Source organism: Grampus griseus, assembly GCF_964374135.1.
Source record: "Grampus griseus genome assembly, chromosome: 10".
NCBI lineage: Eukaryota > Metazoa > Chordata > Mammalia > Artiodactyla > Delphinidae > Grampus > Grampus griseus.
The window spans coordinates 53047572-53335929 of record NC_139004.1 but is presented as its reverse complement, the minus strand read 5'-3'; the positions used below and the strand labels follow the sequence as shown (position 1 = coordinate 53335929).

The 288358-nt window shown below is 37.4% G+C and overlaps 1 protein-coding gene across 10 annotated transcripts; it reads left to right on the top strand.

The window, feature by feature from the left end:
- The first annotated feature begins 84649 nt into the window (after positions 1-84649).
- CLASP2 (cytoplasmic linker associated protein 2) lies at positions 84650-269161 on the top strand. Of its 10 annotated transcripts, XM_082662812.1 has the most exons (41): positions 84650-85007; positions 99334-99412; positions 105300-105403; positions 107701-107792; positions 109004-109079; positions 110620-110717; positions 116737-116807; positions 138243-138389; positions 161486-161565; positions 163836-163928; positions 166812-166957; positions 169747-169882; positions 175588-175658; positions 178723-178782; positions 179971-180048; positions 181029-181196; positions 183407-183462; positions 184749-184922; positions 202215-202238; positions 204337-204354; positions 206817-206918; positions 207073-207099; positions 212605-212775; positions 213338-213445; positions 217111-217173; positions 218138-218244; positions 221291-221535; positions 223637-223700; positions 234714-234877; positions 235733-235811; positions 235944-235994; positions 240173-240316; positions 247220-247363; positions 248691-248797; positions 250724-250877; positions 254057-254285; positions 260650-260843; positions 261342-261470; positions 263624-263830; positions 264906-265022; positions 267292-269161. In XM_082662812.1, exons 1-41 carry the CDS (start codon positions 84813-84815, stop codon positions 267376-267378), a joined length of 4659 nt encoding a protein of 1552 aa, XP_082518938.1. In that variant the 5' UTR covers positions 84650-84812; the 3' UTR covers positions 267379-269161. The 10 variants fall into 10 exon arrangements, with proteins under 10 accessions (XP_082518938.1, XP_082518940.1, XP_082518941.1 ...); XM_082662814.1 differs by lacking the exon at positions 204337-204354; XM_082662815.1 differs by lacking the exon at positions 207073-207099.
- The last annotated feature ends 19197 nt before the right edge of the window (positions 269162-288358 follow it).

The following is a 288358-nucleotide window of genomic DNA, read 5'->3' as shown; positions in this document are numbered from 1 at the left end:
TTTGCTGACCCTCTCCTATCAACCTTCAAACTCCTGTACTAAAGGACATGTCGTGAAGAGCAGCATTTAGATTCCACATATAAGTGGTACCATGTAGTATTTGTCTTTCTCAGTCTAATTTATTTCACTTAGCATAATGCCCTCAAGGTCCACCCATGTTGTCACAAATGATGGTGAAGTCACAATGTCCAGATAACAACTGCACAACAGTCCTGACTGGGGCAATGTGACAGGCAGATCAACTGTGGTCCTCACCATGGTTCTGCCATTGTAACTTACCTTTTTTTTAAAAAAATTTATTTTATTTTATATATTTTATTTTTGGCTGTGTTGGGTCTGTTGCTTTGCACGGGCTTTTCTCTAGTTGCGGCGAGCAGGGACTACTCTTCATTGTGGTGTGCGGGCGTCTCATTGCGGTGGCTTCTTTTGTTGCAGAGCACGGTCTCTAGGCACACGGGCTTCAGTAGTTGTGGCAGGCAAGCTCAGTAGTTGCGGTTTGCGGGCTCTAGAGCACAGGCTCAGTAATTGTGGCACACGGGCTTAGTTGCTCCACAGCATGTGGGATCTTCCCGGACCAGGGTTCAAACCCATGTCCCCTGCATTGGCATGCAGTTTCTTAGCCACTGTGCCACCAGGGAAGCCCTGTAACTTACTTTTAACCTGATGAAACTTCTAGAGGATCTGCTTCACCAAACAGGGAATAAATCTAAATATAAAATACAGATCAAGGACCCAGAGAATCTAGCCCAGAAGAAAAACAGAGGGAATTCCAAGACTGACATCAGAAGAAAGTCCTAGGATTATGGTTGTACAGAACACCTAGAGAGCAACCAACAGAGACAAGAAAAGGAGATTTACAGAGGAAACATTTCCCAAAAGATTGGAATACATTTCAAGGCAATTAACATATCCAAGAAAAAAAACTGAGAAAGGAAACTAAATAAAGACTTAAGTGTCTGTTAATAGCAGAACCGGTTTATTCAGATCAACCCTACCACCAAAGACAAATAAAACATCTGCATAGAATATTTAAATTAAACTTCTTAAGGCACTAATGAGCTAACAACATTCTGAGGTGGTGTTACCCAACTAAATGTGGGTCCACTTGCCCTGGCGCAGTAAAGCCAATCTACTGACACAGGGCTGTGGTGAAGGAGAGCGTAGCCTTTATTGCAGGGCACCAAGCAAGGAGTCCAGGGCAGCTAGTGCTTAAAAGACCTGAACTCCCGAAGGCTTTCAGGGGAAGGTTTTTAAAGACAGGGTGGAGTGGGGGATGGGGGGTGTATGATCAGCTCATGGACGTTCTTCTGATTGGTTGGTGGTGAGGTCGCCGGGGGTCAACATCATCAACCTTCTGGTTCCAACAGGTCTGAGGTCTCTGTGCCTGTGGGCAGCATACAGTTCACTTCTTCCACCCGGTCAGGATTTCAGTGTCTGCAAAACAGCTCAAAGGACATGGTTCAGAATATTCTCTATAGGCCCTGAGGAGGAACTAGAAGTGCTTGACTTTGTTTAACGGCTAAACTGTTATTATTTCGTCTTGTTTGACTGTTTCCCTTTCTTTCTGCATTTTCTCACTTCTCTGATTACATTTATTCTTTGGCTAAAGTTTTTTTTACAGACAAAAGGCAGGCGGAAGACATGGTGGGGGTGGGGTCCTGTCCTGGGAAGGCCCCATAGGGTCCCGCTCGGTTACAGTAGGATGCAGGAGAGGATGGAATCTGGAAGGTGAACATAGTATTCAGGTCGCTTACATCCTGGAAATTTGCCAGTCTAAAGGGGTGGCTGAGTTGTGATACTTTTAAAAGCTTCCCAGAACTAAAGGATACCAATCAGAGTTCAGAGCCCACTGAGGGTGGGGTACCCTGGTAAATAGTCTCCTGCTTTGGATTAGGATCTCAAAGTACTGCACCCTAGAAGTCAGAGTAAATTGACAGTAAACCAGCCTTCACACAGATTGTCACCAGCTTTGAATGATGAGGTGGGCCCCAAATCTAAGACTTTGAAATCAGATTAAAGTGATCCTAGATTACTAGCGGTCCCAGGAGCCTGGCAGAAACAAATAGAAATCCTCTCTGGAGAGAGATAACATCATCCTGAGTCTTAACTTATTTCTATAACTAATTTTTGAAATACATTGTTCAACACACAATCAAATATAACTAGACATGTGAGGAGCCAAGATAAAATGAACAAGAACCAGCAGAAATAACTGACATCAGACACAGCCCTGGATGCCTCCAAATCTTGGAATTATCAAACACAAATAGTAAAACAAGGGCACTTCCTTTGCTAAAGGATGCACAAGCCATGTTGGAAAATTTCAACAGGAAACTGGAAGCTATAAATAGTGACATACCACACTTATAAAAGAACCAAATAGAATTTGACAAGGGAAAAATACTATAACCAAATTTGTTAAGTGAATGAGTTTACGAGCAGATAAACTGGAAGATATGTTAAAAACCGAATCATAAAGCACTACAACAGTCTGGTGAGAGTTACATTTGCATATATATAATAATATAAACACTGCATGTTGATTTGACCAACTATTATAACGATATTCAGAAAATGAATACCACTAAGGATCCTACAGTTATTAAAAAGATAACAGTTTATTTTAAACTTATGATAAATTTCAATTTTAGATAAAATAGAAAACTTCCTTGAAAAACACAACTTACCAAAACACACAAGAAATAGGACATTTGAATAGTATTATATGTATTAAAGAAATTGAATTTGCAGTTAAAAACTGCCCCCCACACACATACAAAACTCCAGCCCCAGATGACAGTGAATTTTTGAAAACATTTAAGGAAGAAATAGCACCAACGTCACACAAACCCTTTCAAAGAATAGAAAATGGGAGAATGTTTACCAATTCACTATATGCTATCAAAATAACACATAAAAAAAATCTGACAAGGACGTTATAAGAAAGAAAAATTACATGTCAATACCTCTGATGCAAATAAATTTTAAAATTCTTTTAAGATATTTTAAAATTGAATGCAGTGATATATAAAATGGATAATCATCATGGCCAGGTTGGGTTTATTCCAAGAATTCAAAGGTAAAATGATAGTCAAAAAAGTATTCAATTAATATATCAAAATTTTGATAGCTCAGTTTTAAGAGTACGGTCTTTTTCAATGATTGATTTAACATTTTTTCCAAATACTTTAAACTTATTGAATATTGGCTCCATGCTAATAATAAAAATTAACTTTTTGCAATAAATGAACAAACCAAACAAAAACAAACATGCAGATAAAGAGAACAAAATAGTGGTTGCCAGAGGGGGAGGGGTTGGAGAGCAGGCAAAATGGGTAAAGGGGATCAATGGTCTGGTGAAGGATGGAAACTAAATTTTAGGTGGTGAGCGTGCTGTAGGGTATACAGAAGCAGAGATAGATTGTTGTACACATGAAACATACAATGTTATAAATCAATATTACCTCAATAAAAAGATAATAAAATAAAATTTTTTGTAAAGAAATAAAAAAGAATATGAAGGATAGTAGGAGAGGAAATGGCACTGTGAGAGAATAAATTTGCATCTACCATAATATGAAGTTGGTAGATAACGTCTAAAGTAGCATGTGCATGTTATTTACAAATAGGTAGAGACGTAAATGCCAGAGGAGACAGCTAAAGGAGTAAAAATTAGTTGCTTCCAGAGAAGAGGAATGAAGAAACTAGGGAGGGATGGAAAAAGGGAAATGCTGTCGTTTGTCATAAGCCTTTGTAGTCCTGAAAAGGAAAAACTCAGTTGTTGTTGTCTTTCCTATGTAGGGAAAAACCCAGTTCTTCCCTACTGTGTCTTTCTTCCCTGTGTATCGCCTTTACCTTCACAGAGAATACTTCACTTCTGACACTTGTGGTCACCAGATGTTTGAGTTTTTTTCCCCACAACAGCAAGCTAGTCTCCAGCACCAGCTGGATGTCCTACAACTTAAGTCTAGCACTATCTACCTGGAGGTAGTGTCAGATCCCACAGATTAAGGGCTCAGTCCCATAAGACTGTTCTTACCCACCACACTTCAGACACCAGGGGCAAGCCCAGGTTGTCACCTGTGCTTCGGACCAACTGGCTGTAGATTAGAGACTCCTTGGGTTCGATTAATTTGGTAGAGCAACTCACAGAACTCAGGGAAACACTTTTACCAGTTTATTAAAGGATATGATAAAAGATACAGATGAACAGCCAGATGAAGAGATATATAGGGCGAGGTCTGGGAGGGTCCGGATCGCAGGGGCTTCTGTCCCCATGGAATTGGGGTATGTCACCCTTGAGGTGCACATGAGTTCGCCAACCTGGAAGCTCTCCGAATCCCATACTATCGGGATTTTATGGAGGCTTCCTCATGTAGGCATAATCAATTATACACTCTGTTTTTAGCTGTGTTCTCCTCTCTGGGGGATGAGGGGTGTGGCTGGAAATTCCAAGCTTCTAATCCTGGTGACCAGCCCCATTCAGGAGCCAGCCAGGAGCTCACTCAGAGCCACCTCAATAGAACAAAAGATGCTTCTAGGGCTCTTATCACTTAGGAATTTGCAAGGGTTTTAGGAGCCCTGTGTCAGGACAGGGTCAAAGACAAATAGTAAAACAAGAGATGCTCCTAGTGTTCTTATCACTTAGGAAATTACAACAGTTTTAGGAGCTGTGTGTCAGGAAATGGGGGCAGAGGCCAATATATATATTTTCCATTATCTCACAAGTACTATTTGACTTTTCTAAATATGTACATATTACTTCAATAAAACAAAAATTAATGTAAAAATGAAAAAACCAGGACTGGATGAGATCATGAGGTAGACAGAGAACAGAAGAACTCTAATACCTGAGCCAGGGCCTTTGCAATGTTTAGAGCTCAGGAAGATGATGAAGAGGGACCAGCCAAGTAGACAGAGGGAGCAGCCAGAATCACAGGAGGACTTAAGAGAGTGGTGCCCTGGAAACCAAGTGAAGGAAATATTTCAAAAAGAAGGGAATGGTCAAGCATGCCAAGTGCAATTAGTAAGACTGAAAATTGATGAAAAAGAATATAAATATATATTCAAATATATAGTTATATATTATTAATATATATTATATTATTTAATATATTATAATTATAATAATTATTGTATATAATTATAATATAATTAATATATAATAATTATTGTATTGTAATTGTAACATAATTGTAATTATATATATTATATTATTAATATATGTTATATTAATGTATTATTCAAATATATATATATATGAATCACTTTGCTGTACACCTGAAAGTAACACAACATTGTAAATCAACTGTACTTCATACTTCAATTAAAAAGAAAAGAATGAAAATTGATCATTGAATTTGATACCATCAAGTGTAATCTTCAAGAGCAATTTTGGTGGAGTGAAAGCCTCATCTAAGTGAGTTCTACAGAGTATAGTGGGGATGACAAGTAAAAACGGCAAGAACAGCGACTCACTGGTAAGGAAAAGAGGATGGGTATTTGTATGTCAACAGGGAGCTTTGTGCATCTAAGTGTGAGTCTGTGTGTATGGTTTCAAATGAAAATATTTGAATGTTGATGGGAATGACCTATTATGTTATAGGACAGGTACGTGATTTATATACATATATGCCTAAAATAAACTCAAGTTAGACAGCATTAATCATTTAAAATGATCCTGGATTTAATTTGTTAAATTTTAAGATTTTTGCATCTATGTATAGTATAGCTTTGGAAGAATAAGCTAGTTTTCCTAAGAAAATTAGAAAGATATTTATTGTTTTCTGTGTTCAAAAGACACACAAAGATATTAAGTTATTCATTAGATTGGCTGGACCAAGTGAAGAAATACAGGTAAGAGAATCCAACAAACTTGAGTCCTACTCCAGCTCTTTCACAGTAAGTGAAATACATAAAGCTGTTTAACACTGGGCAACATTACTTCTTTGAACCTCAATTTCCTTTTCTGTAAAATGGTGTTAATATCTAACTCATATTGTTACTGAGGATTAAATAAGATAATTTATATTGTGTTCAGCATGGCACTTAAATATAGCTGAATGTTTCACGACCATTAAATGTAGTTACTATCATTAATGATCATCAGTTATTTTTTTCTTTAATGGTTTTTTCAATTTCTTCTATTAGTTATTGACCTACAAATGTTTTCTACTTCTTCTTGAGTTAGTTTTTGTAGAGAGGTCTTTGGTTTTGTTATCAGGCTGGGAATTTTGAGCTCAATTATAAGCAGCAGTCCAAAAGCTAGCAGAGAGGGATAGAATGAGGCCAAGGAATGAAAGGGGTAATTGATGAACCAAAGTCCACAGGGAGATGGGAGAGGTGAGGCCAAGCACACAGATTTATGCGTCAAACAAAAACGCACATCTACTGAGGCTGGCAGTAAGGGATGTATCGGTGTAATGGATGGTGTTAAATATGGAGGGAGGGAGGAAAAGGAGTTTCATGTTAAGTGAACATTCTAATTATTCAACAAAAAGCCTTTAACTTACATCTTATGGTCACAAACACTGTGAAACTGTATTTATTTCTCTAAACTATATTAATGTCACAGCATAGTATTGTACTTCAAAGTACTTACTTGTGATTGATGTAAAAAAACTAAAATGTGGGCCCTTCCTAGAGAAAGCAGTGTGGAAAAATATATAGAAGACTGTACAACACACTGAGAGAAAGTAAAAGCCAAATTCATGAGCAAAAACCAAAGCATTTCAGCAAAGCACATCATTTTCAGGGTGTTCTCATCATACAGAAACAACAGAAGTTCTCTGTAGAAACAGGATCATGAAATATATACTATGGTTATGCTATATTTATTGAATAGACAATTTTACTCACAAAAATACTTACAGAATAGACATTGATTGTTTTATTATATTCAGAGTAGTAAAACTAAACAGGCAAAAGAAAGTTTGTTAATTCATATGAGTATATCATGGTTAACGTGGCCACTTCTGAGGTTTCCTTGTGCATAGATTACCAAGCATCAAAATATCACATCTGCTACCAAAAAAAAAAAAAAAAAAAAAAAAGGCAGATAATAAGAGTGTAGCAACTAAATGTTAGCTGGGGAATAATTTCTTGTTATGTGTAAATTATGTTATAGGTCATATATTATACATGTTATATAAGAGTATCTTTATCAACTAAATGTTAATTGGGGGTAAGTACTCTCTACGTAAGCTTAAGTTCTTATCAGTTTTACAGTTGTATGTGGTAAACAAGAAGATGAGCAATTAACCAGTGGAAGGAATGGATAAAAGATGAAGACATTTTGAATAATTGAGAAGAACAACCCCTTTCTTTGCACTTAACAGTAGGACTTTTTTTTAAACCCAGATTATAAGTATTTGATAAGTCTACTCATTTTCCATGTGTAGTGGTAGACTAAATGACATTCAACGCATGTCAAACCTTAGAGCTAATTTTAGAAAAGTGTCCTGTTATAATGGAAAAAGTATAGGATTAGGAGACAGGCAAAACTGGGTTCAAATTCTAGCTCAATTACCTACTATCTGGGTGACTTTAAACCGGTTATTTAAGTTGTCCAAGCCTGTTTCCTTAGCTAAAATTTGGGCATCATAATACTTTCCTCACAAGGCTATTTTAAGGACTTAATAAAAATGATAGCTCTTGTTAAGAGAAGAAAACCGATTTTTAAATTTTGAAAAATTGAAAATCAATTTTCTTTTTTGATATTCTTTCATATTTACTATTAACTGCTTTAAAAAATTTTTTTAAGTCCACTAAACCAGACTCCATTTATTACAATTTCTAAAATCAGCAGGTAATTTTTCCTATAAAGTTGGCATATATAACTTCATTATGTACTTCCTATATGTTGATTATTATAGGAAAAAAGTCATTTTTTTCATGGTATCTTTAGCAATAAAAGATAAGTTACTTATTCAAAGCTATATAGCTTGCTAAACTACTTTTGTTATAAGCAGTTATCAACTTGTTATTTCTACTGTGGCAAATCATTTTGACCCACTAAATCCCATTTTAAAGCTTCAAATGGATTAATTCTGGCCTCACACACCATACTGAGGTAACTATTACCGCATGACAAGTTACCCCAAAATTTAGTGGCTTAAAACAATGAACATTGATTATGTTATAGTTCATATGGGTGGCCAGGCCGAGCCACAATTTTTTTTATGGCTGAGCCTTGGAAATTCACCTACCATCACTTCTGCCATATTCACAGACCAGACCTGATGCACTATGGGAAGGGGCTACACAAAGGTGGGAATACCTGGAGGTGAACATCACTGGAAGGCCATCTTGGATTCTTGCTGTTGCCCCACATACAGGAGTAAATGTTCTGAAGAGGTACTTTTAACAGTGAAACTGTTACTAAAGGCAGAGTATTTTGCCTTATATATAAAAATGCTGAACAGTTTATTGAACAGATAAAGATTCACTCTTACAACCTAAAGAGAAAACAATTAAGCAAACAAATCCATTGCCTTTTTTTTTTTTTTTTGTCTGAGCTTGGAGGCTGATTGGTTATTTTGTACAGTTTGGCCATCTATGTCTTTTAGATGGAGGTCAGCAGAAGTGAGGAAGATGGTTATACAACCAGGCACCTACGACAATGATGACACAATTGATCACTACAGGTTTCCACACTAAGGAGAGACAGAAAGAGGATATGGCAGGAAGTCTCCAAAGCACCTGGTAGCTTGGTCTTGGGGTACAGTAATCAAGGAAAATGGTCTTTGGAGGACACCAGGGACATCACAGTAAGAGATAATGCTTGAAAATATACAACAACCAGCATATCATTTCTTCCTTATGAATGTCTTTCTAGTGGTGATATATGCATGGTCAGCATATTTTCAAGATTTCATCAGAAACACCCCCTCTTCCTTTTTACTACCATATACTCATTTGCAGGAAGCTGAGGGGACCCACCCCAAATCTCAGACCTGCGGAGATAACAGTTATTTCAAAGAGCATCTCAAACTAAAGCCAGTCAGCCTGTGGAGGTACCAGAAATGAAATGATCAATTTCCCAAAAGCCTCCATCTTGGGAATGATGCTGATAGCTCTCATCCATCCACACATGGTGCTTAATAGATATTTTTGGATGAATAAATAGAAGAACGAATGAAAGTTCCCACATGTGAATTGAAGTTTTTAAACTATTTGATGGGAGACTGAGTCAACTAAAGATACGTAATACGGACTTATTCAGTGCAGCTGCATAATGCCACTTCGTTCAGACCCAAGCTTCCTGCTGCTGTGCCCTCACTGTATGATGGAGATGGATACCTTGGGGAAAAGCACCAAGTTCCTCTGGAAAGCTGAAGAGGCTGGCACGACGCTCTTTCTTTTGAATTCTAGCCCCCAAACCACGAAGTTTACTAATAGATGTATACTCACTATGAAATGGTGTCTCCTAAATGATTTATTATCTATTAACTCCAGTAGCAATAAAGAATAATTGCTGAACACCTGAAAGAAAGAGCTATCTTGCTTGTCTCAACCCCTGCTGGCACACAGCAGACACTCAGCAAACATTGCTTGAATGAATAAATGTTATGCCAACTGTTTTATCTGTTCTGCCAGTACAGTCTTCGTAACTAGTTAACCAGAATTTAAACTGGACTATAAAGCTCTTAAATCTTTTGAAAGAGATAAGTGTTGCTTATGTGAAAAGGAGACAAAAACATAAACCAAACTAGACATGTAGATTTGATAAGAAGCTTTAAGAACTTTAAGAAGAAGAATTGAATTAGCTAATGACAAGCCACATTGTAATTATGAATGCAGTTTATAACCAAAGACATTATAAAGTCAGGACAGAGAAGAAGTGGTTCAACCAGTTACAGGAGCTTTGAAGTAAACCATTTCGACCTGGCCCCAGGTAAAACTATGAAACTGGTTTGGTCTGTGTGGTCCCCAAACTTCTCTTTCCTTCAACCCTTTTCCAGGCTAACAATACCTTCAGGTTTTCTCCACTCTCCCACTAGCTTTTTTTTAACATTACAAGGAAAGTGCAATGGTGATAGGTTGAAATTAGCTCCAAAAATACCCCTAATCCATGTATTGCAGTGGCCTCAGGGCAAATTTCCCAGGCTATAGACAGTGAAGGCATCACCGATGAGTTGAAATAAAATCCAGTATTTTTCCTAGAAGAAAGAGCTGGGATTTCTGGCCTTTATTTCCTACTTTTTTTCCAGAAGTGTGCTTGTTGAAAGCCCAGCTCCCTCCTCAAGTAGTGCAGTTAGAACTTGACTTGGATTGGTTAGGGGAGGCAGTGCAGAGAAGGATATCCTCTTTTAAAATAAATTTATTTATTTTGGTTGTGTTGGGTCTTCACTGTTGCGCACGGGCTTTTCTCTAGTTACGGCGAGCAGGGGCTACTCTTCGTTGTGGTGAGCAGGCTTCTCATTGAGGTGGCTTCTCTTGTTGTGGAGCACGGGCTCTAGGCACGTGGGCTTCAGTAGTTGTGGCTCGCGGGCTCTAGAGCTCAGGCTCAGTAGTTGTGGTGCATGGGCTTAGTTGCTCTGCGGCATGTGGGATCTTCCCAGACCAGGGCTTGAACCCGTGTCCCCTGCACTGGCAGGCGGACTGTTAACCACTGCGCCACCAGGGAAGCCCTAGCCTTTTAAAATGTTCAGTGATTACAAAAGTTCTGGGGTTCAGAGACTATTCAATGTGTAATCAACAGCTCCTAAAAAAACATTTACTTAGATAAGAAGATAATTCAATGCAAACAGAATTGGGTATTTCTTTGGGCAATTTATTTAGAATCTTTTGTCCTTTCATGATTCAACCTGCCCTTTGTAAAACTATGAGTCACCATGATTCTCATTCTGACCAATGTTTTTCTGCTTCACTGCTTGGGGGGAAATGAGTACTGCATTTTGAATTCAGCACATTTTATCTACTGTATCTAGTCTTAACTATTGAAAGAAATTGTGAAGACTTGATAAATTGCTATGCTACAGCATGACACAAGATAGCCTCCTAATACTGTGTGTGTGGATTTGGCCTCTGGAACTGCTGCAGCTATCTTGTGACCATGAGGAAAGTGATAAAAGAAACTTTTGCTGAACCTTGAATATATGCATTCAGACTTGCTTACTGCATGACCCTGAGCTTGTAATATGGCAAAGAATCAGAGCAACTGCTTCTGCAGAAGAAGGAACCAGAGCAACTCGTTTTCAGAAAACTAGTCAGTCAGTAGAAAAGCGACCTGATGGGGAATTTGTGACTGTACTATCTAGACTCAACAAACTGACCTGGGGCATAGCAGTCAGCTGTGCCAAGCTCCACTATCACCAATCAACTTTGAACTGGCAATCAAAGTAGTTGTTGAAACCACGTAATCATTATTCTTTGTGAAACTTGTGACTTCTGCCTTTATAGGTCCCCTCCTTGCCCTTGATCAGAGACACCATCTCAGAAGGCTGTATTCTCTCTTATATACCTATAAATGAGTAAATCCCGAAGACTTCACACTAAATTTGTCTCCAAAGTATTCTTTGCAGTTTAACACTTACTCTGCCTCGGAATCTTTGTTTCTTTTGTTGGCAGGTCAAAGCTGATACACCAAGAATGGCAAAGCAGGAAGACAGAAAAAACCTGGTTCCTTGATGATATCTGTATTTTACTAACTATGGAGCCTTCCTACCTCTGGACTTTTTGTTTTGTGATAAAATAAATTGCCTTTTTTGCTTAAGCCACATTGAGTTGGGTTTTCTGTTTACTTGTACCAAAAGTAAAATAAGTGATACACCTTTCATTGCTCTTTTAAAAATAGTGCTCCCACCCCAGAACACACTGCCCCCTCATCCTCCTTATTATATAGTTATTTCTTTGTTTACTTGTTTATTGTCAATGTCTGCCACTAAAGTGTAAGCTCTACAAGACAGGGAACTTGGTCTGTTCAGATGCCTGTCTAGAAAGTGCTAGCACATTACGGATGCCCAATAATATTTGTTTAATAAATATTTGTTTAATTCATAGAATTGTATATCATCTTTGATTGGTTTTCCTAGAAGCAAAGCCTGAGACAGGGATGCACAAGCATGTGATTTATTGGAGGAGTGCTCTTTGGAGAAAGGTAGTTCAAGGAGCAGGGTAAGGCAGGGAGAGGAACTCAGGAGGGATGTGGTCTCAGCTGAAGTTTATACTCAGCCTGATCCCTAGAGAGCTCTAGACTATGAATTGCACCACGGAGTTGGTTCCATTTTGAAACAAGGGGGCAAGCTTTTATTTTTCACCCAAATTAATTAGTTATCAGTCATTAGCTACCGACTACGAGCTGCTTGGTTACGGTGGAGGGAAATGTTATCTCCTAGGCAACTCAGCTCCCATCCAACCAAAGGCAATTCTCCAGAGAAGGGGCTAACTGTGGGTAGTTAGTAGTCAACATTCACAGCAGCCGGGGGACGGGTGTATTGGGCTTGTAAAGGGAGTCTTGGTGGGACGCCAACAGTGTTTACAATATATATCTAGAAAATAAAAACCCTAGAGAATTACTAAAAACTATTAGAAGCAATCATAGAATTCATCAGAACGGAAGGTTATACATTGAGTATATAAAAATCAGCAACATATCCCTAATTAATAACTATGAAAAAATTTAGTGGAAGAAGATATTTTATTTTAAAAACTATAAACTGATCAAATATCTAAGCATTCACAAACAAAAAATATATAGAATTTAAATGAAGAAAACTTCAAAATTCTATTTGGGGACATAAAAGAAGATAAGTAAATTGAAAGACATAACATTTCTTGGATCAAGAGACTAAATATGGTAAGTATATAAATTCTTCCTCAGTTGTCATATAAATTCAATCCAATCCCAATTAAAATACAAAGGATTTTTTTATCTTGAAAAATAGTTCTATAATTCATGGTAGCCAGGAAAATTCAAAACAAGGTATGGATGGTCCTACTACAAATTGATGCTGTAATAACTGAAGTACTTTAGAACTTGTAAAGAAATAGGTAGATCCATGGAATAGAATAAACGGTCCAAAATAGATCCAAATATATATGGAGAGTTAGTTTGTGATAAAGGTGTCATGTCAAATTGATGAGGAATGAGAGATTATTAGGTACATGGTATCAAAACAACTATATTATTATATATATGGGGAGGAGGACAAAAATACTGAATCCCTATCTCATTCTTTAAACCAAAGTAAATTCCAGAGGGAGCAAAGATGTTATGTAACTAATGAAAAACAGAAACTTCTAGAAGAAAGCATGGGAACATATATTTGCTACTGTAGAAGAAGGAGCTTTACTAAGTAGTATCTAAAGTCCAAAAACCATAAATCATAAACAAAGTCAAGGGTCAAATGACTGAGAAAAATATTAACATGTCCATACTTTACAAAGAGCTCTTGTAAGGACAGATAGTTCAGAGAAAAAGAAATACTAATGATCAATAAACTCATAAAGAGAGGCTTAACTTCATCCACAGTTTAAAAAAAATGCAGATCCAAAGAATGGAAGATATTTAACACCTTTTGGATTGGCAAAATTGAGAAGTTTAATGGTATCTTGTTCTAACAAATGGGTGGGAAGATGGGGAAACTCGCATAGGATTGGTGGTATTGTAACTAGTGGGACTTTTGTGAAGGTGATCTGGCAGTCACTACCAATGTAGAAAGCACATACCCTTGGCCTATCAAGCTCACTGCTAGAAATATTCCATAAGGCTATACCTGCAAAAGTTCATTAAGATAGGATGTATACAGATGTTCAATGAAGCATCATTTGTAACAACCACAAAAAAAAACCCTGGAAACAATCAAATTGCAATTAATAGGGTATTGTTTTAATAACTAATAGAGAGGTCATTCCCTGGTGGTCCTGTGGTTAGAACTCTGCACTTTCACTGCTGAGGGGCAGGGTTGGATCCCTGGTTGGGGAACTAAGATCCGGCAAGGCACATGGCAAAAAAAAAAAAAAAAAGAGAGAGAGAATATTCTGCAGTCTTTTTTTTTTTTAAATTTAAAGTAGGAAGTAGTTTAGTTTGTGATGATACGGAAATTATATGCAAGTGGGATACTTGGTTTAATTAATTAGTCCCCTTATTACATTCACCACTCACTGATTAGAATATCAGTTAAATGAGTGTGTGATATTAAACTCCCTAAATATATCCTTTCAGTTCATTGCCTCAGCATTGTCATTTAAGTATCAGAGTACTGGCAAAGCAAAAGCCATCCCAGACTTGTATCTGGGGACAGAATACAACAGTGATTGAGAATACAGGATGTGTTAGTAATCTATTGCTACATAACAAATTACCCCAAAATATAGCGACTTCAACAATGAATATTTATTATCTCACAATTTCTGTGGATCCGAAATCTAGGAGCGGTTTAGCTGGATGGTCCTGGTTCAGGGTCTCTCATGAGGATACAGTCAAACAGTCAGCTCCGGCTGCGGTCATTTCAAGGCTCAAATAGGGCTGAAGAATCTGCCTCCGAGTTCTCTGCTGTGATTGTTGGCAAACCTAAGCTCCTCGCTGGCTGTTGGCTGGACGCTTGCATTCTTCACCATGCAGGACCCCGCCATGGGGCTGCGGGACATGGCAGCTGGACGTGGGTGTCTCCCAAAAAAGGGAGAGGCACCCAAGTCCAATCTCAGAAGTGACAGAGCATCTCGTATAGATACCAGGAGGCCGGGGGCGGGGGCCATCTTGGAGGCCGGCCATCAGACTCCAGGGTTTGAATCACTCAATAACCTTTGCCTCAGTTTATACATATGTAAAATGGGAATAATAATAGTATCTGCTTTTGACGACTAAAATAGCTAATATATTTTAAAAGTTAAGAATGTATTTAAGATATTTATGAGTGAATTATAGGACATGTGGCATTTGCTTTAAATACTCCAGAAAAAAAAATTGAGGGAGGAGAATGATGGTGGTAAATAAAACATATATGGCAAAATGTTGATGATAATGATTTTTTTTTTTTGCGGTATGTGGGCCTCTCACTGTTGTGGCCTCTCCCGTTGCGGAGCACAGGCTCCGGACATGCAGGCCCAGCGTCCATGGCTCACAGGCCCAGCCGCTCCGCGGCATGTGGGATCTTCCCGGCCCAGGGCACGAACCCGTGTTCCCTGAATCGGCAGGCGGACTCTCAACCATTGCGCCACCAGAGAAACCTCGATAATGATTTAAAGTGGGCGATGCACAGGGAGATCACCTCGGTGCTTTGTGACCACCTAGAGGGGTGGGAGGGAGATGCAAGAGGGAGGGGATATGGGGATATATGTATACATATAGCTGATTCACTTTGCTGTACAGCAGAAACTAACACAACATTGTAAAGCAATTATACTCCAATAAAGATGTTAAAAATAAATAAATAAATAAATAAAGTGGGCAATGCATACATAAAGGTTTTTTAATGATCTTTAATTTTTAAAAAATTTTATTGATCTATAGTTGATTTGCAATGTTGTGTTAATTTCTGCTGTACAGCAAAGTGACTCAGTTATAGATATATATATTCTTTTTCAGATTCTTTTCCATTATGGTTTATCACAGGATATTGAATATAGTTCCCTGTACTATACAGGAGGATCTTGTTGTTTATTCATAATGATCTTTATTTCTTAAGTTTAAAATTTCCCATAATAAAAAGTTACATAATTTTTTACATAAAATGTTTATAGCAGTACCTGGAACATAGTAAACAGGCAATAAATGCTGGTTATTATTTTTGGAAGGATGAATAAGCCAGATTTTTCTTTATTCAAGTGGTTTAATTTCTTACATACTGGGTCTTTATACATGTATAATTCTGGCTGAAATAAGTTAACTTAGGTCTTTACAATGTTTCCTTAAAAATTATTGATCTATTCAGCTATAATCATTTCTCTATCAGGGCCCAAGTAATCTTTGCAGCTGCAAAAATGAAGATATAGTTTCCTATATCTTGTATGTCATAGTCCTATCCTATGAACCACAACAGGGAGCCCATGTCCAGAAACAAACTGAAAGTAACAAACTTCAAATTATCATTGACAAGAACAATCACCTGCTTAAAATGCACTTAATCACTAGGTGAAAGAAGTCTACTCTCCATTAACCTGGGGCTGTTTATCAGGTTATCCAGGAAAGGCGATAGGAAAAGAGTGCATCACAGGTCATATGAAGAGTGCAGTTCTGGGAAGATAACTGGGTGGGCAAACTAGAGGAGCCCAAGGGAGACACTACCTATTTCAGACTGCCCCAGAGTGAGCATGAAAAATCAAACTAAGACACTGCTTATAATAGTCCATTAAAAACTGAGATTTGCCTCATTTTTATAATCTAGGACTCAATTGCATTAATTTTCAGCTTTCTAACCCATTTTTGGTGGAAGCTTTGTGAAATATGCCCAAGCTTGGCTATTTTGAGACAAACAAATTTTACACTTTTTTCATGTCTCCTGATCACTAAAACTTTTTTCTCTTATCTAAATCCTGCTTTTAATTACAGAATTATGGACTTTGGTCTTTTCTGTAGGATGCAATTTTCTTCTTAATAAATAGAAATTTTGTCAGTCTGTTTACAGATTTGGATCTGACTTGGTTACAGTAGAGCCCTTTTTGCAAACATTCAGCATATCAAGATCCAACTGTGGTGCACAACTGAATATGTAAAATACATCTTAAGTCTCTGTGCAATGTTACCTCCATTTATATTTAATAGACATTCACTGAAAGTAAACAGTGGGGGTACCACAATGTATAAGAACAGTGATGACTTGCACACAATTCTTGCACAAATGGCATTTCTGAGTCTGATCTATCTGCTCCCTACTATTCCCCCTTCTTTTTTTTCTTTTCTGTTTTTTTTTTTTTTTCTTTCTGGGAGGAGGGACAGCTATGACTAATACAGCTATGTCAAACTTGGGAATATCCTATCCTTTTACATTTTATAAATCATGCTTAAGTTTACAGAACAAAATCATAGGGATAGGATTTTCTCTTCCTGAGAGTAGCCAGGTGAAATGAACTTTTTATCCAGGTGACCAAATGCATTTAATATGTGGTTTCAGTATACCTGTTACTTACCAGGATGGAAATAGAGTTGTCTGCTCTTACAGCCCCCTAACCCCAAAATGAAGCCAACACTGTTATTAAAGGCTCTTTGAAGGAAGCTTATGCAGGATTCCCCTGGAGAGAGAACAGGAGGGATGGGATGGACCAGTTTAGTAGAGAGTGATGTAGGGGGATGCAGAGAATCCCCAAGGCTGAGGGAGGCATAGGATTTGATGAGGTCAGTGGGATTACCTGTGTTTAGCTTCTTAAAGCTCCTAAGAGGGTGTCACCCACACTTAATTGTGAAACACTGCAGCAACCTTCTACTGAAGAACCCAGCTGGCTAATTGACCCTGGAATTGGCCATCGTTGCCCTTCTCTGGTGTGACCTTTGGCCTGATCTTGGCATCTCTTAAGATGTCATGGAGGAGGGAGATACTACTTTGCCTTCCTTGAAGGGTAGTGTAGTGGGGAAGCTCAGAGAAGTCCCAGAATATAAATGCTGTCTAGTAGTTAAAGAGGTTAAGGCAAAGAAAGGCATCTTTTTCTTCAGATAGCAATTAGTTTACTGATTTAGAATTGTAAATGTAACACATGCTCATTGCAAAAATTAAGAAAATAATAGAAAAGTATAAACTCTGTGTAGCATTTTAATGGGATTAGTTGACAAATACTGATTGATAACCCGCTTTTTTCATCATAATATATTCTGGACATCTTTTCATGATAATGAATATCAATCTATGGCCACATAATATTTCCTTTTGTAAATATGTCAAACTTAACTTAATGCCTCTTGATAGAAATGTAGATTGCTTGCAGAGACTTTTTGTATAGAACAGTGATACAATGAACATTGAACGTTGCACACTAATTCAATTATTTTCTTAGGATATATTTCTAAAATTGGAATTGTTGGGTCAAAGATTACAGAAATTTTTAAAATCTTAATGCTTACTACCAAGTTGTTCTCCAGAAGTTTAGTACCAATTTATATTTGAGCAACAAAGTATTAACAGTGTCTATTTTTTCCACATCCTAATTAATTCTGGGTATTATCATTTTTTAAATTCATTTCTTACAAATTCATTTCTTACTCAAAATGTTAAGAATCTTCCCAGTCCCAGATACCAGTGATACTTTTTAAAAAATGGATAAATATATACTTACATATATGTAACGGAATCACTTTGCTGTACAACTGAAACTAACACAACTTTGTAAGTCAACTATACTTCAATTTTAAAAAAAAAGAACTAAAAAGTGTATAAAATAGTAATAGTTGCTCAAACATTCAGCAAGGTAAGTTTCAATAGATGCAATTCTCAGGCAATAAGCTTTAGTTAAGGAAAAAGTAACAAGTTAAAATTTTATTTGCATAACCTCTCATACAAAGCAGGGTATGGTATTATTCTGTAATGTTAGCTGTAAAGTAACTATGACAATACTTGGAATTCAAGAGCAATTTGGTATTGAGCCACTCTATATTGATCTTCTTTGTCCTAAATACAAAAGAACTTTGTCAAAATGTGGACCCAGGAAAGGACTCCAAAAACAGAAGTAACTATAATTTGTTCTTTCTTTTTGGTAGTTTATATATGTAAAAAAGTAAGTAGAGAGACTTCCCTGGTGGCGCAGTGGTTAAGAATCTGCCTGCCAATGCAGGGGACACGGGTTAGATCCCTGGTCCAGGAAGATTCCACATGCCATGGAGCAACTAAGCCCACCACAACTACTGAGCCCACATGCCACGGCTACCGAAGCCCACACGCCTCTGCAACAAGAGAAGCCACTACAATGAGAAGCCCGTGCACTGCAACGAAGAGTAACCCCCGCTCACCGCAACTAGAGAAAGCAATGAAGACCTAACGCAGCCAAAAATAAATAATAAATAAAAAAAATTTTAAACACTTAAAAAAAAAGTAAGTAGATATTTAGGCCAAATGATTAAATCTGAAAATTATAACTATTAACACCCACTTTAATGTCCAGTAAATGCTTTTTCAAAACTGTCTCAGATTGATGTAATTACATTAATTAAAACCACGTGCCTAGAATGGTGGTTGGGTTTCTTATTCTTCCCATAAGTAAGCACCGTCATTTAAAGAATTCAGACAGACACCTTCAAGATGGCGGAGGAGTAAGACGTGGAGATCACTTTCCTCCCCACAAATACATCAGAAATACATCTACATGTGGAACAACTCCTACAGAACACCTACTGAACGCTGGCAGAAGACCTCAGACTTCCCAAAAGGCAAGAAATTCCCCACGTACCTGGGTAGGGCAAAAGAAAAATGGAAAAACAGAGACAAAAGAATAGGGACGGGACCTGCACCAGTGGGAGGGAGCTGTGAAGGAGGGAAAGTTTCCACACACTAGGAAGCCCCTTCGCAGGCGGAGACGGAGCGAGGAGGTGGGCGGGGGGAAAGCTTTGGTGCCGCAGAGGAGAGCACAGCAACAGGGGTGCGGAGGGCAAAGCGGAGAGATACCTGCACAGAGGATCGGTGCCGACCAGCACTCACCAGCCCGAGAGGCTTGTCTGCTCACCCGCCGGGGTGGGCGGGGGCTGGGAGCCGAGGCTCCGGCTTCAGTCGGATCTCTGGGAGAGGACTGGGGTTGGCGGCGAGAACACAGCCTGAAGGGGGCTAGTGCGCCACAGCTAGCCGGGAGGGAGTCCGGGAAAAGTCTGGAGCTGCCGAAGAGACAAGAGACTTTTTCTTCCCTCTTTGTTTCCTGGTGCGTGAGGAGAGTGCTGTTTAAAGGAGCTCCAGAGACGGGCGCGAGCCGCGGCTAACAGCGCGGACCCCAGAGACGGGCATGAGACGCTAAGGCTGCTGCTGCCACCACCAAGAATCCTGTGTGCGAGCACAGGTCACTATCCACACCTCCCCTCCCGGGAGCCTGTGCAGCCCGCCACTGCCAGAGTCTCGTGATCCAGGGATGACTTCCCTGGGAGAACACACGGCGTGCCTTAGGCTGTTGCAACGTCACACAGCCCTCTGACGCTGCAGGCTTGCCCAGCATTCCGCACCCCTCCCTCCCCCCAGCCTGAGTGAACCAGAGCCCCCTAAACAGCTGCCACTTTAACTCCCTCTGGTGTGAGCGAAAAACAGACGCCCTCAGGTGACCTACACACAGAGGTGCGGCCAAATCGAAAGCTGAACCCCAGGAGCTGTGAGAACAAAGAAGAGAAAGGGAAATCTCTCCCAGCAGCCTCAGGAACAGCAGATTATAACTCCAAAATCAACCTGATGTACCCTGCATCTCTGGAATATCTGAATAGATGACAAATCATCCCAAAATTAAGGCGGTACAGCTTGGGAGCAGCTGTAGACTTGGGGTTTGCTTTCTACGTCTAATTTGTTCCTGGCTTTATGTTTATCTTAGTTTAGTATTTAGAGTTTATTATCATTGGTAGGTTTGTTTATTGATTTGGTTGCTCTCTTCTTCCTTTTTTTTATATGTATATAGATATATATTTTTTTCCTTTTTCTCTTTTTGTGAGTGTGTATGCTACTTAGTGTGATTTTGTCTGTATAACTTTGCTTTTACCATTTGTCCTACAGTTCTGTCTGTCTTTATTTTTAAGTACAATTTTTAATGTTTCTTATTGTTGGTGAATTTGTTTCTTGGTTTGGTTGCTCTCTTCTTTCTTTAATTACTTTTTAATTTTTTTAATTTTTAATAATTATTTTTCATTTCTTATTTTAAAAACTTTATTTTTTTCTTTCTTTCATTCTTTTTTTATCCCTTTTCTTCTGAGCCATGGGGCTAACAGGGTCTTGGTGCTCCAGCTGGGTGTCAGGTCTGTGCCTCTGACGTGGGAGAGCCGAATTCAGGACATTGGTCCACCAGAAACCTCCCAGCTCCACGAAATATCAAACAGAGAAAGCTCTCCCAGGCATCTCCATCTCAATGCTAAGACCCAGCTCCACTCAATGACCAGCAAGCTACAGTGCTGGACACCCTATGCCAAACAACTGGCAAGATAGGAACACAACCCCACCCATTAGCAGAGAGGCTCCTTCAAATCATAATAAGGTCACAGACACCCCAAAACACACCACCGCACGTGGTCCTGCCCACCAGAAAGACAAGATCCAGCCTCATCCACCAAAACACAGGCACTAGTCTCCTCTACCAGGAAGCCTACACAACCCACTGAACCAACCTTAGCCACTGGGGGCAGACTCCAAAAACAATGGGAACTATGAACCTGCAGCCTGCAAAAAGGAGACCCCAAACACAATAAGTTAAGCAAAATGAGAAGACAGGGAAACACACAAGTTGAAGAGGCAAGGTAAAACCCCACCAGACCAAACAAATGAAGAGGAAATAGGCAGTCTACCTGAAAAAGAATTAGGAATAATGATAGTAAAGATGATCCAAAATCTTGGAAATAGAATGGAAAAAATACAAGAAACATTTAACAAGGATCTAGAAGAACTAAAGAGCAAACAAACAATGATGAAGAACACAATAAATGAAATTAAAAATTCTCTAGAAAGAATCAATAACAGAATAACTGAGGCAGAGAAATGGATAATTGACCTGGAAGATAAAATACTGGAAATAACTCCTGCAGAGCACAGTAAAGAAAAAAGAATGAAGAGAATGGAGGACAGTCTTAGAGACCTCTGGGACAACATTGAACGCACCAACATTTGAACTATAGGGGTCCCAGAAGAAGAAAAGAAAAAGAAAGGGACTGAGAAAATATTTGAAGAGATTAGAGTTGAAAACTTCCCTAACATGGGAAAGGAAATAGTCAATCAAGTCCAGGAAGCACAGAGAGTCCCATGCAGGATAAATCCAAGGAGAAACACACCAAGACACATATCGATCAAACTGTCAAAAATTAAATACAAAGAAAAAATATTAAAAGCAGCAAGGGAAAAACAACAAATAACATACAAGGGAATCCCCATAAGGTTAACAGCTGGTCTTTCAGCAGAAACTCTGCAAGCCAGAAGGGAGTGGCAGGAAACAGCTAAAGTGATGAAAGGGAAAAACCTACAACCAAGATAACTCTACCCAGCAAGGATCTCATTCAGATTTGAGGAAGAAATTAAAATCTTTACAGACAAGCAAAAGCTAAGAGAAGTCAGCACCACCAAACCAGCTTTACAACAAATGCTAAAGGAACTTCTCTAGGCAGGAAACACAAGAGAAGGAAAAGACCTACAATAACAAACCCAAAACAATTAAGAAAATGGTAATAGGAGCATACATATCGGAAATTACCTTAAAGGTAAATGGATTAAATGCTCCAACCAAAAGACGTAGACTGGCTGAATGGATACAAAAACAAGACCAGTATATATGCTATCTACAAAAGACCCACTTCACACCTAGGGACACATACAGACTGAAAGTGAGGGGATGGAAAATGATATTACATGCAAATGGAGATCAAAGGAAAGCTGGAGTAGCAATTCTCAGACAAAATAGACTTTAAAATAAAGACTATTAGAAGAGACAAAGAAGAACACTACATAATGATCAAGGGATCAATCCAAGAAGAACATGTAACAATTGTAAATATTTATGCACCAACATAGGAGGACCTCAATTCATAAGGCAAATGCTAACACCCATAAAAGAGGAAATTGACAGTAATACAAACATAGTAGGGGACTTTGACACCCCACTTTCACCAGTGGACAGATCATTCAAAATGAAAATAAATATGGAAACACAAGCTTTAAATGATTCATTAAACAAGATGGACTTAATTGATATTTATAGGACATTCCATCCAACAGAATACACTTTCTTCTCAGGGGCTCATGGAACATTCTCCAGGATAGATGAGACTAGATATCAATTACAGGAAAAAATCTGTAAAAAATACAAACACATGGAGGCTAAACAATACACTACTTAACAACCAAGAGATCACTGAAGAAATCAAAAAGGAAATCGAAAAATACCTAGAAACAAATGACCGTGAAAACACTATGACCCAAAACCTATAGGATGCAGCAAAAGCAGTTCTAAGAGGGAAGTTTATAGCAATACAGTCCTACCTCAAGAAATAAAAAAATCTCAAATAAACAACCTAACCTTACACCTAAAGCAATTGAGAAAGAAGAATTAAAAAACCCAAAGTAGCAGAAGGAAAGAAATCATAAAGATCATATCAGAAATAAATGAAGAAGAAATGAAGGAAACAATAGCAAAGATCAATAAAACTAAAATTTGGTTCTTTGAGAAGATAAACGACAGTGATAAACCATTCGCCAGACTCATCAAGAAAAAAAGAGAGAAACCTCAAATCAACAGAATTAGAAATGAAAAAGGAGAAGTAGCAACCAACACTGCAGAAATACAAAGGATCATGAGAGATTACTAGAAGCAACTCTATGCCAATAAAATGGACAACCTGGAAGTAATGGACAAATTCTTAGAAAAGCATGACCTTACAAGACTGAACAAGGAAGAACTAGAAAATATAAACAGACCAATCACAAGCACTGAAATTGAATCTGTGATTTAAAATCTAACAACAAAGAAAAGCCCAGGACCAGATGGCTTCACAGGCAAATTCTAGCAAACACTTAGAGAATAGCTAACACCTATCCTTCTCAAACTCTTCCAAAATAGAGCAGAGGGAGGAGCACTCCCAAACTCATTCTATGAGGCCACCATCACCCTGATACCAAAACCAGAGAAGGATATCACAAAAAAATAAAACTACAGGTCAATATCACTGATGAACATAGATGCAAAAATCTTCAACAAAATACTAGCAAACAGAATCCAACAGCACATTAAAAAGATCATACACCATGGTCAAGTGGGGTTTATCCCAGGAATGCAAGGATTCTACAATATACACAAATCAATCAATGTGATACACCATATTAACAAATTGAAGGATAAAAACCATACGATCATCTCAATAGAAACAGAAAAAGCTTTTGACAAAATTCAACACCCATTTATGACAAAAACTCTCCAGAAAGTAGGCATAGAGGGAACCTACCTCAACATAATAAAGGCCATATATGACAAACCCACAGCCAACATCGTTCTCAATGGTGAAAAACTGAAACAATTTCCTCTCAGATCAGGAACAAGGCAAGGTTGCCCACCCTCACCACTCTTATTCAACATAGTTTTGGAGGTTTTTAACACAGCAATCAGAGAAGAAAAAGAAATAAAAGGAATCCAAATCGGAAAAGAAGTAGAACTGTCACTGTTTGCAGATGACATGATACTATACTTAGAGAATCCTAAAGATGCCACCAGAAATCTACTAGAGCTAATCAATGAATTTGGTAGAGTAGCAGGATACAAAATTAATACACAGGAATCTCTTGCATTCCTATACACTAATGATGAAAAATCTGAAAGAGAAATTAAGGAAATACTCACATTTGCCATTGCAACAAAAAGAATAAAATACCTGGGAATAAACCTACCTAAGGAGACAAAAGACTGGTATGCAGAAAACTATTAGACACTGATGAAAGAAATTAAAGATGATAAAAACAGATGGAGAGATATACTATGTTCTTGGATTGGTGGAATCGTCATTGTGAAAATGACTGTACTACCCAAAGCAATCTACTATCTGATTCAATGAAATCCCTATCAAACTATCAATGGCATTTTTCACAGAACTAGAACAAAAATTTCACAATTTGTATGGAAACACAAAAGACCCCAAATAGCCAATGCAATCTTGAGAAAGAAAAATGGAGCTGGAGGAATCAGGCTCCCAGACTTCAAACTATACTACAAAGCTACAGTAATCAAGACAGTATGGTATTGGCACAAAAACAGAACTATAGATCAATGGAACAGGATAGAAAGCCCAGAGATAAACCTACGCACATATGGTCACCTTATTTTTGATAAAGGAGGCAAGAATATACAATGGATCAAAGACAGCCTCTTCAATAAGTGGTTCTGGGAAAACTGGGCAGCTACATGTAAAAGAACGAAATTGCAACACTCCCTAACACCATACACAAAAATAAATTCAAAATGATTAAAGACCTAAATGTAAGGGCAGACACTACAAAACCCTTAGAGGAAAACATAAGCAGAACACTCTATAACATAAATCACAGCAAGGTCCTTTTTGACCCACCTCTTAGAGAAATGGAAATAAAAACAAAAATAAACAAATGAGACCTAATGAAACTTCAAAGGTTTTGCACAGCAAAGGAAACCATAAACAAGATGAAAAGACAACCTTCAGAATGGGAGAAAATATTTGCAAATGAAGCAACTGACAAAGGATTAACCTCCAAAATTTACAAGCAGCTCATGCAACTCAATATCAAAAAAACAAACAACCCAAACCAAAAATGGGCAGAAGACCTAAATAGACGTTTCTCCAAAGAAGATATACAGATTGCCAACAAACACATGAAAGAATCCTCAACATCACTAATCATTAGAGGAATGCAAATCAAAACTATCGTGAGGTATCACCTCACACCAGTCATAATGGCCATCATCAAAAAATCTAGAAATAATAAGTGCTGGAGAGGGTGTGGAGAAAAGGAAACTCTCTTGCACTGTTGGTGGGAATGTAAATTGATACAGCCACTATGGAGAACCATATGGATGTTCCTTAAAAAACTAAAAAGTAGAACTACCATGTTACCCAGCAATCCCACTACTGGGTATATACTCTGAGAAAACCATAATTCAAAGAGTCATGTACCGCCATGTTCATGGCAACTCTATTTACAATAGCCAGGACATGGAAGCAACCTAAGTGTCCATTGCAGATGAATGGATAAAGAAGATGTGGCACATATATATAATGGAATATTATTCAGCCATAAAAAGAAATGAAATTGAGTTATTTGTAGTGAGGTGAATGGATCTAGAGTCTGTCATACAGAGTGAAGTAAGTCAGAAACAGAAAAATACCATATGCTAACACATATATATTGGATCTTAAAAAAAAAAAAAAGCGTTCTGAAGAACCTAGGGGCAGGACAGGAATAAAGACGCAGACATAGAGAACAGACTTGAGGACACGGGGTGGGGGGAAGGGTAAGCTTGGACGAAGTAAGAGAGTGGCATGGACTTACAAATATTACTAAATGTAAAATAGATAGCTAGTGGGAAGCAGCCGCGTGGCACAGGGAGATCAGCTCAGTGCTTTGTGACCACGTACAGAGGTGGGATCGGGAGGGTGGGAGGGAGATGCAAGGGGAAGGAGATATGGGGATATGTGTATATGTATAGCTGATTCACTTTGTTATAAAGCAGAACCTAACACACCATTATAAAGCAATTATACTCCAATAAAGATGTTAACAAAAAAGAATGTATAGTGATGCAAATTATAATCTGTTTAAGTCAGAAAGTTAGAAAACTAGAGTGATTTACTTAAAATTTTTGAGATTTGTTTCATTTTAATGAATGAATCAATTACTCAATAGCTCACCTTAAATAGAAGTATATGAATCATTAGTCTTTCTGTGTCACAAACAAAACAAGCTACAATTTTTTTATTAAGATAAAATTCCTATGACATAAAATTCATTATATGAAAGTGTAGAATTCAGTGGTGTTGTGTATATTCACGTATTGTGCAACCATCCCCACTGTCTAATTCCAGAACATTTAAATCATCCCCAAAAGAAACTCCATGCCTTTTAACAGTTAATCCTGGTTCCCTCTTCCCTTGGTCCCTGGCAACCACTAATCTTGTTTCTATCTCTATGTATTTGCCTATCTGGACATTTCATATACATGGAATCATACAATATACGACCTTTTAAAGATAACAGCTTTACTGGTACATAATTGAAATACCATACAATTCACATATTTAAAGTGTAGAATTTAATAGTTTTTAGTATATTTACAGATATATGTAACCATCATAAAGGTTAATCTTAGAATATTTTCATCACCCCCAGAAGAGATTCTGTACCTTTTAGCTGTGATCCTCCTATCCAGCTATTCCTCCCAGCCCAAACAATCAATAATCTATCTTCTGTCCCTGTAGATTTGCCTATTCTGGACATTTCATATAAATGGCATCATACAATATATGATCTTTTGTGACTATTTTCTGTCACCTACATGTTATTATCTGACTTTTTTTATTATAGCCATCCTAGTGGTTTTGATTTGCATTTCCCTGATGACTAATTACGTTGAGCATCTTTTCATGTGCTTATTGGTCATTTGAATATCTTCTTTGGATGTCTATTCAGACTCATTGCCGTTTTTAAAAATGGGTTTTATGTTTTATTATTGAGTTTTAAGAGTTCTTTGTATATTCCAGATATAAATCCCTAATTAGACATATGATTTGCAAGTGTATGCTCCCATTCTGTGGGTTGTCTTTTCACTTTCTTGGTAGTGTCACTTGAAGCATGACACTAGAAGTTTTCAATTTTGATAAAATCTATCTTTTCTTTTGTTGCTCATGCTTTTTGTGTCATATCTAAGAATCCATTGCTAAATCTGAGGTTATGAAAATTTATTACTATGTTTTCTAAGAACATTGTAGTTAACAGCTCTTACATTTAGGTCTTTGATCCATTTTGAGTTAATTTTTGTAACTGATGTGAGATAGGGATCCAACTTCATTCTTTTGCATGTGGATGTCCAGGTGTCTCAGCACCAGTTGTCGAAAACACTTTTGTTTCTCCCATTGAATAGTCTTGGCATGCTTGTCAAATTTCAATCAACCAATGATGTATATGTTTATCTCTGGATCTCAATTCTATTCCATTGTTCTCTATGTCTGTCTTTATGCCGATACCATACTGTCTTGGCTACGGTTTTTAAATTGGGAAATGTGAGTCCTCCAACTTTGTTCTTCTTTTTCAAGATTCTTTTGTCTATTCTGGGTCCCTTGAAATTTTATAAGAATTTTAGAATCAGCTTGTCCATTTCTGCAAAAAAAGAAAAACAGAATTTTGATAGGGATTGCATTGAATCTGTAGATCAATTTGGGGAATACAAAACAAAATTTTAAAATACTTTACTCTAGCTTACTAGGTCATGGCAGACTGTTTGCAAAGATAGCCACAGTTATACTCTTTCCTATACCTATGGATAGATGCTATGATATTTTAGTTCCTCCCATCAAATGGTGGAATCTATTTCCCACCACTTGAATTCAGGCTGGCCTTTTGACTTTGACCAAAAAGAATGAGGTAAGAGTGACATTGTGCTAGGCTTAAAGATACCTTGTACAGTTCTTATTCTACTACCATGTGAACAAGCCCAGGCTAGCCTGATGGAGGATGAGAAAGCACATGGAGCAGAAACAGACCACCCAGATGAGGCTGCCCCAGACCAGCCAGCTCCAAGCCAACCTAGAAGGTATCGCAGATATGATAGGCAAGCCAGCTGAGATCACTGAAGCCTAGCCCAAATCAGCAGAACGGCCCAGTCTATCCAAAGACTCAAGAGCAATTGTTTTTAAGTTATTATTTTAATACACTTAATTATGGTGTGATTTTTGTATATAGCAATAAATAACTGTTTATAGTAAGTCCCCTGCATACGAACGAGTTCCGTTCCAAGAGCACATTCATAAGTCCAATATGTTCGTAAGTCCAACAAAGTTCACCTAGGTACCTAATTAACACAATTGGCTATGTAGTACTGTATTATAATAGATGTATAATGCTTTTTACAAAAATAATACATAAAAAACACACACACAAAAAAATAAAGAAAACATTTTAAATCTTACAGTCCAGTACCTGGAAAAGTACAATGGTACAGTACAACAGCTGGCATACCGGGACTGGCATCAGGTGAACAGGCAAGAAGAGTTACTGACTGGAGGAGGGAGAGGAGGTGGGAGATGGTAGAGCTGAGGGATCGTCAGCAATAGGAGGAGGGCAAGCTGCAATTTCACTCACGCCTGACGTTGATGGCACAGGTTCTGGTTCCTTGCTGAATTCAATTCTATCTACCCTCTTGAAAAATGATCCAGTGATGTCTGGGTAGTAGATCCTTTTTTCTCGTCATAGATGACATGGTAACACTGGATTGCGTTCTGAACTGCTGCTGCAACCTTCATGTACCGTTCTACTTTCGGGTCCTGTGTCTCAAAAACTAACAGTGCCTCCTCAAATAAAAAAAATCCCCTTGCCATTTCCTGCATCGTGAATCTCTTCGGTTCTTCAGTTACTTCTTCCTCTTGTCTCTCTCCGTCCTTTCTCTGGGCCTCCAATTCCTGGCACTTCCTAGCTGTACCAGCTTCATCACCACTGCTTCTACACTTGCTTCCAGACATCCTGGGCTTGAAATAAAGATACTGTACTACTGTATTCTATACAGTACTGTACAGTAAAGTACACAAAAGCACAACCACTTGTAGAGGATGCACGCATGTGTCAATGTACACCAGACACGAGAACTAATTTATGTGATTGGACATACGAACACATGTTTGCATCTCTGAAAGTTCGTAACTTGAAAGATTGTACGTAGACTTACTGTATAGGCAAATTGAAAAAATGAAATGTCCACAAAAATATGTCCTCTTTATGGATAAACAAAATGCGGTGTACACACACACACACTCAAATGGAATGTCATTCAGCCTTAAAAAGGAATGAAATTCTAATACATGCTACAACATGGATAAAACTTGACAATGTTATGCTTAGTGAGATAAACCAGACACAAAAGAACAAACGTTGTATGATTCCTCTTATATGAGCTACCTAGAATAGGCAAATTCATAGAGACAGAAAGTATAATAGAGGTTACCAGGGGCTAGGGAATTATTGTTTATGAGTAGAGAGTTTCTATCTGAGAAGGTGAAAGCGTTCTGGAAATAGATAGTGTTGGTGGTTGTGCAACACTGTCAATGTACTTATTGCTACTGAGTTGTACACTTAAGAATGGTTGGCATCATATAAATTTTATGTTATGTACATTTTACCACAATTTTAAAAATATGTCCTCTTTGAGTCTTAATTTTTAAAATATGTGTAGTCAACTCACTCATCTGGATGGACTCTCCAGAGTCCTTTAGCAGTAAAAACCCACTTTAAACACATTAACCTTCAAAGCAGCTTTGTCAGTTCCCCTTACTGGCCCCATTCCTGGCTCTAGCTGTTTGCCCTATTACAGTGCCACCCAGCTTCTGACCCAAGGCTTCAACTTTCACTCCTTGGAATTGACAACAGGATTCCACTTGCTGGGTTTGGCTTTTGGGATTCCCTAGCACAGGACTCAAACTCTGCCTATGATCCTTTGCATTTCTGGCACTACTGGAAACCACTTACCTGCTTCCTACAACCCCTGTACTTTGAGATGCTCCAGGTAGGCTCTTCACAGAAAATACTTACAATATTTGGGACATATTTAAAAATTACTAAATGTTTATCTGAAGTTCGAATTTAACTAGACGTCTTGTATTTGTATTTGCTAAATTTGGCAACCCTAGCTCCAGGGCTCTGCCAAGGAGATTTGGGGGGAAAATGCATCAGGAAAAGATATATGAATATTTTTTATTTTTATTCTCTTTCCTGGTGAAGCCATTTTTCAAAGCACTACCTATATCAGTATGTTAAGTATTTCAGCAGCCAGGTTAACAGTCACAAACCCAGATTTAAACACAAATACAATCCTGCCCTCAAGAGAGAAGATAATGTAAAATGAATCTGGTAGCATTTTATTCCACAGGGATTCACTATCACTCGATGTATTATTTTATAGCAAGCTACATTGTATGTGCATTTAACCATATAATTTTACACTATATTAATTTACACTGAAAAAGCATATTTTCTCAAATTATTTAAAAAGCATGATCCTCATATAAATAGTGAGCACATGTCAAAGTTTTATTTAACTCACTAATGAAGGAACCAGAAGACAGAGAAAATAGTTGGATAAGGATATGAGAACCCGGGGTGTAAATGTCAGTGGGAAAAGGAATGCTGAGATCAGATTGCTGAGTTAGATATGAAGCAAAACCAAAGCCTTTGGATTCTCTTCTCTACCAGATGGGGGAAAAAAGCATATCTTACCAGTTTTTGCAAGTTAACATCTAACCTTACAGAGTTGTGAGACATCTAGGCCCTAATCAATTGCTAGCCAAAAAAGTTACACTTTCTGAGAGACATGGTCTCACGTGAGTCTATTAGAAAATGCTCTAACGTGATATTAAAAGGTCCCTTAATTGTCTTTTTGCCTTTTGTCCAATTTCTGGATAATTTTTTTCTGTGCAACATCTACTACATTCATAATTATATTTGGTATGGAAAAATAAAGGATAGAGACAAATGATATGCTTGGTCCCCCACCATACATCCTGGGGTAAGCCTGGGAAATGAGATAAAAATCTACCCTTCACTCAGTTCCTCTTTGTATGCTGGCAACTCTGGTCAATGAATACGAGTCCAGTGTTTAAAGTTGTGGGGTTTTCAAACAGAAGGTCACCTAAATGCAAGCCAACTATTTCATGTGGTGCTCATCCAGAAAAACAGTTTGTTCCAATACTGGTGGGAAAATTGACTAACATGTTGTCTGAAATTGGAGACTTGCTAAGGATTTCTAAGGCTAACTATTACTGTTTAAGTTTTGGCATTCATGCTGGATTTAGAATCTGGACAAACCACAATAAGAGATCCTTCTGTAATATTGATTTTAATTGATTTTTTTTTTTCTTGAGGAGGTAAATACATACTCTACAGATCTGAGGCAGTACAATGAGTTTGTAGTAGACACCTATTGGGCCTAGGTCCCTTTTTCTTGTCTAGTTCCTTGGCCAATCTAAAGATTGATTGTGAATTGCTTAGAGCGGCCCTTTTTCTGGAGAATTGCCTTCGGAGCCACTTCTCCTGAGAGGATATTTCCGCCTCCTGAAGGCAGCTCACAACCAGTGACTGACTGATAAGGATACAAAAGCCTGTACCTTCTGTCTCAAGGCACAGTTAACACACCAGAGCTCCTCAAGGTGTCAGACAGAAGCTAGACTCCAGGTAAGACACATTCTTACTTAGCTTTTGATCCTTGCCCTATCTTGCTTCCTGCACACCCTTTTTCCTGAAAGCACATACTCAAGAATCCCTATCTCTGCATCTAGGGAACCTGACGTAAGACAAGAGGATAGAGTGAATAGTAAGCTTCTTTCCTGCATCTTCCCTTCAGGCACCCAGTTCACTCATAAGAAGTAACCAGGGTTGCCAGTGTCTTGGGTAAACTAACAGAAATATTAATATATATATAATATGTAAATATAAAATAGATATATGAAATATGCATGTTTGTGGGTTTATTTTTGTTTTATATAAACAAATGGTATCATCCACTATCACTGTTTTGCCTTTTTATTTGATAATGTATCTTGGAGGTAGTTCCTAACCAGTATACACAGTGCTGTTCCATTTGTGAAAGCTGTTCAGTATTCTGTTGTATGTATCTACTGTAATTAGGAAATTGGTCTCCTATTTATGGACATGTAGGTTGTTTCCAAAGTTTAGCTATTAAATGAATATATACAGCAATGCTACGGTGAGTCCTTGTTTGTGTGAAATATCATAAATTACGAATATTTTTGTAGGATAATTTCCTATTAGTGGAATTTCTGGGTCAAAGGGTACATGCATTTGTATTTTGGCAGATATTGCGGAAGTGCTTTCCACCGAAGTTAAATCAGTTTTCGCTACCACTGAAAATATATGGGAATGGCTGTTTCTCCAACCCTCACCAACATGATGTAGAGCTATATGTTTTATATTTGCCAATCTGACATGTAAAAAATGGTATCTTTTATAATGAATGAGATTATGCATATATTTATACATTTAAGAGCCATTTGTATTTCCTTTTCTGTGCACTATTTATGTTCTTTTCCATTTTTATATTGGATTTTGCTGTTTAATTTATAGGCACTCTATATTTAAGTAAAATTAACTCTGTGACATAAATATTTTTTCCAAGTTTATTATTTATCCTTTACTTTTGTTTATGAAGTTTCAGTGCTATGCAGAATTCTTTGTTGTTTTTAGGTACTTGAATATATAAACCTCTTGTTTCATGGTTCTTGATTTTTGTGTTACTGGGCAAGTTCTTCCCTGGTTCAAATGATTTTGGAAATTCTCCCACATTTTCTTCTAATTCTTTTATGAATTTCCTTTTTTTTTTTCATTTTAATCTAATGCATCTGTAATTTGTTTTGGTTTAATCTGAGAAGAAAATATCCATTTCTCTTTTTTTCAGATGAATAGCCAGTAATCTCAATATAATTTATTAAATAATCCACCTTGTTATTCCTATCTTATTAATAGCAATTATAAAAAATGAATGTCATATTTCATCAAACGCTTTTCAGCACTTGTGGAAATGATATGATTTTCCCACTTTTTCTGTAGTGAATGGTGAGTTATTGAACAGTCTTCAAATTCCTGGAGTAGATACCACTCAGTGAAGCTGTGTTATTCTTTTAATGTACTCCTTGTTTACTAATATGCAGTTTTGAATTTTTATATAAATATTCATAAGTGATATTGAGCTATAGTTTTATTTTTTGGTATTATCTTTGTGGTTATATTCACTTCATTAAAAATTCAGAAGTCTTTTCCTTCCATACTTTAGAACATAGCAGCACAGAGTCATTATTTCTTAAAGGTTTGGTAGAAGTTCAGTGAAAATATTTGTGCCAGGGTGGTTTTGGGGGAATAGCTCTTTAATATTTCCCCCCTATTTTTTCTATGGTAATCAGTCTATTTATATTTTCTATCCCTTCTAAGGTCAGTTTTGGCAATCCCTCATTTGAACCAGGTTCTCAAATTTCTTTTCTAGTGATATACAAGGTAGTCTCTCCTGAATCTATTAAGTTCTCCTGTATCTATGTTTAATTCCCTCATATAAATTCTTATTTTATGTACTTATGATTTCACTCTTTTAACCTCAATTAAATTAAAAAACAGTTCATTAATCTTGCTTTACTTTTTGAAGAATTCAGTTTTGGATTTATTTCTCAGATCTGACACTTTTTAAAAAGTTATTAATTTTGCTTTTATCTTTAATTCATTAATTTTTATAACACTAGGATTGTTTTCTTGTGGTTTTCTAATTTCTTTTTTTTTCACACACACACTGTATTTTACTTTTACAAGAGATAAACTGACACCAAGCATTGTAAATGGATGACAACAACAAAAGCAACAATGATTGCAATTACCAAACATGAGACACACTCATACTATGTCATAATATTGACATTCAGTCCAGTAATCCTCCACTGTAACAGCTCCTTTACTTTGCAGTGAAAATTGATTTCTATATTTTATTCCTCTGAGTCCTTGTGGGATATTTTTTTCTATTCAAACAGAAAGTCACAAAAATTATAATCATCCTCATCAGTTCACTCAGTCCCATGTAATTAATTTTTTTTCATCTTGATCTTTTGTTAGCACTTTTATGAGTTCATCAGATTTCCAATAGAGTTCTGAAAATGCTTATTCATTCAGTTCAGCAGTATAGTCAGTTACCAGAAACCTGTACTTGTCAGAGTCATTTCTATGAATTCCTTGAAGATGAAACACTTTTATAGGAACATATTTGCAAAAGCATCAGAGTACACCCAGAACTGTCTGTAAATGACAAAAGACCATGGTTAAAGATTTGATAAAAGTTCACAATAATGCAATTGACAAGGAAATTTAGTTATTTCTGAGATATACATTTTAACCTAATAACTAGAATTATGACTTATAACATTATACCAGAACATATAAGATTTTTAGAAATTTCATGTAATGTCTGAAACATTTATATTAACATATTTCCATACAAATAACCCAAAGAAAGTTTAGTATTGGTTGTTTTTTGTTTGTTTGTTTTTTTATACTGCAGGTTCTTATTAGTCATCAATTTTATATACATCAGTGTATACATGTCAATCCCAATCACCCAATTCAGCACACCACCATCCCCACCCCACCATGGTTTTCCCCCCTTGGTGTCCATACGTTTGTTCTCTACATCTGTGTCTCAACTTCTGCCCTGCAAACCTGTTCATCTGTAGCATTTTTCTAGGTTCCACATACATGCGTTAATATACGATATTTGTTTTTCTCTTTCTGAATTACTTCACTCTGTATGACAGTCTCTAGATCCATCCACGTCTCAACAAATGACCAAATTTCATTCCTGTGCTCCACAACGGGAGAGGCCACAACAGTGAGAGGCCCGTGTACCGCAAAAAAAAAAAAAAAAAAATCTTGCTGTGGTTTATATCAAAGAGTGTTCTTCCTATTTTTTCCTCTAAGTTTTATAGTGTCCAGTATTACATTTAGGTCTTGAATCCATTTTGAGTTTATTTTTGTGTATGGTGTTAGGGAGTGTTCTAATTTCATTCTTTTACATGTAGCTGTCCAGTTTTCCCAGCACCACTTACTGAAGAGACTGTATTTTCTCCATTGTATATCTTTGCCTCCTTTGTCATAGATTAGCTGACCATAGGTGTGTGGATTTATCTCTGGGCTTTCTAACTTGTTCCATTGATCTATATTTCTGTTTTTGTGCGAGTACCATATTGTCTTGATTACTGTAGCTTTGTAGTATAGTCTGAAGCCAGGGAGTCTGATTCCTCCAGCTCTGTTTTTTTCCCTCAAGACTGCTTTGGCTATTCGGGGTCTTTTGTGTCTCCATACAAATTTTAAGATGATTTTTTCTAGTTCTGTAAAAAATGTCATTGGTAATTTGATAGGGATTGCATTGAATCTATAGATTGCTTTGGGTAGTATAGTCCTTTTCACAATATTAATTCTTCCAATCCAAGAACATGGTATATCTCTCCATCTGTTGGTATCATATTTAATTTCTTTCATCAGTGTCTTATAGTTTTCTGCATACAGGTCTTTTGTCTCCCTAGGTAGGTTTATTCCTAGGTATTTTATTCTTCTTGTTGCAATGGTAAGTGGGAGTGTTTCCTTAATTTCTCTTTCAGATTTTTCATCATTAGTGTATAGGAATGCAAGAGGTTTCTGTGCATTAATTTTGTATCCTGCAACTTTACCAAATTAATTGATTAGCTCTAGTAGTTTTCTGGTGGCATCTTTAGGATTCTCTATGTATAGTATCATGTCATCTGCAAACAGTGACAGGTTTACTTCTTCTTTTCCAATTTGTATTCCTTTTATTTCTTTTTCTTCTTTGATTGCCGTGGCTAGGACTTCCAAAACTATGTTGAGTAATAGTGGTGAAAGGGGACATCATTGTCTTGTTCCTGATCTTAGAGGAAATGCTTTCAGTTTTGCACCATTGAGAATGATGCGTGCTGTGGGCTTGTCATATACGGCCTTTATTATGTTGAAGTACGTTCTCTCTATGCCACTTTCTGGAGAGTTTTTATTGTAAATGGGTGTTGAATTTTGTCAAAAGCGTTTTCTGCATCTATTGAGATGATTATATGGTTTTTATTCTTCAGTTTGTTAATATGGTGTATCACATTGATTGATTTGCATCTAATTTCTTGATTTGAACAATTAATTCTTTTATTGTCAGTTCTGATTTTTTAAAAAATTAATGTAAGTATTAGGACTTTGCATTTTGTATGTATCTCAGATGTTTTCCTATGTGAAATTCAGTTTCAATTTCCTCTTTGATCCATTAAATGTTTATGATTTACTGGTATAGTCTTGTTATTAATTTCTAATTTAATTGCATTAGGCACAAAATAATATGGTCAAAAGTGAATGTTGCCTATATCATTCCTATTTTTTGAAATTTATTAACTTTTTAAAATCACATTTTGTGAATATTTCCTGGACACATAAAAAGAAGATGTATCTTTGGAGAGTATAGAGTTATATAAATTAGAGCTACCTAATTATGCCTTAAGATGTTTGAATCCCTTGTGGAAAGACACAGGAAATAAATATTTTTAAAAGATAGTTTAATACTCCTTTGTTGTTAAGAGTATTGTAGGAACACTGTTCCTAGTGTTTTAGGGATAAGAGAAAATATTGTTTTAAAAATTACAGCTGTAATGTTTGCCTTTTGCTTTATTGGTTGTAAGAGCTGTAAAGAACCTTTAGTTGATACAAAATTACCAAGATTTTGTAGCATGGCTGATTTAGGAGTAGTAATGATTGATATACAGTTTTAAAATTCCATTTTCTCTGTACTAATACTCATTTATGTTAAAACTTTTGGTAAGCCTGATATATGAGGTGTTTGGGGGTAAACTAAGGAGAGACCTCTGTGAACACTTGAGGCAGTGGAGAGCTGCAACTACCTGGAGCAGTTACGATATGGGCAATAGTGACCTGCAGAAAAAGGCCTGACCTTGATACTGAGGATTGAGACCTTAAGGTGCAATGCAATAGAGAAATTGGGTTCAAGTGTAGGTTAATTAAGGTGACATACATTCTCCTGGAATATATCAGATAGCACAAAACATTGAGAAGAGAAGCTACAGCCTCCTAACCCATGGGTTGGGGCAATCTATCCAGCATATATTCATTTTATGCCATTGTAAGTAACGAAAGCTTAGTGCTCTATTGAGCACTTGCTATGTGCCAGCCATTGGCCCTGGACTGATTATATATATATATATATATATATATATATATATATGTAAAATTTTCATTTAATCCCTCACTACAATCCCATGAGGCAAATGCGCATATAATCCTCATTTTAGAGAGAGGGAACAGAGACTTAAAGAATCATCCAAGGCTGATTGGTTCAAGATGGCAGAGTAGAAGGACGTGCTCTCACTCCCTCTTTCAAGAACATAGGAATCACAACTAACTGCTGAACAATCATCGACAGGAAGACACTGAAACTCACAAAAAAAGATACCCCACATCAAAAGACAAAGGAGAAGCCACAATGAGACAGTAGGAAGGGCTCAATCACAATAAAATCAAATCCCATAACCGGTGGGTGGGTGACTCACAAACTGGAGAACACTTATACCACAGTAGTCCACCCACTGGAGCAAAGGTTCTGAGCCCACGTCAGGCTTCCAAACCTGGGGGTCTGGCAATGGGAGGAGGAATTCCTAGAGAATCAGACTTTGAAGGCTAGTGGGATTTGATTGCAGGACTTCGACAGGAGTGGGGGAAACAGAGACTCCACTCTTGGAGAGCACACACAAAGTAGTGTGCGCATTGGGACCCAGGGGAAGGAGCAGTGACCCCATAGGAGACTGAACCAGACCTACCTGCTAGTGTTGGAGGGTCTCCTACAGAGGCGGGTGGTGGTGGTGCCTCACCATGAGGACAAGGACACTGGCAGCAGAAGCTCTGGGAAATACTCCTTGGCGTGAGCCCTCCCAGAGTCTGCCATTAGCCCCACCAAAGAGCCTGGGTAGGCTCAAGTGTTAGGTTGCCTCAGGCCAAACAAACAACAGGGAGGGAACCCAGCCCCACCCATCAGCAGACAAGCGGATTAAAGTTTTACAGAGCTCTGCCCACCAGAGCAACAGCCAGCTCTACCCATCACCAGTCCCTCCCACGAGGAAACTTCCACAAGCCTCTTAGATAGCTTCATCCACCAGAGGGCAGACAGCAGAAGCAAGAAGAACTACAATCCTATAGCCTCTGGAACGAAAACAACATTCACAGAAAGGTAAACAAAATGAAAAGGCAGAGGACTATGAACCAGATGAAGGAAGAAGATAAAACCCCAGAAAAAAAACTAAATGAAGTGGAGATAGGCAATCTTCCAGAAAAAGAACTCAGAATAATGATAGTGAAGATGATCCAGGACCTCGGAAAAAGAATGGAGTCAAAGACTGACAAGATGCAATAAATGTTTAACAAAGACCTAGAAGAATTAAAGAACAAACAAACAGAGATGAACAATACAATAACTGAAATGAAAAATACACTAGAAGGAATCAATACCAGAATAACTGAGGCAGAAGAATGGATAAGTGACCTGGAAGACAGAATGGTGGAATTCACTGTTGCAGAACAGAATTTTAAAAAAAGAATGAAAACAAATGAAGACAGCCTAAGAGACCTCTGGGACAACATTCGCATTACAGGGGTCCCAGAAAGAGAAGAGAGAGAGAAAGGACCTGAGAAAATACTTGAAGAGATTATAGTTGAAAACATCCCTAACATGGGTAAGGAAATAGCCACCCAAGTCCAAGAAGCACAGAGAGTCCCATACAGGATAAACCCAAAGAGAAAACATGCTGAGACACATAATAATCAAATTGGCAAAAATTAAACACAAAGAAAAATTATTGAAAGCAGCAAGGGAAAAATGACAAATAACATACAAGGGAATCCCCATAAGGTTAACAGCTGATTTCTCAGCAGAAACTCTACAAGCCAGAAGGGAGTGGCCTGATATACTTAAAGTGATGAACGGGAAGAACTTACAACCAAGATTACTCTACCTAGAAATGATCTCATTCAGATTCGACAGAGAAATCAAAAGCTTTACAGACAAGCAAAAGCTAAGAGAATTCAGCATCACCAAAACAGCTCTACAACAAATGCTAAAGGAACTTCTCTAAGTGGGAAACACAAGAGCAGAAAAGAGCCTATGAAAACAAACACAAAACAATTAAGAAAATGGTAATACAAACATACATATCGATAATTACCTTAAATGTAAATGGATTAAATGCTCCTACCAAAAGACATAGACTGGCTGAATGGATACAAAAACAAGACCTGTATATATGCTGTCTACAAGAGACCTACTTCAGAACTAGGGACATATACAAACTGAAAGCGGGGATAGAAAAAGATGTTCCATGCAAACGGAAATCAAAAAAAGCTGGAGTAGAAATACTCATACCAGATAAAATAGACTTTAAAATAAAGAATGTTGGGCTTCCCTGGTGGCGCAGTGATTGAGAGTCCACCTGCCGATGCAGGGGGCACAGGTTCGTGCCCCGGTCCGGGAAGATCCCACATGCCGCGGGGTGGCTAGGCTCGTGAGCCATGGCCGCTGGGCCTGTGCGTCCGGAGCCTGTGCTCGGCAACGGGAGAGGCCACAACAGTGAGAGGCCCGCGTACCGCCAAAATAAATAAATAAATAAATAAATAAATAATGTTACCAGAAACAAGGAAGGACACTACATAATGACCAAGGGATCAATCCAAGAAGAAGATATAACAATTATAAATATATATGCACCCAACATAGGAGCACCTCAATACATAAGGCAACTGTTAACAGCTATAAAAGAGGAAATCAACACTAACACAGTAATAGTGGGGGACTTTAACACCTCACTTACACCAATGGACAGATCATCCAAACAGAAAATTAATAAGGAAACACAAGCTTTAAAAAATACAATAGACCAGATAGACTTAATTGATATTTATAGGCCATTCCATCCAAAAACAGCAGATTACACTTCTCAAGTGCGCACAGAACATTCTCCAGGATAGATCACATCCTGGGTCACAAATCAAGCCTTGGTAAATTTAAGAAAATTGAAATCTTATCAAGCATCTTTTCTGACCACAACGCTATGAGATTAGAAATCAATTACAGGGGAAAAAACGTAAAAAACGCAAATACATGGAGGCTAAACAATACGTTACTAAATAACCAAGAGATCACTGAAGAAATCAATGAGGAAATTAAAAAGTACCTAGAGACAATTGACAATGAAAACATGACAATCCAAAACCTATGGGATGCAGCAAAAGCAGTTCTAAGAGGGAAGTTTATAGCTATACAAGCGTACCTTAAAAAACAAGAAAAATCTCAAATAAACAATCTAACCTTACACCTAAAGGAACTATAGAAAGAACAAACAAAACCCAAAGTTAGGAGAAGGAAAGAAATAAAGATCAGAGCAGAAATAAATGAAATAGAAACAAAGAAAACAATTACAAAGATCAATAAATCCAAAAGCTGGTTCTTTGAGAAGATAAACAAAATTGACAAACCATTAGCCAGACTCACCAAGAAAAAGCAGCAGAGGACTCAAAGCAATAAAATTAGAAATGAAAAAGGAGAAGTTACAAAGGACACCGCAGAAATACAAAGCATCCTAAGAGACTACTACAAGCAACTCTATAACAATAAAATGGACAACCTGGAAGAAATGGACAAATTCTTAAAAAGGTATAACCTTCCAAGACTGAACAAGGAAGAAATAGAAAATGTGAATATACCAATCACAAGAAATGAAATTGAAACTGTCATTAAAAATCTTCCAACAAACAAAAGTCCAGGACCAGATGGCTTCACAGGTGAATTCTATCAAAAATTTAGAGAAGAGCTAACACCCATCCTTCTCAAACTCTTCCAAAAAATTGCAGAGGAAGGAAAACTCCTAAACTCATTCTATGAGGCCACCATCACCCTGATACAAAAACCAGACAAAGATACTACAAAAAAGGAAAATTACAGACCAATATCACTGATGAATATAGAGGCAAAAATCCTCAACAAAATACTAGCAAACAGAATCCTACAACACATTAAAAGGATCATACACCACGATCAAGTGGGATTTATCCCAGAGACGCAAGGATTCTTCAATATACAAAAAACAATCAATGTGATACACCATATTAACAAATTGAAGGATAAAAACCAGATAATCATCTCAATAGATGCAGAAAAAGCTTTTGACAAAATTCAACACCCATTTACAATAAAAACTCTCCAGAAAGTAGGCATAGAGGGAACCTACTTCAACATAATAAAGGCCATATACAACAAACCCACAGCAAACATCATTCTCAATGGTGCAAAACTGAAAGCATTTCCTCTAAGATCAGGAACAAGACAAGGATATCCACTCTCACCACTATTATTCAACATAGTTTTGGAAGTCCTAGCCACAGCAATCAGAGAAGAAAAAAAAATAAAAGGAACACAAATTGGAAAAGAAGAAGTAAAACTGTCACTGTCTGCAGATGACATGATACTATACATAGAGAATCCTAAAGATGCCACCAGAAAACTACAAGAGCTAATCAATGAATTTGGTAAAGTTGCAGGATACAAAATTAATGCACAGAAATCTCTTGCATTCCTATACACTAATGATGAAAAATCTGAAAGAGAAATTAAGGAAACACTCCCATTTACCATTGCAACAAAAAGAATGAAATACCTGGGAATAAACCTACCTAGAGACAAAGGGAGACAAAGGACCTGTATGCAGAAAACTATTAGACACTGATGAAAGAAATTAAATATGATACCAACAGATGGAGAGATATACCATGTTCTTGGATTGGAAGAATCAATATTGTGAAAATGACTATACTACCCAAAGCAATCTACAGAGTCAATGCAATCCCTATCAAATTACCAATGACATTTTTTACAGAACTAGAACAAAAAAATCTTAAAATTTGTATGGAGAAACAAATGACCCCGAATAACCAAAGCAGTCTTGAGGGAAAAAACGGAGCTGGAGGAATCAGACTCCCTGACTTCATACTGTACCACAAAGCTACAGTAATCAAGACAATATGGTACTGGCACAAAAACAGAAATATAGATCAATGGGACAGGATAGAAAGTCCAGAGATAAACCCACACACTTATGGTCAACTTATCTATGACAAAGGAGGCAAGGATATACAATGGTGAAAAGACAGTCTCTTCAATAAGTGGTGCTGGGAAAACTGGATAGCTACATGTAAAAGAATGAAATTAGAACACTCCCTAACACCATACACAAAAATAAACTCAAAATGGATTCGAGACCTAAATGTAAGACGAGACACTACAAAACTCTTAGAGGAAAACATAGGAAGAACACTCTTTGACATAAATTACAGCAAGATCTTTTTTGATCCACCTCCTAGAGTAATGGAAATAAAAGCAAAAATAAACAAATGGGACCTAATGAAGCTTCAAAGGTTTTGCACAGCAAAGGAAACCATAAACAAGACGAAAAGACAACCCTCAGAATGGGAGAAGATATTTGCAAATGAATCATCGGACAAAGGATTAATCTCCAAAATATATAAACAGCTCATGCAGCTCAATATTAAAAAGACAATCCAATCCCAAAATGGGCAGAAGACCTAAATAGACATTTCTCCAAAGAAGGCTTACAGATGGCCAAGAAGCACATGAAAAACTTCTCAACATCACTAATTATTAGAGAGATGCAAATCAAAACTACAATGAGATATCACCTCATACCAGTTATAATGGGCATCATCAGAAAATCTGCAAACAACAAATGCTGCAGAGGGCGTGGAGAAAAGGGAACCCTCTTGCACTGTTGGTGGGAATGTAAATTGATACAGGCACTTTGGAGAATAGTATGGATGTTCCTTAAGAGACTAAAAATAGAATTACCATATGACCCAGCAATCCCACTACTGGGCATACACCCAGAGAAAACCATAATTCAAAAAGACACATACACCCCAATGTTCACTGCAGCACTATTTACAATAGCCAGGTCATGGAAGCAACCTAAGTGCCCATCGACAGACAAATGGATAAAGAAGAAGTGATATATATATACAATGGAATATTATTCAGCCATAAAAAGGAATGAAATTGGGTCATTTGTTGAGATGTGGATGGATCTAGAGACTGTCACATAGAGTGAAGTAAGTCAGAAAGAGAAAAACAAATATCGTATATTAACGCATGTATGTGGAACCTAGAAAAATGGTACAGATGAACCGGTTTGTAGGGAAGAAGTTGAGACACAGATGTAGAGAACAAACGTATGGATACCAAGAGGGGAAAGGGGCAGGGGTTGGGGGTGGTGGTGTGATGAATTGAGAGATTGGGTTTGACATGTATATACTGATGTGTATAAAATGGATGACTAATGAGAGCCTGCTGTATAAAAAAATAAATTAAATTAAATTAAAAAATTTAAAAATAAATTAATTAAATGACAAAAAAAGAAATTAACATTGCTACAATACTATTAACTAATTTAAACACTATATTTGGGATTCACCTTTGTTTCTACCAGTGTTTTTTATATAATCCAGGGTCTAGTCTAGGATACCACATTGCCTGATTAATTTAAGTCAGAAAAATTTTTACTTGAGCCACATGCCTGTCCTTCAGCAATATATACCATACATATGTTTATATTTCTGAATTTTCTCCCTTTCAGATGTTCTTTTATGTAAATAAATAATTATCGCTCTCTGCTTATAACTCACTGATTCTGAACATAAGCTTTGGCTGGGCATTCTCAAAATGAGTTTTGTAACGTTGAGAGGAACCTTATTTTTATTTATTTATTTATTTTTTTGCGGTACGCGGGCCTTTCGCCGCTGCGGCCCCTCCCGTCGCGGAGCACAGGCTCCGGACGCGCAGGCCAAGCGGCCACGGCCCACGGGCCCAGCCGCTCCGCGGCACGCGGGACCCTCCCGGACCGGGGCAAGAACCCGCGCCCCCTGCATCAGCAGGCGGACTCCCAACCACTGCACCACCAGGGAAGCCCGAGAGGAACCTTATTTTAAAAATTCCAATTAAAACAATTTTTTTTTCAAAGAAAAAAAGAATCATCCAAGATGGCACAGCTGGGATTTAAATACAAGTGATAAGATTCCCACCTTGGTCTTTTAGGTATGAAAATTAAACTAAAGAGACTTCTGGTTGTGGGAAAAATGGAATAGGCACACTTCTCCTTATTGCTTCCACTAAGTACAACTAAAAACCCTGGACGTTATATTTAAAACAAATAAAGATGGCTTTGAAAGGTGGAACAAAGAAAACAGAACGGCTAGGGACCTCAGGACTCAAGGATTGACATGCATTGAGTTCCCTAGGTTTTCTTTTTCCCTCATATTCTCAGCTCGGTCCTGGAGAAGCTAAAACCTAGAAATGCCAACAGATGTAGATTAAAAAAGAAAAAAGTCCAAGAAAAGCCCATTCTTCCTAGCCAAAGGACAGGAAAGAGGCAGTCTGGCAAGACTGAAAACTTTTAGACAATAATGGCCCTACTGCAGGCAAATGCCTCAGGAAAAACTGAGGCCCCACCTCCACCCTTGTCAACAGAGGTTGAGTGGAGAGCCTAGACTTCCATCCTCACCCTGCTGGAATGAGGCCTGCTCCTCCATGCCTCTCCCCACCACTGGAGTGGTGTCAGAGAAGGCCGAGTGAGGAGCCAGGACTTTCACACTAGTCATGCAGGTAAAAAGCCCTCCATCCTCCAAAGCTTCCGTGGAGATGATGTGGAGAGCTTGGCTTCCACTCCCACATGGCGGTGAAAGGCAGCATCACCCTTCCTCCACTGGTGTGGTGTCCGAGGAAACCTGCTAAAACTGAAGATTTAAATAAGACGGATCTCGAAACATAATAACCAGGATGTCTGGAACTAATTTAAAAAAGAAATCATTCTCTCACAAATCAGGAGAATCTCCACTAGAATGAGAAAAGACAGTCAAACAGATGACAAGACCAAGATAACACAGACATTGGAACTATCCGACAGGGATTTTAAAGAGACCATCATAAAGAATGGTTCAATGAGAAATTTTGAACATGCTTGAGACAAATGAAAAAATAGAAAATTTCAGCCAAGAAATTTCACCTGTGGGGGAGCGAACACTGAGGATCTCACCAGATCCACATGATAGGACTTCCCCACAGGAAAGAGGTGGTCTGGTATCAGAGTAAGAGGAGTGGAATGCAAATGACATCCCAAAGGATAGATGCACAACAGATGTCTACCTATTATGCTTGGCACTATGAGTACAGAGGTAATAAAACATGGACACTACCTTCAAAGGGCTCATTCTCCGCAATTTTCTTTCTTTTCCTTCTTTTAACAACTTAGTACATTGCTTTACCTCATTTGTAAGGTACTAGTCCAGAATGGAGCCTTCTGATTTCTATTTTAAGGATCTTTGAGATCTGGGAGTTTCTGTTTCTGAATTATATACAAGAAAAATTCCCTATCATTTTGGGACTTTCCCTTTCAACTGTGAGAACAAAAACATCTAAAATGAAAACCATTATTTGTCTACTGGGGTTGTAAGGAAAATATAACTGGTAAAACCAGATGCTCCCTTTATTAAAAAGAAGTAATGCATGATTAAAGCAGTTCTGAGGAAAAGAATTTCAATCTAGATTCACCAATCATGGTATAGGCATACCTCTGACATGCCCACACATGTCCTGGGCATACCATACATGTGTACATCATTCATGCTCACTCCACCCATCCCAGGAACCTGTAGAGTCGAGGTATTTTTCTGATACTATTAAGACTTGAATAAGAGTTGGACAAAGGGGTGAGGAGGGAGGGGGCACGTTATGAAACTGCAAATGCTAAGACACGCTATCTAATTTACTTGCCTCCTTCATTTTCGAGAGTAACCATTTATAACATGACTACTCAATGCATTTATTGAAAAGAAAAGAACTTGAAACATTGCTTGGTCTATTCTCTTGCTTCAGGGACAGATTTGTACTTGATTTAACTCAGGCAATAACATTCCAGGCACCTTCAGTAATTCATTGCATTGGAGCCCATCCCTAGTACCCAACCCAGAACTTGGTTGGGTTGGGAACAAGATGAGGCATAAATGAATGGGAGTATTAATGAGTAATAGAGAGAAATACAGCAAGCAAACATTTTTTTTTGTATGTTCTTGAAATGAGAATGGGATTCTTTAAAAAGTTATGTGATTGGATTTTCAGTTAAACATGGTGGATGAAGCACATCTCTTTCTCTGCTGCATCCAGAAACCTCACCAAAATGACTGGAGTTGAGTCTTTTTTTTTATTGCAGCACTTTTAAAAAAATTGAGGTATTGTTAATTTACAATGTTGTGTTAGCTTCAAGTGCACAGCAAAGTGATTCAGTTATTCTTTTTCAGATTCTTTTCCATTATAGGTTATTACAAAATATTGAGTAGAGTTCCCTGTGCTGTACAGTAGGTCCTTGTTGTTTATCTATTTCATATATAGTAGTGTGTATCTGCTAATCCCGAAGTCCTAATTTATCCCTGCCTCCACCCTTTCCCCTTTGGTAACCACAAGTTTGTTTTCTATGTCTGTGGGTCTATTTCTGTTTTGTAAGTAAGTTCATTTGTATTATTATTTTAGATTCCACATACAAGTGATATCATATGATATTTATCTTTCTCTGAGCTGAATTTTTAACAGCTTTATTGAGGTACATTTGACATACAATTAACTACAGTTGGCTTTCTGTATCCATGGGTTCTGTATCCACGGGTTCCACATCCACAGACTTGACCAATCTCAAAGTATTCAGAAAAAAACATTTTCTTTTCCAGAAAGTTCCAAAAAGCAAAGCTTACCTGATTACATTGGCTAGCATCTCCTATACAATGCTGAGTAAAAGTGGTGAGAGTAAACATACTTGTTTTGTTCCTGATCTTAGGGGGAAAGCATTCAATCTTTTGCCATTAAGTATATTATATACTTATTATGTACCTTTGCCATTATGTATAATTAAATATTACATTAGCTGTAGGTTTTATCAAGTTGAACAAGTTCTATTTCTGCTTAGCTGGCAACTAGATCCTCTAAAAAGTTATATGGTTGGATTTCCAGCTAAACATGCTTGATTGAGCACATCCATTTCTATGCTCCTTCCTGAATCCTCACCGAAATAATCATAGATGATTTTTTTTTAAGATATAGACTCATAAGAATAAAAAATAAAACCCCAAATATTGACAACCAAAAAAGCAGACCTAACAGCACTGAAAAAGCTGAAAGCCTACTTACCCTTCAACTGTGGGGGGAGCAGTTTAGAACAAACTTAGTCGAAGGGCAAAAACCTCAGAAAAGACTTGAACTCAGAAGGACCAAGTACTTCCGAAGGTAGGATGAGAATGTGGGAGGATTGGCTGATTATATGTATAAAGAGCAGTTAAAACACCAGTTTAGAATAAAAGGTGACTTCCCCCACCCTGTACCAACAGAAGGCTATCCTTCCTCCACTGTAGCATAACAGTGGAGGCTTAGATACTGGAAAAATTGAGAGAAAGAGGATCTGAGGCAGAGCTGAGGGCAGGGGAAAAGTGCCATAGTGAGAAGGGAGGAATAAATAAAAGTCTAGATACTGAATGGGATCAACCTCTAGCATCCTTTCCCTGCTGATTCCTGAAAACCAGGCTTATGCATCTGTATTAGTTTCCTAGGGCTGTTGTAGCAAAGTACTACAAATTAGGTGATTTAAACATGTATTGTCCAACAGTTTAGGAGCTAGAAGTTCGAAATCAAGGTGTTGGCAGGGCCATGCTCTCTCCAAAGCTTCTAGGATCCTTCTTTGTCTCTTCCAGCTTCTGGTAACCCAAGGTATTCCTTGGTGCAGATGCATCACTCCAACCTCCGTCTCCAGCCTCACATGGTGGTTCTCTCCTGTCTGTGTGTCGCTCTGTCTCATCTTATTATAGGGACATCATCATATTGGATTAAAGCCTCACCCTACTCCAGTATGACTTCATCTAAATGAATTACATCTGCAACAACCCTATTTCCAGATAAGGTCACCTTCTGACGTACTGGAGTTGAGGATTGCAACATATTTTTTGGGGAACACAGTTCAACCCATAACCTCATTCTAAGCAGGATGTTGAAGGATTACTCTCTGGGAAAACTGACTTAGTCAAAAGGAAAAAAACCTACAGATCCTGACATTTGGTGAAGTGCCAATCAAACATCTACTTCTTGCCTGATCACCCCCTAGTTATCTGACTCACACATACAAAGCTTCCAATAGATTTTTGTTATCCTCCTTAAATAAACATTTAAGGAAACATCCTATAATGAAAGACAGATTAAAAAAAAAGAAAGTTAAGGTAAATAGGATATGCAGGGAACAGGAAAAAATCTTTAAGAACCTTCAGGGAGATAACAGAAGAAGTTACATCTATGACACAAGAGCAGATTTCTTAAAAGTACAGTAAGAGAATTAGAAAGAGTTCTTAGAAATAAAAATGTAACAACCAATTTTTAAAATTCAATAGATAGTTTGGAAAATAAGATAGAAAAAATTCTCCTAGAGAGTAGAACAAAAATCAAAGATATTGGAAATAGAAGGAAAAAAAAGATATGAAAATTATTGAGCGCAACTAATCCAGGAAGTCTAATGTCTAACAAATAGTTCTGGACAGAAAAAACAGAGCAATATAAATGAGAAATTTTTCAAAGAAATAAGTTTTATCTTATCTGGACCTCAGTTTCCAGATTGCAACAGAGTGCTCAGCAAAACATGTTACAAAGAACCATTTCAAGACACATCCACCTGAAATTTCCCTGCAATTGAAATAAATAAAGCATTATAAAGCTTCTCAACGAAAAGAATGGACTCCAGAAGATCTTCGAGCAATGCCTTCCAAAATGTAAGAGAAAATTAATTACGACATAGAATTCTATAACTGAACCACCAAAGTATGAGGGTAGAATAAATACACAATCAGAGATGCCAGGTCTCAAATAATTTATCCTTCAGTGGAGGATGTGCTTACAAGGCAAGGGTGTAAACCAAGAAAGGGAAAATCTTGGAAACATGACACCAGGGACAGAAGAAGGGAATTCCTTAACTTATGGTGAAATGAAGTCTCATGGTTGCTGTGTAACCCACCTAGAAATGCACCATCCTAGACTAGAACAGGACAGAGGGCTCCAGGAAGGATGTCTTTAAAGAAAACAGTTGAATTGATAAACTACTAAATGTTTATGGTCATTGGGAGGAGTTTTACCACTCTGACAAAGATTTTGAGGATGAATTAATGATCAGTGTAGAAAATATTAAACAATCAAACAAAAAAACTGAGGCAGTTATATATTCATAGGTTGAATGAACAAAAAGTTACACAAGAAAGGAAATACAATCACAGTTTTCTATGTGGCTCAATAGTAAATAGAAGTTACGTAGTCCATAATAAAATAAACCATAGATATTCAGCTAACCACAAATCGTGATGTAATTATAACTGGAAAATGAGATGAGAGGAAGCGGAGATGAGGAGAGGAAGATAGGAGTGTAAGAAAAATGTCTTCAATTTCCATTTTGAAAAGATGGTAGCTAATGTTTAGTTTTGAAAAACAAAGAAATAACCTCATAAACTGGTAATTAGAAATATGGCAATAAATACTAAAAAACGAGCTAAGTGAGAGGTTACTCCTGGGAAGTGGAAAGCAAGAATAGGAAAAGGGGTAGGAGGTAGCTGATTGCTGCTTCTTGCTATCAGGTTTACTGACCTATTTGACTTTTTACATTACTTATCGGTATAATTTTTTAAAATTTTTATTGTACTATAATATGTATACAGAACTACGCACATTTTACATGGAAAAGTTTGGTTTTTAAAAATCAAATTAAAAAAAGTCAAAGGAGCCATACAGGCACTACAGGTGTGGTGTTAGGTATAATTCACTGTTGATGGAAACAATGAACCACTGCAAGTGTTTCTGAAGTTGAGATACCAAGAGCACTGGTCTGTGATTCTCAAGCACTTTGAGGTTTCTGAGGAAAAGTAATGTCACGTTATTCATAATTTTAAGATAAAGGATTAACTGTGACTTTCTCAAAAAGCTGGTTCTTCAAAATCATTAACAGTCTTTAAGATGGCTTTTATTTGGGCTTCCCTGGTGGCGCAGTGGTTGAGAGTCCGCCTGCCGATGCAGGGGACACGGGTTCGTGCCCCAGTCCGGGAAGATCCCACATGCCGCGGAGCTGCTGGGCCCGTGAGCCACGGCTGCTGAGCCTGCGCATCCGAAGTCTGCGCTCCGCGACGGGAGAGGCCACAACAGTGGGAGGCCCACGTACTGCAAAACACACACACACACACACACACACACACACACACACAAAGATGGCTTTTATTTATTTTTTTTAATGTATTTTTTTCTTTATTGGCCTCTCCGCACAGCTATGGGTTCTTAGTTCCCCGACCGGCGATGGAACCCGAGCCCTCAGCAGTGAAAACACAGAGTCCTAACCACTGGACCACCAGGGAATTCCCAAAGATAGCTTTTAGATAGTTCTTAAAGGACAACTCATTTTGGCTAAAGTTCAATTAACCAGATTAGTTTATCTCAGCCATGGTGTTTTGAGTTCTTTCTATGTGGTTGTTTACTTTTGTTAAACTTAAGAGCTTTGATGCTCTCTGTTGTGTGTTCTGTATCCCCAAGCCATCTATTATATCAATCGTGGAGATATGGTTCTTGGAAGCTTACAATTAGTAATGAAAATAGTAACCTAAACACAGCCACTAAGAATAACTTAGCTGTTCTAGGCCCTTGCGAATATCACTCATCTGGGCTAGGCATAAATTTAAGCTTTTAAAAATGAGCAGTAAGTGGAAATTTCGGAGCACCAAGGGACTAATAAACTAGTCAGATATTCTGCTACTCCTTTTTCTCCACGGCAGTGCGTCTCAACCTTGTCTGCACATTAGAATCACTAGTGAAGCTTTTAAAATTCCAAACCCCAGCCATACCTCAGGCCAAGTAAATCAGAATCTCTTGAAGTGAGACCCAGGCATTCATATTGTTAAAACTCCCTGGGTGAGTCCAATGTGCTGTGAAGTTTGGGAACTACTGCTCTATAAAAAACCATAATGTACAACATTCAGGCACTACCGCATTGGTTTCGGTCCTTTTCTTAAATAATCTCAGCCTTCTGCTTGTGAGATGTCCAAGCAAGATTTGATCCCCCACCTTTTTTGGGAAAGGGAGATTTCCCACCTGCTTCATCTTCAAAGAAGATGGTTGCTCCAACCCCGTATAAAACCTGTCTTTAGGGCAGTAAAGATTGGCAGGGATAATATTCAATCATAATTCCTTTACCCATGTGAGCTATGTTTCATAAGCGAGTCTCTCTCTGTTCTTTAACTGCAATATTAAACAAAAAGTTGGCACTTTTTTTTTGAAAGAACAGTTTTATTGAGATATAATTTACATACCATAAAAGTCACCCACTTAAAGTGTACAATTTAGTGGTTTGGGGTATATTTGCAGAGGTGTCACCACGACTATCTAATTTCAGAACAATGTAGCTAATAGATCTTGTTACAAACACAGGGGAAGAGAGCAAAACTAGAAAAACATCATTCAAAGTTTCATTCTGAGTAACAAAATAGGAGTAAATTAAATTATCATCAAAAATTTTAGCTATCCACCTAACAAATGACAAACATTAGGCTTGGAGAGCTAGCAAAATGAACTATTGGCAACATTTATTTATTAAATGATACTGTGGTACATAGAAAATAAATGGCCATAATGTATGCATTCTCATAGATATTTAGCCCTTTATTTGGTCAAAACTATTTATGCAGAGCAGGAGTCAGCTCTTGGCATATACAAGGGAAAAGTGCTCAATGACTTCTCGTTCTGTTTATCATCTCAAACCCACATTCCAGGAGAACATTTTGTGTTTTAAGTTTGACGCATCTCACTTTCATCTCCATCCTCCTCTGGAGCGGGGAGGAGTGGCTGGCTCCTCTCACGTGCATATCAAAAGCAATCCTTAAAATCTATGAGAAGAGAGAGCTTGGTGTCTCCATTTCCAGGTGTTTTCCATGCAGTAGCACTGGGAAGCAAGACAGGCGAGGCCATGTGGATCCAGAGATCCTTGGTTGATTTTCACAGGTTGTAGCTATGCCAGTGGGAGAAATGATAGGTATGTGCAGTGGCAGGATACCTAGCACATTACTGACCGGAGACATAATTAATACGGGTTTTGTTACCCTCACATTATTGACCAGAGATGTATCAATACAGTTTTAGAGAGTGATACAATTAACATCGCCCTGCAAAGTTGTTAGAGCTTAAAACTGATCAAGCATTCATTAGACAACTCATGATTGTCATTATCATTCGCATTTTGGTCTCTTAGGTTTTTGTTCCAACCTTGTGTATATTGTAAACGCAAGTTTATCACTGTAAAATTTTCAAAAATGAAGCACCGTGAAATTTTGAGTGAAGAACTTTTTGGTGAAAATTATGCAGATACTTTCTCTGACTGTCCGAGCGACATATATGCTAGTGTCTCAGAAGATGATAGTTCTTCAGAATATAGTTCTGATTCGAATGTTGTGAATATTTGACCAAGCAAAAAGACAAAAAACCTTAGTGATTGATTCTGATACGGAAACTGAAAATGAAACTCACGATGCTGGAGAATGCTCCTTTTCTTCTACAGAAGAATGGATTGAAGACAATATTTCACGAAAATTAGAAGACTTTACAGGTGTGTCAGGTGTAACTATTGAATGTAATAACCCGCAAAGTGTTAGTGAAATAACAGAATTAATTTTTGGTAATGACTTTCTCGAGTTGGTTGCTTCTCAAACAAACTTGTATCACCAACAGAATGAAAAATCATATAAAAACTATGATAAGACTTTAAAATGGACGGATGTAACCAATAGTGACATGAAGTTTCTTGGATTAATAATTTTTTTAGGAGAATTTTTTTTAATGGCTTGAGATGAGGTTAAATTCAGTGGAGAATGTTGAATATTTGTACACCCAAGTCTTGTGGAATTTTATAACCAATGGATTAATAATTTTGATGAGACAAGTAAGAAAGTCACACTGGAAAGAATATTGGTTGACTGATCCCTTACTTGAAACACCTATCTTTCCGAAGATTATGATGAGAAGAGGTTTCGAACAAATAATGACATTTCTTCACTTTAACGATAACTTGGAAACTCCACTTCCTGCAGGCAGAATTTTAAAAGTTAAACCTCTTCAGGATTATTTTCTACCAAAATTTCAATCGATCTGTATACTCAAACAAGAGCTATCACTTGAAGAGGCAATGATAAAGTGGAGAGGATGACTCAGATTCAAAATCTATAATCCCAGAAAACTTACAAAATATGGAATTTTGGTCAGGATGGTTAGCAAAAATGGAACTGGATATATATGCAACCATGAGATTTACATGGGTGAAGGAAAGAAATGCAAGAAACAATATCATCAGTCCTACAACCTTTTCTTGGTTCATGGCACCATATTTACCACAATTATTACAACAGTGTGTCCACATCTGAAGCACTGTTGAAAAATAAAACCAGAGTTTATGGGACTATAAGAGAGAATCGTGGTCTACCAAACCAAATTAAAGGAGAAATCTAAAAATCTACAGAGGAGAGAAATGACATTCTTTTTTTTCTTTTTTTTTTTTTGACTGTGTTGGGTCTTCATTGCTGTGCGTGGGCTTCCTCTAGTTGCGACAAGTGGGGGCTACTTTTCGTTGCGGTGTGCGGGCTTCTCATTGTGGTGGCTTCTCTTGATGCACAGGCTCTAGGCACGTGGGCTTCAGTAGTTGCAGCATGCAGGCTCAGTAGTTGTGGCTCACGGGCTCTAGAGCACAGGCTCAGTAGTTGTGGGGCACGGGCTTAGTTGCTCCACGGCATGTGGGATCTTCCCAGGCCAGGGCTTGAACCTGTGTCCCGTGCATTGGCAGGCGGATTCTTAACAACTTTGCCACGAGGGAAGTCCCAGAAATGACATTCTTATGGAAGGGAGAAGTGATTCTTCTTATATGGAAAGACTAGAGGCTAGTCCACATGGTGACAACTACTCATGACACCTCCATAGCATCTACAGGCAAGGAAGACAGGAGGACTGACCATCAGATAACTAAGCCCACTTGTATATTAGAGTATAATAAATATATGAAAGAAGTTGGCTGATCTGATCAATATCTGGCAAACTTCAGTATCCTCCGGAAAACGCGAAAATGGTGTAAGAAAGTGGGCTTCTATTTGAGTAATTGCAATTTATTCAATGTGTTTAAAATTTATTGTAGCCTTAATGCACAGAATAAAATGACTTACAAACAATTTTTGTTGGCAATAGCTAGAGAATGGGTAACTGACCATCCTGGTGAATGTAGTGGTAGTCCTGCACCTGGTCCTTTTTGTGGCATTTCTAAAAGAGCCCCCAGCAAAGATCCACCTTGTCGACTATCAGGTAAAATAAAAGAACATATTCTAGAGGAAATAATACCCACAGGACTTAAAAAAAAAAATGCTGCCAGAAAGTATAGAGTCTGCTCTTCCAGGGGAAAGCGAAGTGAAACACAGTATATTTGTAATAGATGTTCTGTTCCCCTGCCTAGGGATGCCTGCTATACTGCCTATCACACTCTAAGAAAATATTAGAATGCTTTAGTAAGACATGTACAAAGTTTCAAATAAACACATTAAGTGCAAAAAAAGTTGTTGATATTTACTCAAACGTGGGTGTTTCAATATTCACTTACATAACAAATCGCCGGCCACAGGCATTAGTTTCTGCAAAAATCCCCTGGTCAATAATGTGCTAGGAACTCACAGGTACAGTGTATCCCTTTTACCTAAAATCTATGCCCACAGAGGAATCGTAGTTCTCCCTGAAAGCGAGGGTCTTTCTGATTCCCCAAGAAGTCAAGTGTCTCTAAAAGGTTCTGCAATTTGTACTTTAGTACTAAGGAGTACTCGGGAGACTTTAATAGTAACTCCTTTCCCTTTGTTGATTTCTCTGCTCCTTGCCCTGCTCTCTGGCTTCTTACCTGCTACCGGAACTGGAGCTTCTGAGCTATTTCTGTGCTCCTGAATGTCCTAGGGTCATTAGAATTCCTTGCCTAAAAGTCTCCAAGGTCTCATTTTGAGGATAAAGTAAGGGGGGCTCACAGAGTGGATGAAATTGCCCCAAAGACACCGCCAAATTTTAACTTTACCTGAGCTCCTGGGAAACAGGGAGAGTTAGGAAAATCACTACCACCCGCACCCACCCCGTCTGACACACACACACACACACACACACACACACACACACACACACACACACGTTTTTGCATTCTGGGAAACAGGCTTACTGGAAAGAATTTCTTTTCTCTATATGACTTAGGTAAGACTGATGAAATACAGTTTAAAAAAATAAATTAAATAAAATCTATGCCTTTCCCCCAGATGATTTAATTGCTTTATCTTTTCCTGAAACTCCTTCTAAATGTTATGCCCAATAGTCCTTACAAGTGTCCCATTGGCTCTTGTATACAACTTATGTTATTTTCACGTGGTTTTGCTCGTTATAATGTAATTAGCATGGGCAGAGGTGCTTCGTGTGCACTCATAAGGTTATGCAATCTGTTCTCAGTCAAGGCCTCCGTTCCCCTTGGTACAATCTCAGTTCTTGTCTCACTTCACTTTTTGACTAAAAGAGTGCAGAAACTGAACTACTTCTTCCTCACTATCAATGCCTGTGCCTTTAAGTATCATGGTGATCAAAACATATTTATCTAATTCTACTGATTCAATGCATTATTTTTTTCACTAAATTATTCACAAAAAATTTTCAATAAGCATACATCACCATATGAATGTATGTCTTCCTTTCAAATCCTCTGTTAACTACAAGTTACACAACTTCTTAGCTACCCCATTTGTGATATACTAAATAACCTAAATCCAACCAAATAAATTCCCCTTCTAATTAATGTTACCTAATATTTATAATAATATTGAGAGTCTGGAAAATGTTCTTTCATATCAGTAAGGGTGACATACCAGCTGTATAGGAAGCAAGAAAGGATATGCAAATAAAAAGGTCAGACTGAATGTCAGTCCACACACTGCTTTAATCACTGTCCTTGTGGAGAAGAATGTGCTCCCTGACCTTGATTTTATACTGAAGGAAATCATGAAAATAAAAACTGTAATCACAGAGACTGGGGTTGGGGAAGAGGTCACAGTGCTTCTTGCCAGCCAGGCTTCAGGCAACCGTTGCAAGGATCAGCGGGCTCAGCTGCTCAGGATCTACGAGCAAACAGAAAGCCTCAGTCTAGTCTCCTGTTTTTGAAGCCAACTAGGTTTTGTTTTGTTTTGTTTTCAGAGCTTCAACTAAACAGCATATATTTTTTAATGGGCCTGTTGGTGCTACTCGCCTGCCTAACTGTATATACGGCCAGAAGACCCTAGACAGTCTGACCAGTCCCAACTGAGTTTCTCAGGGTAGTGACGTCCTAGCTTGAGTCAGGCTCACTGGCAGGTAGTCACAGGGCTGGAGACGCAGGCTGCAGAAATATGCATTGCCAACTGGGGTGGATCCAGACATATGCCCTTGTGGACAGCTGCCTCAGAAAGCAGATCTTGTGATCTGGAATTTGTTCTGGCACTAGAGAGGAAGGGCTGTGAGGAGGACCATCTGATAACTCATAATATATGTTCAGGGACTTTTTCTGTAATCTTGTATTTCATAATAATTTCAAACTTACAGAAAAGTTGCAGCCAAAAAAAAAAAAAAAGAGAGAGAGAGAGAGAGAAAGCGATACAAAGAACTCCCATACACTCTTCATCTCAATCTACCATTTGTTAACCTTAAGCCAATTTTACTTTATTAATTAGCCTCCCTCTCTCTCATTTGTCATTTTCTGAACCATTTGAGAGTAAGTTGCTGATGATACGCCCCTTTACCTCTAAACACTTCCCATTTCTCATGAAGACAGAGACATATCATCTTCTCCCAGGTCTCTTTCATTAAAGAAAATAATCTACTTACACTATCATCTTTCCATCAGAGTTAACTTCAGGAATACTGAAACAAAAGATTATAAGAATCTAAGATGAAGTCTTTCTTTCTCTTCAATTTTATATTTTCTATCTAGCAGCCATGTATTAAGAGAAGATTATGTATTATTTTAAACTGTTTTCCCCGTATGTTTACATCCTTAGGCCAAATAGTCTATTGAATGGGCTGAAAAAAGTCTGAATTATTAGAATGAAGTCAGGAAAATATGTCAAATACATGATTTTTAAACTTTTTGGACTTAAAGCTTTTTTTTTTGGTTTGGTGACTTTTAATTTTGTTATGATTTCTAACTTACAGAAAAGTTTCGGGATGAGTACAAAGATTGTTCATATACTCTTTACCCAGTTTGTTTATACTTTCCTGTATTAACTTTCTCATTATCTCCCTCTATATAAAAATGTATGTGTACATTTTTATACGTATACATGTACAGCATGGTGACTATAGTTTTAAAAAAAGGAAAGAAAAAAAAATTTTAAAAAAAGGAAAGAAAATTGAAAGCATCATGCCCTCCACTTCTAAATATTTCAGTGTCTATTTCCAAAGTACTAGGACATTCTCCTATATAGGCATAGTACAATGATCAAAATCAGGAAATGAAACATTGATGCAATACTATCATCTAACCCGTATTAAAATTCATGCATTGTCCCAATTTTGACCTTTATAGCTGTTCTTCCCGCAGTCCAGGGTCCAATCCAGGATCATGCATTGCATTTAATTGTCATGTCTCTTTAGTCTCCTTTAATTCGGAACAGTTCAACAACACTTCTCTGTATTTTTGTACTTCTTGACCTTGACACTGAAAAAAATTATTTTACCTAATATGCTAGCTTCACAAAAGAGATTCAAAGTTGTGACTAGCTTTAAGTGTCAATGTTAGTATAATTTGTGCTGGTCATTGAGCTATATTCTTACTGGGGATGAACAATATCCAAAGAATTCTTTCTTCCATGTCAATATTGATCAAAAGTTGTTATCATTTGTAGCTATTTTTCACCACTTAATTGATGTTTATTGGAAACTTTCTGAAATGGACCAATAGCTTAGTTGTGTTTTACTGTATAATATAAATATAGTCATAAAAATAAGGGAATAGCTGGAAAAAATTTAAATATGATAAACTTGCAACTAGTATGTATATGTTTTCATATACGTACTTTAAAAATATCAGCAACAAGATCTATATGAGGAAAATTACAAAACTCTGATAAAAGAATCCAAAAAAGAACTAAACAAATGTAGAGATATTCCATGTTCATCAATAGGAAGATTCAATATTGTCAAGACATTAGTTCAGCCCAACTTAATCTGTAGCTTCAACACAATCTCAGTAAAAATTCCAGCAAATTATATTGTAGATATCAACAAACTGATTCTAAAGTTTATATGAAGACAACCTTCAGAATGGGAGAAAATATTTGCAAATGAAGTGACTGACAAAGGATTAATCTCCAAAATATACAAGCAGCTCATGCAGCTCAATATCAAAAAAAACAAACAACTCAATCCAAGCATGGACAGAAGACCTAAACAGACATTTCTCCAAAGAAAATATACAGACTGCCAACAAACACATGAAAGGATGCTCAACATCACTAATCATTAGAGAAATGCAAATCAAAACTACCATGAGGTATCACCTCACACTTGTCAGAATGGCCATCATAAAAATTCTACAAATAATAAATGCTGGAGAGGGTGTGGAGAAAAGGGAACCCTCTTGCACTGTTGGTGGGAATGTAAATTGATACAGCCACAATGGAGAACAGTATGGAGGTTCCTCAAAAAACTAAAAATAGAACTACCATACAACCCAGCAATCCCACTGTTGGGCATATACCCTGAGGAAACCATAATTCAAAAAGAGTCATGTACCACCATGTTCATGGCAGCTCTATTTACAATAGCCAGGACATGGAAGCAACCTAAGTGTCCGTTGACAGATGAATGGATAAAGAAGGTGTGGCACATATATACAATGGAATATCACTCAGCCATAAAAAGAAACGAAATTGAGTTATTTGTAGTGAGGTGGATGGACCTAGAGACCATCATACAGAGTGAAGTAAGTCAGAAAGAGAAAAACAAATACCATATGCTAACACATATATATGGAATCTAAAAAAAAAAAAAGGTTCTGAAGAACTTAGGGGCAGGACAGGAATAAAGACACAGACGTAGAGAATGGACTTGAGGACATGCAGAGTGGGGAGGGTAAGCTGGGACGAAGTGAGAGAGTGGTATAGACATATATACACTACCAAATGTAAAATAGATAGCTAGCAGGAAGCAGCCGCATAGCACAGGAAGATCAGCTCGGTGCTTTGTATCCACCTAGAGGGGTGGGATAGGGAGGATGGGAGGGAGACACAAGAGGGAGGGGATATGGGGATGTATGTATATTTATAGCTGATTCACTTTGTTATACAGCAGAAACTAACACACCATTGTAAAGCAATTATACTCCAATAAATGTGTAAAAAAATAAAGTTTATATGGAGAAGCAAAAGACTCAAAATGGCCAACAAAGTATTAAAGGAAAAGAACAGTCAGGGGACTGACACTATGAACAAATAGATCAATGGATCAATAGATCAATGAAATGGAATAGAGAGCCCAGAAATAGACCCACATAAATATAGTCAGCTGATCTTTGACAAAAGAGCAAAGACAATACAATGGAGAAAAGATAATCTTTTTCAACAAATGATGACAAGCAACTGAGTGTTCATATGCAAAAAAAAAACAAACAAAAAAAAAAACCCAGGCACAGAACTTAGAACCATCACAAAAAAATAAGTCAAAATGGATCATAAAAATAAATGTAGAACTATAAAACTCCTAGAAGGTAACCAAGGAGAAAATCTGGATGACCTTGGGCATGGTGATAACATTTTTAGAAGCAACACCAAAGGCACAATCTATGAAAGAAATAATTGATAAATTGGGCCTCATTAAAATTAAAAACTGCTCTGTGGAAGAAACTGTCAAGAGAATAAGAAGACAAGCCACAGACTGGGAGAAAATACTTGCAAAACACACGTCTGATAAAGGACTGTTTTCCAAAATATACAAATTCTTAAAACTCAAAAATAAGAAAACAACCTGATTTTAAAATGAGCAAAAGATTTGAATAGAAAGCTCACCAGATACCTCACAGATGGCAAATAAAGGTATAAAAAGATGGTCCACATTGTATGTCATTAGGGAAATGCAAATTAAAACAACTGTGAGATAACACTACACACTAAAACCCAAAACACTGACAACACCAAGTGTTAGCGAGGATGTGGAGCAACAGGAATTATCATTCATTGCTAGGAATGCAAAATGGTACAGACACTTTGGAAGACAGTCTGACGGTTTCTTATAAAACTGAATACATCCTTACCATATGATCCAGCCATTATACTACTTGGTATTTACCCAAATGAACTGAAAACTTACGTGTACACAAAAACCTGCACACAGATCTTTATAGCAGCTTTATTCATTATTGCCCAAACTTGGAAACAACCAAGATGTCTTTCATTAGGTGAATGAATAATAAACTATGGTACATCCAGACAATGGACAGTGTTCAGCACTAAAAAGAAATGAGCTATAAAGACATGGAGGAAACTTAAACACGTATTACCACAAGAAAGAAGCCAGTTTGAAAAGGCTACGTACTGTATGATTCCCAGAAACAATGGAGACAGTAAAAAGATCAGTGGTTGCCAGGGGTTGAGGCAAGGGAGGGATGATAGAGCACACAGGATTTTTAGGGCAGTGAAGCTTCTGTACCGTACTATAATGGTGGATACATATCATTATACATTTGTCCAAACCCATAGAATGTTCAACACCAAGAGTAACCCCCAGCATAAACTACGGTGATAATGAGGTGTCAATGTAGATTCATGGATGGTAACAAAAGTACAGCTCTGGTGGGGGATGTTGATAGTAGGCAAGCCTGTGTGTATGTGGAGGCCAGGGGTATATGGGAAATCTCTATACCTTCTACTCAATTTTGCTGTGAATCTAAAACTGCTCTAAAAAGTGTTCATTTAAAAGGAAACAAAAGGGAATTTCTTAGTTGTCCAGTGGTTAGGACTCGGTACTCTCACTGCCGGGAGCCCCGGGTTCGATCCCTGGTCGGGGAACCAAGATCCTGTAAGTTGCATGGTGCTGCCAAAAAATAAGAGGAAAAAAAAGCAGCAAATATAACTGAGTTTCCCTACTGAAGCATCTTCACTGTTGAGGGGAGAAGTGTTCACATCGGTCTTTTTAATGAAGGATCACCTGAACACATTTCTGCATGCCATTTTTAATGCCAGCTTTCAAGTGGCTTGCTCGAGTGGCACACCTCAGGGATATATTTACTCTCTTCACTAGGCTTTCACACAGCCAATGTATTACAATCTTTAATATTGAGGATGCAATTTCTCAGGAAAATCAGACTGAGATCAGTCTCTGAGCATTCAGTACTTTCTCAGCAATGGATGACTTTCTGTGCACAACACAGACATATAAATAGATGGCATACCATGGGGCACATTTATAAACCACACCTAAACATTGTACCTGAACATGAAGAAATCCAAGGCAAAAAGCAACCAAAAAGCAGATTAGGAATCCTGTTTGTTTTTTTTGGCTTGCAGGATCTTAATTCCCCATGACCAGGGATAAAACCTGGGCCCTGGCTGTGAAAGCATCGAGTCCTAACCACTGGACCGCCAGGGAAGTCCCAGGAATCCATCTTTTTCTTTCTTCTTTTTTTTTTTTTTTATATTTATTTATTTGGCTGCGCCGGGTCTTAGTTGCCATATGGGGGATCTTCGTTGTCGCTTGCGGGATCTTTAGTTGCGGCATGTGGGATCTAGTTCCCTGAACGGGGATCGAACCCAGGCCCCCTGCGTTGGGAGCGCAGAGTCTTAGCCACTGGGCCACCAGGGAAGTCCTAGGAATCCATTGTTTTCTGTTTTCCAAGTTGAAATATCTTCCTTTCCAGTTTTGTGTATATGTTCATTGACTTTGTGGAAGGCTGGAAATGGTATCAGTTAGAAATTGCTCCAATTTCAGGGTTCACCCTTGATCATAATATCTAGCAGTAGCTGACAGTGACACCTGAAACATGGTGCCAGTCCTGGTGATCTGGAGCAGAGTTTTGGTCATTTCCTTTAGCAGAGATAACATCAGAAAATAAACCAAAACATAAAAATGAAAACCTGACTGTATATAAAACCTGATCTGCAGCTCAAGCTGTATAGAAATTCCTTTGTATGTCATCTGCTTGATGGATAACAACCTTTATAACTATTCATTATGAACATTATAAAATTCACAGTTGAATGAAGCTGAGAATCTGTTAAGAAAAAACCATTAGATTGCTTTAGAAAAAAAAGACAACTAATGCCAAATAAATTATCATTTTCCCAAAGAATGAGAGGTGGCTATAACTCATTTAACAAATTAGTTAACGAACATGGCAGAGTGAACATGATAATCGTATTATTAAATTGGTTCCTGGGAATTTTCGAAGCATTTTACATACATGTCTTTTGTCATTTAATTCTCATGAAAACAGTATAAGTTTCGATTATTATCACCATGCTTCTATAGGTGAATAAACTGAAGCACAGATAATAAAAGTCACGTAACTGACAAATAAGCCAGGGAAAGGACATTCAAAACTCTCACTGTCCCTACTTACAGACAGTTCTATAAGTTCAGGTCCTGAATTTCTCTCCCTGATGGTTTTCCCTGGCAATGAGGGCATGCTGTGGAGTTAAGACCCCAAGAACAATCTTCAACCAAAGAGATTCAGGAATTGGTCAATAAATACCCCAACTTCCTTGCCTCTCTGTGAGACAATTCTAAGTATTCTGCACAGTCCCCAGAGGAACTGAGCTCTGGTTACTCTCTGTAGTAACTTACTCATTAATGTCCCCTTTCTGGGCTTTCTTTCCTTCCACGTCTCATTTTCCAACTCACTCATCACCCTTCCAGGGATCACTTCATGCATCAATGCCCCCTCCCCCAACCCCAACCTCTGCATAGCTATGCACTCTTAAGAGCTGGTTGTCACCATAGCCCCCTGGTAGGGTACACACTCATTTTACTGCTTTGGACAAAACATGAAATTTGTTATGGTGACTATATATTTCTCTTATTCCCCAAGTCTCCTGCTTTTCAGGCATGTATGACACAGCGGGGATTTAAAGGAACCCATTTTTGAGACTCCCTGTTTCACTGTTAAGGTTTTCAGAGAAGCACCAGGTGCAATCAGTAACTCTGCTCATGCCATTGCAAACTGCTGCTGGGAAGAAAAATATATAACAGAAGCCTGGACTGGGAACTTCTTGGGTTCTGGTTCTGCCTTTGTCTCTTCCTTATTTTGTGCTTTCACCCAATTTACTTCTCCCATACTATGATCGCATATTATTTTATAAAAGCACCTCATAAATGTACTTTGAAGTGCTTTTAGCTTCCTCAGTGCAGTTCAGTTATCAGAAGGATCTAGAGAAGATTGGCTAGGTCATATTCCATGCCTTGGGGAAAAAGAAACCCAGTGCCTCTGTCAAGGCCGCTGTGAATTCCCTGCGGAGTTCCCGTCTCACGGCCCGGCTGGCGCTAGCTACCGCCCCTGAACGCTTGTTCTCCATTGTGCAACTTGGGGCTGTTCCTTCATCTCTACTTTTCAACCCATTTGTTAGTTTTTGTACCAAAAGCAGCTCCTATTTACCCAAGGTTTGGAGTATGTAGCTGTCTACAATGACTGTTTAGGGAGCCATACAAGCATCTTAAAAATCAGACGTCAGACACTCTGGTTCTCAGGAGTCTTTTGGCTACATCTGTTGTTTCTGTACTCACTCCTCTCTCCTCTGCGTTTGCCCTCTCAGAAGAAAAAAGAAAACATAAAAAATTCTTTCCATTTCCTCTGTAGAGCAATGCGACCTTCTCAAACCCCTGCTTCCCAAAGCAGCTCTGAGCCTTCGTCCTGGACGTTTATGGTTTCCTTTTTTAGACATAAATCTTTAGACTATCTGGTATTTGGTTTTGTTTAAGAATATTAAAAAAATATTTTTTATTGTTTTGTATAAACAAACACAAGGAGGTAGGATATAGATTAGCAAAGGGACCAGAAAAGAAAAAAATCAACAAACTAAAAAAACAAAGATTAACAGGAACATCTTGTTCAAAGTGAATCAAAGATGCCCTAAAAGACTGTGGTTCGGGGAACACATAGGTACCCTGGGTTCGGGGAACACATAGGTTCGGGGAACACATAGGTACCAGGTTCGGGAAATACATAGGTACCCTGCTCAGAACCCCCCAGAATCTCCTCAGGTTACACCAGCAATCTTCTTCAAAGGATTGCCCCTGTGCTAGTAGAGCCACCTCCAGTTGGAAGCTTAGAGATGCCTGGGAGTGCCCATCCCCCAAGGTGGCTGGTAGCCAACCACTGACTCGTAAACAAAGCCCAGCTCCCTAGCCTCAAGACTGCAGGAACTCAAGGTATAATTTATGCTCCAGAGCTCCCTACAGCATCAGACCAAGTCCAGCAATTCACCAAAAATTGTACCCTTTTCTCATCTGCCTCTCCTTCCTTGTCCTTCCCTCATTCCCTTACTAGTCTGCCCTGAGAGCACTTTTGCTTGAATCTGTGGCTCAGTCTGCTTCTGGAAGAACCCAATCTAAGACACTAGGTATTCTATTTTGTTGCATAGACACCCTGGAAATTCATTCTTTCATATATATATATATATATATATGTATATATGTGTGTGTGTGTGTGTATACATACACTGAATACCTCTTATGTATTTGATACTATTAAGAAACAATCATGAGGGACTTCCTGATGGTCCAGTGATTAATTCTCTGAGCGTCCACTGTAGGAAGCACGGGTTTGATCCCTGGTTGGGGAACTAAGATCCCACATGCCGCGCGGTGCAGCCAAAAAAAAGAAAAAGAAATGATCATGAAAGTGAAATAAATCAGACAGAGAAAGACAAATACTGTACGATGTCACCTATACATGGAATCTAAAAAATACAGCAAACTAGTGAATACAACAAAAAAGCAGACTCATATAGATATAGAGAACAAACTAGTGGTTACCAGTGGGGAGAGGGAAGGGGGGGCTGTATAAGGGTGGTGGATTAAGAAGTACAAACTATTATGTATAAAATAAGCTACAACGATATACTATACAGGGAATATAGCCAATATTTTACAATAACTATAAATGGAGCATAACCCTTAAAAATTGTGAATCACTATATGGTGCACCTGTAACTTATATAATATTGTACATCAACTGTACTTCAATAAAAATATAAATAAAATAAAGAGAATAATTAAAAAAATAATCATGATGATGTGTATAATACAGTCCATACCCTCAAAAAAGTACAAACTAGTTAGTGAGATGAGACATGGAGAGACAGTAGTATAATATGAGGCCAAGTGTTATTTTTTTTAAATTTATTTTTGGCTGCGTTGTGTCTTCGTTGCTGGGCACAGGCTTCTCACTGCGGTGACTTCTCTTGTTGCAGAGCATGGGCTCTAGGCGCGCAGGTTTCAGTAGTTGTGGCGCACGGGCTTAGTTGCTCCACAGCATGTGGGATCTTCCCGGACCAGGTATCAAACCCATGTCCCCTGCATTGGCAAGCAGATTCTTAAACACTGCTCCACCAGGGAAGTCCAGGCCAAATGTTTATTTTATTCAAGCAGAAAATATTGAATATGGAATCTCAAAGAGATTGGGAAGGAGTGCTCACAGCTTCATAGTTTTAAATGCTGGGTTTTGGAGGACACATAAGATTTCCGAACAAAAAGTTGGAAGTAGAGCACATATTAACTGGGGAGAAACAGTATGGGAAGTTGAGTATGTGAGGTTGAGAAGATAAAGGAAGCCATGGTGTTAAGAAAGCTCTTAAGAGGATCCTTTGTCTTCTGAAAGACTGAATCCCTGCCATGTAACTTCATTCCTTCATTGTGCCACTCATATCCCATGGGCATATGATAGCATGCAGGTCAGTGACACTCTGTGCTTGTGTAATGGGTACAAATCTTAAGGAACATGTTCAGATATGCAAAAGACACTACATTCTTTTCTTTTTTTTTTTCCTGTATAATTTCCTGCATAATTGTTCTTGTAAGCCTCCATTCCACTGGAGTGGTAGAAATTTAATCTTGGTCAAATTGTGTGTTCCCCTACCGCCGCTTTTCCCTTAAGTTGCATCTAAATCCCTGCCTTTTAGGGAATTTGGTAGGACCCCTGATGGAGACATCGTTAGGCATCTGATACCTAGGTTATCAGGCATGAGCTGTTCACTGCTGAGTTGTCCCTCATTCCTACCCTCAAGACACCTTTAGGGCCCACTGTTCTTTCTGCTCCTCCCATGCTACACTGGAACATTGTGGGTCTGAGAAGTGGGTCTCCAGGATCTGCCCAGGGGCGAGCAAGGTGCAAGGTCTCATCTCTGTTTAAACTTCCATCATTTCCCTGTATCCCTTCCCTCTCTCCTTTCCCCTCTACTTGTAAAATCATATTTAGTAAGAAGAGAGGAGTTGGCTCTTACATTATTACATTTTTTTCCCCTCCCAAACATTGTCTTTATTTTGAGCCATTTTCATTCCTTAAGGATTTTGAAACTACCAAGTGAGAAACAGACATCCTGTTCTCTTTCTGCTTCCATAGCTTGAAATGGGTGGGGGAGAGGTAGGGGTGGAAGTGAGGATATATTGTGATTTGTAAATTTCCTTCCCCCATTCATAAATATTCATTAGCTATGTGGTCTTTCATTAACCAAGCTGTCTTTTGTTCTCTGGAAACCTCAGAATTCTCACTCCTGCCACATGTAGAAAAACAACTAAAATACCTTTCACTTCACCTCTCCCTAAATGCCAAAGCAAAACTCGAAAAATGTATCCGTATTTTTCCAACCACGATATAGATTTCTAGAGATATTTTGCAAACGTTTAACTGAAGTTTGCCTTGATAAACACATGTTCTTACATTTTCATTTTATTTATTTATTTTTGCCTAAGCATCGACAAGGTGGAGCTAATATTAAAACCTCAAAGAATGTTTTGCTAAAAAAAAAAATGTTTTGCTGTGCTTACCAATTTTTTTGCACATGGGTCGAATTCTCTTCCACAAATCCATCTATGAGTTCTGAATGATTCAGAGCTATATATCATCTCTTTGCTCACTTGTTTACAATTTCACTCTCAAAATAATGCCTTAAATAGTATATCTTGAGGATTAACTCTCAAATTATGTTTCCCTCCCAAAATGAGCATAGCACTGCAGTTAAGACTAAGGGATTTGGGGTCAGATTATCTGGATTCAAATTTTGGCTTTGCTATTTATTAGCTGGGTAAACACGAGCAAGTTACTTAATCTCTCTTTGCCTCTGTATCCCCATCTGTACAATGGGGATACTAATAGGATCTACGTCATAAATTTGTAATGAGAACTAAATGAGCTAATATTTGTAAAGCGCTTAGAATAGTGTCTGACTCTTGATGAATGTTGTCTGGGAGTTTGCTAAATGAAGCACTTTATACATGTTGACTGTTTAGTATTTAGTATGTACTTTCCCTTTTATGGTTGGTGCTTTGCGTGGGTCAGGTGGAAACCAAAGCAGAAACTCATTTATCTTTCCTGAGACTGTCATTATTCCTTGTCTAGACAATTGCACTGAACCCCTAAGGGGTCTTATCTCTAACCTCCTCTTTTTCCAGACCATCTTACTTATTGCTGTTAGTAGCTCTGGTCACATCTCTGTATTTTTTAAAAAAATTTTAATGGGTCTCTATTTCCATTGTGAAACCTTGCTAAGTTTTGTACAGAAGTACCTTTCCTAAATATTCAGGAAAATGAACATGTGCCCTGGGATATATAAAATAAAGCAACCAGGCACAAGTAAGAAATGTCTTTGAATTCCAGGCTCTTAAAGTTTTATGTCAGCTTTATATTCTAATCCGTAACATGACCATGCTTATTTTAACTGAAGAAACATTTCACACTTCTTGCTATCAGGAAAGTTTTCAAAGGATTTTTCCTACTTGGTCCTTGGTTAGTTGATGAGAGCTACTGCATCAATTTTGGATAATTAGACTGAATAACAGAGACCTGACAGCTCATACTAGGCAATTTCTTTTTGCTGCTGACGTCACAATATTTCTCGAATCCAGACAGTTAAATGTATGAATATACTTTTTGTACCTGCTTTAAGAGCTATGTGGGATAACCATTAAGTAGAGATGCACTGAATACCGACAAAGAGGTAGAATAGTACATTTTCAGACTCCTGTTGATTAACATTTTAATAAATATGTCTTCATGCTGACATGCTGTAGGATTTTTATGGTTGCAAGCAATAGAAAATCAACTCAGGCACAACTAGGGCACCTACCAGGCACCAGTGGGGGATGATGGACACCTAAGGGGATGGGAGGAACCCCCAGTGACCAGCTTGCGGGATCTTAGTTCCCAGGCTGGAGGTTGGGTCCAAGCTCCTGTGGTGGGAACTCCAAGTCCAAACTGCTGCACTAACAGAGAACCTCAGACCCCAGGGAATATTAATCAGAGTGAGGCCTCCCAGAGGTCCTCATCTCAGCACCAAGACCCGGCTCTATCCAACTGCCTGCAAACTCCAGTGCTGGCAGTCTCAGGCCAAGCAACCAGTAAGACAGGAATACAGCCCTACACATCAAAAAAAAAAAAAAAAAAGTGAAACAACAAAAAAATGTATTACAGACGAAGGAGCAAGGTAAAACCCTACAAGACCAAATAAATGAAGACAAAATAGGCAACTTACCTGAAAAAGAATTCAGACTAATGAGAGTAAAAATGATCCCAAATCTTGGAAACAGAATGGAGAAAATACAAGAAACATTTAACAAGGATCTAGAAGAACTAAAGAGCAAACAAACAGTGATGAACAACACAATAACTGAAGTTAAAAATAGTCTAGAAGGAAACAATAGCAGAATAACTGAGGCAGAAGAACAGATAAGTGAGCTGGAAGATAAAATGGTGGAAATAACTGCCAGGGAGTAGAATAAAGAAAAAAAAATGAAAAGAATTGAGGCCAGTCTCAGAGACCCCTGGGACACCATTAAATGCACCAACATGCAATTATAGGGGTCCCAGAAGAAGAAGAGAAAAAAAACGGTCTGAGGAAATATTTGAGGAGATTATAGTTGAAAATTCCCTAACATAGGAAAGGAAATAGTCAATCAAGTCCAGGAAGCACAGAGAGTCCCATACAGGATAAAGACAAAGAGAAACACGCTGAGATACATATTAATCAAACTATCAAAAATTAAATACAAAGAAAAAATATTAAAAGCAGCAAGGGAAAAGCAACAAATAACATACAAGGGAATCCCCATAAGGTTAACAGCTGATCTTTCAGCAGAAACTCTGCAAGCCAGAAGGGAGTGGCAGGACATATTTAAAGTGATGAAAGGGAAAAACCTACAAGCAAGATTACTTTACCCAGCAAGGATCTCATTCATATTCGATGGAGAAATTAAACCATTACAGAAAAGCAAAAGTTAAGAGAATTCAGCACCACGAAACCAGCTTTACAACAAATGCTAAAGGAACCTCTCTAGGCAGGAAACACAAGAGAAGGAAAAGACCTACAATAACAAACCCAAAACAATTAAGAAAATGGTAATAGGAGCATACATATCAATAATTACCTTAAAGGTAAATGGATTACATGCCCCAACCAAAAGACATAGACTGGCTGAATGGATACAAAAACAAGACCTGTATACATGCTGCCTACAAGAGACCCACTTCAGACCTAGGGACACATACAGACTGAAAGTGAGGGGATGGAAAAAGGTATTCCATGCAAATGGAAATTGAAAGAAAGCTGGAGTAGCAATTCCCATATCAGACTAAATAGACTTTAAAATAAAGACTATTACAAGAAACAAAGAAGGGCACTACATAATGATTGAGGGATCAATCAAAGAAGAAGATATACCAATGGTAAATATTTATGCACCCAACATAGGAGCACCTCAATACATAAGGCAAATGCTAACAGCCATAAAAGGGGAAATCAACAGTAACACAATAATAGTAGGGGACTTTAACACCCCATTTTCACCAATGGACAGGTCATCCAAAAAGAAAATAAATAAGTAAACACAAGCTTTAAATGACACATTAACCAAGATGGACTTAATTGATATTTATAGGACACTCCATCTAAAAAGGACAGAATACACTTTCTTCTCAAGTGCTCATGGAACATTCTCCAGGATAGATCATATCTTGGGTCACAAATCAAGCCTTGGTAAATTTAAGAAAATTGAAATGGTATCAAGTATCTTTTCTGACAACAATGCTATGAGACTAGATATCAATTACAGGAGGAAAAGCTGTAAGAAATACAAACACATGTAGGCGAAACAATATGCTATTAAATAACCAAGAGATCACTGAAGAAATCAATGAGGAAATTTAAAAATACCTAGAAACAAATGACAATGAAAACACCACGACCCAAAACCTATGGGATGCAGCAAAAGCAGTTCTAAGAGGGAAGTTTATAGCAATACAAGCCTACCTCAAGAAACAAGAAAAATCTAAAATAAACAATCTAACCTTACACCTAAAGGAACTAGAGAAAGAAGAACAAACAAAATCCAAAGTTAGTAGAAGGAAAAAAATCATAAAGATGAGAGCAGAAATAAATGATATAGAAACAAAGAAAACAATAGCAAAGATCAATAAAACTAAAGGCTGGTTCTTTGAGAAGATAAACAAAATTGATAAACCATTAGCCAGACTCATCAAGAAAAAAAGTGAGAAGACTCAAATTGACAGGATTAGAAATGAAAAAGGAGAAGTAACAATCAACACTGCAGAAATACAAAGGATCATGAGAAATTACTACAAGCAACTATATGCCAATAAGATGGACAACCTGGAAGAAATGGACAAATTCTTAGAAAAGCACAACCTTCAGGGACTGAACCAGGAAGAAATAGAAAATATAAACCGACCAATCACAAACACTGAAATTGAAACTGTGATTAGAAATCTTCCAACAGACAAAAGCCAAGGACCAGATGGCTTCACAGGCAAATCCTATCAAACATTTAGAGAAGAACTAACACCTATCTTTCTCAAACTCTTCCAAAATATAGCAGAGGGAGGAACACTCTCAAACTCATTCTATGAGGCCACCATCACCTTGATACCAAAAGCAGAGAAAGATGTCACAAAAAAAGAAAACTACAGGCCAATATCACTGATGAACAAGATGCAAAAGTCCTCAACAAAATACTAGCACACAGAATCCAACAGCACATTAAAAGGATCATACACCATGATCAAGGAGGGTTTATCCCAGGAATACAAAGATTCTTCAGTATACGCAAATCAATCAATGTGATACACCATATTAACAAATTGAATGATAAAAACCATACGATCATCTCAATAGATGCAGAAAAAGCTTTTGACAAAATTCAACGCCGATTTATGATAAAAACTCTCCAGAAAGTAGGCATAGGGGGAACCTACCTCAACATAATAGGGGCCATATATGACAAACCCACAACCAACATCATTCTCAGTGGTGAAAAACTGAAACCATTTCCTCTCAGATCAGGAACAAGGCAAGGTTCCCCACTCTCACCACTATTATTCAACATAGTTTTGGAAGTTTTATCCACAGCAATCAGAGAAGAAAAAGAAATAAAAGGAATCCAAATCAGAAAAGAAGAAGTAAAACTGGCACTGTTTGCATATGACATGATACTATACGTAGAGAATCCTAAAGATGCTACCAGAAAACTACTAGAGCTAATCAATGAATTTGGTAGAGTAGCAGGATACAAAATTAATGCACAGAAATCTCTTGCATTCCTATACACTAATGATGAAAAATATGAAAGGGAAACTAAGGGAACACTCCCATTTACCACTGCAACAAAAAGAATGAAATACCTAGGAATAGACCTACCTAAGGTGACAAAAGACCTGTATGCAGAAAACTATTAGACACTGATGAAAGAAATTAAAGATGATACAAACAGATGGAAAGATATAGCATGTTCTTGGATTGGAAGATTCAACACTGTGAAAATGACTATACTACCCAAAGCAGCCTACAGATTCAATGCAATCCCTATGACACTACCAATGGCATTTTTCACAGAACTAGAACAAAAATTTTCACAATTTGTATGGAAACACAAAAGACCCCGAATAGCCAAAGCAATCTTGAGAAAAAACAGTGGAGCTGGAAGAATCAGGCTCCCTGACTTTAGACTATACTACAAAGCTACAGTAATCAAGACATTATGGCATTGGCACAAAAACAGAACTATAGATCAATGGAACAGGATAGAAAGCTCAGAGATAAACCCATGCACACAAAGATAAGGTGATATGGTTACCTTATCTTTGATAAAGGAGGCAAGAGTATACAATGGAGAAAAGAAAACCTCTTTAATAAGTGGTGCTGGGAAAACTGGACAGCTACATATAAAAGAATGAAATTAGAACACTCCCTAACACCATACACAAAAATAAACTCAAAATGGGTTAAAGACCTAAATGTAGGGCTTCCCTGGTGGTGCAGTGGTTGAGAGTCCGCCTGCCAATGCAGGGGACATGGGTTCGTGCCCCGGTCTGGAAAGATCCCACATGCCGCGGAGCAGCTGGGCCCGTGAGCCATGGCTGCTGAGCCTGTGCGTCCGGAGCCTGTGCTCGGCAACGGGAGAGGCCACAACAGTGAGAGGCCCGCGTACCAAAAAAAAAAAAAAAAGACCTAAATGTAAGGCCAGACACTATCAAACTCTTAGAGGAAAACATAGGCAGAACACTCTATGACATAAATCGCAGCAAGATCCTTTTTGACCCACCTCCTACAGAAATGGAAATAAAAACAAAAATAAACAAATCGGACCTAATGAAACTTCAAAGCTTTTGCACAGCAAAGGAAACCATAAACAGGACAAAAAGACAACCCTCCGAATGGGAGAAAATATTTGCAAATGAAGCAACTGACAAAGGATTAATTTCCAAAATATACAAGCAGCTCATGCAGCTCAATATAAAAAAAAAAATCACAACCCAATCCAAAAATGGGCAGAAGACCTAAACAGAAATTTCTCCGAAGAAGATATACAGATTGCCAACAAACACATGAAAAGATGCTCAACATCACTAATCATTAGAGAAATGCAAATCAAAACTGCAATGAGGTATCACCTCGTACCAGTCAGAATGGCCATCATAAAAATTTTACAAACAATAAATGCTGGAGAGGGTGAGGAGAAAAGGGAACCCTCTTGCACTGTTGGTGGGAAAGTAAATTGATACAGCCACAATGGAGAACAGTATGGAGGTTCCTTAAAAAACTAAAATTAGAACTACCATATGACCCAGCAATCTCACTACTGGGCATATATCCTGAGAAAACCATAATTCAAAAAGAGTCATGTACCACAATGTTCATTGCAGCACCACTTATAATAGCCAGGACATGGAAGCAACCTAAGTGTCCATCGACGGATGAATGAAGAAGATGTTGAACATATATACAATGGAATATTACTCAGCCATAAAAAGAAACAAAATTGAGTTATTTGTAGTGAGGTGAATGGGCCTAGAGTCTGTCATACAGAGTGAAGTAAGTCAGAAAGAGAAAAACAAATACCGTATGCTAACACATATATATGGAATCTAAAAAAAATGGTTCTGATGAACCTAGGGGCACGACAGGAATAAAGACACAGACATAGAGGACTTGAGGATACAGGGAGAGGGAAGGGTAAGTTGGGACGAAATGAGAGAGTAGCACTGACGTATATACACTATCAAATGTAAGATAAGTAGCTAGTGGGAAGCAGCTGCATAGCACAGGGAGATCATCTTGGTGCTTTGTGACCACCTAGAAGGGTGTGATAGGGAGGGTGGGAGGGAGACACAAGAGGGAGGAGATATGGAGATATATGTATAGCTGATTCACTTTGTTATACAGCAGAAACTAACACAACATTGTAAAGCAATTATACTCCAGTAAAGATGTTAAAAAAAAAAGAAAAGAAAATCAACTCAAAGCAGCTGAAGCCGAGAAGGGAATTTATAGTTTAGTAAGGTTAAAGTCCAGGGTTGCAGCTGGCTTCATCTGTGGCTGTTTCCAGGGGTCAAATGATCACACGCTCCACTTCTAGGGAGTTCGTGCCGCAGTTCGGGAAGATCCCACGTGCCGCGGAGCGGCTGGGCCCATGAGCCATGGCCTCTGAGCCTGCGCGTCCGGAGCCTGTGCTCCACAATGGGAGAGGCCACAACAGTGAGAGGTCCACGTACCGCAAAAAAAATAATAAAATAAATAAAAATAAAAGAAGAAATGATCAAACCACTATTTTTTTTAAAGCAACGTTTACTTCTTTACTAGCCCTTGAAAAAATACAAAAACAGATTATTTGCAAAAACGTGTTCTTGTAGCAGGAGACTTGATGTGGGTTACCACTTCTGGAGTTCCGTCCATAATATATTTGGCTTCATCTCTGCATATTCCCATACCTTTATTTCCAGAAAATGCTGTGTGGTATTTGGTTGAAAATATTTTCATCAGTTATTTTATCAACACACATCTTCACAGACATCACCATTACAAATATAGTAAACAATTTCCTAATTAATAACAACCGTGCATTCACTCAACTATAGGAAAAAGAACTGGATTACATATGACTAAAAAAATCATACTCAGGTGTGTTTATTAACTGTGCTATTTTTACAAGAACACATTCTCCAGATTGGCAACCTCTTTTGACCTAAACAGATTTGGAAATATCTACCATGTAGCATGTCACTAATTTTTCATATTTTTTAAATAAACATCAGTTTCCAAGGTAATTAAAAAGTCTGGGAGCTTTATGAAATTTTTAATTGATGTGTGAATTTTATTGTAATGCTGTAGCCAGGGCTTCTTTCTTTATGGTTAAAAAAAGTTTGCAAGTTTGATTTTTAAATGTCACTTCAAATATAATGGTTCCAGGCAATTAATACTCAGTTTTCTCAAAAACCATATACAAACCTTTAGTCTCATTCACGCATCCACAATAATAGAAATTTGTATTAAACATCTGATTATATCTATCTACATTTTAGATGGATTTTGGCTTGTTAAAATGATGATTGGAATACATCACTGTCAAAATAAGCACAGGGAAATTTGGGTAGTTGTGAGCTGTCAGTAACTTCAATAATTTCAGGTTTTTCTGAATTTCTCCTGTTCTCACTGTTTCAAACTTACTATTAAAACTTACTCCTTTTCACTATTGATTCCTGTTCCCATTTGAAAATACAATTATCAATATTTTAAAAGTATTACAATTAAAGATAGTGTGGTATCAGCTTCCAGAATAATCCCCATTCTTGCCTTCAGTTTTCATGCCCTCGTATTGTCCCCTCCCACATCTCTGTAAATAATAAGACTATTGGAGAAATGATGGCATGTGACTTCTGAGATGAGGCCATAAAAGACATTGTCACTTTCTCCGTTGTCTTGGATCTCTGACTTTGGAAAAATTCTGCTGCCATGTCATGAAGACAATCAAGCAGCCCTATGGAGAAATTAATGCAGTGAGGAGCTGAGGCCTCCTGCCCACAACTATGGACATGAGCCACCTAGAAGGGAGATTCTCCAACCCTGTCAAGCCTTCAGATGACAGCAGCCCTGGCTGACATCTTAAATGCAGGTTCCTGAAAGAGCCTGAGCAAAGACATCCAGCTAAGCTGCTCTCAAATTCCTGGCCACCAGAATCTGTGAGATTATGAATATATATTGTTGTTTTCAACCATTAAATTGAGGTAATTTGTTACTCAGTAATTAATAACTAGTAATAACTAGTAAAGACAATCAGGCAGAAACCAGAGTTTCAGAACAGAAACTTTTTGGTGCTTTTTTTCTTAGAAAACTCACTGCTAAATGAAATGAAAAAGTGCCACTTGTAACAAAATATCCCGTCAGAAGCAACTGGGCAGGAATTGATTTTATGGGAGTTAGTAGATCTTCTTTCTTTATCACACAAAAAAATTAAAAACAGTTTTATAAGGTGGGAAATTTATTTTTGAAAATAATGGCTGGGTGTATCCTTGTGGACTGGGCAAGAAGTCTCACATTAATGCAATGTCTCCCAGTGATATTTTCAGGGCTTTCTTACCACAGGCTAACTCACCTTTGACATATTGGATGGGAAAACATCACTGAACACCCTGATAATATCAAACCACCAAAATTTCCTATCATTCACTACACATAAAATTTTACATTTTTCCAGGCTTTTATGAAAATAGGATTGGCTGCCATGAAAAAGTAGGATATTGTTTATTTTCCTTACTGAATGTATGTGACAAAACCTTTTTAGGGCTTAAAAATTCTGACAAGAACTCCTCCATATAGGTCCCAGGAACCAGCCAAACTGGCCCGGCCATGATTGCTGAGCTCAGCCTGGCATTTCCTGCCTCTACATCCAGATTCCATCTTGCCCCTGGGATCCCTTCTCTGCTTCTCCTTGCTGAAATCACATCCATACTCCCACTCACCTCATTTGCTCCTATCTAAAAAAGTGTCTCTTAAATCTGCCATGTGAGAATAGTATTTCCCACCTTGGACCATACACATTTATGACTATTCCCACATTTACCATCGTAACATATATATTTTTGGAGTTGAAAATTTGGAGTTAAATTCTTCTCCCCAAGAAGCATTTAAGTTCCTTCTGGATTTGAGTTATCCCTTAGAGAACTTAACTCAAATTCTTAAAAATGGTAGGAAAACCAAAGGTATTTCCCATTTGAAGTATTACATAAATAAGTCCTTCTGTACCCCAGGGTCGTAGTGGGAAGTTAGGAGAATTGAAGCCATTGGTGGTACAGTTGGGTAGAGCCTTCCTAATAGGCAGGGTGATGGAAACTCTGTAACTCTCAATTCATCTTGAAACTTATCCCCATTTTAACTCTTAGCCCCTTTCTTCAACAAAGCATTCTGCTCATTGGGAATCCACTTTTGACTTTCTTATATTGGAAATGTATGAGAAAATATTTACTCATAGAAATAATTTTACAACAAATATTGCTGGGACAGGTAGGTCTATTTCATCATTAATTTCCAGAGCAACCTGTGAAGTTTTGTCTGATCTTTTTAGCTGGACTTCCTTAATACTTGTGTTTCATTTGTCTAGGGGTTAATTGTATGCCACCTAATGTTGTTTTTCAAATATTTACTACATTGATGGAATCTTTTTTTAAAAAATTTTTACTGTAGTTGATTTACAATGTTGTGTTAATTTCTGCCGTACAGCAAAGTGATTCAGTTATACATATATATATTCTTTTTCATATATTTTCTTTTTGTATCCACTTCTCAATGGATTTCATTTGATTTTTACCAAAAAATGAAAAAAAAGTCTTTGTGGTGGGTGATGGCCCTTGGTTTTACCTTACTTACAAGCTAATAACTTGGCCTTTTGCTGTTTCATAGATGCTAACAGAAGATGCAAGACTTCTGGGTCAGAGACAAAGGCCTTTTCTACTCATGGCAAAATACTCAGTGCAAGCTTCATGTTTGCAACGGTTCCCCTTTGCCTCCCAAATTTCATGGGGTTGTGTTACAGGAGAGAAACAGAAGCTGGAGAATCCTCCATTTTAGAGTAAGCACTAAGTAAACCTGTTTTTTGTCTTGGAGGGAGACATTATTTCATCCCTCAAGGTTGCTCACTGAAAACATACCAGGTAAAGAGAGGCCACAAGACAAGCTGGGACCTGGGACCTGGGACCTGGGACCTGGGACCCTTTACTGCAGTGCTTACACCTGGACAAATATCTCCTTGAGCAACAAAATACAGAGAAACTGTGAGGGACTAAAAATAACTGTGCCCATGTGCAACTGGGGCAAATTATAGACAATAAGATACAATAAGACCAAAAAACGCAACTGCCACTTCTGAAGAGCCAGGAGCAAAAACAGTGTGTCGGGAGCAAAAGCAGGGTACTGCACATGCCCCATGCACACAACACCACCAAAGGGGTGGGCAGACCACCTAAGCCAACACTCCAGCCCAATCCATGACATACCCCTACCCTCACCCCATATAAGGAACCTGCTCGCCCCCCTGGAGGAGTGAGCAAGGGCACCTCTTATTTGTTTTTGCTCCCCCATGCTACAGCAGGGGCCCCAATAAAGCCTTGCCTGATTTCTTGTATGGTCTCTTATCAATTTCTGTTGATTAAGGAAGGCCAAGAACCCTGGTTGGTAACAGTTAAGGCCTTGCTTTCTTGGCATACCCAACAAGACATATGTGAGACTTACGTAGGAGCCTCTCGCCCTACAGTCATTACTAATTTCCTTTATTTATTTATTTATGACTGCAGCACGTGGCTTGCGGGATCTTAGTTCCCTGACCAGGGATTGAACCCGAGCCCTGGCAATGAAAGCACCGAGTCCTAACCACTGGGCCACCAGGGAATTCCCCCTAATTTCCTTTATTTTGACTGAAACACTGGAACTCAGAGAAGTTAACAGATAACTTAAGTTTACACAGCTAGTAATATCAGAACTTGAATTTTCTAATTCTAAATTGGTGCTATTTTCAATAGACCTGCAATGTCTAATATATAAAACATTTTAATAACAATTTTCATTTTGATCACAGTTCTAAATAACATTTGAATATTAATAAAATATTAAATATAATAAATAAAATTATTAAATATACAATGTAAGAAAACATCAGCTATAACTTTATTCAATCTTGTTTTAAAACATCATTAAATAAAATATAATCTATATATTACTAAACATAACTTCACTTATTTCTTTTTACTTTTCAAACTGTGGCTACTAGAAAAAAATTAATTACATATATTAATATTTTATGGTCACATATGTATTATATTTCTATTGGATAGTCCTGCAATAGACTATAACTCTTTTATCCCTTATTTTCCTTTTAATTCTTTAGCCTTAACTTTTTTCCCCTACTTTTTATTAGTTTTAACATACATATAATAAACACACCATGTACTAGTCTTAAGTGCACAACTTGTTGAATTGATACCTATGCATATACTGCAATGATCACTACTCAGGTCAAGATATAGAACATGTCCATCACTGCAGAAAGTTCTCTCAGGCCCTAGTCAATTTCCTAGTCAATACCCACCGACTCCCATTCTTTGTGATAATACCTCTTCTAATTTTTATCACCATCAATAAGTTTTCCCTGTATTAGAACTTTACGTAAACAGAATCACAGAGTATATATTCTTTTGGGTCTGATTTCTTGTGCCCAACATGGTGTTTTTGAGATTCATCCTCATTGTTGAGTGTATCAGTAGTTTGTTTTTTATTGCCTTGTAGAATTCCATTGTATGGCTATATACCACCGTCATCTATTTTCCAGTTGGTGGATGTTTGGGATGTTTCCAGTTTGGGCTATTATGAATAAAGCTGCTCTGAACACTCGTGTACATAACCCTCTTAACCTTTGGGAGAGATTGTGATCTATCTTTGGTGAGCCACCCAATGCCCCCACTGCCACTGTAGTACCTAACACAATGCCCTTCTTGATGGGTATTTATTGGAAGTATGGTTTCAAACTAGCAGTGTCGTGATTTGTCTGTCAGTCTCCATGTGGAAAATAAAGTCCAGTGTCAGAAGAAAGTCGACTCAAAGTTTCCACTATTATCATAAATAATGAACAAATAGGTCAGGAAGTCGGTCTCCTGTATTTAAATGATCTATTTCAGTCTAGCTGCCAGTTAAAAATAGACTTGTGCTCCCAGATACATTTAGTGACTGATTACGAAAGAGTGTAGATGTTTCTTATGCTGTTTTTTCCCCTAATATTTCTACCCATTTTCTGTGCCTGCTTGCTCTTCTCTTTTTAACAGCAGTTCAGAGAAAAGCAAGTTCTCGGTGGAAATACTGTATGGATATTCAAAGAAAGACTGTGTTATATTGATACAAGGAGTGTTATTATTTTGGTAGTAAATTCCAAACTTTTCTGTTTGTTTGTTTTCTTTTCTTTAAAATTATCCATTTGGGAGAAGCCAGACATCCTGTGTTTAAATCATGAATCTGAAATCATGAGTGAGGCTGGAGACTTAATCTCTGAGCCTTAGTTTTCTCATCTTTAAAATGGGGATGTAATACCTTCCACATACGGTTGCTTGGAGGATTAAAAGACCTAACATGTGTCAAGCTGAGCTCTTCAGGCAATGGCGTTTGTGAAGCCCAGTTCTCATTGGACCCACGCTTTCTTCCTTCATGAGCTGCTATTTTCATTTCCTGTTCTCTTGGTCTCTCTGATAACTTGGGCATCGTCAGATATCTGTCTGCCAAGATTCCTAAATTGTGTGCTCAAGTACCCCAGGGTGCTGCCATAAACTCAACAAGAGCCTTCCAGGATAGCTTGAATTTTAAAAGGAAACGGTGATATTTGGCATCTGTCCGTCATGGAGTGAACTACTAACTCCAAGGAGTTAGAAGTTTCAACATTAGATTGTGGTACATTTCTTTCATTGATGCCATTTTTGCAAGGCTGTGTTTTCTGTGGTTGCTATGATAAAAAGCCAGTGCTACATGAGAAGCAATGTACCACAGGCAGTGTCTAGTCTGATTCCCAGGTTTGAGAAATTGTGCAGTGTACCAACAGGTGCAGATATCTCATAAGTATGTGTGCTTATTTAAGAACGAAATGAAAATGCACTTTTTTTCCAAATGCCTACTAAGATGTTAGGATGTGAATACTTATTGTTTGGCTCTTACTATTCAGTAGATGTATTTCTTAGGTGTTTCTTTTGGTCTAAGGTTCTGTGAAAAATCACTGATACTAAAGTGCCGTGAACTAGAAGGCTTGAGAACTTTCTGTTCTAACGATATTTAACTGAGGACAGACAACAGTGCTATAGAGAAATAAGTAGATTTTGTAGTAGGTATGTAATGATAATAACAATGTTAAATTTAAATAGTCAAGACTACATCTTGTAGATAAACATGTTATTCCTCAAAAAAAACTTTAAAAAATTTTATTGAAGTATAGTTGATTTACAGTCTTGTGTTTAATTTCTGCTATATAGCAAAGTGACTCAGTTATACATATATATATTCTTTTTCATATTCTTTTCCATTATGGGTTATCACAGAATGTTGAATATCACAGAATGTTGAATCATGTGCTATTACAGTAGGACCTTGTTGTTTATCCATTCTATATATAATAGTTTCCATCTGCTAATTCCAAACTCCCAGTCCTTCCCTCCTCCACCCTCCGCTCCCCCTTGGCAACCACAAGTCTGTTCTCTATATCTGTAAGTCTGTTTTTGTTTCATAGATATGTTCATTTGTGTCTTATTTTAGATTCCACATATAAGTGATATCATGTGGTCTTTCTCTTTCTCTTTCTGGCTTACTTTACTTAGTATGATCATCTCTAGGTCCATCCATGTTGCTGCAAAGGGCATTATTTCATTCTTTTTAATGGGTGCATAATATTCCATTGTATATACATATGTACCACATCTTCTTTATCCATTCATCCGTCAATGGACATTTAGGTTGTTTCCACATCTTGGCTGTTGTAAATAGTGCTGCTATGTACATAGGGGTGCATGTATCTTTTCTAATTATAGTTTTGTCTGGGTATATGCCCAGGAGTGGGATTGCTGGAGCATATGAAAAAAATCACTTCTTTAATTAGCTAATTCCTATATGTTCTCAAAACTCAATTTATACATAAACCTCTCCAGGAAACCTCTCCCACCCCCATTCTCAGTGCCATCTAGATAAGAGGCCTCTCATATAGGCTTCCAAATACCTTCTGCTTACCCCATCCTCGCATCCTGGGAATGTTGATTTTCTTGTCTGTACTTAGGTTTGTTGTGGGTAGAGACCAGATCTAAATGAACTTTGTATCTGTGGACCCTGGCACAGTGTGTAGCACATAACGAGCTTTCAGAAGATATTTGTCGTTGAATTAATGAAACACACAGAGGGTATGCATAGGTAATAGTAACCAGTGTTACTAAACATTTCATAGGTACTTCCAACGTTACTCAAATGCCATAATATTATTTTATAACGTGAAGACTATTTAGTTATCAACTTAAAGACCTTGAGTTACACAAGTTCAGAAAGGTGAATGGAGACAACAGAGGGCTTAGGGCAGCAGTAACTTTTGGTCACAGGGACAGGTAGGGCTGAACCTAGAATCCAGAGCCTCCTACATTTTTTTTTTTTCCTATACCACATACTGCACCTGGTCCCTGGCAATTAGAAAACAAACTTCTTTGGATTGGACCCTTTTTTTATATTCTTCTGTAACCCATATGAACAGAACCTTTAGACACTCAAGGAACAGTTACTACAGTTTACTTGATTGAGGCCTAACTGCAGGGAGATTACAGTCAATTAAAGATGGAAGAAACTTTACATTACAATACAAAGAGAAACAGAAATATAGAAAAAACCTCAGAGTAAACACAGAAGAGAGGTTTCTTTGAATCTGGAGAGTGTATTATTATTGTTTTTGTTGTTATTATTTTGTTACTGTGAACATCTCAAGCATTTCATTACATTCATTCACTTGTTCAACTTAAATTGACTGAGCACCCATTATTTGCCAAACACCATCCAAGGGAAAACACAAATGATCTTGGAGCTTTCTGTGTAATAGAGGAGACAGATACGTAAAATAATTATTAAATTGTGGCTGGAAATAATTGGCAGGAAGCTAAACACAATGTGCATTTATTTTTTTTAATTTTTATTTATTTATTTATTTTAGGCCACACCGCAGGGCATGCGGGATCTTAGTTCCCTAAGGATCAAACCAGCACCTCCTGCAGTGGAAGCGCGGAGTCCTAACCACTGGACTGCCAGAGAAGTCCCAATGTGCATTTAGAATGTATTATAGACCAGTTTACACACACTAAAATGGCTAAAACTAATTACTCCAACCATACCAAATATTGTGGAGGATGTGGAACAACTGGAACTTCCGAGTACTTCTGGTGGGAGTGTCATATGGTCCAGCCACTTTGGAAAACAGCTTGGCAGTTTCTTCTAAAGTTAAACATACACTTCTCATACGACCTAGTAATTCCAGTCCTTGGTATTTACCCAAGAGAAATGAAAGCTTGTCTCTGCACAATGACTTGTACACTAATGGTTATGGCTGGTTACAGCTGGAAAACTGAAAAATGAAACAACTCAACTGTCTATAAACAGGTGACTGGGTCACGAACTGTGGTTCTTCCATATATGGAATACTACTCAGCAATAAAAAGGGACTACTGACACACCAACAGCACTGGATCAGCCTTAAAACGTATGCTAAAGAAAGAAAGAAGCCCAAGTCAATAAGAGTACAAACTGTATGAAGTCACATGAAATTAAAGAACAGGGAAACCTATGCTACAGTGATAGAAATCCGATTAGAAATGCTTGGCAAGGCAGTGGTTATTGACTGGGATGTTCCTCGAACTTCCTAGGGTGATGAAAATGTGCTCCAACTTCTTTAGGATGGTAGCTCTTCACACTGGTGAATACATTTGCCAAAGCACATGGACTGAACACTTAAAATCTGTGCATTTTACTCTGCAAATTAAACCTTAGTTAAAAAAAAAAAAAGCATCACATGGTGACCCAACCAGAAGTAGGAGTCATGGTGTTTGTTTTTTGTTTTTTAAATAAGGAAGTGTATTTTACAAAGTAAAACAACAACCACCACTACAACAACAAAACAAACCCAAAAACCCGGGAGTGGGGCTGGGAAAGTGGAATTCCAAGTACCAGAAACTTTCCAAAGTATTGGTTTCAAGTGGAGGAAAACCTGGAAGTGTTCTCGATTTTACAGGGCGAGGGCAGGCTGCTGAGATGGCGGGTTGCAGAGAACTGTCGGCTTCCCGGGGGTGCCAACACGGTCCGACCCCAATTCCCCGCAGGGGTCCCACTGTCCCCAACGGTTCCCGCCCCTGCCTCCGCCTCCGCCCCCGCCTCCTCCGCGAAGCTAGAGTCCGGACAGGCGGGCGGGCGCTCGCCCGCCGGCGTCGCGCTGACGTCAAGCGCGCGCTGACGTCGCCGGCGGCGGCGGCCTCTGAAGCGGGTTGGGGCGCGGGGGGCGCCGAGTTTGACTAGTTTGGGGGACGATCCGCGCCTGACGCTGCACCCGCCGCGCCCCACGAGCCGCGCCTCGGCCGAACCCGCGAGCGCGTCCCTCCCGTTCCCGTGGGGCCCCGCGCTGGCGGCTGGGCGGCGCTCGGCGAAAGTTGGTCCCTCACGGGCGGGCGAGCGGTCGCGGCCATGGAACCCCGCTGCATGGAGTACTTCAGCGCCCAGGTGCAGCAGAAGGACGTAGGCGGCCGCCTGCAGGTCGGCCAGGAGCTGCTGCTCTACCTCGGCGTCCCCGGCGCCATCCCGGACCTGGAGGAGGACCTGGGCTGTCTGGGCAAGACGGTCGACGCTCTCACCGGCTGGGTGGGTTCGAGCAACTACCGGGTAAGCGGCAGCGGCGCGGCCTGGCCGGGCACGCCCTCCCCCGTCGGCCCTTTAATCACGGATGTACGAGGCCGGCCGGGCGAGCCCTCGGGGGGGCGTCGGTCACCTCGGAACCGCCTCGCGAACTCGGGGGCCCCCGACGATCCCCCACCGGGGAGCCTGCCTCTCCGAACTCGAGCCGGAGACCGACTTCCCACCACGACCAACTTTTTCCACAATTGTGAACAGTGACAAATTCAGCGATTCCGTGACACCGCACCGTGCGGAGTTCCTTGTCAGCGGGATATAATGTTTCATCACGTATTTTAAAAAATCAGTGATCATTTACATGCATAAAAGATTCGAAGACGTTTTACATTTCTACGTACCTATGTAAACACTACCCAGACCAAGACGTAGGACATGAGGATACAAATTTTAAGTTGAAAGATGTCAAGTTAATCCCTGTTCATTAGTGATTTTTTCTTTTTTCATTAGTGATTTTTATCCTACTTAATCGCCTGTTTCTTTTTTTCTTATATAGTTTGTGTGTGTGTGTGTGTGTGTGTGTCTGGAAGATTGTGCTTTTCGTGTCTAAGGCATCTTTAGAGCTTAATAGCATGCCTGATTAAGTTTACTGTTAAATCTAATGAAAAGATGCTGACCTCATGGCATTAATTATTTGCTTTTCGTTATGGCCGACGGAAGGCAGTTGAATGCTGTCATTTTGTTTTGCCGCAGTTGAGGACTGACTCGTATTTGAAACCGTGCCGTAGAAGGTTAGCTGATGCTGACAAAAAAATAGAAGGATGAGGTACAAGAAGGAATGAGTGTTTCTGAAGAGCCGGTAGTAGGCAGGTTGTAATGTAGCCAAGTTGGGAGACCAGGTAAATATTCTGTAATCAGCCTGAACTGTGGTTTTTGGCAGTAACTTTTCTTTCTAGTCTTCTGGTGGCAGTGTTGCTTTAAAATGTTGGCCCAAACGTCCTGTGGATGAAGTGATTCTTAGTAATAGATTCTTATAACCCAGCGAATAGGCTGTACTTTGAAAGCATTATCATCATAGAGAAGAAAAGCAAACTCTAAAATTATTATGCAGATTTAATGGTGAAACTTATATGAGTTTTGGAAGGCTTTGACGTTTTACAAGAATAATAGTTTGAGAATTAACCACTTCAGTGCTCCATTATATACTATCTCTTTATTATTTTTAAAAACTTTGGGAAAAGTTAATAGAATATGTCATTACTGTTTAGGGGATTAGTTTTATTTCTTTGGAAGAAACAAGCTAAATTTACTTACACTGTAAGAAGAGCATACACACTCAAGATAGGTGATTTTGTGTTACAGCCTAGGCTGCTGTAGAAAGTCGGCTCTTTGGTAATGCTTGCTATCCTTCCCAAGTGAAGGTTGATGTGTCACCTCTACGCTGGCTGTGGTTGAATTGGCTTTGGGCCATTTCACTCCTCAGATGTACCATCAGTGAATGGCAGTTAAGTAGTCCCATCTCTTGAAACATATTTTTGGCTTCTGTGATACCACAGTATCCTGTTTTTTCTTGTCTCTAAGCACTACTTCTACTCAGTGTTATGTTTTTCCTTTAACTGATCCTTAAGAGTTAGAATCCTTCAGGGATCTGACTCAAGTTCTTATCTCTTTACTACACATTCTCTCCATGGTCCTCAGTAGATACTATAGCCTGAGACAATTTCAGAAATCCGAAGAGAACTCCCACATCCTCACCTACATACTTCCTTGTAGCTGTGCCCATATAACTCTGTCTTCTCTGTTATAGTGAACAAATTATCTGTCTTTCCCACTAGTACCAATCCCCCCACATGGGTATGAAGGCATGTGTATCCCATGCCCTCTTGCCTTCTCAAGGACATTAATTCATTAATTCTGATCTCTCCTTGAATCATTAGTTCTCTCCTTTCTACTGAATTCTGTAGTATAAGAGCTTTTCTGACATTGTTAGGGAGAGGGCATTCTAATTAGTTTATTTGGGATTTATAAACTAAGTTACCAAGCTAGGTCATCATTTTTTATTCAAGATACAATGAATATTTAAATCTTTTGAAAAAAGTGTATCATGGAATTTTTTGAACATACATACAAATAGAAATGTACTTAAATTTCAAGTTATGCTGAACAAAATACAGTTTTTCTTTGGATTTGATAGTACTACAGAATTTGAGTTTCTTAATAACAGTGAATTTGAGTGACTATACTTATATGCTGGGTATTATTCCAGATATTGAAGACCCACCTGCGAACAAGACTAGAAAGGCTTATTCATTCAGCTTCATTTGGATATTAATTGAGGACTTACTATGTGCAGACAATCTTCTGGGCACTTGGGATACAATAGTGAAAAACAGACAGAAATCCTTGCTTAGATTCTCGTGGGGTCAGAGGAATAAACAAGATAAAATAACTAAAATCTGTAGTATGTTAGATGGTGGTAAATGCTTTGGAGAAAAGCAGTGAAGGGAATAGGAGTGTTGGGCAGGATGCAGATGTTGGAATTTTAAATAGTTGGTCTTTGAAGACCTCACTGAGAGAGTGATTTAAAGGAGGGAAGAGTGAGATCACTGCTGTCTTGGAGACAGATAGGTATAAAAATTGAATAGTTTCAAGTAACAAGTGTTTGTAAATCAACTGATGTGAAAGAATGAGGAGAAGATGAGACTATTTTGGAAGTAAAGGAAATGAGGTGAAATTTGAGTACAGACAGGAAAGAAATACAGGAATGAAGAATGCCTTTAGGGAGAGGAAACTGCAAATGCAGAGAACCTAGTTCTGTGGAGGAACATAAAGAAGGCCAGCATGGCTAGAGTTTACAAGTGAGTGAGGTGTTCAGAAAGGTGAAGTTGAGGAGGCAGGTAGAAAGAGCTTCGTAGGATTTTATTCTAAATTAGCAGAGGTTTTTATGTAGAGGGTTGGCTGCTTTGTGGGCAGTGGACAGTAAAGCAGCAAAAGAAGAAGGAGAGTGATGGTGGCTAAGGCTTGTTTGGTAGCAGTGGCAGTACTGAGAAGTGGAAGATTTGGTATGTGACTTGGTGGTAAAGCCAATAGCACCTCCTCTTGCATTGAATATGAGCATTGAGAGAGAGCAGTTAGGGGTAGTTGCGTTGCTTGAGCACCAATAAGAGGGTAGTATTTACTGAAATGGGGGAGACTGAGAAAACAAGTTGGGTGAAGGAAGTAAAAAGTTAGGTTTGAGAAGGTCGTTTGACATCCAAGTTGAGATGTTAAATGGACGGTTGGGGTCTTCATCCCAGTGGAGAAATCATAATTGAAGATTAAAAATGTGGGAATAGGTATGTATATTATATAAAATATATATGCTCTGGTGTTTGACTTTGGTAAGGATAGTCCTGTGATTTCATGAGTTCCCAAATTTTAAAATGGTACAACAGCAATAAAGTGTCCCTTATAAAATGCAGTTAAATATGATACCCACCATTTTAAAAGTCCTTAGTGAGTATCAGGCATTGTCTCAAGTGCTTTATTTCCATTATCTCATTTTAATCTTTAAGGTGACCTTAGAAAGTCAGTATTATTTCCTCATTTTGTAGAAAAGAAGATAAAAGTATCTTGGCGTAGGTCCTAGACCTGGTATATTGGTGGAGTACTTAAACCAAGGGAGATCAGGATTTTCCTTTCCTTTTCTGTACTTTTGTAAACCTCTTCAATATCCTATCATTTGTCAGCTCTACTCTCACTTTTTAATTTTATCTATCTGCAACTATAACAAGTTGACCCTAAAAATGGAGAAAACAGTAAGTACCATTTATATTATAACTAGTGCTGGGCTAGTAATGTGCTAGGATTTCAAGTCTTATAATCCAAAATCACAGCCCTTTTGCCATTTGAAGGATGATACTTTTCAATGTTAGCATCACCTTGATTGTATATCTTATAAACCATCAATTTGTTACAATATACTATTTTTTAGTTTGAAGTCTATCTGTATATATGGATGTTGTCTCTTCCTTTTACCTGCCATATAGGAAGAACATCCAGGTTGTTTTTAACTTTTTCCTGTTCGCATTGTCCTTTTGCATTGTCACCTTGTACATGTGCATGGGAGTTTCTGTAGGGTGGTGATTCTGAACCCTGTCAGATTCAGTGCCTTCTTTTAATGCCCCCTTTACAATCCTGAAATAAAATGTATAGATAATACTCAATACACATCATTTAAAAAAATCCCAGTAATGACCTAACTGTACTATAAAGGAAAATTACACATAATTTATAATGAGATAAAATGTTTCAATATGTAAATGTGCCAGCCTGACTACCCAGGAAGACATAATGCTAGTCAGATGGCTGCATCAGTACATATTGCTATAAATACTGATTCAGACCACTACAGGTATGTGGTTGCTCATTATTCAGACTTCACCAGCGGCATTACTGTTGGTGGTTGTGATATTCTGTGACTATAAATTCTGAACTTTATTTCTTTGACTATACCATCTTAAAGAAATTGACCACCCCATGTGACATCCAATTCATTTAAGTTTTAACTGTCCCATTATCCCTCTTGTCTGAGTTTAAATATCCTAGTCAGTCAATCACACCCTTACATTCATTTTTAATTCTCTTCTCCCTCCTCACTTTTCCTTTGTGGTTCTCATTTGATAAAATGTAATCCTAGTTAATCGAACTCTACCTACCCTGCACCTGCACCAGTGCAACTGAAGGTGGATGGAGAAAAACACAAAACCTCTAACTGATTTCATTTTATTTATTTATTTTTTTGTGGTGCGCGGGCCTCTCACTGTTGTGGCCTGTCCCGCTGCGGAGCACAGGGTCCAGACGCGCAGGCTCAGCGGCCACGGCTCACGGGCTCAGCGGCCACGGCTCACGGGCCCAGCTGCTCCGCGGAATGTGGGATCTTCCCGGACTGGGGCACAAACCCGTGTCCCCTGCATGGCGGACCCTCAACCACTGCGCCACCAGGGAAGCCCCTGCTTTCATTTTAAATTCCTAACCTTCAAGTGGGTCCTCTTTGGAGCCTGGCAATGTTCCTATGTTTTTTTGGTTCATTCATTCTTTCATCTGTTCCTCTCCCCTCAGACCTATCAATAGTTCTGCTTCCATCATCAGTTTCAGCTGATGGCCTTGCTTCCTACTTCACTGAGAATACTGAAGGAACTAGAATTTATTAAGATTCCCACTGCTGTATGTACCCACCTTCCAGCATTTGTACCCATGGCAGGCTCTCAGTATTTGTAGAATCAGTGAAAGTGTGTGAAAGCACATTTGATTTATCTGCTGGCTGCATTCCTGGAAACCTCATATAGTAAAACTGTGTACACACACACAAAAGTGTTAGCCTCTGATAACTTCAAACAGGGCTTTTATTTACTTAAATGACTGGCAGTAGGGCTACCAAGTATGGCCATATACCTTTGGGCTGCAGAGCTGCAGGGAAGAATACTGTGTGTCTCCAATAATTGTTCTTGGTTATGTGTCTAGCAGTGGAAATATTGGGTTATACTTCCTGTCTTGTCCCCCTTGCCCTACCTAGAATTTATCAGTATCTTTAAGTTACTTATTTCCCTCCTTTTTTGAGGGAAATAGTTTTTTAATATATTTATATAAAAACCTGATATTTCTGTTCAGGTTTTCAAAATTTGTAAGCCATCATGTTTTACTTATTTGATCTGTGCATACATGTTCACTTGCCAATTATTCTATCCCATTCTTTTACACATTTTCTTAGATGCTGAGTTAATTTGTGTGGGGAAAAAAAGTCCTGTACACCTACAGTATTTCCTAATGAGAGAAGGAGCATTACAGAAGTATGCTTGTTATGAATAACACATGCCTTTCCTCTGTTGCACCTATGGTGGAAAAAATCTATGACTGTGAATTAAGCTTATGTCCTACCTAGATTTCAAGAACTCTTGTTGTCAGGCTTTCTAACTTTTACATGGAAAGTTGTGATTTTTTTTTTTTTTTTTTTTTGGCCGTACTGCGCGGCATTCAGGATCTTAGTTCTCCCACCACGGATCAAACCCTTGCCCCCTGCAGTGGAAGCGCGGATTCTTAACCACTGGACCGCCAAGGAAGTCCCAGTTGTGATTCTTAAATTGGGGGTAATTACTATCGCGTGCAATTACTTAGCTCTATTGTTGGTTGACAACATTTCTGATTTAAATCATTTTGAAGATTAAACATTATATTGAATTAAAACTCTGTCACCAAGATGACAACTTGCGTGTGAGTTTATTGATGTCAGATTACTCAAAGATGTTCAACCACTTGTAATTCAGAGGTAAAAAGGGAGTGAGAGAGAGAAAGAAAGAATAGGAAAATGACCCTAAAGGTTCTGGGACTTCTTGGGGTTAATAAAATTTCATAATTTTTTTTTTTTGGCCATGCCATGCCACTTGCAGGATCTTAGTTCCCTGACCAGGGGTTGAATCCAGGCCTTGGCAGTGAAAGTCCCAAGTCCTAATTACTGGACCACCAGGGAATTCCCCATACATTTTTAAAAATTTTCAGTTTTGTGGCTTAAAAACACTGTAAAATTTAAGCTTGGTTGTAGCCCAAAGTTTGCTTTTTGGGGTTTCTGTTTTTCTACCTGTTAAAAGGTATGTTATTTGTGCTTTTATGTCTCTCTCTCTCTCTCTCTCTCTCTTTCTATATATATATATATATACACACATACACACATACATATATATACACAATCATACATATATATAAAATTTGGGTGAGCCACGAGGCTTACAGGATCTTAGTTCCCCCACCAGGGATCAAACCTGGGCCCTGGCACTGAAAGTGCCGAGTCCTAACCCCTGCACCACCAGGGAATTCCCATATATTATATATATTAAATATTTTATTGTTGTATATTTTATATTATATAATATGTTTTATATTTTTATTTTATATTTTATATATACATGTTAGAAACTACATTATTTTTGCTCTTTTTTTTAAAGGATCTGAATGGAGGCATTTGAGTTCCTAAGAAATTGGTGAGGAGCAAATTGGAATACTGCTCTAGTTGTTTTTTCTTCTTTTTTCAGGGTTTTAGTATTCTACTGAAAGGATCCTTAGCCAAGATGCAGGCTACGTTGAAAGATGTCTAAATGGAAATTCAAGAAAGTTATTTGTAGCTCCATGGTAAATCTTGATGTTTGCTGTGTCATATTCACTCACCAGATTCTTTAGGAATGTGTTGGCTATTATTGGGTCTTTATTTACTATCCCATGCGAATTTTAGAACCAGCTAGTCAAGTTGCACCAAAAAATTGTGGCTTTTTATTGGGATTACATTGGATGTCATCTTTTGGGGGGAAGATTTGATATCTTTATAATATTGAATTTATCATAAATTGCAAATATATTGTTTCATCAGTTAAGTCTTTCTATTAATGTCTCAAAGATATCAATAAGTGCTCTTTAAAAAAAATAGCATAACCTCAATACTATTATACATAAAAAGTTCCTTGATATAAAATATGTTGGGTTTAAATTTCTAGTTTTTAAAAATGTAGTACAAATTTTTAAATTAGTTGTTTTAAGAAAAATCAGGATCTGAATAAGGTTCACATGTTGTGATTCATTAATATATTTGTTTTCTATTGCTGCTGTAACAAGTTACCACACACTTTGTATCTTAAAACAAAGTACATTTATTTTCTTACAGTCCTGGAGGTCAGAAGTCAGAAATGGGTTTTATTGGTATAAAATCAAGGTTTCAGCAGGATTGTATTCCTTCTGGAGACCTTAGAGAATTTTCCAGCTTCTAGAAACTGCCTACATTTCTTGACTTATGGTCTTTTCTTCCATCTTCAAAGCCCTCAGTATCTCATCCTCCCGATCTTTCTTTCTGACCACTGCTTCTGTCATCACATCTCCTCTGACTGACTGATTCTCCACCCTGTCTCTTATAAGGACTCTTGGGCCCAGGATAATCCCAGGGTAATTTCCCCATCTTAAGATCCTTAACCACATCTTTAAAGTTTTTTTTACCATGTAGTTAATCTTTTCACAGGTCTGGGGATTAGGATGTGAACACATTGGGAGGCCATTTTTCTGCTTACCTCAGTTAACATGTTTATTTGTTTATTTATTTAGGCTGGGTTGGGTCTTTGTTGCTGCACATGGGCTTTCTCTAGTTGCCGCGAGCAGGAGCTACTCTTCGTTGCAGTGTGCAGGCTTCTCACTGTGGTGACTTCTCTTGTTGTGGAGCATGGGCTGTAGGTGCGCGGGCTTCAGTAGCCGTGGCATGTGGACTCAGTAGTTATAGTAGTTATAGCTCATGGGCTTAGTTGTTCTGCGGCATGTGGACTCTTCCTAGACCAGGGATCAAATCTGTGTCCCCTGCATTGGCAGGTGGGTTCTTAACCACTGCACCACCAGGGAAGTCCTAACATGTTTATTAAGTCTCTTAATCTGTTTCTCCCTCAGTGCCTTTTAAAAAAATTCTTGGCTTTTGTTTGTGGTAGAGTTTCCCACAGTCTGGATTTTGCTGATTTCATTCCTATGATGTTTTCTCTGTATTTCCTATAAATTGGTAGTTGGATCTAAAGTTTGATCAGAATCAGTTTTTTTTTTTTTTTTTTTGGCAAGACTACTTCATAAGTAGTGCTCTTCTTCCACCAGCTGGCATGTAACATTAGGAAGGCACGTAAGGTCTTGTTCTGTGACGGTAGCAGCCATTAATGTTCAGTGTTTAGATCTCTTATTCATTAGGGTTTACGAAATGATATTCTAATTATGTCATTCCTTCATTCATTAGCTGGAATACTTTTATAAAGAGAAACTTCCACTGTTTACTAGTATTTGGTTACCCAGTGGTATAGTTTATATATAAACTATAGTTTATAGTTCGTATGATTCTTTATTTACTAATTGTCAAAATAATGAGGTAAAAATAACTAGTATCCTCCAGTGTTGACCAGATAGTTTTTGTTATCATTATGAACTCTTGCATTTAACTATATGTAATGCATTTCAAGACAATACAGTTATTATCCCCCCCCCCCGTTTTTTTTTAGTGTTCAGGCTGGTTTCTTTGGTGTTTTTTTGTTTTGTTTTGTTTTGTTTTGGGCCACGCTGCATAGCATGTGGGATCTTAGTTCCCCAACCAGGGATCGAACTCGAACCCATGCCCCCTGTAGTGGAAGGGCAGGGTCTTAACCACTGGACTGCCAGAGAAGTCCCCAGTTATTATCCTTATTAATATCCAAGCTGTTCTATCACATGACCCTAATAATCTTTGATAGAGTCTTTGATATCTGGTATAATGAGATCATATTTTCTGCTCCTGCCCTGGAATCAGCCACTTCTCCAAGAAGCTTTGGTTCCTTTTTGTGGGAAATGGTATGTGGAAACTACAGTGTGGGTACTAATGGAACTTATTGTTACTCATCTGATCACTGTTTCCAGATTTTTCTCAATGCATAGGGTTAGGTTTAATTTAAAGAAAAATATATCATGAGTTCATACTGATATTCTAATTCAGATTCAGGACTGCAGTTTTTACTATTATATATCTTCCATCTGTATCTCCTTCTATCAACAGAATTTCTCAAAACATTGACAGTTTCTTTTTTGCAGAGTTTCATTTTTGTCCTTAGGGTATATCCCACTGGAGAGATAATAGTCAAATTGCTGTATTTTAAAGTCACTTGGAATAGTCTTCTGTGTGGTTATGCTACTAATTGAGTATACATTTAGGTTTACTTATTTTATTTGATTTTCAATGAAATTAGTTATTGCTACAAAGAAGGTATATTCAAAATAGTGTGGTTTCTTTCTCTGTTCCTTATAGCCTATTGCCAACCATAAAATTTTTTTTCTGATTATCTTTCCATTGTTGCTATATTTTAAATAAACTAAATCTATTTGTAGTCCCCTTTTTAAAATATACACATGCATTTCTCCAACTTGCTTTTTTCACTTAATATATCTTGGAGAGCATTGCATAACAGAAGTAGGGTAGCCCTCATTTTTATTTTTAAAGTGTCATAGTACTCTCTAGTGTGGATGTACCATAATTTTTTGAATCTGTCCCATACCACTGATGAATGATCGGATAGTTTCCAGTCTCTTGCAATAATCTTTGTGTGTCTTCTCTTAATTTTGCTGGTATATCTCCGGGGTAGATTCCTAAGTCAGATCTTACTAAGAGTTCATGTTTTTCCTGTTGATTTGAGATACTGCTTTTATCATCTATTAAATTTTGTGTATGAGTGTGTCTATTGGTGCACTTTCAGTTAATTTTTAAAATAGCTTTATTGATGTAATTCACATATTGTACAGTTCACTCATTTGAAGTGTACAGCTCATTTTTTGGTAGTATATTTGTAGGTATGCATGACAGTCAGCACAGTCAATTTTAGAACATTTTCATCACCTCAGAAAGAACCCTGATGGCATTTTTCACAGAACTAGAACAAAAAATTTCACAATTTATATGGAAACTCAAAAGACCCCGAATAGCCAAAGCAATCTTGAGAAAGAACAGTGGAGCTGGAGGAATCAGGCTCCCGGACTTCAGACTGTATTACAAAGCCACAGTAATCAAGACAATATGGTACTGGCACAAAAACAGAACTATAGTTGGATGGAACAGGATAGAAAGCCCAGAGATAAACCCACACACATATGGTCACCTTATCTTTGATAAAGGAGGCAAGAATATACAATGGAGAAAAGACAGCCTCTTCAGTAAGTGGTGCTGGGAAAACTGGACAGCTACATGTAAAAGAATGAAATTAGAACATCTCCTAACACCATACACAGAAATAAACTCAGAATGGATTAAAGACCTAAATGTAAGGCCAGACTCTATAAAACTCTTAGAGGAAAATATAGGCAGAACACTCTATGACATGCATCACATCAGGATCCTTTTTGACCCACCTCCTATAGAAATGGAAATAAAAACAAAAATAAATGGGACCTAATGAAACTTAAAAGCTTTTGCACAGCAAAGGAAACCATAAACAGGACAAAAAGACAACCCTCCGAATGGGAGAGAATATTTGCAAATGAAGCAACTGACAAAGGATTAATTTCCAAAATATACAAGCAGCTCATGCAGCTCAATATCAAAAGGCAAACAACCCAATCCAAAAATGGACAGAAGACCTAAATAGACATTTCTCCAAAGAAGATATACAGATTGCCAAAAAACACATGAAAAGATGCTCAACATCACTAATCATTAGAGAAAGGCAAATCAAAACTACAATGAGGTATCACCTCACACCAGTCATAATGGCCATCATAAAAATTCTACAAACAAATGCTGGAGAGGGTGTGGAGAAAAGGGAACCCTCTTGCACTGTTGGTGGGAAAGTAAATTGATACAGCCACTGTGGAGAACAGTATGGAGGTTCCTTAAAAAACTAAAAATAGAACTACCATACGACCCAGCAATCCCACTGTTGGGCATATACCCTGAGAAAACCGTAATTCAAAAAGAGTCATGTACCACAATGTTCATTGCAGCTCTATTTACAATAGCCAGGACATGGAAGCAACATAAGTGTCCATCAGCAGACGAATGGATAAAGAAGATGTGGCACATATATACAGTGGAATATTACTCAGCCATAAAAGGAAATGAAATTGAGTTATTTATAGTGAGGTGGATGGACCTAGAGTCTGTCATACAGAGTGAAGTAAGTCAGAAAGAGAAAAACAAATACCGTATGCTAACACATATATATGGAATCTAAAAAACAAACAAAAAAATGGTCATGAAGAACCTAGGGGCAAGACAGGAATAAAGACACAGACCTACTAGAGAATGGACTTGAGGATACCGGGAGGGGGAAGGGTAAGATGGGACAAAGATGAGAGTGGCATGGACATACATACACTACCAAATGTAAAATAGCTAGTGGGAAGCAGCCGCATAGCACAGGGAGATCAGCTCGGTACTTTGTGACCACCTAGAGGGGTGGGAGGGAGGGAGACGCAAGAGGGAAGAGATGGGGATATATGTATATGTGTAACTGATTCACTTTGTTATAAAGCAGAAATTAACACACCATTGTAAAGCAGTTATACTCCAATAAAGACGTTTAAAAAAAAATTGGTTCTGAAGAACCTAGGGGCAGGCAGGAATAAAGACACAGACGTAGAGAATGGACTTGAGGACCCGGGGAGGGGGAAGGGTAAGCTGGGACGAAGTGAGAGAGTGGCATGGACATATATACACTACCAAATGTTAAATAGATAGCTAGTGGGAAGCAGCACAGGGAAATTGGCTTGGTGCTTTGTGACCACCTAGAGGGGTGGGATAGGGAGGGTGGGAGGGAGACACAAGAGAGAGGAGATTTGGGAATATATATATATGTATAGCTGATTCACTTTGTTATAAAGCAGAAACTAACACACCATTGTAAAGCAGTTATACTCCAATAAAGATGTTTAAAAAAAAAAAAAAACCTAGTAGCTTTAGCTGTTACCTTCCTATCCCCCTCATACGCTGGGTCCTAAGTACCGCTAATCTACTTTCTATCTATGGATTTGCTTATTCTGGACATTCTTATAAATTGAATCACAGAACATGTAGCCATTTGTGTCTGGCTTTTTCACTTATCATAATGTTTTAAGGTTTATCCATGTTGTAGCATGTGTCAGTCATTACTATTTATAGCCAAATCATATTTGATTGAATGCATATACCACATTTTGTTTATTCATTCATCAGTTGATGGACATTTGGGCTTTTCCACCTTCGGGCTGTAGTGAATGATGCGTAATGAACATTGGCATGCAAGCATCTGTTTGCGTCCTGCTTTAATTCCTTTGGGTATATACCTAGGAGTGGAATTATTGGGTCCTCAATGTTTCTGCGCCACCCCCCACACTTTAGGCCTTCTTTTTTCTCATGATTCATAGAGGGGTTTTCTTCTTCCCCAGTGGTAGACTGCCGTTGCTTCTTATTCTGTTCTTGCTGGCTGGTTTATGGGTAGTGGGGCTGGTCCAGCTGTTTTCCTGGTCCAGCTTCAGTCTTAGGAACCCTCTGTCCCTGAATCTTGGGGGCAAGGCTTTATCAGAAATCCTGCCCCTCCTCAGCTGAAACCTTTAATCATCGGAGCCCAGCATGGTTTTTTGCTTCTACCCTTGAAGTAGAAGCCTTTTTTTTTTTTTTCCTTTTCTCTTTACTTAATAGGTATGAGTTTTTACCTCTGTCTAGAGGGTAACAGCGTTGTCTTTCCCTCAGTAGCTTCAAACTGTCGTTTCTTGTAGGACAAGGAAACGGGAAAGGTTTGTGCTTTTCCTGCAGAGGCAGCTGCTCCCTTCCTATGAGACCTGTAACCACCAAGAGACTTTCTCTTATCTCCTGCCCTGTCCTCAGTCTTAATTATGAGTGTCCAGTGGAGGTTTGTGGAGAAAGAGCTGGCAAGTGGGTGTGAACTCTCCTTGTGTCTGCAGCTAATAGGGATTCTGTATTTTCATGCTAACCCACACTCAACTATTAACAGTGAGTTGAATATAGCTGAATTCTTTTTACGCACTTGCATCTCAGCTTCATTTTCCATCTGTCCTCTGCCGCATGTGACCTACTGCTTATGTCCCATTCTCCTTGGCACCTGTCTTTCCTAAAGATTTCAACCTAGATGATTATTCTACAACCTTAGCTTTCTGATGAATTCAAGAATAGTTATGGTTTTGTAGATTATTTGGCTTTTTCTTGTTTATGGTGGGAGTGATGGTTTTTTCCAGTTTCTTCATCCCAGACAGAAGCTAGAATTCCTCTGTAATTAAATGTGCTGTTTTGTTTAACTGTTTCATTTAAGAAACATTTCAACATTACAGGAAAGTGACAGGTATAGTCAGTGAACTCCTGTGTACCCTTCACCTAATTTACCAGTTATTAATATTTTGCCAAATATGCTGTATCCCTATCTTCCTGCATTTGCACGTCATCATCATTATTATTATTATTGAACCATTTGAGAATAGGGTGCTAAGCTAACCCTCATGACTGTTCACCCTGAATGTTTCAATCTCCTTATTTTTTAAAAAACTTGGTAATATATGAAGATCTTTATGTCAGCAGTTACATACTGATATTAAAATATACATCAGTGGGCTTCCCTGGTGGCGCAGTGGTTGAGAGTCCGCCTGCCGATGCAGGGGACACGGGATCGTGCCCCGGTCCGGGAAGATCCCACATGCCGCGGAGCGGCTGGGCCCGTGAGCCATGGCTGCTGAGCCTGCGCGTCCGGAGCCTGTGCTCCGCAACGGGAGAGGCCACAACAGTGAGAGGCCTGTGTACGGCAAAAAATAAAAAATAAAATAAAATATGCATCAATAATTTGTATTCATTAAAATTTCTTTCAATCTGTAGGTGTCATTAATGGGATTGGAAATTTTAAGTGCCTTCGTGGACAGATTATCAACACGATTTAAGTCCTATGTAGCAATGGGTAAGTTAACTTTATTTAAAAATTATTGTAGGGTTTGACATACTTTTTTCTCATAATTTTTAACAGAATTAGTTCTTTGTAAATGCGAAAATGTAATTTTATACAACCCAGAGATCTGCCACTTAGCATTTTAATTTGCCGAACATAAAAGATTTTAAGCCTATTTAAATAAATATGTTCCTTTTAAGACAAAAACAAAGGCAAAAAACTTACCGAATATACTGCTAATAGATTTTTACTTTGTATTTTCAAATTTTTAACTTATCTTTTACTTTTTTGTAACATATTAATAATTTATAATATAATTCGCAGCACCACTTTTCACTTATCTATGGTGAAGGACCAGTTTTTTCATTGCTAGTCTACTGCAGACCAATATTTTGTAAAATACAATACAAATAAATTACAGCAAAATGAAATGAAAAAAATACAAGGCTCAGTTTTTTATTGGTAGATTCAACAAATGTATAATTTACTTTGGTCAGATTGTTTCCAAACCTTGTTTTAGAAAAACTTACAATTTCTTTACCACAAGTAGTTTGTAGACTGGTCCTGGGCTGCTGGCTGTACTTTGAGCAGCACTTACTTACAGTGTGTTTGCAGTCCAGAACGATGTGCTAGTATAAGCTCTTTGTATAGTAGTTAGATTGCACAGTTGGCTTTGACTTATCTTTTAAACCTAAGTGACCTTTGTGTGCCTTTTGGAGTGCTTCAGTGAGTGGATTTGGTCCTATTATATAGAAATATATTTAAGGGTAACCTCAGATGTTTGTGATTTCTTTTATGGATTAAGTTAATGCCTCATAATGTATCATCACCCTTATTTTCAAATTATCTTTGGTCAGCTTCATGTTCGGTATGCCACTAAATTCTGCCAATTTCTTCTTTTATTTTTATTGTCTGTCCTTTCAGCAGAAGCATCTTAGTGACTTTCTCTATCTCTATTATTTCCCTTTTAATCAATACCTGGTTCCAATTGAATCTTTGTATGAATATCTTCTGAAAAGATGATTTTTAAGCTGTCAGTCTCCTGCTTAAAATCCTATGATAGATGTTAAAAACTGTGCTTTGCAAACATGTGTTACTTGCTTATGTATTCTCTTAATGTATTTTGAATCATTGTTAGTAAAAATTCACATTTGTAGCTTGTCTTGAAAAATTGGCCAGTGTGGCAACCCTGCTCTTCCATTTCCACATGTAAATAAAGGCAGAAGCTCTGTCGTAGCTTCCTTTTTGTCTGGGTCATGAGCTTTCCAATCCATAAGTCCCTCCCATCTCCTCTTGTTTCCTCATAACTGAGAATTTCAGTTATAATACACAGAGGTTGGAATACTGCAGTTCTTAGGTCTGGTTCATTTTTGGCATTTCTGGTACCTCCCTGACTGTAGGCACCTCTGTTTGTCACCCCTGCCCTGTAGTAGCTCCCTATTATTAGTTGTTACAGACAATATTTTAGACTTGAGAGTAATTCTAGGTATCACGTATCTCACTTATTTTTCAGACACAAGGAGGGCCAGGTGGGGTTTGATATGCCTACTGACTGCTCATATTGAGGCAGTAGGAGTATTAGGACCAGAACCCTAGTTTGCTGCCTCCCAGGATTGTCCTGTTTTCAAAACTTATTTCTGTTTTTCTGTCCTTGGTGTTTCAGTTCTCTCAGAGTGTATGGCTCTTCTCCACCTCAGCAGCCTTATTTATTTGTGATTGTCAGTAAATACTCTCCACTGTTGTTAATCAAAAACTTGCTCACTCTTGTTAGTTCTGGCTTAGCTTGTTTATGCCTCTGCTGTGCTGTTATTTCTTTTTGAAATCCTCTCTTCTTCTCCATGGTCCTTCCTTTCTGGGGTTTTTTTGGATTTTTTTTTTTTTTTTTTTTTATGGCTGTGTTGTGTCTTCTTTGCTGTGTGCAGGCTTTCTCTAGTTGTGGCAAGTGGAGGCTACTCTTCGTTGCGGTGCACTGGCTTCTCATTGCGGTGGCTTCTCTTGTTGCAGAACACAGGCTCTAGGCGCGTGGGCTCAGTAGTTGTGGCTCGCGGGCTCTAGAGTGTAGGCTCAGTAGTTGTGGTGCATGGGTTTAGTTGCTCCGCAGCATGTGGGATCTTCCCAAACCAGGCCTTGAACCCATGTCCCCTGCATTAGCAGGCGGATTCTCAACCACTGCACCACCAGGGAAGCCCCCTTCCTTTCTGTTTTAACGATTTACTTCTGATTTCAATATCTGGGAGGTTTGCAGATTAATCTTACCACATACTGAATTTTTTTTTACTTCATGATTCTTATACCTGTAAATATTAATAAATTGCATTAAGTTGTTTTTGTTGGTTAGTGTTTTCTGTATGTTTCCCACATATCTACATATTCTCATATGTATAACTTTATCTTTTAATCTCCTAACTCTTTCTGGTTATCTGTGTGCATTTACTGTTAGTATTGTTTTCATTTTGAACCCTAAGTGTTCATTATTTTTCTTAGTGAAACCTGAACTTGTTACTACTTGAGAGTCAGTGTGATATAATAGGAAAATTTCATCCCAGTTTTGCTACCATTTATTGAATGCCCACTTTTTATCCATTTACTGGGCTTCTCTACTTTACATATATGAAAGATTATCCTCAAATAATTATTTCTAATTTGTATGACAGCTCTACAAGAGAGGCTACAGTATATCTGTGTGCTCTTAAAGAGATATAGTACTAGACTAAGAATCCCAGAGTTAGCTTTCTTGTTTTACTCCATCATAGATCTTAGCCAAACCATTTTAGGAGCCTTTCCGTAAAAGGAGGGAATTGAATTAAGTTATGTGCTGAAGGGTTTTTTTGATAATGTAACCTTAGATATATGTAACTTGATGTGGTGATATTGTTTTCCTTTTGGTACACTTAGGTTATTAACTATCATTACAGATACTTTTTATCTTTTTACATTAAAAGTGAAGTTTTAGGAAAATTGAGGTTCATGTTCAGTTTTAGACAAAGTACCAAAAAAAGTATGGACTCTATTAATGTAATTCTTTAATATATTTAAATTTTCTCTTGTGACTACATGTACTGTGGAAAAATTTAATGTTCAAACCAAAAAAAAAAAAATACAATTTACATTTAACAGTGATCACCAACCAAGTTTTTTTTTTTTTTTTTTGCCGTACCATGCAGCTTGAGGGATCTTAGTTCCCTGACCAGGGATTAAACCTGTGCCCTAGGCAGTGAAAGCATAGAGTCCTAACCACTGGACCACCAACCCTGGTTTTATGATTCCCCCAAGCCTGGTTTTATGACAACAGTAAAGGATTTCATATTTTACAAATCTTAAACAGATAGTTTTAGTCCAAAATGGTTTTGTAGAAAGGGTATTAGAACAGTCAGGATGCCTGGTCATCAGCTTTGCATCTCGTACAATGGTTTGCATCTTGTACAATGCTAAGAGAATAAAATATGCTAACACCTATGCTTCAGATTTCTTCCCTGTTTTCACTGTCCAAATTCCAGTCTATGATAGATGTATTTGTTTGTTTAACAAGCTCTTTTTGAGAGTTTACAGACTGAAAAGCTCTGTTTTGTATTCCCAATAATTATTGATTGCATGTTCATTATCTACAGGTCTTTAAGGAATAGTGCTAACACTTCTGAATGGTTGTTATGGGCTTGGCCACAGGTGCTTTTTACCAGTTTTACTTATTCTCTCACTAGCTGTGTGAGGTATAGACCTGGATCCCTCCTTGTTTTACAGACAAAGAAACTTTGAAGTTAAGAGAAGTTTACTATCTTGCATAATTAAGTAACCAGTAGAGCTAGAAATAAATCTTGTTCTGTTTGGCTCCAAGAGTTTATATGTTAAAAAGGAAAAAAATTATGAATTTTTTTGTTTAATTTAATAGCTGTACATCTTAAGTTTATGTAGTATGAGGTTTTTTGTTTTAGTTGTTTATGTTTTACAAATTTTAGTTTTTAAATTGAAGTGAGCCCCGTTTGGGCCAAAAAAAATTTTTTTTTTTTTTTTTGGCTGCGCCGCACAGCATGCGGGATCTGAGTTTCCCAACCAGGGATTGAACCCGTGCCCCCTGCAGTGGAAGCACGGAGTCTTAACCACTGGACCACCAGAGAAGTCCCTTTATTTTGTTTTGGAGTTAAACTCTACCTCTCAGGAATGAAGTGTATATTTTTTTTTCATTATTGTTATGTGGTTGTTAATACACACACACACACACACACACACACACACACACACACACACACACACACACACACACACACACACACACACAACACCTCAGTCACAAATAAATGGAAGTAGTTATAACTGTAGCCTAACACTGTGTAGATTACTTAAATCCTGATTTCACTATTTGCTACTTGTGTGACCTTGGTCAAAGTATTTAATCGCTCTGGGCCTTCTCTATCAAACGGGCCTACTCTGTTTCATAGGATTGTTATGAGGATTAAGTGAGATAATTCAGTGCTTAGTACATAATAATATCTAACATTTACTAGTGTTTAGTATTGTCTTCTGTCTGTCAGAAGCTATCAGAATGAGTCCCACAATAGCCAATCCTGTAGATATAGGTGAATTTCTCTGGTGTTAACAATGCATCTAAGCAAAATGAGAAGGATTTATATTGTTTCAACTGACAGATACTTCAGTTGCCTCATGATTAGGCTTATGATTTTTATGACAAGGACTTTGTTTTCTTACACAATCATTTCCTTGATTAAGCTTAGATTTTTGGATGATCTTTCCATTTTGTATGGTTGGCTTCTCACTTGAATCATTTTCTTCCAGAAGGATGCGTTCCTTCTTTCCTTAAATGTTGTTGATTATTATATCAGTTCTGGTTGTTATGTTATAGACAATGTTAACATTGCAGCATACATTTGCATTACATTACATACACATTTAATTATATGTGTCTATAAATAAACTAGAGACTCATTGAATGCTTACCCAGTGTCCTTCACTCTCTGAGTTGTTTACGTATATTTCAGTAATCTTCTGAGGTGAGTACTGCTGCACATATTTATGGGTTGAGGAGATAAAGACAAAAAGATTAAATAGTTTGGTCACACACCTAGTAATACTACACTGAGTGGTAGTGGTAATTTAAGGGATTACAAAAAGATAATTTTGACTATGAGGTGTTTTTGCCCTATGGGCTGACTTTAGAAACTATAACCTCAGTTCTAGCCCCCCTCCCGTTTCCTTCCCCCCAGACCTAACAGATGTGATTTCTTTGTGGTGCTTTGTTGATTTATAGTTACAGCAACCTGTTTCATGAAAACTCTCTAAGAATGGACTCTAACCTGCCTTTCCTGCCTCCTTTCATGGAATAGTGTCAAAGTCTTGGACATAATAGAGAAAGACCTCAGTCCCATGGACCCGTGCTTTGTTTTTGTCATTTGAGTAATATGTTGTACATATAGAATAATACGTATCAAGCATGTACAATTTAAAGAATAACTATAAAACCAACACCTGCCTGTGCCCAGGTCAGAGAACTAGAGCTCTGCCAGTTCCTTATATGCTCCCTCTGCATTTCCTGATGACACCTCCCACCCTCTACCAGAGATGACTGCTGTCATGACCTTTGGGATAATCACTCCCTTGTTGGTCTGTAGAGCTTAACTGTCTATATGTATCTCTAAACAGAATAATATTAAGTTTTGCCTGTTTTTTGAACATTATTATTATAAGTGGGTGTCATACTGTATGTATTCTTTTGAAACTTGCTTCTCATTTATTTTTTATTGTACTCATGAGTAAAGAACTTGAAACAGTTTGCTTACCTCATAACTTTTCATTTATGGAAATAATTGATGTTTGTAATTTTGTAAAATACAGTTTATAATGGAGATGAATTATAAATATGTATTCTTTTCCCCCTTAATTTCTCTAGTTATTGTAGCTTTAATAGACAGAATGGGAGATGCCAAAGACAAGGTTCGAGATGAAGCTCAGACTCTGATACTGAAGTTAATGGATCAAGTAGCACCACCTATGGTAGGCCTACATTTTAGAATTCAGATTTTGCTAATTAATGATTAAATAACAGTAAAGATAGATGGTAATCACTGCAAGTCAGTAAAACCCCAGGGACATAAAAGCTAATATTTTAAACAGTAAATTATTGCTAATGCTTTAAAGAAGTTGAAATTTAAGATAAAGTGTCAATATTTAACTTTTTGATTTTTTGCTTTCCTTTTTCTTACTTTTAATGCTTTTTCAAAAAGCTAACTCATAGATTTAAGTGATTTGACAATGTACTGATTATACTGTTTGTTAGGATTTTCTGGTTTTTGCTACCTACAAATAATACAATATTCAGTGAGAAAGCTTATTTTGAGAACTACTGAATGTTATATGAATTTCTGCAACTCTTACTGAAACAAGGAGAAAATTTCTTATTTTAACAGATGGTTACTAATTATATAAGGCATATATTAGATGACGGTGACCTGTGTTTTATGAATATGGTAGAAAAAAATTGCCCTTACGGATGTATTTTGAAAGAGGAGTAACAATAAATTGACACGTAAACAAAGATTTAAAGAGTAGCTCATGCCGGGGGCTTCCCTGGTGGCGCAGTGGTTGAGAATCCGCCTGCCAAGGCAGGGGACACGGGTTCGAGCCCTGGTCCAGGAAGATCCCACATGCCGCAAAACACCTAAGCCCATGCGCCACAACTACTGAGCCCATGTGCCACAACTACTGAAGCCCGCATGCCTAGAGCCCGTGCTTTGCAACAAGAGAAACCACCACAGTGAGAAGCCTGTGCACCACAACAAAGAGTAGCCCCTGCTCGCCACAACTAAAGAAAGCCCTTGCGCAGCAATGAAGACCCAATGAAGCCAAAAATAAATAAATAAATTTATTAAAAAAAAATAAAAGAGTAGCTCATGTTAAGTGGGAAAAAAACCAGAATTTACAAAATATAGTGATACTAATTGTTATCATTTAAAATACAGTTTAAGAATTATATTACATATGTTTTATAAAAAATCCAAATAGTAGTGAAAGTAAACTTCCTCAGAGTTTTTATACCATAGAGTATAAAGATATATATATAATCCTTATAATTTGATGGGTATCCTTTGACACTTGCTTAGCAGTTCAAATTTTAACTTGTTTTTGACATGCTGTTATTATGAGTGCTGTAAAGAGCATCCTTGTACATGTGTCTTTGGACATGAATGTAATTATAGAACAGAGTTACAGAGACAGTGTTGCTGGATCAGGTTATTCACATTTAACACTTTTTTGGTAAACTTCCAAGTTACCCTCCACAAAGTTTGGCAGAAGGAAATAATATTAGTAGAACTGAATATAGAGTCCAGGGAGAATAGAGTTCAGGAGTAGGGATTTGTGTGTATGTGTGAGAGTATGTGTGTATGTATGTATGTACACATTAATTTAGTAAATGGTAAGGGTGGTGTTTCTTAAATGTGGAGAAAGGATTGATTGGGACAATTGGCTATACGTTTAGAAAAACAAAGTTGAATTCCTTCTTATAACAAACCCATATAATTGTTTTAGATTGTTTGTATAGGTTTATCTATGCTTTTTCAAAAAAAAAAAAGATTATAGTGGGTAGCAATAGAATGATTATGTTTCTGTATTTGGATCCAGTGTTAAAAGGAAAAAACCCCTGAATTATAAAATGCTGAAAAAGCCTGTTCCATGTGACAGTCTGTACTAGTTGCTAGGCAACATTGGACCTTTTAAATGCTTACAATACTACTAGGCTTATAATGGTAACATTGTTATTGAAGGTTTCTAAAGTTTAGAAGAAATTATATGTCCTTGGAAATTTTAAGGTTTTTAAATGTTGGACACAATTCTTCTGAGAATAATTGAAATCTAAAGTGAAAGATATAAAATAAAAATTGAAAATGTGATTAAGATATTTAAAAATGGGTGAGAGGGCTTCCCTGGTGGCGCAGTGGTTGAAAGTCCGCCTGCCGATGCAGGGGACACGGGTTCGTGCCCCGGTCCGGGAAGATCCCACATGCCGTGGAGCGGCTGGGCCCGTGAGCCATGGCCGCTGAGCCTGTGCGTCCAGAACCTGTGCTCTGCAACGGGAGAGGCCACAACAGTGAGAGGCCTGTGTACCGCCAAAAAAAAAAAAAAAAAAGGGTGAGAGCAGCATCAGTGCAAATTTGGCTTAGAAAAACTTGTAGAGAAATCTGTGGGAAAATTTAGCTACCAATAAGGTTGGTAGTAAAGTTGGGAATAGATAAAAGATTATAACATGAGTAATTTAATTTTTTGTTATACATGTTTACTTTTCTTTCAAATAGTACATTTGGGAACAGTTGACTTCTGGTTTTAAGCACAAGAATTTTCGATCTCGAGAAGGCGTGTGTCTGTGTCTTATTGAAACATTAAACATGTAAGTTTTATGATTACTGGAGTATATTTTTCATTTTTCTAAAAAAGAAAAAGCAAAATCCATTTCACAAAGCTCAAGGAAAGCTATGGAAATAACAAATTTTAAATAGTTATTAATTTATCTCTGGCACCAGAGTTTTTCTATTTGATAGCTTTATCTGTTAATTTTTTTGTATGTATGTTGTTATCTTTCATGTTGTTAATTTAAAATTATTAGTCATTGATAAGAAGAGTTTCTTTTTTTCTCTTTAGTATGTTAATAGTTGCCAACCAAGTAGATGGTCATATAACAAATACACTGATATAACTTAGGATCTACCTCTGTTCTGGACCCAGTTTGGAATTTTTTTAAACTCAGTGGTATTTCAACAATTGTAGCCATTTTCCCCAGCCCGCTTTTGCCAATTGGCCCTAGGTTTTCTAGAGCAGTGCAGGTGGTTACCAAAGTCATAGACTGAATAAGACTCCCCCAGGTAACCAGACAGTGAAGCTGACAGCAGTGTGCAGAGCTCTGACAGCATAAATGCCACAGAGCTCAGAACTCCAGCCTGAAGAAATTGTAAACTAGGGCTTTTGTTCTCTTTCTGGATGATTTTTTCAAGTTCTCTGCAACAAGATAGGTAATATATAGTAGCTTTCAACTTTTTTGTAGTGTTACTTCCTTTTCTCTAACTGTACCTTCATTTTATTTTCTTTTACTCCTCTATGGTCCTTTCTGCCATCTAGAGCTTGTAAGTGCATTCAGCCTGCACAACTTTCATGGTTTTGGGCTGTCTTGTCATTTGCTTTCAACCAATGACCTCATCAAAATATTAATAAGCATAAATAAAGATCTTTTAATTTACTTATTGTACTGGAATGCAAATTTGTTTGAGACCCAGAGTCTAAAAAACCAGTATTTTAATGCAAAAGCTCAAATTTTCTAAGTGATTGATAGGTTGCTAGGTTTAAGAGTGCCATTGGTTGAACATTTTGCTCTGTTGGATCATGTGTTGACAGTTTTCATTGTCAGTCATGATTATTCAATTTTACATATCTCACATTGTTTAGAATTAGGTTTTGCTTGTGTCTCATATCTTTCATGTTTTAATGATGTGTGCCCGTGCTCTCCACCGTATTTGTCTTATCGAGACAGTAAAAGTATAAGGATATTTTGTTTACTGTTTGATTAAAACCAAATTCTCTTTATTTTTTTTTTCAAATTATATTTAGTTTTGGGGCTCAGCCACTAGTCCTCAGCAAGTTGGTACCACATTTGTGTATCCTATTTGGAGATTCCAACAGTCAGGTAAAATTTTATCTACATTTAAGCACTGACTAATTTTTTAGCCACCTCTTGTTTTCTAATGCTCTTGTTCCATTTTTAAAAAGAAGAGAGAGGGTGGAGGCGGGTGGTAAAATCAAGATTCCACTTCATTTTTTTCTTTTAAAGTCTACCACATTTAGTTTTTAAGAATACATTATATTCACAAACGTAGCTTAAGTTTGTTAGCTGTTTGGCTAGTATTAAGGATAGATGGGACTTAAAGGATAGTTCTTGAGTTTGGAAGATTGAGTAACAAAGAACCTGAATTTCCTTCTCTAGTCCTCCTATAAGCTAGTTGTGAGGGCAGATTGTCAGCTTCCTTTTCATTCCTGCATAACAACTTTTGCAACAGTTATAACCCTGTTTGTGCCAGTGGTATATCACTTGTTGGAAATTTCATTCCCTGAGCTTCAAATACTATAGGCATAAACAAGGGTGTGTTCTGGATCTTGTCCTTTGTGGTGGAGTTGAATCTTGGCTGTAACCCTTTTGGCACAGCTTGGGCATTTGGAATGACCCTGGATATTTCCTTGCTTTTAGGCCCTAGCTGCGCCTCTAGAGGTTTGTAGAGAGTTCTACTGTCTCTTCATTTGCCCTTCGACAGTGAGCTATGCAAAGGAACTAAAAGCTGTCTTCCACATTCCTGTCTTTAGGCCACATTTATTTTTTCTTTTAATTGTGGTAAAATATTCACAATATAAAATATACCATTTCAGCCTTTCTTAAGTGTACAGTTCATTGGCAGTAAGTACACTGACATTGTTGTGCAGCCGTCACCACCACCCATCTCCAGAACTTTTTCATCTTCCCAAGCTGAAGCTGTCTACCCATTAAACAATAACTCCTCATTTCCCCCAGTCCTTCAGCTCTTGGTGGCCGCGTTTTACTTTCTCTCCAAATGAATTTGACTACTCATAAACGTGGAACCATACAATATTTGTCCTTTTGTATCTGGCATATTTCACTTAGCATAATGTCTTCACAGTTCATCCATGTTGTAGCATGTGTCAGAATTTCCTTCCATTCCTGTTTAAGGCTGAATAATATACCATTGTATGTATATACCACATCTTGTTTATCCATTCATCCATGGATAGACATTTGGGTTGTTTCCACCTTTTGGCTATTGTGAATAATGATGCTGTGAACATTGGTGTATAATTATCTGTTTGCGTTCAGGCCACATTCTTGAAAGGCAGTTTTATTCTACGAAAATATGTTAACCACGATAATGATTTGTAGTCATATAGTTATTATCAGTTCTTTATACAATATTATTACAAATAGAAGATTTTTTAAAAGCCACATTTATTTGCATGTTTCTTAGATTTCTGTAAAACTTTTACAAGGTTTCTTGGCAGGTCGTCTTGGTTTTTGTTAATGACCTGCCATAATCTCCCAGGGGTTTAGAGACATTAAAACCAACTTTGAGCTTCAAGTTGGTCTGTGAATTTAATGTTACCTTGAGGTGAAGTATTTTATTGTGTCATGTAAGTTTTTAAAGTTCTGAATTATTTGGCAGGTTAGAGATGCTGCAATATTGGCTGTGGTGGAGATTTATAGACATGTGGGAGAGAAAGTGAGAGTGGACCTTTATAAGAGAGGAATTCCCCTTGCTAGGTAAGTCTTGCTAAATTTATTATTTTGCCAATGGTTTTAAAGGTTTTAATTTCATGTGCTTATTTAAAATAGGTTCAATTTTCTGGAATGCTTTAATATTCAAAAGATATAAAAGGACATATAGGTTATTACTGTTTAAAAAATTCTTAAGATTCTATACTGTTCTAGACAGGATAGTATAATGAACCTCATGTACCTATTATCCATCTTCAATAACTAACTTGTGGACAGTTTTGTTTGTTACACCCTTACCTACTTACTCTTGTCCTGTATTATTTTCAAGCAAATCCAACTCATAACATTTCATCTGTAATTATTCAATATATTTTTTATTTTATTTTTTAATTTTTTTTCACTGAAGTATTAGTTGATTTACAGTGTTTCAGGTTTACAGCAAAGTGATTTAGTTTATATGCATATATATACATACATATAATCTTTTTCAGATTCTGTGCCATTATAGGTTATTACAAGATATTGAATATAATTCCCTGTGCTATACAGTAGGTCCTTTTTGTTATTCAACATATTTCTAAAGGGAAAAAAATTTTTTTTTCCAATCACAACCACAATGCAATCATCACACCTTACATTTTTTTGCAAATAATTCTGTAATATCAAATATCCAGTTAGGGTTCAAATTTTCATAAATGTCATAATGTTTTATAAATGTTGTATATATATGTTTTAACAGTTTGTTTGAATCAGTATACAAATAAAGTCCAACAATTAGTTGTTATGTATTACAAGGCTGTTTAAATCTTTGTGTACCTCCAAGTACTTTTTTCCTTGTGTTTTATTTGTTGAATAAGTTGGGTAGTTTACCCTGAAAAGTTTCCCATATCCTGGATATTACTAATTCTTTTCCTGTGGTGTGGTTTAATGTGTTCTTCTGTCTTTATTGGTAGTTGGATTGGTAAATTGGTAGTTGGATCTATAGGCTTGATCAGATTTTCGGTGGGAGGTGGTAGAAGGAGCAAGACTACTTCATAGGTGGTGGTGTGTTCTGTTTACATAAGTCTCATCGGATCTTGCTGCCTCTCTTACCATGTAGATTATTTCCAGTATGAATTATTTTTTAGGTAATAAGTTCGTCTAAAAAATATGCATTTTGTTTACTTATTTATTCATTTGCTTTCTACTTCCAGGGTTAACAAAAATTTTATTTGAATACTGTATCATTTTATGAAAGAAATGGTATTAACATATTGACATATTTTGTGTGAGTGTATGTATATATGTTACATTATATATTTTTAAATTTATATTGAGATTATGTTTTTTTAAGTATTTAGAATTTTTATTCAATTTTGACATTCATACAGAATAGTGCATAAATTGTAAGTATGCAGCTCTGTAAGTTATCACAAAGTGAATACACACATGTATCTCCCACACAGGTGAAGAAGTAGAACATTACAACATTCCAGAATCCTCCCCAAATCTTTCTTAATCCTTGTCTTTTCTGTCCTTCCCAGAAGTAACCATAATCCTGACTCTATCACCATACGTTAGTTTTGCCTCTGTTTGAATTTTATATAAATGGAATCATATAGTGTATACTTTTTGTGTCTTTCTTCTTTCAGTTAACATTATCTCTTTAAGATTCATTTGGGTTGTTGGATCCAGCTATAGTTGTTCATTTTCATTGCCTTATAGTTCTCCTTTGTATGAGTAGGTCATACTTCATGAATCCATACTGTTGACGGACTTCTGAGTTGTTTTCATTTTGTAGTATTTATGAATTAATGTTGTTAGAAACATTCTTATGCATGTCTTTTGGTATACTTATGTATTTGTTCTCTTGGAATATATTTGAATGGAAGTGCTGGGCCATAGGGTATGTTTACCTTTAGTTGATATTCACAGACAGTTTTCCAGAGTGGCTGGAATATTGGATGATTTCATTTATATGAAATGGCCAGATATGGCAAATCTATAGAAAAGAAGTTAGATTAATGGTTGTGTAGGACTGAGGAAATTGGGAGGAATGGGGAGTGACTGCTAATGGGTACAGGGTTGTTTTTTGGGATGATGATGACATTCTGAAATTGATTGTGTATATCTCTGGCTTTATATTAAAAACCATTGAATTCTGCACTTTAAAGGGGTGAATTATATGGTATGAGTTTTATCTCAATAATTGGCTGTTATAAAGAAAGATAAGTTCTGAGATACCTAATTACCTCTTTCATATTGTACTTGCGATTTATTATTATGACTCTAAACTTAAATATGTACTTTGGATAGAGTTGCTTTTCCAATTTTATCCTAGTGCTTTACTGTTCTCTATCCTTATCCTGAATCAGAACCTTCCAGAACTTTACAGGCCTCTATTGTTTGGCCTCCTGAGTTGTGTTTTGGATATTCCAGCCTCTGTTGTATTTGCCTTCTGTTGAATTTCCTAAATTCTTTTTCTTCCTGAATTACTTAAAAGATCCCAGTCTCTTCTTTCTACTCTTACATTGTTCCTTTCCTCCTTTTCCATCAGATTATATGTGTAATGATCCTCCATTATGAATAAGCTTGTTTTTCTAAATAGCTGTATTATTATTTTATAATAGCTTTTTATTTCTTTTTCCTTTCTTTCTCCCTGTTACTGTTATATTTGCCTGATCTTTCAGTTGACCCCTCTTGCCATTAAAGCTGCCTGTATCTACATTCCTTGCTGTATATTTTATCTGTCCCACCTCAATTCCTTACCAACCCTCTTTTCTCTCAGAGCTTCCAGCCCTGAGTTTCCTACTCCCTTTTTGCTACTGAATAGCTGAGTGTTAATTTCATGCTTCGTAACATCTTGTTCTGCCTTTTTTCCCAGAGAGCTTTCCTAAATCCTCTCCTTTCTGTTTCTGGGCTGTCTGGTCTTCATTCTGAAGTCCCATCTTCCAATTCCAGTTTTCCCTCCCCTGTCTCATCTTGTCCATCTAGTCTCTGGGCAGCCTGTCTAGTGTCTGCTCAATTCTCTGGAAGGTAACTACTTTGTAGGATGAAGGGACCTGTGTCTTTTGACTGCAGTGCTTTCAGATGTGTGAATATTTGTTGAATTTAATGGGGGTAAGAGCTGAAGTTAAGGTTTAGAAATCCCATTATAATGAATTCCTAGAAGGTTTTCAACTAAAAAAAATTTTTTTAGACCAAACAGTATTTTCAACCTCAATTTACAAGTAAAAAATGACAGGATGTGGACCAAGGCTTAACTAAGGTTTTAGAAGTGAAATCATGACAGAACCATTGATGTCAGAAAAACATTTGGCAATTAAAGACTTAACCCAAATCTCTAAGTCATAATTTAAGAATCATAGTGGGACTTACCTGGTGGCACAGTGGTTAAGGATCCGCCTGCCACTGCAGGGGACACAGGTTCGAGCCCTGGTCCAGGAGGATCCCACATGCCACGGAGCAATTAATCCCATGTGCCACAACTACTGAGCCTGCGCTCTAGAGCCCACGTGCCACAACTGCTGAAGCCCGCGTGCCTAGAGCCCATGCTCCACAACAAGAGAAGCCACTGCAGTGAGAAGCCTGTGCACCGCAACGAAGAGTAGCCCCAGCTCGCCGCACCTAGAGAAAGCCCGCGTGCAGCAACAAAGACCTAATGCAGCCATAAATAAATAAATAAATTTAAGAAAAAGGAATAAATCATAACATGATATAATATTGGAAAGTAAAAATTAGTGCTGTCAGCATGATCCCATGATCATGGTCTGAAAAAAATTTATATATAAATATAAAACATCGGAAAGCATGCAGTTAAATAAGTTCTCTGGATTGTGGGATTGTGGTTTTTTTCTTTGTTCCTATTTATAGTTCCTAATTTTCTTCTATAATGAGTATACATTGCTTTTGTAATAAGAAACACTTTTTTTAAAGAAGGATAGAAGTGTATTATTCTGAATATAAAATCAGAAGTGCTAATAGAATTGCTGTTGAATTAAAATAGGTTAACAGGAAAAACATCAGATTATCAGTCATATCAGCATCACTTTAATTTCTGACATATTTTATTGTTTTTATGTTTGCCTTAAGTTTCCTTAGCATGATTTTTATGTAATTTTTAAAAATGTCTTGGTTGCTGAGTATATTCATTATAAGGTTGGAACTAAAGTATTGGGTTGGCCAAAAAGTGCCTTCGGTTTTTAAGTAAAAATAAAAGACACATTTTTCATTTTCACCAAGAACTTTATTGAACAGCGTACTCACCCTTTTGTTCCACTATCTTCTGCCATTTTTCAGGCAACTTCATAATTCCATCTTGCCAAAACTTTTTATCTTTTTGAGCAAAGAACTGTTCCAGGTGCCTTTTACAGTCTTCCAGGGAGTGGAAATTTTTTCCATTAAGAGAATTTTGTAAAGACCTAAATAAATGGAAATCCAAAGGTGCAATGTCTGGTGAATACAGCAGATGAATCAGAACTTCCCAGCCAAGCTGTAACAGTTTCTGCCTAGTCGTCAAAGAAACATGTGGTCTTGTGTTATCCTGATGGAAGATCATGCGTTTTCTTTTGTCACTTTTCGTTGAGTGCTGCTTTCAGTTGGCCTAATTGGGAGCAGTACTTGTTGGAATTAATCGTTTGGTTTTCTGGAAGGAGCTCATAATAGAAGACTCCCTTCCAGTCCCATCATATACACAGCATCACCTTCTTTGGATGAAGACCGGCCTTTGGTGTGGTTGGTGGTGGTTCATTTTACTTGTCCACGATCTCTTCCGTTCCACATTATTGTACAGTATCCACTTGCCATCATCCATCACAATTGTTTTAAAAATGGAACGTTTTCATTACGTTTAAGTAGAGAATCGCATGCAGAAATACGGTCAAGAAGGTTTTTTTCGCTTAACTCATGTGAAACGCAGACATCAAAGTGATTAACATAATCAGACTGGTGCAAATGAATTTCAGTGCTTAATTTGGATATTTTCAGTATGTCGGCTATCTCCTGTGTTGAGAACAATGTTGATTGGTCTCAATGTGTCAGTTTGATCGCTGTCAACCTCAACTGGTCTGCCTGACTATGGAGCATAGTTCAGCAAGAAATCTCCCACATGAAACTTCACAAACCACTTTTGACACGTTCGATCAGTCACAGCACCTTCTCCATACACTGCCCAAACCTTTTTTTTGCATTTCAGCTGCGTTTTTACCTTACTTGAAATAATAAAGCATAATATGCCGAAAATGTTGCTTTTTTTTTTTGCGGTACGCGGGCCTCTCACTGCTGTGGCCTCTCCCGTTGTGGAGCCCAGGCTCCGGACGAGCAGGCCCAGTGGACATGGCTCACGGGCCTAGCCGCCCGGTGGCATGTGGGATCCTCCCAGACCAGGGCACAAACCCGCGTTCCCTGCATTGGCAGGCGGACTCCCAGCCACTGTGCCACCAGGGAAGCCCCTTGATGTCTTTTTTTAAATGCATGCTGGTACGACAGCTGTCACATACAGTCTAACAAAATTGTTTCAAATGAAGTTAAAGACAACTAAGTGCTACTAGAGCCATCGTATGGAAAATACCGAATGAACCTTTTGGCCAACCCAATATTTTTGATGGGTTTGGGGAAATAATTTTATGATGAAACTATGAAACTGCTTTGTGTGAAAGTTATCTTTTTTTAAAAATTGAGGTATAGTTGATGGTACAATATTATATAAGTTTTGGGGGTACAACATAGTGATTCACGATTTTTAAAGGTTATATTCCATTTATGGTCATTATAAAATATTGGCTATATTCCCTGTGTTGTACTGTCTTCTTGTAGCTTATTTATTTTATACATCGTAAACCCCTACCCTTGAAGGTTACCTTTTCACAAATATACCTGCGAGTGTGTAGAGTGCTACCTGTATTTGACTGCTTTGCTCTACTGAAGAGATGCATTTTGTGTCTGCTTTCAGTGAGTTAATTGTAAAAGAGAGTTGTATAGAGCTAACTGAATCCTTGGAATTGTTTTTTCTCAGGGAGATGGTGAAGGAAATTGTTTCTAATTAAAACTGTATGTAAAACAAACAAAATTTATTCTTTATTCACAGATTAGAAATGATACTTGGCAAATTTGATGAAGTGCAAAATTCAGGTGGTGTGATTCTGAGTGCCTGCAAAGGTAAGAATAATTAAATTATTCCAGTTCTCAAACATTTCTAAGATTATTTAGCAAAGTTTTAGACACTAAAATATGTCTTCTAGTCAACTATTATATCACTGATTCAGCAGATTTGACTTTGTGGCTTAAAACTTGTTTAGGATAACAAAGTCTTTACATCCTGCTGATCATTACCTATCCTCTGATTCTTTTGGAGTAAGTGAAAATTTAATAATGGCTTAATTGTGTAAAATGATACTACTCTTTTGCCTTATATTTGGTAGCTTCTGAGTTGAAGATATGATGACCCTCTTACCTTCTATGTTCTGTGCACAAAATGTGTTTTTTACTCCCAGAGTAATTGTGTTTTTTAAAAATTAATTAATTATTATTATTTTTTTTTTTGCGGTACGTGGGCCTCTCACTGTTGTGGCCTCTCCCGTTGCGGAGCACAGGCTCAGCGGCCATGGCTCACGGGCCCAGCCGCTCTGTGGCATGTGGGATCTCCCCGGACCGGGGCATGAACCCATGTCCCCTGCATCGGCAGGCGGACTCTCAACCACTGCGCCACCAGGGAAGCCCAATTTATTTTTTTAATTGAAGTATAGTTGATTTACAGTGTTGCGTTAATTTTTGCTGTATAGCACAGTGACTCAGTATATATATATGCTTTTTTTTTTTTTGGCTGCATTGGGTCTTTGTTGCTGCGCATGGGCTTTCTCTAATTGCCTTGAGCGGGGACTGCTCTTCACTGTGGTTCACGGGCTTCTTATTGCGGTGGCTTCTCTTGTTGCGGAGCACAGGCTCTAGGCGCGCGGGCTTCAGTAGTTGTGGCACGTGAGCTCAGTTGTGGCTCGCGGGCTCTAGAGCACAGGCTCAGTAGTTGTGCACGGGCTTAGTTGCTCTGCGGAATGTGGGATCTTCCCGGACCAGGGCTCAAACCCGTGTCCCCTGCATTGGCAGGCAGATTCTTAACCACTGAACTACCAGGGAAGTCCTCTACATTCTTTCTTATTTTCTTTTCCATGATGGTTTATCCCAGGATATTGAATATAGTTCCCTGTGCTATACAGTAGGACCTTGTTGTTTATTCATTCTATGTGTAATAGTTTTCATCTACTAACCCCAAATTCCCAATCCATCCCTTCCCCACCTCCCCTCCCCCTTTGTAACCACAAGTCTGTTCTCTCTGTCTGTGAGTCTGTTTCTGTTTCATAGATAGGTTCATTTGTGCCATATTTTAGATTCCATTTATAAGTGATATCATGTGTTTGTCTTTCTCTTTCTGACTTCACTTAGTATGATAATCTATAGTTGCATCCATGTTGCTGCAAATGGCATTATTTTGTTCTTTTTTATGGCTGAGTAGTATTCCATTGTATATATGTACCACATCTTCTTTATCCATTCACCTGTCAATGAACATTTAGGTTGTTTTCATTGTAGACTTTTTAATGATGGCCGTTCTGACTGTTGCGAGGTGGTACCTCATTGTAGTTTTGATTTGCATTTATTTAATAATTAGTGATGCTGAGCATCTTTTCATGTGCCTCTTGGCCATCTGTATTGTGTGTCTTCTTTAGAGAAATATCTGTTTAGGTCTTCTGCCCATTTTTCGATTGTTTTTTTTTGTTTTTGTTGAGTTATATGAACTGTTTGTATATTTTGGAAATTAAGCCCTTGTTGGTTGCATCGTTTGCAATTATTTTTTCCCGTTCCATATGTTGTCTTTTTCTCTGTGTGTGTGTGTGTTTTTTTTTAGTGGTTTCCTTTGCTGTGCCAAAGCTTGTAAGTTTGATTAGGTCCCATTTGTTTATTTTTGTTTTTATTTCTATTGCCTTGGGAGACTGCTAAGAAAACAATGGTACGGTTTATGTCAGACAATGTTTTGCCTATGATCCCAGAGTAGTTGTTTTAGTTAGATGCTTTTAGTAGAAATTGTAGGGTTGATTACTCTGTTACACCTATGTGTAGAGTATCAGTGATCATACTAGTGAAGAGACACAGCCATAGGAACTTCACCAGTGTAATAATTTTTGGCTTCTTAATTAGAATGAGATCAAATTGGAACTCAAGGAGGTTTGGAGTTGGTATCTGGCATTTATTTGATTTTGTGGTTGCTCTTCTTTTTGTAAGGTTGCTAAATTGTGTTTGGTCTTATTGGGTAGCATTTACCTTCAGTCCTTAAATATTAATTAACCATACATGTGAAGAATATATTCTATTTCCAAAGATAGTATAGGTGGTTTTTCTACCTGGGAAAGTAGGTTCATATTAAAGATAGTATGCTTAGCTTAGTAATGTGCATGATGTTGGAGAAAAAATTTGGTGTATGAGTTGTTATAGTCAAATAATAAGAAAGCTAGTTACTAATATAATTTGGTTCTCTTTTGCTGGATAAACCAAGACCAAGCCTTGTTGTATTGCAGGAAGGCAGATGGAGTGAGAGAATTTAGTGTTAAAAAGATTGTGTCTACCTTAATCTAAACTTAGTTACAGAAGCATAAATTAACTTCAGCACTACCAGTCCTCACCCTGATTGCCAGCTGTTTCTCACTCCTCTTCTCTAAATAGAAGGTGTTTTAAGTACCTTGTCCTTATTTTTCCAGCCATTACCACTGTCCATTTCCATAGAAACCAGAAACAGCAAGAAGATGGAGACTTGTTGAAATTCCTTGAATTAAGATTGTGTGTTTTCATATCATTTACACTACATACTCATTTATGTATTCCAGACTCTGTAGTTACAGCCCTATGAAGAAAAGTATAATGCGTACTATAAATTTAAGATATTTATTATTTGGATATGGTTTATTTTGAAAGTATTGTCCTTGTATTTTGTGAGGTTATTTCTGTTACCTTCAAAATAGAAGATTTTTTTGTTTCCTATTCTTTTAGCTCCCATTTCTTTTTCTTTTCATTATCTCTCCACAAACAGGGATGTTTAGGGTTAGTATCTGGCATTTATTTCTCTTGGAGAGAGTTTTCAGAAACCTTTCTGTTTTGGAGATTATAATCTGAATATTGCAAGTATAGTCAAATGTGAACGTTAAAGTCTATACTACTTATTGGTGTGTAAAAATTGGTCATGATGATTTTGATGACAGTATTAAGCTGTCATTGAAAAATACTTTAATGGCTCTGTTAATAAGGGATGAGACTAGAAGAGGAAAGCCCATTTATCATGTTGGTAGGTCCCAGGGCCCAAGCCTCTTTTTCCCCTTGTCTTTATTCTCTTTCAGTGATTTAATCCAGACCAAAAGCTTCGAATGATAACTATTTGCTGATGACTCCTAAATATGTAGTTCTAGCCCTCATTTATCTCTCTGTGCTCTAGATCTGGGAGCCTGTGGCCTCGATGACATTTCCATTTGGATGTCTAAGAGACATCTCAGGCTTAACAGGTCCAAAAGTTAAAGCCTGTTGTCTCTTCCTTTCCCTCAAAACTGTTCTTCCCCCAGTTTACCCATTTCAGTCAGCAGCACAACCATCAGCTCAGGCTAGGAAATTTCCTGATTAGAATTAGTTAGCATTGATCTCCCATTCTAACTAGTCATTTTTGCCTCTGAAATTCTAATATATGCCAAATTTGCTTATTTTTTTCCATCTCCACTGCTGAAACCCTACTCTAAGTCTCCTTTAGCTTTTTTTTTTTTTTTCTTTCCTTTTTTTTGCGGTACGCGGGCCTCTCACTGTTGTGGCCTCTCCCGTTGCGGAGCACAGGCTCCGGACGCGCAGACTCAGCGGCCATGGCCCACGGGCCCAGCCGCTCTGCGGCATGTGGGATCTTCCCGGACCGGGCACGAACCCGTGTCCCCTGCATTGGCAGGCGGACTCTCAACCACTGCGCCACCAGGGAAGCCCTCCTTTAGCTTTTACCTGCATCACTGCAATAGATTTCTGTTTTATGTTTGACCCCTGGAATCTATTTTCTTCCCAGAAGTGAGAGTGGTCTTCTTAAAATATAGACGGATTATGTCACAACAGTGAAGAAGACAGTTAAAGTTTTTGCCTCGAGGAGCCTACATTCTAGTGAGAGAGATAGATCATAAACAAGTAAACAAATGGATATCCAGAGTGATTACAGTTGGTAATGAAAGAAATACAACTACTCTTTGTTTAATGAATTTAATGAAATTAACTTAAATTATTCCTTAAAATCCTTGCTGCTAAGTGAAAAGCCATTAAATGAAAAAGTTATTTCTTAATTTTTCCTAACTAACATTATGTTATGTTTCATCCCAACCCAAGATGCTTGAATAATTTTCACAGGTAGAAAAATATATCAATTGAGCACTGAAAACAAATTTTTATAACTAGCAATTTGAAGGCAAATAAATAGTTTATACCTAAAATAATGTAATGAAGGTTTATTCAACTCCTTTTTTATTTCTGCACAATTTTTCCCCACATAATTTTCAGTCCCTGTTAGCTCATTGTTATTGTGCACTCAAACTAAAACTTGAAAATAAAGTTATAGACCAGGAAAACATCTAGGACAAAATAAAGGCTCATCATGGAAACTTGTGGAAATAGTTCATGCACACAACAGATTGAAGAGCTATTAAAGATACCACCTCTTTTCTCTCTCACTTGGTGTACATATGCAAAGCAAATTATTGTGAGTTCACCCAAACATGGCATTCTATTCGGATTTGTTTCATCTGATATTCTGTGACTAGAAACTATTATGGTAAGTAAAAATTTTTAATGTGTCTTTGCCTGAAACCATAATAATAAAATATCACACTTCTTATAATATATTCGTTGAGGGTGTTTGGGGATGAAAAAATCATTTTACTAAATACAGACAAAAACAGACAAACAAAAACCCAGAGGATTTGTTGTAAAGGTGGTATAACTTTTTAAGAGCCACTGCAGTTAAAAGTTATCATCTACACAGTCATTAAGTGAAGTAAATAGGGTATGGAGATGTGAAGTAACTCAGTGATGCCACTTTAGATAGAATAGTGGGGCAAGCGTCTCTCAGAGTTGACATATTTGAATTGAGACTTGATAAAGGAAAATGAGCTATTCATTGGATACATGGTAGGAAAAATGCTTTGGGTAGAGAAAATGTGACCATAAAGGCCGAGAGGTGGAAAAGGTCTTAGTGTATTTGAAGAAAGGAAGGAAGGCCAGGGCTGACTGGAGCCTAGTGAGGCTAGGGCTCTGTTGGAAGGGAGACTGTGTATGAGAAAAATTGGAAAAGTAAGCAGGAACCATTATATGAGGGTCTTGTAGGCCTTGGGAAAAGTTTGGTAGACTTCTGGGAGTAGGAAGGGTTTTAGGCTGGAGAGGCATGTGGTAAATGAGAGTGACATGGCCCAACACTATCTTACATACCTTTATTGTTTGGAAAAATTGTCTGTTTCTTTATTTCGTCTTCCTTCTGCCTCTTCTCCCCTTATACATGTCTTGATACATAACTTTACATCTCATGCTTTTGTCTCTGATTTCTTTCATTATTGCCATATCTACGCTTTTAAGTTTTGATTGAACTCTTTGACTTGATTTTCTAGAGCATTAGTTCAGCACACTCAAGAACACAAAGTAAATTCTATTATCAGAGATTTGAGCATGTCGTTTAATTTGGGAATAGTGAGAAATGCATGGCATTTTTTTTTTTTTTTTTTGTCGAGGGTTTTTCAAGCCTGACTTTAATTCTTGTATTACAGAGTAAGTAAGGCAGAATCCTTAAGTGCAGTGGAATTAGCTCTGCTATTAGAAGGAAACTGGATTTAAAATTAATCAAATCATGGCTGAAAGAAGGCAACACCAGCCCTGTAGGAAGGAAAAGACTGAAAGTTGCAGGCCCCCCTGTGATTATGGCAGGGTCTGGTGTTTTCTAGACAGGCTCCTATGCTAACTGAGATACAAGCACAGACGTGTTGGTGGCTGTGACTGCAAGTCTTTTTCTTTTTCACTGAAAAAACTATGTGTAATTCTGATTTGTCAAGTGTGTATAGGACCTAATGCAGTCTTGGCATGTAATCATTGTAAAATATTTCCCAGCTTCTCTCTTTGAAAACAGTTGCTAGGAAAAGCATTGTTTTAGGAGGCTGGCAATAAACTAAACCACAGAAATTAGGCTTTGAAATTACCTTGATATTTGGCAAAAGAGGTAATGAGGTGACTTGCAGTCTAGTTTATAACATACCCTTTGGTGAAAAGCAAAGTAGCCTTTTTCTTAGGTTGATTTAAAAATGTATCTGTTTGTGACCATGAGCTCCAGGGCCTTCTTGGAGCTTGACAATGTGCTGATGGTTGTGCAGCTTGGATGGAGGGTGCTCGGTGTCCCTGCAGCTGCGCACTGGCCAGGTTCTGTCTCCTCCACCAGAAGCAAGCTTTGTTCCGTGTGGCCCTGCCGTCTGCATACAGAGCAGCCTTTGATGGGCTGCCTTTGACGTGATTTGTTTACGGCAGCCAGAAATGCTTCTTGCATAATGAGAGCAGTTAATCATGGAAACTGAGCTCTTCCTGTTTGTGCACTTCTAGCAGTCTTCTCTTGTAAATATTAAAAGGTAACGGCAAAAGGATGAAAACCTTTTAAAAAGGCACAAATCAGTTAATTCATCAGATCATGTGATTGCTACTGATTACATGGATATCTTTAGGGAAGCAGAAAATGATTGCTGAACACATGCCTTGTGTTTTGATGATTGCATTAAAAGTCCCCCAGTGGGATGGCATTTATTGGCTCTTAGAGCTTTTCTGACATTAAATTTCAGGCAGCCAGCACAAGGAGAAACACCGGAACGTATATCTAACCTCATATGTGCAGTTAAAGAATAATCTTGATCAAGCTCTGCTAGGCTTTGCTAAATAGACGAGGGCTTTCAGCAAGACCCCAGACTTTTATTTTGAAGTGGAGTAGCAGCTGTTGGCTATTGCGGTGCAGAGCTGCAGCGGCCTGGGTCACACAGAGCTCCGGGTGTCTGCAGGGTGTCTGCAGGCTGCAGGCCGAGCCCAGTGGCGCAGGCACCGAGCTGCATTTATTTGCTGTGCTGTTTGACCTGTTGGTTTGAGAGAGCTCCCTGGACCATCTGAATGGCTATGGGAGATGGTGAGTAAGATTTATTTTTCTTTTTTTTGCTTGTGCTATACACTTCCTTTTAAAGTGACAGTCATCTGCTGTATAAGAAATATATTTCTCCCTAAAGAACGAAGGACACTTTGTGTGTGTATGTGTGTGTGTGTGTATATACACACACACACTCGTATGTTCATGTGTGCACGTGTGTGCGTACTTGTCATTTGGTATCTTTTTCTACTTGATATGTCTGTATGGGATCTGGCAAATACAAGATGACAGTTTATCCTGCAACCCAAGCAAACCCTCTGTCTTTGGTGGTGGATATAAAGGGATGTTGGAAGAAACATGGAATAATATAAAAGCTTTGAAGAGAGAACATGGCCTTTGGAAGAATGACAGATTTGGCAGGAAGGTTTAGTTAGCTAGCTTGATATCTTTCCTGTTGTATTTGACAACAAGTAGAATTCTGTGGTGATAAAGTATATAAAGAAGCAAAATGGCTTGCCATGGGCACTGTTTCAATTGATATGCTTGTGATTTGTCAGTGTCCCTAGTAAATAGTTCTCTAGAAAATATTTAGTCTTTTACAAATTCTGTACTGGTGTAATTTGATCAAAAATTGATTTTGCCAGTGTTTTATTGTGATAAGAATAATTTTAAAAACATATATAGTGCTGTATAGTTTTCCAAAGCACTTGAGTATACTTATTGTACATTAACTCCTAAGGTACAAATAACTGTGAAGTGTACAGAGTATTTGGGTATTTCCATTTCACAGATTGGAAAACTAAGGCTTGTTGAGATTATAAGTCCCAGATCCAGGCACAAAGCAAACCAAAATCAAAATCTGGAGCCTCAAATGTGCATTCAGTATTGTGCTTCATAACACTTAATACTTGAGCTTTTTTTTCATTATTAAACATTTTGTTAAGATGCTTAGAGGTATACTTTATAATTACATCAACACCAGAGATGTGTAAGAAGGGGAATTTGAGGTTACTTCAAAAATGTTTTGTGTATTTTTCACTATGTTCTTTAGGAAGACTGGTCTGTATTTGGGAGTTTTAACTCTAACAGTTTCAGCCTCCTTTATGACTGTATAATGACTTCTCTCTAAGGAGTCTGTCCCCTTGGGACGATGAGGAATAGGGTGCAAAGTTACCAAAAGGATGATATTGGTAAACAGTCATTTAAACTTTTATACACATGTTAATGGAAATATGATACTAAATCTGGTTTTGCATATTGTTATAGTTTATCCCAAGAATTTACATAAATGTTTTATATGTCCTTATAGAAATAAATAACAATATAAACTTCTAATTTTTAAGGCAAAAGCCATCAAAGTTAACAAATTAAGTTCTTATATACTTACTGGCATTGCCAAGTTTGTTTGTTTGATTGTTATTTCTAAACCTTAATTTACAAGCAACTCTAAATATTGCATTTGATTTGGGTTGTATCCAGATTTTATTTCTTTTTTAAGCATTATAAGTTCAATGGCTATCAATGTATATTTATTTAATTTTTCTTTTTTCAAGTAATACTGAATACATTCAGACTGTATAGGAATGCACTGATTTTTAAAAAATCAAAGTAACAACCTCATAAAGCTCAGAGGGTAACCTTCTTGCATATTCTCGTCTTTAAAATGGAAATACTTTTATTGGATTTTTATCGATAAAGTAATATATCTTTATTAAAAAATTAAACACCTAAACAGTAGTAACAGGTTATCTTGGGATTTATAGTTTTTAACAGTTTCATATATACTTCTCTGTATATTAGTCTCTCTCACATAATACACATACATCATACTAGTATCATGTGAACACATACAACAAATGGATTATGTTATTCCTAACCTATTTTGTTTCTTATTCTTTAATACACAAATATCTTCTCTTTTTAAAAATTCAAACAATGCAGATAAAGCAAAAATCCTCTCAGAACCGCCTCCAAGCCTTTTTATACCTTTTACTCTGCCTTACATATATATTAAGTATCAAAATGAATTATTTTGTTTTTGACCATGTTTACATAAATGGCATCATTCTTAACATATTTTTGCCATTTACTATGTCTACTCAATATCGCATAGTGATCTTTCTTTATGCCATCATGTGTAACTGTTTTATTTGTTTGAACTGTTGCACAGTATTCCATAGTATGGATATATCATAAACATTTCTTTGTGGAATTTCAGATTGCTTAATCACATATAAATTTTCTAAATGATTCTGAAATAAACATCTTTGTACAAATCATGTGTGTGTGCACATATATATTTTTTTAAATAATTGGAAGTTGAATTTCTGGATCAAAGTTTTTATTCATTTCAAATTGTGTTAGCTATCTCTAATTTCCTCCCAAAGAGGCTTTACCACTTACATTCCCACCAATAGTGCCTTCTATCTTGCATTCTTTTGAGTTCTCATTATTATTAATCTTTTTAAAATTTGCCTATCAGATGGGTGAAAAATATCTCACCCTTTTAAAAAACATCTCTTCTTTCTAATAAGGTTGATCATCTTCATACGTTTGGTTGTTTGTATTTTCTTTTTTGTGGATTGCTTTCTGGCATCTTTAGCCAACTTTCTGGTTTTGACTTTGTTGTTTACTTATAGTTGCTCTGTATGTTCTGGCTATTAATCTGTTATCTATTAAATATATTATATAAGCTTAACTTCAAGGCCATATGAAAGATTTTATTTATTAACAGTTTTATTTCTGGACAAATTCAGATTTGTGAAGTACTGTAATGACTAACGATTGAAGAGTTGTCAGGGGTGGCTTTCAGGTGCCTTTCTGTTTAGTTGTCTTTATCCTCACCTAAGAATATAAAACCAGGCAGTCAGATGATTGTGAAGTAGCTCTGGGCAGTCAAACCAGATAGAGTTAAAAACCTGTAGGATTATTATGTGGCTCTGAGCCCTGAAATCTGCCTCAAAAGCTCACGAGAGGAATTTGGCCTTTTGTTGTTATGCTGCAGAGTGGCTGGAAAGAAATAAGGTTTTGTTGCAAATAGACTGTTTCTAAACTTTAAACATTTCAACACAATCTATCATTCCAAACGCTGAATCTCTTAAAAAATCCATACAAGCGATGACATAACCTTGGCGTTCTATAGGTAAGCCTTTTGGGACCACTCCAAACTGACATATAACTACTGGTTTGGGGGATAGGGAACAATAGCAAGAAATTAATGTTGAATAGATCTCTATTCTTTGAAACCCTTGAATATTCTATGTGATACACTAGGATTGGATAATTTAAGTCACTGAAAGAAAGCAACCCTTTAACTTACTGGCCAAAAGGCCAAGCTTTTCTTCTAGGAGCAGTAAGGGAAAAAAAGAGTCTATGAGGAGAAAAAGTAAATTACAAAGGAGAAAAAAAATGGGCATTCAGCAGCAATAAAGGCAGATAAGTAGTGGGAACTAAGATTGAAAATCTTCTTGATACAGACCCATTTACCCATCTGGGTGCAAAGTGTTGGACATCAGTAGCAAGTTATCCTCAAACATGATGTTGCTAATGAACCTGAATCTTCAAGAAAAGATTTACATCTTTTCTTTGTATATATATAGGATGTATAGTAGATGTTCTTTTTTTTTTTTTTTTTTTGTGGTACGCGGGCCTCTCACTGTTGTGGCCTCTCCCGTTGCGGAGCACAGGCTCCGGATGCACAGACTCAGCGGCCATGGCTCACGGGCCCAGCCGCTCCGCGGCATGTGGGATCTTCCCAGACCGGGGCACGAACCCGTGTCCCCTGCATCGGCAGGCGGACTCTCAACCACTGCGCCACCAGGGAAGCCCTAGTAGATGTTCTTGACAGCTGTTATAACCAAGCTGTAGCTGTCATGAAATTTTAACTACCTGAAATGACTACATTTTGTAAAGTTCTAAATAAGCTTTATTATGAGGCTCATTTATTGTTTAGTTTGATATCATGGTTATCATGAAATATGTTATTTACTTTTATTAATACCAAATAACGGTTTAAATTGTGTTTAGCTTTTTACTTCACTGAACTATTGAAGGTCTTAAATTTTTAAAGACCCCTTTAAAGAGGAGGGTAAAAGTCTTCAAATATTTTTTAACTAGTGAGTTAATATCTACCTAGAAATTTTAAGAGAGTTTATCAAATTTCTTGGCCTCTCTTAAACTTTGTATGGAATAAACTTTATTTTTAATAAATAAAATAGTTAACTATTTAAGATTAACTGTGCTGTTGAACACAGTATCTTCATGTGAATATTAAAATCTGGTGATTAGGGACTTCCCTGATGGCGCAGTGGTTAAGAATCTGCCTGCCAATGCAGGGGACACGGGTTCAATCCCTGGTCTGGGAAGATCCCACATGCCGCAGAGCAACTAAGCCTGTGCGCCACAACTCCTGAGCCTGCGCCCTAGAGCCCGTGAGCCACAACTACTGAGCCTGCGTGCCACAACTACTGAAGCCCATGCGCCTAGAGCCCGTGCTCCATAGCAAGAGAAGCCACCGCGATGAGAAGCCCATGCACCACACGAAGAGTAGCCCCAGCTCGCCGCACTAAAGAAACCCCATGCGTAGCAACGAAGACCCAATGCAGCCAAATAACTAACTAACTAAATAAATAAATAAAATTTATATTTTTAAAATCTGGTGATTATTTTATTTTGAAGCACTTTGATTTTCAGTTTCTAATCACTTAACTGAAAATTTTCATTTTAGTTTAAATTGAAGACATTCTTAGTTTTTACTGTTTGATTATTTTACTTCTGAAAGCTTGTGATTCTCTTTAGCCCTGGGAAATCTTTTTTTTTTTTTTGATAAGTTTCTCCCCTTCATTAGTTTTAGTCTCTCCTTATAGAATTATTATTCGTCAGATATTGAACCTTCTAGGTTGATTCACTGTGTCTTTTATGTTTTGTATCCTCTCTTCCATTTATGCTTTTCTCTTTTATTCTGTGTTCTGGGAGATTTCCTTGACTTTCTTCTCCAGTTCTTCTATTAAATTTTAATTTTGGCAAACAAAAGTTTAAATGGTTCTAAAAACTGTCTTTCCTTTTCTGGTGGTTCCATTTTTACAGAATGCACGTGCACACCTGTGTGTAAAATACGGAGCTCCCTGAGTTGGGGGTGGGAAGAGCTTAATGATGAAATCATTCCATAGGTTTTCAGTTGTTCCTTGCTAATCAGCTCTGTACTTGCTGGCTTAGAAACTGTCACTTCTGTCATTCTACAAGGTAGATCAGTTCTCTCTGCTGTTTGATTCTGCTTCTGAGAATTCTAAGTTGCAGCTTTGCTATGGTATTCTTCAAAAGCCTTCCATCCTTTTAATTTGCATCTTATAAGAAATTGTTGCTATCTTTAGGTGCTGATTTCACGTACTCTCTGCCTTGCTTCATTTTCTTTGCTCTTATGATGTTGCTTATCATTTTTTTGTATTCCATTGAGGGTTCTGGGCAAGAGAGTAAACACACTTTCAAGTGTTCTGGGCAAGTGTTCAAATTACCATACATTTTTAAGGAAAAACTTCAAACATACCCCAAAATAGAGAATATATTATGACAGACCTTCCTTACCACCCATTATCCAGCTTCAAGAAATTATCAATACATAGCCAATCTTTATTCATCTGTATCCCTACCTATCTGCCCGAGCCCTACTATCCTGCTGGAGTGGGATGTGTTTGTGTGTACATACGCACATGCACTCCTACTCATATATAAAATAAAGTAAAACATCTTTTTAAGAGACACTTACAGTACCATTTTCACATCTAAAAAAATTAACCCATAGTATCAAATGTTCAGTGTTCACATTTCCTCGATTGTTTCATAAATATCTTTTGACAGTGAATTAGGATTCAAACAAGGCTTACCATTGCAGTTAGTTGATATATCTCTTAACCCTCTGTTCATCTCTTTTTTCTCCACTTGCCATTTATTTGTTGAAGAAAAAAACATTTGAGAGTTGCCAGCATATATAGAAGATATTTAAAACTGTTGAGAATGGATGAAGCCATTTAGAAAGTGTGTTTAGAGAGAAGGAGGATGTTCAACATTTAGTGGTTGAGTAAAGGAGGAAGATACTGAGCTACAGGGACTTGTGAGGTCAGAGGAAAGCCAAGGAGAGTATCCTATTGTAAAAGCAGAGTGGAGAGTGGACAACTAAAATGTTTTTGAGTTTTCCGAGACACGTATGGTACAATAGCTTACAGGGATTATTGTTTCCTAGTCTCAGTTGCTAATTTAGCTATGACCATGGTCATTGCTGGATATGTGAGTGTATAAAACAGTTTAGAAATCCAAAGCCCTTTTACTCAATTGTTTTAATTAGAATAAGGAAGGATATAACTTCAAGTGAAAAGCGGAACTTTGGTATAAGAAACTACTTAATATGAAAGAGTATATTTTTTGCATGAAAATCTGTGACATGGGTTCTTACTGAACTGGTTGGTTCACTGAAGAAAATACCAAATGAATTCTTTTTTTCTTGAGAAATGGTATAAAGTTTTGGCTTGCTCTTTTGTTTGCCATGTAAGATGGAGCAGTTTTTCATATTTTGTATGAATTCAGAAGCAGAAATTTCAGGTTTTCACATACATGTACCCATAAAAGTGAAGTGGAATGTTTAAATATATGGCTTTCATTTGAAGGGAAAAAGAAAAAAGGTAAGGGACTTGATTATGGTAATATGAATTTACTATTTTATATCGGAAACCGTGGGGACCAGTTGTGTTTTGGAATTCAGAATATGTCAGATTTTAGAAAACTAATATGGCCATACACCATACATTGTATAACAACTCCAGCTGGGTCTGAGGCTATACCTTGTAATCAAACATATTAATATTTTTGCAGTTAAATGTATACAAATTCACAATGAGTAAAATACACATAATAAATAGTCTCTTGTCAGTTCACATCATGTTTTGCTATAAACTGAGTTCAAATCAGTTCAGATTTTGCCACCAAATGAATTTAAAAAGACAAAACAAGTAAAGGTGGACTTTAAGAGCTTTTTGGCTTTCAGGTATGTAGGTATGGGATTGTGGGCCTGTAATAGCTCAGTGTTTGCTGAGGGCAGTTTCCAAGTGTTATATGAAGGGAACAAAAGGTAAAGCCTTATACTACTTGGGCTTCTTTTTCCCCCCCCCTCAATTTTTGCCTGTCCCTCCCCCCCCTTTTCTTATCCCCTTCCTCCTTTCTCCTACTCCATTTCTTCATCCTCTATTTCCATCTCTTCCTTCTCCTCCTCCTTTATTTCTGCCTCTTCCTTCCATCACCATCTCTTCTTCCCAGTCTTATCCTCCTCCTCCATCTTCATCTCTTTCTCCTACTCTTATCAACTCCTCTCCTCCTTTTTCTCTCTTTCTCTTCCGTCATACACATAACCACTGCAGCCTGCTCACTTTATTAGTTTATGTCCTCTAGTACTTGTTAATATGTTCATCCTTTTCAGTTTCTGCACCAAACCATAGTATTGTCATTTTGAAACATTGGAGTGAGAAGAGAAGTGTCAACATAATCATGATTTATAGGTTACTTTTTGTATTTGATCCTTTTTTTTTTTTTTTGGGCACGCCACGTGGCATGTGGGATCTTAGTTCCCTGACCAGGGATCAAACCTGCACCTCCTGCATTGGAAGTCTGGAGTCTTAACCGCTGGACCGCCAGGGAAGTCCCTTGATCTTTTGTTTTTGTTTATTCAATTAATATTGAAGCACCTACTATAGGTATCCTGGGTGATTTTTTTTCTGATTTATCTTCTGGTTCACTAATGATCCCTTGAGCTGTGTCTAAAATCTACTGTTATGCCTGCCTACTGAATTTAAATTTCAGTTATTGTATTTTTATTTTTAGAAGTTCTGTTTGGTTGTTTTAAAAAAAAATCTATGTCACTTTGAAAATAACTTTCTTATCCCTGAGTTATTTTCAGCTTGCCTAGTAAAAACTGCCAAGTACAGGTGTTTTATAGCCTGTGCTTAATAATTCTAAAATTTGAATTTGAAATTCTAGGACCTTGATAATTCTAGGATCTGTTCCTATTGTCTATTTCTTTTTGTTTATTCTTGCTCATGGTGTCTTGTTTCCTGTCATGCCAAGTGATCTTTGGAAAATTATTTGTGCAAATAATGTGAGGCCAGAGAATTTCTTCCAGGAAAAGTTTGCATTTGCTTTTGCTATTGCTTGGGAGTACTACCAGTGTGAGCCTACTGAGTTTTTTTTTGTTTGTTTGTTTTTTTGCGGTACGCGGGCCTCTCACCGCTGTGGCCTCTCCCGCTGCGGAGCAACAGGCTCCGGACGTGCAGGCCCAGCAGCCATGGCTCACGGGCGCAGCCGCTCCGCGGCATGTGGGATCCTCCCAGACCGGGGCACGAACCCATGTCCCCTGCATCAGCAGGCGGACTCTCAACCACTGCACCACCAGGGAAGCCCTTTTTTTTTTTTTTAGACATCTTAATTGGAGTATAATTGCTTTACAATGGTGTGTTAGTTTCTGCTGTATAACAAAGTGAATCAGTTATACATATACATGTGTCCCCATATCTCTTCCCTCTTGCATCTCCCTCCCTCCAACCCTCCCTATCCCACCCCTCTAAGTGGTCACAAAGCACCGAGCTGATCTCCCTGTGCTATGCGGCTGCTTCCCACCAGCTATCTATTTTACGTTTGGTAGTGTATATATGTCCATGCCACTCACTCACTTTGTCCCAGCTTACCCTTTTCCCTCCCCATATCCTCAAGTCCATTCTCTAGTAGGTCTGTGTCTTTATTCCTGTCTTGCCCCTAGGTTCTTCATGACCATTTTTTTAGATTCCATATATATTTGTTAGCATACGGTATTTGTCTTTCTCTTTCTAACTTACTTCACTCTGTATGACAGACTCTAGGTCCATCCATCTCATTACAAATAACTCTTTTTATGGCTGAGTAATATTCCATTGTATATATGTGCCACATATTCTTTATCCATTCATCTGTTGATGGACACTTAGGTTGCTTCCATGTCCTGGCTATTGAGAGCTGCAATGAACATTGTGGTACATGACTCTTTGAATTACGGTTTTCTCAGGGTATATGCCCAGCAGTGGGATTGCTGGGTCGTATGGTAGTTCTATTTTTAGTTTTTTAAGGAACTCCATTCTGTTCTCCATAGTGGCTGTATCAATTTACATTCTCACCAACAGTGCAAGAGGGTTCCCTTTTCTTCACACCCTCTCCAGCATTTATTGTTTGTAGATTTTTTGATGATGGCCATTCTGACTGGTGTGAGGTGTTACCTCATTGTAGTTTTGATTTGCATTTCTCTAATGATTAGTGATGTTGAGCATCTTTTCATGTGTTTTTTGGCAATCTGTATATCTTCTTTGGGGAAATGTCTATTTAGGTCCAGGTTTTTAAGAAGACTTTTGTAAATGTACATTTTATCCAGTGTTTATAGTTGTTTGTCTTTGGTGTTTCATTTCAAATAACCTAGTAACACTTTTATTGGAGACAGAATGTCTCTGTACTATGAAAAATGCATTCTGAGTGCTGTTCTACATGTTGGAGATATGGTAGTCTGCAAAATAGACCAAAGTTCTCACTCTAATAGATAATGCATTTCCTTGGGAGGAGGCAGGTAATGAAATAAGTAAAATATGTAAATGGTAAGTGCTAGAGAGAGAAATAAAGCAGGGAGATAGGGATAGATCAGTAGCATCAGGATGGTGGAAAGTTTATAATCTTAGTATCCAGAGCGGACCTAATTGAGAAAATGATAGATGAATAAACACATGAAGGAGGTGAGTAAGCAGTGTGGCTATGGAGGGGAGGAGCATTCTTGGCAGACAGGTGCAGAGCCCCTGATATGAGTCACAGCAAGAAGACTGATGGGACTGGTTGGAGAGAAAGGTGGAGAGTGAATAGGAGATGATGTTAGAGAGACCTACGTGGTATCTAAGGTCTCACAGATCTTGGAGTCCTGGTAGGCCTTTTTATGGAGTCATAGGAGGATTTTGAGCAGCAGTGTGATGTAACTTTGTTCAACTCAGGACATTATGTTGAGAATAAACTCTAGGGGGACAGAGGTGGGGAGCCGGAGGAAGAGTTAGCTATGACAGTTATCCCAGGATTGTTCTAGGTACTGGTGTTACAGTATAAACAAGACAAAGTTCCTGCTGACTTCCAGTCCACGTTGTAGTTCACTCAGAAGAAACTATTATTTCAGGAAGTGGTAGGTGCTATGAAGAAATATAGGATTTGTTCTGATATTTTATAATTATTAAGAAAATCTTTTTAAGCCTGTAATGTTTATAACCTACATATAAACTAAACTACAGAACATTTTAAATTTGGGGGCTTGTGATAATGAATTAGTTTTATGAACTCTTTTATTTTTTTTTTAATTTATTTTTAGTTTTGGCTGTGTTGGTCTTCGTTGCTGCATGCAAGCTTCCTCTAGTTGGGACGAGTGGGGGCTACTCTTCATCGCAGTGCACGGGCTTCTCATTGCGGTGGCTTCTCTTGTTTGCGGAGCACGGGCTCTAGGCGCGTGGGCTTCAGTAGTTGTGGCTCGTGGGCTCTAGAGCTCAGTCTCAGTAGTTGTGATGCACAGGTTTAGTAGCTCCACGGCATGTGGAATCTTCCCAGAGCAGGGCTAAAACCTGTGTCCCCTGCATTGACAGGCGGATTCTTAACCACTGCGCCACCAAGGAAGCCCCTAATTTTATGAATTCTTTTATCTAGCTTATGGTCAAGAAAGGTATAACCTTATGGGAAGTGGGTAAAAATCTATTTCCGTCTGTATTTGTAGATTTGTCTGTTTTTCCTTTTAGTTCTTCTTTTTGCTTTATATATTTGAAGATGAGTTATGGGTGCGTAAAAATGTAGAGTTAATTTTTTTCCCCCTATTGGATTGGGCTCCTAAATCATTATTAAAAAGTCTCTCTTTATCTCTAGTAATGCTTCTTCAAGGTGCTTTGTTTGAAATTAGTATACCTATGGCAACTTTCTTTTAGTTGGTGTTTGCCATGGTCTGTCTCTCTCATCATTTTACTTTTTAAATTTTATGTGATCCTTATATGTAAAGTATATCTCATTTAAGCAACCTGTTTTTAAAAATTCAGTCTTGGTCTTTTACTTGGAATATTTAGTTCATTTACTTTTAAGGCACTTACTGATGTATTTGATTTTATTTTTGCCACTTTATCTTTTATTTCTTTTTTTTTTCTTAACCTGAGTTTTGGCACCTCAGGTTAAGTTTTTTATTTATTTATTTATTTTTAATTTTGGCTGTGTTGGGTCTTCGTTTCTGTGCGAGGGCTTTCTCTAGTTGCGGCAAGGGGGGCCACTCTTCATCGCGGTGTGCAGTCTCTCTTGTTGCGGAGCTCAGGCTCCAGACGTGCAGGCTCAGTAGTTGTGGCTCACGGGCCTGGTTGCTCCGTGGCATGTGGGATCCTCCCAGACCAGGGCTCGAACCTGTGTCCCCTTCATTGGCAGGCAGATTCTCAACCACTGTGCCACCAGGGAAGCCCTTTATTTCTATTTTTATCCACTTCTTTTATCTTTCTGTCTCTTTCTGAATCTTTTCAATTAATCAAATCCTTTTTATTATTTTATTTTTCTTCTAGTTGTTTATTTATGTATATATTTACTCTTACTTTAGTGGTTTGGCAAACTGTTGCTTGCAGGCCAAATCCAGCTGCCCTTCTGTTTTTGTACATAAAATTTTATTGAAACACAGCCACACCCATTTGTTTACATGTCGTGGTATCATTGCTTTAACACTACAGTAGCATAATTGAGTAGTTGTGCAGAGAGACTACATATATGTATGGTTTGCATAGCCTAAAATATTTACTATATGGCCCTTTATAGAAAAAGTTGGTGTATTCCTACCGTAGGGCTATGGCTCTGAAAATTGAGCATGCATCATAATCACTAGGAGGACTTGTTAATACACAGATTGCAGGGTCCCCATCTCCAGAATTTCTGATTCAGTAGATTTGAGTTGGGGCCTGATAATTTGCATTTCTAACAAATTGCCAGATGATGATCTGGGACCACATTTTGAGTACCACTGCCCTAGAAGTTACAATACGCATCTTTGACTTTATACAGCCTAAAATAAATTACTGTGTTTACTACTTCCATATTAATACTAAAAGCCTTAGAACCCTTTAACTTTGTTTGCTTACCTCTTTGGAGCACTATTTTATAATAATCTCAGACTGGCCACAGCTCATATGTCCATCAACAGTAGAATGGATATTAATAACTTGTGGCACATTCATGCACTATAAAACTATAAGCAATGAAAATGCATCTTCCAAATATTATATTGAGTGAAAAGTAGCTAGGTACTAGAGTACCTATTATATGATTCCTTTTATATAAAGATCAAAAATGGGCAAAACCGACTGTGGTGTTACAAGTCAAGACTAGTTAGCTTTGGTAGGAAATAGTGACTTTTGCGGGGGTCAGTGAGGGTGCTTACAGGATGCTGATAGTGATCTGTTGGTCTGGAGACTGGTTGCACTGGCATATTCCTTTTGTGAAAATTAATTGAGCTGCGTACTTTATATACTTTTCTCTACCTTGTTTTGATAAAAAGGTAAAAATTAATTTCCTAAGAGTTTAAGAATGTTGAGTTATTTTTAAGCAGTAGAGATATTTACTCATTTTAATTCTTGTGTGTGTGTGTGGGAACAGAGAACACTGTTTCCATGGGAACTTCTGGCTACTCAAGTTTTAGTACCTCTCTCTCTCTGTAGATTTGTGTATATACTCTGTCCCTCTTAGCTACTTTTTTTTGTTTCAATATGGTAGTGGCAAATAAAAGCTTATTTGGGATTGTATTCGTTTTTTTAACAGAGCAGTCTCTATAGAGCATAGGTTTTAATTGATCCAAACTGGCTCCCCAATAGCATTATGCTAAAATATATATATATATATATATATTTTTTTTTTTTTAACTAGAAGATACTCTTTTCCTACAAGTTGTGCTATTTAAGAAAAACACTTGCTGAAATGGAATGTGGTTTATGGGTGTCTACTGAATAGTAAATTTAATGGGTATCTATTTGATTCTTTTTTCCAATAAATAAAACAGTCTTACTTGTCTGGTATATATATTTTAAAATATATTCAATAGTTGGACTTGCAGTCCTTTGTAGGGATGATTTTATTCTGCTGGATTTGGGTGTTTGCATAGGTAAGGGATGCAGACTGAAAGGAAGAGATTCTGGCACGTTGTTGTGAAGCCTGTTGTAAAGCTCCTTCTCTGCCTCGCCCATCTTGTTTGTCGTGGTTGGTTTGTGCAGGGTCCTAGAGAAAACCATCTTCTTGGACGAGTAAAATGCATACATCTTGTGATTTGGAGGGTGGGGTGGGGGTGGGTGGGTTCATTTTATATAAGGAGATTATACTTGTGTGGTTATTCATAAATATTCCAAAAGGAGCTTTGTAGAGTATTTTAGAATCATTTATGAGAACAAATTGTTCAGTTTGGTTTCTGTGGCCTAAATAAACAGCAAATTGTAAGATTACATAGTTAATTATGCCAGTAATGAGCACTGTGATACTCCGTATTTTTACTGATGCAATAATAAGCACTCCAGCAGATTGAATATTGCAGAAAACATTTTCTATTTGTATAAATTTTCATGTGAATTAAATAGGAGAAAACAAATGTAGGTTTATAAACCTTTAGTATTGAATGCCCTTGAAATTTTGATATAGACTAAGGATTGCGACTACATGGAGGATTTTTTAAAAGACATGGAGAATTTTTACCTTTCATCTGGCAGTAGCTGCCATAAGATGATGTCACCTTGTAGCTGATTGGCTGTTACAGCACCTAGGGCAGGGAAGAGAAAGAAAAATGCCGGCACAAACCTCAGTGGTGGTTCTGTGGTTGTTGCTGTCTGTTTTTGATAGAATCTTTGATTAGTATCAAATCTATTGTATTTGGCCATGTGAACTATTCAGAGCATCCTAGGGTGAGGAAAATTAAGAGCTTTCAGAGGAATGAGGCGACTGATTTGCAAACGGATCTGTGATTGTAAGTTGCAGAATCTGGGTATAAGGAATAAGGCAGGGTGTGCTGGAAGATGCAGTATGGGAGGAGCTGGCGGAAAATGCTTATATGAGTAGCAGAGAAATGAAAAATGCTTTTTACTGTTCTTAGAGTTAATGTATTCGGTTTTATGTTTTGACTTAATATATATAGGTAGGAAATATAATATTGCAGACTGATTTTAAATTATACTGGGTTATTTTATATAGTGTTAGTCAATATATAAATGCTTATTCAAAGGAGCTTTATTTTATATTATATATCATAGAAATTAATGGCTTTATATATAGCTTTATTTGATTTTGAGTCTTATGGAAAACTGAGCAAAGCTTAGTTCTCTTAAAATACATTTTTCTAATGATTTGTGCAGATAAAAGCTTTGATGATGAAGAATCAGTGGATGGAAATAGGCCATCATCAGCTGCTTCAGCCTTCAAGGTTCCTGCACCTAAAACATCCGGAAATCCTGTCAACAGTGCAAGGAAGCCTGGTTCAGCAGGTGGCCCTAAGGTTGGAGGTAATGTAAATCCATTTCAAATCTGATGTGCATGCCTCATGCCCTTGATATGGCCACACATACTTAGAACTTTAGAGGCATATGTTTATTCATGACTGCAGCAGGATTGCAGGTCTGGAGAGTCTGTTGCAACACACAGAAGAATGTGCTGCCTTTTTGAAAATGTTTAAGATATTGTATTTTGATATTTCCTGTCAGAACATATATGAGTTTGTGTTTTCTTGAGAGTATTTATTTTTCAGAAGCCATGAAAAGATATTTAAGGGAATTTTTTGGGTTTGGGTTTTGTTTTGTTTTTTGTTTTTAAGGAGAAAGGTTTTACAGAATTTGGCTATTTTCAGATGCTTTAGTTGTTAAAGAAATATTGATATATGTAATGTTATATATTCATCTAGGGCATGAGTCTTAAATACTCTAACATTGGAAAAATGTTTGAAGATACTGGGTATTGAATAGTTTGTCACAATAGGAAATGGGTGGTGGTCAAGTAAAATTGCCTCAAAAATATTTTCTGGATTAGATAATAATAAATAGGAAAAAACAGGTTTTATGCAGTTATACAGAAAATAGTACATTCTTTGATCATTTTAAAACTATTTCTAGCATATTGTCTAATCTTTGAATTTTTAATGAGTATTTTTTCGTATACTAATTAGAAAGTTGTGAGTCCTTTTCAGGTGCTAGTTTTGCCAAGTTTTTATGGTAAAATGAATCCTATAAGAAAAAGGGTAAATATTTAATACTAACAAGACAGTAGTTCCTTTCTTTCCCTTTTTTGTTAATAAATTTGTGTGTTAGTTATAATTTGGGAAAACAGATTTTTCCTTGTTTATGATAGCTGGTGGGAAAGTCATGGTCTTCAGGATTTTGTTTTTTCTCTGTCTGTAGTTCTTTTAGTAAAAGCAAAAAGGAAAGAAAAATAAACTATATTTTGACCAGGTTCTCTAAGTTGTGTGCTCTTGATCTTTTTATACAACCAAACGTTATTTTCTATGTTATATGATATTCTAAATATAGGAAAACTATTATAAATATTTCATCTTAAATATCTTTAACTAATATGTCATGTAACCAACAAGAAAGATGGTATGGTATAGGTATACACACACACATATTTGCATGCATATAAATAAATAGATAAATAAAATACTGTTTAATAGAAATGTCTTATTGATTTCTCTGGATATTTCGGGTAATTTATACTTTAGTATTTTAATTATTTTATTTTTGTTTTGCAATTATAGGAGTGTATTCTCATTCAGATGTTAGTTATTATATCCTATTACATGATGTCTATTATGCATTCTTACTTATTTCTGGTAAAAAGTAAATGACATTCTTTGCTTTCTTACTTTTGTAACAAATGACTACCTTCACTTACTACAAGGAATATTTTTTTATTTTGAGATATAGGTTTCCAATCTATGATACTATGATAATTATTTTATGAAATTGTCTTATTTGACTTAAAATGGATTAATATTTGAAATTCATGGTGAAAATATTTAACATTTTTGTGAATCTGAGCCAGTAGTTTATAATTAGCTCTGATTTTCATGTTTTACTTTCTTTTCTTAGATGAAAATTGAAGATTGTAGTTTACCTACCAAAGGTCACTTAATTCTGATGTTAATCAAATTGATAAAATCAGATTTCTTTTTAAAGAAACAGTAGACTTTCTTAATGCCATTCCCCCCTTCTCTGATTTGTAGTCCTACCAGATATGAGAATGTAGGTAGCTTTCATGATTGTAGTCATTAATCACTCATACAGATTATATTATCCATCCTGGCAGTGGCCCTTTTGATAAAAATAAGGGAGAGACCTTCGTTCTTTTTTCATTCTCCTCTTCCTCCACTTCTTCCTCCTCAGTCTTTTGGCAGTTGCGTATTCATTCTGCAATTTTTAGTTTATTTCTTTTGTTTGCCATAGCTCATTTAGGTTCATTCATTACCCATTTTTGTAAGAAAAAAGCTATTAGAGGATACTGATATGGCTTCAGAAATTGTTATTCTTGGCTGTCAGCCCTTCTTTGAAAATTTAACTTTAGATCTTTTTGTTCTTGGCAGAAGCTTATTGATTTTTAAATCAGTTGTAGAATGTTTTCTTAGAGTTGTAGAATCTTTGAGTTAGAAGGGACATTGGGAGTCATATAGTTAAATTTACTATTCAAGTATAGCAATCCCTTTCAAAATATTCTGATAGATGATTATTCAGCATCTGATGAAATATGTGCTCATGGATTAAAATTTGGGACAAAAACCATCTGCAGTACCACTACGTATAGACATAATCAACTGATAAATTATGATGTACTTTGTTCCAGTTATTTTTATAATAACTTTTCTAACTATTTTTACACATAGAAATATTTTCTCAGGAGGAGGACAGAATTGGCACCCTTCCTTTTGTAGTTTTGTATACCTTTTGTCTCATTAATATTTTACCCTGATCATTTCCTCATTGGTCTAAAATTATTAATTTAAAACTATTCATGGTTAGTATTCATATCTAGGCTGCTTTCATGTTTTCTGCAGTTATAAACGGTGCCATCATTCTTTTAAGTATATATTTTATTAGCATATCTCCAATCATTTCCTTGGAATAAATTTTTAAAGTTTACTTAATCAAAAGTTACAGAGATTTCTTGTGTTCTTTCAGTTTGGCGTAGTATCCTCCAGAAAAGTTATAAGCCATTTCAATTCTGGATAAATTTAATTATTTTTTTATATTGCATTAAAATCTGCCTCCTTGTAACTTAGGCAGGGAAGATGAATTATCTGTTAACATAATACTTTCAAATTCTTGAAGGTTGTCCTGTCTCTCTTTATATAACTATTGTGTTTTCTAGACTGTACAGTTTCTTTCTCATAACTTTACATGGAATAATGGTGATTTAGTCCAGGCATTTTATTTGCTACTCCTTGGTATATAATAAACAGGTATGATTAGTTCCTAATTAAAGGAGTATGGTAGACGGAGGTATACAATAGTGGTATAAGCCAGTCACAGTCCACTGAGTTTAACAGATTTCTTTTCAGAAGGATTACCAAAATAATAAAGTGAGCTTCTTTGGAATCCTGATTGAATCTGCTCTGAAGTTTTGGAGTTTAATTTACTTCACTTCTCCCAGAGATATATGTCAAGATTAAAGAGATGTATGCTATTTTTAGCAAAGTATCCTAGCCAGTTAAAGCCAGTAGGACCTGTGTTTAATCTTTACTGTGTGTTAGTTTTGTTTTGTTCTTTGCCTCGGTGTGCCAACCTTTTCTACTCATATTGTAATTGTGGGGCTTTTAAACCAAGGAGAATTAAAAAAGAAAAGGTTATGGGTTGCTCCCATAACCTTTTCCAAATATATCATGGCTATAAAAATCCATATTATGTGGATGTCAAAAGTGTTACCTTTGTGCTTTGCTAATTAGAATAAGGATAAATTGAATTCCCTTAAATAGTCCATTTTCTGAATAACATTTGTGGCTTCATAATAGGAATTTAGATAAACATATTTTCCCTCCTTTTGGCTTTATGGCTTTAATACAATTGCTGATTATACCAGATTATTTGTAATACTTACATCTCTATAGTATTTTAGGTAATAGTTTTTTAAAATTGGGGGATGTTTTTACTTATGTTCTCTCATTTAAACCTCAGAACTCTTTGAGTTAGATACTTTATCTCAGTTTTACTGATGAGCAAACTAAAGTTCAGAGAATTTAAGCAACTTGAACAGGTCATGCATCTAATAAGTAGATGAGGCACAAAAATCACGTTGCTATACTGCCACCAACACTAATCTCACTGGGTAAATAAGAACTCTTCTAGATCCTAAAGCTCTGAGGTTATAATCTACAGGAATGATCACTACTTTCAGGGTCCACAAATCAGTCATTTTAAACCTCAACTAGTATGATTCCCAGCAAAATAGAATATTTGGAAGTAAGCAAACTGGTAATTTTTTCATTATAAATGGAAATACTTTTTAGAGTTTTCTTTTTGAAATTGCCTTTTTAAAGCTTACTGAGTTATAATGTCCTTATTCCTGTACCAATTATTTTGGCTGCTATTCTTTTCTAAAAATAAAAATTGAATTAGATGATGATATAATTGTTTTTGTTTATCATTAGTACCAGATTCTGACGTTAGTGATTTGTCACTGAGGCTTGTATGTAATCATTGAAACACATCATTAACCAAATCATCAATTGTCAAAGTTCTGTTGTTCTCTCTCACTTGCCCATTCATTCAAGCAGACAGAGTATTTTCTCTCAATTGTTTCCATCTAATATCAAAGGCTACTTTGAAATGGCTTTAACTTTGAATTCTTACAATTGGTTAATTACTGTCTTTTCAAATTCAGTAGTACTTACTTGTCTTTAGGGTATTTTATATTAGTTTTACTTTATGTCTTACCTGAGGTTTTATTAAGAATGTCTAAATATCTGTTTTCCACAAATTATGCTAATCATTCCCATTTTTTCCTGTGATGCAAACAACAAAGATGTTTTTCCTTTTAAACAAATAAAGATCATGAAAATCAGTATGTATTTAATAAAACAAATCTCACAGAATTTGTTGTTTAATCTTGAAATCTAAGTTTTTAATTCGTAAACCTAAATTTCTTGTTTTTGAACTTATGTAAAACCAAATAACTTTTCTGTTTGTGTATTTTGTTTTGCTCATTTTCTTCCTCCTTTCTTCCCCTTAATGACAGGGAATGATACTAAACCCAAAAGATTTTAGCCTTGAAGGGATCTTAAAAGATGATCTGACCACAGTTCAGATGAAGAGACTAAGCCTCAGAAAGCTAAATGATGTATCCAAGATCAGTTAGTTATTAGCAGAGATGAAACAAGGGCCCAGTGTTTGGCCCACCGTCAAGGGCTTTTTGGATTATCTCTGGGTCATCTCCTCACTAATACCGCATATAATACATATTTCGTATTTTTATCCCATATAGCAAAACACTATTAATGACATTTGGAATTTAAGGATTGGCCAGTCACCATTCTGTCTTAAATTTCTGTGAATCCCATGTCATTCATCATAAGATGCCCTGGTGCTGTCTCTCTTAACTGTGGTTTTAAGGTAAATAAGATTTGAATAATTAACCAATAAGTTATTATAAATATAAATCAATAAACTGCCCAATGGCCTACTGTGTCTAAGAATATGTGTGTTTTGCTGTAGTTATTTTCTTTGTCCTCAGTTTTGTTTTACCTCTTGTGCAAGACTTAAAGTCAAAGAAATTTCATTGTGCAAGGTTTATTTTCTGAAGCATTCAGAATGTTTGAGAAGGGAGGAAATTAATATAAACAGCCAAATTATTGTGATTAAAATTAGTAGATATATTGAAGACCCAGTCTCTTCACAGATGAGTTATTGTCTTTATCTACATGTGTATGTAGAGCTTACTGTGTGCAAGGCTTCATGTTAGGCACTGAAGAGACCATAGGAATGCTCAAGAAAGAAAGCAGAAAAGAAATTGGAAAAGAAATTACAATATCTGTCCATGCTCATTATCCCACCAACCAGTGTTAGTGGTTTTTAGTGTTTTGGCCTTTCCATACTTCATTTGCCTATACTTTTTGACTGAGATTTAAGTGTTAGAAAATTATAGTGTCATATAGGTAGGCAAATTGATTTCAAGGTTTGCCTCAGAAAAGAGTGAAATATTAATATAGATCACACATGTGAGGGATTTTCCATTAGTTAGATTTGTTATACTTGATCCATATAAAGTAGAAGTTTGTAATAACTTACAATTCCAACTTATATTTATTACATTATATTACTGAATTGGTAAGAAGCATTATTTCTGTGACGGGCATGCTGTAAATTTAATTTTTTCCATTAACTTGGCATTTTTCTTTTTTAGAACCAATTTATGTGTTTCTTACTAATAAATTGAATGGCATAATTTGATTTTTTAAATATAAAATGTATACCCACTGTTAACAAGTCTAACATTAGAGAAATGTTTAGAAAAAAAAACTTTCATACCATCTTGCTTTTCTAATCTCATTGCCCAGTGTTATGTATGATATCCTTCCACATCTTACTCCATTTTTATTTGTGTAGGTATTTAGATTAGATTTTATTTTTGCCCCCATTAAACATACTAGTAAACACTTTGCAACTTGCTTTTTTTTCACAAAACATCCTTCTGTCCTTCAGCATCAAGAATGAGAGCTATCACATTCTTTTAATAGCTATACAGTGTTCCACATTATTGATGTACCATGATTTAATAAACTATTTCTCTGTCAGTGTCATTCAGGTTGTTCGCAACTTTATGCCATTACAAAGAATGCAGGTCTCCATGTACTTATGTATTTGGTCATTCTGGTGCTTCTGATCTGTAGAATAGACTCCTCTAAATGAGGTTGCTTGGTCAAGGTTGTGTGCGCTTTTAATTTTTTTTTTTAACATCTTTATTGGAGTATAATTGCTTTACAATGGTGTGTTAGTTTCTGCTTTATAACAGAGTGAATCATGTGCTTTTAATTTTAATAAAGACATTATTTTACCTTCTCCGGCCTTGAATATAACAGGTTCATTGTGATGGGTGAAAAATGGTACTTCTTTTTCTTAATCCTCATCCGTCTATCCAGCCAGCCAGCAGCTAGCAGATGTTTACTGGAAGCTTTTAGTATGCTGCTATTCTCGTAATCTCTGGGAAATATCAGTGAACAAGAACAAACACCCTGTCCTCCCAGAGTTTATATTCCAGTGAGATTCAGAATATTTAAATTCATTAATAGGGATTAGCATATCCTCTTGTGTGAGTTGTAATTTGTTATTATTTGCCCATTTTTTAATTGGGCTGTTTTGTCTTCTCAGTTTGTTACAGTTTTTAAAATATTAGGCCTTTTATGCTTTTATTAAAAGTTACAAATATTTCTTCAGTTCCTCCTTTGTCTATGGCATTTTTATGTCAAAATTAAAAAATTTTTGTTTTGGTAGGTAAAATATCTATCCTTTTTTTTTTTTTTTTTAACTTCCCAATTTCCTGTCTTGAATAAGAAGGACTATTGTCTAGTCCCCAAAGTTTATACAAATAGTCTAATTTATTCTAAAACATAAATTATTTTACATTTAGTTTGTTAAGTATATCTGGAATTTTTTTTTGTATAAAGTGACAGTATATTCATTTTAATTTGTTTTCTTCCTTATGTATGGGCAAGTTAATGTCGATGCAATTGGATAAAGCATTCTTTACTCCATTGAATTGAGATACTACTAACGATATATTTTGGTTACTGATGTTCCTGATGTTTATCTGTACTTATTCTAACTTTTTAGTGAGTGGTTTCCCAAACTTTTTATTATGAAAATTTTTAAGCATATAGAAAAGTTGGCATGCAGTAAACACTCATCACCTAGATTTAATAACTAGCATTTTGTCATATTTGTTTTAACCATCTCCATATAGATATATTCCCACACGTATTCTTTTTTTTTCCAAAACTCAACAGTTGGAAAGTAAATTGTAGACATCATGACATTTCAGCCATAAATATTTAATATACACCTCCTAAAGACTTAAAGGTGTGCTTCATTATAACCATAATACAATTATCATATGCCAGAAAATTCCATAATATTATGTATAAAAAAATCCCTTCACCAATTTTTATACCATGACATTGACTTTTTTTTAAAAGAGTCTATGCTAGTTGTCTTTTAGATTGTCCCATGCTGTGGATTTGTCTGATTTCTTTGTGGTGATATTTAACTTGTTCCTTTAAGCCCTTTTATTTTCTGTAAGTTTATTCTAACTATATACCTCCTTTTAAGCACTTCCATTCTGTATTCAAATTTCCTCAAATGTCCTAAAAATATTTTTTAATAAGTGATTCTGTGGGGCCAGAAAGAAAAATTTACTGTTTGTTAGTTCAGGAATGCCCTCTTCTGTTGGTATAGTGAAATGCAACTTCTTTTCTAAATGATACATGGAAGGCTTTCTATTCAGTGCTTCTGATTCTGTGATACCATCTCATTTCAGTAGAACTGTTATCTTTTTCTTCCTTTCCTTTATCCGCCAAGCTTTGAAGGAATACCTCCACCTTCTAAGTGCTACTTACCTCTTGTTCCGAGGGGAACCATATTTGATGTCTTCGTACTCCACTGCCAAGATCCTCCTCTTCCATACAAATTCCTCTGATTTTTCTCTCCAGTGAGGACTCTGTAATTGACATTGCTGGTTTTGGTTGTTTATATTTCCCCATTTACCTGTAAATTGAAGTTTGAAGTGAGAACTTGTATTACAAGTATGTGCTGTGGACAGTTTTTCTTTTTGATCTCTGGTTTTTGGAGTATTTAGTAAAACATTTGATTTGAATTTGGATGACTACCATTTTCCCATGGGAATCAGAATGTCTACTGTAAGTTTTAAAATTGGGTAAGGAAATAACCTTTTTTTTTAAACTAGATAATCCATTATCTCAGCATTTTGTTGAATTTTAGGCATTATTATTGAATTACTTTCCTTGTTGATCTGAATCACTTCTTTGTCGTGTATCAAATTTTTGTACATTTATGAGTCTGTTTCGAAGTTTGTGTTTTGTTCATTTGATTAGTTGGCCTATCCCTGCACTAAAACCTGTCATCATTATCTTAGGTTTGTAAGTCTTCATTTCTGTTAGGGCAAGTACTTCCTCCCTTTTCTTATAAGGATTATCTCAACAGTTCTTGGCCCATTGCCCTTCCAAACTTTAGAATCAGCTTGACAACTTCCACAAGAAATCCTGTTGGAGGCTTGATTATGGCAGTACTTTGGGAAGGCTGGACATCTTTATGATACTGAGTCTTCCTGTCCATGAACACAGAATATCTACCCATTTATTTTAGTGTTCTTTAATGTCTCATTAAAATTTATTCTTTTTTCCACCTCATGGTTTTTCACTTTTTTTGTTTTGTTTTTGTTTGTTTGGTTTGTTTTATTTCTAGATACCTCAGAATATTTTTATTTTATGTTAAAAAACGTAGTTTTTTTTTTGGCTGCGTTGGGTCTTCACTGCTGTGTGCGGGCTTTCTCTAGTTGCGGCGAGAGGGGGCTACTCTTCCTTGCAGTGCGTGGGCTTCTCATTGCGGTGGCTTCTGTTGGTGCAGAGCATGGGCTCTGGAGTGCAGGCTCAGTAGTTGTGGCGCAGGGGCTTAGTTGCTCCGCAGCATGTGGGATCTTCCCGGACCAGGGCTCAAACACATGTCCTCTGCATTGACAGGTGGATTCTTAACCACTGTGCCACCAGGGAAGTCCCAAAAAGCATAGTAATTTTTTTAATTGTAAAACTTCATTGAAAGAAATTTTAAAAGTCATAAATAAATGGACATACTGCATTCCTGGATAGGAAAACAGTGTTACAAAGATGTGAGTTCTCCCCAAATTCATCTATAGAGTCAACGCATTTTCTTTTTTTTTTTAAATTGAGGTATCGTTGACATGCAACGTTATATCAATTTCAGTTGTACAATATAATGATTCAATATTTTTATATATTGCAAAATGATCACCACAATAAGTCTAGTTAACATCCGTCACCATACACAGTTACAGAGCTTTTTTTCCCTTGTGATGAGAACTTTTGAGATTAACTCCCTTAGCAACTTTCAAATATGCAGTACAGTGTCAACTCTAGTCACCATGCTGTACTTTACATCCCATAGCTTATTTATTTTATAACTGGAAGTCTGTACCTTTTGACTCCCTTCACCTATTTCATCCACTCCTTGCCTCTGGCAACCACCAGTCTGTTCTCTGTATCTGTGTGCTTGTTTTTTTGTTTGTTTGTTTTTTAGATTTCACATATAAGCGAGATCATACTGTATTTGTCTTTCTCTGTCTGATTTATTGCACTCAGCATGATGCCCTCAAGGTTCCTGGACATAGTATTTTCTTAATTTAAAATTTCTAACTTTGTTGCTGATGCATAGAAATGAAATCAATTATTATATTTTGATTTTATATCTAGTCACCTAGCTAAAGTTTAATTTTTAATGATTTTACTATATATTATTTTGGGTTTTCTATCTACACCAGGATTTGGCAAATTATAGCCAGCAGGCCAAATGTGTCCTTGCTATCTGGTTTTAGAAATAAAGGTTTATTGGAATGTCAGGGAACTAAGGTCCTGCAGGCCCTGCGGCCAAAAATAGTTAGATAGATGGACAGATAGATAGCTAGATAGCTAGACAAAGTGTACAGCTCAGTGTTTTAAAAAAAAAACAAAACTGTTTAAGTGGACCCGCATAGTTCAAACCTGTTTTGTTCAAGGATCAAATGTATTTAAACTTTGATTGTGAGCTCGTTGCTTGAACTTAATTAGTGGAAGTCCTTTAGGTCCAAATTGGGGATTCTAGAAGCTTTCCTCTGAGAAGTTTTTTTTTCTGCTGGACACTGGGGAATAACCAATCAGGGACCCCTTCAGCCTCTCCTAGGTCTTGTCTCAACCAGAATTCTCAGTTACTCTTCTCCACCTCTTTACTGGGAACTCCACTTTTCAATAGGGAAATCTGCAAAGTCACATTGTAAAAGGAGCAATTGTCAAGAATGAGAGCAATTGTTGCTGCTACCCTTGCAGCCAGCCTACTGCAGCTTGCCCTCTGACCACGATAATTTACATGCCTCCTACACACAAAATGCATTCATGGACATTTCCCCAAAGTCTCATCCTAATTATACCATCAGGCTCAAAGTCTGTGATCCTTTGATCTGCATCAGGTCCAGATACATGAGGTTTCTATCCTCTGGTGTGGCTCCTCTCCATGCAGAGGCCTCTGAACTGAAAAGACATCTACTTGCACCCCACATACTCAACATACAGGACAGAAAAACCATAATAGACACTCCCATTAAAAAAACGGGAGGGGCTTCCCTGGTGGCACAGTGGTTGAGAGTCCGCCTGCCAATGCAGGGGACACGGGTTCGTGCCCCAGTCCGGGAAGATCCCACATGCTGCGGAGCAGCTAGACCCGTGAGCCATGGCCGCTGAACCTGCGCGTCCGGAGCCTGTGCTCCGCAACGGGAGAGGCCCGCGTACCGCAAAAAAAAAAAAAAAAAAAAAAAAAAAAAAAAGAAGGAAGGAGGGCTTCCCTGGTGGCGCAGTCGTTAAGAATCCACCTGCCCGGTGCAGGGTACGCGGGTTTGAGCCCTGGTCCGGGAAGATCCCACATGCCGTGGAGCAAATAAGCCCGTGCACCACAGCTACTGAGCCTGTGCTCTGAAGCCCGTGAACCACAACTACTGAAGCCCGTGTGCCTAGAACCTGTGCTCTGCAACAAGAGAAGCCACCGCCATGAGAAGCCTGTGCACCGCAACGAAGAGTAGCCCCAGCTCGCCGCAACTGGAGAAAGCCTGCGCACGGCAACAAGGACCCAATGCAGCCAAAAATTTTTTAAAAATAAATTAAATAAATAAGTTTCTTTAAAAAGGTTGGGGGAAGGAACGGGAACTTCATAGTAGTCACTGATTTATAGCAATTTTGAAATCCAACAGGAACCTGCTGTCAGTTCCCTTATTACAGGGGTCATGAATGTTCCATCATGAAGGTTTCATTCTCTCTTTGGGTGTGCTTCTCTAAATCAGTGTTTTCTTCTGTTCTTGGTTTCGCCCTGGACTCTGGGCTCTGCCCCCGAAATCTTTTCTTCTTTTGTATCAAAATGTCCTGTGTTTTCAGCTGATTGTCGTTTTCAGCCTACTTCCCTTAGAAAGTTGGGGATCCAGAAAGCTTTTCTGTCTTTTCATAGCACTCTTCAAAAGCACTGATAGTGCTTTCATTAGTGTAACTCTCTTTAAAAATTATAAATTTTGTATGAATTTCATCAAGGTTCCTGCCATATTTCCCTCCATGTGTTTTTCCAGCATTTATCTTTCTCTTCAGTGCTAGTCGCTTCACTGTAGCATGAGAAGAATCTGCCTCTTTCCATCTCTAAAACTTTGCTCTCCTTGCTCCTGTATCTGTACTTTACCCTTTGTTTCATTCACCATTGTATCCAGCACTTCACCTTATTAGTAGTTAAGGACTAAGTAGAATGGAGTTTTCTCTTTATACTTGAACCTTTTAAAGTAGTATTTGAGGATTTCTGAGAATGCCTCGTCTAGGCAGTCTGGCACACTAGAAACCATGGTATCTCCTGAATGACAGTACCCTCTAATCCCCCTTCCCCTCCCTCTGCTTCCCAACCAAGTGATTACCAGCTTAGAGTGGATTCTAGAGCAGGGATCAGCAAACTATAGTGCACAGGCCAAATCCAGCCAACTGTCTGTTTTTGTTTCACCCATGAGCTAGGAATATTTTTTACATCTTTAAATGATTAAAAATAGTCAAAAGAAGGATAATATTGCATGACGTGTGAAAACCATATGAAATTCAAATTTCAGTGTCCACAACTAGAGCTTTATTGGAATACAACCTTGTTCATTGTATATTGTCTGTGGCTGCTTTCAGGCTACAATGGCAGAGTTGAGAAATGGCAACAGGAACCATATGGCCCATAAAGTCTAAAATATTTGCTCTCTTGTCTTTTACAGAAAAAAATTACTGACCTCTGTTTTAGAGTGGTTAGACAGCTGGGCAAAGCTCTTCTGTTCTGTTTCAGCCCATTAATATTTTCTGGTATGATTGTTAACACAGTTATATTTGAAAGAGCTTTAGTAGAATTGGAAGCCAGCTTCGCTTGTCCCTTCAGCCCAACCTCTACTTGTGCTCCTGCTCTCAAACGTAATTTATCTAAACACATCTCCTCTTGGTGTGCACACTCATTCTCCTTTTCTTGCAGTAATATTTGACATTAAAGCCCATTACTCTTTTTGACTGTCTTCCTATGTAATTCATTCTCCTTGCTGGTGCTAAAGGGATTTTATAGTATTTTTGGGTGAACTTTTTAAAGCTGTATCAGGAAATGGAGTGATGATTGCAAGATAAAACAGTTCATTCAACAGTTTATTCGTGGCCCATTACTCTTTTTGACTGTCTTCTTATGTAATTCATTCTCCTTGCTGGCGCTAAAGGGATTTTATAGTATTTTTGGGTGAACTTTTTAAAGCTGTATCAGAAAATGGAGTGATGATTGTGAGATAAAACAGTTCATTCAACAGTTTATTCCCTATGCAGGCATCCTTTTCCTACTTTGTAGGTCAGACAGTCAAAACCAAGGTGAGGGGAAACATTAGGCAAACATGGATTGTAAAAAGGTTTACTTGTAATACATGCAAGGTATAAGCAAGGTTAGAATGGGGAGCTCAAAATGTCCTCTGTCTTTACACTATTCGTATATCCCAAACACTCCCATTAGCAGCCCCTCTGCTTAAACAAAGTGATTCTCCAAGGTAAGAGTGAGGTAGATTAGGGTTAACTATTCAGACCATGCAAGTTCTTACCAAATTTGGTAATGCCCATGTCCAGGTTTAGAGACCTAACTGTCACATCTGAGATAGTCACAAGGCTGCATTTATTTGTCTCTGCATCTTCTGTGGGACTTTTAGAAGCCATTATATTCTACTCCCCCACCACTCCCTACTAGCTTATTTGGCCCTAGTCATAAGAAATTACTGCATAATAAAGAAATTATGATTAGAGTAAATTGTGACTTTCAAAGTTAGACTTTCCTATGTATGTCCTTAGTCATTGGCACATTTTTCTGGCCTTATCTGGGATCTGTTCAGATGCTCTGCATCCCCTTGAAGGATTTTGACATTGTGTTATGGCTGGCGGGTTAATGTATCGACGTTAGCATTCTGTTGTATGTATGATACCTTAGTAAACTGCATATACACTGTAGTAATCCTTCATACTGATCTCCCCTTCACTTCTCCATTCCTCTGTAAAACTTTCTGTCTTCCACACTTTAGTACACTAAGGTTGTTAACTGGCTCTGCTCTGGTACATCTGCACAGATCTCCTCTACGACTTGAGATGTATACTTTCTAGGTGTCAGTTGTTTGTTCTCAAACTTGCCTAATGGTTGCTCTTATTATTGTAACAAAGTAATTTGCAAGAAGTGGTAATATAAAGGAACAAAATATATTAATGAATGTGGAAAGAACTTTGTTTTTATGAAAACTGTGTTGAATGTTTAGGAACTGCTTGGTAAGGACCAGTCCCTAAGGAAATTTCTGTTCAGTGGCTTAGACAAAGACAACTGTGAAAGATTGGGAAGAAATTGTAAAAATCTAGGCATATGCACTCCTATCAGAGGACCCACTGTCGAAAGCAATAAACCCTGTCATATTAAGAGATTGTAAATGAATGTAGTATCTTATAAGATGTTAAGATAATATGGTTAGCTATCTTTTTGTTTCTTTGCTTTAGCTGATTATTTTCAGGTAATCAGTTAGTTACTAGTACTGATTATGGGGTTGGGAGTTTTATTATTTTATTGGATTTTTTAATATCTAGGGAGTAACTATAATTTATTTACTCTTCTAATTGAATTTCCTATAGCAAGCATACATCCATTCCTCTTTTAGTTTATGAAATTGTCATTGCTTTTAATTTGCAGTTTTATATTGCCTTAAACTTTATGCTGTTCTGTGGTCCATTTCTTATTGCTGTTAAAACGCATATACAAAGACCTTCTGAGATTTTTGTTTGTTTTTAAGATAAGGAGCTTTTTATACACCTTTGGAAATCCTGAGTATTTTTTATTTTTGAGGATGATTTTTTTTTAAGTCCAGTTTTGCAGTATTAATATTTCCTTTGGTAGATGATAAACTTAATTGAAGAGATATTTTCTGTTTAATTTTTTAACCAGAGAGATTTTTTAAGTGAATTGTCCATTGGAATGTACATCTTAGGTATTTGAAAACCATTTCATGTGTTGGATTTTTACCACGAAGAAAATAAATAATAGAGTTATCACCCAGATTTCAGTTAGAAGACAGAATCCACAAGTTATTTTTGCAGAGAGAATTTAATATAATTTGTTAAATGGGTATTGATGAATTAAGAATGCAAGAAGAGAACACTAAAGTATCATGGAAGAGGCCGAGGAGGCGAGAAGATTACTGACCCTTCTGCCGGCTTCACAATCCATCAGTGCAGAGCCTTCCTGGCTTTATTCTCCTTCCCCCCCAAACAGGTGTCTCCTCCCCAGCTACCTATACCACAGTACTCTCAGCAGCTGTGTTAAGATTCCTTAGTTGAGCTTTGTGACGACAGTTCTCCATGAAACCAAGTTACCTCTGTTGATTCTGGTTTCTCCACTGTCATTAAGAGCAAAGACACTATTTTAGTGTCTTCTGCACAACGATTACATATAGCAGCTGACTACCCGGGAAATAATATTTATAATTCATACTACTTCTGCTAAACAACTCCCCTCCCCATTTAAATACTGGTTAATTTGAAAAAAATAAAAATAAAAAATAAAGTATCATGGATGTAGCAATCACAGTAAATAGCTCCTACCCCTAAAGCTGGAAGAACAAAATGAGTTTAAAATTACTGAAACATAGAGGCTTAGAGGAGAGGCCCTGCAGAGCTGTGACTTGACCTCTGCGGAGCAGGTACTAGCTGTCTGGTGTCTCTGTCAGGCATAGTGAGCTGGTTTCAGTGAATGTTAGAAAAACTGCAGTCTGGAACTGCTACTGAAATGAGCAACCTGCCAGAGTTGCTAGGGTTTTACTGACAAGAAGAGGAAGTAGTTAGGAAGGAGCAGGTCCCTTCTTCCTTCAGCTCATTCTTTCCAGCATCCTTATTGACACAGTTTAACAGGAAACCATTAGAATCAGCAGAAAAATGGTTTGCTCAGTCCTAGGCCCAGCATCACAATATAAAATAGTGTATTTGGAGCTGAAAGACAATAGCTAATTATTGGCTGTTAAACAACTACTGCCTATTAAGTTTACTTTTTTATTGTGTATGTGCAATAAAAAAATCATTTGTGTATTTAAAGTTAATTTCAAGACCCTCATTTCTTTCACATTTGCTTTCCTGACCACTGCAGCACATGTGGATCCTCTGCCTCACTTATTTGGCATCATTATTGACATTTAGGGTTATATAAACTGACTGCTCAGCTTTTTAAATGTTTATCCTTTCACCTGTATTTCTTGTGTCCTTGGTCTTGCATTGAATGAGGGATGACAGGGCTGTGTTCTTTTTTTTTTTTTTTAAACATCTTTATTGGAGCATAATTGCTTTACAATGGTATGTTAGTTTCAGCTTCACAACAAAATGAATCAGTTATATATATACATATGTTCCCATATCTCTTCCTGCTTGCGTCACCCTCCCTCCCACCCTCCCTATCCCACCCCTCCAGGCGGTCACACAGCACCGAGCTGATCTCCCTGTGCTATGCGGCTGCTTCCCACTAGCTATCTACCTTACGTTTGGTAGTGTATACATGTCCATGCCTCTTTATTGCTTTGTCACCGTTTACCCTTCCCCCACCCCATAGCCTCAAGTCCATTCTCTAGTAAGTCTGTGTCTTTATTCCTGTTTCACCCCTAGGTTTTTCATGACATTTTTTTTTTCTTAAATTCCATATATATGTGTTAGCATACGGTATTTGTCTCTCTCTTTCTGACTTACTTCACTCTGTATGACAGACTCTAGGTCTATCCACCTCATTACAAATAGCTCAATTTCGTCTCTTTTTATGGCTGAGTAATATTCCATTGTATATATGTGCCACATCTTCTTTATCCATTCATCCGATGATGGACACTTAGGTTGTTTCCATCTCTGGGCTATTGTAAATAGAGCTGCAATGAACATTTTGGTACATGACTCTTTTTGAATTATGGTTTTCTCAGGGTATATGCCCAGTAGTGGGATTGCTGGGTCATATGGTAGTTCTATTTGTAGCTTTTTAAGGAACCTCCATACTGTTCTCCACAGTGGCTGTATCAATTTACATTCCCACCAACAGTGTAAGAGGGTTCCCTTTTCTCCACACCCTCTCCAGCATTTATTGTTTCTAGATTTTTTGATGATGGCCATTCTGACTGGTGTGAGATGATATCTCATTGTAGTTTTGATTTGCATTTCTCTAATGATTAGTGATGTTGAGCATTCTTTCATGTGTTTGTTGGCACTCTGTATATCTTCTTTGGAGAAATGTCTATTTAGGTCTTCTGCCCATTTTTGGATTGGGTTGTTTGTTCTTTTGTTATTAAGCTGCATGAGCTGCTTATAAATTTTGGAGATTAATCCTTTGTCAGTTGCTTCATTTGCAAATATTTTCTCCCATTCTGAGGGTTGTCTTTTGGTCTTCTTTATGGTTTCCTTTGCTGCGCAAAAGCTTTTAAGTTTCATTAGGTCCCATTTGTTTACTTTTGTTTTTATTTCCATTTCTCTAGGAGGTGGGTCAAAAAGGATCTTGCTGTGATTTATGTCATAGAGTGTTCTGCCTATGTTTTCCTCTAAGAGTTTGATAGTTTCTGGCCTTACATTTAGGTCTTTAATCCATTTTGAGCTTATTTTTGTGTATGGTGTTAGGGAGTGATCTAATCTCATACTTTTACATGTAGCTGTCCAGTTTTCCCAGCACCACTTATTGAATAGGCTGTCCTTTCTCCACTGTACATTTCTGCCTCCTTTGTCAAAGATAAGGTGACCATATGTGCGTGGGTTTATCTCTGGGCTTTCTATCCTGTTCCATTGATCTATATTTCTGTTTTTGTGCCAGTACCATACTGTCTTGATTACTGTAGCTTTGTAGTATAGTCTGAAGTCAGGAAGCCTGATTCCTCCAGCTCCATTTTTCGTTCTCAAAATTGCTTTGGCTATTCGGGGTCTTTTGTGTTTCCATACAAATTGTGAGATTTTTTGTTCTAGTTCTGTGAAAAATGCCAGTGGTAGTTTCATAGGGATTGCATTGAATCTGTAGATTGCTTTGGGTAGTAGAGTCATTTTCACAATGTTGATTCTTCCAATCCAAGAACATGGTATATCTCTCCATCTATTTGTATCATTTTTAATTTCTTTCATCAGTGTCTTATAATTTTCTGCATACAGGTCTTTTGTCTCCTTAGGTAGGTTTATTCCTAGGTATTTTATTCTTTTTGTTGCAATGGTAAATGGGAGTGTTTTCTTGATTTCACTTTCAGATTTTTCATCCTTAGTGTATAGGAATGCCAGAGATTTCTGTGCATTAATTTTGTATCCTGCTACTTTACCAAATTCATTGATTAGCTCTAGTAGTTTTCTGGTAGCATCTTTAGGGTTCTGTATGTATAGTATCATGTCATCTGCAAACAGTGACAGCTTTACTTCTTCTTTTCCAATTTGGATTCCTTTTATTTCCTTTTCTTCTCTGATTGCTGTGGCTAAAACTTCCAAAACTATGTTGAATAAGAGTGGTGAGAGTGGGCAACCTTGTCTTGTTCCTGATCTTAGTGGAAATGCTTTCAGTTTTTCACCATTGAGGACGATGTTGGCTGTGGGTTTGTCATATATGGCCTTTATTATGTTGAGGAAAGTTCCCTCTATGCCTACTTTCTGCAGGGTTTGTATCATAAATGGGTGTTGAATTTTGTCAAAAGCTTTCTCTGCATCTATTGAGATGATCATATGGTTTTTCTCCTTCAATTTGTTAATATGGTGTATCACGTTGATTGATTTGCGTATATTGAAGAATCCTTGCATTCCTGGAATAAACCCCACTTGATCATGGTGTATGATCCGTTTAATGTGCTGTTGGATTCTGTTTGCTCGTATTTTGTTGAGGATCTTTGCATCTATGTTCATCAGTGATATTGGCCTGTAGTTTTCTTTCTTTGTGACATCCTTGTCTGGTTTTGGTATCAGGGTGATGGTGGCCTCGTAGAATGAGTTGGGGAGTGTTCCTCCCTCTGCTATATTTTGGAAGAGTCTGAGAAGGATAGGTGATAGCTCTGTGAAGCCTGTGAAGCCATCTGGTCCTGGGCTTTTGCTTGTTGGAAGATTTTTAATCACAGTTTCAATTTCAGTGCTTGTGATTGGTCTGTTCATATTTTCTATTTCTTCCTGATTCAGTCTTGGCAGGTTGTGCCTTTCTAAGAATTTGTCCATTTCTTCCAGGTTGTCCATTTTATTGGCATAGAGTTGCTTGTAGTAATCTCTCATGATCTTTTGTATTTCTGCAGTGTCAGTCGTTACTTCTCCTTTTTCATTTCTAATTCTATTGATTTGAGTCTTCTCCCTTTTTTTCTTGATGAGTCTGGCTAATGGTTTATCAATTTTGTTTATCCTTTCAAAAAACCAGCTTTTAGTTTTATTGATCTTTGCTATCGTTTCCTTCATTTCTTTTTCATTTATTTCTGATCTGATTTTTATGATTTCTTTCCTCCTGCTAACTTTGGGGTTTTTTTGTTCTTCTTTCTCTAATTGCTTTAGGTGCAAGGTTAGGTTGTTTATTCGAGTTGTTTCCTGTTTCTTAAGGTAAGATTGTATTGCTATAAACTTCCCTCTTAGAACTGCTTTTGCTGCATCCCATAGATTTTGAGTCGTCGTGTCTCCATTGTCATTTGTTTCTAGGTATTTTTTGATTTCCCCTTTGATTTCTTCAGTGATCACTTCGTTATTAAGTAGTGTATTGTTTAGCCTCCATGTGTTTGTATTTTTTACAGATCTTCTCCTGTGATTGATATCGAGTCTCATAGCGTTGTGGTCGGAAAAGATACTTGATACAATTTCAATTTTCTTAAATTTACCAAGGCTTGATTTGTGACCCAAGATATGATCTATCCTGGAGAATGTTCCATGAGCACTTGAGAAAAATGTGTATTCTGTTGTTTTTGGATGGAATGTCCTATAAATATCAATTAACTCCATCTCATTTAATGTATCATTTAAAGCTTGTGTTTCCTTATTTATTTTCATTTTGGATGATCTGTCCATTGGTGAAAGTGGGGTGTTAAAGTCCCCTACTATGAATGTGTTACTGTCGATTTCCCCTTTTATGGTTGTCAGTATTTGCCTTATGTATTGAGGTGCACCTATGTTGGGTGCATAAATATTTACAATTGTTATATCTTCCTCTTGGATCGATCCCTTGATCATTATGTAGTGTCCTTCTTTGTCTCTTCTAATAATCTTTGTTTTAAAGTCTATTTTGTCTGATATGAGAATTGCTACTCCAGCTTTCTTTTGGTTTCCATTTGCATGAAATACCTTTTTCCATCCCCTTACTTTCAGTCTGTATGTGTCTCTAGGTCTGAAGTGGGTCTCTTGTAGACAGCAAATATATGGGTCTTGTTTTTGTATCCATTCAGCCAATCTGTGTCTTTTGGTGGGAGCATTTAGTCCATTTACATTTAAGGTAATTATCGATATGTGTGTTCCCATTCCCATTTTCTTAATTGTTTTGGGTTTGTTATTGTAGGTCTTTTCCTTCTTTTGTGTTTCTTGCCTAGAGAAGTTCCTTTAGCAGTTGTTGTAGAGCTGGTTTGGTGGTGCTGAACTCTCTCAGCTTTTGCTTGTCTCTAAAGGTTTTAATTTCTCCATCAAATCTGAATGAGATACTTGCTGGGTAGAGTAATCTTGGTTGCAGGTTTTTCTCCTTCAACACTTTCAATATGTCCTGCCACTCCCTTCTGGCTTGCAGAGTTTCTGCTGAAAGATCAGCTGTTAACCTTATGGGGATTCCCTTGTGTGTTATTTGTTGTTTTTCCCTTGCTGCTTTTAATATGTTTTCTTTGTATTTAATTTTTGACAGTTTGATTAATATGTGTCTTGGCGTATTTCTCCTTGGATTTATCCTGTATGGGACTCTCTGTGCTTCCTGGACTTGATTAACTATTTCCTTTCCCATATTAGGGAAGTTTTCAACTATAATCTCTTCAAATATTTTCTCAGTCCCTTTCTTTTTCTCTTCTTCTTCTGGAACCCCTATAATTCGAATGTTGGTACGTTTAATGTTGTCCCAGAGGTCTCTGAGACTGTCCTCAGTTCTTTTCATTCTTTTTTCTTTATTCTGCTCTGCAGTAGTTATTTCCACTATTTTATCTTCCAGGTCACTTATCCGTTCTTCTGCCTCAGTTATTCTGCTATTGATCCCATCTAGAGTACTTTTAATTTCATTTATTGTGTTGTTCATCGTTGCTTGTTTCATCTTTAGTTCTTCTAGGTCCTTGTTAACTGATTCTTGCATTTTGTCCATTTTATTGTCCATTCTATCTCCAAGATTTCGGATCAACCTTACTATCATTATTCTGAATTCTTTTTCAGGTAGACTGCCTATTTCCTCTTCATTTGTTAGGTCTGATGGGTTTTTATCTTGCTCCTTCATCTGCTGTGTGTTTTTCTGTCTTTTCATTTTGCTTATCTTACTGTGTTTGGGGTCTCCTTTTTTGCAGGCTGAAGGTTCGTAGTTCCTGTTGTTTTTTGTGTCTGTCCCCAGTGGCTAAGGTTGGTTCAGTGGGTTGTGTAGGCTTCCTGGTGGAGGGTACTAGTGCCTGTGTTCTGGTGGATGAGGCTAGATCTTGTCTTTCTGGTGTGCAGGTCCACGTCTGGTGGTGTGTTTTGGGGTGTCTGTAGACTTATTACGATTTTGGGCCGCCTCTCTGCTAATGGGTGGGGTTGTGTTCCTGTCTTGCTAGTTGTTTGGCATAGGATGTCCAGCACTGTAGCTTGCTGGTCGTTGAGTGAAGCTGGGTGCTGGCGTTGAGATGGAGATCTCTCGGAAATTTTTGCTGTTTGATATTATGTGCAGCTGGGAGGTCTCTTGTGGATCAGTGTCCTGAAGTTGGCTCTCCCACCTCAGAGGCACAGCACTGACTCCTGGCTGCAGCCCCAAGAGCCTTTCATCCACAGGGCTCCTTAATTTGGGATGATTGGTTGTCTATTCAGGTATTCCACAGATGCAGGGTATATCAAGTTGATTGTGGAGCTTTAATCCGCTGCTTCTGAGGCTGCTGGGAGAGATTTCCCTTTCTCTTCTTTGTTCTCACAGCTCCCAGGGGCTCAGCTTTGGATTTAGCCCCGCCTGTGCGTGTAGGTCGCCGGAGGGCGTCTGTTCTTTGCTCAGACAGGACGGGGTTAAAGGAGCCGCTGATTCGGAGGCTCTGGCTCACTCAGGCCCGGGGGTAGGGAGGGGCACGGAGTGTGGGGCGGGCCTGCGGCGGCAGAGGCCGGCGAGACGTTGCAGCCTGAGGCGCGCCTGTGCGTTCTCCCAGGGGAGTTGTCCCTGGATCCCGGGACCCCGGCAGTGGCGGGCTGCACAGGCTCCCCGGAAGGGCGTGTGGCCAGTGACCTGTGTTCGCACACAGGCCTCCCGGTGGCGGCAGCAGCGGCCCTAGCGTCTCACGTCCGTCTCTGGGCTCCGCACCCCTAGCCGCGGCTCGCGCCCGTCCCTGGAGCTCTCTCAAGCAGCGTTCTTAATCCCCTCTCCTCGTGCACCAGGAAACAAAGAGGGACGTAAAAGTCTCTTGCCTCTTCGGCAGTTCCAGACTTCTCCCCGGACTCTCTCCCGGCCAGCCGCGGTGCACCAACGCCCCGCAGGCTGTGTTCACGCCGCCAACCTCAGTCCTCTCCCGGCGCTCCGACAAAAGCCGGAGCCTCAGCTCCCAGTCCCGCCCGCCCCGGCGGGCGAGCAGACAAGCCTCTCGGCTGGCAAGTTCCGGTCGGCCCGATCCTCTGCGCTGGAATCTGGCCGCTTTGCCCTCCGCACCCCTGTTGCTGTGCTCTCCTCCGCGGCTCCCAAGCTCCCCCACTCCGCCTCCCGAAGTCTCCACCCGCGAAGGGGCTTCCTAGTGTGTGGACACTTTTCCTCCTTCACAGCTCTCTCCCGCTGGTGCAGGACCCGTCCCTATCCTTTTGTCTCTGTTTAGTTTTTTCTTTTGCCCTACTCAGGTACGTGGGGGGTTTCTTGCCTTTTGGGAGGTCTGAGGTCTTCTGCCAGCGTTCAGTAGATGCTCTTGGCTGTGTTCTTATAGTTTGGATTCTACTACCAGCCTCATCTAGTACCTTATAGAGAGTTAATCAACTACTGCTAAGTACCTTCTCTTTTCTGAAAAGTTGGAGATTTTTTTAATACCTTCTTATAAAATGGAATGTCTCAAAATTATGCCTTTTTCATATCAAAAGAGTTAATATTTTTCATGGTGTTCTCAGTGCTAAAATGCTTAAAAGTAAACTTTAAAAAATAAATTTATTTTTAATTATCAGGTGCTTCTAAGGAAGGAGGTGCCGGAGCAGTTGATGAAGATGATTTTATAAAGGCTTTTACAGATGTCCCTTCTATACAGGTAAGGCTGCCAGTGAAGTGGCATTCCCCATGAATATTGCCTATGTGCCTGTTCGTAATATTATTTATTTTTGTCCCTGTTTTCCAAATTCTTTTCTTCCTGAATTGACTTAACAAACTATTATTTGTTGGTACAATTAGACTTCTAAGTGATTTTTTCAGTGAGGCTGAAATAAAATTGAATCCATATCATTGAATCATATTACATTGCAGTGTCCAACTACATCCACTTTTTTTTTTTAAAGGTGCCTGTGATACAATGTTCTTCCATTTTTTTTCCTCCTACTTTTCTGTCCACTTCATCTCTTTCTCCTTTAAAGCCACATCCTTCTTTACTTGACTGTTGAATACTGAGATTTCTTAAGGGTTGGTTCTGGGCCTCTCTTCTCGCTCTCCATTTCCTTCCTTCCTTCAAATCCATGGCTTTACTTCCTGCCTTTACATAGGTAATGCACAGGTTTTTATCGCTCAGCCAGAACTCTCTTTAGTGCGAAACTAATTTTTCCACTGATTGTTTATTTGACATCTCCTTTTAGATGTCTCAGAGGCATCTCAAATTCAACGTGCCCACAACTGGACTCATGATCTTCCCCTTTCAAACCTACTCTTCCAGTGTTTTATATGTGGAAACCTAATCAGTTACACAAGTTAGAAACCTAGGAATTATTTTATTGCAGCCAATTCCTAACTTAGTGGTATTCAAACTTCTTCTCTCTGTATGCCCTCTAAAAGAATGTTTAAAAAATTATGTACCCCCTCACTGAAGTAAATTTTTGAGTCGGCCCTTTTTTCCCTTGTTAGGGAAGGGGGAGCCTGGCATTGTATTCCAGAGCAAAGCATCATAATAAGATTAGGAGTGGGAGAGGAACCTGCCTTTCTTTTTAAATATGGCAGAAGGACTTTTGTGAAGGGAAAGTGGGAGGCAGGAAAGGCTCAGAAGCCTCCAGTAATCACTCTGTAACAAATGTTTATCTGGTTCCACTCCTGTCTCTTCAGCCTTGTCTCATGCCTTGCTCCCCTTTGTACTCTTGTTTTTGGCAAGTTTTTAAGTAAAAGGGGAATTTAATGGCCATTGAAAGTGGAAAATATAAATAGGGCCTATTTGTTGGCAGTATCTGTTTGTACTACTCAGATGGTATCTAGGACCCCATTCTTTCTTATGTCTCATTTCTGGATTCTTCTGCATCGTCTTCCCTCATGGTCAGCAACATGGCTGCAGCTGTCCGAGCCTCACTCCCTTAGTACCCTCTGCCTCTTCCGCAGTTGACCATGTAAAACTTTGAAATTCACTCTAACTGAACTAATTTAGGTCATTTGCCCCCTCTGAACCTTGACTGTGATGTAGAGAAATACTGTGCACTGACTGACTTAGGCCTTGGGTCACTGTCTCTTCCCCTGATCCCCTTTGCACTCTTTACTACTGTACTTGGCCTTCTTTCAGTTTCTTTCAGTCACAGAGCCTTTGCACGTGCTGTTCACTGCAGGGAAGGCTGATCTTTCTCTATTTTGTCTAATGATGTCTGCCTCATGCTTTAGCTCTCAATTCAAGCTTGACTTTCCTAACTAGTTCAAACCCCCTATTGTATGTATACTTTCATGGCAGTATGTGCTTCTCCTTGGTGATACTTTCTATTTGCAATTTCATATTTTATATCATTTGATTAATTTTTTTCTTTCCCTGACTAGATTATAAGTTCCATAAGGCAAAGACCATGCCTATTTTTTGCTCACCATAGTGTCCTTAGTGCCTAGAATGTTACATCCCTGTTATGTGAATATTTGTTAAGTGAATGAAAGGATAATGGTGTTTGGCAGACAGTTAGCTCCAGAGGGAATAAAGCATGTAGCTCTCCTGGCTACAGTCTATTGAGAGGGTCAGAGGAGGGACTAACCTAAAACATGTCCTTTTGCAATATTGTATAATAAGTATACGGATGCAATAGATATGTTATATACCTGAAGTCATTTTGAGAACTCAGTCCTGTTTTTACTAATCTGTAGGATATTTGCATTTTGTTTTTTCAATGACAAAGTACTTTAAAAGTATATTTGAAGTTACTCATGAATGGAGAAATACCCTTACCTGGGTAATAGGTAAGGAAGACAAAGCATTTTATTTTATTATTATCTATAATGTATTTTCATTCTCCATTTAAAAATGGTGCTAGAATGGGAAATAATACTATTACTGGAAAGATTATTTGAACATGAGGGCATAATTTTGCTGTGGCAAGAAATATTAATGTTATAATTTTGCATCTTTTCTTTAAGATCTATTCTAGTCGAGAACTTGAAGAAACATTAAATAAAATCAGGGAAATTTTGTCAGATGACAAACATGACTGGGATCAGCGTGCCAATGCAGTAAGTTTTTTATTTTTTATTTTCTTATCCCTCTCCTTGTTTTTTCAATGTTCTTTTTCAAAAACTTGGAAATTCAATAGTAGTACTATCTGGTATTTGCTTATGAAATAGAGAGTCTGATAGGTAACATTTCTTTCTGGAAAACACATTGAGATAATAGGCCTTTTCTTAGTTAGGGTCCATTTTTTTCTGTTTTGCTAATCAGGTGGAGCCTATCTCACCCATTTGTTAGTGTCTCCCCATGTGCTACTTTTTGAACTTCATTGATGCCCAGGGACCATGACTCTCATTAGGGTTACATAGTTGTGGAGTAAAGGGAACCCTCCTGCACTGTTGGTGGGAATGTAAATTCATAGGGATGGCGTTAAATCTGTAGATTACTTTGGGCAGTATGGCCATTTAACAGTAATTAATTCTTCCAATCCAAGAGCATGGGATGATTTCTTTGAATCATCTTTAGTTTCCTTTATCAACGTGTTATGGTTCTCAGCATATAAGTCTTTTCATCTCCTTGTTCAGGTTTATTCCTAGGTTTTTTTTTTTTTTAATGTGATTTATAAAGGGATTTTTTTTTTTTTTACTTTTTCTTTTTGATAGTTTATTGTTAATGTAAAGAAATGCAACAGATTTCTGTATGCTAATTTTGTATCCTGGTACCTTGCTGAATTCGTTTATCAGTTCTAATAGTTTTTCTGTGGGGTCTTTAGGGTTTTCTATACGAATTATCATGTCATCTGCATATAGTGACAATTTTCCTCTTCCCTTCCAGTTTGGATACCTTTAATTTCTTTTTTTGTCTGATTTCTGTGGCTAAGACTTCTAAGTTGAATAGAAGTGGTAGAGAGGCCATCCTTGTCCTGTTCCAGATTTTAGTGGGAAGGCTTTCAGCTTTTCACCATTGAGTATTGGGTTTGAGTTTGGCATAAACCATTGGCTGTGGGTTTGGCAAAAATAGCTTTTATTATGTTGAGATATGTTCCTTTTATACCCAATTTGATAAGAGTTTTTATCATGAATGGATGTTGAATTTTATTAAATGTTTTTTCTGCATCTGTTGAGATGATCATATGGTTTTTGACCACACTGACTAGTGTATGTTGAACCATCCTGTGACCCTGGGATGAATCCAACCTGACCATGGTGTATGATCCTTTTTATGTGTTGTTGGATTCAGTTTGCTAATATTTGTTGAGGATTTTTGCATCTATATTCATGAAAGATATTGACCTATAATTTTCTTTTTTCATAGCATCTTTGTCTGATTTTGGTATCAGGGCGATGGTGGCTTCATAGAATGATTTTGGGAGTATTCCTTCCTCTTCAGTCTTTTGAAAGAGTTTGAGAAGGATTGGTATAAGTTCTTTTTTGTACATTTGGTAGAACTCCCCAGTGAAGCCATCCAGTCCTGGACTTTGTTTGCAGGGAGTTTTTTTTATTGCAGATTCTATTTCACTCCTAGCAATTGGACTGTTCAAATTATCTATTTATTCTTGATTCAGTTTTGGTGGACTGTATGTTTCTAGAAACTTGGATGGACTTGTTTTTATATTTTGTGCTGTTTTAACAATATTGCAATAAACATCCTTGTACATATTTATAACAATGGTGTTTTTATTTTTGTAGGTTAAATTTTTAAAAGTGGATTGGTGGGTAAAGAGTAGATGCAATTTTATTTTAGTAGACATTGCCAAAATATTTTGAACAAAGGTATTAGGCATCCATGATCTTAACAGTAAGAGCTATTACTGGGTGCTATCGAGTCTTTTTAACTTTTGCCAATCTAATGAAGGCAAATGATGTCTTTGTTGTAATTTGCATTTGCTTATCACTAGTATGGTTGAACACATTTTCTTATATTTATTTTGCCCAATTTAATATTTGGTTATTTGTCTTTTTCTTATTTTACTGTCATTCCTTGTGTGTTGTACTTATATATTGCAGATAATTTTTTCCTACCATATTGTAATTTTTTTTAGTTGTTTAGATGCCTTCTGATTTCTCTTCTGCTTATGATAGTTTGCCTACCTTATATACCCTAAGATTGTATAACTATTCTTTCAGATGTTTTTCTAATATCCACAGTATTTTATTTTTGTGTTTTCCATCCTTAATTCATCTTTAACTTTAAAGATATCTTTAAAAATTTAGAAAACCACAGAATTTAATATGAAATTATACATAATAATGGGTATGATAGGTAAACTTTTAGCTTGTATGTGTGAGCACAGATGTGTACCTGAGTGTATCTCAATTGACTGATTAATTTTATTAGGTATGTATGATGTTTATATGGAAAACATTTGGCAATCCTATTCTTAAAGGTTTAGAAATAGGGAGAAAGAGCTATTTGTGTCACAAAGTAAATGTGATAATGTTAAAATATTGGAGATGGTGATGACTTAATGGTTGATCCTTTTGATTTTTTACTTTTGCTTATGGATGAATATAGTTTACAAATTTGGTTCTTTTAAAAATAGGCTTCTTAGTAGATAGTGGTGATGGTTGCACAACATTTTGAATGTACTTATTCCCACTAAGTTGTATACTTTAAAATGGTTAAAATGGTAAACTTTATTTTAATGTGTATTTTGTGACAATTTTGAAAAGACTCCCTTAAAACTTTAAAATTTACTTACCTACTCATACATTACATGTCTATTATGCATATAATTAAATCTATAATGTTCTTTTCCAGAAAGCTTTTTTGTTTGTTTGCATGTTTATTTAATAAAGATACATTTAATGCTGTTAAAATGTCTGAATATATAATGAAATATAATGAAAAAATTTTTAATTTTGTTCCAGTAGTGAAGTTTAGGTAGTTTTTTTTTTTTTTGCACTGCCACTTTTTAACGTCAGTAATGAAAATTCTCTTTATTTCAGCTTAAGAAAATTCGATCATTGCTTGTTGCTGGAGCTGCACAATATGATTGCTTTTTCCAACATTTACGCTTGTTGGATGGAGCACTTAAACTTTCAGCTAAGGATCTTAGATCCCAGGTGGTTAGAGAAGCTTGCATTACTGTGGCGTAAGTATATTCTTTTTTGTGATAAGTATTTTTTATGAATGAATTTTGTACTCATTGATTCAGTGATTATTCAGTAAAGCATTAGCAGGATAACCCCAAAAAAGCATATATATATTCCAAAAATTATATATATAAAGATTAAATTTGTGTGATTTTAAAAAAATCTTTCTTAATAGCACTTTATACCAACCTTAAAATATGTTTATATGTCTAAAATCTACTGGTGGATTTTTGGTCACTAACTCTGTGAGTATAAGAATAAAGTGAATGGGTCTGAGAACTGGCTATATGTAACTTTATCTTTGCTAATTTGGATATTAAGCTTTTTATTTCTGATATTTTAGCAGTTGTCTTGGAATTATAACATGCATCATTAACTTATCAAAGTCTAAACCTATTCTGTATGTTTATATTTTTCTAAAATTTAAGCATGGTAGAACACTTAAACTTCTTTTACCACTTCTCCCGACCAGAATACTTTGTTGTATATGTTGTTGTATTCCTTTGAAGAGAGGGAACACAAAGATGCCTACTATTAATATTCATAATCTGGATTGTACTAGATGTCCTAGTCAGAACAGAATAAATAAACAAATAAAAAACCCCTCAGGAAATAAAAACTATGAGGATTGCAAGAAAAGGAACAAAACTGCCCTTATTAACAAATGATATAACTATCCATGCAGAAAATGATAAGAATTGATAGATAAATTATTATAAGTAAGGGAATATATAGTAAGATTGCTAGATGCAAGTCAATATACCAAAATAATTGAATATGTCTTGATAGAAAAACAAAACAAAAATCCACAAATTGTAACCTCCAAAAATAGTCCGTGATGAGAATTCTGCTTCTTGCCATGATGCAACAACTGGTACAGGATTAGCCCCTTTGCAGAAAACTGGAGAAAATATGTTAAGACAACTGTGTACAGATGATGGACAGCAGGCAGAGCAGGAGTGTAATTCTTGAAACAAACAAGTCAGTTGAACAGTATGATCAGCACAGTTTTGACCTGGATGCATTTTCTGGACCGTGGAGAGGGAGGGAGAACGCAGGCAGAGCAAGGGAGTTTTACTGAGTTGAAGAAGAAACAGATTGGAGGTTCCGAAAGCTGAAGTGGCTAAAATTTGCAGTGCAGAACACTGGAGAGGAGAGACATACAGAAAAAGAGCTATAGAAATCTGCACAGGGGATCCCATGAGTCTAGTTGAATACTAATCTGTGCATGTGAAAGGTACAACTCCCTGAGGACTGGAAAGAACTACTGGAAGCTATAAGATAAACAGCAATTCCCAGAGTTCACCTGGGCCGGGAGAGGTTCAAGTTCTGATGAGCCAGACTGGAGAAACGTTGTTGAACACCCAGGGCATTCAGTAGAGACCCCAGAAAGGCTGTTGGATAGGAATAGGACTGTTCAGGCTACTCTGGAGGCTGAGTACTCTGCAGTATTCTCAGGCCACCCCTCCCAGTAAGCTTATAAGGATCAAGCTGATTCCAAAGTACATCACTGGCCTACCAGAACAAAACTCTTACACTCTTTAAAGGAAGACAGCAACATCTGGGCGCAGGTGGCACCTCTCTGTTTCTGATTTGAGTTTCACATGGGAAAACTGAAGGTATAACTGAACACTAGTAAGTAAGTCTGAGTCTGAGTACCTCTTTGAACCAGGAACCTGAAATTCTGGAACTAACTGTACCCCAACCATGTATTTTAAATAAGATATAAGTATATAGAAATTAAATAATTCCACAAACATTGTCAGAACTATAATTACAGCATTCTTCCTAAGTGTTTTACCCAAAATCATATTAAATTAATTAGCCTGGATTAGTTGTTTAACTACAAATTTGGAAAGAGAAGACAGATGTCCTTAGAGTCACCCAACTAATCAATGTATGGTAGAGTTCTGTTTTCAATCAAGAATTCTGAAATCCTACACCAAAGATGTCAGGGAGTATTTGTGACCGAAATATTAATATTTCTCATTAATAGAAATAGAGAAATACTGGGACTTCCCTAGTGGCGCAGTGGTTAAAAATCCGCCTGTGAATGCAGGGGACATGGGTTTGATCACTGGTCTGGGTAGATCCCACATGCCACAGAGCAGCTAAGCCCACGCACCACAACTACTGAGCCTGTGCTCTAGAGCCCGTGAGCCACAACTACTGAGCCTGCACGCCACAACTGCTGAAGCCCATGTGCCTAGAGCCCATGCTCCACAACAAAAGAAGCCACCACAATGAGAAGCCCACACATGCAATGAAGAGTAGCCCCCACTCACCACAACTAGAGAAAGCCCGCATGCAGCAATGAAGACCCAACACAGCCAAAAATAAAATTAAAAGAAAAAAAAGAAATAAATAGAGGAGTACTGATTTGGGAAAGATTTTACTTATTTGTAAAATATGTTGAATTTAAGATTGATATTGGGGCATCAGAATGGAAATATCCGATGGTTAAAGACTAAAGTTCAGGACAGTCAGAGCTGAGTGTTTTACATGTCATGTTAATGGTTAAATTCTGAGATCAGATGACTTCTGCATTGCGAAGAGATGGTTAAAATGCCAAATTTCAACTTTGCACTAGACAGTCAAAGGACGGGGAAAAGAAGGAAATAGGTAATATCTGCACTTGCCTTTCTCTCTTTTGTTTTTCTGCCATTGGAACTGGTTAAAATAAAAATTTTGTTAATTCAGTAAAAGAATATTTTAAAATTGTATGGTCCTACCTATATTTAATGTTAAACTATTTTTTTAGAAAACATTTTTCTGTCTTCCTTTATAGCCATCTTTCAACAGTTTTGGGAAACAAGTTTGATCATGGCGCTGAAGCCATTGTACCTACACTTTTTAATCTCGTCCCTAATAGTGCAAAAGTCATGGCAACTTCTGGATGTGCAGCAATCAGATTCATAATTCGGGTAGGTTCTTTTCTTTTCCTTTCTTTTCTTTTCTTTTCTTCCCCTTTTTCTATCTTTCTCTCTGTGTGTTTGTCCACCTCTCTGTCTGTATGTCTCTCTCTCAGTGTACTTAAATAAATCATTAGTATTTTTTTAAACCCCAAAGGAAAATTACATTTGAATTATTTTTCTGATAATAAAAGTAATACACAGTTATTATTGAACATTTAAATAGTACAGAGGATTACAAAGTAAACATGCTTGCATACAGAATGTAATAGACATAATATGCATGTACATGTGTGAGTGTGTGTGTGTGTGTGTGTGTGTGTGTGTGTATGTGTATAACCATGTTATAGGTGGTAGCAGGCAAATGTAAAACAATAAAAAAGTTACAGGCAGTGGTAAAAGATGACAGACAAATTCTTAATATTTCTCATCATCCACATCTTGAAGGTGCCCAAAAGAACAGAGTTAAAAAGAATAAATCTTCCACACTTGAATTCTGCTCTTCTGCAACTAACCACACTAGCCATTCAGTATGTACTTTTCCAAACTTCTGTTCTTGCCTATACAAACTGTATTTACTACAAAATGTAAATGTAGCATTTATATTTTACATATATGTAAAAATAATGTTTTTTTACACTTGCTTTTTAAACTTCATGTACTTGGGCAGCTTCCCTTGTCCATACATATAATTCTTTTTAATGTCTAAATCAGTTCTCTATTAAAGAACATAATATTAAATTGTCCTCACCATTCTTCTCCCTGAGGTTTATGAAGTTCTTTCTCTCCACCCTTTACCAACATTGAGCATTATTAGTATCTTAAAGGTTTTAAAAATTTAATAATTGAAATATTATTTCATATTCTACTCTGCATTTCTTGCATTATTAGAGACATTAGGTATTTTTTTTCCTTTAATAGTTTTTCTTTGGATTGCCAGTTTATACTTTGTGCATTTTTTCCTCACTTATTTCTAAGGCCTTTTTTATATGTTTTAAGAACAGTCAGCCCTCCTTATCCATGGGTTCTGCATCTGTGGGTTCAACCAACCTCAGATCAAAAATATTTGGGGGAAAAAAATCCCAGAGAATTCCAAAAAGCAAAACTTGAATTTGCCTCCTGCTGGCATCTATTTATAGAACATTTACAGTAATTACAACTATTTACTTATCATTTACATTGTATTAACTATAATAAGTAATCTAGAGATGACTTAAAGTATACAGGAGGATGTGTGTAGGTTTTATGCAAATACTGCACCATTTTATATAAGGGACTTGAGCATCCACAGATTTTGGAACCACCCCTGTGGACACTGAAGGATGATTGTAAATTAATTCTATGTTGCAAATATTTTCTACCAGTTTGTCAATTCTTCAAATATTGTTTAAGTTATTGTTTGTTATATATAGAACTTTGAAATTTTTTTGCTTTGAGACAATGCTCCTTTTGTGGTTTTTGTTATAGTTAAAACAACCTTCCCCATTTCTCAATTATAAAAATATTCAATTGTTTAAAACTTTCATGATTTTGTTTCTTAGGTTTAGGTCTAACTCAGTTTTATTTCTGTGTGAAATACAGGTATATAACTTCATTTTCCCCCAAATACAAAGCCATTTGACCCAGTGGCACGTAGTGAATTACAGTTCAGTCTTTTCTTAAAATACCACTGTTTTCATGTAGTAAATTTCCCTAAATATATGGGTCTGTTTTTTAAATGCCTTTTCAGTTTCTGTGATCAGTTTGTCCTCTCCTGTTAAGTGATGTTTTTTTCTAATACTGCTGTACCAGAAGGTTTTTTTCAGCAATTAAATCCAGTGCCTATGAAGAAATCTATGAATCTATCTATGGAAATGTTCATTTCTTTCTGTTTTAATATTTTTGTAAGCTTCACTAAATCTGGCACCTTCATAACAGTGTTCAAAAATAGTGGAAATTATTGAAATCTTTGTTTTATCCCTGTGTTTAATGGGAGTGCTTTAAATATGATGTCTGGGATAACTTTCTCGATAGTTTACATTAGGTTATGAGAATTTCCTCCTATTTCTATTTTGCTAAATTTTGGTCAGCAATAGATGTGGAATCTTGTCATATATCCCTTTAATATCTTTAGAAATGGTTGTCTCTTTTCATTTATCCATTGTACATTCATGAGCTAAATTCTGCTTGATCATTGTACCATATGATGCTGCTAGATGCAGTTGGCTAATTAAGATTTTGGTATTTACTTAATATGAGTCTTTTGTAGAATTTTCTGTAATTTTTCTGTTGTTTAACATATTTTGTTATTAGGGTTTGCTGACTCAAAGTTATCCAATAACATTTCTGGTGGTTTAGACTGGGCGTTCTTGCATCTCTTTTTGAAGTATTCTTGGTTATTTGTGTTTTCTCAGAATATCTATTTCATATAGATTTTAAGACTCTTTGGCATGAGGTTGTATACTGTTAATTTTAAAAAAAGGTTCTTCCACTGTGGTTATATTGCCATTTTTTTCTTATTATATTATTATATGTTCTTTTTAAAAAAAAACACTTGCTAGAGGTATTGTTATGGATTTTTTATAAGCTTCCAGTTTGTTTTATTGGTACCAATGGGGTTCTTTAATTTTTTCTAGTTCTTTAGTTTCTACATTTGTGTTTCTTAATTCCTTTCTTTGACTTGCTGTGGCTTACCTCTTTTTTTTCCCCTAGATTTTTGTGGTATATCCTTAGGTAATTTGTCATAGTTTTTGTTGTTTAATATTATAACGCTTTCTTATTATAATGTTTTCTTCTGAGTTTGGCATTAGCAGCATCCAGTGATTTAGATTTATCACATTCTCTTTATTTTATAATTCTCAGTCATTTGTAATTTCCATTTCAACTTTCTCTTTGAATTACATAAGGATATTGTTTGCATTTTCAGATGGTTCTTTTGTTGTTCTTATCATCTTGTAATCTCATGATATTCTGATCATACAATTTCTTCTTCATTGAATAACCTGAATTTTGTTAGTATCCTAATACATCATAAATTTAGATAGTCTTTTAGTATTTGCAAAGTATGAAATTCATTTATAGGGTACTTTATTCATTACTAAATCTAGTTTGTTTATTATTCAAATTCTTCATGGTCTCATTTTTTTAAAAAACGGCTTTATCTGGCAAATTCTGATTCTAGTTTTTATCAACTTTATTTTCCTAACAATTCTTGCTTCATGTACTTTATGGGTGAAAGTTTTTGACTACTACCATCTTGAAATAGTATTTTTTCTTTCCTGTCTTTTCTGTTTTATGTTCATTGTATTTGCTCCTTACCTGTTTCATTATTTTCTTAGAAGTTTCTTACTCATTGTCGGTGTCAGGAATAAAACCTCTGTTTTACTTCTCCAGCCTTTTAAAAAGTATATATTTTATCTTATTCATGTCATTTTTTTTCCCTTAACCATTAAATTAAATTGAGCCAAAGACATTTTCATTTTCAGCAATTGAAATTAATTGCTTTTTTTTTTTTTTTTTTTGCTGCCTTTATTCCTGCCCAATCTTTATTAGGAAACTCTTCCCATTTAAAATTTTTGTTTGATTTTAGTGTGTTCTCAATTTTCATATATATTTATCTTTGCATATTTCAAAATGCTTTTCTTTGCCCTTTTACAAGAACTCAAAAATTGGACTTTAGGTTCACATTTCTTTACCCTCAGAATTATGTCTTTTCACTCAATTGTTTTCTTAACTTTTTATTGTTTCTATAATAAGTTAGATATCATTTGATTTTTTAATTTAAAACAAAACACCACCTTAGGAGGCTTTATAGAAGAGTCTCTGTGTCAGGAGTTACCTCACGGCAGGCCTTGGAGTAGATCATCTTTCATTAGTGCTTTCTTTACATAGTGGAGCCAGATTTCTGACTAAAATGAAGTTTCCTTAAATTTATGTTAGTTTTCATGGATCATTTATTTATTGCTCCTGTTTGTCATTTATCATTTCCTAAATATTTTTTTGTTTTCTGTCTTACAGCTGTATATGTTCTCAGGAAAAATTCCTTTAAATTCTACTTACTATCTTATGATCTCACTGAAAATACAAATCGGGTGTTATGTTGTTGTTTTTTTACATTATTTCCTGTTTTCTATATTTTGTTTCCCAGGTTCTGACTTGGTGTTTGGTTGAATGTGTCATCTGTAAGGGTGTCATCTGTGTGTCATCTGTAAGACAATGTGTCATCTGTAAGACACATTGTGAGGGTCACTTTTTATTTTCCTTTGGTATAGCTCCCCCGAATATGGTGTAGCAATAGTTAGGTTAGTCTTTTGCCCCATCGCTGCCACTGTGTTGGATGTGGGTTAATCAGTCAGCAGTAGGGTTTTGAGGAGGTTATGAGAGAGGAGGAAGAAGGTAGGTGAGACCTCCTATGTAGTATGTTGTGGCTAGGGAGTCTCCTTGAGCTTTAACACCACAGTAATGTTTGAGGATGGGTTCTTCTGGATGCTCTAAGGGAGCCGGGTCCACAGAGCCCTTCCACGCTGAATGTAACAGTTGAATAATATTCAGGTCAGCACTGTGTTGCATTATCCTCATTTGAACAACTTCAGGTCTGTGGGTGGTTTCCCTCTGTAGGAACTGAAAAAAGTTTTTCCTCTAATTTTGGTTGAGTTAGTTGTGGCACACACTGATGTGCCATTCACGTTCTCCTTCACTGAAAGACTGGAAGCAATGTGGGCAGACAGTCTTCAGCTGCCAGCCTCTTCAAGGATTGCCTCAGCTTGCAGAGAGCTGCTTTTCCCAAGGTCTTGCCTCTTCCTGGTTATGGCCCATATCTAATAACTGATTGATGTGGAAGTATAGTGCTGTGGCTATCTTAGACCAATTTGAGACTACTCTGAAGGACCATTTTAGCTCCAGAGCTTCCCAAAGCTTCAGCTTTGGGCAAAGATGTCCTCAGGCCATATCACAGATTGATTTCTTCTTCTGCTCACTCCTGCTTTCTTCTCCTCACTTCCACTGGTGTTGATCCCAAGAGCACTTCTTAATATCCTGAATGCTAAACTCCATCTCAGAGCCTGCCTCCTAGAGAACCCAACCTGTACCATTAGCTCAGAAGAAAAATAGGAGATTTAAAACATCAAATACGTATGCTTAAGTTACTATTTTATTCTTGTGTCAATTATGAACTTTTCAGTGTTTGCTTCACTAAAGAAGAACATAAGAATTACTAATAGAAACCAGAAGATTGTATATACTGACCCTTACCTGAATTCTAGAGAGCTGTGGTTCAGCCAGGATGAAAGTTCAATTAAAATCACCATTTCAAAGTACATTCACAGTAGTTATGTACATTCACAGAGTTATTCACTCTGATAACCTGCTTTGATGACATAGCAGTTACTGTCTTCTCCAGCAGTAGCAGTACGTCAGAAAATAAGACCAGTACATGCCTGGTCCCTTTTAGTGCTCCATCCCCTCAAAGTACACTATCCTAACAGTTATCTGTATTTATACAGTTAACTTGTCTTTATTATTTAATATTACAATCACATCTGCCCTTGTGAAACTATATCATTACTATTACTTTAATTTGGGGAAACTTTTTGACTGGTCTTAATTTCTTTCAAAATCTGATTTTATGGTATTTTTGTTCTGTTCTAATACAGCTAAATACTTGAATGCAAGGCAAATAGAAGAAGAGATTATGTAAAGTACACAGTATTTTTAAACCTCTTCTAAAATATCTTTTTCAGCATACTCATGTACCCAGACTTATACCTTTAATAACAAGCAATTGCACATCGAAATCAGTTCCTGTAAGGAGGTAAGTTTTGAAAAAACTTACTATAGCTTTATGTTGGATATTGCATTATGTTTAGTTCTTAGTTGGGTGCAAAAATTAGTTGTCATCAATTTCTTGCCTTCTAGAAACCTTATTAAAATTTTTTAATCATTTAACATAAATTTAACATAAAATTTAACATAATTTGTATGTTATATAAGGGAAAAAGGAACGAAGTGCTTATTATGGCTATGCACATTTCTCAGTTTTATCCTATTAAGGTTTGGTTTATTTGGGCCACTAGTTTGGTATTCAGAGAGTATGGAGTCTAGAGTCAGCCCTTACCTAGAATCCTACCACTGTGACTGATTGTCCTACCGCAGGCAGTTATTTTAACTGCCCTGAACCTCAGTGTTTTCGTATGTTAGTGGGGCTAATAATGTGGACCCCATGGAGTTGTGAGGGTTAAATGAGAAACACAATGGTAGAATTGAACATAGTGTTTGGCACAGAGTATGCAGCCATAACACGTCAGTCTGTCAGTATCTCTCTCTCTCCTTATGGTTTCTACAATCTTTAATATCATCACTATCTCCACGAATAATAAAGACAGCAAAAACAAGATTTGTGCATTGGATATTTAAGAAAATTGTAAAGAACTCTTTCCCCTTTTTTGTTTGATAACTATGTTTATTTAAGTACTTTGAATGTTAGGAAAAATAAGACATCATTATTACCTGTAAGTGATTCGGAGTTTTGGGACAGTTGTTTAATTACCTCTCTCTTATGTCAGGGGTCAGCAAACAACAGCCCACTGGTCGAATCTGTCCAACAGTCTAGTTTTCTGTGGCCCACAAGCTAAGACTGTTTTTTACGTTTTTGAAGGGTAGTTAAAAAGGGGGAAAGAAAAATATATAAAATAGAGACTATGTATATGCTTCTCAAAGTTTAAAATATTTACTGCCTAAAATATTTACTATCTGGCCCTTTACAGAAAAGGTTTACCAGTCTCTGTCTTACACTGAAGAAAATGGTAATTGGAGAAATAGGAATGTGACAGAGAAGAGGAAGTCAGGAAATGCATCAGAAAATTACCTTGCAAATGGGGAGAATTCAATACCTATAAGGGAAGAGAGTGGGGTATAATGTACACAGAGATGGAAAGCTATGCTGTGTGCTGCAGAGCCATTGGACAGACCACTGAGGCCAAAACACATGATAAATGGGAGGATTCAGTAGGAAAAGAGACTGACTGAGGGGAAGAAGGGGATAGGTTGAAGTCAAAGTATAGAAGGCTTTGAATGTCAGGAAGAGAAATTTTGATATTGTTCCATTAGCAGTTTTTGGTGAGGAGGTAATGTCATCCATCCTAGTTTTTATTTCAGCTATGAACAGCAATTAAAAAGGGACAATGAGGGCTTCCCTGGTGGCGCAGTGGTTGAGAGCCCGCCTGCCGATGCGGGGGACACGAGTTCGTGCCCCGGTCCGGGAAGATCCCACATGCCGCCGAGCGGCTAGGACCGTGAGCCATGGCCGCTGAGCCTGCGCGTCTGGAGCCTGTACTCTGCAACGGGAGAGGCCACAAAGGGAGAGGCCCGCGTACCGCAAAAAAAAAAAAAAAAAAAGGGACAATGAGAAGCATTGGTTTAACTAAGTAGGACTTCTTACAGCTCATGTAAGAGAGGCAGGGTCTGAACTAGAGCTGTATTTATGATAATTGATTGAAGGAGGTTTTATTCAATAATCAGGAGATTTCAGATATAGAAATGAGTCTTGATAATTGGATATGGATGAGGAAGGTGATGTCAAGTGCTTCAGACTGTGATCTCTAGAGTCAGAATGCCAGGGTTTAAGGCCGTGCTCTATCCTTTGGGCAAATTAATTTAACCTCCATGTTTCTCTTTTTTCTAATCTGTATCATATGGGCTCGAAGAGTAGAATTGAGAGGGTAAGAATTAAATTTGTTGTTCTGTATCAGTATGTAGTGTTTGAGTTGACACTCACTGCCTGTGTAGAGATGTCTGTGAGCTGGTTGACACTCTGACTTAATGGCTGAATTGAAGAACCAGTGCTGGAGATAAAGGACTAGGTGTGAGAAGTACAGCTGATAGAGCTAAGGGTACAGGTGATACTGCCCAAGAAAAGACAATAAAAGGGAAGTGGGCTGAGATCAGCACCAACCAGGTGGGCACCTATGTAAGGGTAGGTGGAGGGAAAGTGTTAATAAAGGAAGAAAAACAGGGCAGAGCTGTGTCGTCAGATGCCAAGAAAGAACAAAAGCTCAAGAACGAGACAGTTGAAGAAGTTAAGAACCAGGAGGCTAAGGAGAAAACACCAAATACTTGATTAAGAATCATTTGCATATATATTTAAGGGAACAAATGTAGAAATGGAAGATCCATCCCAGCTTTCTTGGTCACCATTGTATGTCTTCAGTTTATAGTACGCAGTAGGTGTTCGGTAAATATCTTTTAAATTAAGTTAAATTGTATATTTGACAAACATTTTAAGTTAAAATTATGGGGAACCCTTAAGGTCTTTTTGAACTATTAAGCATAGGAATAGTTGGAGCCTTAAATAAGTTAAGTGGGACTTCCCTGGTGGCACAGTGGTTAAGAATCTGCCTGCCAATGCAGGGGACACGGGTTCGAGCCCTGGTCCGGGAAGATCCCACATGCCACGGAGCAACTAAGCCCGTGCACCACAACTACTGAACCTGCACTCTAGAACCCGTGAGCCACAACTACTGAGCCCGTGAGCCACAACTCTGGAAGCCTGCGTGCCTAGAGCCTGTGCTCCGCAACAAGAGAAGACACTGCAATGAGAAGCCCGTGCACTGCAACGAAGAGTAGCCCCCACTTGCCACAACTAGAGAAAGACCGTACCCAGCAACGAAGACCCAATGCAGCCAAAGCTAAATAAAAAAGAAATTTATTTTTTAAATTAATTAATTATTTGACAGTAAAGATATCTAAAAACATGTCTTATGCTTTAATTTAGGGGACAAAGTGGAATATTATAGAAGAAAGTGTTAACATTTAGTTATAAATTAATATAACTTAATATAATGTTATGACATTTAGTTATAATTAACTTTATTTTTCAGGCGTTCATTTGAATTTTTAGATTTGTTGTTGCAGGAGTGGCAGACTCATTCATTGGAAAGGTATGCATTGACTATTCCTGTCCCACCACCCTCCCCTCCCCATTGTCACCGGTTCTTTAGAAATTGATGTGACTGGTTTTGCATTATTTCTCATTTTGCTTTAACAGTTATTAGCACTGATTTTCCCTTAAAGCTGTGGTGCTCCTCTTATTCATTACAGCTATGATTTTCTTCTTTGTGGGGTGAGTGAGGGTCTCTTAGTAAATGGGTTATATAAGGTATTCCAGGTTAAATTGGGCAAATATTTTAAAATGTATTTCTAGTCACATGAGATAGGTTTCCTGAGGTGCAGTTAACCAAGTTATGAATTATTTAAGATAGAAGAAAGGCACTTCCTTTCAGAGGAAAGAGATTAAAAAAGTGAAAGAGGAATTTTCTGGTGGTCCAGTGGTTAGGACTTGGCGCTTTCACTGCCAGTGCCCGGGTTCGATCCCTGGTCAGGGAACTAAGATCCTGCAAGCCTTGCTGCGTGGCCATTAAAAAAAAAGGTGAGAGAGATTTGTTGGAAAGTTTTTCCACACCAGTTGTCAGTTGTCATTGGTCAAGTATACACTGGGCAGCATCTAATGAAGCTCTGAGATGAACAAGAGGAAAATGTTGGTCACTGGCTATTTGCATGGCTGTATTTCTCATTAATTTCAAGTTTGAAGCTTGGGATATACATGCATTTATGTTGAACACGTTGCTGATTTTCCATTCTCATGGAAATCATTAAATCTATTCATAACCCATTTCTAAAAAATAGAATTTGTTGTTTACTGCAGGCATGACATAATTCCAAATTTTCTTTAAGTTCCTTTGTGGCAGCTGCTATTCAGTTTGGTTAGATTATAACTGATCGTACTATTAGCAAATAATTTTATACATTGGTAGATTAGTGAGGAACCACACAAAAGGTTTTTTTTAATTCATAAAAAATTTGAGATTTGAGTGCTATATGTCTGGACTCCATCTGAAAATAATTATGTCCAGGTTTATAATGTTTGACTTGTCAGAAGGAAACCATACATGAATGAAATGCATGGGATGGGTTATTAGGAAATCTTGCAATCTTAGATTTATTATTGTGTACTAATTATCTTTTTATCTCCCTTGCCCCTTTGTGATTGATGCATAATGTATAGGCAGTATCATTTATGGTGAAATACATAGTTTTACACATGAATCTAAAGGTGTTTTATTTTATAGACATGCAGCCGTCTTGGTTGAAACTATTAAGAAGGGAATTCATGATGCTGATGCAGAGGCCAGAGTGGAGGCAAGAAAGTAAGTCTATAATGTAGTTTTTGACAGTTTAAACATACTTTGGTCTTTTCTTTGACAGGAATTATATTGGGAGAATGAAAATATCATTCAAATGTCCCAAGTATTCTATTTGATTAGCTCTTTAGTAAAATGGAGGTTGATTTGTCTCCATTAAATCTGTACTGGGTGTCTTAACAGTTCACTTAGCATTGTCATTTGTACATTCAGCAGTATTCCCGTTCCATCATAACATACTCACTTTTGCTGTGAATAAAAATAACTAATTTATTGAACATTTAACATGTACCTGATACTGTTTAAGGCAGTAGGTATATGTTATTTTCTAATCCTTAAAATGATCCCACAAAGGTGCTGTCTCCTTATGTTGGCAACTGAAGTTTGGAGATTTGGGAGTTTACCCAAGGCCACACAGACCCTAAGGATTACAGCCAGCTTTTGAACTGAGATCTCCTTTTCTCAAAAGCTTGCCGTCTTTCTACCAAAACTTGTTAAATATAGAAAGTATTCTACTTGGCACATTGTGGGTGTATTAAAAACCTATGGGGGACTTCCTTGGTGGCACAGTGGTTAAGAATCCACCTGCCAACGCAGGGGACACAGGTTCGATCCCTGGTCCAGGAAGATCCCACATTGCTGAGGAGCAACTAAGCCCGTGTGCCACAACTACTGAGCCTGAGCTCTAGAGCCCACAAGCCACAACTACTGAAGCCCACGCGCCTAGAGCCCACGCTCTGCAACAAGAGAAGCCACTGCGAGGAGAAGCCTGTGCACCGCAACGAAGAGTAGCTCCCGCTTGCCGCAACTAGAGAAAGCCTGCGTGCAGCAACGAAGACCCAACGCAGCCAAAAATAAATATAAAAACTAAAAAAAAAAACCTATGGGCTTAAAAACCTTTGTTCTTCTTGAACGTACACATTTTACGGTTAATGTCTAATAATGCAAAGTTATTACTTTTTGTTGTTTGTTCATTTGTTTTACAGGACTTACATGGGTCTTAGAAACCACTTTCCTGGTGAAGCTGAAACACTGTATAATTCCCTTGAGCCATCTTATCAGAAGAGTCTTCAAACTTACTTAAAGAGTTCTGGCAGTGTAGCATCTCTTCCACAATCAGACAGGTCCTCATCTAGCTCACAAGAAAGTCTCAAGTAAGATCATATAAATGATAATTACTGATTTCTTTGTCTCTCCAGCTCCACAAAGTTCCTTATGTTGGATGGTTGAATATCTGATTGCTTTCACTTGAAGCCTTTTTGAAAGATGATGACTGATTGTGCTTATTTTCTTTGGCCTGTTTTCTCAGGGGTTGGATTACATACTTGTATAACTTCTCGTTAGGTAAAGAGTATAGGGATTCAAATTTTGTTTGAATATGTTCGTGTCTGTGAAAAAGATTGGAAAGCATTAATTTGTATACTTTTCTTAATACCTGGAAAATAGTCAATATAGTAAATAGCCCATTTCTAGGGCACTGTAGTGGAAGAACTGTAACGGAGATTCAGAAGTCATCTTCAGAACTCTTACACAGCAGTGTAACTGGTAAAAACTCCACTGCTTTCTTTCCTCACCTCTTGCACGGTTTAAGATTTCAGCAAATCCCTCAAGGGGGCAAAATTATCTAGTATCTGACTCACTTCTCTGTAACTCCACTCATCATTATGTTGGCTACCTCAAACCCTTGCTTCCTTGGCTTACCCCTATTTTCTGTTTCTGTGGCCCTATGAGACTGCTAAGATACCTAGCAGTGGCCACAACTATCTGAAGATTTCCCCAGGGAAGAGCAGCTCACAGAATGTCAGTTTACCTCCCTGTAATTTCCTGTCTCTTTAGGACCTTAACCCCACAATGATTGCTGTTTGCCTTTGCAGCTCTCTGGTACAGAACTGGGACTGGGAGGCACCTAGGGCACAAAATTCAAGGAAGCACTCACAGGGTCTTGTGAGTACTGTACTAAATAAAAGTTCAGTGACTTACATGTTTTCGAAGTAAAAGCAGATATGATTTGATTTTAAAAAACAATTCTTGTAGGAATAATTACCTATTTAAACTTCTCTTTAAATTTGTGATAAATCCTTCACCTCAAATGAGGTTTGTTGCTTCTTCTCCCTTTACTTTGATTTACTGTACTCAAACTTTAAAGTGTATATGAATCACCTGAAGATCATGTTAAAATGCAGAAGCTGATTCAGTAAATCTGGGATGGGACCTGAGATTTTGCATTTTTTACATACTCCTGGATGATGTCAGTGCTTTTTGTCTGTGGACCAGACTTTGAATAGCAAGGATCTAAACAAGATATTTTCTTACTCTCGTAGAACATCTTTAAACATAAACAAACAACTTTAAAATCTGTGGACTTGAAGTGGTCTGCCTCAACCTATTAGAGTAACAATTTTAGGGGACAGTTATAAAAATAATATAATACTGGGTTTAATAACCAACTACCAAATTTACCATTTGATAATAATAACTTAAAGAATGTTTTTCAACACTCTGTCATTAACCTCTCTTCCCCTTACCTTTAAAATTTGTAGACAGGGAATTCCCTGGCGGGCCAGTGGTCAGGACTCCATGCTCTCACTGCCGAGGGCCTGGGTTCAATCCCCGGTCAGGGAACTAAAACTCCCACAAGCCACACAGCGTGGCAGATAGATAGATACATACATACATACATAGATATACTTTCCAGACTCTCTCACATACTTAGATATTTATTTATGGGCTTCAGAGTACCATAGTAATTAAAGATAAATAATCAAAAAAGATATTAAAGGAGGCAGTGGATTCTTTGAATTGATTCTAGGTGTTTTCCTTTCTAATCATACATGTTATCCTCAGCAGTAGTCCTTAGCTTTGTTTCTGTTGCCCCATGCAGTAATACTTAATAGAACTGCTATAGACCATGTTATACCTACAGGGTAACTGCACGAGTTACCAATGGCCACAACCATATGACTTCGGTGAGACAGGCCTTGGTTACACTGAATTCCCTGTGTACTAGCAATAATACTACCTTTCTCTAAGTAAAATATCTCAGACTAGAAGTGTTGGAGAGTGCTATTATTGAGTTCCCTGTGGTAGTGTGTGCTGAGGACCAGAGTGAACAACAGCAACCTGGTCCCTGTTTCTGTAGAGCTTACAGTCTTTATTCAATGCTAGTTATTTCATTTTTGCTTCACAGCTAACTTAGATACCACTGATATATGACAACAAGTGTTCTAAAGTGATTTGTAAAAGGAAAGTTGAAATCAGAAATACTTCTCAACTCTTCGGAAAACTCAATGTTATTTCATTAATTTTTGTCAGAGGAGTGATAAATTATGTCGTCTTACTAAAAGTATTTCTTTTTACCTTGCAGCCGCCCTTTTTCTTCCAAATGGTCTACAGCAAACCCATCAACTGTTGCTGGAAGAGGTAAATTGCCTTTTTAACTAAGAGTCATAGCATATTTTACTTAATAGAGTAAAAGTAACTTTATAAATAAATTAAAAGTTACTATGTAAAAAGATATTCTCACTCTGGGTCACATGAAGAGTTGAAAAGTTTAAAACACAGAGTTACACTTTAAAAGTTTTAAAAGCACATTAGAACAGTTTTAAAGCTAAACAGTTTAAAGCAGTAGCTTTTAAACTGTTTTAATATGACCCACAGTGAGAAAATCATTTTACATAGTAAATACCACACTTATATACTGTACCTGTGTTTGTATACCATATACATATACTACATGTCATATATATAATATAGTGTATATAATTATATACATACAATATACATATGCTGTGTAGTATATTGTATATAAGTATACATATATAGTATAATCCAAAGTTCCAGGAAGCCTACTTACCCTTACTTGTGATGCATTCTCTTTTCTACTGTGTTTCATTTCTTTAAAGTGCTGTCATGACCCACTTAGTTGATTTCACAGCCTATTAATGGGTCATAACTCAGAGTTTATAAAACTCCTCATTAAAACTGAAAAACTAAAGACCAGAGATTTAATGACTTAATTGGCATTACCTAAGAGTGGCAGAACCTGCATTATTTTCTGAATTATTCTATTCCCAGGCTAGTTCTACTTGCATTATTCTTATAGTTAAAAAATAGCCCCGCTGTCATCTATTTATCTTGTAACAGTGCTTCATTTTCATGAATCAATCATAAACATCATCCTTTCATCTATAAAACAGTCCTATGAACTTTACAAAGTATAGTTATTTTTCCCATGTTATGAAAGGGGAAAATGAGGCAGAGAAATATTGAGAAAATTGTCCAAGAAGAAGTAGTTATGACAGCATTGAAACTGAGGCATTCTGATTTTAAAATATACTAAAGTGGGCTTCCCTGGTGGCGCAGTGGTTGAGAGTCCGCCTGCTGATGCAGGGGACATGGGTTCGTGCCCCGGTCCAGGAAGATCCCACATGCCGCGTCCGTGAGCCACGGCTGCTGAGCCTGTGCGTCAGGAGCCTGTGCTCCACAACGGGAGAGGCCACAACAGTGAGAGGCCCACGTACCGCAAAAAAAAAAAAAAAAAAAAAAAAAAAAAATACTAAAGTACTTTCTAGTATCCATTTGGCCACTACTTCCTTTTTGACCATTTGTCATCATGGATTAATCTCATGGTGATTTCAAGTTTATATAATTTTTGTGCCGTTTGCAGTAACTGAAATAATAGGTTACCTTTGCTTTGTTTTTCATAGTATCAGCAGGCAGCAGCAAAGCCAGTTCCCTTCCAGGAAGCCTACAGCGTTCACGAAGTGATATTGATGTGAATGCTGCTGCTGGTGCCAAGGCACATCATGCTGCTGGGCAGTCTGTACGAAGTGGGCGGTTAGGTGCAGGTGCCCTGAATCCAGGTTCCTATGCATCACTAGGTAAGACAGCTAACTATGGGAAAGTACAACATTTTCTCCCTGGTCTCAGGGAAGCAGTGAATCATCATCAATTTCAGTGATTGATGATGGTGATATATTTATCATTTCTATTTCATTCTTGCTAGTTAAGTATAGTCCATATGTTTTATATGATTCTGTCCTTGCAATGTAGTTCTGAGGTATCTGAAATACCTTGTTTCTCTTTTCCCCCTGTTGTGCTCCTAACCATCTTAATCAAAGGAACAATTCTTTATTCCATGATTTGCATATAGAATTTTCAAAGTTCTGCACTACAGCCACATCCAGCTGCTGGATACTAAGGGAGTTTGGTGTTGTACCCAGCTTCTCTATCCTCTTTCTCCTACTTCAGTTCCCTTACCAAGAAGTTAAAGCCTTTTGGAAATCTGGGAAAACTGCAAAAGTGAATCATAATCAAAGCTTAAAAATAAATAAAATACCTAGGAATAAACCCACCTAAGGAGACAAAAGACCTGTATGCAGAAAACTATTAGACACTGATGAAAGAAATTAAAGATGATACAAACAGATGGAGAGACATACCATGTTCTTGGATTGGAAGAATCAACATTGTGAAAATGACTATACTACCCAAAGCAATCTACAGATTCAGTGCAATCCCTATCAAACTACCAATGGAATTTTCCACAGAACTAGAACAAAAAATTTCACAATTTGCATGGAAACACAAAGGACCCCGAATAGCCAAAGCAATCTTGAGAAAGAAAAACGGAGCTGGAGGAATCAGGCTCCTGGACTTCAGAGTACACTACAAAGCTACAGTAATCAAGACAGTATGGTCCTGGCACAAAAACAGAAATATAGATCAGTGGAACAGGATAAAAAGCCCAGCGATAAACCCATGCACATATGGGCACCTTATTTTTATATAAAGGAGGCAAGAATATACAATGGAGAAAAGACAGCCTCTTCAATAAGTGGTGCTGGGAAAACTGGACAGCTACATGTAAAAGAACGAAATTGGAACCCTCCCTAACACCATACACAAAAATAAACTCAAAATGGATTAAAGACCTAAATGTAGGCCAGACACTATAAAACTCCTAGAGGAAAACATAGGCAGAACACTCTATGACATCCATCATAGCAAGATCCTTTTTGACCCACCTCCTAGAGAAATGGAAATAAAAACAAAAATAAACAAATCAGACCTAATGAAACTTAAACGCTTTTGCACAGCAAAGGAAGCCATAAAAAAGATGAAAAGACAATCCTCAGAATGGGAGAAAGGATTTGCAAATGAAGCAGCTGACAAAGGAATTATCTCCAAAATATACAAGCAGCTCTTGCAGCTCAATATCAAAAAAACAACCCAATCGGGCTTCCCTGGTGGTGCAGTGGTTGAGAGTCTGCCTGCCGATGCAGGGGACACAGGTTCATGCCCCGGTCCGGGAAGATCCCACATGCCGCGGAGCGGCTGGGCCCGTGAGCCATGGCCACTGAGCCTGCGCGTCCGGAGCCTGTGCTCCGCAACGGGAGAGGCCACAACAGTGAGAGGCCTGCGTACCGCAAAAAAAAAAAAAAAAAAAAAAAACAACCCAATCCAAAAATGGACAGAAGACCTAAATAGACATTTCTCCAAAGAAGATATACAGATTGCCAACAAACACATGAAAAGGTGCTCAACATCACTAATCATTAGAGAAATGCAAATCAAAACTACAATGAGGTAATACCTCACACTGGTCAAAATGGCCATCATCAAAAAATCTACAAACAATAAATGCTGGAGAGGGTGTGGAGAAAAGGGAACCCTCTTGCACTGTTGGTGGGAATGTATATTGATACAGCCACTATGGAGAACAGTATGGAGGTTCCTTAAAAATCTAAAAATAGAACTATCATATGACCCAGCAATCCCACTGTTGGGCATATACCCTGAGAAAACCATAATTCAAAAAGAGTCGTGTACCACAGTGTTCATTGCAGCACTGTTTACAATAACCAGGACATGGAAGCAACCTAAGTGTCCATCAACAGATGAATGGTTAAAGAAGATGTGGCACATATATACAATGGAATATTACTCAGCCATAAAAAGAAACAAAATTGAGTTATTTGTAGTGAGGTGGATGGACCTAGAGTCTGTCATACACAGTGAAGTAAGTCAGGAAGAGAAAAGCAAATACCGTACGCTAACACATATATATGTATGGAATCTTAAAAAAAAATGGTCCTGATGAACCTAGGGGCAGGACCGGAATAAAGACACAGACGTAGAGAATGGGCTTGAGGACACAGGGAGAGGGAAGGGTAAGCTGGGACGAAGTAAGAGAATAACATTGACATATATACACTACCAAATGTAAAACAGATAGCTAGTGGGAAGCAGCCGTGTAGCACAGGGAGATCAGCTCGGTGCTTTGCTACCACCTAGAGGGGTGGGACAAGGAGGGTGAGAGGGAGACGCAGGAGTGAGGGGATATGGGGATATACGTGTGTGTATAGCTGATTCACTTTGTTATACAGTAGAAAGTAACACACCATTGTAAAGCAATTATACTCCAATAAAGATGTTTAAAAAAAAAACTTAAACATATATTCCCAAAGCTATTCAGGGTTTGTTTTTTATATCCATCAACCTTAAAAGTTTGAGATTGGTTATCCATATTATTTATCTCTGTTTTGTGCTTCATTTTTCTTTCTCTTGGGTAGTACTCAGGGAACACTAGGCAGGCAGATCATTGGAACACAATAGGAAGTGTAGAGATTCTAGGTGTGAATGTGGTACATGATAAAGGTGGCATAACTACATTCAATGAGGAAAGCATAAATTTACAGTAAATGGTGTTTAGACATATGGCTTTCAGTTTGGTACAAAATTAAGTTAGAACCATGTTTCATACCATATAAAAATTTATTCCAGATAACTAAGAAGTTGAACAAAAATATAAAGCATCTTGACAAAAACATAGTAGTTGAGTATTCATCTAATCTCAGATTGGAGAAGAAATTTTAAGCATAAAGAGCCAGAAAACCATGAGGGAAAATCCCTTAGGATCGAAATCTTAAATGTGAAAATATAAAATCAAGTGACTGAAAATTAAAAGGGAAAAAAATTTTGCCAATACTACAAAAAAAGCTGAAATGTCAACAAGTTTTATAAGTCTATGAGAAACAGATGAGCTTATTTTTATAGAAAAAAATTTTACATATATCAAGAAAAGCATATTTCAAAATTGCCCCCAAAACCCCCAAACAGATGTTGGACCTCCACTGTAATCAAACAAATGCAAACTGAAAGACCGGTAAATGCAGCAAGAAAGTTAAGGTTCGTGCCTACTATTCATAAAGAATGTGTTTAAAAGTGCTGATGTGAAGTAATCATGGAATACTTTATCTGAGTGGCATTTTAATAATACCCATGAAGCTTTTTAAAATGTTGAGAGTTTTGAGCCAGTAATTCAATGTTTATAGATAATTATGCCAAGAAATAAAAGGAATATTCATTATGTTTCTAAAAATAGATGTATTAGCTTCAACCTTGATGTGTAACAAAGAGGGAGTGATTAAGTTATGGTATATCCTTACAGATACTATGCAGCCATTAACAAGTCATTTTTTTTTTAATTTTAAAAAAAATTTTATTTATTTTTGGCTGCATTGGGTCTTTGCTGCTGCACGCGGGCTCAGTAGCTGTGGCACACTGGCCCTAGAGCATTCGGGCTTCAGTAGTTGTGGCGCGTGGGCTCAGTAGTTGTGGCTTGAGGGTTCTAGAGCTCAGGCTCAGTAGTTGTGGTGCACGGGCTTAGTTGCTCCGTGGCATGTAGGATCTTCCTGGACCAGGGGTCGAACCCATGTCTCCTGCATTGACAGGTGGATTCTTAACCACTGCGCCACCAGGGAAGCCCCAACAAGTCATATTTTTAGCAAAGATCAAATGATACGGCCTACCAAGCAATGTGTGATACTTTCATTATTTTGTATAAAATTATACATAGATGAAAAACTGGACAAAAATGGGTTTGTTTGTTTGTTTTTTTGTTAAGTTTCATCTATGTTGTTGCATGTAGCTAAAGTTCATTTATTTATATTTCTATGTACAATATTCTATGGTATGAATATATCACAATTTAGTTTTCTGTTCTACTGTTAGTGGGCATCTTGGTTGTTTCCTGTTTTATTATTATTATGAATAATACTCATGAACATTCTTATATATAGGACTGGACAGAGATGTTTACAAAGATGTCAACAATGGGTTGATTAGTGCTTTTAAATTTTCATAAAACTTTTCTGTGGTAGAAACATTACCTTCCTGGAAATGCATTATTATTTCAATATATGAAAACTAATCAATATAATATACCGTATAGTAAAATAAAGGACAAAAGTCACATGATCATCTTAGTAGATGCAGAACAGGCATTTGACAAATTTCAACACCCTTTCATGATAAAAATACTCAACAAACTAGTATAGAAGGGAACTTTCTGAACCTGATAAAGAACATCTGTGAAAAATCCACGTATATACAGGTAGTATATACGTCATGATGAAGGACTGGATGCTTCCCCCAAAATCAGGAACAAGATAAGGATTTCCACTCTTGCCCTTCCTAACAGCATTATCATGGAAGTTCTAGCCAGGTCAGTTAGGCCAGAAAAAGAAATAAAAGGTATCCATATTGGAAAAGAACTGAAGCTATTTGTAGAAAACATGGTCTTATATATAGAAAATCCTAGGAAATTCACAAAAAAACGATTAGAGCTTATTAATAGTTCAGCAGAGTTACCAAAGATAAGATCAATATACAAAAATCAGTTGTATTTCTAAATGCTAGCAATGAGGGACTGCCCTAGTAGTCCAGTGGTATAGAATCCACCTTACAACACCGGGGACACCGGTTCAATCCCTCGTCAGGGAACTAAGATCCCACATGCCGTGGGGCAACTAAGCCCACATGCCACAACTACAGAGCCCACTCACCCTGGAGCCTGCGCACCACAACTAGAGAAGAGAAAACCTGCACGCCACAACTAGAGAGAAGCCGGCACACCACAATGAAAGATCCCAGATGCCTCAATGAAGATCCCATGTGGCACAACTAGAGAGATGCCTGCACACCACAATGAAAGATCCCACATGCCTCAGTGAAGATCCCATATGCCACAACTAAGACCCGACGCAGCCAAAAATAAATAAAATAAATAAACAGAAGATGGTGGAGTAGAAGGACGTGTGCTCACTCCCTCTGTGAGAGCACCGGAATCACAAATAACTGCTGAACAGTCATCAACAGGAAGACACTGGAACTCACCAAAAATGATACCCCACATCCAAAGACAAAGGAGAAGCTGCAATGAGATGGTAGGAGGGGCGCAATCACAATAAAATCAAATCTCTTAACCACTTGGTGGTTGACTCACGAACTGGAGAACAGTTATACCACAGAAGTCCACCCACTGGAGTGAAGGTTCTCAACCCCAAGTCAGCCTTCCCAACCTGGGGGTCCGGCAAAGGGAGGAGGAATTCCCAGAGAAACAGACTTTGAAAGCTAGTGGGATTTGATTGCAGGACTTCGACAGGACTGGGGGAAACAGAGACTCCACTCTTGGAGGGCACACACAAAGTAGTGTGTGCATCAGGATCCGGGGGAAGGAGCAGTGACCACATAGGAGACTTAACCAGACCTACCTGCTAGTGTTGTGGGGTCTCCTGCAGAGGCGGGGGGTGGCTGTGGCTCACTGCAGGGACAAGGACACTGGAAGCAGAAGTTCTGGGAAGTACTCTTCGGCATGAACCCTCCTGAAGTCCGCCATTGGCCCCACCAAAGAGCCTTTAACCTCCAGTGCTGGGTCATCTCAGGCCAAATAACCAACAGGGAGGGAACTCAGCCCCACCCATCAGCAGACAAGCAGATTAAAGTTTTACTGAGCTCTGCCCACCAGAGCAACACCCAGCTCTACCCACCACCAGTCCTTCCCATCAGGAAGCTTGCACAAGCCCTTAGATAGCCTTATCCACCAGTGGGCCAACAGCAGAAGCAAGAAGAACTACAATCCTGCAGCCTGTGGAATGAAAACCACATTCACAGAAAGATAAACAAAATGAAAAGGCAGAGGACTATGAACCAGATGAAGGAACAAGATAAAACCCCAGAAAAACAATTAAATGAAGTGGAGATAGGCAACCTTCCAGAAAAAGAATTCAGAATAATGATAGTGAAGATGATCCAGGACCTCGGAAAGGAAAAAGAATGGAGGCAAAGATCAAGAAGATGCAAGAAATGTTTAACAAAGACCTAGAAGAATTAAAAAACAAACACTTAGAAGAATTAAAGAACAAACAAACAGAGATAAACAATACAATAACTGAAATGAAAAATACACTAGAAGGAATCAATAGCAGAATAACTGAGGCAGAAGAATGGATAAGTGACCTGTAAGGCAGAATGGTGGAATTTACTGCCACGGACCAGAATAAGAAAAAAGAATCAAAAAAAATGAAGACAGCCTAAGAGACTGGGACAACATTTAATGCACCAACATTCACATTTTAGGGGTCACAGAAGGAGAAGAGAGAAAAAAGGGACCTGAGAAAATGTTTGAAGAGATTATAGTCGAAAACTTCCCTAACATGGGAAAGGAAATAACCACCCAAGTCTAGGAAGTGCAGAGAGTCTCAGGCAGGAGAAACTCAAGGGGAAACACGCCAAGAAACATAGTAATCAAATTGACAAAAATTAAAAACAAAGAAAAATTATTAAAGGCAACCAGGGAAAAACAACAATTAACATACAAGGGAACTCCCATAAGGTTAACAGCTGATTCCTCAGCAGAAACTCTACAAGCCAGAAGGGAGTGACACGATATATTTAAAGTGATGAAAGGGAAGAACCTACAACCAAGATTACTCTACCTGACAAGGATCTCATTCAGATTTGATGGAGAAATCAAAAGCTTTACAGACAAGCAAAAGCTAAGAGGATTCAGCACCACCATACCAGCTCTACAGCAAATGCTAAAGGAGCTTCTCAAAGTGAGAAACACAAGAGAAGAAAAGGACCTACAAAAACAAACCCAAAACAATTAAGAAAATGGTAATAGGAACATACATATTGATAATTACCTTAAATGTGAATGGATTAAATGCTCCAACCAAAAGACATGGATACAAAAACAAGAACCATATATATGCTGTCTAAAAGAGACCCACTTCAGACCTCGGGACACATACAGACTGAAAGTGAGGGGATGAAGAAAGATATTCCATGCAAATGGTAAACAAAAGAATGCTGGAGTAGTAATACTCATATCAGATAAAATAGACTTTAAAATAAAGACTGTTACAAGAGACAAGGAAGGACACTACATAATGATCAAGGGATCAATCCAAGAAGATATAACAATTATATACGCACCCAACATAGGCACATCTCAATATATAAGGCAAAAGCTAACAGCTATAAAAGAGGAAATCGACAGTAACACAATAATAGTGGGGGACTTTTAACACCTCACTTACACCAATGGACAGATCATCCAAACAGAAAATTAATAAGGAAACACAAGCTTTAAATGACACAATAGACCAGATAGATTTAATAGATATTTATAGGACATTCCATCTGAAAACAGCAGATTACACTTTCTTCTCAAGTGCACACAGGACATTCTCCAGGATAGATCACATCTTGGGTCACAAATCAAGCCTCGGTAAATTTAAGAAAATTGAGATCATATCAAGCATCTCTTCCAACCACAATGCTATGAGAGAAGAAATAAATTACAGTTAAAAAAACGTAAAAAACACAAAACACATGGAGGCTAAACAATACTAAATAACCAAGAGATCCCTGAAGAAATCAAAGAGGAAATCAAAAAATACCTAGAGACAAGTGACAATGAAAACATGACGATCCAAAACTTATTGGATGTTTATAGCAATACAGTCCTACCTCAAGAAACAAGAAAAATCTCAAATAAACAATCTAACCTTACCACCTAAAGGAACTAGAGAAAGAAGAACAAACAAAATACAAAGTTATTAGAAGGAAAGAAATTAAGATCAGAGCAGAAATAAATGAAATAGAAACAAAGAAAACAATAACAAAGATCAATAAAACTAAAAGCTGGTTATTTGAGAAGATAAACAGCACTGATAAACCTTTAGCCAGACTCATCAAGAAGAAGAGAGAGAGGACTCAAATCAATAATATTAGAAATGAAAAAGGAGACAATACAGCGGACACTGGAGGAATACAAAGCATCATGAGAGACTGCTACAAGCAACTCTATGCCAATCAAATGCAACTCTATGCCAATCAAATGCACAACCTGGAAGAAATAGACAAATTCTTAGAAAGGCATAACCTTCCAAGACTGAACAAGGAAGAAACAGAAAATATGAACAGACCAATCACAAGTAATGAAATTGAAATAAAATTGTAATAAAATCTTCCAACAAACAAAAGTCCAGGCTTCACAGGTGAATTCTGTGAAATATTTAGAGGAGAGGTAACACCCATCCTTCTCAAACTCTTCCCAAAAATTGCAGAGGAAGGAACACTCCCAAACTCATTCTACGAGGCCACCATCACCCTGATACCAAAACCAGAGAAGGATGTCACAAAAAAAGAAAACTACAGGCCAATATCACTGATGAATACAGATTCAAAAGTCCGCAACAAAATTCTCACAAACAGAATCCAACAACACATTAAAAGGATCATACACCATGATCAAGTGGGATTTATCCCAGGGATGCAAGGATTCTTCAATATATGCAACTCAATCAATGTGATACACCATATTAACAAATTGAAGAATAGAAACTATATGATCATCTCAATAGATGCAGAAAAAGCTTTTGACAAAGTTTAACACCCATTTATGATAAAAGCTCTCCAGAAAGAGGGCATAGAGGGAACCTACCTCAACATAATAAAGGCAAACCCACAACAAACATCATTTTCAATGGTGAAAAACTGAAAGCATTTCCTCTAAGATCAGGAGCAAGACAAGGATGTCCAGTCTCACCACTCTTATTCAGCATAGTTTTGGAAGTCCTAGCCACGGCAATCAGAGAATAAAAAGTAATAAAAGGAATACAAATTGGAAAAGGAGAAGTAAAACTGTCACTGTTTGCAGATGACATGACATGATACTATACATAGAGAATCCTGAAGGTGCCACCAGAAAACTACAAGAGGTAATCAATGAATTTCGTAAAGTTGCCGGATACAAAATTAACGCACAGAAATCTCTTGCATTCCTATACTCTAACAACGAAAATCAAAAGAGAAATTAAGGAAACAATCACATTCACCACTGCAACAAAAAGAATAAAATACCTAGGAATAAACTTACCTAAGGAGGTAAAAGACCTGTACCTAGAAAACTATAAGACACTGATGAAAGATATCAAAAATGACGCAAACACATGGAGAGATATACCATGTTCTTGGGTTGGAAGAATCAATATTGTGAAAATGACTGTACTACCCAAAGCAGTGTGTAGATTCAGTGCAATCCCTATCAAATTACCAATGGCATATTTTACAGAACTAGAACAAAAAATCTTAAAATTTGTATGGAGACACAAAAGGCCCCAAATAGGCAAAACAATCTTGAGGGAAAAAAATGGAGCTAGAGGTATCAGACTCCCTGACTTCAGACTATACTACAAAGCTACAGTCGTCAAGACAATATGGTACTGGCACAAAAACAAATATAGATCAATGGAGCAGGATAGAAAGCCCAGAGATAAACCCATGCACCTATGGTCAACTAATCTATGACAAAGGAGGCAAGGATATACAGTGGAGAAAAGACAGTCTTTTCAGTAAGTGGTGCTGGGAAAACTGGATAGCTGCATATAAAAGAATGAAATTAGAACACTCCCTAACACCATACACAAAAATAAACTCAAAATGGATTAAAGACCTAAATGTAATACCAGAAGTATAAAACTCTTAGAGGAAAACATACGCAGAACACTCTATGACATAAATCACAGCAGGGTCCTTTTTGACCCACCTCCTAGAGAAATGGAAATAAAAAACAAAAATAGGGCTTCCCTGATGGCACAGTGGTTGAGAGTCCGCCTGCCGATGCAGGGGACACGGGTTCGTGCCCCGGTCCGGGAAGATCCCACATGCCACGGAGCGGCTGGGTCTTTGAGCCATGGCTGCTGAGCCTGCACGTCCGGAGCCTGTGCTCTGCAATGGGAGAGGCCACAACAGTGAGAGGCCCACGTACTGCAAAAAAAAAAAAAACAACAAAAAAAAAACAAGACAAATGGGACCTAATGAAATTTAAAAGCTTTTGCACAGCAAAGGAAAGTATAAATAAGACGAAAAGACAACCCTCAAAATGGGAGAAGATATTTGCAAATAAATCAATGGACAAAGAATTAATCTCCAAAATATATAAACAGCTCATGCAGCTCAATATTACAAAAACAAACATCCCAATCAGAAAATGGGTAGAAGACCTAAATAGACATTTCTCCATACAAGACATGCAAATGGCCAAGAGGCACATGAAAAGCTGCTCAACATCACTAATCATTAGATAAAATGCAAATCAAAACTACAATGAGGTATCACCTCACAGTGGTTAGAATGGGCATCATCAGAAAATCTACAAACAGCAAATGCTGGAGAGGGTGTGGAGAAAAGGGAACCCTGTTGCACTGTTGGTGGGAATGTAAATTGATACAGCCACTATGGAGAACAGTATGGAGGTTCCTTAAAAAACTAAAAATAGAATTACCATATGACCCAGCAATCCCACTACTGGGCATATACCCTGAGAAAACCATAATTCAAAAAGACACATGCGCCCCAGTGTTCGCTGCAGCACTGTTTACAATAGCCAGATCATGGAAGCAACCTAAATGCCCATCGACAGACAAATGGATAAAAAAGATGTGGTCCATATATACGATGGAATATTACTCGGCCATAAAAAGGAACGAAATTGGGTCATTTGTAGAGACGTGGTTGGACCTAGAGACTTTCATACAGAGTGAAGTAAGTTAGAAAGAGAAAAACAAATATCGTATACAAACTCATATATGTGGAATCTAGAAAAATGGTACAAATGAACTGGTTTGCAAGGTAGAAATAGAGACACAGATGTAGAGAACAAACATATGGACACCAAGGGGGAAAGCAGGGGACGGTGGTCGTGGTGGTGATGGGATGGGTTGGGAGATTGGGATTGACATATATACACCAATATGTATAGGATAACTAATAAGAACTGACTGTATAAAAAAAATAAAATAAAGATAGTTGATGGAGTCAGAAAAAAAATAATAAACCTTTACAAAAAATGCTAGCAATGAACAATCTGAAAATAAAGTTAAAAAGCAATTCCAATTACAATAGCCTCAAAAAGAATAATACATTGTACATAGGAATCGATAGAACAAAAGAAGTGTAAGACTTCTCTAGGATGAACCACTCTTATGTTTCTCCTTTACTCTTACGTTTCTCCTTTACTCTTACACTCATAATATTGCTGACACCAGACGTGTGGGATTTTCACATCCAGCAATTCTTAGACAACACCTAGATGTCCTAAAATTCAATTCAGTTGTGGCCCTAACCATAGTTAACACAGACCTTACAGGTTAAGGGCTTAGCCTGTCACGACCCCCGACCCCACTCACCCCCACCTCAGACATCAATTGCAAGTCCATGTTGTTACCGGTGCTTCTGACCAACTGGCTCTAAGTCACAGGTTCCCTTGCCCCCTCCTTGAGTTAAATTAATTTGCTAGAGTGGCTCACAGATCTTGCGAAAACAGTCTGCTTACTAGATTACTGGTTTATTACAAAGGATATTAAAGGGTATGAATGAGAAGCCAGATGAAGAGATACAGGGGGTGAGGTCTGGAAAGGTCTCAAGCCCAAGAGCTTCTTTCCCTGTGGAGTTGCAGTGTGCCACCCTCCCAGCATATGGGTGTGTTCACCAACCCAGAAACTCTCTGAGTCTTGTGCTTTTGCCATTTTTATGGAGGCTTCATCACATAGTCATAATTGATCATTAACTTAGTCTCCAACCTCACAACTCTTCCCAAGAGGATGGAGGATGGGGCTGAAAATTCCAAGCTTTTAATCATGGTTTCATCTTTCTGGTGACCATCCCCCATCCTGAGGCTGTCTAGGAGACCACCAGGAAATGCCTTATTAGAACAAAAGACACTCCTATCACCCAGGAAATTCCAAGGGATTTAGGAGCTCTGTCAGGTACCAGGGTCAAGGAGCAAATATTAGAGAAAAAGGTACACCAAGTGCTCTTACCACTTGAGAAATTACAAGGATTTTAGGAGCTCTGTACCAGGAATTGGGCTCATATGTATGTTTTATTTCACACTTGTGCACTAAAAACTACAACACATTGTTAGAAGAATTTAAAGCTCTAAATAACTGGAAAGACACACAGGTTATTTAAAGACTTAATATTAAGATGGGAAATTGACATACAGATTCAATGCAATCCCTATCAAAAGTCCAGCTGCCTTTTTATAGAAATTGACAAACTGTTCCTAAAATCCAAATGACAAAGCAAAGTTTCCGGAATAGATGAAACGATCTTGAAAAAGAAGACCGAACTTGGGGTACTCACACTTCCCAATTTCAAAATTTACTTCAAAGCTACAGTAATCAAGTCTGTGTGGTACTGGCATAAAGATAGACATCCACACCAATGTAATAGAATTGAGAGTCCAGAAATAATCCCGTATATCTGTGGTCAGTTGATTTCCAACAAGGGTACCAAGACCATGCAGTAGGCAAGAATTCTTTTCAGCAAATGTTGCTGGAACAACTCAATAGCCAGGGGCCAAGAAATGAATTTGGACCCCTACCTCATATCATATCCAAAAAATTAACTCAAAATGGATTAAAAACCCAAATGTAGGGCTTTCCTGGTGGCACATTGGTTGAGAGTCCGCCTGCCGATGCAGGGGACGTGGGTTCGTGCCCCGGTCCGGGAAGATCCCACATGCCATGGAGCGGCTGGGCCCGTGAGCCATGGCTGCTGAGCCTGTGCGTCTGGAGCCTGTGCTCCACAATGGGAGAGGCCACAGCAGTGAGAGGCCTGCGTACCGCAAAAAAAAAAAAAAAAAACCCAAATGTAAGAGCTAAAACTATAAAATGCTTAGAAGAAAACACAGGTGTAAATCTTCATAACCTTGAACGATGCAATGTTTTCTTAGATACTACACCAAACACAAGCAACCGAAGAAAAGCTAGATAAATTGGACTTCATCAAAATTAAAAACATTGTGCTTCAGAGGGCACCGTCAAGAAAGTGAAAAGACAACACACAAAATGAGAGAAAACATTTGCAAATCACATATCTGATTAGGGACTTAACATCTCAAGTATATAAAGAACTCATAACTCAGCAACAAAAAGGCAATTCTATTTATAAATAAGCAAAGGATTTGAATACATATTTCTTTAAAGATAATATACAAATTGCCAATAAAAGCACATGAAAAGATGCTCAACGTCCTTAGATATTAGGGAAGTGCAAATCAAAAGCACAATGAGATACCTCTTCACACCTGCTAGGCTGTTATCCAAAGAATGGACAATAACAAATGCTGGTGAGGATATGGAGAAATTGAAACCCTCATACACTGCTCCTGGAATGTAAGTGGAGCCACTATGTGAACAGTTTGGCAGTTTCTCAAAAAGTGAAACAGAGTTAGCATGTGACCCAGTGGTTCCACTCCTAGCTGTATACCCAAGACATGTGAAACATATGTTCTTATTAAAACATGTACACAAATGAATGTTCATAGCAACATTATTCATAACAGCCCAAAAGTGAAAACAACCCAGATGTCCATCAGCTGGTGAATGGTTAGGGAGGTATGTGCATACAATGAAGCAGAATATTACTTAGCCATAAAAAGGAGCACATTACATAAAAGTGAAATACTAACGCATGCTCTAAGAGGGGTGGAACTCGAAAGCATTATAAAGTTAGACACAAACAGCCACATACTGTATGATTCCATTTACATGAAATGCCTAGAATACGTGAACCCACAGAAACAGAAAGTAAATTAGTTGTTGCCAGGGGTTGGGAGTTGGGAAAATAGGCAATGACATCAATGGGTATAAGATTTCTTTTTGGGGTGATGAAAATGTTCTGGAATTAGATATTTATGAGGGTTGTTAAGTCTTGTGGATATATTAAAAACACTGAATTGTATACTATGAAAGAGTAAATTTTATGGTACATGACTTACACATTAATTTTTTTAAGTGGGGAAAATGGAAAACAGAAATACAACATTCATCCTGAGTCTTAAAAATAAAACATTATATTTAGTATCCATTATTTTTTAGTACCAGAAGAAAATACTGAATTTGAAATGTTTTAATATGAACTCGAAAGCCATTTGCAGCAATTCTTTTTTTTTAATTTTTGAACGCGCCACGCAGCTTGTGGGATCTTAGTTCCCCAACCAAGGATTGAACCCAAGCCCTCGGCTGAAAGCGCAGAGTCCTAACCACTGGACTGCCAGGAAATTCCCAGCAGCAATTTTTTTTTTTCATAAGAAAGTCATAATAGTGCCATGAGATTGCTTAATTTGTTTCTTTTGGTTCTTTAAGGTTTGAATGGCATGTTTGCTTCTTTACAGAAGGGAAAGGTGTCCCTCTATCCTCTTTTCTTCATCTGGCCCAGGTTCACACTCAGGCACAATGAGATACTTGTCTGTGCCTCTCTCCAGGGCTTAGAGAATAGATTTTCTCATTCTTTCTATTTCTGTCTTTTTTTCTTTTTCTTCCCTCCCTCCCTCCCTCCATCCGCCCCTCCCCCCTTCCTTCCTTCCTCCCTTTTTCTTTCTAAACCCCCTTCCCCCCCTTCCTCAACTTTCTTATACAGATGTGACTTGTGTATTCTTTGTTTTCTTCTCTTTGAGCCTTGTTTATCATGGCTGAACATTTATGGATCCGGAGATATATGCCTCTATATTGAAAGAGTCTCTCAGTGTATTGGTAGGTTGCTAAAGGATGAGCAGCTAAAAGCTCGTTGAGTTTTATGCATTTTGAGTTTGAAATCCCTGAGACATCAAACTGGAAGTGTTCGGAGGCATAGTAGTATATGAAAGAATTACATACAGTGGTAGAGAACTCAGGAGAGAGATCTGTGCTTGAGATTAGATTTGGAAGTCATTAGAGGATTGTTCTTACTGTAATCTTCTGTAATTAAGGTACTGTAATCTTTCAATATTAAACTCAATACATTACTTAAAGCAGTTGCCACAGGATTTTTCGTCCACTGAAGTGCTGAATCCTTTGGCAACGGGGATATGATGAGTGTTTTGAGGTTTACCCTTGAAAACTTTATCCTGAAGAGTAAGCTTGGTATGATGGGAGACAGGAATTTCTGTTAAGGAAACCTTGATATATCTATGCATATTTATGAATATTTGTTCTCAACAACTAGGTCTGTGGGATTGCTTAAATGAAAAAGAAAATAAATGTTTTCAGTTGGAGTCATGTGGACAGAAGTCAGATTTCAGTTGATTGAGGAAGAAGTTGGAAGGAGAATCTGTATAAATTATTCCTAGGCTTAGCGGCTGAGAGGAGATGAAAGAAGATTGTAGGAATTATCCGTTGTTAAAGGTTAATGAACTTCTTGTTTTTTAAAATTGAGGGAGTTGAATATGTTTGCATACTAAGATGGTAGAGTCAGTAGAGAAGGAAAAGTAAAAAATGGAAGAATAAAAGGAAATTGTTTACGGTCAAAGTTCTTATGAGAGACATGAGGAATAGGATGTATAGAGAAGAGCTGGGGAGTTAGCCTTGGATGTGGAAGGGTCATCAGTTTCACTGAGGTAGAAGGGAAAGAAATGAAGGAGGTAGATTCAGATATATTTTGGGCGGGTGTGCATTAAGAGCCATGTAATGGGGAGGTAGCTATGTCTTCATGTTTGAGGAATCAGAGTCAGGACACTGAGCTAATAGAAAGCAGGGTGTCTGAGAGGTGGCTTGAGGTTTGGAATAGCAGTTCAGGAGGCACAAGAGGAGGGGCTCTCTTCCGGGCTTCCTGCAACCACCCACACATTGAGAAACTCACCAGAGAACTCACTGGACTGTTAGCTGTACTCATGGCTGAGGTTTATTATAGCAAAAGGACACACAGCAGGATCAGCAAGGGAAAAAGACTCATCTGGTAGTCTGGAGTCCAGGCACAGGCTTTCAGAGTTATCCTTCCCAGAGGCGAAAATGACAGGCTGCACAGAACATGCTCCTTCCTCCAGCAATGAGTGTAGAACATGTGCATAGTGTTTCTGTCCAGAGAAGCTTCCTTAAGACTCAGAGTCCAGGGTGAGGGTAAAAGGGCGGTCATTATGCAAGCACTCTGCTGCACAACCAGCCACAATTACCAGAATTCCGTACTCCGAAAAAGATAACAGGTATTCCCCATAAATCACATTGTCTGCAAAAACAATTCAGGCAAGTTGGTATAGCAGGAGTTCAATACCCCGTTCCCAACACTCAAACACACAAAACAACCTCATCATTGATAAAATTAGGATCCAAAACTAAATTCCCAAAGGCCAGCTAAGGGCTAGCCCTGTATCTAGGCTCTTCTTAAGAGTATCAGACCTGGTTTATTAACACTTTTCTGCACAGTCACTAAAGGCCAAGCCTGATAATTACCCCAGTTTCTAGTAGTGCCAGTATGCATGACTTCTTGGTTTTGTAATTTTCTCTATTGGGGACCTCAAAGTAGCGGGGTAGAGAAATTTAGTTGTTAGATTTATCCATATTTCAGGTCTTAAAGGGACTGAAAGTACTAAGAAAGGATGGGGTGAGGAAGCAGCAACGCAGTAGACAGAGGATAATGATGAGACAGCTAAATTTAGAGCAGAATTTGGGGGTGTGCTCTAGCCTATAGAGGAAAAGAGAAAGCAGGGCAAGGTGACTCTTAGATTACGAGAAACTCAACAGACCCAAGCAAATGGTTTGTCTGATGGTGCAGGGGTCCAAGGTTGGGACATGGGCTTCTCTAACTTATTTAGCTAGTGAAAATCAGACTTATTGTCAATTCAATTCTATATATATATATTTTTTTGGGGGGGGGTATTTTTATCTCACAAAGAAACCTCGTCTTGTTTAATCTCCTAGTATGTTTTAGTTGAAAACAAGCTTCATATATACGTGTGTGCTATGAATTCTGTGTTCTTAAAAATAATGTTTTCCAGGGGTTATAAAATCCTTTTCTAATATACTAAGTTTTGTTCTGTTCTTTGCTTGCTCTTTCATCAGAGGATACTTCTGACAAGATGGATGGTAAGAACTTCCTTTTCTAATACACCTAAAAAATTTTATGGCTCTTGGATTCTACGTGATACCTTTGTTCATTCTCTTAAGTTCTGAAAATAGGCTGCTTATTTGGCAGCACTCTTAATGTGAAAATGGCTACGTAATTCTCTGATTGAATTTTGGGTTAGACATATCCATTTTGGGTTTCTCAGTTTACTCAAGTACTAGGTTACTGTTTGTTATAAGTTAAATCAATTTTCTTAATTTTTTATACCTGAGCTCTTAGAATATTCTTGATTTCTTAAGTCTTTCTCTGAAATATTAAATTCAGAAGAAGGGAAAGGAATCTCATAAGTCACTTGATTCAGTTCTGTAGTTTAATAACTCTGATACAGAGAGAGACAAATGACATATTTTACAGATTCATATGGTTATTTATGAAAATGAAATGCAAGTCACAGATGCTGTCTTTCAGAGAGTGAGTTTTAAATTAACATTTAATCAAAATTGAACTTACTTTGAGCTATGCCTTTTTTTTTTTTTTTTTGTGGTACGCGGGCCTCTCACTGTTGTGGCCTCTCCCGTTGCGGAGCACAGGCTCCGGACGCGCAGGCTCAGCGGCCATGGCTCACGGGCCCAGCCGCTCCGTGGCATGTGGGATCTTCCCGGACCGGGGCACGAACCCGTGTACCCTGCATCGGCAGGCGGACTCTCAACCACCGCACCACCAGGGAAGCCCTGAGCTATGCCTTTTTAATTTCAGTATTTAGTTTATCTTTAGTTGCTTGATCCAGTGTGGTAATTTTTATCTGTATGGTATTCTTGTCTAACACTAGACTGTGTATTATCCACACTTGCCCTTCACTTCATCAGATACCATAATGTTATCTAAGAACTTGAGCTTTTTTATAAGAACTTGTAAGAAGATCCTGAATCTGTAAGTCACAGTATGAGATCTAGGGAAAATGAAAAACTATGTTTTTCTGTCAGTTATTACATAAACTCTGAAATTGGTATGTCTTCCATTCTGATGAAATGGAAGATTTATTTAATCTTGGGTTGGGTACATGAGTGTTACTTATAATTAGTCTCTGTGCTTCTGTGTGTGTTTAATGTATTTTATAAATTTAAGAAATTATTAAATGAAAGAAAACCTAACCAAGAGATAGTTTCTATATTTCAAACCATTCAATATCACTTCTAACACTGAGATTCTAGATCCTTTAAAAACAAATTATTCTCACATTCCAGATCAAAATGTTTTCTTTTTTGGGTCAGAAACATCAGCCTATTTGAGGAATCACCTGTGTTATGTGATGTGTTACTCTCACTGATGTTTAATCCTGTTTTTTAAAAAAAAAATCTATATACACACACACGGAGAAACATCTGTTATTGCCCTATAGTAGTAGTGAGTTTTTTTTTTTTGGCCATGCCGTGCAGCTTGTGGGATCTTAGTTCCCTGACCAGGGATTGAACCCGGGCCCTCAGCAGTGAAAGCGTGGAGTCCTAACCACTGGAGTGCCAGGGAATTCCATTTACTTGATCATTTTTGCTAGTTTTCATTGACATCTTAGGGAGTACAAGAATTTTTGAATAAATAGCTAATGGATTGATAGGTCTTTGTAATGCTTTGGTGAAAATACTGGGTTAATGAGACCTAGGTCATGGATTTGATTCCCATGTTTGTCAATTAGTTTTCTAGTTCTTTTATGGACTACCTTTTGAAAATGCACAGAAAGAATTCTTACATTGGAAAGATCTATAAAAATCTTCATTTTGGAGAGAGCAATGAAAGTTGCATCTTTCTTGAGTAATTAATTTCTCTAATTTTCTTCACCATTTAAAATTTTAAGTATGAAGTATAGCAGATAAACGTGTTTGTTACAGAATTTTGCTATTTTTAATTGTCTAGTTTTAACCTTTTTTGTGCTATGAGTCATTAGGTTACCTCAAATTTTCTTTTATCTCAAAATGAATCTTTTAAAACCTAATTTAAGGCTATCAAACTAGAAATTTTTTCTTTTGCCCTTTTGTTTTCATTGGGTGGGAGGCACGAGGAAGGTTTTAACATCAGCATTGGCAGACTTTGTTGAAATGTTATTGTTTTATTTCTCTTATTTAGGAACAGCATCTGAAGATGGTAAGAATTATACATTTTGTTAGTAACACAAATACCTCTACATTAATATTTTCATTGGTAGGAATTAAATATTAAAAACTAAAATAGGCTAATTTCTTTGCAAATCTATATAATTTGCGAGCTGTGGTAGCTTTTACATTTCATGTTTGGTTGTGTTAGTTATACATGTGGATTTTTTTTTTAATCCTTCATCTTGGAGTTTTGCTTTGTATCTTGCATCACCTCATGCTAGAAAAACATAAATGCTTAACATGTTTAATAATACCTAGTATAAAGTTACATAGTTTCATTTTTTTCTTGTAGTGACATTGATGCTTTTATTTTGTGTTTTTGGTTTTTAATTTATGCCAATTCATTTATACTTTGAGAGTGCACGTGCCATTGCTTTATCGTCTTTAAATATCCTCAGCATTTAAATGCATTTATTTTGTCAGCTTTTAAATGTATCTTTGATTTTGAATCAGTGACTGGAGAATTGCATATGATTTGAATTTGGGATTACAAAAACCTTGCTAGGTATAATACTTTATTTTACTGAGCCAGTTTACCTTTTAAAAAATTATTTATTGCTTTTGAATTTGTAGAAAGGAAAAAATTCAGTTTTTATATTTATCCTGCCTGAAGGCTGTCTTATTAAGCCTCTGATATGAAACACATTTTTTTTTTCTAAATTTTACATGGATGACATTTTCTTGTGATGCACAGTTAAGTAGATTTAACATTTTGGAGGCCTCATACTTACTCTGATATATTTGAAATATTTTCATATTTTAAGTTTTAAATTAGAGTACTAGTTTCTGGCACTGTGGCATTGTAATTTAGAATGGTAGTATCAAAATACTTAATTTATCCTAATTTCTTTGTTGTACTGGATACATTCTGCATTTCAAAAATAATAATTTTTTTCTATTTTACTTCTTAGTCAGGAGAACATTGTGTCCTATTCTAAACAGACTCTGTAAAAGGGTGAAAGTCCTGAATTATGGGCTTTTTAGGGGCCTCAAAGAAGTTGATAGAATGCTAGGATCTACCAACTGTACTTCTCCTTTTGCTTCATTTTATTCCTAGCTCCTAATTATTCTCTTATCTTCCCTCACTCATTTCTTAATTTTTCCTTACTCTTTACTGTATGTTTTCCTAATTAATATTGCCATATCAGGCTAGCCCCTATATTGTTGGGGTTCTTTAAAATTTATTTTGTTTATTTATTTTTGGCTGCTTGGGTCTTTGTTGCTGCGTGTGGGCAGAACTAGTTGTGGCGAGCGGGGGCTCCTCTTCGTTGCGGTGTGCAGGCTTCTCATTGAGGTGGCTTCTCTTGTTGTGGATCACGGGCTCTAGACACGCAGGCTTCAGTAGTTGTGGCACGTGGGCTCAGTAGTTGTGGCACACAGGCTTAGTTTCTCTGCAGCATGTGGGATCTTCCCGGACCAGGGCTTGAATCCGTGTCCCCTGCATTGGCAGGCAGATTCTTAACCACTGCACCACCAGGGAAGTCCCCAGCCTCTATATTGTGATTGCCCTAAAAGTTGTGACTTTTAACTAAAAAGTATTTTGAGTCCTTCTTTATGATCATGTTTGGTATTGGTTCTGATTTGATAGTGATTGAGACTGTTGCTTGAGAATACCAAAGTACCTGCTAGTAATATATTTTTGTTTTTTCTAATGACAGTTTACTTAAGCACTTTGGTAAGCATTATCTCCTTTGGTTCAAGAGCTCTAGAAACATCTTGCGTCTTGGTTTTGTGGAGGGGGATGAGGCAGTAGTAAGAGAAGAAAGGAACGCAACTTGGAGGTAGAGAAGGAAATGTGTGTAGAAAAGTGCCATCTCTTTGAGGATTGGTATTTCCTCAAATAATTTTATAAATGAAATTGGTTAGTTGGAGGAAGAGAGGAGTAAACATGTCCATGTACACCTGTAGTAATCTCATGTTTAGCACAGGATATAAAAAGATGCGATATTTTACCTAGTATTGTATCTTCTTGCAGATCTCTTTAGAAGTACATTTTCAGTCCGAAAGATTGTTTGGGTTGTTGTTTCCACGATTAGCTTGTATATTAAACTACAGGGTGGATTTGAGAATAAATTAAATTTCATGGAAACGGAAATTTTAAAATTGGAACTACCAATTAAGAATAAGTGCATGCCTCTAGTAATTATCTTAATTATAACTCTACTTTACTGGACTAATAATATCAAACTGAGAATGGAGAGCTTTAGTTTGACTTTATTCTTACACGTAAAGGAAAGTTAGCTTATGGTGCAACACGTAAAAAGCAGTATGTATTTTTAAAATTTTAAGAGAACTATAATCTTATAATCTGTAAGTGAAGGTTACATTATTACAGAATTTAACAATACTTGAAAAGCACACCCAATTAGAAAATTATAATGAGATTTTTTTCCTTATTACTAAATATTATAGAAAAAAGTCTTTAATTATGTAAATAATTTTATTCCTTAGGCCGGGTGAGAGCAAAGCTTTCAGCACCACTTGCTGGTATGGGAAATGCCAAGACAGATTCCAGAGGAAGAAGTCGAACAAAAATGGTGTCTCAGTCACAGCGTACGTATTGCCTATTAGTTCTCCCATATTTCTAATATGTTAGGATAAGCGTATTCCTTGTATGTTACTGTGTGAAGAGATTCACCAGTGGAAAAAGACAAAACTAATTTCAAAAAAGACAAGCCACATACTGAGTTCTTGTTCTGTACTTTAGGTTCATCATCACCTGACAAAAATGAAGGTATTTTTTTTTTTTCAATGTTTTGGGTCAGTTGTTGTGCATGTTTTGGAATTTTTGGAGTGGGTGTTGTCTTGTCTTTGGTGTGTTATTAGGGCTGCATCATTGATATCTGCACTTAGTAAGAAAAACTTCATCTGCTATACAGACTTTTGCATGGAGATATTTTAAATAGCACAAATCTTTTAACATTAAGGTTTTCACAGTCTACTCAGAAACTTGTAAATGTGGAAAATTGTGCTTTTTAGAGGCAAAATAATTGCCATACGTTAGCATCAGATCTGGTTGCATCTAGCTAATGTTGTTCAAGGGCAGATATGTGGTATCTTTGTACTCTCCCTAAAATCTGTTAGAATGAAGTTAGCATTTTTGGCAGCTATATACTGATTCATAAAGAGGAAACAAATTGAAATGACCAGTTTTGTTATATTCCTTTTTAAATTTAAGATTTATGTTTTTGCTATTTCATTGGAAGCTGAGTTTCTCATAAGCACAATTATTAAAAAGCACAATTTTGAATTCTAGGTAAAATGAATGATCCATTCCTATATATTCCAGAATAGTAATATATACACTTAAGGCATAATTAATTTCAAAGAGTTCACATTCCTTCTTTATCAAGAGATTTTCCTTAGCACATACCTCTTAGAACAGGAATTTTTTCTAGGGAGGTAATTCTGGGGTTCTTCTATATACTTGGCCATTTTGGAAAGAAATAGATGTAGCTATCTTCCACTGTTGTTTAGGTGACTCTTCCAGGATATAGATGCCCAATTTGTCTGTTTTTTTAACTTGATTCTTGAATCGTCGAATCAGGGAAAGGAGCTGGGCTTAGAGGGGGTCAGGGCAGTGATTAGACGAGTCCGGCCTAGCAGATTCTCCTCTTTCCAAAGTCAAAAAATCTAGACAGAGTAATGATGGGAGCACTCAACAGGAGTCCTAAAAATAAGCAGAAATCCTTAGTAAAATTGGTTTGCAAATTGAGGGTTATTTACAAATAGGAAAACATGGCAAATGCCCTCTGGGTGAGAGCTCTTCTCCCAACCAAATTAGGAATAGATCATACCACATTCTTCCCAGATCTTGTGTATTTTTAGGGTAACTGTTAAAGTAACTTAATCTTTAGCAGTATAGCATAGTAGTTTAGAGCCTTGCTATTCCAAATGGGGTGCCCAGACCAGCATCAGCATCACCTGGGAAATGTACAATCTCATGCCACCACAGATCTACTGAATTCAGTCTTTAACAAGATCATCAAGTGATTTGTGTTACAATCAAGTCTGAGAAGTATTGATTTAGATCATGGATTTGATCCATGGCTTTTCCAGGTTATTTAAAGTTGCTGTATTTCTATATACTTCTACTGTAACCAGTAAAATGAAGAGGATAATCTCACAGGATTGTTGTGAGAATTAAATTAGTATTTTGCCTGAGCACAAAGTATGTGCTATATATTTTAGCTGGTGAAATTGATGTCCTTGTTTTTCTTAACCTAATGTCAACTGAATTTTATACTCCTATTGTGCACTTCTTTGTTGTTATTTCTTATGGACTTCAGGAAGCAAAAATAACGGTGAAGTTAGGAAATTTAAAGCAGAAAGAAAAATAAAGGTAGCAACCAGAAACTGTCTGTATACAGCATCTTAATGATAAAACAATTTTATATGAGATATTTTACTGAGTTCTAAAGTAATACTAAGACTGAACTCATGGCAGAGATTCAAAGTGCTTTGTGTATGTTTTTTTAATATATTACTTAAGGAACTCCCTTTTAAGTGTATTATAACTACTGATCACTTCAAGAGAATATAGAATAATTTTTTTACATTTGGTTTTTCACTTTGAAACCCAATCCACAATACTTGAAATCCTCTCCTAGAGTGTGAGAACATAATGATAGATTTTTAGACCTAGTAGGATTTTAAGATCAGAAGACGTTCCCACCATAAAATCACTTAGATTTTAAATCATATTGGTGAGGTTTTTGTTTATCTGCCTGCTTATTTATTTGAATGACTGTTTTTTTCATTTCAAATTCTTTTGAAAAAAGATATTGTGGCCTTGTATAATTTGATGCAAGTTTCTTTACACATATTTGCACAGAAATATTGCTGTGCTCTCCATCTTCACTTTGCTTTTAAGTAATTCATTAGGGTTTGCATGGTCTTTTCCATATTTTTATATCACCATTTAGGAAAAAAAAAATCTCTTGGGTCAAAGCAGGTATGTTCTGATGGCTAACCAAAAATAAATAAAAACAGACCCAGTGGAGAGACTTCCAGACTTAAATGTTTACGTAAAGATTGTGTCTTTTGTTGTTGGTAGTGACTGATTACGTACAAATGATTGTACAGCCTGTCAGAAATTTTGTCTCTCCACCCCACCCCTCTACTGTTTGGTTTTTTTCCCCTGTGTGTCTTAAGAAAGATAAAACCTGTAGCTTTTTCATTTAATTTTTCTTCAGCTAGAAGATGTTGTTCTTCCTTACCTGTAGTTTTAAATTAAATGTTTAAATTATAAAAATTTAAACATTTAATTATTTAGATTTTAGACTATCAGTAGAAGAAAAGCTGAAGAATTTACATTTACTTTTGCACCTTCATTTCATCTGCTTTGTACATGAGTGTCTGATTTCAGTTTATCAGCTAAAAACTACTAAATGTTCTGCTTTTGTTACAGACATCAATGGTTTTGGGATTTTTTTTTAAAGTTTGCTTTTTTTCCTTTAGAATTTTTTATTTTCTAAGAACTGATTAAAGCCTTCTTATTTCCATCTGCCATTCATTTTAAATCTGCTTCTTCCCTCTTCATGGATTATAACCCTTACCCTAATTCTGCCTTTACACTTGTTCAGGATCACAATCTGCTAATACCATTGGTGGTAAGAATATATAGACTTTATGTGTGCATCTATTGTTTGATCACCTATTTTCATTATCAAGAATGGGTTCTATTCAGCAGAAATTCTTAACATTTAATATTATATCATTCTGTAGCCATTATTGGGGTAAAAATCACCAATTATGATTTTTCTTTGACCTGTCCTTATTTATTACCAAAACCCTGGGTTTTTAAAGTTATCCATGTTGATGCCACAGATGTAAACATTCAAAAACGAAGGAGCTTTAGTAATGCCTTGAAAACATCTCATAAAAAGTATAAAATGGTAATTTGAAAACTTTAGGCAGCACAAGAGAAATTAGATATCTAATTCCAAACTTCATAAATTAGAGTATTTTCTAGTAGCATGCTATTCCCTAGGTACATCATACTCTTTTTCATCAACTGTGTGGTTTTTCTAGAAGAAATAATTAGCCTTGGTAGTTCTTTTGCTGGGGAAAGAGCCTTGATATTTTCTTCTAAGTATAAATAATTCCAAAATGGGTTGTAGGCACTGTAATTAACACGCTGTTGGTTGGGGCCAGGGCGACCATTGGAGAAGAGCGGGTAATGATTAACACTGCCAATTTTATTTCCCAGGAGAGGGCATGAATGAATTTAAATATATAGAGAGTGAGCTTGCATAGTTTTGATAAAGTCAATAAATCTAGAATAGGTAGCGTGATTACTCTGCTTCTATACTATATGTTTCCTCTCTGCTGAATAGATCCACATTTCAAGGAATTCTCCAGACTCCTACCAACACTGTCACCCCCTAAACTTACATTAGTTTTAACAGAATAACGTGTTGTATGTGTTCAGTTCATAATTTATACTTTTTATATTGTTGCAAGTGTTCCCATAAAATATTCCATCAGCTTATCTTGCATTGTGAGTTTGTAGCATGTTGGGTGTTTGGGTGTTTTGGTGTGTATGTTTAGTTTAGATGCTGCATGGAGAAAATAGGTGCCTTGTGAGTATCTCTAAGGTTATAACTGAAAGAAACTTGATTTAAAGATTCTTCATCTGAAATATCATGAAACAATTCAAATGACTCATCATTTTAAAGTACACTTGTATAATTTCCCTGCAACAATTTAGAATTCCTTCTACACAGATAGTAAATTGCTAACGTCATCGTAAACATTGATTTGTTTTACAGTATTGCTATAACCAGCGGAAGATGAGTTTCATTTTGTGTGCTAATAAAGTTTAGGAATTAAGCATGAGTTTAAATTGTATTCAGGAAGACCATGCCAAGAAAACGGTAGCCAGGGTCACAGATCAGCAGCCCATGAACCACATTCAGCCTGCCTCTATTCGTGTATTATTTGGTCTACACAACATAATAAAAATCAGGACATGTCAAAGCTTTCATTTAAAAAACAAAAAAGTCCCAAAATGTAGCCAGTATTACCTCAAGACAGAGCTGGCTTGAACTAAAATGTCACCACTCCCTGCCTTACATTCAGCACTGCTCCCTGGTTGATGTTCCCTGCTTGTCCCCATTGGCTTTGACTCTTTAATCTTTGCTCTGTGCAAGTGAAGTGTCATTGGGTAAGATTATACCTGGTGAGCAGTGACTGTGGAGAAGTTCCCAGCAAAGAGGAAACGTTGCTTTCATGACGTTTTATTTAAGTGCAAGTTTAACTTTTATAATGCTACCATCCAGAATCTAGAGTTAAATTATACTTTGGAGTTATCTAGTTCATTTTCCTTTTCAATGCAGACAAAAAATATTTTGATTGACAAGGAGCTTATCCCCTTAAACACTAACGCGTGCAATTCTAGTTTAAAAGCATGTTTCTTAACTTTTTTTTTAACTCTTACCCCAATCTCTGAGATTTTGTCCAGCTCCCTTTCTCTGTCCCTGACCACGTATCCTTTGTCTTCCAAGACTGAAAATCACTAGTTTAGAAAGGGTCTGCCTTCTTTGACATTTATTTGCCCTTTAGTTGTGTTTTACCCTCAGTATACATCAACTTGGCAGACTGGCCACCCAAGACCCCTTCGCTATTTGAAGGCAAATAGCAAAATGCAAGTTTCTTTTTCAGCTGGCCTAACTTTGTAAACATTTAAAATTAAATCTTGTAAAAATTTTAAAATATACATAGTTGCAAGATAACCTTGTTATGCCCATTTAGAGGCATCTCAGCAGACAAACTTTTAACAGGAAGCACATTTTCATTACCATATTCTTAACAAAAATGATAGCAATAATAGAATTATTAATTTTTTCCTTTTAAATATATAGCTTTAATATATAGCATTTTAACATATAGCTTTAGCTGCATGAAATGTATTGTTAGGTAAGTTTATTTCTTTGGAAATCTTTTCTACTATTTATGTTCTGAAAATCATAATAGTGTTGTCCTTATTAAACATAGCATCTTATACTCCCCAAACTGAAAATATATTTACATGATTTACCATTCAATCCTAGTATATATAGTATACCTTTTTATTCCAGGTTTTGAGTATATATAAACCTTCCTCAGTCTAACTCCTTTGAACTTAGAACTGCCATTCCATCACAGTTTTCTCAGGTGTACTTCTTGAATTTTTATCCTTTCAACAAGTTCTCTTGGAGTTCATATCTTAACATTTGTATGTGTGTTTGGTGTTTAGCTGGCAGCCGGTCTGGGTCTCCGGGAAGAGTTCTGACCACAACAGCCCTCTCCACTGTGAGCTCTGGTGTTCAAAGAGTCCTGGTCAATTCAGCCTCAGCACAGAAGAGAAGCAAGATACCACGAAGCCAGGGCTGTAGCAGAGAGGCTAGTCCATCTAGGCTCTCAGTGGGTAAGATTTTTGTGCAGAACTTGGGACCTTGTATTTCTTTAGTATTTCAGGCATTGAAGACTTCAATTTAGGCACTTTAAGTTAGAGAAAAACAACTTAAAATTCAAGGACAACTGAAATATAGGTTAAAAATGGAATTAGATATCTTATCTTGAAAGTATAATTCATTTATATTTTAAATCTTTTTATTTTAGAAAAATATCATTTTACTCTTCTAATCACATACAAACTAGAAGACTGTATTCAAGAATTTTAATTGTATTCCTGGTAATGCTTCATCAAGAAAAGTTTCTTCTCAACCTTAGAAAAAACTTATTTATTAGTTTTTAAGAAAGAAAAGAATAGGGACTTATCTGCTGATCCAATGGTTGAGACTCTGCACTTCCACTGCAGGGGGCATGGTTTCGATCCCTGGTCGGGGAACTAAGATCCCGCATGCTGCATGGAGTGGCCAAAAAAAAAAAAAAGAAACAAAGAAAGAAAAGAATAAAACCAAAATATCAAAAATACAAACTCTATCTCCTGTTTACTCCCCTTCTGTGCTGCTGTTGCTTCATACCAGCCCGAAGCAGTCGTATTCCTCGACCAAGTGTGAGCCAAGGGTGCAGCCGGGAAGCCAGTCGGGAGAGCAGCAGGGATACGAGTCCTGTTCGCTCTTTTCAGCCCCTTGGTAAGTGTTTGGGCAGGTGTGAGGCATATTGCTTCACTGTTGTGTTCCTACCATCTGATAACCTCAACACACCCTGGATTTAGTTGATGATTTCTTCAACTGTATCTTTTCCTCTATCTCTTTTCTTTTTAAGGACAGTCAGAAGGAAATTATATGTTTGGGCAATTCCTTTGACATTTATCTGTCTTAAATGAGCAAGTTAGACATTGGATAAACAGATTGCCTTCATAATCAAGTAAATATCATACAGATTTAAACTACAGAATATTGAATTCAAGATTTTTCTTAACAAATCTCCCTATAAAATTTAAAGACAATATTTAAATATTTACTCTTAAGTGAAATATGGACTATATAGTTTGATAAAAATAAAGACTTTTGTCCTTTTTAGCAGAAATATTAACATTTCACCTTAGATATTTCAGATACTAGAAAGAATGAACTTATTAAAATAGGAGGGATTAATATTTTTACAGTATTTTACAATTTAACAACATTTCCCATGCATTAGCTTCTATCATGTCATTGCTGTGAAACCTGTCTGTCCCTGATTATAGAGATTTTATTATACCCTTGATTATAATACTATATTTACCTCAATTATAAAAATATTAAATGATTTTTAAAAAACTAAATATTTTAGAGTAATTGGAGAGGCAGAATTTTTTACGTTGAAAATCTTTAGAATTTCTGTGTGGTCCTCAGCATTTTAACTAATACTTTGTTTATATGCACTTACTTATAGCCATTTCAGGTTTTTTCTTTTAATTCCATAAAATGTAGGTTACTGTAATACTTAAGAGAGTTGCACTTCAGACTTTGTGATACTTATGTAGAACATAGTTCCACTCATTATTTATTGGAATTATTATTTCCTTCAATAGACACGTTAGTATAGAATTTCTAGAGATTAATTTCTAGTTCTTTGGGCCATTTGGCTCAACCATATCACTACTAGACTATCCTGTACTGACCCTTTGAGCTAGGAACTCAGGCAGGGGTATCCTCAACCCTTGTTTGTGTTCCAGTCCCAGGTGCCAAAGAGTTTCCTTCTATACTCTGCCAGAGGTAGATTTAGTTCATGTACAATATACAGTAGGCTTAGTCTGTAGAGTATCCGTGTATGTGTGTGTATACATGCACACACACATACATATACATATATATATGGTACATCCTCATGCATATGTGTTTAAAAATGAAATAAATCTTACATTTGTATAAAGTAAGCATGCCACCTTGAAGAGTCAAAGGAAATAGAGTGGGTGTGTGATAGTTTAAGAGCATATGTTCTAGGGTCAGATGGCCTGGTTGATACCCCAGCTCTGTAGCTGTTTTATACCTGGGTTTTTCCTTATCTGTAAAGCTAGAATAATAATAGCATGTAGTTCTTAGCATTGCTTTGAAGACACTGTAAAGGAGAGAATACATGAAAACTGTCCCTCAGAGCAGTGTTTACACACGGTGAGCACGTGGTTATCACGGTCATCGTCACTGCTGCAACTGCTCTTCCCAGTCTTCGCCCTGGAACAGTGCTTGCTTACCTACAGTTAGTTGTGTGACACATCAGTGGCAAGGATCTTAGGTTTTTTTAACAATATAATACTTACATTTATATAATGTACAATTAGTAGAAAATGTGAGATATCGGGAAGAAACAAAAATAGGTTTCTGTACCATTTAAAAGTGTACAATAGTCAGAGATTAGAGGAAATTTATAACCAACTTCTAATTACTTAAAAAATAAACATGTTAATGTGCCTTTTTTTTAAAACATCTTTACTGGAGTATAATTGCTTTACAATGTTGTGTTAGTTTCTGCTTTATAACAAAGTAAGAACTTATACATATATCCCCCATCCCCTCCCTTTTGCTCCCTCCCACCCTCCCTATCCCACTCCTCTAGGTGGTCATGCCTAATTTTTAAAGAGATACGTTGTTTAGTCATTGATCTAGATTTATCTCAAAGCTGCCATTTGCAATTTAAATCATTTAAATTTTATTATTAAAGGAGGCAGTTTTCCCAATTGTGATGAAACATCCTATTTGGTTTAAAGGTGGTTAAACCTTTTAATCATATAGTTTTAGAAGAATTGAATTTTGTAGCCCTTTATTTACATATGGATATTGCATAGTAAAGGTAGCAGATTAGTCCTGTTTATTACACAGAGATGAAGATAGCATTCCCAGAAATCAGATTGTCCTTTTCATTCCCATTTTCTGCCATATTTGCCTACATTTTTCTCTTTCTTTATTTGGTGAATCCTTTTGTCACCTCTGACTTGAATATGGCCATTCAGCAGATGAATCCCATAGCTTACCATTTATTCAGTTGTAACACAAGGCCAGCATCAGGGTCCTAAAACACCAGAAATAAATCAGGGCTAAACAAAGATGAACTCTGGAACTCACACTCTTAGTTTCCATCTGTTTCTGGAACCCAGATTCAAAAAAAGGCTTACATTATTACAAGCACATGAGTGTTATCTTCAGCCACAGATAGCTATTGATTTCAAAAGGTTTTCAAAATTTTTTCATCTATTAAAGCATTTCCATATTGCTTCAACTCTTCCTTATCATTTTAGAAATTATTCTGTTGGGTAAAATTAAAACTATATATTAGTATGTTTTACTAATGATACCAATCACCTTTCAGGGTCTGTTAAACATTTTATGCAACATTCTCTCTTTAATCCTATCTCTCAATCTTTTTGATCATTTTCTTACTCATTAAGGTCCTGTGGCAAAGGAAAGAGTAATTCATGTAATAAAAGTATTTTAACTGTTCTCATTAATATATCTGAAGCAGAGTAACTTTTAAAATGAGTAATATGTTTCATTAAATAATAAAATGATTTTTTCCTGGCTTATTTGTTTGTGTGTGTAAGAAAAAGACTGACTTTATGATGTTATGAAAATCAAGATTTTAAGATCTAAAATTTTAAATATCCTAAATTTAGATTTAGAGAGATGTCATAAATATAAGAAGTCACAAGTTTCTAGGTTTTTTGATTAAATTGTTAATACTCCCCTTTTTTGGTGCTCAAAATATGCTTTGATATTTAAATAATCTACTGAATGCAGAACTTATATACTGTGAACCATTATAGAAAACATTTATGTTAACATAAATGAGGTATGTTATCTTTTAAACAATGTAAAGATGGTATGTGTACTATTTAAGAGCAAAGGCCTTGAAAGACTACAAATACTGAGGTGTGGCCTTGATCAAATTAATTAACTTTTCTCTGTGCTTTAGTTTAGCTATTTGTAAAATTGAATAGTAACAACTGCCTCACTGGGTTCAGGATTAGAGGAGATGGGATTATTATTGGTTACTATTTACCATAGTGGTTTTTTTTTTGAAACTACAGTGTTCATTTTTTTGTCTCATGCTTGTACTTTTGACATTTCCTTCCATTTGAATACTTACTTTTTTGTCTCCTGTGAGCTTATGTCTGTCCCCTTAGGTGTAAGATCTGTTGTGTGTCAAGGAAGATATTGCAATGCAAGTGTTCAGTTGCCCTAGTCTAAGGCAATATTCTGATCCTTAACTATTAATAGTAATACCATTGTGAACTAACTCTCCTTGCCTGACTGTAGTGCTGCCACTATTCCTTGTTTCTGTAGTAATAGATGAGGTTTGTATGGTCCTGTTATTCCAGCCTCCAGACACCATTCCAGATCTACTGGTGCCCTCTACGCCCCCGATGTGTATGGGGCCTCAGGTGAAGGATGAGTACATTTTCACTATCATCTGTGCATTCATCTTAAGTTTTTTGTCCTTGTCAGTTTCCATTGAGTAATCATGTTTTAAAATTGATTTGTTTTATTTACATTTAATTTGTTGGAGAATAAGTCATTTGTGGGTTTTTAAAAAAATTTTCCCCCAAGTAACTTTTTTCCCTTTGGCAATCTTATTTGAACATTTTTCTCACTGGAGATGGGCATTTTTCTTTTGTATAACCTAAGTTATGTCATTTTAAAATATAAAAATTGTTTTATGTTCTCAGTTATGTACTTCATCTTTGTATATATGTTTAAAAAAAAAACCAAAATGGTGGATGAAGTGTTTTAATTGTAAATGATGATATGTTGTAGACAGTAGTTGAGAGGAAGAACCCATCTATGGTTTGTCTTTACATACCTCAGAGTGTCGGGCAATAGTAGGTCCTTGACAAATATCAAATGATACATCTTAGTTACAGAATGAATCAGCCTGTCTTGAAAGAGAAGAGATAATAATTGGAGGGGTTTTCCCTTGTAAATTCCTGGCGTGCCTTCCTTGAGCTCCCTAATCGTTACTGGTTTGAGAATTGATCTTTGTTCTGGGCTACTCTGTGGCTCAAGCAAACAGATGAGATTTGCCTGACTGATAGAGCTAGGTTAATTACAGGGCTATAGACTTGCAAGCCCTTAGTTGGCCAGCCATGCTTTCTTCTATCTTCTGGTGAAAAGTATATCATAGCTACTATTCTTTAAATTTACTTCCCACGCACTGTCAGTGATTTTAATTGCCTTTGCCCTTTTATTTGACTAAAAATAAATGTACCCAGAGAATACAGTATTGCTTTTAAAATGCTTTGCCCCATTGGTTTTTTTTTCCTCCTCTTAAGGATCTTAAAGTTTCCAACGTGACCCCGTTACATTTATGGCTCTCTCAAAGCTATTTTCCTTCTTCTGATGAATTAGGTCCAGGGTATGGGATCAGCCAATCAAGCCGACTGTCATCCTCTGTCAGTGCCATGCGAGTCCTGAACACAGGTTCCGACGTGGAGGAGGCAGTAGCAGATGCCTTGGTACTTTTCTCCATTTCCTTATCTTTACAGATGTTCCAACTGTGAAACTAATGTATGAGTGAGCCAATCCACAAGTGTGGGAAAGGAGATGGGAAAATTCTTGGTATTAAATCTAGGAAGATCAAATGTGGGCAATGTAAAAAGCAAAACAGTATAATTAATTCTTGATCTTTATTAATTGCCAAATTTTTAAGCCAGGGCCCATAGTAATTGATGTGATATCAGGAATATAAATATTGATATTGTTAATATGGTGATGTTTTTTATGTACTGTAATACACTGAGAATAAAGGCAGATAGATTAGTATATAAATATGTACACTACAAGTATGTAATTTCAAGTTTAGCTTAACCTTGGGTATTTAGGGATTGTTTTAGTTTGGGGTACAGTTTTGTTTAGTCTTTATTTATTTGTATTTTCTGAGCTGAGAGAAAGTACACCTTCAAAACAACTTATATTTAAGATATCTTTCTGGCTCTTTATACCTGACACATTAAACAGTGAGGCTTAAAAACATAATCCGTAGATCTATGATGGTTTGTCAGAATAGTGCTGTTCAGATATCACTGTGGTTTTTCTCACTTAAAATTATGAAGGAAGTATTAGAAACAGTGATTATAATTGCTTTTTCCTTTTTCCCAAGTCAATTCAACATGATAATTTCTCTTTCAAGTTATGATATTAATCCTATATTTGAGAAGTAAGCATTTACTCAGTTTTTTACACAGAACTTATAAAGGTGTCATCTTTGTTTTGAAATTTAAAAATACATTATGCCTTTTAAAACCACGTATCACCTCTTAACCAGAGTTGATACAATATTTGCCACATATATTTGAAAAACAAGTTTTTAAAAATATTCATTGATCATAGCTATAATATATTAAATGTAATCACGTGCAGTTCTGTTCTAACAGTCTGTATGTGCTGAATTTTTCTCTTTACCTTAGCCATCTGATTTTTCTAATCAGTACAACTAAGTAGGAACTTTGTTCTCTTGAGCTTGGGACATATTGATCACATCTTCTTCTGGTGATATTAAATTAGTCATACGTTTTAAATTTACTATTCCTCATCAGTGTATTTCTCAAATTATGTTTTTTAGTTTCTTGTAAATGGATGATTTACTAGTTAAATGCTGCTCGCATAAATTTTATGAATTGAATGGATTATTCTTGAACTATTACTTGTTATAAGATGTTGTATTTGATTTATATGAGGAATATTTAGCCACCAGGGCTAAAAGCTGAATCCCAATCATTTGATTGTGAATACTTCCATTATTTGCATAACATAGATATTCCAGTTATAACTATCAGTTTTTAGGAAAAGACTATCCAACTATTAAGTCTAATTGGACCTAGGGAAAATCATAGAAATAAAATTAACTTTGGAAACAACAAAAGGATCCAAATAGGAAGAAGACTTGAGTTTCTTTGGAAAACTGGTTATGGGAGTATTTCTGTAGCTTAGATTTTTTTCTTTGGACTAAAGGATATTGACAAGTTAAAGATATATTCTCCTAATAAGCAGTTCTTATGTATCTATATATTTTAAAAGTTAATGTTTCTAATTATGGGCATTGTTTATGCCTACTTCACTGTGCTGTTTAGCAAAATGTTTTTCATTATTTTCAATTTTTCTCTTTAAAAATCTGCTCTCAGCTCTTAGGAGACATACGGACTAAGGTATAGACATTGCTGTTTTCTGACATCTTATGATACCATAACTTTTTTTTCTTTCCTTCATCAGTTTAACAGATGATAGTCTTCTATAAAAAATTCAAATGGAAGTAATAAAATCCTTAGATACACATCATTTTTCTGTATATATGATTATATGATTATCAGCAGGGAGATAGTGCTTAAACAGAGTGTCCTATGGGGGTTCTCATCCTTTAAGCCTGATTACTTTATACAAATGCGATGATGTCATCGACACTGATGTCTATAACAAAACTGGTCTTGAAGACCAACACAGGAAATACCACATTTTTGCCATTCTAAATTAAGTTGGTGCCTCTAAAATCAATTTAGTGATGGGAATGTCATTATAAAACTATTTTTAATTGAGTTCAAATTATATTTCTTTTAGATTTTAAACTTGGAGAATTTAAGTCACCTGGAGCTGTGTAAAATTATTGTGCTTAAATGTTTCTTAGAAATATCCACTGCTCACCAGCCTAAATTCAAATATCAGGTTACATAAAGATTTATAATTCTTCCAAAGAAATCTCAAATAAGCTATTTATTCTGTCTCATTTCACTTTTAATATTCAAAGTAAAATTAGCAGTTACATTTATTAAATAATAAGCTTCAGATGTAAAGAAATCAAAGGAATCTAAATATGCTTTCTCATAAATATTGAAATAGACAGTATAGACACATTGGGAAGAACATGGAGGACCCTCCAGGAGCTTGCCTCCTAAAAGGAAGAGTAAGCAAAACAGGATGTCATCATTCTCCGTATTTTACTTCTCTAGGAAATGTCAGCGTTGCATACAAGAGAAGAAAGAGTGGCAAGACAAGTGATAGTAGAAGTGAAAGGAGAATAGAGGAAAGAGAAGGTTGAGAGACAGAAAAAAATAGAACTTTACATGGGGAAAAATGTTTTTCTGATCCATTGCCCATTTTCTGATCCATTCTCATCCTTTAAAAAGGTAGTAATTTCTTCTTAACAACTCAGAATTTTAGTACAGAGTCCATTCGTTTATACTCTTGTAGTTCTTTTTGGTTTTCCTGAAAAAAGAAAAGGAAGAACCCCATGTTTTTAGTGCTCCCCACTTTACATATCTGACTTCCATACAGTAGTCTTATTCTGCTTTTATCACTCGCCATAGTTAAAGAATATTTCATCATCTACTAACTCCTAAAACATGTTTTTTGAAGAAAAACTAAATATCAACATTTTATTATTACAATGATTAGCAGCATGCTTTACACTGATTTTTAAACAAAAACCAGTCTTTTTATGGTCAGTAGAAATTTGTGAAATACCAGCATATTATTTTAGCTACCACTAATGAGAGTCTTTATGTGTAACAGAAAAAACCTGCTCGAAGAAGATATGAATCATATGGGATGCATTCAGATGATGATGCCAACAGCGATGCATCCAGTGCTTGTTCAGAACGCTCCTATAGCTCTCGGAATGGTAGTATTCCTACATACATGAGGCAGACAGAAGATGTGGCAGAAGTCCTCAACAGATGTGCTAGCTCCAACTGGTCAGAAAGGAAAGAAGGCCTCCTGGGTCTGCAGAACTTACTAAAAAATCAGAGAACGCTAAGGTGAGTTATATTGTCTTTAAAATAATTGTCCTGTCTGGTTAGGACAGGACAATTGACTTGACTTGACTTTTTCATAACACTTTAAAGATACTGGTATGGGCTCATATGTGTCCTGAATTCAGAAGGTGGCATCAAAATATTTTCCCAAGCCTTAATCCTTTAGGACCATCTATACTATTGTTACTTTTAAAAGTTTTAATTAACTTGCTCTATTTAAAGAAACTTTCTAAAAGGAAACTTTTTATTCACAAATAGATGTTAAATGAAAAATGTTATTAATTTTTTTAATGAAAATAAATAATAAAATATGCATAATATTAAAGCTGACTCATTATTAAAATTCATTCCTGATAAGTTTTTCAGTGAGATGAAAGAATATTTATGCTCATTTGGAAATGAAGGTATATTCTTGATGTTTGTGTAATATTTGGATCTTGGTATAGTATGAAATGGATTTGGAGTGAATTTCTCTAAGAACAGAAATTTAGGGACTTCCCTGGTGGTCCAGTGGTTAAGACTCCACGCTTGCACTGCAGTGGGTGTGGGTTTGATCCCTGGTCGGGGAACTAAATCCCCCATACTGTGTGGTGTGGCCAAAAAATAAATAAAGTTAAAAAAAAAAAGTTTATATTGGTTTTTAGTTGGGTTTGATTCGGTTTCCTTTCCTAATGGCTTTTGCTTGCTTTTCCTCTCTAAATTCTTTATTTTTTTTAATGTATTTTATTTATTTTATTTTCATCTGCGTTGGGTCTTCATTGCTGTGTGTGGACTTTCTCTAGTTGTGGCAAGAGGGGGCTACTCTTTGTTGTGGTGCGTGGGCTTCTCATCGTGGTAGCTTCTCTTGTCATGGAGCACGGGCTCTAGGTGCGCAGGCTTCAGTAGTTGTGGCACGCGGGCTCAGTAGTTGTGGCACGCGGGCTCAGTAGTTGTGGCACGCGGGCTTCGTTGCTCTGCGAAATGTGGGATCTTCCCGGGCCAGGGCTTGAACCCATGTCCCCTGCATTGGCAGGCGGATTCTTAACCACTGCGCTACCAGGGAAGCCCCTCTTTATTGTTTTTTATCTGTGTAATGTTTTAAATCTCTATGGTCTATCCCTTTAAGAACATAGTTTTAGAAAATTCATAAGTTTGATTTCAGGTATCAAGTCAGGAAGTGGCCCACTATTTTCCACCACACTCAGAGTTTGATTTACTAGCTGTTTATTTTGGGAAGTATTAGAACTATATAATTTAAAATAAGTGTTTATCTATAAACTTCCTAATATATATTAATGCTTTCATGTCACAGTTCGTGAATCACTACAATAAAGCATCATACTGTTGTTCCCAACCCCATCAAGATTAGATTAGTATTAGGTTCAGTATATCATTTTAAATGGCAAGGAAATAGTCATAGTTTAGAAAGATTTTAGCCCTCAGGTGGCAAAATTTAAGAAAACATCATAGCATTTAAAAGGATAAGATTCATGTGCTGGGAATGTCATCTGTATACTTTCCTCTGTTGTGCTTACATTAATGAAGTACAGTTGTATTTCTTTTCATATAACTTTCAACCTTTAAAATAGTGTCTGTTACTACAGAATTATTGTTGCATTTGATAAATTTGTATTTAGCCCTGACTAGTAAATCCCACTAATTTTTCATTTAGGAGGGATGATTTTTTTTAGCTTTTTTTTTTTTTTTAAGAAGCCCAGTTATATGTAAGATCACTTTTTTTTTTTTTTTTTTTTTTTAAGGCTGTGTTCGGTCTTCGTTGCTGCACACTGCTTTCTCTAGTTGTGGCGAGCGGGGGCTACCCTTAATTGTAGTGTGCGGGCTTCTCGCTGGAGTGGCTTCTCTTGTTGCAGAGCACGGGCTCTAGGCGAGCGGGCTTCAGTAGTTGTGGCTCTCAGGCTCTAGAGCGCAGGCTCAGTAGTTGTGGCGCACGGGCTTAGTTGCTCTGCGACATGTGGGATCTTCCCAGACCAGGGCTCAAACCCGTGTCCCCTACATTGGCAGGTGGGTTCTTAACCACTGCGCCACTAGGGAAGTCCCCGTAAGGTCGCTTTTAAATGACTTCTTCCTACAGCAAGATATTAATTCCACTTTATTATTTTGACAGTCGAGTTGAACTGAAAAGATTATGTGAAATTTTCACAAGAATGTTTGCTGATCCTCATGGCAAGGTATGTTTTAGTATTTAAGATTACTCCTATAAGGTGTCATTATTGTATTGCCCCAAAAAAGAAGTGAATAATAACAAAAAACTATAAGCCATTTTTGCTTTGTTATTGCTCTAAAATGGCAATGACCTTTTCAAACATAATTGAAATTGAGTATTTGATATCATACTTAATTTAGAAATTGCTCTCTAGTAACTGTTTAAGCTTCTCCAAAGAGAGATTATCTAAGACTATAAACTGAAGAATATATAGTAACATGCAAAACTCTTATACACTTAGGGTGAGTATTTGTATTTCTAAAAACATTTTACTATTTGTAAAGGAAATAATTGGGGTAAGTTGAAAAAATTTGCCAACTTTTTATTCAGTTTCCTTCTCTATTAACATAAATATATTCTTAAAAGAGCAATTTTGTAGAAAAGAATTGCCATTAAATAACAAAAAGCACAAAATATGGCTTCACCCATAGTTTGTTAGTAATATAAAAGAAGCATTTCATATATTGAAATAGTTCATAAAAATCATCAGAACTTTGTTTAGTTTTTAATGTGGATTAAAATGTATTTAAGTACTTTTGCATAGTCTGCATGTATACTGTGAAATTTTGCTTTAAAATGTAAAATTTTGTTGTAAAATGGACTCATTTATTCTGTTTTCAGCAGTGTGTTTGACAATGGTGAAACTTTATTCAGTATCTTCCTTTAGGACACCAGGTGTCTACATGAGAATTTCTAACCTGAGTGAGAGGGAGATGTGGAAGGGAAATCATAAGAAAGATATTAACAAATTTCACTTTATTGTTTTTTTTAATTGTCTTCACTTTATTGTTGCACATGTCATTTCCCCCTCATTTTTTTTTCTGTTTTCAATATTTTCATTACTTGTGACACTACTTAAAGATACTAAAATCCTACTCTATACATAAACTGAAATCCAGCTAAGAATTATAAATTGCTTGTACTTTAACTTCTAAAGATTATCCTTTTATCAGAAGGTATATTTATTTTATCCAAGAATGCAAGATCCCATTAAAGACAAAGATTAAAGTACACTAAGTTTATAACTTTCAAACTGAGCTTGTAGATAACCATACCATTTTATACTGATATTGCTACCACTAATTACAGCTGTAGGAATTGCTTTAATGGAAAAATTTCTGTAAATCCTGAACAAATTAGCTGTTGACATTTTTTGTTAGCAGTATGAGCCAAAGGACAAGACAATTATGATCTGGGTGGACCTGTTTTATTAAATGATGTTTTAATTAATAATCTCTACAACTTTTAAAAATAGAGTTTTAAAACATCTTCAAAAGTAATATAATTCATCTCTGCTGGAAGGTATGAGAGTGTAAGGCTAGATTATTTCTTGAAGTCACAGTTTTTAATTTTTTGTTAGGACAATAATGCAATTTAGTTGGATCCTAGGATTTGCACAGTAATAAAGAGAAACACTTTTTTAAAAAGTCTCTTGAAGAAAAAATTTTTTAAATAAAGTGAATGTCAAAAGTTAAAAAAAAGTCTCTTGAAGATCAAGTAGGAAAACCAAGTTTGATGTTGGTGAAAGCACAGATGTTTGGCCTCCCTTAGTAGATGCAGAGAACCAGCCACAATCCTTCCGAGAGAAGACTTTTTTTTTTCCTGTGGGATTTTATAAGAACATACAATTCTTATTGATCCATTGGCTTTGTTTGTTTTGTTTTGTTTTTTTGGTTAATTCAGTGAATACACATGTAAAGGGAAGATTATTTTTAATTCGTTTTTGTTTAGCTTTTGTTTGGTGATTGTCCATCAGGGACTCTACCAGTAATGTAATTCATTAAGAATAAACTGGATAGGGGCTTCCCTGGTGGCGCAGTGGTTGAGAGTCCGCCTGCCGATGCAGGGGACACGGGTTGGTGCCCCGGTCCGGGAAGACCCCACATGCCGCGGAGCGGCTGGGCCCGTGAGCCATGGCCACTGAGCCTGCGCATCCGGAGCCTGTGCTCTGCAGCGGGAGAGGCCACAGCAGTGAGAGGCCCGCGTAACACACACACACACAAAAAAAGAATAAACTGGATATATCACCATACTGTGCTGAGTTAAAAATATCAGGGTTTGATTTGAGCTTTTGCATCATATCCTTATATTATTAAAATAGTAGATATCCCCCCCTTTTTAATTTTATAAAGTACTAACAGTCCAATCATTGGATCAAGCAGCTGTTCTTGATGCTTTCTTTTCTTTCCAAGTAAAATTTTGTTCTCTATCAAGAGTTGGCCTTTTTTGTTTGTTTGTTTTTCCCTATAAAGGGCCAGGTAGTAAATATTTGTAGCTTTGTGGGCCATAATGATCTCTGTCAGAACTACTGAACTCTGCCATTATAGCACAAAGGTACCTATAGACAATATCTAAACAAATGGCCATGGCTGGGTTGCCATAAAACTTTACTTATGAACATTGAAATTTTTATTTTCATAAAATTTTCTGTCACGAAATAGCCTTTTCTTTTGATTAAAAAAAATTTTTTTTAAAGGTAAAACCATTTTTAGCTCTGAGACCATAGTTTCCCGACCCCTGCTCTATACAGTCAACTCTGGTCATTGACACTAAAATAGAAATATGTTCAAGAACCTCTGCTCATGCTCATGCCACTGGTTGGAAGTTAAGACTGTTGAAGGGAAACAATGTACTGGCCCCTGCTGGGTGAAATCAGCCCTGTTACTCCTGTATATTGTGCCATTCTCCATTTCTGATCTGTGATTTTTGTCTAAAAGCCCAGTGCTGCCTTTCCTCTTCCTCTAGTTTTTTTCTTCTGTCCTCCACAGAGACTGTGTCAGATAGTCTTTCCTCAGAACTCCATCCCTGTTCACCTCTCCACCCATCTCATGCCCCAAGCATATGTCCTGGCCTCTTAGCTTACCAAGAAGATAGAAGCCATCCAGCAGAAACTCCCATTTCCTGTCTCCAAACTGGCAAAGTTAACCGCACATAAGCCCATTCTTTCTACCTTTTCTTCTATGGAAATGGCAGGAGGTCTTACCGTGAAGCTGTTGGTAGCCACATAAACATGTACTCTGTTTTTTGCTAACGTGATCTCATCTGCTTGGCCACCAGGAATTTTTCATAAATTTCAGTTTGCTGCTTGACATCCCTTTTTATTTTTCAACCTTGTTGTGAGTTTATCCAGCGTATCTTTTCTGACACTTTAAGGAAAGGGATGTGGGAGAGGTGGAAGAGGGGTGTTTTCTGTTGTGCCTGATCCAGTCTTCCTCACAGTAGACACCCTCTCTTTTCAGACACTTATCTCTCTGCTTGTTTTACTTACATTGGTGTTGCTTAGAGCATTGCCTTAGGCCCTCCTCTTTCACTTCTGTACCTTATCTGAAGCTTAAGTCACCCACTTTATCCTAATGACTCTCATATGGTACTTCCAGCCCACATTGTTCTCCTGCACTTACTTAGTTACATGCCTTTTGCTCATCTTAAACCTCAAAACTACTTTTCCTCCTGCATTGCTTTATCTCATTAGATGAAACCACTATCCTCTCATTGCTCAAGTGAAGAATTTGGGCATTATTCTAGAAATTTACTCAGTCCTAATTGATTCAACCTTCTAAACATTTCCATTCTCACTGCTAATTCAGGGCACAATCATCTTTGGCCAGCTGCACCTCCTCCCCACCTCCTATCCCTAAATTCTCTTCCACGCTGCATATTTGAATAACCTTTCTAAAAGGTAAATCTTCTCTACTAACTTAAAACCCTTCAGTGACTACTCATTACCCTCAAGAAAATATTCAAACAAAGCCTATCATTTTTGCTTGTCATTCCCTTCTCACTGTCACTCTCAATCCTGGAAACTACGTTCATTTCCCCAAATGTGCCACGTGCTTTTCCTCATAGCCTTGAAATAGGCCATCAAAGAGACTTCTCTTTTCTTCCTCAAGTGTGGGTTAGCTCTCCACTCTGAATTGGAATCACTTATCTGTAACCTTAACTATCCTGAAACTCACAGGGCAGAAATCATCTGAAGCCTTGACCCCAGAATGGGCCGTAGTGTTTAGGAGACACCTCATGCCTTGAGGTTGGTTGGGTGGGTTTTCCCATGTCCTTTTTTTTTTTTTTTTTTTGCGGTACGCGGGCCTCTCACTTTTGTAGCCTCTCCTGTTGCGGAGCGCAGGCTCAGCGGCCATGGCTCACGGGCCCAGCCGCTCCGCAGCATGTGGGATCTTCCCGGACCGGGGCACGAACCCGTGTCCCCTGTATCGGCAGGCGGACTCTCAACCACTGTGCCACCAGGGAAGCCCTCCCATGTCCTTTTAAGTTGAAGTCAACTTAAAGCTGTGTTAACAGCTTCTGAATAGTAGCTGGCTTCCATGTTAACTGGAAGCTGTCCTTACTTCTCCCCAACATGATTGAGACCACCTGCTGTCCCCAACAGGTTACTTAGAGAACCAGGGTGTGAGCAGCAGCCCCATCTCCTTTCATCTAGGATCACCTCCAACCCCCAGAATGTTTCTCTTATATGTGTTAGAGTAAGCATCTGAGTCCAGCTGAAATATCAGGTGAGCTCCAATACACATCCCAGAAAGGAAGGGCTAGAAAAGAGCTTCTATTTCAACTTCTGAATACAGTTGAAATAGATGCTGGGTTTTTTCCTGGGACAGGAGTAATGTGGTTGGTAAATAGTTCACAAGCTGAAATTATTTGATGTCCATAACTTGATAAATAAACTTTTTAAACTTTCAGATACTACGCATACAATCACAGTGTATGACTCTGTAAAACCTCTAAATATTTTTCTAAGAGAGGCAGTGCAATACAGTGATAACAACTATGGGTAGTGGAGCTAGATTGCTTGGGTTCAAATTCTGCCTCCATCACTTATTAGCAGTGTGTGCCTTGGTTTCTTAATCTGTAAAATAGAGTTAATAAGATTGCGATGATGATTAAATGAGTTAATATATGTAAAGCCCTTACAACACACCAAGCACTATATAAGTTTTTAAAAAATAAATAAGTTTGAAAAATTAAGGAATTCAGAGAAGATTTTTATTTTGATTGCTCTAGACCCATTTTTTCCTTCAAATGTAAGGAGTGTCAGATGCCAAAAGCTATCCCCTGTGATTCTGACATTTGACTCTGAAGGACCTACTTGAAAAGAGCCACCTTCACTAAAGTGCATGGTTTGATTTCACATTTTATGGTCTGTTTAGTCCTACCTCTTGAAGTCTTGAACATCTGGAGTAGGAATTCAATCAGTGGCTACTAAAATGCAACACAGTTGAGTGCCCTGCTTAGAAGGACATATCTGGTCTCCTGAAGAGTGTCTGCAGTCTTAGGATCAGGAGGCCAAAACATACATCTTACCTGGGGAAAATTAAAAGTTGTGGTATAGTTACTTTTTACCTCCAAACAATAGTAATTATTCCAAGCCTTCACAGAAATAATTTAACTTGTGAATGCATTGCTTCTGAAGAGGAAAAAAAAAAGATAAAAGAAAAATGCTAGATACTGTGCTTTAGAAGCAAATGTTTGCACTGTACAGAAATTTTGGCAGGTGTCTATTAGTCTCAGATTTTTTCCAGAAGTTGAGCCTCAACAATAGTATGGTCTGGAAAAGAAGAGAGTTTTTGTTTGTTTTTTGTTTTTAAATTTCCTTGGCAAGAAGATGAGAGAGAAGTATAGGAAAATCACATACTCTTATCCCATACTATTCATTTAACTCTTGTTTTAAAAACTATTTTGAGTTTATCGTAAAACTTTGAAAAACATTTGTCACTTTTATTTTCTAAGTGTTTTTATTCCATACAGGAACTTGGCATTGATGGCGACTAATTTGTGTGTTTTTCTTTTTTTTCTTTTTTTCCTTTTGCATGCTGTCCCCTGTGTTGGAACTCTCAATAGAGAGTAAGTTGGTTCAATATTTGTTGGAAACCTAACTTTACTGCATGACTGTGAAATTAACCCTTTTTCTCTGTTTTCTCTCCCGAAGAGTTCATGCAGTGTTGGACCCTTTGCAATCCACGAAATGCTATTTGCAGTTATGCAAACTGTCATTCTGTTTGGAGATGTGCTTTTTAATCTACTAATTAATCTAATTTGATTATGTTCTTCTGTTCTATATTGGATGACTGGCACACCTAAGATATAAGAGGTTAAGAAAAGGCTGCCTCAATTGTAATAGCTCAAATATTATAATTTTCCAATAAACTACAGTTATAAATAGATTCCATTGAAGGTTGGTTTCATTGAATTATTAAAAAAGTAATTCCCAAGTTTCACAATTTTTTTAATTGAATTCCAACCTCCACATATGAGCTTTCTAATAGTCTATTAATGGCATTCCACAAAAGCAAACAGGGCTGTTTAAGGAGCAGTGATTCTCAGCTTTCTGTTCTGAAATCAAATTTTTAGCCCTAGTACTATATTAATGTGTCCACTTTCCTCTTTCTCCTTTAATCATAGATAAGGAAATGGGAGAATATCAACATCTGACAGTGAACTCTCTGTGATAGGGCAGTCAAGTAAGAAATTTTATGCAAAATTTCCAATGTATATTTTGGATGGATATATATATATATGCATATATTTATCATTTAGTAAGTACCATTGATAAGATATAAGTATTTTGAAAAATATAGTATAATTCTATATATAGGGTACCATAAATAACATGTCTACATTTTTATTCAGTTATACTCACATTTTATCTAATCAAAAGAAATTTCTACTTTTGATTAGAGACTCAGAGAAGTCTTTTTTAAGAAAATAGCAATTCAGATCTTGACAGGAACATAAACTTTGGATTATGTCAGGATGAGAAGAAAGGGCCTTCCCGGCGTGACTAGCCTGAGTCCAGAGAAGTGGGAGATGTCAGAAAGACTATAGGAAAGAAAAAGAAAATCTTGGCTGCCATGAAAGGAAGGTCTTACATATCTTCCCTTGCATTGAGAAAAAGGGTTGGCCACCAATTGCAGGGTAAGGTTTATTTACTTATGAGGAAATTCTTACTCTTTAAGGAACTTTTCCTGCACATTCATTGAACAACATTTTTGTGTGTGTGTGTGTGGTACGCGGGCCTCTAACTGTTGTGGCCTCTCCCGTTGCGGAGCACAGGCTCCGGACGCGCAGGCTCAGCGGCCATGGCTGACGGGCCCAGCCGCTCCGCGGCATGTGGGATCCTCCCGGACCGGGGCATGAACCCGCGTCCCCTGCATCGGCAGGTGGACTCTCAACCACTGCGCCACCAGGGAAGCCCTGAACAACTTTTTAAGTTGGTCCTCAGCCTCTGATAACTTTAGGCTTCGTTCTAATTGGTGATACAAGACTAAAAAATATATAGTCTTTTTTCTCAAATGTTATATATTCCAGATGGGAAGATGATATAAATTCAGAAAAAGTGAAATAGCACCATAAAGCTAGCCCCACTACAAGTTCCAAGTAGGGATGATCAGTGGCTATTATCTAAAGAGGTCCAAGAAGCTTTTTGGCTGGGTCTTGAGTGGTAAGCTTTGTAGGAAGTCATGCACTTTGTGTAAATAGGGGGATTAGGGAGTGTGGTAGAAAATGCAGAGTGTGTGTGAGATGTGTTCAGGGACGAAGAGTTTATGTTGCCAAAGGGTCCAGCATGAGTCTGGAGAGTTAGAACTTCGTCTAAGCCTTGGAGACATTATTCTATAGACAGTGAAGGGACATGAAAGGATTTCGTTTCTATCAAAAGAGTGATGTCACAATCTGATAATGAGAAAGAAGTATGAGTTGGCCAGCCGTCTGTTTTGTAAATAAAGTTTTATTGGAACACAGCTGTGCTCACTTGTTTGCATAATGTCTATGGCCGTGCTACGATGACAGAGCTGAGTAGTTGTGACACACTATATGGCCTGCAAAGCCTAGGATATTTACTTTCTGGCCTGTTACAGAAATCCAGACTTGAGGTCAGAAAGAATTGGTGCCTACGATGACGTTGTGATCAACAGATTTGAGGAAGGCCAAAAGTGAGAGCTATTCTAGAGGTTATTTTGGGGCCTAGTAGGCTAGGACAGAGAGGCCCTGTCAAGGAAGTCATACTTTCAGTGAAAAGAGAATCAGGATGAAGACTGGCTCTTACATCTCTCCTTATTTAGAATGCAAAAGGAAAATGCCTGGTAAAAAGAATGAAAGAAGGAAGGGAGATAATAAGAGGAAAAACAGTGTCAAGCTACAGAATGGCTAAGCATGCTAAGCTAATGAAAAAGCTATTATATATCACGATTAGAAGATAATTGATGGGTGCAATAGGATGGAAATTGAAGGAGAAATTCTTGAGACAGTGTCTTCTGCATCTGTAAACAAAGAATTTAGGTTGAGAATAAAAGAGTAAAGATAGAGGAGACCATACTTTAAAGAACAAGAATATAGAAAGCAAGATTAGTCTTAACAGAGGAATAAAATTGGCTCTTCCTTGGAGAAACGATTATGAGAAGGATAGCTGTAGAGGAAATCAAAGTGAGGGAAAAGTCAGTGGAGAATTTTATTATGAATGACAGTAAAGTAGATGAGGTAAGTTGTCTAGTAACAGAGCGGATGGAACACAACTAAAAACCAAGTGACTTAGCCATTGATTAGCTGTGGAAACCTTGGGAAGTCACTTAATTTTCTAGTTCTCAGTTTCCTGAGAACCAGATAAAATGGGAGGGTTGACTTGGGCATTCTAATGTCTATGATTTTCAAAATGGATTTTGGCATAGAGAAAGCTTAAAGTTGGACTCTTCAGGAAAATAGGCAAGAGTTGAAACAATAAGAGTGAAAGTGAACCAAAGAATTAGAGTGTTGTACTGGTAAACCATGTTTGAGAGGGGGCAGGAAGCCCTGATTTGTAATGTTTGTTATAAATTCTGAGGTGTAAATATTCCCACATGGCTGATTTCAAGCCACCAACCAGCTCACAATATTCCTGAATATTTAACATTTGACTTTCTAGGCAGGTACTGACTGACTCCAGGACATCACTTGACAGATTTGCCAGGTACCAATAAGAGTGATTACTAGATTAGACACATGGACTTGTCGCAGAACAGGTCTAGTGAAGTTCCTCAGCAGCGTTCAAGCCCTGAGGAGGGAGCCAGAGACAGTTTCAGTGAAGCTATGGGCCACGGGTTGTGGGTGGGTTTAGGACCGGAGTTAATGGTCTGCATTGTGAATAAGAACAGTGTTGAAGCAGGTACTTACTGCCTGGGGGTCAGAGGTAACAGAAAATTCAAAGTGGTCATAGTTTCTGCTTTTACAGACAGTATCTTGAGCAAGTAGCTAAAGTGTACTTTTTCTAACTCAGATTCAAATGGTGAAAAGCTTAGTTATAATTCTGATAGATAAAAATCCTTCATTTCTAACATAAGAAAAGAAAGGAGTTCATGTATAACTATATAAAGGAAATTCAAGAAATAAAATATATATTGAGAACAAAACTCTTTAATTTTCAAATTAGTGTAGTTACTTTGAGCTTAACTTTTGAAACCATAGTTTTTATAATCCATTGTGATTATAAATTATCTCATATAATACAACATGGCTGACATTGTCTTAAGAGCTTTTCCCTCTTTACCTAGAAATAAATTTTCCTGTATGATATTGAATTTATTGAGGAGATATAACCTTACCATATGTCACTTTTCCTTAGTTTTGTTTTGTTTTATTTAATTTTTTGGCTGTGCCACACGGCATGTGGGATCTTAGTTCCCCAACCAGGGATCGAACCCCTGCCCCCTGCAGTAGAAGCGTGGAGTCTTAACCACTGGACCACCAGGGAAGTCCCCATAAGTTTTTGTTTTTTGTTTTTTGTGGTACGCGGGCCTCTCACTGTTGTGGCCTTTCCCGTTGTGGAGCACAGGCTCCGGACACGCAGGCTCAGCGGCCATGGCTCACAGGCCCAGCCGCTCCACGGCATGTGGGATCCTCCCGGACCGGGGCACAAACCTGTGTCCCCTGCATCAGCAGGCGGACTCTCAACCACTGCGCCACCAGGGAAGCCTCCCCCATAAGTTTTTTTTTTTTTTTTTTTTTTTTTTTTTTTTTGCGGTACGCGGGCCTCTCACTGCCGTGGCCTCTCCCGTTGCGGAGCACAGGCTCCGGACACGCAGGCTCAGCGGCCATGGCTCACGGGCCCAGCCGCTCCGCGGCACGTGGGATCCTCCCAGACCGGGACACGAACCCGTGTCCCCCGCATCCGCAGGCAGACTCTCAACCACTGCGCCACCAGGGAAGCCCCCCCATAAGTATTTTTAATGAGATAAAGCACTTAAGAATTTTAGCTTCCCTTCCCTTAAATTTTTCCTGAATCTTCCAAAAAGTTTCAAACTTGTAGATTAATATTGGAAACAGTATAAAACCCGTCAATAGAAATGGAGACTAATAGCATGCCATCTAGGACTTTTTAGAAATCATTAAAATGTAGATGTAGATTTGTATCCTGATTTTATTTATTTTAGGTACAGTTATAGTTATCCCAGGTCATTTAAAATTACTTTTGGGGCAGTTTTAATAAATAATATGTCTTATACCAAAAAATTTTGTGACCACTGACATTTTGAGAACTAAGAAGTCTCCAATTAGCACGTTATACCAAAATCATCTTATGTGTTAAGGTAGCTGTCAGCATAGTCGACCTCTGATTAACTCACTGCCACTCTTCCAAAGAGCTGGGGGCTGATGAGACCATAGGTAGTTCCTTGCCCTGAATTTCAGATAAAATAGATTGCAGTTTAAGCTGTGGCATCATTGACGACCTTAGGTGTGCCAGCCATTATAGCCAAAGTTTCTTTACCAAGTGATGCTGCATGGAATAGCTAATTGTCGAACTTCAGCAGAAGTTGGATAACAGTTCAGATGTACTCTTGTATCACAGAGTCCAATGAAAAGCAAGAGAGATTGTTTTTCCGCTTGGCTGCCAATCGCTGTGCCTCTGATTCCTGTATTCCTTTCTATTTCAGTTTTGAATTGATCATAGAGGTCAATATTTCCTCCTTTTTCTCCTCCCTCCCCCGTTTATCCACTGTAGGTGTTCAGCATGTTTTTGGAGACTTTAGTGGACTTCATACAAGTCCACAAAGATGATCTTCAAGATTGGTTGTTTGTACTGCTGACCCAACTACTAAAAAAAATGGGTGCTGATTTGCTTGGGTCTGTTCAAGCAAAAGTTCAGAAAGCCCTCGATGTTACAAGGTAAGATTTTCTTCATGTATTTCAAGTTTACCCGGTAGTAATCAAGAATATTTCGTTTCTTTGTTAAAAGTTCAGATTTCTGAGTCTTTTCAAACTATGTAGATTGCATGAGTTCCATTTGAAAATTATTGATGTTGCCCATTTACATGGTATATTTAATGCAACGTTGATCCTTAGTTCAAACACTGCATTTAATCTATTAAAAAATTTTATTAACATTGGTTGAGTAATTCAAGGTAGTGTTTTATTTTAATTAAGATGTAACTGCAAAGTAGAGTTGAAGATTTTTTATTCAGTCTAGTGTAAAGATAAAAATATTTTCTAAGTTTAAAAAGAATGTTTTATTATGCATTCTTTTTTCAGAAGATTTTGAACCAATGATATATTTCTACTTTCTTGTGTAGATTGTTGAAGTGACTTATTTCAAATATCCATTTACTAAGTTGAGGTGAGTCTAGAATTCAGATATTAGGTATGGAAACTTCTCTGATAATGTTGAACTTTAACATTACATTAAAGTTTAACATTACATTAAACTTTAACTAACATTTTTCTGATTAAATCTATAAATGAGGCAAGAGATCATTCTTTGCTATAGTGTTGCTTTTTAACCCCCTACAGGGGGTTAAATTTATACTTACAGGGTATAAATTCAGACGTTCAGATTCTTCTGGGAGTAGCTTTTATCGTATACTTTACCACATAGACTATATACCACATACAGGTGCTACTTCATGCATGCTTTCTGAATGACATTGTGTTTTGTTTGGTATTAAACATAATCTTCTGTTAAGTTTGCTAAATGTTTACTTGCTGGCTTAATTTTTATTTTATTTTGTTCTTTCCTTATTTCAGAGAATCTTTTCCAAATGATCTTCAGTTCAATATTCTAATGAGATTTACAGTTGATCAGACCCAGACACCAAGCTTGAAGGTAAAAATTTGAGGCCTTTTGATGACATTTTAAGGAACTGAAGTATTTTATTCATAAAGTTATGCTAATATTTGTATTTCTGTCACACAAGAAGCTGTTCAATCAGTGGATTTTGTTTTTATAAACTTTCAGACAGTCAAGCCAGCACTTCGGGACCAGCTTCACTCTTTTTGGAGTTCCAAGGTTTTTTCTGGTTTTGTTTTAATCTGCATTATTTCTTTTCTTAACTCTCTTTACAAACTGCAGTGTTTCAGATAATGTTTGTATGCATCTATATATTCAACTACTAACCTTTATAAGCCTATAAAGCATGCATGGATTTGATTTTAAATGTTATTTGATACCAGATTATCTTTTGGAGAAGCTTACTGGGGATACATGTTTAGAAGGCAACACAAGTATGGCCGCTAACCCTAAGCTGTTATGCAAACTCGCTCTATAAAATCTTATCTAATTTTATGTTTGTGATTTCCCAATCCTTTTTTTTTTTTTAGGTTAGGCATTTGAAGAGTTATTCTGGGCAAAATGTCAGTTTTGCCTATGTATTTCAGTAAGCAGAACTTTTTAAGTTTGATGTCAATGCTATTCTCCAGTTCTTAACTGAAACAGTAACGTTTTTTTCTTTTTGCAATGTGATTTTCTAATGTGTGCACAAAATTTAGATTCAGGATTAACTTCCTTCATTGTTATTAGCACACATTTTCTAGTTATTTTAAGTGAAAACTAGGTAGATTCCAATTTTTGATTAAAAATAATTATTTAACATAAAAGAAAAGATAATATAAAAGATCTGCCCTGAATTCTTTACTAAAGATGTTTCTTAGTGAGTTTTCTTAAATTAAAAAGAGGTTAAAGTCAGGGAAATAACAAGCATATGAGCATTTATAAGCCTTGTATTTTCTGCTCTATTCTGCACGAAGTATGTTTCTATATGCATTATTGCCTTGGATTGATTTTCCTTTAAGTTTCTGAATATGATTTTACCTTAAAATCACAATTATGTTTCTTACCAGGGTTGACTTATACTCAACATAATGTTATTTTCTCAGAACTGCTTTGTGAAAAAGGATCCATCTGTTTTGATTTTAAAAAGTGACCTGCAGAAAGAGAATAATTTACTTGATATTATTGATAAATACTGTTTAAACTTATTTTTTTGTCTAAGCCTAGCATAGGAATATAAAACTTACAATTTCCTATCATTATTGTTTATAATACATGATAAACTGTAAACTATGATAAGAGTTATGATTTAGGTACTGGTGGTAGGTATTCAAGTGCTGTTGAAAACATATGTTTCATGGCCCAGTAGAAATGGAGGTCTAAACCATTAGCTTAAGAAATAAGGGTGATAGGTGAGTTGAAGGAGAGAATAAAGTTGCTGAAGTCCTGAAGAGAAAGACAGTGGAAAACATACAATTAAAACATCATACTATTGGGGCTTCCCTGGTGGCGCAGTGGTTAAGAATCCACCTGCCAATGCAGGGGACACGGGTTTGAGCCCTGGTCCGGGAAGATCCCACGTGCCGCGGAGCAAGTAAGCCCGTGCACCACAACTACTGAACCTGCGCTCTAGAGCCCGCGAGCCACAACTACTGAGCCCACAAGCCACAACTACTGAAGCCCGTGCTCCTAGAGCCCATGCTCCACAACAAGAGAAACCACCGCAATGAGAAGCCCGCGCACCACAATGAAGAGTAGCCCCCACTCGACACAACTAGAGAAAGCCCGTGCACAGAAATGAAGACCCAACGCGGCCAAAAATAAAAACAATAAATAAATTAATTTTTTTAAAAAAAGTCATACTGGAGACTAGAATCACAGACTGTTTCTCTAAAAGCCCTATATACATATACATATATATAATACATATACCTAGACTGTTTCTCTAAAAGCCATGTATACCTGTATGCATATATGTATATATGGCTTTTGTATATAGGACTTTTAGAGAAACAGTCTATGTATAATATATGTGTATTATTTATAAACCATAATATATAATACGAACATAGTATGTACTTGGCTTTTATATATTATATATACACACATATGCACACACACGTAAAGCTGTAGGGGAAGATCACTCTTCAACTCATAAATTGATGTTTTAAGACAGCACGGAGACGTTCTATTAGAGCTACACCTTATGCTGAAAATAAAAGTAACTTTCAGATGGGTGACAGGATTAAAAATTAAAAACTTAACAGGTTGTAGAAAAACACAAATAACTTGGGTATGAGATGCATAAAAATTCTTTATTGAAGAAGTGCTGGATCTTTCAGATAAAATTTTACATCTCTCACAGAGTATCATGTGGGTAAATGTCAGAAAGGAAGCAATAAAATAGGGGGAAATCGCATACAGTGATTCTATTTGAGTAATATTTTTTAAAATAAATGGAATTTTGTTGACTTTTTTTTCTGAGTTTCATAAACAGGTTTAGAATTATATGCACCTTAGCGACTAGATTGTTTTTCCTCTCTGAAGAAGAATGCATGTTTATGTTATTCAGAGTACAGACCATGTATAGAACCTTGTGAAATATTCTACCAAAATGTAAATTTTCAAATGATTATATGTGTATCATGGTTATTTTGCCTTTGGTATAGTATACACACCTATTCTGTGAAACCCTTTAAAAACTTTACATACCTCCCTATAAATTGTCAAGACACGGAACTAACTGAATCTCACATAGTGCAAATAAATATATTCAAAAAAACAAAATACATTGATGTTCATTCTTTGATTTACTATAGTCACCTTTCAGCCAGTCACACTGAAAAAAGGTGACGTGGCTTCAAGAATTCAGAATGTTATGTGCTGCCATAATTTAGTTGGGCCTGCTGCTGCAAAAGTAACCATAAATCTCTTTCCCTCTCCCCTGTACAATTTACTCATGATGGCTGATAGGTTAATTCTTGTTTTTTTCAGTACATTTCTTAAAGTTATAGTTACTTCTTCTTAAAATTCATTTATTATGAAATGAAGAATGTAAGTTGATGCATTCTGTCTTTTTTTTTAAACTGGAAGCAGAAGGGGGAAAATGTACAAGAGTCAGAACTTTAACATATTACTTCCTATATATTAACTTGGCTTAGTACTTCCCAGAGACCTTATTTGGATTGAGTGAGAAAAATGACATCTTAAGATCAATAATAAGGGAAGGAGTATAGAAAACCTGATTACCTTAATCTTTGACAATATTTTTTCAAAGTCACTATTTTAATATATTTAAACCTTCCTTTTTCTAAGTCAGCAAATCAGCATTTAATATGTGTTTAGAATCTGCTGTGTACAAGGACTGTGCACTGTGCCAGGTGCCGTTTCTAAAGGGCACTGGTAAAGTCTTAGAGAACCATTACTTAGAAATCCTAGAATGTTAGATGTGACTTTAAAAACAGTGGTTCTCAAACTTTTTTTCTACCCCAACATGCCTGAGAAAGGGGAGATTATTTAACAATGGCTTACCCTAAGGATAAAGAAGGCTGCATCTAAGAGAGAAGCATGTGTGCTTTGCCCCACCTCCTGCTTACTTGGAAGCCTGCATCCTACCACACACCTACCCACCATGCCACCCATGCGTCAGGAATTCCTGGGAGAATAATAAGACTTTTAAAACTCGTATACGATAGTTCTTTTATACAGATAAGTATTGTCTCTTCTCCAGTGATACTTGTGTAAAACTTTTTTGTCACATTTATTTTGAGACGTAGTTCTAGCAGTTGATGGACCTATTAAGGAACCTGATCTCATTGTGTGAGTCTTACTGTATGTTTGCCAAAACCCTGTATTGCCCACCTTGATTACCCAGTTGATTTATAATAGCTTATTTCCAAAATTCTTTGATTTCCCCAAGAGGCAAATTGTACTTCAATTTATAAAGACTGGTTCCTAGGGAAATCTAGACAAGAGTCAGCTGTAATCTCTGAAGGCAGACTCAAGGAGAAGTGTCTGATCTTATCAAGAGAGTCTTTAGCAATTCAAACACTGCTAAATGTTTGAATGGGGAATGAAACTTATAAGTTCTGCTGTGTGTGAAAAAAATCCACATTTTCATATACTTGTACCTCTGGTAGGTAGGTGATTGTATAACTTCTCTTTTGTTGTTGATGCTTATTCATTTTGTATTTGTCAAAAAAATAATCACCTAGGGACTTCCCTGGCCGTCGAGTGGTTAAGACTCTGCACTTTCACTGCAGGGGGCATGGGTTTGATCCCCCGTGGAGGAACTAAGATCCCACATGCCACATAGTGCAGCCAAAAAAAAAAAAAAGTCACCTAATTATTTCTGATGTGTTCTCATTGCCCCTCAATGACCAGCTGATTGTCCTCTCTCATTGTGCATCCCTCTGCAGGTGAAGGTTGCTATCCTTAAATACATAGAAACTCTGGCCAAACAGATGGATCCAGGAGATTTTATAAATTCCAGTGAAACTCGCCTGGCAGTGTCTCGGGTCATCACTTGGACAACAGAACCCAAAAGTTCTGATGTTCGGAAGGTATGTTTTAATTTAAGATTTAGAAGATAAATTAGAAAAGCAAGTCAGTCATTTTGGATTGCCAGTGAAGGAAGCTAATATTTTCAGGATGTTACCAGTTAGCATAGAGTTATTTACCTGGTAATATAAAGACCTTTTTTAAAAAATATCTTCTCTTTTAAATTTTATTTTAAATTTTATCCAATTAATATGAGTATAATTTTCAAACTTAGAATTAAAGATAACTGTCTTTGAAACAGTCCTCCCAACCTCTAATCTTATAGCCATTCAAAATATTTCAAATCTTTCCCCTCACATTTACCTATATATTTCAAATAAGAGCTTGCACTGTTTCTTGATTTATTAATTTTAGGCATTATTTATTGATCCATTGATAAATTTAGTCATTATATATGTCTGTCTACCTTTGTAAATTAAGACTTAACTTTCCCCTATCCTTTCCTATGTCTTTCCCCATAACCTTCAAAATACTTATGAATCAATTGTTGGTACTCAATAGAAAAGATTTAATTTTGACTGTGGAAGTATTCACCCCTACGCCAAGTGGTTTATTACAGCCTCCTTCCTTACAGAAGCTTTATTTGTCCTGGTGTTAATAATTTACCTTTTCATTTTCCTTTTTTTTTTCCCCCACATGTTTTTTAAGTACTTGTTGTTAGGTTCAACATCTCTGTCATATGCTCATGGCTAAGATTTTCCATATGCTCAAAAACATAGGTTATTTATTTTCTGGGGAGTTCCTTTCTAGACCCTCCTCTGTTCTCTTCACCTTCTTCCTGAGACTTCTCTTCAACCCTAATCATTCGTTTCTTGCCTTCTGTATCTAGCTCTGTTGACAAAGCCAGAATAATCAAAACAGTATGGTACTGGCACAAAAACAGACACATAGATCAATGGAACAGAATAGAGAGCCCAGAAATAAAACCCATGCACACGTGGTCAATTAACCTATGATAAAGTAGCCAGGAATATACAATGGAGAAAAGATAATCTGTTCAGTAACTAGTGCTGGGAAAACTGGACAGCTACATGTAAAAGCATGAAATTAGAATATTCTCTATCACCATATATAAAAATAAACTCAGAATGGATTAAAGACCTAAATGTAAGACTGTAAAAATCCTAGAGGAAAACATAGGCAGAACACTTTCTGACATAAATCACAGCAATACTTTTTTGGATCCATCTCCTAAAGCAAAGGAAATAAAAATAAACAAATGGGACCTAATTAAACTTAAAAGCTTTTGCAGAGCAAAGGAAACCATAAACAAAACAAAAAGACAACCTATTGAATGGAAGAAAATATTTGCAAATGATATGACCAATAAGGGATAAATATCCAACATTTATAAACAACTCATACAACTCAACATCAAAAAAATGAGCAACCCAGGGGCTTCCCTGGCGGCGCAGTGGTTGAGAGCCCGCCTGCCGATGCAGGGGACACAGGTTCATGCCCCGGTCTGGGAAGATCCCACATGCCGTGGAGTGGCTAGGCCCGTGAGCCATGGCCGCTGAGCCTGTGCGTCCGGAGCCTGTGCTCTGCAACGAGAGAGGCCACAGCAGTGAGAGGCCCGCGTACCGCAAAAAAAAAAAAAAAAAAAAAATGAGCAACCCATTGAAAAATACGCAGAAGAACTGAATAGCCATTTTTCCAAAGAGGAAATGGAGATGGCCAACAGGCACAGGAAAAGATGCTCAACATCGCTAATCATCAGGGAAATGCAAATCAAAACCACAGTGATATATCACCTCATACCGGTCAGAATGGCTATTATCGAAAAGAACACAGATAACAAATGTTGACGAGGATGTGGAAAAAAGGGAACCTTCTCATACACTGTTTTTGGGAATGTAAATTGGTTCAGCCACTGTGGAAAACACTATGGAGGTTTCTCAAAAAACTAAGAATAGGGACTTCCCTGGTGACGCAGTGGTTAAGTATCTGCCTGCCAATGCAGGGGACACGGGTTCGAGCCCTGGTCCGGGAAGATCCCACATGCTGTGGAGCAACTAAGTCTGTGTGCCACAACTACTGAGCCTGTGCTCTGGAGCCCACGAGCCACAACTACTGAGCCCGTGTGCCTAGAGCCCGTGCTCTGCAACAAGAGAAGCCACCCCAATGAGAAGCCTTTGCACCGCAACAAAGAGTAGCTCCTGCTCACCACAACTAGAGAAAAGCCCACGCACAGCAACGAAGACCCAATGCAGCCAAAAATAAATTAATTAATTTAAAAAAAACATTATTTGAAATGTTTGAAATAATTTGAAAAGATACATGCACCCTAATGTTTATAGCAGCATTTTTTACAATTGCCAGGATATGGATGGAAGCAACCTAAGTGTCCATCAGCAGATGAATGAAGGGACTTCCCTGGCAGTCCAGTGGTTAGGACTTCGCCTTCCAATGCAGGGGGTGTGGGTTTGATCCCTGGTTAGGGAGCTAAGATTTCACATGGCTCAGGGCCAAAAAACCGAGACATAAAACAGAAACAATATTGTAACAAATTCAATAAAGACTTTAAAAATTGTCCACATCAAAAAAAATAATAATCTTTAAAAAAAAAAAACAGGTGAATGGATAAAGAAGATGTGATGTATATATATGCCATGGAATACTACTCTGCCATAAAAATGAATGGGATTTTGCCATTTACAGCAGCATGGATGGACTTGGAGGGCATTATACTAAGTGAAATAAGTCAGACAGAGAAAGACAAATACTGTATGATATCACTTACATGGGGAATCTAAAAAATATAACAAACTAGTGAATATAACAAAAAAGAAGCATAGTCACAGATACAGAGAACAAACTAGTGGTTACCAGCAGGAGAGGGGCAATATGGGAGTGGGGAATTATGAGGTACCAACTATTAGGTATGAAATCAGTCACAAAGATATATTGTACAATGGGGAATATAGCCAATATTTTATAATAAGTATAAATGAAATATAACCTTTAAAAATTGTGAATCACTATATTGTACACCTATAACATATAATATTGTACAGCAGCTGTACTTCAATTTTTAAAACCAAGCCAAACAAGACAAAACACATAAAGATTAAGCAGAAATTAATAAAATAGAGAATAGAAAAACAATAGAGAAAATTAGTGAAACCAAAAGTTGTGTTTTTTAGAAAGATCAACAGTATTGATGAACTTTTAGCTAGATTGACAGAAAAAAAGAGAAGACTCAAATTACTAGAATTAGAAATGAAAGAGGGAATATTATTACTAACCTTACAGAAATAATAAGGATTATAAAGGAATGTTACAATATTGTATGCCAATAAGTAGTTAACTTAGATGAAATGGACAAATCTCTAGAAAGACACAAACTACCAAAATTGACTCAAGAAGTCAATAGAACAAGTAAAGAGTTTGATTTAGTAATTAAAAAACCACCGACAGAGAGAAGCCCAGGCTCACATGGTTTAACTGGTGAGTTCTACCAAGCATTAATATCAGTTCTTCACAAACTCTTCCTTAAAAAACAGAAGAGGAAGGAACACTTTCCAACTCATTTTGTGAGGACAGTTTTATCTTGATAACAAACCCAAAGACATCACACACAAAAAGAAAACTACAGATCAATGTCTCTTACAAATATGGACCCTTTTAATCCTGGCAAACCAAATTCTACAACATATAAAAAGAGAATTATACACCAAGACCACATGTAATTTATCCCAGGAATGTAAGGTTAACATCTGAAAGTCTATTGTAGTACTCCACATCAATAGTAAAAAGACAAAAACCACATGATTATCTCAACAGAAAAGGCATCTGGCAAGATCTAACATCTTTCATGATTAAAACAAAAACAAAAAATCGTAAACTAAACAAACTATCAAGGGAAGGGAACTTCTTAAACCCAATACAGGGCACCTCTACAGCTATTACTAATATCCACAGCTACTTAATGTGAAAGATTGGATGCTTTCTCCATAAAGTCAGGAACAAGAAATGGATGTCTTCTCTCACCATTTCTGTAAAACATTGTAGCAGGGTTCACTGGTTTCTAGCCAGGATAGTTAGGCCAGAAAAAAGAAAAAAAAGAAAGAGAGAAAGGAAGAAAAGTAAAACTATTTCTGTTTGCAAATGATACAATTTTATTTATAGAAAATCCTTCAGAATCACTAAAAAAACATTAGAACTAATAAACACATTCAGCAGGGTTTCAGGATACAAAATCAATATATGAAAATCAATTGTATTTCTAAACACTTGAAATGAGCAATCCAAAAATGAAATTAAGAAAACAATTCCATTTACAGTAGCATTTAAAAGATTAAAATAGGGATAAATTTTTAAAAGGAAGTGCAAAATTTATAGTAGAAACTATGAAATAATATTGAAAGAAATTAAAGAAGATTTAGATAAATGGAAAATCATTTTCCATTGGATCTTGGATCAGAATACTTAATATTCTTAAAATGGCAATACTTCCCAAAGTGATCTACAAATTCAGTGTAATCCTTACCATATTCCCAGCCGGCTTTGCAAAAATTGACAAGCTGATTCCAAAATTCTTAATGGAATTCCAAGGAACCCCTAATAGCCAGAAGAGCCTTGGAAAAAAAAAAAGCAAAGTAGGAGGACTTTACACTTCCAGATTTCAAAACCTAATACAAAGTAATAGTAATCAAGACAGTGTGGTACTGACGTAAGGCTAGACATAAAGACCAGTGGAATAGAATTGAGAGTCCAGAAAAAAACCTGTGTTTATGGGCAACTGATTTCCAACAAGGGTGCAAAGACCATTCAATAAGGAAATCATAGTCTTTTCAACAAATTGTACTGGGACAACTAAATAGCCACATGCAAAAGAATGAAGTTGAACCCTTACCTCATACCATATACAAAAATTAATACAAAATGATCAAAGACTTAAATGTAAAAGCTAAACCTAGAAAACTCTTAAAAGAGGGATAGGGTTTCCCTGGTGGCGCAGTGGTTGAGAGTCCGCCGGCTGATGCAGGGGACGCAGGTTCGTGCCCTAGTCTGGGAAGATCCCACGTGATGCAGAGCGGCTGGGCCCATGAGCCATGGCCGCTGAGCCTGGGTGTCCGGAGCCTGTGCTCCGCAATGGGAGAGGCCACAACAGTGAGAGGCCCGCATACGGCAAAAAAAAAAAAAAAAAAAAAAGGATAAATCTTCATGACCTTGGATTTGGCAGTGGATTCTAACCAAAAGCACAAACAACAAAAGGAAAAAATAGATCAGTTGGATTTCATCAAAATTAAGAATTGGAGATATTCCAAGACAAAGAATACTGATGGGACTGTAGAAACCATTGATTGACATGTTTTTTTGTTTGTTTTTTGTTTTTTTTTTTTGTTGAGTCATGAGGAAAGGATACACTCATTGGTTTGGGAACAGTTGGATTATCTGTCTCTAGAGAGAAAATAAAGATGCATCTCATACACCAAAATAAAATCTAGGTGGAATAAAATATACCTTAACAATTATTAATTCATTTGCTCAAATTAACTTGAGATCCTTTCACTGTTTAGGTTCCAAAAAGACACAAGATCATAAAGTTTTGTTTCAAAATGCAAATAGCTTTATTTAAACACTATTAACATGTTAGAGTACACACCCACACAGTGTATACTTTGTTGTTGTTTTTAACAAAATGGGCTTATGTTACTGGTGTTTTATAATTTTTTTCTTCAGCAGTATGTAATAGTCCTCTCCCAGTCTCTTCATGTATCTTTCAAGGCTGTGTTGTGTAGTATGTCATCGTGCCAATGTAACTTAATTTCACCATTCCCCTCCTGTTGTTTATTAGATGTCATAAACATGGAACACTTAGGTTTTCATAGAGTGGGGTCAGAAACGGTCCAGAACAAGATGTGCACATTTACATACAAGTCATGATCGTGAACTGTTTGGGTTTCTTTCTCCTCTCAATTAAGTTTCTGTGTAATCTGAATTTCACAGTGTGTCTTTTAATAACTCAATTGATTACTTTATAAGAAGAAAGGAAATTTATGTTTTCTTAACTGATCTGAGTAACATTTCTTTTGTTCCCATTTCCACAGAAACATTAGACTAGTTTTAACTTCGAATTGTAGATTTGTTAAGATTAGCTGCTTTGAGAGAAGACTAAATACAGCTAGTTAATTTAAGAATAATATAATGGGACTTCCCTGGTGGTCCAGTGGTTGAGAATCAGCTTTCCAATGCAGGGGACATGGGTTGATCACTGGTCAGGGAACTGGGGTTCCACATACCACAGGGCAACTGGGCCTGCGTGCCACAACTAGAGAGCCCACGTGCTGCAACTACAATGCCCATACACTCTGGAGCCTGCGCACCACAACTACAGAGCCTGCACACCGCAACTACTGAGCCCATGTGCTTTAGAGCCCACACGCCACAACGAAAGATCTTGTGTGCTGCAACTAAGACCCGATACAGCCAAAAAGAAATAAAGAAATAAATATGTTAAAAAAGAATCCTATATTGAGAAAATGAAAATTAAAGTGCTAAGTTGCTCTTGATGGGCTTTGTATAGTTTAGGGATGTAGTTCCTTATTTCCATCCATCTTTCTTCTTGTAATAATTTTTTTAGGAAAACTGAAGTAGGAGCATATATTGACAGAGTAATCCTAGAAACTGTCTGGTTGACTTTTGCCATTGATTGTTAGGTCGTATTTGTTATACTTTTTGTTATACATATTCCTGTCTTACGTTCAAAAAATAAATGGTAAGTCAAATAGTTTTTGATTTTATTCTTCCAGCAAAGAAATTTTAAAGCATATAAGAACATCTTTTTCCCTGGGAAAGATGGCCTTGCACTATTGAACAGAAATGTTGAGTGAAGAAAATGGTCTCCTTTGAGTAAACAAAATATATTCATATGCTTCTTGTATGTCTTTCTTTTCTAGGCAGCGCAGTCAGTCCTGATTTCCTTATTTGAACTCAATACCCCAGAGTTTACAATGTTATTAGGAGCTTTACCAAAAACTTTTCAGGATGGTGCTACCAAACTTCTTCATAATCACCTTCGAAACACTGGCAACGGAACCCAGGTATTTTTCAGTTATCTTCTTGGCCATTGTATAATGTGATGACTGGTTAACAATAATTGTTTTTGTTTTTTTTACATGAAGTAAACTTTGATCCTAATGTACAATTTTTGTATCTGCATTGGGCAGCATTTTCTGGGCAGAATTAAATATTTTCCTGGAAAGAATAGAGTTCTTAGGCCTATCATGTTTCTATTATAATTTGGTGTACATTAGGATGGCGGTGAACGGTGGCCAGGGTATGAACAAGGAAAGTGAAATGTAGCAGAACTTAGATGAGGGCATCAGCTTTGCAAGCCATGAGAATTAGGACATGCTCTTTAGATGAACCAGTCCTTATTTGAGGACCAGAAAGGATGACTTATTCCAGGAATAACAAATAAGGCCCGAGGAGGGTAGTGCTTTAAAGGATGTGTTCACATTTAATAATAACAGGCTTGTCAGCCCATAGGTGGTTGGATAACACAGGATTTTGTTTTGGAGAAGTAAGATCTGAGTAAATGAAACATTAGTGTTATATTTAAATGGTATCAAACCATTTACATAATATGCCTGAAGAATTGAACTTAAGTTTTAAAAAGACAAAGAGAGCGATACCTTTGCTATTGGATAAAGGAGAAAGTAGATGCACTTATGGCAGGATTGAGGTAATGTCTAAGGGGAGAACAATCTGAGAACAATTTCTTGGGACCAAAGTCAGTTTTTTTAAAAGAAGGGGGAATTCCCTGGTGGTCCAGTGTTGAGAACTTTTCACATCCACTGCTGAGGGCCTGGGTTCGATTCCTGGTCAGAGAACCAAGATCCCACAAGCTGTGCGGTATGGCCAAAAAATAAAAATTAAAAAATTTTTTAAAATAAAAGGAGAAAGTATTGTTTTGTTATATTTTAAGAGATAGGCAAATTACTAACATGACCAGATTCTATTCCTTTGGTGTCTTTGTAAAATTCATTTGTAAATCAAACTCAAGAGGGAACAGAATTTGAGCATTCATAATGGTTGGAGGAAGGAAAATTGTCTCAGAGCAGGGAGCTAATTTAAAATTGTTAATTTGGGATCTTGTTTTATCTTTGAGGAAAAAGATATTGTGGTAATATTTGAGAGAAGGAAGTGTGTGAGGAGAACAATAAAAAGGCTTAAAGAGCTAGATTTCTGAATGGGAAGAAAGTTTTTTCCCACAGAAACTAGAGATAAGTACATGAATATTTAAAATAATGACCTATAAGTATGGCTGTCTCATGCTGTTCAACATCTTGATTGTATGGCTTCCTGAAGAGCCTTTTGGTTGAACTACCTGTCATATGTTAATGTTTATTTGACTCCGTCCATCAGGGTTCCATGGGGAGTCCTTTGACAAGACCAACACCACGGTCACCAGCCAACTGGTCCAGTCCTCTTACTTCTCCTACCAACACATCGCAGAATACTTTATCTCCAAGGTAATAAAAGGGTTATTTTCCATCATGGTTTGTATTTGCAGATTCCCCATTCTTAGAAAAACAGACATTAATATAATTCCAGTTGATTTCTACTCAACTTGAAAGGTCTTAGACACATAGAAACTTAGCAAATTCAAAAAATGTTGTTTATTCCAAAACTTAACCCTTTAGATGATAATAATCTATAGGACATGGAACTGTTTTTTGTAAGTGACAGGAAAACTTAGGGACACAGCTTTTGGAAATTACTGCTTGTTGCCTTAAATAGCATAGTTGTGTTTCTCAGATATGCTGTATAAATCCATTAATTACCAATTGTGTCTTTCAATTATAATACTCAATATAAGTGATGATGTCAAGTTATAATGATGACTATTTAGATCTAATATTGGCCAGCCACCTCTAAAAATAGAAGAAAAAATTAACCTTACAGACAAAAATGTAAAAATAAAGAAAAAAACTAGGGAAGGGTTAAATATAAAATGGCAATATGTATAGTTAGGAAAAGATGTGACTGTGAGATTGATCCTTAATAAGACATGTGAAATTTTCACACACTTGTGCAGTTCAAGCATGGGCTATATTTCAGATGAAGTTCTTAACTCATTAATGGATTAACATTTTTCCCATCTCCTGGCCTTTTAAAAAATTTTGCCTAGGGAATTCCCTGGCGGTCCAGTACTTAGGACTGCACGCTTCTACTGCAGGGGGCACAGGTTCAATCCCTTGTGGGGGAACTAAGATATCCCGCAAGCCTTGCAGCCAAAAATAAGTAAAATAAAATAAAATAAAAATTTAAAAATTAAAACACTTTGTCTAGTGGGTCATATTTGTACTTACTAGCTTGATTTGTGTTATTAACCATATATCATAACATACGCTTCATCACATTCATTACAATTATAAGATGCTTCATTATACTGCAGACCAATTGCAAACTTATCATGTAGCCTGTTTTTTCCATGTTATACATATGTTACAATTTTGATGGCTAAATTCCATACTCAGTTGAATTTTAGAATCTGATTATAGAATTCAGATCAGTAACACTTACGTTCACTGTTAAAAATTCTCAGCCGGGCTTCCCTGGTGGCACAGTGGTTGGGAGTCTGCCTGCCGATGCAGGGGACATGGGTTCGTGCCCTACTCCGGGAGGATCCCGTGTGCCGTGGCGCGGCTGGGCCCATGGGCCATGGCCGCTGGGCCTGCGCGTCCGGAGCCTGTGCTCCGCATGGGAGAGGCCACAGCAGTGAGAGACCCGCGTACCGCAAAACACAAACAAAAAAATTCTCAGCCTTCTTACAGATTTATATAAAATACATTTATCTCCTCTTTAAGCAGTACCATTATTGTGAGTTAACCACAGGGGTTAGCAAATTCTCTGTAAAGGGCCATATGGTAAATATTTTAGGCTTTGCAGGCAATGCAGTCTTTGTCACCTCTACTCAGCTCTGCTCCTGTAGTGTGAAAATAGCCATAGATAATAGCTAAATAAATCAGCATTGCTATGTTCCAAAATTTTATTTATGGACACTGAAATTTGGGTTTTATGTAATTTTCTTGTGTCATGAAATGTTATTGTTTTGATTTTTTTCTCAACTATTTAAAAATGTAAAAAAAAATTCTAAGATTTCAGGAGTCGTAATTTGCTGGCCTCTGGTTAGTCAGAACATTTTTGAAGGTGAAAAGACAAACCAGTTGTTAAGGGCTGTGCATTCTAGAGTCACTGTAAGCTGCCCTTGATGGGCAATCAGTGGGACATGTTGTTTAGCCATTTGTAGCTGTCAGGTTTCGTTTTGCTAATTATGCTTTAGAGCATATACATTCTCTAATCCTGTCTTTATAAATATCCAGTGTAATCTCCTCAAATATATTTGTATTTTAAAACTACAGATAAAAAAAAATTAATTGTTGTCTTTTTCATAGTGCATTTGATTATGACACAGAAAATATGAATTCTGAAGATATTTATAGCTCTCTTAGAGGTGTCACTGAAGCAATTCAGAATTTCAGCTTCCGCAGTCAAGAAGATATGAATGAGCCATTGAAAAGGGATTCTAAAAAAGATGAAGGCGATTCAGTGAGTATTTGAACATTATTACATCGCACATGTTTTCATTAAGAGTTTTTGGTTTTGTTTTATTTTTAAACTTTGCTTTCTGTCATTTTCAAAGATAATTTTCCAGGGGTCAGTTACTCAGTATTTACTGAGTATCTACCATGTGCCAGGCACTGTTCTGGGCAGAGTCGCTGCCCTCAAGTTCCTTGTATATTTTTGGGTAGAGATGAGTACTGTGGAGTTCTAGGTTAGAATGTAAAGTGAATCTATTTTAGATTAAGTTGTAAGGGAAGATGACATTTGCATTGAGACCTAAATAAAGCTGTACAAGATCTAGGAGAGAAGAATTCCATAAAAGAAGTAGCAAGTGCAAAGACATTTAGATGGGAGCAAGCTTTGTACAGTTGAGAACCAGGAGGAAAGCCAGTATAGGAACATGGGCCAGATCACGTGGCTCTTGTAGGACAAAATAAGGTGTTTAAACCTTTTTTATTCCTGTTCAGTGTAGTGATAGTGGTTGTTTCATCAGTTTCTGCGGTTCCAGTTAAGAATGTTATGACCCATCTTTCTGACATTTGTGAGTATTATTGCTCAGTTTGTTACCCCGCCATTATACAAAAAAGTGGGGTTTTTTTACTCTGCTTCTTCTTAGACTTTTCTCTCACAGCTTAGACTTTTCTCAAAACAAGCTATCCCACCATTTCCTGTGGAATCTGTGGTTTCTCAGTGTTTACAAAATTATAGAACATTGCAATGCTTCAGCAAATCTCGACAGGGCTCCCTGCTCTGCTTCCTGACTTCCTTCCTGCTATTGTTTTTCTCCCCGTGCCTGTATGGCCGATGAGCCTAGTAAACTGGATGCCAAAAACCTGCTTACCACTCGTATTTGAGGTTCCCTACCCCAAAAGCTGCCTATGGTACCAGTAACAGGTTAGTAAGAGTCACTGCTTAATTGAGACTTTCTCCCAAGTGATAGCAGAGTACAGTGTCAGGAGGCCAAGTAGTGGATTCTGGCAGAAGTGAGTTTGGCATTTACTCACTAGTCAGATTATCACTTCTAAGCCTCCATGTCTTCCTAAGGAAAATAGGGATATTACTGCCTACCTTAAAAATTATTATGTATATAATAAATCATATGACTCCATCCAGCCCAGACCTCTCTCCTGATTTCCAGATTCACACATCCAGCTGCCTGTTTGAACTCCTGATCTTTCCCATCTCAGTTGATAGCAATGCTAGTTGCTCAGCCAAAAACCTTGGACAGAACAGTTGTCCTCGTCTCATCTCTTTTTCTCATCCTCCCTTCTCGGTCCAGCAGGAAATCTGTTGACTCCATCTTCAAAATATAAGCCACAGTCTATACAGTAGACTTTTTTCCCTTTTTACCTCTCTGGCTTCATCTCCTACTACTCTCCTCTGCTTTAGCTACATGCTTCCTTGCTGTTCCTTCAACTTACTGGGCATGGGTTTTTTTTTTGCTCTGTTGGGTCTTTGTTGCTGCATGCGGGCTTTCTCTAGTTGTGGCGAGCAGGGACTACTCTTGGTGTGGTACACCGGCTTCTCACTGCAATGGCTTCTCTTGTTGTGGAGCACGGGCTCTAGGCGTGTGGGCTTCAGTAGTTGCAGCATGCAGGCTTCAGTAGTTGCAGCACGTGGGCCCTAGAGCTCGTGGGCTTCAGTAGTTGTGGTGTGCGGGCTCAGTAGTTGTGGCTCACAGGCTCAGTAGTTGTGGCACATGGGCTTAGTTGCTCTGCAGCATGTGGTATCTTCCCGGACCAGGGATCGAACCCGTGTCCCCTGCAGTGGCAGGCAGATTCTTAACCACTGCGCTGGGCATGCTTTTGCCTCGGGGCCTTTGTCTTGGCTATTCCCTCTGCCTTAAAGATTCTTCCTGCAGATAGCCATGGCCAGTTTCCTCACTTCCTCCAAGTCTTTGCTCCAGTAGCTTCTCAGTGACCACCCTATTTAATCTTCAGCCTCCTCTCTCCCACCTCGGCACTCATGATCCCTTTAATACTGTACTGCCTCCCATACACTAATTACCTCCTACTGTACCACATACTTTACTTATTCATTATGTTTTCTTAATGTCTCTGTCCCTCCACTAGAATGTAAACTTCATGAGGATAATCAGCATTCTCTCGTTTGTTCAAGAATATATCCCCAGTGCCAAGAATAATACCTAGCATGGAAAAGGCGCACAGCAAATATTTAAAGGATATTTGTGAAGCACCTAGCTAACGACTTGGCACAGAGTTGCTCAGTAGATGGTGGTAATGGTGATATTGATGATCACAATTGATATTTTGATAAGTATGTTAATGTGCCCGAACTCCATCAGGCATCCTTCCAAAAGTTATGCAGTCCTTTTGGGACGTTTTTATTTTTTCTTAAGTAGGCCTTTTTTTAATTTGGTTTTTTTATACTTTGTTGGACACACTGTCATTGTATAATTTACAACCTTAAGCTTTTAGTTCTGTGTTGCTAATGAAAGTGTTGCTAATGAAAGTCCTTTTGTATCTTTAACTGGCATAGAGAAACTGTTGCTAGTCACATTGTATATATTGCTTGATCAAGCCACTGGCAAGGAAACTATAGGAATCATTAGAGACAGGATTCTTTTTATTTTAACATTTTTATTGGAGTATAATTGCTTTACAATGGTGTGTTAGTTTCTGCCTTATAACAAAGTGAATCAGTTATACATATACATATATCCCCATATCTCTTCCCACCTGCGTCTCCCTCCCTCCCATCTTCCCTATCCCACCCCTCTAGCTGGTCACAAAGCACCGAGCTGATCTCCCTGTGCTATGTGACTGCTTCCCACTAGCTATCTATCTTACATTTGGTAGTGTATATATGTCCATATATACACTACCACTCTCTCACTTTGTCCCAGCTTACGCTTCCCCCTCCCCTGTCCTCAAGTCCATTCTCTAGGAGGAGAGATAGCATTCTTTTACAGTTCTTATTTGCCCTTATGGCTGTGGTTTCTTTACATCTCTTTATAAAAAACTGTGACTTTTTGCATGTAAGTTTTAACTCGTCATGTTGATTTCCATTACTTAATTTTTTTTTGGCTGGTTATTGTTACCTTTTTAAAATAGCCTTTGAAGCAGTAGGGAAATATCTTTTTAGAATTTCAAAGAGATTTAAAAAGGAGTTAATTTGCTCTGCCTTCCCCTTCCCATTAATAGACATGTGGCGGTCCTGGGATGTCTGACCCAAGAGCAGGAGGTGATGCTACTGACTCAAGCCAAACAGCCCTTGATAATAAAACTTCATTGCTCCATTCGATGCCTGCTCACTCCTCTCCACGCTCTCGAGACTATAATCCGTATAACTACTCAGATAGCATCAGTCCCTTCAATAAGTCTGCCCTCAAGGAAGCCATGTTTGATGATGATGCTGACCAGTTTCCTGATGGTATGTCCTGGGTCCTGCTGCTACTGTCTGTGTTTTGGAGGACTGATAATCAACGAAGCAAATGAAATATGCATGCTCTTTTATTGTAACTCCCTAAAAAGTAAGGATCTTTGGGGGTGGGAACATTCTCTCCCATCTTCTAGGAGCTCATTTCTAGTGGTTTGGTGGTTTTCTGACCCTGAATAAGAGACAGATTAATCATCCTAATATCATCCTTGAAATTAAGAAAACCTCAGTGACCTCCCAGAAACAACTGAAACCAGTTGTAGCTTATAAATTTAGTCTATCTCTAGACACATTTCATTTAGTTATTAATTTTTATACCAGAATGACAAAACCCTTTGAAAGGATACCCATTCTTTACAATAGCCTTTTGAGTGTGAAGTCATAAACTCTTTAATAAGATACATTCAAGAACCAAATATGGGAAAAGCTACCATTAAGATTTGGAGTTGGCTTAGGTCTAAGCTCTGACACTATGTTGCATCACCTGGGAAGTTGGTTGACCTTCCTGAATCTCACTTGTCCCTAGGTTGGAGATGCTATGTTACCTGCCCTTCTGATCACAGTATGCAGTAAGGTTTGGATAAGGTGTATAAGAACTGACTATAAAGTACAGAACACTGTAAATGTTTTACTTATTTTTAATAGTAAGGAGTTACATTCTTTTCCTTAACAAATTACATGATCCATTAATTCTTTTCTTAAGTAATGTATAGTAATATATAACTTTATGTAAATAAACTTGAAAGTCTCCCCCTCAACACTCATGATTTCATACTTAGGTAATTTCTGATTTTCCCTTTATTCCCTCAGTGTTGCTGTCAGTGAACATATTTCTGCATAAAATTTATGTACACATACAGGTAATTCTAAGAGATTTCTAGGGATAGAATTGCCCAATTAAGGGATATCTGTAAGTTTGTTTTGAGAGTTACTACCGATTACCAACTCAAAACACTTGGCCAGTTTAAGTAGTACTGATTTCCTCACCAACCCAGAATGTTTAAGTGTTTTTATTTTTTGTCATTGTGATGGATATAAAATAGGTCATCCTAATGAGCATTTCCTTAATTGTTAGGAAGACTGAGAAATTAGATATCAGATTATTTTTTAATTTTTCTAATTTTGATGAATAGAAAAATATCTTCACTTCTGAATTTCTTTGATTACTAATGAGGTCAATGAATCATATTTTGGCCAACATGTCATGTTAAGAGACTTTAATATATCACAAAGGCAAAATTATGACAACATACCAAACTGTCTAAATTACATAAGAATCTATAAAATTGCCACAATTATGCACTTTGGTGTATTTTAATCTATCATAAATAGTTGACTATGCTGTTGAGGTTTAGTCATGATAGCAGCATAACAGAAGTGTATGAATTGGACCTAGCAGCAAAGTGCCCTTGGAACCCTGCATAGTAGCAACAGCCTGGAGATTGAGACCTAGCTTTAGCAGCTTAATTTAATTTGGTTTTAAAGTATTTATGCACAGAGGTCACAACTGACATTTCTTGCTTCGGCTCCGCTATATATATGTATATCTCACATATATATGCACTATATAGGTGTGTATATATATATATATATATATATATATATATATATATATATGTAGGGGTTTTTTTTAAGTATTATTTCAAAATAGTCAAAAGCTTAAAAGTTGGGAGTACAGTAGAAGGAAATTTTTCTTGAACCATCTGAGAGTAAGTTGCCAAACTGACGCTCCATCACTTCAGATACTTTAGGACATACTTTCTATAAACAAAGACAGTCTCCTGCATAATTACAATATATTCATCAAAGTCAGGGAATTATCAGTGCTACATTAATAACTATCCATCCTTAGAGTTTTTCCACTTGTCCCGATAATATCTTATAGTGGAGTATCCAGTTCAGAATGTCTGTTGCATTTAATCATCACGTCTCCTTCAGTGTTCAGTCTTTTCTTGGCTTTCATGACCGTGGCACTTTTGATGGTTAAAGACCAGTTATTTTGTAGCATTTCCCTCAATTTAGGTTTGTCTGATGTTTCTGATGATTGGATTCAGATTTTGTACTCTTGGCATCAGTATCACAGAAGTGTCAGTGCATCTTTCAACTAACACATGATTTCCCTTTGCCCCAAGATTGGTGATGTAATTTTGATCACTTGATTATGGTGCTGCTAACAGGCTTCTCCACTATGAAGTTACTCATTTTGTAATTAATAAGTGTTTTGTGGAGAGGTACTTTAAAACTGTAAATATCCTGTTCCTCATTAAACTTAAATTTTATTTATTTTAAAAAAATAAATATTTATAACTGTAAAGACACATAGTTTCCTGTTGTATTCAATGGGCTATAATGTTTAACTGTTTTTATTTATTTTGATGCTCAAATTGTCCTTAATTTGACCATCAAGATCCCATTCAAGCTGGTTTTTGTGTCCTTTTAACATGTCCCCATTCTTACATTCTGACACAGCAAAATCTTAGACCGTCCTTGCTTCAGTCCTGGAATCAATCATTTCTCCAAGGATTGATCCTTGGTTTCTTTTAACAGAAAATGGTCTTTAAAGACTAAAGTCTGGGCACTAGGTGTACTCAGTGCTGGTGGGACATCACTACTCCCCAGACCTCTTAAGTGACTAGAGCTAAGGAGTGTGTGTGTTTGTGTATGCACGTACGTGTGTATACACACGTGCACGCTGATTTATATCTATTGCTGTATCTGTCAAAAGCTATGTGTTTATACCAATAACTCCAATTCTAGTCTAGCACCATAAGGTTAATTTTAGTTTCTCCTTTTCCATATTAACAACCCCCTGTGAGAAACCTGACTTCCGTTATCTTGAATATACTTACTTATTTGATCAATCCTCCTGTGTGCAGCCAGTTCTCCGTCTCTGCCACCACCTCCTCACCTGCGCGGATGCACTCCCCACCCTGCTGGGCTCTACCATTCCACCCTCAACTTCCTTGGCCTCAATGCCATTCTGCTTGGGCTCTGACACATCACACCTGGTTGCCACTACATGTGGACTCACTTCTTGTTCTAGCTGAGCTCTTGAAACCCTATCGTTCCCACTCTCACATGTGGAAACCCTCCGTACTCTGCCTGGGAATCTGTCCCCAGGCCTGTAATTTTGATAAACGGAAAAACATCTTCATTTTATGAGATTGAGGAATTGTGTTTTTACCAGTTTCTCATGTTGAGGCTTGATATATCACAAGTACCACAAAGCCAAAATTATGACAACTTAGCAAGGTCACCCCCTTATTGTCTAATTCTCTTCTCCTTTACTAAGGATCATATATTTCTCATTTGTTAAAGGAAAATATCTTTGGAAATTATATAACTGAAACCTAACTGGGTAGAATATTTTTGAACTTGAGAACGTTATTTCGTCACAGCATAATACTTGATTGACTTCTGAAACATTTGAAGATAAATAAGCCTTCAGTTACACCAAAATAGTAGTTGTTCCAAGCTTCATATAGCAATTGTTTTCATTTACTGTCTATTTTCTTTTTTAAATTTGAGGTGGGGAAGACCTTATTTGACATTATTTTATTGTAAACATTGCTGACATTATCTTTTTTAACATATTGACCTCCATTTTGCTGTTTTAATTTTTCTTTTATGCCCTGCCCCCAAGTAAAATTTCTCCTTATTTTGTTTTTAAAATATAAAACTTTTGGCAGGAGATAATTATTTTGTTCAAGTAGGAATTTGTTTTAAAATTCTGAGACTTATTAAGTATCTCTCTTACTCAGATGTGTCTGTACATATTACAGACAGATACACACATTAGTGATACATTTATCAAAACTAACAAGTCAAACCCACTAATGGCCAGTTCTAATTATGACCTTTGTAAAGTTTACCAGGGACTATAATATTCCAGAATATGTACTACCTCTAGTGAGGGTGATACTGTTATTCAAGGGAGACTCATATTTCAGGCCCAGGTCCTCACCATGACCCTAGGAAGTGCGTGCTATTTTCCCATTTTACTGATAAGAAAACCCAGCCTCCACAATAATTGAGAGTGTGCTCCTATCACACAAAGGCTAAGGGGCAGAGGCTTGGTGAGACTCCAGAGCCTGTGTTCTTTTCACAGAACAACAACGCTTCTATGTGTCAGAAGGGGAAATACAGTTGATTATACTTTATCTTAATTAATTCAGTACGTTAGGTTTATCTCGTTTGTACGACATAAATAGTTCAGTTTTTAACAAATAATTTATGTGCTTTCTTTGGCAGAAGTTATTTTCCTGTCAGTCATCTGTCCAGACCATTATATGACAAGTCATTTCTAATTATCTTCTAGAGTAATTACAAAGCCTATATTCATGAAGAGGAGAACTGAGTTCCCTTGAAACAAAGCATTTTCTTGAGATTTCTCTTGATTCAGCTGAAATAAAATATACTCTTATCAGAATGATTTTATGACATCTTTGAAAGTCTGATAATGTAACTTCACAGGAGTGATTTTTGAGTGGTTTATAGAGATGTATTGATCCTGCTGCAGTAGTTCTTGTTAAGCCAGCAATATTGTTCTAATGTTGGTCTATACAAATGAAATTATTATAAGACAGTTTTTATTCTCCAAGTTAAGATCTTTGAACTCAAATTTCTCATTTTCCATGGTTTTGCTCTGCATTTTGCAGAGGTTCTTCCTGATCTTCCAAAACCCTAATTTAGTTCTCCTCAGTGATCATTCTTTCCAGATTATCTCAAGTTTTTAAATTCAGTAATCACATTTTGTGCTCTGTGTATGAGTGTTTGGGGACCAGAAGTTCTTCGTGCTCTTATTATAGTTCCACAAAAGTTGTCCTAACAAACTTCCTTTTTTATAGGCAGTGAATATTATCATTACATTTTGGTTCAATTTCCCTTCCCTATCATCTGTTAGTTTTGTTCCAGTAGAAGTCATCTGTTCTAGTAGTTCAGCTTGATTTCCTTTCCTCAGTTTTCTGAATCCTCTTAAGTGAAATATAACTTTTCTTTCCCTACTTGTAGTTGTGGGTTCCCTGAGACCTATAATGTCAGGCCATTGGTATCTCTAGGTCAGTGGCTAACCAGCTGGCAGGATGAGGCACAGTAGCTTCTGTTTTTATGGACCAGTTGTGAACCATCTGGCAAACTACAACCTCAAAGTTCATTTTTGGGAAAAGTGCTCTTTCCTCTTGAGCATTTCCTTTTGTAGGCAGCAACCCTCTCCAAAAGGCCAGCATACTCATGCCAAGTGAAGCCACGGAGAACACAGCTCCACAGTGTTAGCTGTCTTTCCTGGAGACTTGGCAGAGGGAGTGACCCCAGGTGTACCTTCTAGGCTCAGGCACCATGTTCTGTGATTATTTTATTCCAGAGAATGAGTTAGAAGGGAAAAGAATCTATGGCACAAGCTCAAGCAAATGCCTGCCCAAGTCCCTCAAACCTGAATTGATCATGTATTTTATCATCAAAAGAATTTAGGAAGAACTCTGGTATTTTTTAATGTTCTAATGTGAGCTTTTGGATTTAATTGTCTTTCCTACGAAGATTTCTCAAAGCATTATCTGATGACTTCGAAAAATAAACAATGTGTCCTTTAACGTTCATAAAATTCATGAGTTCATACTTATACTTTAAAAAAAGAAAGCAAAAACAAATGAAAACTCCTTGATAACCACTGGGCCCAACTCTTGACTTAGAAATTTAAAGGGAAATATATTAGGTATTCTGCCTTTTCTATCAAACTGCATTTCAGGGCAATCAAAATAGCTCTAGTTGATAAACTCACTCTCAAAGAATTCCAGCCCATTTTTAACTCCTAATAAAATAATTGATTTAGCAACATCAGTGGGTGAAATCATTAGTTAAAAGGTTGAAGGGGAACTTTACAACGGTGGGATCAAGTTGTTACCAGTTAAATCCAGTGATCATTTATTAGTATCGCTGAAAATTGAGTACCCAGACACTGTGAGCCTCCTGGCATGACAACATAGAAGTGCATGCTGAAGTGTGTAAGGATGAAATGATACATTTGGGATTTGCTAAAAAATTTTCAGAAAAAAAGTTGGGGGGGGGTACAAAGATGATGTAAGAATGGTAAAATCTTAATAATTTTTAAATCTGGGTGATGGGCACATGGGGGTTCATTATACAATTCTCCTGTGAATTTTTATTATAAATGGTTTTAAACTAGCATTGAGGTTTTGGGGATGACAAATGGAAAAGAGTATTACTTGGTCATTTTTCTTTGTTTTGGGGGTTTTTTTTACAAGCAACTTTCTGTTTGTGTTCATGATGTTATAACGTTGTCATCCCCATACTTGTGAAAGTTGACCTATAAAGTTACAGAATTAACATCATGTCCTTATGACAGATCTTTCCCTAGACCATTCTGACCTGGTTGCAGAGTTATTGAAGGAGTTGTCTAACCATAATGAACGTGTAGAAGAAAGAAAAATCGCCCTCTATGAACTCATGAAACTGACACAGGAAGAATCTTTCAGTGTTTGGGATGAACACTTCAAAACAATATTACTTTTATTGCTTGAAACCCTTGGGGATAAAGAGGTAAAACGGCAGAATATGTAAACAATAGCCTGTTTTTCCTGTCTTGGATTGCCTGTCATTGCCTATTAATCAAGTGCTACACAGATTTGGAAATTGGGAAAATGATCTTTTCTGCTGCTTCTTTCTGCCTGAAATTTTCACTGTAAAGTACTTTTTCTTCCCAACCAAGCAGCTCAGTGATTTTCAACAGTTGACAACAGGGAAAATGAAAGGTTGCTGACAAAATTTTTATAGGAGAGTACTTTTTTTTGCATATTTGAATTAGTTGTTCAAAAGTAAAACTTCCTTTTTAATAGAATGTAGTGGTTCTTGGTTTCTTTAAGAAGTATTAGTTTTCAACTAGAGATGTGAAAACTTAATTGTGTAATATACCGCATATTTTATGCAGTTGTCTACAATTCCCCCAACCCATATTAAGACCCTTAAGTTACAGAAATGGAAAATATAAAGATTGTCTACAACCCAAAATATTAAAAACATTAAAATATTTCTTCTTAGCCTACAATCAGGGCTTTGGCATTAAAGGTTTTAAGAGAAATCCTAAGGCATCAACCAGCAAGATTTAAAAACTATGCAGAACTGACTGTCATGAAAACACTGGAAGCACATAAAGATCCTCATAAGGAGGTAAGTGACCTGACAGTACTTCTGATATTATTGCATGAAACATACAAACGTTGTTTGAAAGTACTCTTAGCAAGCATTTTCTTAATGTTCAAGGTAGTATCTGATTGAGAAGCAAACATATAATCTTTTCTGTTTAACTAATTATATTGATACCATGGCCTTTTACCTAAAATAGGTGAGCTCTAGGATATAATTTATATGATTTCATTTTCTCCTATAATTCACTTTTAGATTTCCATTTAGAGTTCACCAATCTTAACTTCACTTTCCATTTACCAATAAGAATTTGTTTTTTTTAAATAACTAATGAAGATAAGAATCATTGTTATTTTAAAGTGGTAAATTGCCTATAGGAGCTAGATGTCTGTTAAAAGTTTACTCAGTAAAACAATGAGTACAGCTTTCCTGAAAGAGTCCTGTAAACCTGTCTTGTTACATTATAGTCAGGATATCCCCATCATGACCAATGACACTGATGAGATAATCAGTGAGATGAGATAATCATAAGGACTTTCATTAAAATAATTAGAAAAGCAAGTTTCAAATAGGGACTGCAACTCTAAGAGAAAGCATCAGAGCAATACATAAGCAAAAGACAAGTCAAAAAAAGAAAGTTAAAGCAGCAGTGAGACAAAATAGATTAAAGTTAAGTATAAGATTTAAAACTGTAAAACTCTCAGAAGAAAGCATAGGTGTGAATCTTTGTTACCTTGGGTTAGGCAATAGTTTCTTAGATACAATACCAAAAGCAGAAATAATCAACAAGGAAAAAAAGAGTAAGTTGAACTTTATCAAAATTAAAAACTCTTGTGCTTCAAAGGATGCTCTCAGGAAAGTGAAAAGACAACCCATAACATAGGAGAAAATTTTTGCAAATCATGTCTGATAAGGGACTAACCACCATAATATATAAAGAACTCTCATAACTCAACAATGAAAAGGTAAATAACTCAGTTTTTCAACGAGCAAAGGATCTGAGTTGACATTTCTTCAAAGAAGATATACAAATGGCCAATAAGCACATAAAAGGATTCTCACCCTCATTAGTCTTTAGGGAAATGCAGCTAAAAACACAATGAAATACCACACTTCACACACATGAAGAAATGTTGGTGAGGATATGAAAAAATCGAAACCCTCTGGGTAATTCACTTTTCAGAAGCTGTGACTGTGAATCTTACAGGAGAGTGAGCCATAACTTTTAAATCTACCTGGATTTTTAATCCGATTTTTTAAAATATCCACTTGGTGTTTAGTAGTGGTACATGTGTAACATCTTGCTGAAGGCTTAAAAAAGCTATGTAATATTTGTACTTTAGTTATCCACCTTCTGACCTAAATAAGGCCTTGTAGCATACCAGTTTTTACCAAAGATAAAATTGACATTCTTAAGCTGTTAGAGCTGAAATTAGCCCTAGGTCTTCTGACTTGCAGTGTATTTTCCACTATACCTTTCTAAGTACCTCTCACAGATTGAGAGCACAAATGAGATAATACCAAAGTAGCAGCAAAAGCAATAATTTTTACATGTTTTCAAGACCATCTTTAGAGATTACAGCTTCCAATAAAAATATAGATAACTGTTTCTTCTCTTCATTGCAGAACCAGTGTTTTACCCTCCCCAAGTCCAATATAGAAGGAAAGAAAATCATTATGAACAGTAGGGGAAATAGCCTGTTAACTTGATAACATATTAATGAAATGATTTTTATTTTATTTTGTTAATAACTTGATAAAAGGCACAAGCCCTCCTGGAGTTGAGGGTCCTAACAATGAGCAGGGTCTCAGCGTGGCTGATGCAGAGGACTCCAGTCACAGTGTAGTCTAGGTGGACAGAGCCTCCACTCCCCTGCAGAACTAGACCACAATATCATGTTAAAGTTGCTTTTAATCACTGAATCAAGCCAACATTAAGAGAACACAAATGAAGGAAGAATGATGTAAAAAAGCACCATGTTTCCATCTTCTAGCTTCAACAGTTATCAAACCTGTTTTATCTGTACCCTCACCTTTTATGTTTGTTTGTTTAGTGTTTTCAAAGAAAATCCCAGATATCACGTCCTAGGACTTATTTCATGAAATGTATACATCCAGGCCACAGTATACGTTTTACAAAATTACTTCCCTGCTAAATGTTGACCTCTTTGTTTTAGGTGGTGAGATCTGCTGAGGAAGCTGCGTCAGTGTTGGCCACTTCAATCAGTCCGGAGCAGTGCATCAAAGTGCTTTGTCCCATCATCCAAACTGCAGATTACCCAATTAATCTGGCTGCAATCAAAATGCAAACAAAAGTGATAGAGAGAGTTTCCAAGGAAACCCTTAACCTGCTTTTGCCAGAGATTATGCCAGGCCTAATACAGGTAAGCAGCAAAGCTTGGAGGAATAAGCTATGTGTGATACATTTGGGACTCAGTTATTTTAGGCACTTGCCAGGCAACACTAGTGGCATGACCAAGCCTTCCTGCTGTCTTAGGTGTTCTTAGCTGTCTTAGGAGCAAAGACTTTCTGTAATTAGCTGTGTGTGTGTGTGGTAGAATATACATAACATAAAACTTACCATTTAGCATGGTAACTTACCATTTAATGTGGATTTTTTTCTATGCATACAAACCCATACATATAAATACTTCTAAAAAATGGGATCATATTTTGTAACATGCTTTGCTTAACTTAATCATAGATTGTGAACTTTTTCCATCCAATAAATAATATCTTATAATGTAATTTTAATGACTAATATTACATAGTATGTATATTAAGATCCCTCCTGAAGAGCGTTAATCATTCATTTCTTTGTGCTTCTATAGTATTACCTTTGTGACTGTTCTAAGCCGAATACTACTAAATTGTGAGGTCCTTGAAGATAAGATCCAAATCTTTTCCTTTCTTATCTGTGCTTTGGTGCTAAGAACAGAATATACATAATAGGTGTGTGTCTTACATACAGTGGGTACTGAATAAATGTTTGTTGGATGAATAACTTAGAGTAATGGTAGGGATGGGCCAGATGTTAAGATTAATTCAGCCTGGATTACAGGAGTACCTTGACTGCCAGGCCAAGGAGTTTAGGTTTTATTCAATAGTGAGGAGCTGTTGAATTCACTACAGCTGAATGCTTTAGGAAGGTTAATTCAGAGACTTTGGCAGGGTGGATTGGCAGAGGGGCAGCCCCAGAGTCAGAGGATTGCAGCTTTCCAAGCTAAGTAAGAAAGAACCCGATAAGGAAGTCTGACAGTGGAGTGGGGATGCCGAAGGGGAGGTGGAGGAGGGAAGGGCACGTCTCTGCCTGAAAAGGTGAGAAATTAACTTTGTCCAGTCAGGAAAGCTCTGTCTCCTCAGCATACTTGGGATCTCCTCTTTGAGTTGCACGTCTGTCTCTGGAATGGTACTTTCCTCAGATCCTGCAGGAGTGCTAACAAGGACTTTTCTTCCCAGGGTTATGATAATTCGGAGAGCAGTGTTCGGAAAGCTTGTGTCTTCTGCCTGGTGGCTGTTCATGCGGTAATTGGTGATGAACTAAAACCACATCTCAGTCAGCTCACTGGCAGTAAAGTAAGTAGTGCTGCTCTGTTCTAAAGATGGTGGCTGTGGGTCCTTCTTCAAAATTTAGTTCTTTGAGTGTGTTAAAGAGTAAATTTGGGGGCTTCCCTGGTGGGGCAGTGGTTGAGAATCCGCCTGCCAATGCAGGGGACGTGGGTTTGAGCCCTGGTCCAGGAAGATCCCACGTGCTGTGGAGCAGCTAAGCCCGTGTGCCACAACTGCTGGTCCTGCACTCTAGAGACCGCGAGCCACAACTACTGAAGCCCGCGTGCGTAGAGCCCATGCTCCACAACAAGAGAAGCCACCGCAATGACAAGCCCAAACCACAACGAGGACTGGCCCCTTTTCGCCGCAACTAGAGGAGGCCTGCGCGCAGCAATGGGGACCCAGCACAGCCAAAAGTTAATTAATTAATTTAAATAAAAAGAGTAAATTTGTTATTCGGATTTTAATTAAGCTTTGCGAATCCAGCTTATTCCTCTTACCGTTTGCAGTTTAGCTGTTTGTACTTTCACATCTGTTACTCAGGTGAGGTCAGCGGTTTGGTAGGGTGGTTGGTAGACTGCTGTGAAAAAAATGCCTACAGCTTCTGGTTATTTATTGATCACCAACTGACTCTCCTCACTCCCACACCGAAATCCTTACCCCCAAGGGCTGTTTAATTAAGAATAAATAATAGTTATATATCCATGGATTTATATGTCCCCAAATATGGAAAAATTGAACATTAAAAAAATTTTCCTTTATGAACTATGATAATCAAGTATTTGTTTTTCCTCTTTCTGTTCTTATCATGATCACAATAAATGTTTAACTTTGATTTGTTATGTTAAAATAAATTTTCCAATTAGTCCTTAAGATGCAAAAAAACACAAAATCAGTCTTGCTTTCTTCATTTCTTTGATACTATCAAAACCTTGAAATTTTTTCTAAGGGGTGAGGATAAACTATGATTGTTGAATTACGGTTTATGAACCAGTTAACTGGCAAGACACTCACCTTCATATAAAAAGTTTCCCCAAATCCTAACAGTTGTCATTACTATCATCAAATTTATTTTTTAAGTAGCAAAGGGAAGAAAAAATACATAGAAAGAAAAAGAGCTCAGGTGTATACCTTACAATAAATACCTATACAAGTTATAGATAGATTAAAGCAGTGGTTCTAGGGACTTCCTGGAGGTCCAGTGGTTAACACTCTGTGCTTCCACTGCAGGGGGGCACAGGTTTGATCCCTGGTCAGGGAACTCAGATTCCACATGCTGTGTGGCGTGGCTGAAAGAAAGAAAGAAAGAGAAAGCTGTGGTTCTTAACCTTTTCTGTGTTACAGACCACTTTGAGCTTTAGCTATAATCTCATCCCAAGAAAAATAAATGCATACAGATAAATTTTACGCATAGTTTCATGGGTGCGGGGGGCGTTCAGTGAGCCTCTGAATCTTGTGGACACCAGGTTTAAAAACCCTTCGGTCAAAGACAATGTTAAAAAAGCAAACTTTGAACAACAAAGTGGTTTTCAGAGAAAAATGTATCCTGAGTTTTGTCATAAATTTAAGTTAGGTCCTGATAATCCAGAGTTGTCTGTAGAAGAATTAAAATTCAGCACTTTACCAGAATACTAGGCAGCCAGTAGTAATGTTGCATGTGAAGACAGTAAGTAGGAAAAATATCTGAGAATGACATTAGGTGAAAAAAAAGTAGAAAACAGAATTGGATGTGCTTTGATTCCAAACTATAAAAATATGATCTCATACAATAACGACTGCAAAATGACACAGAGAAATCAAAAACATTCTTGTTAGGAGAGCAGTGACGTAGTTGTCTGAGATCTTGGGTGCTGGAGCCCAAGTGCCTAGTTGCCTCTCCTGGCCCACTTCTCTCTACCCCTGTGACCTTAGGCAGGGATGGCACATCCTGTATCTCGATTTCCTCATCTGTAAAATGTTGTGAAGATAAAAAGAGAGAATTTAAGGCAGTATATTGTATAGCACATACTGCTCAAATGTTTATCATTATTGTCTTGATGGTGACTTCTTTTTCTAAGTTTTGTATGTTATCACTATAACATTTTTTGAAAAGGCATGCTAGAATACTGTCCTGAACAAACTGAGACTTAAAATTTTTTTTTGAAATTCTTAATTATCAACAGTAACTGGGGCATTATAATAACCCCTCAGTCTAAAATATCTTTTGAAGCTCACATATGTATAATTTTTTTTAATGAGCATCTTACAATAATTTAGAGCAGCTTTCTCAAATGACGTGTTTGGCTTGAATCTGCAGATGAAGCTACTGAATCTTTACATCAAACGCGCACAAACAGGTTCTGGAGGAGCTGATCCCACTACTGATGTTTCTGGACAAAGTTAGTGAAGCTGATGGAAGTGAACCAGGTCTCTCAAAGAAAGGACAGACAGACCACCCTCATCAATGAAAGGAAATTTTCAAATACATCTTTTGGAAGTTACCATTGTTTCCCAGTTTTAGTTTTTTGTTTTGTTTTGTATTTTCTGTAACAGAGGGCTATCCTCAGTCTGCATGTAACTTTTATGATAGTTATTCCAAATTCAAAAGAAGCAGTATTAACATCAGTTGGTCAATACAAAGTAATTTTTAATCTAATTCATCATTTCACATGTTTTACTTCTTTGTCCTCCCATTAACCTTTGCCAGTGTTATGACTGTATACATTTTTTAAAATGCTGGTTAAACAGGAATGCTTAAAGCTTTAAAAGTTTAACAGTCTAAAACATTTTTTGGCCTTTATTCAAATGCAGAATAATATTTTTATTGCTACTTTGAGTTTTGTTCCGTATCATGTCCTATGCTAGAAATATTGAAATGATGTGAAATAAAGCAGGACTAATCTGAACTACAGCTGGACTCTGTTGGTGTGATGGTGATACACGTCATTAATTAGTTGCAACTTCTTTGGGGTGATCTGTAGTTTAAAACTAAGACCTCAAAGAAATGTTACAGAATCAGCCAGTTCTGTAAGGCTGATATCCTTTGTTGGTTGTTGATCTTGCCATCTTTATTTAAAACCATGTCCCCTCTATGATCCCTTAAGAAAGCTGTACCAAATCATCAGCCTGTGTTTTTCCTGTTACTTATTGAAATAGAAGGTTTCATTGCAGGGTTTTTTGGTTTGTTTATCTTTGTTGTGAATGATGCTTTTTTTATTTATTAATATCAAATTCACTTATGAATAAACTTGATAATGGAAACATAAAAAAAAAATCAAGTGCATGTGTGTCCTTGACCGTCTTCTGTTTCTCATTTAATAAACAAACTAATTATTGAGACATGGGAGTCGACAGCACCTTTTCTTTAAATGGTGGAACCTGGTTTCCTTTTACCATGAAATTGTCTTACTTGAAAACATTGATCCTGATGAGAGAGAAGATGGTGCCAAGGTTATTATCTTTGTATAATGGGCTCAAATTCTCTACCTCTTCAGGGCTAATACTTTTAACTGAGCTGCTGCCTATAGTGTCTTTTGGAAAACTATTAAAAGGGTGATTTTCTGTTACTTTTTAACAAATTTTTTTAATCACCTTTTGCTACACCTCTTATTTTCATGTGCAACCAACTTTCAAAAATTACCAGTTTTGGTGGAAGGCAAATTTGGTAATTTGGAACCAGGATACTAATGATTTCTCATCTTGACTTTTTAAAAAATCCTAACATAAAGTGAATTTGACTGGAAAGGCAAATACCTATTAGGGAGGCAATTTGCTTTTGTTACAGAGTTATCTGTACTTTCTTTGTTTAATCAAAAAAATGTAGAAATGTATGTAAAGAATTTAAGGCAAGAGTTCTGAATGGATGATTTGTGATAGGCTTTTACCTTCCTTCCTTTTTGTTCTAGCAGCAGGAAAATAGTTTCTCTATATCCCCCCCTTTATCTGTAACAATTTTGTTTTCTACTGTTAATTACATTGTGTATTTATAGTTCTATGCTTACTGTTGTGCATATACTGGCAATAAAACTGTACATAACATTACTTGAACAAATTAACAATGTATATCAGTTGTTTTTCCGTCTCACTGTGTGACAAGTCACTTATCTCATAACTAGGTTTTTTAAAATGTTTAGAAAGTCCTGTTTCCGTGGTATTCTCATGAATTTGTAAGTACATCCAAGGAGAAAAGATCTGTCAGGAGTAGCAGCCACAGTCCAATGTATATAGCTCTATATGCATGTATATATTATAGCTTATCGTTAAAAAGAAAAGGTATTTTAAACATTGAACTCGTCTCAGTAATGCTTTATGTTCCACGACCTTTAGTATGTTTTATAATCATTTTGGATCTAAACATTGATCTAATTTTGACCTCTTCTTTAAGGTCCTGCTCTAACTACTGTTGACAACTAAATAGAGTGGCTTAAGCTGAATAATAACTCTACTTGAAAACTTAGATCAAACACCTGGCATCTAAAGGCAGGCACTCAAGAAATGAATGAACTGAGTAACAGAAGAGTATGGTTTAATGTGACGAAGTGAAAGCTAAGTCATGTTTAAAATTCTGTTATTTCAGTTGATAAGACTATAAGAAAGTTACTGTTGACTATTCAGATTGCTATATATAATACCTTTAATTTGTTCATTCCAGAACCATATTAAGATGTCAGCTATTAAAGAGTGGTGATAAAAAGCTACTGGTTAAATTTTTTTCTTTCTGCTTTTCTCCCCTAAGTTAATCATCAGTGTCATTCATTTACCCACGCTGCTGAGAACCAATTAAAACATATAATTCCAGGTTTTAAAACATGTTTGTTTCTTGTGGGTTTTCAGAATCTGTAATAGACTTCTGACATTTTCAAGTAAGATATGATTTGAACCTGAGGTTTCATATTTGGAGTAAATTTGCTATATTTCTTCATATTTTATTATAAACTTCAGGTCAAAATGACTTTTCATCAAGTTATGTCTTACAGTAAAAAACTAAAATCTTCAGGCCAGATCTATTTGTAAATTCAAGTGTTTCTTATTATTGTTAATTTAGAAAAACATTTACAGTAAATAGAAATGAGGATTAATGTTATTCCATAATACATGAGGTTTTTTTTTTAATTTAACCTTTGACATCTTTGCTTCCTGTATTGTTCTAGTTCATTTTATTGCAGTTAATCAGTATAGTTTTATAGCCATGCAAATGAAAGGTCTAGAATTAAGCTTTAAAAAAACCTGTCAGTTAAAAAGTTATCCATCTCTATTGTGGAATATTTGGAAAATAATGAAAAACTGAAGGAAAAAAATTACCTCTCATAGCACCACTTTAGATGATCTGTGTTGTTATTTTGTGGCGTGCTAAGATAATCAATTTGATTTAATGCTGAAAACTGTAAGGGAACATTAAGTTTTGTTAACCAGAGAATGACAAGATTAGAATTAGCTAAGATTTTGAATGCTTCTGTTCTGTGCATGTATTTAACAATACATTTTGAGGGCTTCCCTGGTGGCGCAGTGGTTGAGAGTCCGCCGGCCGATGCAGGGGACACGGGTTCGTGCTCCGATCCGGGAAGATCCCACATGCCGCGCAGCGGCTGGGCCCGTGAGCCATGGCCGCTGAGCCTGTGCGTCCGGAGCCTGTGCTCCACAACGGGAGAGGCCACAACAGTGAGAGGCCCGCGTACCACAAAACAAAACAAAACAAAAACAATACATTTTGAATATATTCCTTCTTTGTTTTTCTATAGGATGACTTCTAACAGCAGCAAAATATTCATTGGTATGTATGCAGCATAATCCTGGGTTGTTGATCTTCACTGGATATTCCTATAACAAATAGCTACATCTTTGGCACATCTCCAATTATTTCGTACTTGGCAATTTTACAGACGCCTTTACTATGAAATTACTAAATACAGAAAAACAATCCTTATTTAAAGATATACTGATAAATAGCTGGGTTTAAAGTACTCTTATAATAGTAATCTAAAATAGAACAGGAAAATACAAGAAATCTTTAAATGTATCGGAATTTCAGTATTTCAAACTTACGTACATTCATCCATGCAGAAGATATGTGAGTAGTTGCCTTCAGGGAGACAGAGTAGAGCAAATAACCATGATACAGTGTGGTTAGTGCTATAGTAGAGAATAACACAGGGTGCTGATGGGAGCTAGAGAATGGGGGTGGGGGTACACATAAGGTGTAATCACAGAAGGCTTCTTAAGAGAAGAGGTGATGTTTAAATTTAGTCTGGAAACAATGGGTCTGAGGCTCATTGGGGTGACAGGGTAGGGAGAGCAGAGGGAAGCCAAAGAGCAAGGCAGTGCTCTATGAAGTAAGAAGCATTACGTCATGTCACTGGAACTTTTTAAACCATGATTTGTTTTGGAAAATGTAAAAGAAATCTCATTTACTCTCTTAAAAGTCCCCATAAAATATCTTTCAAAAAGAAAAAAAAAATCTGTGCCTTCTCACAATCAAGAAAGCTTGGCTATAGCTTTTCTTTCAGGGGTTTTAGTTCAAAAGTTTTCCTTTTCTTACAAAGTTATAATATTGAATTCGCTTTCCAGACTGTATCATTTATGTCTCCCCAGCTGGGCATCATTACACAGGTTGGTTTAGCTGGAACATGGGATGCCAGTGGAGAATGACCCCGGATTGAGTACTAGATACTCTGAGATATAATCTAACTGAACTAAGGAGTTCACTGAAGACTTAAACTGAAGAACAGCATGGTTAGAATTAACATCACAAACAACTCAATTTTACGTACTCTGAAAACATCAGAAGTGAGTTCGTTTTTAGGTTACAATTTTTTTATGGATTGGTCTCTATGAATCTGGTTCTGATTACCCTTATTTACCTACTAAATATTTGAGCACCTGCCCTGCATCTGACACCTCTAAAATCTGTCTGCTGTAAATATGTAGCTGTGGATCTGGTAATAGGAGAGATGCATTAAGGTGCTTTCAGAAATGTGATCGGTACAGGAGGGACCGGCCTGTAACTCAAGGTAGAAGGTGGTGCTTCTTGCAAACCATCCTGACCAGATAGCCCTGCATGCAGCCCCGGTCCCCCAGTATTTTTTCCCTTAAGAAAGTGTGAATCTGTTATTTTTATTGGAAATGAGTGCAAAAAGGGATTGCTTGCTGGTTTTAGTCTAAAGCCAATTTGACAACATTAATTTTTACCTAAGTTCAGGTCTGAGTAAAGACTTAGAGTTGAATTTCTTCAACAAAGCAAGAAATGTGCCTTTTCTTCTCCATCCTCCTAAAGCCATAGTTTTCAACTAGGGGTGATTTTGCCCACTGGAAGACATTTGGCAATGTCTGGAGGTATTTGGGGTTGTCACAACTCGGTGGGGGAGTGCTACTGACATCTAGTGGGTACAGGCCAAAGGCGCTGCTAAGCATCTTACATAGACAGGACTGCCTTACCACCCACCCCACCACACGCAAAAAACAAGTATCCAGCCCCAAATGTCAGTAATTCCCAGGTTGAGAAAACTTGCACCAAAGCAAAGGAGTTTCCATGGATAGTTCCATGGGTAATACAGCCCAGTTTAAAAACACTGAATCAGTTTTTTACACTAATGTTGAACACAAAAGTGAACAATCCAGAACTCATTTCCAGCTGAATTTTAGGATAAATTTTCCCATTTTTTAATACGTATGGGCTCACATGCCAAACATTGAACACAAGTCATTGATCCCCAACTCAACCCAAACTATTTTCTACTTTTTCTCCTACAACTTACTCCATTCTAAAGTCTCAGTCCAATGCTAGGGTAGTCCTTCAAATTTTCCTCTAAGAGAAATGGTGATTTTTATTTCAAAGAACTGATTTCTAGCTCTTGAGGTCAGAGAATTTCCGTACAGTGAGGTTTCCTCCAGGTCTGCAGCAGTGTGGATGACCGAGGAGACTCAGAAGAATGGCCTTGAGGTTTGTTGGCCAGTATTAAGTCAATATTCAAATATTGTGTAATTCCACCTGTATGAGATACCTAGAGACAGAAAGTAGAATGGTGTTTGTCAGGGGCTGCAGGGAGGAGGGAATAGGGAGTTATTGTTTAATGGGCACAGAGTTACTGTTTGCAATGATGAAAAGAGTTCTGGAGAAGGATGGTGGTGACAGTTGCAAAACAATGTGAATATACTTAATACCACTGAACTAAACATTTTAAAATGATTAAGATCGTAAATTTATGTTATGTGTATTTTACCACAATTAAAAATAATTTAAAAAATAATGGTCATGGGCTTCCCTGGTGGTGCAGTGGTTAAGAATCCGCCTGCCAATGCAGGGGTCACGGGTTCAAGCCCTGGTCTGGGAAGATCCCACATGCCGAGGAGCAACTAAGCCCGTGCGCCACAACTACTGAGCCTGCGCTCTAGAGCCCACGAGCCACAACTACTGAGCCCACATGCCACAACTACTGAAGCCCACGCGCCTAGAGCCCGTGCTCTGCAACAAGAGAAGCCACTGCAATGAGAAGCCCGTGCACCACAACGAAGAGTAGACCCCGCTTGCCGCAACTAGAGAAAGCCTGTGTGCAGCAACGAAAACCCAACGCAGCCAAAAATAAATAAATAAATAAAATTTCTTTTTTAAAAAGTGCCTCAAAGATTTTTTTTTTTTTTTTTTTTTTTGCGGTACGCAGGCCTCTCACTGTTGTGGCCTCTCACGTTGTGGAGCACAGGCTCTGGACGCGCAGGCTCAGCGGCCATGGCTCACAGGCCTAGCCGCTCCGCGGCATGTGGGATCTTTCTGGACCGGGGCACGAACCCGTGTCCCCTGCATCGGCAGGCGGACTCTCAACCACTGCACCACCAGGGAAGCCCTCAAAGATTTTTTTTAAATAAATAAATAATGGTCATTAAAATGAGGTCAAAATACAAAAGTAATTAAGAACTCTGTTCACCACCTGATTACTGTGAACAACTCTATGTAAAGATATTTGGGTAAATAATATATCAAATGATACCCATGGTGTATAATATATATATATATATATATACACACACATATATATATACTGAGTATATAAAAGAGCAGAGTAGGCAAATTGAAGCAACTCTTTATTTTGTTTTTAATTTTTTGTCTGTGTCGGGTCTAGTTGCGGCACGCGGTATCTTCATTGTGGCGCACGGACTCCTCTCTAGTTGTGGCATGCGGTTTTCTCTCTCTAGCAGTGGCGTGCAGGCTCAGTAGTTGTGGCGGGCAGGCTTAGTTGCTCTGCAGCATGTGGGATCTTAGAACTCCGACCAGGGATTGAACCCACGTCCCCTGCATTGGAAGGCGGATTCTTAACCACTGGACCACCGGAGAAGTCCCAAAGCAATTCTTTTAAAAGTTGCTGTGTTGTGTTGAGATGTGTTGCCCACAAAGATTGCAAAATTTCAATCATGGCTTCCTCTCCTGCACTCTGCTCATTTTGTTCATTCACTGATTTCAGTGATTCTGACTTCACCACTGATGGGTTTTTCTAAATTTGGCATATGGAATGAGACCCACTTTGACTAAGTCCTGCCTCCTTTAAGGCACCTTCTGCCTCCTGTCACCACCCTTGCCTTCTGCTGTTGTATCAACTAGTTGGCATCTGTCCTAGATTTCCTCACCTTCCCAAGAGAGGATAGTAGCAGAGAATGGATTATGCAGTGAAGCTGCTCAAGTGCAAAATCACTATTTCCACCACTTGGGCAAGTTAATCTCTCAAAGCTTCAATTCCTCATCTACAGAGCAGCAAAAACAATAGCACTTATCACATAAGAATATTATGGAACTAAATGAAATAATGCCTGTTTCTTGGTCATAGCCTGACACTCCACATGTGAGGGCCTTTAGAGCTGCAGTCTTAGACGGGGTGCAGCCATCCAGCTGACTCCCAGCGCTGCTGCTGTCTTCCTTTGTGCTCATTTATTTCACCAGCCTTGGACCTGAGCTGCTCCACCCAGCCATCATAGACCCAGCATTTCATTTGCTAATTGCGGGGCTTTAAAAAAATTTTTTCTGATTGTGATAAAAAACCATGTAACATTAAACTTAACCGCTGTAGCCATTTTTAAGTGTACAGTTCAATAGTGTTAAGCACATTCACACTGTTGTACAACAGACCTCTAGAACTTTCTCATCTTGCAAAACTGAAATTCTACTCCCATTAAACACTAATTACCCTTTCTCTAGCGCTTGGCACCCATCCGTCTACTTTTTGTTTTTATGATTCTAACTACTTTAGATACTTCATAGGAGTGGAATCATACAATATTTATCATTTTGTGACTGGCTTATTTCACTTAGCATAATGTCCTCAAGGTTCATCCATGTTGTGGCATGTGCCAGGATTGCCTCCTTTTTTAAGTCTGAATAATATTCCAGTGTGTGTATATACTACATTTCGTTATCCATTCATCTATTTTGGAAATCTGTGTTGCTTCCAACTCTTGGCTGCTGTAATGCTGCCCAGGCCTTTTTTTTTTTTTTAAACCATTTATGTGTTTTTAGCACTGTCCACAGTACTTGAACATAGCAAGTCTTAATACTTGTTTTATAAATGAATACATGAATAAATTAATTCAGTGAGTCTTTAGACTATCCCAGTCTCCTAAAAACAATAAAATTGTTCTATGTGTCTTTACATTCTGACTTTTGTTGCTGCTTTATATTTTAGCATGAAAATATGTAATAAATACTGTATACTAATTGTTCTTTCCTGTGTGTCAGGTTTTGTGCCGAGTACTTTAGATGCATTAACTTTTCATTCTAATCCTACAAGGCAAGTATTATTATCATCATCATCTCCAGTTTACAGAAGAGAGACTAAGACTTAGAGAAGTTAATTGATTTGCCCAAGTCCTGTAGCTTATAAGCTGTGTTTTAAATCCAGACTGAGGCCAGAGATAGAAAACTTAATCTCTGTGCTATAAAGGCTCTAGTTATAGTACATGAACATTTTTTAGGTCCCCTCCCAACTTTGTGAATAGTGGTGCCTTTAAGATCTAAAAAAAAAAAAAAAAAAAAAAAAAACGCCACCACCTATGGCGTTTCAAAACTGCTCTAGCTGCTGTATGAATAAATAAATAAATAAATAAATAAAATTCAAAAATTAAAAAGAAACTGCTCTTTAGGTATTTTGAAAATCTGGTGCATAAAAATAGTGAGTTTCTAAAAATGCACACATCTCACCTAGGGAAGTACAGAAGTACTCAGAATAGGTAAAAATAATATCCATAGTAGTTAAAGAAGAGGATGCAATTTCCATATCCTCTATTGTCCTGGAAGCACCGATAAAATGAGGCCTTATAATTCAACCCAAACATTTGTCTTGGAGATGCCTGATAACCCAAAGTGTGGCTAGGCAGGGCAGCTAAGCTCCAGCCCTGACATCTCGCTGAGACTAATACTTATTTCATCATCCTTTCTAACTGTCCTTCCTTCCTTTGCTTGCCTGTCTTCAAGCCTGGTTGGCAAGAGACGTCGCAGGAAGACACCATACAATAGCCCTAAGGAGGGGCAGTCAGCCCAGACTGGAATACAGGTATAGTAAGGGAATGTCTCCAAGAAGAGGGGAAAAGGGAAAAGAAAGAGGGGGATTCGTGATGAGCTAATATATTGAGAAGGGTTTTTCTCAGACTTTGGGAGTGAATGTAGGTAATTGGACAAGCAAATGAAAAGCAAAGTATGTATCATAATATATTATATCCTTATTTGTGAATATTTACACATAATGATGGTATTAATGAAAGTTGACTTCACCAAAAAGCTGCTTTAGCTCTGATTGGGTAGGAGGTATATAGATTACCGAATCCTTACCTTCCCTTGAAGAAAGTGAATAGATAGTGTCTAAAACCACATACAATATCAGGAGATATAGCTAAAGGTTGAGAGTGGCTGCTTCGGAAACTAGCAACGTCATGAGAAGGGAGGTTGGGGCAGGGGACTGTGCTTTGTTATTGATGGATGTTTTAAGCTATGTACTTTTACCACTTTGATTTTCTTAAAAAGTAAATGAATTACACCAGCACTTCCAGATGTGTATTGTTCATGGTGCAAAACAACAACCAAAAAAAAAACTAACATGTACATGATATATGATTTTAAAGTTTGGGGGAAAAAAGGGTACATTCAAGATTGCAAATCTAGGATATAGAGACAGGAGGAACTGAGGAAGAGAGGAAAAAGACCATTTGAGATGTGGGGTATGACTTCATTTGTATGACTTCATATATATTTGTTTTATTAAAGTCTTATCCCTACAGAAATGTAACTGAGACTTCTGGTCTTTTCCTCTGCTTCCTTGGCCCAATCTGCCTTTTTTCCTGCCTCCGTATTCAAACCAGTATTTATACATTACAAACACCAGTCTTTGGTGTATGATGTTTGGTCAAAAAAAAAAAAAAGTGATATCTCAGTTCAGAAAATCCCTTACCACATCAATGATGATTGGGGAAGATTGATGCTCGCTTTAGGTCCCCAGACCTTGGGTTTTTTTTATTTATTTATTTTTGGCTGCTTTGGGTCTTCGTTGCTGCATGCGGGACTTTCTCTAGTTGCGGCGAGCAGGGGCTACTCTTTGTTGCGGTGAGTGGGCTTCTCATTGCAATCGCTTCTCTTGTTGCTGAGCACGGGCTCTAGGCACATGGGCTTCAGTAGTTGTGGCATGCAGGCTCAGCAGTTGCGGCTCGTGGGCTTTAGAGCACAGGCTCAGTGGTTGTGGTGCACGGGCTTAGTTGCTCGTCGGCATGTAGGCTCTTCCCAGACCAGGGCTCGAACCCATGTCCCCTGCATTGGCAGGTGGATTCTTAACCACTATGCCACCAGGGAAGTCCCCAGACCTTGGTTTTTAACACCTTTCCTGCAAAAGAAGTATTACCTTTGAAATTTCTGATTTTAATATCATGTAAGATTTTGCTATTCCATGGACCAGCAGTATCAGCATCACTCAGAAATTCATCAGTGCAGAATCCCAGGCCTCACCTCAGAATCTGCATTTTTTAACAAGCTCCCAGGTAATTCATATGCATGTTATGGTTTGTAGTTCATATGCATGCTAATGTATGAGAAGCAGTGATCTAGAGGTATTTATGATAAACAGCACTAATGTTATTTATATTGCATGGTTCTTTGATTTTAGAATCCTTTTATTTTAGCAATTGTCAAGCAGTTTATGGACTCCACTTTGAATCTTTCCAGTTAGCGGCTTTTTTTTTTTTTTTTTTACATTACACATTCTCATAGGAAATCTATGCACAAATTTATTAACTACACCCTGGGAATCCTAGTACTGCACCCTATGATCACACAGCCTCTAACAATGAAATGTACGTTGTATCATGGTGAAGTATCAAGTAGGCTGATTCAAGTTACCAATCAAATTTATTGTTTGAGCAATAAATACTACAAAACATATGTAATTCCATTCCATTTTTTAAAAAGTCATTTATTCGGGCTTCCCTGGTGGCGCAGTGGTTGAGAGTCCACCTGCCGATGCAGGGGACACGGGTTTGTGCCCCGGTCTGGGAAGATCCCACATGCCGTGAAGCGGCTAGGCCCGTGAGCCATGGCCGCTGAGCCTGTGCGTCCAGAGCCTGTGCTCTGCAACGGGAAGAGGCCACAACAGTGAGAGGCCCACGTACTGCAAAAAAAAAAAAAAAAAGTCATTTATTCAACAAGTACTTGGGCACCTATTCAAATGTCAGGCATTGTTCTAGACATTAGGAATATCATACTGCAAAACTGGCAAAAATTTCTTCCCTCATGAAACTTATGTTCTAGTTGAAAAGATAAGTAAGAAAAATATAGCATACTTGAGATAGTGATGAAGACTAAGGAAAAAAATCAGGGAGGGGGGATGAAAAAATGTGAGGATGTGATAGAGTCTTAACAAAGACCGGCAGTGAAGACCTAACAGAGCAGAATACTGAGCAAAGAGATGAAGGAAGTGAAGTATGGAAGTGTCAGCGTAAAAATCGATGAAGAGCCACTCTAAGAAGGAAGTGGAAAGTTTAATTCGAGCCAACCTGAGGATTATAACCCAGGAGACAGACTTTCAGAAAGCTCTGAGGACTGTTCCACCCCTAGAGGTCAAAGCACATTTATATAAGAATTTGAGACAAAGGGTTGTACAGATAACATACTGACAGTTTACATAGTCCAACAAGACTAATAATCCACTAATAACAGTGGGTTATTGTTAGCCTTTACAGGATTGAGAAAGGAATGTTGTCTCCTAAGGAGTTACCCTGCTGGCACCAGAAGGAAATAGCTTTTTTTTGGTGGCATTTCTGTGTGTTTCAAGGGGATCTAGTTAATGTGTAATGCAGATGCACAATGCACACTGAAGGGGAGAGGGTAGTGGCTCAAATGGGCAGAGAGGGAATTTTATGTTCAAAATTTCTTGTCCCATCTTAAAACAATTTATTTTATCAGTAGCAGAATAATGGCTCCCAAGACGTCCATATCCTAGTTCTGGGAAACTGTGAATGTGTTACTTTACATGACAAAATGGACTTTGCAGATGTGATTAACTTAAAGATTTTGAAGTGGAGAGAGTAGCCTGGATTATCCAGGTGTGCCCAATGTAATCATTATAAGTGAAAGAAGGAAGGAGAGTCAGAGTAAATGAAGACGTGATGGCGGGCAGCCTCCAGAAGCTGGAAAAGGCAAGGCATCAGACTCTCCCCTAGAACATCCAGAAGAAACACAGCCCTGCCAACACCTTAACTTTAGTCCAGTGATACTGATTGCAGATTTCTGACCTCCAGAGCTGTGAGATAATAAATTTGTGTTGTTTTAATCCACCCAGTAATTTGTTACAGTGCAATAGGAAACTAATAGAGGCAGCTAGACCTGTGGTTGTAGAGACAAGTTATCTGCTTGAGCAGACATCTCCAAAATTACAATGGCTTTATAAAACAAACGTTTATTTCACTTATGTACTGCACGTTGTCTAGGGGCTCTGCGGCACAGAAGCATTCAGGGATCTAGCTCCTGTGGCCCAGAGAGTGCCTCCACCATGCCCTAGGCCTCACAGTCCTCTGCTGACTTGATGATACAGGAAGAAAGAGCATAGATGATCACAAAGGCAAATTTAAATGACTGAGCATGGAGGAGGCAAAAGATACCTCCACCTGTGTGCCATTGGCCAGAACTTGGGTAATTACAAGGCCACCTCTAACATTCCAAGAGAGACTGGGAACTGTACTTTATGTGCCTAAACAAAAGGAAATTGGTTTAGTAACAAATCTGTTACAATCCACCTTTCACGTGACCAAGTGTCTGTGTATACCTTTATCCTGTACATAGAACATAGTCAACTCTTTCTGCAAGGGATGTAACCCCAAGTCCCAGTCAATTCACCCCACTCAAAGTCCAGATCTCCAGTGATGTGAAATTCTTTCCATCAGGTCTGGATGTTAAAGGAAACCAGAATATGCTACCCTAAACAGGAGAATGCAAAGAATCTCATAAGAGTTTTGAAATGGCCAAGGCTGGAAGTAACTCAGGTCACTCCTGCCCATATTCCACTGGTCAGAACTCAGTCACATGACCACACAAAACTAAGGCAGTAGCTATGCTCAAGAAGGGGAGACAAGCACTCCAAGTAAGGGGATGAGTAAGAACAAAGGGTGGTTCTAGTCTTTCGTTACCTATCATTCGGATAAAAGTTCTGTTTACTTTACCAAATGAATTTATTTTACCTGCAGTTCCGTAGCCATATTTACTTTTTCTGTTTAATTAATTAATTTATTTTTTATTTTTGGCTGCATTGGGTCTTTGTTCCTGCGCACGGGCTTTCTCTAGTTGCAGCAAGTAGCTTCTCTTGTTGCAGAGCACAAGCTCTAGGCGCGCAGGCTTCAGTAGTTGTGGCACGTGGGCTTCAGTAGTTGTGGCACAAGGGCCCAGTAGTTGTGGCTTGCGGGCTCTAGAGCACAGGCTCAGTAGTTGTGGCGAATGGGCTTGGTTGCTCCGCGGCATGTGGGATCTTCCTAGACCAGGGCTCGAATCCGTGTCCCCTGCATTGGTAGGCAGATTCTTTTTTTTTTTTTTTTTTTTTTTTGCAGTACGCGGGCCTCTCATTGTTGTGGCCTCTCCCGTTGCGGAGCACAGGCTCCAGACGTGCAGGCTCAGCGGCCATGGCTCATGGGCCCAGCCGCTCCGCAGCATGTGGGATCTTCCTGGACCGGGGCATGAACCCATGTCCCCTGCAACGTCAGGCGGACTCTCAACCACTGCGCCACAAGGGGAGCCCTGGTAGGCGGATTCTTAACCACTGCACCACCAGGAAAGACCCTACTTTTTCTTTTTAATTTATTAATTAATTTGGCTGCGGAGGGTCTTAGTTGCGGCACATGGGATCTTCGATGCAGCACATGGGCTCCAGAGCGCACGGGCTCAGTAATTACAGCACATGCGCTTAGCTGCCCCGCAGCATGTGGGCTGTTAGTTCCCCGACCAGGGATTGAACCTGCATCCCCTGCATTGGAAGGTGGATTCTTAACCACTGGACCACTAGGGAAGTCCCCGTATTTACTTTTGTGGTTAGCACTTTATGTAAGGCAACTTATTTTGAGTATTTAATTTGTCCATGCTTTTCTGGAAAGAAAGCATACAGCACATATTAAAGAAAGTATTCATAGATACAGAAAAACATATACTAGTGAAATAGAATAATACAGTTTTTTAGCATTTAGATTCTTCTTCTCCTCTTTCTTCCCCAATATCTCTACTCCAGTTTTCATTGCAGTTTTTGTTTTAAATAGGAGAGAAGTTAGGATGAAAGTAGATGGAAGGACTTGCTGTTCCAAGGCAGGGAGCGTGGTCAGCACACAGTCCCCAGCTGTCAGCCCCTTTCTGGTCAGCACATGCCTTCGGCCATGCTGAGGTCCTGTGCATCCTGCTGTAGGAACAGGGAAATGCCTGGGTTTAGTGTATGGATGGTTCATCTTAGTGTGTGGTGCATATGGCACTCACTCAGGAGCGGCCTTGAAAGGTAGTAGTGAAAGGAAATCCTCCCTATGGGGGAGAGCTTCAGACTCATCCACTTTGTGGGGAAAGAAGTGGCCTGAGATTAGAATGAATATATATATATATATATATATATATATATACACACACACATATATATACACACACACACACATATATATGTATATACATATATATACACATATACACATGCACATTGTGTGTGTATGTGTATATGTTATATATAATTTTATATGCACACACACACTCATGGGTAGTGCTGCATTACCTATCTCTCTCATCAGGGTACTAGAAGCAAAAATATTACAATATAGCTGTGTTAATAATTATTGTCAATTAGCCTTTTTCTGATATCCACATCCTATGAAATTGTAAAAAGCAAAAGCAAAACCAAAACAAACAAACTTAACTGACCCATCAAATTAATCTCAATTAATTATCCTAGCACAAAAAATCCATAAAGGTAATTTTCACGTGGCCAAGACAGCCCAATAGAGTGTTTTGGCTAAAAGGAAGAACAGAGAAGGAAAAATACCCCACATTCAAGACAGGCAGCACTACATTATTCAATATTTCTGGAAAATGGCCCTAGGTCATGATGACTCAAATTTAACTTGCCAGTTTATTAAAAGGCTACAATGTGATTAAAAATAGTGCAACAGCTTGCCTTCCCTCTATAAAATTCTTCTTTATTCCAAGAGAATCCCCCTTTAAGAATGTCCGCGAAGCCAGGGTTTTTTTCTGATTCCCTTGATATCAAATGCAAGATAAGATTATGACAAGTGCTCATAATCTAACCTGAGATTTTTCTTTCATATCTGTGCCTATCAGTGCCCAGCTACACAGTTCTGGGACACTTAAATACTGAGGTTCTGTTCTGCAATCCTTCTAACATAAAAGTATCTTTCCAAAAATATACCCCCAGTCCAAGGAGATGTATGGCAAATATCTCCACAGTGTGACTCTTTGTGAAACCCTGAGTTGAAAATAATTCTATCTTTGCTTGAAGATCTAATTGCCCATGAGCTGAGTTCATCATGGATTACCTGAGAAGCTGCAGCTTATACACTGCTTTCCAGAGCCGCAATCTCTTGTAGATTACAAGAGTTGAGTGCTACTTAACCTAATAATACTGCACATTTAACCTGCTTTTTATGGATATTTATCAACCATGCTTTGCCAAACATTTGTCTACAAGGCATCTGCTTGCTGTTTTAACCAGGATGACTTCATCACTGTTGTAAATAAATGTAGACCTGTTGAATGATGGAGTGATCATAGTTCCTGCAAACTAAACAGGGACACTGAACCCGAGAGTTGATGTACCTCTAAGAAAAGTGGACATATAATGTTGTCCCTGCCAGATGAAAGCAAACTGCTTTTGGTATTCTGGTGAGTGGGAAACAGAAAGAGGAATTTGCAGGTCAGTAACTGCCTGTACAACTATGGTGGTATTGCTTTGCTTCAGCAAAGAGTCATCTGAAACAGGAGCTAAATTTAACCCAGGGACAATGATTTCAGACTTCTGGGCCCCAGAATTTAAGAGAATACATTTGTGTTTTTTTGTTTTGTTTTTTTGTGTTTTTTTTGCACTACGCGGGCCTCTCACTGTTGTGGCCTCTCCCGTTGCGGAGCACAGGCTCCGGACGCGCAGGCTCAGTGGCCATGGCTCATGGGCCCAGCCGCTCCGCGGCATGTGGGATCCTCCCGGACCGGGGCACAAACCCGTGTCCTCTGCATTGGCAGGTGGACTCTCAACCACTGCGCCACCAGGGAAGCCCCCATTTGTGTTATTTTAAGCCACCTGGTTTGTGGTAATTTGTCACAGCAGCTATGGGAATCTAATAGTAGCTATGTTGAGAGAAAAGGAATGTTGTTGTTCCCGAATATAATGAACAATTTTCCAAGGTCATCTTTCCTGCTTCAAAATGGGAGTCTTGAACTTCTTAAGAACCACTTTCATCAGCTCATCACCATAGTATCATGAGAGCCTCAAGTTTAAGGTTTTTGTAATCTGGAGCATGAATGTAAATAGATAAAGAAGGAGGATCTATACCTTCAGCTCTTACTTATTCACTCAGTGAGAACCTGGGGCTGCATCTAGTGACGCCCGTACCTGAAACATGCTGTCTGTGTTTAGTATATTACAAAGGCTGAGGCAAAGGAATACTGCTGTGACTTTATAGGTTTATGTATCCTTTTATGAGTAAGTGCTTTTCAATTCCCATTAGACTATTCACAATACTCGCAAATGAATCTTTTTTTTTCACTAATAAAAAAGAGAGAGAAGAATTTACAGATATAAAGAACACCTAAAGTCAAAAATTTTAAAACTCAGAAATACAAATAGATGTAAAACAGGAAGGTACGAAAAGCGTTGACAGAACATACAACAGAAATTTAATAAAAATTTCAAAGCAACTCAGAAAAGAAGACTAAATTAAAATTTCCAAGGAAGGAGATTTGACTGAAAAACATAATGAGAGATATTGAGGAGATAAATAAAGACAACCAAGAGAATGAACTGAAATAAGGACAGAGGTAAAAATGATCAGAGAAAAGGCCATAGTGATAGAAGATAGGCAAAGGTGATCTAACATCCATACAATTGGAGCTTCTAAAGAAGAAAACAAAACAAGCAAATAGAATAGAAAACCAAAACCCAAAAATATCTTCCAGAAAGAAAAAAAGATCTGTATCAACGTATTGAAAAGGCCCATCCTGTTCCTGGAAAAATTATTCTGAAATGATCAATTCTTAAACATGTCCTAGTAAAACTATTAGACTTTAAAAGTAGTGGGGGAGGACCTCCCTGGTGGTGCAGTGGTCATGTTGATACTGTAGACCCTTCATATATGTGATGAAGTGGCACTTTACCCCTGTGGTTTTCCTCTTCAAAACCTGTAACATTAGTCCAATCATGTGAAGAAAATCAGACAAATCCAATAAAGGGGCAGTCTAAAAAATACTTGACCAGTATTCCTCAAAACTGTGAAGGTCATCAAAAACAAGGATAGTCGAAGAACCTGTCACAACCCAGAAGAACCAAAAGAGATGTGAAAACTAAATGTAATGCAGCATCATGGATGGGATCCTGGCACAGAAAAAGACATTAGGTAAAAATTAAGGAAATCTGATCACACTATGAACTTTAATGAAAATAATAATAATAGTAATAAATCAATACCAGATCATTAATTGCAAATGGAACATACTAATAAAAAATGTTAATAAAAAGGAAACTGGGTGTAGGTTATATGAGAACTCTCTGTATTATCATCTCAATATTTCTATTAATCTAAAAAACAGTTATAAAAAATAAGTTTATTAAAGAAAAAAAGGACTTCCCTGGTGGCACAGTGGTTAAGAATCTGCCTGCCAATGCAGGGGACATGGGTTCAAGCCCTGGTCCAGGAAAATCCCACATGCTGCGGAGCAACTAAGCCCGTGTACCACAACTACTAAGCCTGCACTCTAGAGCCCACGAGCCACAACTACTGAGCCCTCGTGCCACAACTACTGAAGCCCGTGCACCTAGAGCCCATGCTCCGCGACAAGAGAAGCCACTGCAATGAGAAGCCCATGCACTGCAACAAAGGGTAGCCCCTGCTGCCCACAACTAGAGAAGCCCATGCACTGCAACAAAGGGTAGCCCCTGCTGCCCACAAGCCTGCGCGCAGCAACGAAGACCCAATGCAGCCAAAAATAAAATAAATAAATTTATTTTTTTTTAAAAAACATAGAGGCATAGACGTAGAGAACAAACATATGGACACCAACAGGGGAAAGGGGGGGTGGGAGGAATTGGGAGATTGGGATTGACATATATACACTACTATGTATAAGACAGATAACTAATGAGGACCTACTGTATAGCACAAGGAACTCTACTCAGTGCTCTGTGGTGACCTAAATGGGAAGGAAATCCAAAAGGAGGGGATATATGTATATGTATAGCTGATTCACTTTGCTGTACAGCAGAAACTAACACAACGTTGTGAAGCAACTATACGTCAATAAAAATTTAAAAACAACAAAACTCAGGTGGGCAGTGGCGAAAACTGCTTTGAAGGAGACTAAAGAGACTGAAAAAACAAATGTAATTGTGAGCCTTAATTGAATTCTGGATTAAAGAAAAAACTATAATAAACAATTTGGGAACAAATGGAAAGATTTGGAAATGAATGTTAATAGATATTATTTAATGATATATAATAATAGAAATTAAATAACTCAATTGAAGTTTAAAAGTTTTGGGATGTGATAATGATATTACAATTCTGTTGGAGAATTTCTTTGTCTTAGAATACATTTTGAAGTATTTACGTATGAAATACTGCAACTTAATTGTTATTGTCAAGAAATATGCAACTTAATTTCACATGGTTAAGCAAATAATAAATAAGTAGGTAAAGAGAGAAAAAAACAAATAAAATATTAACAAGAGTCAAATATATGACTAAAGAATATACAGGTGATCATTTTTCTGTTCTTTCAGTTTTTCTGTAAGTTTTTTAAATTTTAAAATACATAGTCGGAGAAAAAGTAAGAAAGGCTTGAGTTTTTGGAGAAGCATAATATTACATTAAATTTGCCTAGGAGAGAAAAAAATTACCTGTTTTGTTTTCCTCAAGATGAAGGGCATTTGGAAGCATATGAATTACCAGTTCCACAATTCTCCAGAGTAAAACTTTTTCAGTCAGTCATAACTGAGTAAAATATTCAAGCAACTGCCAAGTGGCTGGGGTGCCTCAGTGAAACGATGATAAGCTGAAGACTGTTCACATTCACATATGGTCAAATAGCATTTCATCCTTTGTTGGTTTTTACAACATAGTCAAAGACACCATGAGCGATGTCTATGCTTGAGTTGCCTTCTTATCCAGGCTATAGTAGTCAGGTCATTCTTGTTGATGGGATAGGTCCAAGACTAAAAGCTCTTCAGAGATTACTGGGAACCGGGCAGAGTTTCAAGCTCAATCAATGTATTAGTTTATTTAATCCTCATAACAACTCCATGAAGGAGATATACTATTATATCCATCTTACAGATGAGGAAGCTGAGGTAAAGAGAGGTTATGTAACTAGCCCTAGATCACACAGTAATAGTTGGCAGAGCTGGAATTCAAATCCAAAGCTAGCTACGGAGTCCAACCAGTGTCTCACATTCAAAAGAGTACCTGGCCCTTACTTGTGGTTAGGTATTCCACATGATGTTCATATTCTTTGTGACATAGTCCCCAGTTCTCAAAATATGGTTGAAGGGCATTCTTCCTATGCGCATACAGAACCAGGAAGGTACATTCTCATTTTAAAGGCAAAGGGACTTTGATCAAATCCCACCTAATGATATTGTTATCCATCAACCTCAGAATGAGCATATTTGTTAACTGTTCCAGGAACAAATTTTGCTAGTTTTATATCCAGCTGACTTGCAGTATTTCAAACATTTTCCTACCTAACTGGTTGTGGCATGTTTTTTACAAAAATGGCCACAATTTCCCAATCCCGCCCCTATTTCTCTTAACAGAGAATCTGAAAAAACATGCATTTTATTATGGTGAAGCATTTTAAGAACCAGCAGACAAAAATCATCTTTGCTCCCTGTCAGCATTTATAACCTCATAATTGTTGTGATTTTGCGTCTCCTCATGTTAAGAGGCAGAGTCTGTTTCCCCATCCCTTGGACGTGGGCTGGTCTTATGACTTGCTTTGGACAAGAGATTTCAGCACAAGTGATGGTGTTCCCATTCTGGGCCGATGAAGGCCTTACACTGTCCTGTTGTCTCTTGTAACCCATTCAACTGCCATGAGCATAAGGCAGGGCTAGTCTGCAGAAGGACGGGAGGCCATGCCATGCAGGCAAACCCCAGATGTTGGCGAGAGCCGGCCAAGATCAGCAAGGCCATCCCACAGCTCATTGCTGCAACATGAGGAAGCCTCACTGAGCTCACAATAGCTGCCCAACTGAGCCCAGCTAAATTTCTGACCCACAGAAGCATGAGCTAAGTAAATGCTGGTTGTTTTAAGTCACTAAATTCTGAAATGGCTGGTTGCACAGCAAAACCTAACTGACACTCCAGCTCACTGGGTACTTAGCACTGGCTTTTCCAAAACCTCAATATGTCCCAAAGGTACACCCAGCACCCCACTGTCTTAATCTCTTCAGGCTGCTATAACAAAATACCACAGACAGGGTGGCTTATAAACAACAGTATTTATTTCTCACAATTCTGGAGGCTGGAAGTCTGAGATCAGCGGGCCAGCATAGACAGGAGAGGGCTCTCTTCTGGGCTGCAGACTTCTCATTGTGTCCTCACATGGCACAAGGGGCTAGAGAACTCTGTGGAGTCTCTTTTTATAGCACTTATCCCATTCACCAGGGCTCTGCCCTCATGATCACCTC

What these genes read in the sequence shown, in the direction of transcription:
- CLASP2 (XM_082662812.1), top strand. Translation starts at nt 84,813, where the DNA reads ATGGAACCCCGCTGCATGGAGTACTTCAGCGCCCAGGTGCAGCAGAAG. An exon ending in GATTCTGAGTGCCTGCAAAG is followed by an intron (nt 116,808 to 138,242) that starts GTAAGAATAATT and finishes TGATTTGTGCAG; the next exon opens with ATAAAAGCTTTGATGATGAA. An exon ending in AGGTTCCTATGCATCACTAG is followed by an intron (nt 184,923 to 202,214) that starts GTAAGACAGCTA and finishes CTCTTTCATCAG; the next exon opens with AGGATACTTCTGACAAGATG.